Source organism: Bactrocera tryoni, chromosome 5, assembly GCF_016617805.1.
Source record: "Bactrocera tryoni isolate S06 chromosome 5, CSIRO_BtryS06_freeze2, whole genome shotgun sequence".
In the NCBI taxonomy this organism is placed as follows: Eukaryota; Metazoa; Arthropoda; class Insecta; order Diptera; family Tephritidae; genus Bactrocera; species Bactrocera tryoni.
This window is the reverse complement of record NC_052503.1, coordinates 12,518,897-12,790,627: the sequence shown is the minus strand read 5'-3', so window position 1 is coordinate 12,790,627 and position 271,731 is coordinate 12,518,897. Positions and strand designations below refer to the sequence as shown.

The 271,731-nt window shown below is 36.9% G+C and overlaps 17 protein-coding genes across 21 annotated transcripts; 8 read left to right on the top strand and 9 right to left on the bottom strand.

Annotated features, from left to right (window-relative positions):
* Positions 1-352: 352 nt before the first annotated feature.
* On the top strand, positions 353-7,428 carry LOC120778996 (venom serine protease Bi-VSP-like). Its single transcript, XM_040111099.1, has 7 exons — positions 353-774; positions 4,890-5,059; positions 5,130-5,508; positions 6,129-6,525; positions 6,588-6,663; positions 6,733-7,116; positions 7,183-7,428. Exons 1-7 carry the CDS (start codon positions 708-710, stop codon positions 7,324-7,326), a joined length of 1,617 nt encoding a protein of 538 aa, XP_039967033.1. The 5' UTR covers positions 353-707; the 3' UTR covers positions 7,327-7,428.
* A 3,602-nt stretch (positions 7,429-11,030) lies between these two features.
* LOC120778997 (proclotting enzyme-like) lies at positions 11,031-19,958 on the top strand. The gene is made up of 8 exons (XM_040111100.1): positions 11,031-11,107; positions 16,217-16,356; positions 16,426-16,744; positions 16,803-17,208; positions 17,851-17,926; positions 19,274-19,358; positions 19,444-19,742; positions 19,821-19,958. The coding sequence occupies exons 1-8, from the start codon at positions 11,050-11,052 to the stop codon at positions 19,956-19,958; spliced, it is 1,521 nt and encodes a 506-aa protein (XP_039967034.1). The 5' UTR covers positions 11,031-11,049.
* A 6,521-nt stretch (positions 19,959-26,479) lies between these two features.
* Positions 26,480-46,707, bottom strand: LOC120776972 (NGFI-A-binding protein homolog). The gene is made up of 6 exons (XM_040108065.1): positions 46,221-46,707; positions 31,546-31,827; positions 30,595-31,481; positions 27,332-27,423; positions 27,161-27,239; positions 26,480-26,839 (listed from the first exon to the last, which is right to left on the bottom strand). Exons 1-6 carry the CDS (start codon positions 46,705-46,707, stop codon positions 26,480-26,482), a joined length of 2,187 nt encoding a protein of 728 aa, XP_039963999.1.
* A 6,236-nt stretch (positions 46,708-52,943) lies between these two features.
* On the bottom strand, positions 52,944-57,376 carry LOC120777999 (protein masquerade). The gene is made up of 10 exons (XM_040109656.1): positions 57,271-57,376; positions 57,060-57,209; positions 56,597-56,869; positions 56,377-56,535; positions 56,242-56,315; positions 55,299-56,178; positions 54,264-55,230; positions 53,745-53,943; positions 53,561-53,639; positions 52,944-53,482 (listed from the first exon to the last, which is right to left on the bottom strand). Exons 1-10 carry the CDS (start codon positions 57,374-57,376, stop codon positions 53,160-53,162), a joined length of 3,210 nt encoding a protein of 1,069 aa, XP_039965590.1. The 3' UTR covers positions 52,944-53,159.
* Positions 57,377-76,671: 19,295 nt separating this feature from the next.
* Positions 76,672-79,987, top strand: LOC120778069 (ero1-like protein). Of its 2 annotated transcripts, XM_040109760.1 has the most exons (7): positions 76,676-76,783; positions 76,937-77,212; positions 77,281-77,544; positions 77,996-78,672; positions 78,756-78,909; positions 79,052-79,206; positions 79,291-79,987. In XM_040109760.1, exons 2-7 carry the CDS (start codon positions 77,075-77,077, stop codon positions 79,340-79,342), a joined length of 1,440 nt encoding a protein of 479 aa, XP_039965694.1. In that variant the 5' UTR covers positions 76,676-76,783; positions 76,937-77,074; the 3' UTR covers positions 79,343-79,987. The 2 variants fall into 2 exon arrangements, with proteins under 2 accessions (XP_039965693.1, XP_039965694.1); XM_040109759.1 differs by having other exon boundaries at positions 76,672-77,212.
* A 1,807-nt stretch (positions 79,988-81,794) lies between these two features.
* On the top strand, positions 81,795-85,915 carry LOC120776971 (cilia- and flagella-associated protein 298). The gene is made up of 5 exons (XM_040108064.1): positions 81,795-82,169; positions 82,242-82,511; positions 82,581-82,697; positions 85,596-85,692; positions 85,911-85,915. The coding sequence occupies exons 1-5, from the start codon at positions 81,795-81,797 to the stop codon at positions 85,913-85,915; spliced, it is 864 nt and encodes a 287-aa protein (XP_039963998.1).
* Positions 85,916-86,947: 1,032 nt separating this feature from the next.
* LOC120777345 lies at positions 86,948-99,641 on the bottom strand. Its single transcript, XM_040108596.1, has 9 exons — positions 98,269-99,641; positions 95,253-95,463; positions 94,249-94,333; positions 93,966-94,168; positions 92,939-93,102; positions 92,573-92,867; positions 92,205-92,342; positions 91,969-92,112; positions 86,948-91,021 (listed from the first exon to the last, which is right to left on the bottom strand). The coding sequence occupies exons 1-9, from the start codon at positions 98,412-98,414 to the stop codon at positions 90,866-90,868; spliced, it is 1,542 nt and encodes a 513-aa protein (XP_039964530.1). The 5' UTR covers positions 98,415-99,641; the 3' UTR covers positions 86,948-90,865.
* Positions 99,642-108,501: 8,860 nt separating this feature from the next.
* LOC120777349 (protein tipE) lies at positions 108,502-116,480 on the bottom strand. Of its 2 annotated transcripts, none has more exons than XM_040108601.1 (5): positions 115,111-116,480; positions 114,732-114,927; positions 113,571-113,744; positions 113,242-113,478; positions 108,502-109,866 (listed from the first exon to the last, which is right to left on the bottom strand). In XM_040108601.1, exons 1-5 carry the CDS (start codon positions 115,340-115,342, stop codon positions 109,821-109,823), a joined length of 885 nt encoding a protein of 294 aa, XP_039964535.1. In that variant the 5' UTR covers positions 115,343-116,480; the 3' UTR covers positions 108,502-109,820. The 2 variants fall into 2 exon arrangements, with proteins under 2 accessions (XP_039964535.1, XP_039964534.1); XM_040108600.1 differs by lacking the exon at positions 108,502-109,866 and adding an exon at positions 111,704-112,220.
* Positions 116,481-116,505: 25 nt separating this feature from the next.
* On the bottom strand, positions 116,506-123,094 carry LOC120777348. Of its 2 annotated transcripts, XR_005705510.1 has the most exons (3): positions 120,471-123,094; positions 120,211-120,317; positions 116,506-116,917 (listed from the first exon to the last, which is right to left on the bottom strand). XR_005705510.1 is itself a non-coding variant. In XM_040108598.1 (2 exons), exon 1 carries the CDS (start codon positions 121,828-121,830, stop codon positions 120,481-120,483), a length of 1,350 nt encoding a protein of 449 aa, XP_039964532.1. In that variant the 5' UTR covers positions 121,831-123,094; the 3' UTR covers positions 116,506-116,917; positions 120,471-120,480. The 2 variants fall into 2 exon arrangements, 1 of the variants encoding a protein (XP_039964532.1); XM_040108598.1 differs by lacking the exon at positions 120,211-120,317.
* A 22,284-nt stretch (positions 123,095-145,378) lies between these two features.
* On the top strand, positions 145,379-154,040 carry LOC120777347 (protein tipE). The gene is made up of 2 exons (XM_040108597.1): positions 145,379-147,199; positions 153,646-154,040. The coding sequence occupies exons 1-2, from the start codon at positions 145,803-145,805 to the stop codon at positions 153,707-153,709; spliced, it is 1,461 nt and encodes a 486-aa protein (XP_039964531.1). The 5' UTR covers positions 145,379-145,802; the 3' UTR covers positions 153,710-154,040.
* A 9,488-nt stretch (positions 154,041-163,528) lies between these two features.
* On the top strand, positions 163,529-166,055 carry LOC120777895 (odorant receptor 30a-like). The gene is made up of 7 exons (XM_040109466.1): positions 163,529-163,819; positions 163,891-164,041; positions 164,911-165,178; positions 165,271-165,370; positions 165,446-165,547; positions 165,619-165,726; positions 165,817-166,055. Exons 1-7 carry the CDS (start codon positions 163,529-163,531, stop codon positions 165,928-165,930), a joined length of 1,134 nt encoding a protein of 377 aa, XP_039965400.1. The 3' UTR covers positions 165,931-166,055.
* Positions 166,056-167,038: 983 nt separating this feature from the next.
* LOC120778928 (neurobeachin-like protein 1) lies at positions 167,039-268,397 on the top strand. Of its 2 annotated transcripts, XM_040110973.1 has the most exons (35): positions 167,039-167,176; positions 167,890-168,093; positions 168,167-168,316; positions 168,835-169,021; positions 169,084-169,172; positions 169,735-169,806; positions 170,415-170,564; positions 170,639-170,914; positions 170,979-171,301; positions 171,369-171,836; positions 171,968-172,220; positions 172,291-172,464; positions 172,574-173,117; positions 173,183-173,910; positions 173,966-174,566; positions 174,792-174,928; positions 174,994-175,083; positions 175,146-175,439; positions 175,505-175,841; positions 176,493-176,680; positions 193,701-193,850; positions 195,364-195,521; positions 238,629-238,772; positions 238,837-239,109; positions 239,179-239,293; positions 239,472-239,640; positions 240,452-240,576; positions 240,646-240,953; positions 241,015-241,176; positions 241,246-241,716; positions 241,874-242,046; positions 242,113-242,405; positions 242,480-242,594; positions 263,580-263,757; positions 267,207-268,397. In XM_040110973.1, the coding sequence occupies exons 1-35, from the start codon at positions 167,126-167,128 to the stop codon at positions 267,370-267,372; spliced, it is 8,316 nt and encodes a 2,771-aa protein (XP_039966907.1). In that variant the 5' UTR covers positions 167,039-167,125; the 3' UTR covers positions 267,373-268,397. The 2 variants fall into 2 exon arrangements, with proteins under 2 accessions (XP_039966907.1, XP_039966909.1); XM_040110975.1 differs by lacking the exon at positions 169,735-169,806 and having other exon boundaries at positions 167,040-167,176.
* Positions 176,750-188,015, bottom strand: LOC120778929 (proline-rich extensin-like protein EPR1). The gene is made up of 2 exons (XM_040110976.1): positions 187,745-188,015; positions 176,750-179,969 (listed from the first exon to the last, which is right to left on the bottom strand). The coding sequence occupies exons 1-2, from the start codon at positions 187,766-187,768 to the stop codon at positions 177,207-177,209; spliced, it is 2,787 nt and encodes a 928-aa protein (XP_039966910.1). The 5' UTR covers positions 187,769-188,015; the 3' UTR covers positions 176,750-177,206.
* LOC120778932 (larval cuticle protein A2B) lies at positions 204,431-205,536 on the bottom strand. The gene is made up of 3 exons (XM_040110979.1): positions 205,525-205,536; positions 205,123-205,365; positions 204,431-205,041 (listed from the first exon to the last, which is right to left on the bottom strand). The coding sequence occupies exons 1-3, from the start codon at positions 205,534-205,536 to the stop codon at positions 204,697-204,699; spliced, it is 600 nt and encodes a 199-aa protein (XP_039966913.1). The 3' UTR covers positions 204,431-204,696.
* On the bottom strand, positions 213,762-214,296 carry LOC120778933 (larval cuticle protein A3A). The gene is made up of 2 exons (XM_040110980.1): positions 214,282-214,296; positions 213,762-214,163 (listed from the first exon to the last, which is right to left on the bottom strand). Exons 1-2 carry the CDS (start codon positions 214,294-214,296, stop codon positions 213,762-213,764), a joined length of 417 nt encoding a protein of 138 aa, XP_039966914.1.
* LOC120778931 (cuticle protein 21) lies at positions 221,523-222,340 on the bottom strand. Its single transcript, XM_040110978.1, has 2 exons — positions 222,329-222,340; positions 221,523-222,185 (listed from the first exon to the last, which is right to left on the bottom strand). The coding sequence occupies exons 1-2, from the start codon at positions 222,338-222,340 to the stop codon at positions 221,523-221,525; spliced, it is 675 nt and encodes a 224-aa protein (XP_039966912.1).
* Positions 236,516-237,706, top strand: LOC120778930 (larval cuticle protein A3A). The gene is made up of 2 exons (XM_040110977.1): positions 236,516-236,591; positions 236,808-237,706. Exons 1-2 carry the CDS (start codon positions 236,577-236,579, stop codon positions 237,540-237,542), a joined length of 750 nt encoding a protein of 249 aa, XP_039966911.1. The 5' UTR covers positions 236,516-236,576; the 3' UTR covers positions 237,543-237,706.
* Positions 268,398-271,731: the final 3,334 nt, after the last annotated feature.

The following is a 271,731-nucleotide window of genomic DNA, read 5'->3' as shown; positions in this document are numbered from 1 at the left end:
AAATATCCTTTGTCACTAACTGCTATAGAATTTAATAATAAGTTAGTATCAGTACAAAGTGCGAATTGATGCCTTCTCAAACACGAGCTGGTAGCGCCGTCTGCTGACAATATAGAAATTGGTTTGATATCTGACTAAAACCTGTAGGATTTTAAATCTGCCATACTCCTATTTTTCAAATATGTTTCTTACCCCCTTAATACACATACACGCACACAACTTTTCTCAAACTCTTAATTACTCAATTGCTCATGCATTCAACCGGCTACTGCTAGCTACTACTACTGCTACTAACTTGAGCTTCTTAAGTGTAATACAAATATAAACCGGCTGTCAGTTTGTTTATGCGAATGCTGCCGAACGGTTTGAGTTATAAAAGATTCGCTAAAAACGTAGAAAATTCAATTTCTCGCTTGTGAAGATTCGAATGGGACTTTTGCGGAAACAGTTCTGATTTAAGCGCGTTCGCAACGAGAAGCACGCGCTGCTCGACCTAACGCCCATAAAATATTTGAAAATACACAGTATACTTACTTGTGCCATATTGTGACTAAGTGATGCTGTGAATAAATAGTTTCTTGAACCATACTAATTACAATTGTTATGCTCAAGTGTTTATAATTAATTGTAAAGAGTATATTATTTTTTTCTACTGTCAAATCGAATTCAATAATTTTGATTCAAGTTCAAAATATTTAAAATTTAGAATGAAGGTGTTTATTCCGTTGTTAATATTCGCCTGTGCTGTGCTGCTTCCCGCTGTGTTCGCGCAAGGTAGGTTTTTCACAAGGAAATATATAATTGAAAAAAAAACGAAGAAGTATTCAGTGCAACGAATTCACATCTGACGAGAATTTAATAATAATGTGTGAAATGTTTAGTTTGAGAAAAAGTACACCAACAATTAACAAATCGTGTATATTTATAAATATTTGATGGAGCAAAAGTTACAGCAAAACAAATGTAAAAAAAGTCTCAGTAAAACTCTCATAATTGTATGTGCCAAGGAAACCATTATTTGAGTGAAGTCTTTCAAAATTATGTAATAGTGAATGAGTAACTGTAAATAAGATGTTCTCTCATTAACAAATTAGAAAATAAAACAATATTCAGAAGTGCTAGGTGCGATTACGGCCAATTATTAGGCAATTTGTAACTAAAATTTAAAGATTATGTGAAATATTGGAAGATATCAGTGAAAAATGACTAAAAAAAAGTTTCGAAATTGTGATACAAGAACATTTTGTGAAATATCAACAGGGATGAAATTCGGTTAACAATTTTTTCATTTCAAAAATGCTTTCTGACTTTGAAACATTGCGACCTGAAAATTGTAAAAAACACAAAATATTTAAATTATTCACCAATACTCATTTTCTCGCTTTCAAGATAATCCCAAATTGATATAATACACTTATGTGAACGATTTTGTTTAGTTCTCGAAACACTTTTCATAATCGTTTTTGGGATGGCCTTCAGCTTCTATCTATTCGATCTACTGAGAACGGGTTCCACGGAAAAGCAATTTCAGTTTGGGAACAAGAAAAAATTCCACGGAGCCAAATCTGGTGAATACGGTGGTTGATAGATAGTAAACTAAAGTACTCTTTAAAAAATTCAGTTTTATCGAGACGAGTCGAGCAAAATATCCACTAATATCATATGAACGAATTCTTGAGAGATTTCGATCTTTCTTCCTATATCTCAAATACTTTTCTGGCGATTTTCAAGCACCACATCCTTGACTTGTTTAATATTTTCATCAATCATTTAGCATTGAAATGAGAAAAAAAACGTGGATGGTGCCGATTTTAGTATTTTACTAGTTTATTCACTTAAGACATTTCATCTGCAAGTCAAAAGGGGTTTCAAACCAGTAATGGTTGGTAGTTGTTTTTTCAACTTTCAAAAAATTCTAAAATTATATGTATCATAATTTTAGAATAAAAATCGGGTAAGAATATAAAAGCGACGAGAAGAAATTAGCTTGAACAAAGTGTATGTCTCTTCATTTACCCTCTTGCCCTTTTGGTAAAATAATTATGATAATGGATTGTCAAAAAAGTCTTGCGGTATTTTTATTGAAATTTTTTTTTATTGAAATTGAAATGACCGATGCTACGGCTGCTACTTTGCCGGTCTCTTTCGACCAATTCAGCGATTTTATCGCAATTTTCGACGACAGGCCTTCTGGAGCGTGGTGCATCTTCGACCACTTCTACACCAGAACGAAAACGTTGAAACCATCGTTGTGCGGTGGAAATGGAAACTGTATCGGGTCCATAAACTGCACAAATTTTATTGGCGGCTTGAGAAGCATTTTTGCCTTTATCGTAGTAGTACCGTAAAATATGCCGTATTTTCTCTTTATTTCGCTCCATGTTTGCGACGCTATAACTCACGAACGACTTAAAAGAAACGACAATCAATCACAAACACGTGTTAGCGCGTGAAATGAGCTTTCCAAAAAGGCATAGCATGACCCGATGCGACGAAAAAAACTAGAACTACGCGCTTTCAGCGCCAACTAGCGAAAATACCGCAAGACTTTTTTGACAACCAATAATTGAATTGAATGCTCTAGAACCGTGGCTCACCAAATGGAACATTGGCATCAATATCGAAAAGTTCATACAAGTGGTATATATCTCAAGCACATAAATTTCCCTCAAGTGGCTTTTTATATGGTCAGTTGTTACCAACAAGCATATGAGCAAAATTTTTAAGGATTATAATTGATAAGAGCCACACTTGTGGCTTTTCGTGGATAGCAATCATTAGTGAAGAAGAAATTACATCTTACAAGGCTAATTTAACTAGTTTTAACACGCCACGACATATCATAATTAATTTTCTGGAAAAATACAGAGAATGACTATATATTAAAGTATCCATCTGCCAAAGTGATTACTGTGTTCTATTATAAAAACAACTGCGTATAATCTCTTTAGCCCGAACACACGAAGTGCCTTTCACTGCGGAAATTTTGCCTTGTATGATTACAATTAATCCTTTTAGATCGAGAGCTGCTTAAAAAATTTACCGGCTCATCAATATTATATGCACCTGTTGTATATTCATATGTAGGTGTGTAAATACAGCTTATTTAGCTGCTGTGCGCGTCATTTTAAAAAATTTTATGGAGTATTTCGTATGCAAGTTCAGTAAACCAGTTAGCGGACGGTAGTAGCCGACTTCAAGGCTATGAATTTGGAGCTGGCAAAAAACAAAAATAATAATAAAAAGATGATAATAAAAAAAAAGAACTAAAAAAATTGAATGAAAAAGAAAAAACAAAAAACTCGATAAATTAAGATAATATTATTAACAGTCATGACAGTGAATTTAAAATATGAGAATATAAAACAAAAAAAAGCAACTAAAATAAATACAAAAAACTTGAAAAGTAATAATTAAGTGCTAATGAAGATGACAACAGTTTAAATTAGTTAGGAATCCGCTAAAAAAAATATAGAAAACGTTCTAAAGAAATTGAAATTTGTTGAGTCGGAATGGTTATATACACTTATACGCAATATTTACTTAAGCAATTGACATTTTTAAAAATTAAGCACCCATGTAGGACAACAAATGATATGTGATGAGCAATAACTGAAATATTTATACATGTAGCTCTCATTTACTATTATTAAATTTAGCCCGCTTCTTATTGCCAAGTTTTCATTCCACTTTGCATAGACTTCAGCAAATTTGTTTTATTTATTTTGATGACGCCGTTTTCGCTTCTCAGCACGTGCCAAATGAAATAAGCATATCTAAATGAATAACTGTTCATCAATATAAGGCGCTCGCACGCTAAACACATTGAGTGAGTTGAGACAATAATTGAAGACTAGAAATTCTTCTCATATAAAATTGTGATTAAATATATATTTATGTGAGTTATAAGTGTAATAACTGACTGAATTCGAACTAATTCAAAATATACTAGTCTATAACTAATTTTTTTTCGTCGTAAATAGCCACACCGAAAAGCAGCAGTCTTGTCAAAAAGAGCACATAATTATTAATGAATCATTTAATTTAATTTTCGAGTAATTAGTCGATGTTACTCTGAGACCATAGCACAAATTCGCTTGAAATGTTAGATGTAGCTGCACAGCAACATGATTTAGGAACGATTTTTCATTATAAAAGCTTTTTTAAATAAATTATCTGCTATTTTTTCTAAGAAAAATTTTAATTTTAACAAATTGGGCACTATTATATGTAAATTCGACGTAAATATGAATATATAACGAGATTCTGGAATCACCGTTGCCCGTCAAAGCTCTTTTGGTAAAGATTATTCCGAAAATTAGCCCGCCAGTAGATGCCATTTTTTATCAAAATCTCAATATAATTTTTTTTCTACATTCAAATTTGTTGTTTCACTTGGTGGCGACACACGCCCGCAGAATGTTGCTGACAGATCGAAAAAATTGCAGGAAATGTCTAGTCCACGCTGTAAGGATCTGGGGTCCCCACGGTAACGATTGCGAGCCTACAGAGTCTGTTAACATTTACGTCAAGCGCAGGCATCTTAACGGATGACTACTCCTCATGGACCTAGTATCTGAACTCCATCTGGTATCGCAAAGGACAAAACTGTTCTATGCGTGGCTCATTGGCCTACCAAAATAACCTAACCTAACCTAGCTTGTTTGAAAAAACCTCAAATAGAGAAAATTCTGCTTCCCTAACATCTTAGGGGATACATCGATCACCAACTTTTCGGTGTAGTTGTTGGAGTGCGATTTGCTTTTAGCTTGGGTCTCAGTGGCACTGCACTTCAATTTTAAAGTAATCAAAATAATAAGAATAAGATTCATTGCGTAAATTAACTACACTTTAATAATGTAATTATTTAACTTCGATTGTACTTACAGCCCAGTACAACTGCGTGACTCCAGAGAATTATTATGGTTACTGCGTGCTATTACAATATTGTCCACAAATAGCGAACGTATTCAATATACGCAATCGCAATCAAGCCGAACGCTATGTTATAGCTTCACAACGCTCGTGTGGAACACGAAGTGTTAATGGTGATCCAGTGGTAAGTTAAATAATTGCAATTTAAGCAAAGTAGATATTTTAAAATTATGCTGATCACTGAAATTATTTAGGTTTGTTGCTCACGGCCAGTAAATCCAGCGCCACAACCGCAGCCGCAGCCACAGCCACGACCACAACCACAGCCTCAGATACGACCACAACCATTACCACAGCCACGGCCACAACCGCAACCGCTTCCACAACCTGAACCACAAATACGTCCACAGCCTTCCACTGAAAGTCCAACAAATCCCTTCCTGCCACAAACTACATCTGCACCAAACATAATTCAACCGAGACCACCGCCAAACCAAGGTCAACTTGTTACTTCAACGGCGCGTCCCACAATAGCGCCCACTCTAAGCCCCACGACTGCACCCGTAGAAATCGGCGAACGCTTGACAGGCGACTCTTGTGTGGATCCGAAACTGAGACGCGGTGTTTGTGTTGGTAAGCACTGAAACTATCTATGGTTTTATATAATTGGTTGTCAAAAACGTCTTGCGGTATTTTCGCTTGTTGGCGCTGAAAGCGCGTTGTTCTAGTTTTATTCGTCGCATTGGGTCATGCTATACCTTTTTGGAAAGCTCATTTCAAGCGCTAACACGTGTTTGATTGATTGTCGTTCGTGAGTTATAGCGTCGCAAACATGGAGCAAAATAAAGAGAAAATACGGCATATTTTACAGTACTACTACGATAAAGGCAAAAATGCATCTCAAGCCGCCAATAAAACTTGTGCAGTTTATGGACCCGATACAGTTTCCATTTCCACCGCACAACGATGGTTTCAATGTTTTCGTTCTGGTGTAGAGGTGGTCGAAGATGTGCCAGGCTCCAGAAGGCCTGTCGTCGAAAATTGCGATAAAATCGCGGAATTGGTCGAAAGAGACCGGCATAGTAGCAGCCGTAGCATTGGTCAAGAGCTGGGCATGAGTCATCAAAAATTCATTTCAATTTGAATAAAAAAAAAAATTCAATAAAAATACCGCAAGATTTTTTCGACAACCCATTACCTTACCAAAAGCATTAGAGAGAAATCGTAAAATGCAATGTTTCGCTCTTCCTCAGCGATTGCCAAGTGCAGCCAGCTGGTTACAGAGCTTTACGCCAAGTCGAATGACCCCGAGTTTGCCGACTTCCTGCGTGCTTCGAATCGCAATTGTGGCGGCGTTGCATCCGTGGCATGTTGTCCCACGAGCGATAATGTTATTAAGGCTCCGACAGTGATAGTGGTCAACAGCGATGATATACCCACACGTCCACCCACTTTGGAGGAGGGTTGCGGCTACACGCACAACACCTACAAGAAAATTGTTGGCGGCGAGGTGAGTAAGAAGGGCGCTTGGCCATGGGCTGTGCTCTTGGCGTATCCCGACGGCTCAGCAAGTTCACCATTCAAGTGTGGTGGCACCTTGGTGACGGCGCGACACATCGTCACAGCGGCGCATTGCATACGTAGCGATCTGTAAGCGGTCAAATTGACTTGTATTTAGTACTTACCGTTAGTATGTGTTTCTTTTCTTGCAGCGCCTATGTTCGTTTGGGAGAACACGACCTGAGCACCGACACGGAAACACGCCACGAAGATGTCAACATTGTGCGGGTAAGTGCATTTGTGGACAATATCAATGTAGCTTTACTTAAATGAAACCTTGATTCCTCCCACGAGCAGAAAGAAGCCCATCCACAGTACAACAGACGCAATGGCAAAAACGATGTGGCAGTGCTATGGCTCGAGCGCAACGTAAAATTCAGAGAGACGATTTCACCGATTTGCCTGCCTACCGCAGCGCCGATACGCCAAAAGTCCTATGTATCTTATACGCCCTTCGTCGTGGGCTGGGGCAAGACTATGGAGGGTGGCGTCTCGTCGAATGTCTTGCAGGAATTGCAAATACCAATCTTTAAGAATGATGTCTGTGAACGTAGTTACAAGAACATTAATCGTTTGGTGTCTGAAGACCAATTCGATAGTGGTGTGTTGTGCGCAGGTGTGCTATCAGGCGGCAAGGATACGTGTCAAGGTGACTCGGGCGGTCCACTGATGATACCAGAGGTGAGTTGAACTAAAAAAATGAAAAATAAAATAATAAAAGCTAATTGTTAATTTTTTGGTTTGCAGTCTTACAAGAACAATGTGCGTTATTACCTGATCGGTGTGGTTTCGTATGGCGTGGGTTGTGCGCGTCCTGAAGTGCCAGGTGTTTACGCCAGTGTGCAGCACTATGTCGACTGGATATTGGAGAAGATTGCTGATACACCTTGAGATTCCTTTTTTAATTTATATTTACGGATAAAATACTTACTTTTTATACTTAATACACAACTAAGTGCTGCGGTATTTTATTGTTTAGAAAGTGATATGACTTCTGTTTTAATAAAAAATAATTACGAAAATAATATGAAAAGTAATTTCTGTTTAATATTCAATGCGGCTTTATGGCAACTGCCAAATGTTCCACCTTCAAATGACTTCTTTATTAAAATTTGGGATCTAGAAGCGAACGCACAAGCAAACATCGTCAGCAGTTTCTTATTTTCTTGCTTTGTGTGCCAAGCACGTTCCAAAAATTGTAATAAAATCTGAAAACCCTGACTACTGGGTTGTTGTTTTGTGCATCGTTAGTGCATACTAAGAATGTTGGCTGTGCTTAATTAACGCAATAAAATGATTTGTTGCAGTTTTATTGGTGTATATTTACATGCAGCAACCATGCCTACGCTGATGATGTGATCATTTCACTAATGGAGGTTTCTATAAATTAACGAAAAGTGCATGGGTGAAAGATTTAGAAAAGGAAATGTAAATAAAATCCCTTGATGCAAAAAATTACAGACTTTTAGGGAAAACATTTGCGTTAGTGAATAAAGTTTTAGGCAAGTTCGTGTCTTAAGTCTTTTGTGTGAGAGTTTATCTCTTGAAATTAAGTCATTTATATTTTGCAGCAAGTAGAACATGAACCATTAGTTGCGTTACAACGATTTTTGCAGATAAAATATTAATAAAAAAATTATGTGAAATTTCAATAATTAAATTTAAACAAGTAAGGAAGGGCTAAGTTCGGGAGCAACATTTTAAACTCTTGCAGCTTATAAGAATCAAAGCCAGAGAAAAACCTTAGGGTGTTAAACGAAAATTAGAGAATCAGAATCGAAGCTGTTTTATATATACATATACTATGAATAACTCATACACTAAACGACATATTCGACATAAGGTTTGTTAAAAAATCTAAAATCATTATATGTAGTAGTTATATGGTTGTTGGGCTAGTACCGACCCGATTTTATCTAGTGCTGTCTAGTAATAAATGTCCTTAAAGTTTTATGTAAGGTACATAGAATGACCAATTATATAGAGTAAAGTCATTCGGAAGTTCGAAAGCATTTATATTAGGCCCAGTGAAGTATTGACCCGATTCAATCCATTTTTGATACAAAAAGATGTTATTTCCAGAAAGTATTCTCTCTGAATTTGTATATCCCATACCTTGACCGATATTTTCGGTTAAAAGTCAACTATAGATACTGAGATCCCCATATTCTATAGGGCTGGAACAGTTTTTGTTGAATTTGGACACTTTTTGGTCATACAAATGTATGTAGTATTGTTGGAATCTCTTGGCAGAATTCGTAAACAAAATTTGGTACTTTTTAATACGAATTTTGACAAGAGATAACTCGATGTAATTTCGAGCCAAATTTAACCAATAAGGGGCTAAATTGATGTTGAGACTTCAAAAACTATATTATCTTTGATAATTTATCCTGGAAGTAAGGTAAAAGGAATCAAATTTAACCCTTTCAGTGTTTATCAAACCTGGATTTTAATATAAAAAATCTTAATGCCGACCTTTTGAATTAAGGCTATTAAGATGTTAGTGATGTCAGCAACTTGTTTTGTGCTCTTTATAACCCTTTTTACTAGCGCCCAATATCTTTCGAGGAGTCTTAGCTCTGGTCAGTAAGGTGGATTTGCATATTTTGGCACAAAAACTATATTGTTCTCACATACCATTCAACTGCCGATTTGCTATAATGGCATGAAACCAAGTCAAGCCAAAAAAATGTGGACATCTCATGCCGTCTTATAAATGGAAAAAGCCGTTTTTGGAAGCACTCCTGGATGCATAAATCAGTGTTGATAGAGTTGTAACAAAAGAGCTGCTTCTTTTACCACAGCTATAGATTGCTTGCCAAACCAAAAATTTTTGTGTCTTTAACTCCTCTTGAACATTCTCCCTATGATCTGCAACATAAAAATCCACCTGGAAGCTAAGAAAAGTTCCTAAGCACATTCGTTTCATCAACCATAATGCAACAGTTACAATTTTAAAGGAATATGACATCTCGTGAAGCCGTTTGGCTACATTTTTTGCCATGTTGTTCTGTTTGGAATTCCTGTCTGGAACTTTCTGAACTTTGTAAGACTTAAGTCCTTCCACATTTTTAACTTTTCTGACAAAAGTTTCTGAACACTGCGGTTTTCCCCTACCTTTCTCTCCGATATATTGGGATTTTTCGTAAAAAGCGGTATTAAATCCTTAGCTACGTCAGGGTACTTAAAATTACTTCTACCACTTCCTTGATTCCTGTTGAAAGTCAGATCTTTGCTGAACGTTTTAATAACACTCGACATGGTATTCCTGGAAACAATTGCTTTTTACCAATTGTTTTCATAGTCCAACTAGGATTTTCGTTACCAGTACCATCAAGGCACTATTTGTGAAATTCTTTTTCGAAAACAACGCGTCAAAAATTTTAGATGCAGAAGCAGATTGGTCCGAACGTATCAACCCTACCGCGCATTGGATAAGGAAATAATACTTTTTCACTATTCCTTCAATTAAATACATTTTTAGGATCCTCGATGGTACTTATTTTAAACCAAAGAAGAAATGATAGATTTTTTGAAAATCCTAGACTAGCTAGCTAATCGCTTAGAGTGCCCAAAAATCTTCTTTGCATGCTAAACTGGCATAACTCCATAACTGAACCAATATAATTTTGAAAAATGGATGAAATCAGTCTACTTATATCTTGCCAAGTTTCCAAATGTGGTATATGCTGATGAGATGAGCAGATGTTCGGTATTTGAGATAATTTCAGAGCATTATATTTAGTGAGAAAGCGGAATATTATATAACTATATATTATATTTAAGGGCACTATAGACCTAAGGTCGCGGTACAATCCTCATCTGCTTATCTTATATAGCTTTCTTTCAAAAGCACTGATTACAACGGTTCGTCTATTTTCAATTCTTCAAACGTTGCATACTTTCCAGCGTGCAGAGAGTGAATAACCCACATTAGCAATATTCTATATACCCACACAAATACATGTGCACATAATTGTTAACACATCTGATTAAGTAAATATTTCCAATTAACCGTTTTATCCCCACCGCAGGTGCTAAACAGTCATTTGAGTGTGAGTAAGTCATTCCAAAAACTGAGCTGAGAGACTGCCTTAAACAATAAGCATTGGTTTGTGGGAATCACCTCTTCTGACTTAAGGCAAATGCAAACAATATATATGAAAACCGGCTGAGATTTCGTTTTCGAAGCATAAATATAAAAATATTGCTCAACATCTCAAACTGGTACAGGTAAATAGATGTATGTATGTATATATGAGATGCTAATAGCTTCGCGTCGTTTTGACTATCATTTTTGGAAACAGTTGCGAATTCAAAGCGGTCGCGTTCAAAAGGGCTCAATAAAAGCGCGTAGTAAATCGTGAGTGAAGGCAATGAAATGTTTCGATTGTAAAAATAGAGACGAACTAATAAAAGCTTGAAATTAAAATTTGTGCACTTTGATGACTGTATCGAAAAAGTATTTTATACATTACACATAACAAAGGAAAAAAACAAAACAAAAAAAAACAATATTTAGAAAATTAAAATTTTAATTAAATTAAAATTAGATATTTGTATTAGTTAAAAAAAGTTGTTGTGTTTTTGAAGAAGTGAAAGAGTGAAAAAATGAAAGCCACTTTGCCGCTACTTGTCCTGTGCTCACTAAAAATAATAACTATTAAAGGTACGCATAGCAAAATGTATTTTTTAATATTTTTATAATATTATAAGTTAATTAAGAAAACATTATAAGAGCTTGAAAAAATATCTGCATTATAAATGTTTCGCCGGAATTCAGAAACAAGTTTAATATATATTCGAAAGCTAAATTTAAATTTGTTTAATATAATCGCTAATAAAACTTTTTATAACCTGATTATATGCTTATTGAGGCAAATATATTTTAAAGGTGCAAGATTGTGTAATTTCCCATCAGAGTTGTTGTATAGCTAAGCCACTTTTTTATTGTTTATTTTTTGCATATTTGCATATACAAAAATATTGAAAATTTTTTTATTGTGTTTTGCTTAGTTGTATTTTATTTTAAAACAAGAAAAGCATTAACTTTGACTGCATCAAAGCTATAATACCCTTTACAGGTGTAATTTTTTTTGCAACTATCCATAAATAAATCTGAAAATGTTAACGTGCTGGGGTTGAGTTTAACGGAAGTTGTTTTACAAGTGCTTTCTAGCCACTTTTTTTTGATATAAACAACCTTTGCTTAATAAGGATAATAATCCATGCAAAGTTTCATGCAGATACTTTGTCATATAGTAAAGTTTTCTATGCAAAAGCTTGATTTGCACCGATCAGTTCGTATGACATATACATAAGTAAGATAGTAGTCTCATATGAGCGGTACTCAAAAAATTAGTAAACAAGTTTGTGTATACACTGAAAATATTTAAAATGAAAAATTTTTCTATTTTTATTGAGTAGCAAAAAATATGTCATATCAATGATAATTGAATCAAGAAATTATTAACTGCACTGCTCCACAAAACTGAAGAAAAAATTTGCGTCAGATATGCTAAGAGATCTGTGGTGTCTTCATTGCGATTTTCAGTTCAAAAGTCTTCCATCGGCTATTTTTATAATTTTATTAAATGACGGTGTTTCGACCCCTAACCTCCTTGACTGTAACACAAAAAATTCTAAGTGTTAGGAAGCTTTTACTATCATTTGATTTTTTTACTAACCCAAAATTAACAAAAACAGTATCTCACATCACAGTCACAAGATGACTTTAAAGTAGTTTTATAATAGGTTGTCAAAAAAGTCTTACGGTATTTTCGCTAGTTGGCGCTGAAAGCGCGTGGTACTAGTTTTATTCGTCGCATCGGGTCATGCTATACCTTTTTGGAAAGCTCATTTCAAGCGCTAACACGTGTTTAATTGATTGTCGTTCGTGAGTTATAGCGTCGCAAAAATGGAGCAAAATAAAGAGAAAATACGGCATATTTTACAGTACTAATACGACAAAGGCAAAAATACATCTCAAGCCGCCAACAAAATTTGTGCAGTTTACGGACCCGATATAGTTTCCATTTCCACCGCACAACGATGGTTTCAACGTTTTCGTTCTGGTGTCGAAGTGGTCGAAGATGCGCCACGCTCCGGAAGGCCTGTCGTCGAAAATTGCGATAAAATCGCGGAATTGGTCGAAAGAGACCGGCATAGTAGCAGCCGTAGCATCGGTCAAGAGCTGGGCATAAGTTATCAAAAATTCATATCAATTTCAATAAAAAAAATTCAATAAAATTAAATTAAATAATTCACCCATTACTTCCTTGATATCCACAATGAAAACCTCAGCTACCACTTGTTTTTTGTTTTCAATGAAATAAACAGTGATTGTCCTTCTTTAATTCAATCAGAATTTAGGGAAACTTAAACTTAATACGCAATTTATGAAGATATAAATAAATATATATACCAGTTAACGATCAATATGCCTCTAGGAGACTGTTTTTTTTTCAGTTAAAGATATATACTAAATATACTGTAAACCTTTATATATAAAAATTACGTGACACATTGTCCGCGATGGACTCCTAAACTACTGAACCGATTTTAGCAAAATTTAGCACACTGTATTCAGTTTGACCCAACTTAGAAGATAAGATAAGAAAAACAATTCATAAATATAAAATACAGTCAAAGCTCTATTAAATGGACGATATATTAAGCGGACATCTCTATTAACTGGACAGAAAGGCTGAAAGATAAGGAGACAGTAAATACAGTTTTCACTGTATTGAATAGTTTATTATATGAATAATAGTATAAAATGTATACTACAGCAAAGCGTGGCCGGATCCACTAGTAAATATATCTATATATATAAAAGAAAGTTGTGTTAATTACACCATTTATAACTCATGAACGGCTGAACCGATTTGGCTGAAAAAATAATAATTTAAAAACTCATGTTTGTAGGAATGATTTGAATATATGCGTACAGTTTTAAACAGATTCTTCCTCAAAAATAATACAATTGCTAAGTATTTGGAATACTAGAAAAGAAGTGCAACCAAATATGCAATTTATAACAGATTATATTATAACTGGCTCAGTAATCAGTCGTTGAGTATATATTATACCACGTGCACCCTGACTGATATCATAACCTTTCCAGCCGACTTTTTCGTCTTTCCACGCCTGAGAACAGGTTCAACATGTGCAGATGACTAGAAAGACGATTGGACTTCAGTGGGAAATGTTGGAGCTATGTTTCTATTGGCACACACCGACGCAAAAAATCGGTTTTATTACGACTAAAGTGCACTCAAACACATTTCAGAATCAGTTATTCGTTGTTTTCCTTCGATTATGAACTTGCGAGGCACCCACTTTGCACAGAGCTTTCACCTCTTTAAGCTTAGCAAATATCTTTTCATCTGTGGATTTCCCTGAGCCCAAATTGAACAGTATTTTCCTCCAAAAAGCATGCCTTATTAACACACGAAATGCTTTATGATCCATATTTTTGTAAACTAACACAAGTTGCTTTACAGAAATGCTATATTTCATTAACTAATAGTTATAATCCAACTAATAGAAATCATATAGTTGCTAGTAGTAGTATTATCTATGTATCAGCCACAGTGAAGCGTGGGTGGGTCCTCTAGTATAATATAAATATCAATATGCCTACTTAGAGAGAGATTTTTGATATAAATACGAAGAAAACTCAGAATATATTAGAGAAGTTGAGTAGAAGATAAATTGTGATTATTCTTCTTCGACCATCGTTTCACCATTTGAAGTATAATGTAACCATAAATAAACCAATAGATGTCGCTGGAATGGAAATTTCTCTAAAATATTATTAGTCATATGTGTGCCTTAGAGATGTTGTGGCCATATGCTCCCTAAAAAAGTAACAGGTACAAATATTTATGTATATTTCCAACATTTTCTTGATGCCCATGTGCATGGTTTTAATTAAAATAAGTGAAACCGGAACATAACAACCGTACCTTCATCCTATATTTTACCATTTTGCTGTTTTAATAAGTATAACCAAGGCTTAAACATATATACGATTATGATCTGGTTTTTCTTATTTTAATCAAAATCATACTCCTGCAAATGTTCTGTAAAAAATTTGGTAAGTATGTAAGATAGCAGCAAATGCGAGCGACAAAGTTCGAAAGTTTGTCAAAATCACAATATTGTGTGGCCCACTCCGAAACTTATAATAAAAAACTGAAGAGTTTAGTGTGAATTTTGAATAAAAATAACTGTATAAAAATAGTTCCAAATTGAAAAAAAAGATTTATTTTTAAAAATATATATTTTTGTCCAATATTTGTTTTCAAAGAACTCAAAAAATAATATTGAACGTAAATTTTGGTTGGAATAACTCATATACCCGTTTTTGTGAGCATTTGCGATTTCGACTCCGTCACGCTCAAATCATTTGCCAGGTGTTAGGCTGTTGGAATCACACAATTCTGACAATTTTTCGTTATTTCAACTTACACCACAGTTACATATATAATACGTTTTATATATATTTAAAATTATTTGCTATTAGTTAATTCGCTGTTTAAGCTAAATACTTACACTTAAACGTTCTACTTCATTTGCTCAGCAATTAAGATATTTAAACGCACTTTATAATACTTAACGCCCATTAAACGGTTTTCTTTATATTGAACTGAATTAAAAGGTTTCAAATGAAATGGTTTTCTTCTAATAATTCAGCGTTACAAAATTGATGTTTCAGTTGAAAGTGAGATTTCACCACACGCTAATTATTTCTTTCCATACATCCCACTTCTTCTCCTTTTAATACTTTCGTGGAATTAATATTACATATTGAAACTTTGTAAGAACTTAAATAGTTCAACTGTTATTGTTGCTTTTTACAAAGTCATAATTGAATCATAAACAGACAGTTTCATAATCTGTTTAAATTAATTTACGAGAATTTGATATACTGAAGAGGTCTTAAGAATCAGTTTCTGGAACAAATTAACATTTATATGACATTAAATGACAAATTTTTATTTCACAACAATGTGCGTTATTTTAAGAATGTAGTTAGTCCTATAAAATAGCATAAAATAACAACAACTTGCTTTGAGAACAAATTTTTCCAAAGAGAGTGATCGATGCAACATGTCATCTCCTATATCATGCTCCATTGAACACTAGCCGGTTTGGGCGTTATTGTTATTACCTGTTCTCCAAACTGTTTCGCCGACCTTAATATAAGATGGCCGATTTGATGAAGTGGCTAAATATATTCCTAATGTCAATTTGATTTTTTCCAATTCACCCCTGTTACTTTTCCTCTAAAGGAGAGCTGGTTTCAAATTGTCACTGATTTCCGAAGAGAAGAAATCACCACTGACTATTGTGTATTCAGTCATGATAAGCTAAGCGGTTACTGAAAGCATATATGAAATAGAAAACTATCACTTTAAGGTTAATCCTTTTTTCTTTTCCTCACAATCTAGTTCAAAATGTATATAAATGATTTACCACTTATACTATATGAATGAGTATGATAATCATCAAGAAACTGAAGTTGATGAATTCATGATGAAACAAAAAAAAATCAAGATCTACGTACGTAATCGAAACAAACCGTAATTATTCATGGATCCTCTAGGTTTTCTAGAAAAAATGCATATTATTCCAGAACTTACGAAGCATATGTACTCTCTACTCTTCGGCCGTATATCTTTCGGTACCTTGAGTTAAAAGAAGCACCTACTGCTAGAAATCGTTATTTTTCGGCCAACCTAACATTGAACTATTTTCGTTATTATTTCAGCTCAGTACAATTGTGTGAGTCCAGAGAATTATTATGGCCAGTGCGTTGCCTTCAATTATTGCCCACAGGTGGTGAATGCTCAGAGAGCGCGCAATCAGCAATATGTGGCAGCTGCACAACGAGCGTGTGGTGGCAAATCGGTTAGTACGCGATAAACAAAAACGCTCTTCAGTTATCTAAATAATACTAACGAAAAACATTTTGCATAGTTTTGTTGCGCACAACCACAGCAGCGTCCACGCCCAGTCTCTCAACGACCGACCAGCCCTTTCGCAGTGCAACCCCAACAAAGTCGACGTGTGCCTGCACCAAACACGCTACAAGTGCGGCGATCTGTTGCAGCACAACCTCAACAACAACCACCACAACAACAACCGCAGCAACAGCGAATAATACGTCAACAGCCAGGAATTGATTTTCGCTACATTTTCGGTGGGAATGAATATAGCCAAGCTCCATCAGCTTTTGTGGACTTTAGAGCTGGACAATTCTGTAATACTCCCGAGAATGTAGAAGGAGCTTGTGTGGGTAGGCGTTACCAACGTTAAATAAGGAAATAACTTTACTAATTTTCAATTTATTTCAGAAATCAACGATTGCCAAGTGTTGTTGGGTCAGTTGTATCAACGTTATACAGATCCTAATTTCGTACAATATTTACGCGCTTCGAATAGAAATTGTGGCGGTAGCTCGCATAGCGTCTGTTGCCCTGGTGGCGCAGAGTCTTCACGTCCGGCGCCAGCACCAGCACCAGCACCAGCACCCGCACCAAGTCCCGCACCCAGTCAAGCAAGCTCTGCCGGTACTTGTGGCGTTGTGTTGCGTACGTTTAAGAAGATTGTTGGTGGTAAAGTGAGTGGCAAAAGTGATTGGCCGTGGATGGCTTTACTAGCCTATCCGGACTTGGATCCCAGCTCGCCATTCAAATGCGGCGGAACTTTAGTGTCCTCTCGACATATTGTTACGGCGGCGCATTGTATACGAAGCGATTTGTGAGTTGGAAAGTATTTTATGTATATGAGACATATATTGTATATAGACAAGCTTATAGCATTACTTATTGCAAATAGGTTAGAAGTAGAAAACTTACCTTTTTATTTTTAAAATCTGGTCAGATATTAGCCTGACTTTTTCTATGAAAACTAGTCCTATAAATACTCCTCAGTTCTTAAAACTTACATCACTGTCAATTTAGTTCAAACAAAGAATTACCGTTAAGACAGGTATACCAGAGTAATGTCTTAATTTCCAGCGCCTATATTCACTCATTCATACATATGTACAGTGTTTAGCTACTAAAAAGCTGTGATCTGTGATGAGCTGAGCTAATATCAATACAGCAAAGACAAATTAATCAATTCAACTCATAGACATTTTAATTATAACTTATAATAATGTAGATGTACGATTGATTACATTTGAGAAATAATATTAAATTTTTTGTTGCCATTAAGTTGCTTACTTGAATTTGCATATTAATGGTATTCTCCTAGATGATTGATTAATTTGCGATTTAGGTTTTACCGACTACGGAAATTTAAAGAAAGTAGTAGTTTTATTTCATTTTAAAAGTCATTATTTTATTTTATCCATTACTTGCTTTTCGGTTTTTTGTTTGCATGTGTGTGTTTTAGAAGCTACGTTCGCCTTGGCGAATACGATCTGAGCACAGATACAGAAACTCAGCATCAGGATATAAGTGTACTGAAGGTGAGTAGCATTACTTTTATTGTATGACACTATTTTTTTTACTAAAGAATAACTATTTTCTGATCCTCATATATTCGAAACGCTGAATAATGTAATTAAAATAATTTGAAATATACTCGTATCCAAAAAATTACGTAGTCTTTATACGATTCTGTCACACATAGATCGACTATCATTATCTACGTAAATTGTCTTTTATATTTCGGTATTTGGCAACGCCAGTGTTGCAATCTGGCAACTCACAACTTTATCGTAATATTTGTAATTTTTGATGTCATTCATGCTCAGAACGTTTTAACATACGAGCGCTATTTACATTGTTTACAGTTACTTAAAATATTCATCTCTGCCAAAAATTGAATTTAATCGCGAACATTTTCGCGCGATTATTTTTCACAACTTACGACGTGGATTAAAGTAAATCAATGAACTGAATTCAACTTATGGCTAAGAAGTTCCCTTGAGGACCAGTATTAATAGGTAGTACGGTGAATCCAATCCAGGTCGTAGATCACTCCAAGATGAATTTCTTGAAGATCATTCAAAATCAGTTCTTGTTCCGGAAACTGTTGAAACTGTGCGCAAACTGATATAGCAAGATCGTCATGTGACATATCATAGGATTGAGGCAGCCTATAGTTGTGGCTTTAGTTGGTTGGGGGAAATTTTAAAAAATACGATCTCGGTGCTTCGAAATATGTCTGTGACAATTTGAAAGATGGTGAGTGGTGGATTTATACGAATGAGTTCGAAAGTAAACAACAGTCGAGTGTATGGTGTTTCAAAATGAGCTGAATCTAACAGAAGCTTTTCGAGCAAATGGTTGCCCGTTTTTGGAAAAACTGAACATGTCGCAAAACAGTAAATTCTTAGTGGTAAATGATGTGATATGTTATTCTTGACTTGGAACTGAATGACGTCTTTTATTTCCATTCGTAAAAAATAAACAAAGAAGTCAACGTTTTTCGACACTTAAGAGGCGGGTGATGCGTACAGAGCCCATGTTCTGGAGATACCTCAGTCAGAATAACAAAAGTGCTTTGAGAATTAGTTCAAACGCATGCGAAAGTGTGTGTATAGATCTCAATGGAGAATATTTTGAAAAACAATAAAGCAATTTTCGATGATTAATATTTGGTTTTGTTCTCTATTCCGAAATATGAAAAGCAACCTGCGTAAATTTGATATGTTTTCTGTTAATAATCCTTGTCCGGCGCCATTTAGTAGATTAAAATATAATATAATTAAAATATAATATAATTAAACAAAAACACCAGATTGGAATAATAGAATAGAATAAATAATACGCAAATTCACTGCTTTCTTATTTTTTACATTCATCGACAGCAAGAGAAACATCCGAATTATAACACCGCTAATGGACGTAATGACATCGGCGTAGTCTGGTTGCAACGTGCCGTACAATTCACCAGTAAGTTTTACCTCACCAAACAAGATCTTTTTTTCTTCACTTCTTACATAATACTAAATTATTCTCCATCTATCTCTTTATCTAGACAACATTAAGCCCATTTGCTTGCCCAGCTCACAGCGGTTGCGCAGCAAATCCTATCTAAATTACACACCCTTCGTAGCGGGTTGGGGCAAAACCATGGAAGGCGGTACCTCTGCGAATGTGCTGCAGGAGCTGCAAGTACCAATATTGGCTAACGAAGTTTGTCGTGACAGTTATCAGCGTGCGAATCGTCTAATCACCGCCGATCAATTCGACGCTGGTGTGATATGTGCAGGCGTGCTATCAGGCGGTAAGGATACTTGCCAAGGCGACTCGGGTGGACCACTGATGATACCGGAGGTATGGGAAATACTTTAATTATTTGTATCAAAATTATTTATTGTTGTTTTTTATGTTTTTATTTTACTTTTTGGTTAGACCGTTGGTAGCACCATAAAATTCTATCTGATTGGCGTCGTCTCGTACGGTGTGGGCTGTGCGCGTCCACAAATTCCCGGCGTTTATACGAGTGTACAGTATTTTGTGGATTGGATTTTGGCGAAAATTGCGACTTAGCGTTGTTATTAATAAATAAGTAATGACTTTTGAGTTGCAATAAAATAATATTTATATTTAGGAATTGTAGTTTTATTATTATAGACGATATACCTAGCTAAAAAGGTTGCAGTGAACTGTAAAAAATATAACATTAGTTTTATTTGATAAATTATATTCAACTATTTTTTATAGAAAAAAAAAAAAAAAATTTTTTAATTTTGCTTACGCACCCTTTGTTCCCATGACTGGTTTTTTGTAGCATCTAATCCCGTTTATGCATTCCTCTGCATTTCCCTCGGAAACGCTCTTTATGCATATGCAAATTAGTCTTCACATTCGTCGGTACCCGCTTGCCTGTCAATGGGTTAGCAGTGTCTTCTTCTCTTCATACTTGTACTTCATCCATCACTGTCTTGAGCAAATGATTTTAAGACATATATGCATAGTAGTTATATGATTTTTTTGTTGCGCTAAATTTACTTGAAAAAATCGCAAAAAAAGTTTAATTGGGTTTCTTTTCGATATGATTATATATTTACTAAGCTAAATATATGAGAAATTATATGCTTGACCCTAAGCCCTTTGCCTGTGTGGTCTATAGTATATGTATATGTGAAGTTTTTTCAACTCTTCCAGCTCGGGCTTCTTTTGAAAAAGGCCAAATTCGGGTATAACTAAACATATTAGCAATTTTCAAAGATCACAGCCGAGAAATATTTATAGGCTTTCAAAAACTGTATTTCATCTTCATCGTAAATCGCCGAAATGGTAATAGATTACACTTATATCTAACTTAAACTATATTTGACATCACCACTTAGTCCGATATATAAAGAGTATATTAAGCGTTCGAGTTTGGACAAATTTCATTCATATTCAGCGTGTGATTAAGCAAACACTTAAATTCATTAAAATATCGCAAATATTTACCAAAATAAACTTAGCTTAAACTTCTTAGGAAGGTTCACAAGGCCGCAATGATAGGGGTCCTAACTGGATATTAACTCATTGGCATTCACGCGGCACTAAAGATTTTGGAGGACGCAACTTGTCAAAGGGATGAACATGAGGTGGAAACATCCATACCTACACTGTCCAGCTTTCGCCTGAGTAAGATTAAAGCATCTTGGTTGCCATACTTTCTGTGAACCCGGCGAATTTACTCAATAAATTTGTTTCTGGCTGTAAGCACTTTCTAGATTTAAACGGCTGTATTGATCCGTTGTCCTTCCTTTTGTTATCAGGAAAAGATGCTCTCTGGGAAAGGATTAGCCATAGGCACTGGGTCCATAGATTCGATATCTGTGGTCTTGAAAAGCTATGGTATGTTTCGGCAATTTTTCCACCTGAGATGGTTAATTTATGCTATAAGACTCCAGATATCGAAAGGATGGACCTCAGTGCCTATGGCTGATTCGCGAAATTGAATTTTAATACAGTCATGCGCTAACGTAAAATGAAAAAAATTAGATGGAATTTAAAAATACGAGGTATGACAATTAAGTAATGAGACTGATTCCATAAAAACCGTATATTTGAAAATTATTCTACAACTCTGCCATCACCTTCAATGTAGTCCCCTTGGGCAGCTATACAGCGATTCCAGCGCGTTGTCCATGCTTCGTAACATTTCTGGAACGCTTCGATTGGGATGTCCGTAATTGACTCAAAATGGGTTCCTTTGACCACCGATTTTGTTTTAGGAAACAAAAAAAGTCACAGGGTGACATGTCGGGCGAATAAGGCGGCTGTTGCAACACGGCGATCCCTTTAGAGGCCAAATACTGGGAAACGCTGAGGGCGGTGTGGCACGGCGCGTTGTCGTGATGAAGGATCCAGTTACGAGCGATGTCTGGGCACACCCTGTTGACTCGTTTTCGCAATATTTCGAGTACTTGGCAATAGTAGACTTGATCCACAGTTTTCCCCGGTGGAACGACTTCTTTGTGGACGATTCCACGGCTATCAAAAAAGGCAATAATCATCGTTTTCACCTTCGACTTGCTCATGCGAGCTTTTTTCGGGCGGGGGGCGCGCGGAGACAACCACTGAGCTTTGGGTACGACTAAGAGCACTATCACCATACACTCCTACAATTTTAGCGTACGTTTCCGAAGCTATTTCGCCCAAAATTTTATCGTGACGCGTTGCTCTTGATTTCGTTTTTCCATTTTCGTGACGAGCACTACAAACACACGTCACGAGGTGACAAAAATATTAAAATATCATAGCTTTTTTGGTTTGGATGGGGCGTGGTTTCCTAGTTACACCAAGGACAGGAACCATGTGGACCATTAATCGAATCCAAACCCACAGACTTATTGACATTGGAGGATGTTTTCGAATGAAATGTTTAGTTCAAATAATCGATTTTGAATAAAAATACTAAATACTTGAAATTACTTAAAATAAACTTTGTAATTGGACACAAATGGCACTGCAATAGCTCTAGAGTGCCTCCTGAGCGTGAGTCAGCACCCCAACCTAACTTTCCTATAAAAAAAATAATACAAATTGTTGTTGCATATTTTTCGAAATAAAGTGGAGCATGCTCATTTCCCTCGGAGTATGTAACTTTTTTCGAATTTGATTTTGATTTAAATCTTATGCTCCAGCTGTTGCCTTCCTGTAGCACTTCAATTCCCTTTCGCTTACCACAAAGTACAATAGTAGGTCATGGTTGTCTTATCCTATTTAAATCACATCGCGTCGCTTTGTTGACTTAAGCTGCCACAAGCACATTTCTATAAAGATTTCTTGCATACATACAATGGAAATTACTTTCACCCGCGCTTTTCACGCTACCCCTGACAGAATGCTGATAAGAACGGTGCCACATGCCATTGATGTGGTGCCAGATTTCTTTAGTTTTCATTTATAAGTTTCTTTTCTTCAAATTTATTTTGTTTTTGTTATTTAAATTCGTAACAGCTGTTGCCGCTAATGGTTTTCAAGCCAACACGTCTTTACATATTTAGGCGGGGATTATGGTTTTCCTATAAGAGAACATATGACTCTTGCAAGGATGGAACGAAAGGATTAAAGCGAGTATTTACATAAAGATAATAGACGTCTGCATACATACATACATGTAAGAAAGTATTAATGTGCAGCAAAGCGTGATTTCTCACACAGCTTGCACTCACACATACATCTAAAACGAAGATCTCAGAGTTCATTAAGAGGTTGTAAAACAGCGAAGGCAAAATTCTCAATAGCTCAAGTATGCCGATGGGTGGTCGCAAAATTTTCACCAAGTATTGTCAGGATTTGCATATTTCAACATGTAAATTATCTGCATTCAACACTTAAAATCGCATTTGCATGATTTGCATACATCAAAAAGGAAAATTACATTCCGATGGGCAAAGTGAACATATCAACACCGAGGCGTCTTGTAAAGCATCTACCAAACACAAGTTTTCGCAAAACAAGACACCCCTAAGTGGATAAAGTGGATATGTATACAGCTAAGTTTGCATTATTGCGAACGATTGCAACACGAATGCTCGTGCGAACAAAGCACTCGTGACAATGCATTTTCAATTGCGTGCGATCATCTCCGAGCCCCTCACGTACACACACTCATACAATATTTGCAATGTTTGCCTACCCCTTCTTCTGACTGCGCTTCCACTTTCGTTTGCTAAATATTATTATTATCGAAATTTATTGACATTTGATGAGAGCAAAGAATGGCAAATACGAGTGTATGCTGTTGAAGGGGAGTTTGGCAATACGATCTCTTTTTACATTATTCCATATTGCCTGCATAGGGTTGTTGTCGCAAGTCAAGAAGCACCTCAGCACGCTCGCGCATGCAGGGCTTCGTGTGCCCGCACAAAGGCGCTCGTAAGTCAGCCACAAAGGCAGACAATCGTAAACGGGATAATGCTTGATGCATCAATATTTGCTTTCGATAGAGATATCATCGCTGATCACTACGTTCCATGTTGGCAAAATATCATCAATACTTAATTGTGTTACGATTGTAATCGAGCAGAATTGAATGGCATTCACATGGCAATAGAATGGAAAGCGAGCGTACAATATTATGACGAAATTGAGATATAAACGTGAGCAATTAAAATGATTGGCGCACAATAGAGGGTAGTTGGGTTGATTGGGACAATATTTGGAGAAGAGAAATCATAAGTGTAATCGATCAATCAATTCGTATTCAAACAATTTAATACTCATCTTTAATATGTATGCGTTCTTATTTAAATAAAGCATTTGTGCTTAATTTTCGGAGTTCACCTTTCCATATGTAGAAAAGCATAGAAATTTAGTGGGTACAGGGGATATTGTTGTCAAGGGTTTTTCATGGCAAAAATATATACGAGATTAGACCTGTGCTAAAACAGATCATCTTCATGTAATCATCAACTTAATAATAATATTTTTTTCAATCACAAAGTAAGCAAATGTCATACCTTCAATTGAGTCGTAATGCACATCTTCTTTGATTAACCGCCACCGTTACAGTACCTAGTAGTGGTTCGAACTGATAAGCTAATTTGAGCTCCCTATTAAATTTCCGGGCCACTGCAATATATTTCAGGCTGAGCTCTTTGCTATTGCGAAAGCCGCGGAGCTGGGCTCTAATAAACCTGCAGGCGATTCCAGAGTCAACATCTACGTAAACAGGCAAGCGGCAATCAAGCCAGTAACCTCGTATCGCATATAGGCCGGAAGTGTCTTGGAAAGCAGGGCAGCAGTGGAAAATGTTACCAGAATCAAGCAACTTCACATCTACTGGGAGCCAGGCCACAAAGGCATCGAGGGCAATGAACTAGTGGGCGAGATTGCCAATAATGGTGTACAGCTGACATCCGAAACAGTGATTAACGTTTCGAAACCCATGCATTGTCTATACGACGATCTGGACAGAAGCATGATAAAGAAAATCAAAACTCGTTAGAACAACTGCAAAAGAGGACTTATCCCGTATTGGCAAGACTATGCTGTAAACATCTGGGGTCCCCATGGTATGATGCACTGGAGGAGGTGTCGTTGGAGAGGAAAAAGATTGTGTTAAAATTCGCGTCAAGCGCAGGCATCCTAAAGGATGACTACTCCTCAGGGACCTAGCAACTGAACTCCATCTGATAACGCAAAGAACCAAAACTGGTCTATACGTGGCTTATTGTAAACTTGTAAAACATTAATATTTACAGAGCTGAAGAGTCATACCTAATCAAACGACGTCCCTTATTCTTCAACTGAACTAGATAAATATTGTAATAAATACAACTCTATCGGGGTCTTCAGATGTCGTCATCGTCCTCATATAAAGTACCATAACTAAGTACTAATTTTGGAATAGGATATCGCAGTAGCAAGGGGTACCTGTGAGCAACAAATTTTGGAAAAGTGGACTTGGCCTCGCCTTTTAATAAGTTTAATTTACTTATCTCCCAAATTACTAAAGCTACAACAACCAAATATGCAAATACCATAAGAACTCCTATAGGCAGCGTCAAGGTGGATGAAATCGGATGACAACCCCGTTCCCTATATAATGGTTTTGTTAAAAACTACTAAAAGTGCGATAAATCAGTATCTAAATACTTCAGACACTAAATTTTAGCCCAGAGGTGGTATGAGAGGACTTTATATGAGCTTGTGCCAAAATCGGACGAAGCGCCATCTTATGACTAAAAATTGTTCAAATCGGATCCAAACTTTTCAAGTCCCTAGATACCGAATAACGGGATCCCAGTACTTATAGTAAATATTTTACTGAAAATATCGGTCAATGTGTCCGATTATCAATACTTCCCTTAGCCCCCATATACCTAATATAAAGATTTTCGTGTTTCCGGCTGGCTTTATTCCGAATATATCGGCCAATACGAACAACTAGCAAGGTACCGTAAAAAATCTCAGGAAACCTTTTTTTAGTTATTTTGTTAGATAAAATCGGGTGGATACCGCCCCCAACTCCATATACTACATAAGACATGAATAATAATTTTTGTGTTCCTCAAAAACCTTATGTCGCCCTGTGTATGTGTTATATATATAAATAACTTATATTTATTGCTTGGATTCCGAGCATCTGGTTGACGTTTTCCACCTTAAGGTATTTACCTGGCTAGTTTTTTGGTCGTGGCTAGTTGCAAGAGTATGAAATGCTCGCTTACGACCGAACACAGATCTTCCTTACTTGTTTAAAAATCAATTTTAATTATATCTTCAATAAAGAGTGAAAGAGTATTTAGTTTTTCAAGAGATACTTATTTTATTTTTTAAAAGGCATTTGTTTTTTGTGTTAGTTTAAAAAGTGCAAATTATTATTACATAATTTCTTATTTTTCTATATTTAAACGATAGATTATAAATTACTAAATCTATAAAAATTGCACGATTTCATAAAAATAGTAGTTTGTTTTCCGGTTTGTGTGTACTTTTCAATCATTTCATAACAACTAAATTATATCTAGATAACCATTTGAAGCGAGAAATGCATTTCATTCTTTCCACGCCCTATCTTCTTCTCGCTTGCTAACAGCTCCTGTTCCTTTATATAATATTTACATTTCCGGGGTATTCGCCTCTCTCTTCAAACTCAGTGCCTCATTAAGCGTTGGACTCAACGCCAGCGCGGGATTCGCCACCGCAATAATATGTCCACCCGCTGCTGAAATGACTTGCACACCGCCAAGCGGTGAACTGTTCAGCATGCCAACAGCGCCATCGGTTGTTGGACAGCTCATAATTTTTAATTGGTTGCGCTGCTGGTGACTCGGTGAAGACTTATTTTGATTTGAGGTATCTAACAGCTCTTGGCCACTGTGTACAGCTGTGCTGGAAATCACATTGGGCGCAAAGGACGTTAAACTCTTGAACTTCATCGCCTCGGGCAAGTCGCGCTCATTATCTAGTGAACTGGGCTATATGTTGAAGAAATGAGAAATATAAAAGAGAAACGAAAAATAAATTAGCTAAGTTAGGAATATTGCGAAAGTGGAGGGAGAGAACATATATGTAGTAAATTTTAAGATATCATAAATGTTGTTTTCAGAGGTCTGCTGAAATTGAAGTTTTTGACAAAATCTTCAATAATTGAGTTACCAAATTATCAATTGATTCAATTGATTTACCAAATTATTGAAGATTTTGACAAAAACTTCAATTTCGCAACTATACTAGGCATTTCAACTGGCATGAATTGGTGAGTTTTTCTATGTAGCATTTTATAAATAGTTACTAACGGGCATCGAGGGCGAGCTGGAATTGCTGAAGGAGAGCCGTGAGTCATTATCGTTGTCATCATATTCGCTCTTGCTGAGGCTATGAAGAAAAAAATATTGACATTTTTTATATAATATAATAACGCCATATATAATATTAATAAGTAGATACTGCCGACATTATACACTTACTTGAATTTGCTGATGTCCGTTAGATCGAATGGTGGCTTAGCAAATTTCTGATACATCGCGAAGAGATTGTAACGCGAATCCTCAGTTGATTCCTTCAAGTTGGAAATGCATTAAATTTTTTACGAACAGTGTTTTTTTACAAATGTGAAAAGGGCAAGCACGCACGATTCCAAAGCAAAGCAAATAAGTAAAAAGCGTTTTCGGTTTTGTTTTTAAGCATAAAATTTATTGGCAAATTTATGAAGCAATATTTTTTAGAACTTTACATTTAAGTTAATAAGTAGTTAATTAGCTCAACTAAATAAATTCGCTACATTACAAACTAATAAACCAACAAAAGTCAACAAACAACAATTATTATACAAAAACAACTGGGTTATTGTATAGTTATAATAAGAAGATTGAGGTTATGTGTGGTATTAATACGAAAAAATAAACATAAAATCAACAGGCAACAACTACAGGATTAACGAATAACTAATATTATTACACTAATCTAGTTATATACAGTTGAATATATTATGTGTATATTGCAGTACTAAATAATAACACAAAATTATGAATAGTCTTGCAAGCTTGATCACACGTCAACTGCTAGCGCTAGAAAAAAGAATCATGCTGTAGACTTTAAATATACTTGTATTTCATTACTGATTCTACTACTGCTTCATTAAACAAATAATTTTTTTCGTAATATTTGGTAATAAAAGAAATTTTAAAATTACGTTTAACAAGCTAAATAAAATACCTTTACAACATAATATAAGTTACAAATAAATCTACAATTTTTAATACAAAGAGTTATTCTCTTCGATCTGTCACTTAAATTTATCTTTTAATTTTTCAAATTTTCGAATATCTTTCAAAGTAACATAAACTTTTAATATTTTATTTTTATTTCATTACGTCAGACCTTTTGACGCATCAAATTTCAGCTATACCAAAATGTTTTCATCGAACCACAACACGAGCAGGATGGGATAGATATTGAGAGTTGAAGAGGGAAGTGAGACGCATTTGCAGACAAAACAAGAAAAAACGTTAACTTCGGCTGCACCGAAGCTAATATACCCTTCACAGGTGCATTTCTTTTAGTAACTATGTGTTCAGTTTGTATGGAAACTATATGCTATAGTCATCCGATCCGAACAATTTTTTCGGAGATTACATTGTTGCCCTAGAAAATAATCTATACCAAATTTGGTTAAGATACATTGTTAAATGTGAAAGTTTTCCATACAAGAACTTGATTCCGATCGTTCAGTTAGCTACCATCTATATCTATAGTTAACCGATCTGACCAATTTCTTCGGATATTACATAATTGCCTTAGAAAATAATCTATACCAAATTTGGTGAAGACACATTGTCAAATGTGAAAGTTTTCCATACAAGAACTTGATTCCGATCGTTCAGTTTATATGGCAGCTATATGTTATAGTGGTCCGATATCGGCCATTCCGACAAATGAGCAGCTTCTTGAAGAGAAAATGACGTTTGCAAAATTTCAAAAGGATATCTTAAAAACTGAGGGACTAGTTCGTATATATACAGACAGACAGACGGACGGACAGACAGACGGACATGGTTAAATCGACTCAGCTCAACATACTGATCATTTATATATACATATATACTTTATAGGGTCTCCGACGCTTCTTTCTGGGTGTTACAAACATCGTGACAAACTTAATATACCCTGTTCAGGGTATAAAAAGAGAGAGGTCGTGAGCAAGAAGAGTTTGATAAGCTGGCCGACGGGGCTAATGCTCGAAAGTTGTACGAAAAGATGCGGCGATTATTAGAAAGTTTTTAGACCGGAGTATACTCTTGTAGAACTCCCAAAGGTGATCTAGTGACGGATGCCCAGTGAAAGCATAAAAGCAGTAGATTTTGAACCCGATTCTGATTGGATCTTATCAGTGCGGCTTTAGGCCTTGAAAATCAAAAACTGACAAGATATTCACCATGCGCAAAGTCTTGGAAAACACCCGTGAAAAGAGGATAGATTTTCACAACCTCTTCGTCGATTTTAAAGCTGCTTTTGAGAGTAAGAAAAGCAGCTACCTTTACGCCGCTATGCCTAAATTTGGTTTCCTCGTAAATCTAGTACGGCTGTGTAAACCGACGTTGGTGGAGAAAGACCTTGGCGGAAAATCGAAACGTCTGGCGCGCTGTTGTTAATTTAGCTATAGCTGGGTAAGTGGTGTCTACGCCATTAAAGAGAGTAACATTTACCAAAATCATGCAACTAAATATATATATTTTAACTAATTTACAGCTGTTCTATAACCAAAAGTTCGTTTAGTGACTATGTGAAACTTTATCAGTGATTTTCGTATAATATAAATTACATTCAAACTATTCACCAAAACTACTACCACACACACTTAAATAATGCAATCATTTATCATAAAGTTAGTAATATAATAATACTTTTTAAATGTTTCAATACTTTGGTTAATACTGTGTCAATTCAAATCATCTGCGTTCCACTACTATTTTACTTCTTACATGTGGTTTGATAATGTGTAAACAACTTTCTTAACAACATAATTTCAAGTTATCTTAATTTAGGTTAGGTTTAATATATCCTTCGCAAGTTCTTCATATTCAATTTATGTTTTAGGGAGGAAATGGAGCTGAAAGCGAGACTCTTTTCAATAAAGAAGCTGTAGTTTTGAAATCTTAATCCACGAATTAGTACAGGACTTTGAGGCCGCTGTTAAGATATTAAATTTTTGTTCCACTAAGATTTTTCTGGAGTCCGGTAAACATTTTCACAAACAAAATGCTTAAGCTAAGAACATAGCGGAACGAGAACCGAAGCAGATTAGTGAAAAAGAGAAAAAAGCTAATTCCCTTATTCCTTAAGTATCACCTTTTTTAATTTTGAAGATCTACCTGTAGTATTTCAAGAACGACTTGTGAACAATCTGTTTACATTCTGTTTAAAAAGATTCTGTAACTCAATCGATTTCGAGCACTTGGTCTTTATCATAGTACCTAGTCGAGATTCTAGCTGAAGCCCTGCGACAAATATAATTCTGAGAATCATAGTAAAATTCAAACGAAGCCCATAACCCTAAGTAATTGTACTGCAGGTACTCCCGCTCAAAGCATACTCCACCATGTTTGCAACCACAAGCTGAAGCTAAAGCGTGTTATAAAGCAAAAGAAGCAATATTGATTAAATGTTTTGTAAATATAACACAGCAATAGGCGTAAGCATTTTTGTACGGTTCAGAGCGTTATTTGCTTACCCGACTCAGACCCAAATCGGTTGGCGTTATGGCGTTCGTTGTCTCAGTAGAAGCCAAACGTGTACGCTTACTCGACGCCGAAGCTGTCGAATCACTAGACTCACAATCCAGAATGGCGGCGGAACGTGTCATGGCCTGCTGTGCTTGCATTACTTGCGGTAAAAGAGCCCCATATCTCGCTATGCTCGCTGAGTGACCGAAACCAGCATCTTTGACGATTTGACGCGCCAATGGAAAGAGCTCGTCGCGACGTGTCAATAAAGCTGGCACTAGGCGACACAGTTGAGCCGCCGCCTCATTCACACAGACTTCGTGCAGCGTGAGCGGTTTCTCTGGCCGACGCTTACAATCGAAGCGCCCATAAATTGCTGAGTACTTGCGTATTTCGTCCATGCGACGTGGATCATTCTCATGCATGGCGATAACTTGTTCAAGCTCGCGGCTGGTACGCTTCTTCGAGGTGTGTGCGCGTGGTTCGCGTTGCGGCAATTGACGTGCGATTTTCTCAGCACCTTGTGTTATGCGCGCCACTTGCATTTCGGTGAGTACGGGTGTGAGTTGTGGCGAGCTGGACGAGACTTGATGTATGGTGCCCGCTGTGGTGCTGCCACCAGTGGTGGCGCCTAATGTAGGTGGTACGACTGGTGTAGCGGCAACAGGAAGCGTAGCTGCCGGAAGCGGCAACGGGGTATGTGGTTGTATGGCAGGCATTGGGATAACAGGTTGACAGATTTGTGAAATCAAATGGGAGGAAGTGGCAGCGAGCGGTGTGGGGTTAAAGGTTGATGGTGTAGGATTGTAGGTGGGAAATGCGGTGCGTGTAAACGAAGGTGAGACGTCGTGTTTCATATGTAACGCTGTTGATTTGGTGGGTGTGTCGAAGAGTCCTGCAGATAAAGGAAAAGTTCTACTTAGTAAGTTGACGAAAACATTTTGTTTGCATGTGCTTACCTGGTGTGCTGGAGGTGGATGTTATGGGACCCTGAAACAGCGTTGGATTATTGGCCCACTCATGTAGTGCTTTTTGAAGTCGACGCACATGCAAGGGCTTCGACGCCATACCAACTAAAGCCATGATTTCGAGGAACTCTTCTTCGCCCGCTTCGTAAAGTTGTTGTACATCATCGCCGCCCATTTCCAGCAGTGTGTCATAGTAGACGAGTAGACTCGCGCGTTGCAGCACGCGATAAAGCTGCGTTTCGGCCTCATTATTTGGGCGAGATGTAGCAACCACTGTAACGAAAAAAAAGAATGTAAGTTTCGCTGAACTAAACTGAATTCATAATAAGTTTGATCTAAGTTTGGAAAGTGTTATTAATAAAACTGTTTATATACTTTGAGTTTCAAGCACAAATGTTGCTGGGTGAATAGTTTGGATATTCTTACAACCCGTAATGAATAAGAGACCTTCCGAAGAGTAAAACACCAAAATAAATTCTATTATATACTTCAATATCGTTAAGCCGAAAAAAATATTGAAGCAAGACGATTGAAAACTTTACTTTTAGTGGTTCTAAAGTATTGCTAAATGAAACCTGAGTTAAGTTCTTCATATTTCGTAATGCGCCAAAATGTAGGCAACGTTTTATTTGTATTTTTTCTGGTTTGCGTGAAAGTAGACTGTGAAATAGAAGATTAGAATATACTCATTTAAAACTGAAAATATCATTGTTTTAGATTTGGTTGTTGCGAGTTGACATTCATTATATTTTTACTTTTTTTCATTAAACTGCAAATAATGTAAAAATATGTAAATTTTTTCTGCTAATAGGTAGTAAGTAATACCTTTCAGAATTAAAAAAAAAATCAATTAATTTAAAATCCTTTAGCCCTACATTTCATGCATCCATTCTTTTCATATTAAACGCTGCTACACAGATTAACAAAAAACATGTTTTTTGCCTCAAAAAGCGGCGTAAAAATAACTCTTGTCAGCGCAAATGAGATTCTCCGCACATTAATGAGATTCCCACAACACTTTCGAAACCATAAGAAAAAACTCCAGCAAAGCCAGTATCGTGCTAAACTTGATAGGCAATATTAAAAGTAAAAACAACAAAAAAGCCTTTTTTTGATAAGCAAAAAACAGGACTCAACCAACATGACGGCCGACGTACATACATACATATGTGGACCATAACCCTTTTTCAAACAAACCAAAGACGACCATAGCAAAAAAAGGGACACGTAAAAAAATCCCCCAAAAATGAAATGCCAGACAAGGCAGGCCAGACCAGACCAGACTAAGCTAAACTAAGCTGTGAGCAGCATAAAAAACTGCCCAAGCGTACGACTACACTCCGCCGCTACCTTTACTGCCGCAAAACAATCTGCATAAGGAAATGGGTGTGCAATGTGCATAAAAAACACATACATATTTATACAGGAGCATTCAAGTTGCTTTGTAGTTTGTGTGTATGCAAAGCGTAAGCACAACAACAATATGCGCGCTGCGTTGCGCTTGTGCAGAAGCGCTCAAACCGTTCTATGCAAAGCGGTGGATGATTGTGCCTTGCGACTGCGCGTTTCATTCAAATTTCGTCAGTAACACCACCGCTAAGGTGAGCGCACACAACGAGCCGCACAATAAAAAAATGATGAAAAGGATCATCAGCAGCATTGCTCGTTAGATACGCATGCAGAAGACGAGCGCGGAGTGATAATCTTAGGAGGGCGACGGCAGTAAGAAGGACGATGTTTGTGATTTCGATTTTTTTCTGTGTTTTTTTCAACACTTTCGATATTTTTTTTCATAGTAAAAGCAAGAAAAAATTGCTTGCGTATTCAAATTAAGCGTGTGAAATATTGAAGATGCTGCGCCGTTTGATCAAAGTGATTTGAGCAAATAATAAAAAGTGAAATGATCGAAAAAAACTCTTTAATATGTGGGAATTATTTAGGAATGAGTTGGGAGCATAGCAGGACTGTTTGTTATTTTTTATGTACGATATACGGTGATGGACCTTATGCGAGTAGAGATGATAGCGAAATATTTTGAATATTCTCGAAATTACTCTAGTAGCGATTACGAACTTAAGAGACCTGACAACCATATCGCTTAATTTATGACAGAGTGCGCTTTACAAAATTCTATAATCTTTTCGAATAGTTCTCTATTCGATTTTTTCAGTGTGACAGAAACATAGTACTTAATGCCTTTTACAATATTTTTACGGATAAGATGCTTAAAGTTTGATTTCAGCGGACCTATGTTTCAAAAGAGCTTCGTTAGCTTTTAGAAACAGAGCTGGATCCGGTCCGTTATCCTCCTGCGTTTTAGCACTGGAGTTATGGATTTCGTGTCGGATTAGAAAACGTTGGTCCATAACCAGCTCCTGTGCTACTATGACTTCCTTTTGGCTTAGAGTAGAACGTAGAGGATCTAATAAACTATTTAGAGTGAGGTGAAATATCTTATCAGACACAAGTTTTATAGAGGAAATTGAGGTAGAAATATCCAAGTATTTTCTTCTTCATTGTCCAAATTTTCAAGGCTGAGTTCGAAGCAATCGCTTACCAGGAAAGGCAGCCCAAACTGATACTAGCCGCCTCAATAGATTCGTGGTTTGCGGTAGTCTTAAAGCGCTTTGTAAGGTTTTTATGATAATTTCAGGGTTTGTCCGGAAAGTAATAGTACTGAGTCGATTTAAAAAAAAATTATTGAACCAATCGTTGCAATTCTTTCAAAACTTTCAAAATAGGCTCCTTCTGCGTCGATGCAGCGCTGCCAGCACGATTTATAAGCATTAAAGGCGAGAGAGCGAGATGCATGCTGCTTGGATCCCCTCTGTCGTCTCAAAATGCCTTTCATCTGCCTTTTTAGGCAAGGAAACAAAAAAAAGTCCGCGGGGCCACATCTGAGTTCTAGGGCGGTTGCGGAAACGTTGGGATGCCTACCTTGGTAAGGTAGCTGTTCACAAGAAAGGCGGTGTGAGCTGGGGCGTTGTCGTGGTGCAACTTCCAATCGGCTGCAATGTCTTGTCGGAGCCGATTGATCCTCCGTTTGAGTCTCTTGAGGACTTCCACGTAAAACTTGGCGTTGACGGTTTGTCCAGGAGGAAAAAATTCATCGTGGACGATGCCTTTGATGTCAAAAAAGACAATGAGCATCGTTTTCACTTTGGATTTGCTCACTCATCAGCGACCACTTCCCGTCCCTCCAAAAAGGCTCTGCTACCGAAATACACCACTTCTTGCTAAAGTAACATCGGGGTAAGTCTGCTTGATCATATCTAATGTCTCTGTCGCAGGTTTACCGAGTTTAGCACAGAATTTAATCGCGTACCTCTGCGCAAACGAACGCTGCATTTTCGGCTAGAACTACTCACAGAAACACGTCGCGCGAAAATGTTTGTCCTGACTCTCCAGGTGCTTGGAGACATATAATCAGTTGCTCGTTCGTTAGCTAAGAACGCCCTATACTGAATCCAGTCGGAGCGTGCATGCTCCAAAGTACAGTCGCGCCGAAAGAAAATCAGTCCTATTACTTTCCGGACAAACCCTGTAATGCCTTTTACAATATTTCTACGGATAAGATGCTTAAAGTTTAAATTCAGCGGACCTATGTTTCAAAAGTGGTTCGTTAGTTTTTAGAGAGAGAGCTTAGCGGTAAATTCGATAATGATAATGTGGACATAACTTTTTTGTAAAGAATGAAACAGAATATATTGAAGAGTATCATGGCTTAAAAATCAAAAATTTCAGATTTTGATAAGAAAATTCATTTTTCCAGATTACCTGCATATTCCAAAATATGTATTGGAATATCTGCGCATTTCATGGTCTTCATTGAACAATATTTGTTTAAAATCAAGTGACTGGGTGCGGTGAGTTTTTCGCGGATGGGTCGCAGCTTAGAAGAAAGGTTTGAAAGGAGTTTTCTACAAGGAGTTCTCCGTGAAGTTTAGCAAAGTTGAATAGCTCACACTTGTTCTACTTACATCGGAGTGGGAACGAACTGAATCCAGTCCGTTGTCATCCTGCGTTTTAGCACTGAACATATGGACGTTGGTCGATTACTAGTTCTTGTGCTGCTATAAGATCCTTTTGGCCTAGAGTAGAACTCAGGGGATATAATTAACTATTTACTCTCAGCTATTTACACCCATGAGGTAAGGGGAAATATCTTATCGGACTCAAGTTTTATGGAGGAAGCTGCGGTAGAAAGATTCAAGTACTTTCTTCTTCATTGTCCAAATTTTGCAAGGCTGAGTTTGAAACATCTCGGCAGTTATACTTTTTACGTACCAGGAAAAAAAGGCCAAACTTATATTAGCCGCCTCAACAAATTAGTGGTTTGTTGTAGGCTTAAAGCGCTCTGTCGATGAGGATAATTATATGGAAGTTTTAGTTACCACTACGGACCGACGTTTTGTACTGTCCAATCTGCATTCCTTTTGTCGATTGCTACAGGATCGGTTTTTGAACCAAATCTAGTGGTTATCACTGTATTTGTCTTTCAAAGAAGTGCCACTTTCAAAAAAGGTTCCGATCACAGAGCCTCCTCTGATCCTCTCCAAACTAAATTATCAATCTTTAGCTTCCTTTGCTTAAGTTCTTTAAAGTATTGTCCTTTGAGAAAAGTTTGCTTTTGTTGACCTCCTTGAGAGACTCTAGCCTATAACCCACGAAATGAACAAGTAGCAACATCACCCTCCAATCGAAAATATGTGCATATATATGTATGTATGTATAACATAAAGCCTTATTTATGCATGCGTAAAAAACTGCAACTCAACCCCGTGTAGAAAACACAAATCACCTAGTCGCCATTTAAGTATGTTCATTATCGATTGCGATCGTTATGGGTAGCCATGTGCCACTCAATTGTTGTGGTTGTTGCTGTTGTGCGATTGTTGATGCTAACGATAATGTCAGTTGAACGAACGCTAAGTATTGGCATAAGCGCACTAAAAACGAAAGCAAACCCACACACTTACACACATACATACCTGCATACATACATACATATATAAGTATATGTGTATGCAAAGAGCAAAAAGTGCAAGAAGCGCAAAGAAAAAGCCTAATGAATATAAGCAAAATCAAGTGATTGAAGGGCCATGAGTGAGCCGCTGACGGACGAACAGGCGCGTAATGTTGATGCAGCGAAAAGTGAAAATGTCGCACAACAAAAACAACAATGCAAGCAAGCAAATGAATTGAAATAAAATACAAATATATGGCAATGCTGCATGATAATGTGAAATCGTAAATAATTATGTGAGAACATATATTTTTGTGCGTGCGCACGGCCATAAAATGCGGCAGCGAAGCAGTAAGCAAGAGGCAGACACAGAAGACAAAAGACAAAAGACGGTGGTAGGCAGAAGTGAGGTTAGATCGAGCGCCGTATGGCCCACGCGTACAGCGGTGCCGGCGAGGTGGTAAGTCACTGGCAGTCTTGTGTGTTGCCGTTGCAGTGGCGCAGTTGTTGAGCTGGTGTGGCATGCACAAAGCTTTGTGCGCACAACTCGAATATTGTTGCACGAACTGTCGCCGATGCGGCAATTACTGCCGCCAACAGCTAACACGGACTTGTGCATAAGCTACCGGACTTGGTTGGCGGACTTGGTTGGCGAGTGCATGTGTGCGTGCAACCGCCACGCAAGCGTTCTGACAGCCGATGTAGCTGTTGTCTTTGGTGTTGCTCTTCCTGCTGCCACTGTTGCCACGCTGCTCTGTTGTTGGTGGCACTCGCCGGTTGGTGCTGATCGTCAACATCGGCACGGCCGTCAGCCAGCCAACTTGCTGGACATTAACAATATAACACGGCTAAAGCAGAAAACAACAACAACTGCAATGTCTGCTGATAGGCCCACTTTTTTGCCAGTTGTCATTTGTTTCTGCTCAAATTATTGTTGCAAAAAATTATAATTAGTAAGGCTTGGTGCGGTGGGTGGGGGAGTGCCAGGCTGCTTGCATGTTGACTTGAACGCCACTACTTTTCACCTCGCCGCGTGCGATGAGTATGCAATAGCGCACTAATACATTCATACATATAAACTGTGATGCGTTGAGTTTCGTTGTGTTTGTTGTTATTTGCCGTGTGGCACAACACAGTACAGCAGCAAAGCAAACTGTTGCACACGTTCTGAGGTATTAATGATAGCAGCGCTGATAAAAAGTATGATGTGCTGAGAACGAGAGAAAAGCACAGTTTACATAAACGCTAACAAGCAGTGATAATGTTAACCCTTGTGTTAGGTTAAGGCCTAAAATGCCCTAACATACTTCGTAAGTAGTTGCAGCTAGTCAGAGACGTACGATTTTAAAATCAGTTGGAAATTACATTTGGGTGTGAATGGTCCATATACATATAAAACTGTTAATAAACAGCTGTTAGTTTTTTCAATTAATGATAACTCTTGCTTGGTTAAAACTTTTTCGGAATCGGTCTTCAGTAGTCGAAGTCGATTAAGAATCGATTCTCTACATTCAAAAAATCGATTATTTTACGAGAAAACTCGATTCTCGAGTAGAATCGGAATCGAGTTTACCATCTCTACTGGCAGCCATCGCGTGCACATATAATAACCTCCGCACAATAACCTCCACAAAAAAAAATGATTTTTTTTCCATGTTATTTATATGGAAAATAGAATATTTGAAACAGGCACCTATTAATATTAATATTAAGAGCTCATCTTTTGAGTGACTTTTTTCACATTTTCGAAAGTTTTTAGCCTGTTTTTCAGTTGAAAAAAAGGTTGCCTCAGAATGACACAGGCTAATGTGTACACAGTAAAATGAGCGATAGCTTTTGAAATCGGTTCTAGTGAGCGTTAGATGGGTTTTGCTTCTAGTAATGAAATCACATATAATCCTCAAGTTTGTTTTAAGCCGTCTAGCTATACCATTCAACACATCAAATGAAAATTTATTATTTTTCATTGGTCCAAACTATGTATGGCGCTTACTGATATCGATCTATAAAATAGCCCCCCTAGCCACGCTTAACTTTTCATGATGGAGATTTAGGTTGTAAGGTTGTATTATGGGCAATGGTTTTCAAGTTGTCAGATCCAAAACTTGTCTAAGACTTTAGATTACATTGCTTCAGAAATTGTCATTAGGCGACTTATTTGAGGTTTGAAACATTGAATCGGAAATGTTCATCTTGATCTTTGGAAACTTGTGATAGAACGCTTAAAAATCTTAAAACTTCGTGAAAACCAGCATAATGTCTCTCTTCGTAGAAGTGTGGTCTTTCATGATACTTCGAGTCCATGGATAATTAAACCCTGAACAGGTTACATTAAAATTCCCTTAAGTTTGTAACACTTAGACTCAGTCGTACCATTGCCAACATCAAAGAGTGTGCAGGAAGACCGTGGAGAGTCGAATGGAATGACTTGGCGCATTTTACGTCCAGATCTTAAATTGCAAACGTGCGAAATACAGCTTGTTCAAGAACTGAAGCCGAACGACCTTCCGAAGCAACATCGCTTCGCTCCATCGGCTCTTGAAAAGTTCCAATAAGATCTTTCTGGGTCAATTGATATATAAACAATTAAAATTGCCACATTTGTGACGACGAGCAACCTGAAGAGATTCAACAACTCCCATTTCATCTGGAAAAACAACGGTTTGATTTGGTTTGAGGGCCGGTGGAATCATCGGTCCACATTTTGTTAAAAATGATGCCGGTGCGAACGTAATTGTCAGTGATGACCGACTATTTGTTACCTGAAATTGAAGCTCGTGATCTCGGTTTTTGGTTTCAACAAGACGGCGCCACCATCTCCCACACATCGCATCAATTAATGATTATGTTGAGGAAAGACTTCGGTGAGCAGATAATTTTGCATTTTGGGTCGGTCGATTGGCCACCAAGATCGTGTGTTATTACACCGTTAAACTTTTACCTGTGGGAATATGAAAAGTCTAAAGTCTATGCGGACAATCCCACTTCGATTCAGGCCTTCGAGGTAAACATTACGCGTGTCGTTCGCCAGTTGCCAGTCGAAATGCTCGAACGAGTCATTGAACATTGGACTCAATGGATGGACCATCTGCGATGTAGCCGCAGCCAATATTTGAAAGAGATAATCTTCATACAATAAATGCCAAAGAATGTTTTTTCGAATGATAATAAACATTCTCCATTAAATTTAAAGTTTCTGTGGTTTGTCTTTAAAAAAGTAGGGAACCTCGAAATTGTTCACTGTTTAATTGCTTTATTTTACTGCAATATGAATTATACTATACTATCTGGAAACCAGTTTTTTTCCAAACGGGGTTAGATCACCGAAACCCTTGGCCGGGAAATCCGGCTCAATTCCGGTGTGTAGAACCGGCTGTTGTGGGAATTGTGGAAACCAGATTTGTATATGGAGGTATCATAGGAGGTAGGCCGAACGAGTAATATACGATATATGTACATATGTACGTAATATACGAGTCTTGTCCGAATAAATCTTCGTGAGGTCTCGATATAGTATGACCCAACCGTATGTAATTTTCTCTCTCAGATTATATTTCACATCTGAAAAAGTTGCTACGAAAAGCGCATCAGTTGCTCGTGACGACCGAAAATTTTCATAAAGGTATCATTGCCAAAATATTTAGAAGTATTTATCAATTATTGGTTTGGATCCATTTTATTTTTTTTTATGATAATATGTGATTGATGTGTTTTCCTGGATTGTAAAAAATAGTCAACAGAAAATGTAAAAACATGGGCATGGCTAACACCAGCCATCTGGTCTAGTCTAGGGGTTAAAGTCTCACGGTAATGCATGTGTAATTTTGTACCTGTCATTCGCTGCTGTTTAATGCTGCGAGGCTGTGTGGCAGTAAGCCTGTGTGTGTGTGCGTTGCTTATTTATTCGTCTCTTTGGAATTGCATTGGCAGCAATAAATAAATGAGACGTGATTTTAATACACAAATAATGTACCACATTTCTTTCTCATTTAATTTACGATTTTCTTTTTTTCAGCTACACTTCCTACATACAAACAAACAACAACACACACAAACATACATACATGCAACTGTATGTTGCAACATGATGCTGCGCTTGCGTGGCATCACTTAGAAGACATTGTTACTTTTTTGCCCCCCAACCAACTCCAACACACATACACATGTACATATGAATATGTAAGTAAGCGCAAATGTGCGCGCGTCTTGTTGTTGTCATTTGCTAAATATGCTGTTTTTACTGCAAAAGTCGAGAGCGGCAAGCGCGAAAAAAAACAGTAAGTAGCTGCTGGAGCTTTTTACTTGCTCGCCACTTGAAGGCAATAATGACAACAGTCGACGCTGTCACATACCAACGAACCAGTGTCCGCGGCGAATGGACGGACAGACATTGTCGCACAGCGCAGATTCTTGTCGCTGTTGATAATGTTGCTGTTGTTGTCAGCAATGGTGTTGAACAGCGTAACGCTGCGCCGCGCCACCGTTGAAGTATTGATGAGCTATAGGCGCTGCATTGCTAACCAGCCAACCAGCCAACCGGCAGTGGCGGCCAACAGTTAGCAGTCACTAGTCAGCAATCAGCAGTTAGCCGCCAGCTTGAACGTAGAAAAAAGCCAACTCGACGCATTTATTTGGGGAAGTGCTCGCAACGAATGCAGTACAAGTGAAATAACGCAATAAAAAAGCAAAATCAACAACAAATACTCACACACTCGTATGCGCATGTGGGCATGGGCAAAAAACCTAAACGATATACGGCGAAACTATTTCTCATATGCCCGTACGATAAATTAAGGAGTTTTTAAACGACCAAATTCTTGTCGATCAAAATTCCAACGGTGGCAATAACGCCGATGCGTCGATGAGTTCGTCGATGACTTGCTGATGCGCGTAGCCGTGTATGATGCGCATGCGCAACAGGCCGCAGTAAAAGTTGTGTGCCAGAGACAGCCTACCAGCCAGTCAGCCAGCCAACCAAGCAGTCAGACACTCGCTTACCAATCACAAGCGAAGGGTGAAAGACGCACAACAAAAACAACAAAAAACAAATGAATAAGTAAAAACGCCTTGACTGCAGCCTCAGCAGCTAGCTAGCTAGCTTTGCACTGACAAGGAATGCAAAAGTGGCTGGGCGCAGCCTCAACACTAGTGTAATGGGCGGCAGCAGGGGAAGGAGGCGTGGTGTGGCGGCGCTCGGGCATTACCTTAAGATTGATGACAATCGTGGCCGTTAGTCAACAAAATGTTTTGCTCCTGATGCGGCCAACTACGAATTTCTTCGCCTTAATAGGAGACGTGTAGTTATGTGTATGCATGTGTGTGTACACATGTATATATGAATGTACATGTGTCATGCTGTAGCTGTGGCTAGCAACAAATTGCCAAGAACTGCTTTTAATGCAGCAGTGTACCGCTTGCCAGTGGCAAGATAAACGCGCGCTCAAGGTGAGTTGAACGGGCATGCGCGTTGCACCGTGTGTTGTGTGTGTTGGTATGCGTGAGTGAGTAGATGTGTGTGTATTTGTGCCTTCATGCCTGCTAACGAAAAAAAAACACCCCTCCTCAGCTTAGGGGTGCGTTCTTTGGCTGGGGTTGGTCTAACTGTCGCTGGGTTTACAGTTCGTTTTTCGTGTATATGTGTGTGCCCCCTTTACGCATGTCCTTCGTGCTGTCAGCCTATCAAATATTAGAAACTTGTTTTTCCTTCTTGTTATAGAAGATCGCACACCTTTTGTTTGCTGACTTGCGCTTGTATGTGTCTAACGGTAGTTGAAAGATCACTTCAAGGGTGCTATTGAATGCTGCAAAACGGTATTGTGGTTTCTTCTTTTAAATATGGCGTTCTCAGGTAGACAAAGGTTGTATATTTACCTTGCGTATTTGAGGAGCTAAGGGTGTTTTTCTAGCTTGGCTTTCATTTATTTGAGAAATAACTTTTTTTTTATTGTTGCTGTCTTTCGTGACAATTGCAAGTCTTTTTAGTAGTTTCTTCAGCTTTGAGACCCGTTAAAAATACGTTGAAATGCGTTCTAATTAAGCGTAAAAAAGAAGGTGACGCGAGACTACTTTTATTTGCCTGCCAATAATGTTGCCTTTTGTGCGTCTTGCTGCTAGCTTTTTTAGCGTCGTAAATGTGTCGAAGAATACAAAATCTCACAACTAAACATTGAGTTTCCCGGCGGCCCTTCAGCTGCAAACAATGCCAATTCAAGACATATCTAACGGCATATCCTTGCTATTTCTGACGCTTTTTCTACGCTTTCATATAAAAATGTGCGCTTTTTCCGATTTCATATTCACTATTTATACATGTATGTGTATGTTTATCCATACACAGATTTCTCAATACCGCACACATATACATATATGCGCTTTTAAATGCTTTGAGGGTGGAAAAAACGCCGCGTGTTTTTATCGCCCTAAATAACTTTCCTTTTTGCTAAAGCTTTTTCTTGCTTAGCTGCCTGCCTTTCAATGCTTTCACATGATTTTAGTAATGTCATGACTTTAGATATTGTCAACTTGTGTGTATGTGTGCGTGTTGTTTAATTTTTTCATTGATTGACATAGACTCACAAAAACTTCTACGCTGGCGGTGAGTGAAAAAATTGGCGTCTAACTGGGTGAGTGCATTTTTGTTGTGCAATGATGCAGACAGATTTTTATACCCAGCGTATTAAGCCGAAGCTATTATGCGCATAACTGTTGCTGGTGAAAGGTTAAGGTTTTTTTATTGCGAGATTTAATAAAATGACAACATTTACAATGAGACGTGGAAAAATAATATTTTCGAGTCAGCTTTCGACATGTGTACAGTTCACTCGAGTTATTATACATAAATAACTGATTTCGGCATATTAATAAACTTTAATTTTATATATACAAATCAAATCCGTTCCTCAATTACATCTGCCTAATTGGTTAAACCTGATTATTAACCTGATTTTATACCGCTAAATCCCAATTCAACAACTGATCGGTCTCAATAGCAAGCTTTCGCAATATGATATCAATATGATCTATTCTATATATATACTATTCTACATAGTATTTCAAAAAAATATATTTTGCCAAGTTGGTAAGACTGCTCTTAATTGCTATGCCAAATATGAGCGCGATCTGTTAACCAGTTTGTTTACAGCTGTTGGTTAAGTGCGATTTTTACAATGGAATAAAATATCGAGCAAAGAATTTGTAACCAATTTGGTATTTATATTCAAATTTCATTTGCGGAATCATTGTGAGTATTTGAAAAGGCTTACGGTGATTCAGTTTTATCAAAACCACAAGTCTACGAGTGGTACAAAGCCTTCAAAGACCGTCGAGAGATCGTTGAAGACATGCCTAGTTCTGAACGACCTTCGTCCTGCTCAACTCATCAAAATATTAAAAAAGTGAAGGATTTGTTGCTTGAAAATGGTCAGACAAGTGTTACGAGTAAAGGGATGACAGGAGACCTCGACATTTTTGTGACTCCATTCGAATGAATTTGGTGAATATTTTGGGTAGGAAACGCGTTTTTGTTCGACTCGTTCCGATAAAGCTGAATTTTTTTCAATAAGATAACCGTAAACAGGTCTTTTTGGACATGCGTGCGACTTCCGACCCTACATTCATCGAGAGCATTATAACTGAAGATGAGACATGGTTTTATGAGTATGACATGCCAAGAAGTCAACAATTATCGGAATGGAGGGGAAAAAACAAACTGAAAACAAATACCCACGACAAAACCGCTCAAAAATCAATTTGCTGGTCATTGCTTTTTTCGATATTCGTGGTTTGGTGCATCATTAATTTGTTCCGGAGAGACAGACGGAATGAAAACACTCAAATTATTTAAGGTAGAATATCGATTTGGTGAGATAACGGTGCGTACTTGTACTTTTAAAAAATATAAAGAACATTCATAAGTCTTTTTTCAGACATATATTTAAAAAGAATAAAATATTTTTGGTTCGTAGAATTTCCTCAGGGGGGTCAGGGTGTAGAGTCTTCCCGATTTAAGGTATGTCTGTCATTAGAGGCGACTAAACTCCAGTATGCACTATGCCTGTTATTTTGCTCGCCTCGATATTCCAGAATAGTCTTGCCAGAAATAGTGCTATAATACTTAGCTTGATATTAATATTATAGACTTTGATTGGACTTTCTTCTAATGAAAAGACATTTGAAGTTGAAGCTGTCAACTGTCACCAGTCATTGAGTTCGATGGGTGCTCAACCGGTAGTAGTAAAAACTACAAAGCCTGATCGGAGACCTAAATCTGGTACAACGAAGAGCAGTTAGCCCTTGGAGTTCGCTCTAATCTACTCATTGGGTTTGGCGCTTTGGGAAGATCCGTCGTTTAAACCTAAAGGCAGGTAGTATTCAAAATTCACTTCAGTGTGGAGTTGCACTGCGGCCAGGTGCGAGACCCACAGCACGGCAGAGGTTTCAGGTCGGCCTGAAACCCAACCAAAGTGGAAAAGGTCTCCCGTCCACCTGACCAATTGGAACCAAATAATACTTGCAAAAACCATATATTATTTGGGAGGTTGATCAAGGCATTATTTTGATCTATGCACTTTTAAGCACCATGTGGTAAGGCCGTCGTCGGCAGGTACTTACGTAAGAACACTGTAGTTCATAGAATTATCTACCCTGTTTGCAGGAATACATATAGGCTACATATGATTTGACTTGAGAGCGACGAATCGACAAACATCTTATTAAACGTCATATCCAAGATATATCTAATAAGTAATAGCGGGATAACAAATGCATATTTACATCCTGAACAGGTATATTAAGTTTGTAATACCGAGAAGAAGATGTCGAAGACCCTAAAAAGAGTGTGATTTAGCGATGTCAGCCTTTCCATCTGTATATACGCAAACTAGTCTTTCAGTTTTGGGATATTGATCTGAAATGTCCTTTTTTATTCATGAAGCTACTCATTTGACTTAACCGCCGATATCGGACCACTACAGATTATAACTAAATCAAGTCCTTGTATTGAAAGCGTTTTTATTTGAAGAGATTTGAAGTTGGTAATATTTGAAAAATTTGTTCAGATTGGGTAACTAGAGCTTATAGCTACCATGCAAGCTGATCGATCAAAATCAAGTTCTTGTATGGACAGTTTTTTATTTGTTGACAGTCCTTGGAGGGATAAAAATCTGGGAGTGAAGTAAGATATGGGTATGCATGTTATTGTCGCGATTCGGTATGTCTGTTACAAAGTCAATGCTTGTATAGAAGACAAGTTTTTTTTAGTAAAATAAAATATAAGACAGACTTAGACTGTTGGCTTGTAATCAAGGAACTCAACTAGCTTTTTTAATATAATCCCAGTGTGACATTTACAGGGTGTCCCAAAATTAACACAAGATTCAATCTTGCCGTCATTTCAATCAATCTTCACAATTGACGAAGTTAAAACATTACTCCGACCATATTTTGTATGAAATTTTCGAACTGCGGCCGCCAAGCGTTCATTATTTTTAAAATAATGTTCAATAATAAAGACACGTTGTCCTAACGTGTGACGCTCACTTTTCACTAAGCCTAAAATGTCAGCTATCGATTTCTTTTTTTAGGTTTGTCAACACTTTACTACATAAATGGAGGCAATTTTAAATCTTGCGTTAATTTTTAAACTCACTAATAAACAGTTTAAAATAATTCAATTTAAATCAACTTAGAAACTAAAACTTACTTGTGCCATTCGCATTGCGACCGAATATTTTGCCAGGCGGACTCAGTATCGGACTCGATGAGGCGGACGGCGCGGCGGAGAGTGAACGTTGTCCTTCCGAAATAATGCTGGGTATCGACGAATTATTCGCATCGTCACCACGCACGAGATCGATAATAGGCACTGCCTGCTGCGGCTGTGTGGGCTGACTGCAAGCCGCCGTTAGGCTAAGCGTGCCACCCACAGCGGTCGCCGTTGAGATCGGCGCTGGCGCTAAAACCGTTGCGCTCTGATTGCCGACGGCTAAGCCGGACGTGACAACAGTGGCGGGAGCGCTGACATTGCTGGTGCTGGAGATGGTTGTAGTTGCTGTTGTTAATGCGCACGCGGTTGTGGCCGCGCTCGTGGCTAATGTGCTGGCGGGCACGACAACTGTTGTGGATGTAGAGGCGTTGGGCGGCGTTGTTGTTGTTGCGGTAGTAACACTAACTTGACTGCTTGGATCCATTGCGGGCGGGGGCTTTGTGAACACCGTAGTGTTGCCGAAGTAAAGGATGCGGATGTTCAGGAAGGTGCGGGAAAGGATTTGGGATTTTGTGGTAAAATGATTGAAATAAATTGAACTCACAAACACAAAATACAAAATGCTGCACGAAGCGTGTTTGTGAAACATGCAAACTACGATTACAACAACGACAGGATGCACTAATTGGAGGACACACAACACAAAGAGAGTGAAGGCGCGTTAGTCACCAACTATAACGAAACAAACAAAAAACAACAGCAACAAAGCTACACAAAACGTCGTGCTTTCTGAGAATACACTAAAATTTTGCGTTAAAACGTCTTTTTCGCTTAATCCACTTTAATTAGTAGTTTCTTCGCTTTTATTAGACTAAAAAATATTATACAGTTTTTTGCTTTTGCTTTGAGGACCGTCAACGCGGTAGTGCGCGCCACTCGTCCGTTCTAATTGATGGCAGACAAAGTTCTAGTCACTCGCGTCGTCGTTGGACAACTGTTGTGTTATGTTCTGCTGTGTGGAAGCCGGCCGGTTGGTCGGTCGGTCGCTTGCTGGTTTGCTGCTCGCACGAGTATGCACGCGCTGGATGTCGAACTCTAAGTCGAGGTGGCTGTGCCGACGACTACAAGACTGTTTGTATGTGACCGTCGCTGACGTTGTGTCTGCCTTCTTGGAGGGAAAAGTCTTAGAACTGCTTGCAGTCAAACAGAAAAGGGCAGATACCAACAAAGATATTCAAAATACACACACATACATGCAAGCACTCGCAACCTCGACTCTGATTGCTGCTGTGCGACAGTAAGGATTGCCATAGGGAAGGGTTAAATTGTGCAAGAGCGCGCTATCACAAAACGATGTGAGTGCAAAAGCATAGTGAGCAGGAGAGTGCTGCTTGAAAATTGAGAAATCACGCGCATACCAACACAAATGCCTGTATGTACGCACACACACACACGCGCGTTGTGTTTTTCGTTGCTGTGTGCGCGCAATCGTGTAGTCAAGCACTTCACGGTACAGGGCTGACTTGCCGTTCGGGCGTCGTGCTGGCCGCAGGCTGGCTAGGTAAACCGTAAGGGGTGAGCCAACATGTGAGCACACAGTGCACCGAATGCTTATATTTACTCACCGTGCCCGTATAGCTACCACTCGCTTGTTGGATGCTGCGACTTTCTGATCAGAAAATAAGTTACGCATGCGCCGTATCGACTACAATGAATTACAAAAATCTGACTGATTTAGAGAGCGCGAAAGAGTGGTAAAAAGTGCGTGCGTGCGTGAGAACGGCAATATGCGTTGGCCTCTATGTATTTGTAAGAGGAAATGTAGACTATTTGACAAGGAACTCCGCCTAGTTTTCGCTATTTTACTATTTGTAGATCTGACAACTGTGTGCATGTGTGCGTGTCTGAGTTTGGTGGTAACTTAAGGATGCTTGGGTGCGCTCAAGGATATGCGAGCATGCGCACACATACATACACACCAATTTCATTTTAGGCTTGCCATAATTTGTGCGTGTTGGAATTGAAGATGCTCAACTTTTATATAATGTATCTAAGCGTAGTTACATAACATCGTCCTGCTTTTGTATGTGTGCGTTATATATGCAAGCGCATACACATACATAAATAAGTATTTCAGTACATGGTATATGTGTGCAGATATGCGCTCAGTTTCACTTCCTCATGCCATTTTGATCATTATGTGCTTGCTATTTCATTAACTGTCTTTTTTTCTGTTTGTTATGGGTGCTATGGTTTCATGTTAGAATTTTTTTTAACGCACTTTCCGTTAAAATCCACTATTCACTGAAATACGTTATTTGACTGAAAGGGTTATGTGAGCCTTTGCCATTATGCGTGTAAGTAATAGAGAAATATCGCTTGACACAAAAAATTCACTTTAAAGTTTTGGCGCGCAAATGCACACAAAAACAAATTTTATGAGCGAAAAAAATGTTCAAAGAATACTGTTGATTTCATAATTGTTTCAACATAGAATTAATTGCGTTACTCTTTGCTAAGTGTAAGGGTGTTTTCATTTCATTTTTTTTTTAGTTTATATTCTCGTTAAGTTTCATGAATAATACAAATTTAATTGGATTAACTTATGTTTGAATAATCAACATGTGTTGAAAGTAAGCTTGTGTCAAATTTTCAAAAGGCGCACTAATTGCAAAGTAGTGGTAACGATTTAGATTGAAAACTAAAAAAAAGTGTTTTTGCATAAAAATATTAATTTCATTTGGTCTTTGAAAAAGTTTAGTTTTAGGAGGCAGTGATGGTCCTTGACACAAAACAACATTGTAGTTGATAAATATAACAAATAAATTTTAATTAAATAATGGTAAAAGTTGAAGCTGTCAAAATGCACAAGGTCTTGCCTTAAAGAGTGAACTCTATCATTTTTCTTTAATAAAATAGCAGCAATGAATTTAGAATTGACGGTAAAGAAATATGTTAGTGTTTCTAGTACAATTACTCATTCTTCATTCAAAGCTTCTTTTGTGTTATCACCATATCTATATACATACATATATAAAAGAAAGTTGCGTTATTTACACTGGCTCAGTAATCAGTCGTTGAGTATATATTATATCACGTGCATCCCAAAAGACTGATGTCATAACCTTTCCATCCGACTTTTTCATCTTTCCACGCCTGAGAACCGGTTCATCATGTGCAGTCCACTAGAATGAAACTCGATTGGACTCCAGTGGGAAATGATGGAGCTATGTTTCTATTGTCACACACCGACGCAAAAATTCGGTTTTTTTACGATTAAAGAGCACTCAAACACTTCTCAGAATCAGTTATTTGTTGTTTTTGTTGGATTATGAACTTGCGAGGCATCCACTTTGCACAGAGTTTTCGCCTTTTTAGAACATCATTGTCCTCGGCGCTCATTTCGTCTGTTTCCAGCTTATCAAATATCTTTTCAACGGTGGATTTCCCTGAGCCCAAATTAAACAGTATTTTCCTCCAAAAAGCAATGCTTTATTAACACACGAAATGCTTTATGATCCATTCTTTGTAAACTAACACAAGTTGCTTCACAGAAATGCTATATTTTATTAACTAATAGTTATAATCCAACTAATAGAAATCATATAGATGACAGTAGTAGTATTATCTATGTATCAGCCACAGTGAACCGTGGTCGGGTCCTCTAGTGCCTAATATTATTCAAACTCTCCATATACCCCGCATATGTATGATACTAGTTATAAGCTTCGACAGTAGTGAACTTTAATTCCTTCGAGCTACTTAAAAGAATCACAGCAAGTTGTCCGGAGCGTACATAATAGTTTCGGGAGCTGAAAAATGGTATTGGTAGCCAAGTCTGACGGATAGGTGGGCTAAACGATGACTTCTTTGTATTCCGTTCGTTATAATCTCTCTTTTGCCCTCTACTAGCAGGAAGACCGCCTAGTAGCTAAGCTAGCCAATAAAAAAAAAACAAAAAAGCGGTATTTTGAAGCATATCGGCGTCTCAGCCTTTCAACTGAAAAAAAAATTCAGTTAAAATGTATTGAGTCAATGTCAATCTTTAAATTCTTTGCTTACTCCTTAAATACGACTCACATGCTTTCAATCACATTTTCCTTGATTTGACTTGATGTTCCCTCATTTAAAATAGATATGACCGCCGCATACAAAGTAAGAGTTCCGTCCACATAAATGATTTCATTCAAGTCGTCATATCGAAACTGTGAAGTTTAGCGGAAGTGATATTTACTGTCCGTTAACAAAGCGTTGAAAAATACAAGCGCTATATTTTCCAAATCAGCCAAATTTAAAGTGGTTACATAATACAGAATTATATTAACAGATATAGAGAAAAAAATGAAAATACTCAATTTATCTGTTTTTTTTGCACTTACAAATGATCTCGTATAGAAATGAAAACATCAACTAGGTAACCTCTAATACCAATAGAAATATTCAGAATGTTGGAAAATACCTTCGGTGGTAATTGTTTGTCGCGAGCAAGTTTGACAGATCAATTGTGTCTAAGAAAAGTGGAAACACGATTGGTTCCGAAATCACTAAATTTTTTCGAAAAAACTGCGTGTGTTAACGTCTGTGAAACAATGTCTTCCGATTACCAGACGAAGAGTCGTGAATCACAGATTACGACTCGGAAACAGACGATCATTCGGCCAAATATCGTGGCAAAGGTGATACGTAGCCGAAAAAACCAAGTCAAAGAAGGTTATTTTGACAGTTTTGTGCAATTATCGAGCTGTGGAGCACTCCGAATTGCTTCCGATTCACAAACTGCATTAATTCTTCGTGAGTTTGTCGCCAAATTGTCAACCAAAGTCGGGATGTGACCATCGTATTCCTGATTTAGCTCCGTATGATTTTTGGCTAAATAGCAAACCCAAGCGACCACTCCGGAAGAGCCGTTTTGAGTCAATTGAAGACATTAAACCTGATTCGCTACGCGCATTTAAAAACTGTAATATCTGTTTCGTGTATTGGAAATAACGTTGGCATAAGTGTATTGGGGACAAAGGCGACAATTTTGAGGGGCCGAAATAGACTATGAGGAATAAATTAAGGATTTTAAAATTATTAACAAAGTCTTACTATTTTTTGCTGATAGCAGTATGTCAGTTCGGCTTCTATGTCTCGTGCTAAGCGGAAAGCCAAGTGTGTTTCTAACCTGAAAAAAATTTGTAAAGATCTCAATTTGAAAAGGAATGTCAAAAAATCGAGCACCATTTCGACAGACTTCCTTTTCTCTGTCGTTAAGGGAAGATTGAAACACAATAATAAAACTGAATGATATAAAAGTTATACAAAATCTAAATTGGTCAGAGAAGATCGAAAAAATAGTCAATACATTTTAAAAAGTTAAATATTATTTAACTCTGATGGAAAAGGCCTGCTTTTTTCGAATATATGTACATTCAATATAACAATATTTGATATTTCGTTGTATGTAATTCGATGAATAGTTTAAAGAATATACAAGCTTAAAAGTTGCCAGCTGTTTGAATATATATTTCGAAAAGATCAATAACAAAAATAGCCATTATAGTTTGAAGCAGATTAAAAAAGCTTAAAGCACAAATATTATTTAGAAGAGTTGATGTCTATTAAAAGAATGGATTTAAAAAGTTAATAAAACAATTTAAATAATACAAAAGCGGCTTAAAGAAGTTTTTTATCAAAATATTGTTGGAAAGAGTTACCAACTGTTTCAACCTGACTTAACTTTATAGGCGAATTAATCAAACCAAAAATAATGCCACTTAGACAGCTGAGAACAGCGATCTATTATGATACCTAAATAGTCATATATATTGAACGAAAAGACTCTTAAAAATCAACAATTTAGAGCCAGCTAGAAATTTGTTGAAGCGGCTGATATCAATTCCGGTTATTTCGCCAGGTTTGTCGAAGATACGGGTGCCGAGATGTTTCAATATATGTTTTGCAAAAGCTGGAGAATAGAAGAGGAAGTGTCTGGATATTTTCACCTGAGCTTTAACAGTTAGAGTCCGACAAATTTTTCGGCCTTTTAAGTACGGCCAGTTAGAGCTCCTACGATTGCGGCAAGATGAGTTTTACTGTTAGAGAATATTTCAGTAGATCTCCCTTGTTCTGCAATAGGTCAAAAGGAACTCGGAGTGGCATAGTAGCTAGTTGTTGACTGTTGCGCCTGCTAAGCTCACGCGAAGTCCAAATGCAAAGCGGTAGAGCGCAAAAAATCAAAGAACACACAACTCGTTCCCAACCCGTTGTAATCGAGATGAAATAACCAAAACTAAATTCTTCGAAAATAGAGATGCCTATTTCAAACACTTTTTTAATTTAAATGTGTACTTTATTAAGCAAATTTATACGCAAACATTTGACAAAATAAGCTTAAATTATGTACAAATTGTATTTAACATACATATGTATGTATGCATAAATGTAAATACTTGTAAAACTAATATCGTTGCTTCGCAGTTAAATTTTTTGAAATTTTCTCATAAACAATACGCCGCTGAACATATGAGTAACTGTACGTACATATGTACGCACTCGTATGTATATTGGCGTGTGTGTATATTGTGAGCATTAAATAATATTAATAGTAAACAGTTCATGTAACTTACACTAAAGATTTAATCTAAATATATGTATATAGTATGTAAGTATGTATATGTAGAAATACATAAGAATTATATAGTTTGCTATTTAATATAATATTTTATGGATCAACAGTCGAAAATATGTGTGCAACTTTAAACTTAAATGAACCACACATTCGTAGAACAGTCGAGCAGTACCGCGGAGAGCGTTCTACAAGTGTGTGGGTTCGCGCTAAACATACATTCATTATAAAATAAATACTCAATTATTTGCTATTTAATAACTAAATTTCATATTTCAAATTTCAAGTGATGCGCCATGCTTTTGTTCCATTTCCAACTTATATGACTATAAATTATTAACGCTGATTATTTGATTGATCCAGCCGATGAAGGAGGAGACCTTCACATAAACACCTGGCACATCGACGCGTCCACAACCGAAGCCCCACGACACGAGGCCAGCCAGTTCAAAGAAACCATCATCTTGGCATACCAGCGGACCGCCGCCGTCGCCTTGGCAGGCGTCGTTGCCCTCCTCACCGCCGGCGCAGAAGCTTGAGGCGGGCAAAATGAATATCTTCTCGGTGACCGCATTGACCTTGCGTATGCACTCTGCATCGCTCACAATTGGTATCTCAGCTTCACGCACGCGCAGCGGTATGGGACCGGCTGGATGGTGAGAGATGGAGAAAAAATTTTTGTTATCCATGTCACTAACAGTCGGCAATTAAAAGAAATTATACATACCTTCACCCATATAACCGTAACCGGTGACTGTGCAACGTTTACCAGCAGCATGATTGACGCCACGCGCTGGCAAGCAGACCTAACGCAAAGAAAATGTTAAAATTTTAGCGTTAAATGTCTGCTTAAATTATGAGAATACCAAATGAGCTAGTTACGAATTAACGGTATATAGTATTATACTTACCAAGCAGACGCCATCTCTTAGCTCTGCCTGTCCGTGCAATTTCAAAAGCGCTATATCGTTATCCAGTGTTTGACTATTGTGATTGTGATGTATGTACGTGGTGGCCACACGTAAGGTCTGCGCGCCGGGACTACCGTATTTGCGTGTCAGATCATAGTCGCCAACTCGGACGTAAATGGCGTCACCAGAACGGACGATACTTGAACGGGAAAGAAAGCCAAATTAATTGGAAATATGAAGGAGCTAAACTTAGAGTAAGAAATTCATGTTTTAAGTCGACGAACTCAGATAGAGTTTACGAATACAATATAGAAAATCCTTCAGCTGTTATCTGAGCTATAATTTGAGTTTCCAAGCACACCTGATATAGAGACCTAGAGAATCACAATTGTATCAAAGGTACTTTGATACCAAAATCCGTTTTTAGCTTTCTAAAATCTTTTGGCTCTGAGAATTTGGAAACCCCTGTTCTTGCTTTACAGGTATTCCCCCAGATTTATGCTCGTAAGAAAAACTTACTTTGTGACACAATGTGCCGCCGTCAGCACCCATTGCGTACCGATCAGAGCGGCTCCACACAAATACTGATTCAACGAGTTAATCAGCGCCACTTGCCAACACCACTCGCCATTGTCGCCATCCTCACCGCCAACAACACGCGCACGCCGCCTCGAGACATTGTAATTCATTGCATAAACTGGCTCACCGACCACCGAATGGCGGTAACGGCTTTGCACAGCTGCCGCCGAAATCGGCTGTTGCTCGTGATATGAACGCAGCTGGTTCGCATCCGGCCACTCATCGTTTGGTATCAGATCATTGTGTATTTGTATGGGCACAATCGCTGATCCCAATATGAGGCGTTCATTTGATTTGTTCAATTGTGTATTCAATGGTGTATACACCTGGTCTAGCTGTCGCGAGGAACGTTGTACGCCATACATGGCGCGTGCGTAGGAGACCAAGGAGAGCGCCGGCGAAGAACGCGAACGGCCACTGCGTAGCGTGCCCTTGACGCCACAAACATATTTCGAGTAGACATGTGGACGTGGTGTTGTGGTGGTGGTCGTGGTAGTGGTCGTTGTGGTGGGTGGTAGTGCCGGTGCTGGCGGCGGTGGTGGTGGTAGATGCGACTGCTGTTGAGGCATTAAGGCTGCGCCATAATGAGAGTAATCGTATGTGGGTTGTTGTGGTTGTGGTTGATGTTGTTGCTGCAATATTTGTGGTGGCGGCGGTGGTGGGTAGTGAAGATGTGCCTGTGGCGGTTGTGTGCCCATGTAGTGTGGTGGTGGTGGAGGTTGAGGGTATGATGGTTGTGGTGGATATGGTTGTGGTACGCCAGCCATTGGTGGTGGCGGTGGATAGTTGGCATAAAGTGTATCATTGCGTGTCTGGAATTGTTGTTTCTCCAGTATGCGACTCTTGGGTGCGCAGCAAATCTGGCCGGAACGTTTGCACTTGAATAGATCTGTCATCTCGGCGTTTTCTAACGGGATAGAGAGAAAGTGAGTATTGTAGGAGATTGTGCAAGTGCAAGGTATGTCTGAAACTTACTAAAGCAAGTGAAGCTGAGCAACGGTACAATGCAGGATCCCGGACACTCTTCACGCGGATCGGGTAATGGTGTACTGGGTACAACATAAGGCTGTGTAGCCACTGAGCTAGGTGGTGGCGTAGCTGGGCGTCTATTTTGCGGTGGAGGCTTGGGCGGTGAAGCGCTATTGTCACAGCACACTGAGCCCTTGGCGCAAGTAGTGGGTGTATTGATGAGTACCGATGGACGTTCGCAGAAAGCGGCCATTATATTAAGTAAGCAAAAGCCGGGACAACGTTGTACTGGTGGCGGTGTCTGTGGTGTTGGCTGACTGCCTGTGCCACCGAGTGTATTTTCGGCGAACGAAAGTATTTGTGAGAAGAAATCATTGCCACCGCCGACAGCTTGCAGTAACGGTGGGGCAGCTTGCGGCGGTGATGCTGGCTTGGCCGCCGGTCGTTGTTGTGGTTTCGCAATTTTCGTTGCAGGTTTGGTTGGTGTCACCTTGGTCGCCAGCAATGCTGGCGTGGCCTCTGAAGCTACGCCGGTAACACAACAGCTGCCTTCACCGGGACAGAAAGCCTCCGAGTCCATGTCATCACAGAAAATGGCGAATATGCCATTCATGCATTCACCTTCGCACTCCTTCAGCGTTTGACCATTTGGGTTATCCGCTTTATCATTGGCATCGTTGTCGGTGTCATCTTGCGTTTCCGCATCATCGTCCTCCACTTCCTGCTCTTCCTCGGCGGGATCTTCGGTCGTGGTTGTGGTTGTGGTGGATGGCGCCTTTTTGTGCTTCACCGGTTTGTTGGCATTCGCATTGTTACTGATTTTGGTGCGCGCCGGTTCGGCAGTGGTGGTAGTCGTGCTTGTCGTTGTGGCAGCGGAAGCTGTTGTCTGGTGAACGATATTAGAATTTTGAGTTTTTTACTGTGAATTAAATTACAGATTTTCGCTAACCTTTGTTGTTGTTTGCTTAATAGCAGCACTTGTTTTGTTTTTGTGTTGCATGTTGCTCAGATTCGTCATATGTTCTGGAAATATAAAAGGAATTCGTTTAATTGATTGCCTATATTCGCGATAGAGTACACTCACTAGCTGGCACATAGATATCCTTCGGCAATTTGGCGTTCGCGTAATCGTTCAGTGAGACGCAACACTTCGTGCCCGATGCACACAGACCGTTGGTCGTTAAGTAGGCCTCGCAGTACTCAGCAATGCGGTCGGCCACACAGACACCCGTACAGTTTTGCACTGGAGAGAAAAATTGAAATTTATAACGGTTAAATTACTCGGGATTCGGTTGCCAGTTTACCTTTTGCACCGTCAACATTGCCCGCATCTTTCTCTGTACCCTTCTTGGGCGCCAATGTGCTGGTTGTTGTCGGTTTCTTGCTGGTTGTGGTTTTTTTAGTGGTTGTTGTTGTAGTTGTGGTTGTGGTTGGTCGTTTGGAAGTAGTCTTCGGTTTCGGCGACGTTGTGGTTGTCACTTTAGTTGTTGTAGTGGTTGGACGCTTCGTTGTACTAGTGGTTGTGGTTGTCGTTGTTGTAGTAGTGGTACTTGTGATGGCCGAAGTGATGTTTTTACCTATAAAAGATAAAATCATAAGATTTTTGGATTTGGTTCCAAAAGTCAGTTTAAGACATTTTAGATCGAGTGCTTCTTTTTAATATCCCCAAACAATTTTGAGCACCTTTAGAAGTCTACATATGTATAGTATAAAAATCAGGCTTTTATCTATTTCCTCTGTCGAGTTCAACTATCACACTCTACTTACCCTGTGCGCTTTCAATACAACACTTCATACTAGGCGATGGACACGGGATGTCATCGAGCACTTCGTAGCAGATTAGTGTGGCTAGTGTGTGTACGCAAACACCGGGGCAATCCTTCGAATCGGCTGTACTTGTTATGGTGTCCAAGAGACCTGCAACATATAATTAAAAAATTGAAGCTTTAACTAAAAAAAAAAAAATATTTTAACTAACCCGATAGAAAACTTCCCGCCAAAGAATCATCTTGGCTATGTATGCCAAACGGTAAATTAAGCAGCGTCAAACAGACCACTAAGGTGGTCTTTAAATTTAAAACCATTTTCAAATATAGTGGACTTGTGGCGAACGTAATAGAAATCTGTAATTTAATCCCTCTGGATGTGCTTCATAAACGCCTGTCAGGCGCACATCAGTTATGTTTCTGAAAAAAAGTAGAAGAATAATGAATTAGAACTCCGAACATATTAAATTAGTGTTTGGAATCTCTTAGATGAAACTCGAAATATTTGAGTACAAAAAAAATATTTTTTCGCTTTAAAGGTATTAGAACAAACTTTGAATTTATGTCTAAATCAAATAATAATAGAAGATTGACCCATCTTTTTCTGCTGCTTTTCCCGGCGGAATTGCCCCCAATACAGCAACAGTGACGCAAGTTCGCGGACTGTTTGTTTGATGGCAGGAGATATTTCGTCTTGCCTTCGTTCATTACCAGACACATTTTCTTCGCTTCTTTATCCAGTCCGGAGAAAGCAGAACCAACGGCGCGGTTGTTGAAGCCAATGATATCAATATCATCGGCGTACGCCAACAGCTGTACACTCTTAGAGAATATTGTACCTTCTCTATTCAGCTCTGCAGTTCGAACAATTGAGCAGATTGAGTTCGTTTGGTATCGAACGGCTGGGAGAAGTCCTTATCCATCCTTTTGATATTGCCCAAAGTCAGTTTTATGATACTTTGATGAAACTCGACAAGAGTCCTTCAATTTTTTATTGAATCTCAACCTTCTGATGGATTGTGGGAACTCATTACACATTGCTCTAAACCTACTAGTAATCCAGAGCGCGAATATGCAGTCTACGAAAGATCTGTTTAATGCTCTAGAAGATCGGTGGGCCTCGTTACTGTAGGGAGTTTTCTCATGAAATAGTTTTTCATTGATCTTCCAATACTCAGTCACATTCGTTAATGCCTAGTACTCGACTTTATGGGAACAGACCTGATATTCAATATTGTCAGAAATGCAAAAATGTTTTTACCATCAACTTCCTGCTATTTAAAGACACTGTTCAAAAATATGTAGAACAAACCATATTTGTTAGTTGCTTGAATGAAAGTTCGCTATGCAAAAATATTTTTAAATATATATTCACATATGTATATGTAGGTATGTATATGTACCTGTAAGTTATACAGCAAAGGCAAACAAAAATTAATTCACACCTGTCTATGCGAACTTTCATTTCGCTTTATAAAATTTGTTGTATTTAGGTTTTCCTTAATAGCCACCGGTACCACCACTTTTGGGCATAGCACACAGTATCAAAACGCGATTTTTATGGCTAACACTAGCATTCTTAAATACCCAATTATACATACACATAAACATATAGTATGTATGTATATGTAGTTGGCTTTCTTCTTGTTGTTTTGAGTTGCTAGTTTTGCTACAGTTTTACGAGTAAAATATTGACAAATTAACACTTTGCATATAACTGTAAATTTTTATTGCTGGAGTACTATGTAGGTGTACAAATTTAGAAATAACTGTAAAAGACTTAGATGGTTCAGAGGTTAAAGTATAAAAGGCGCATTTGATGATGGCATTCTTTGGTTTGATGATCTTTAAAGATTGCTAAAAAGGTGATTATGCAATTTATCTCTCGAAAACTTCAAATATAATGAATTTTTCGATCATCAAACCCATTTTTTCGAAATCATAACAACATAAAACACTTCTCAAAAAGTTCAACTTCAGGGTAGAGCCAAAACCAAAAACTTCAGCATCATCTTTTTAGGTTAATGGCATATGAATTCTGGTTTACGCGGTTGCTTGAAGTTGAATTCTTGGAACAGTGGTTCGATTTGTACAGAGGGCTTGACTAAGGTACCTTATTGTGCTCCGATTTATTTCAATAAACTTATGGTGCTGACTTAAGGTTATAATACGAATTTAATCTGTGGCCCGTTTGAGCTCAATGTCGAATGAAACCATATGGTATTCAGAATGTCCAAGGAGGAATTTTGAGGCTTTGAAATACTGGATAATGGTAGTTGAATAGCTCAGAGTTTACAGCCGAATATTGATAGTTTCGACTATGAATACATACATACTCCATATGGTCACTGTAATCAGAGATCAAGATCAAACCTCGACTGACATAAAGTGTGCATACAACTTTTGAAAATATCTGCAATTCCATGAAAATTAGTAAACGATGTGAGTCCGATATTTAATTTGTATAAGACTCCTACTCTTACAACTAGAAATATCTGTATAATTAGGGGTTTTACCTCGGTTCTAAAGACGATACTGCTAGATGAGCACAATAATATACTAAAAACTCCAGATTAAAAGAGCTCCTAGGATCAGGCTAGCTTGGTGCTGGTTGTAACAAAAATTATAGTTTTTAGGAGTCAAACACACATATTTATAATTTAATCAATGAATAATTTTCGAATGAAATTAAAGCATAACGCACATATAAAGACCTATCAACATGCTAGTGACGCAGAAAATGAAAGTATACCGAACTTTTCGAACATTTCCAACAAAGTGTTTAAACATTTTTCCATTTTTTCATTTACTATTATTGAGGTCGACAAAGTGACGAACAAACAACGGAAGCTTGTCGTTTAACTACGATTATTTATTTGCTCACGCTTCACTTTCGCTATAAATGAAATGAAAATGAAAATTTCATTAAAAGCGATTCTATTGGACTGTACGTATGTATGTATTGTAAATAGGCAGCGGAAGATGGGTAAAAACGTAATGACAACATGCGACAAGTGCATACTCTTTAAATATAAATAAAAATGTGAGTAGATATATATGAAAATATATGTGCTGTATGTGTGTGCATATATGTACATACATACCACAACAACAATTAATTTCAGTTTTACGGCACTTTGATTTGTAGGTTTTGGCTTATGAGTCGCTTCCTGCAAATATTGCCAAGTTTTTTCTCTTAGGATATTGAATGTTGTTGGCAACGCGCGCTTTTCATTGTGATCAAACATTTCTTTACAAAAAATATTCAATAAATAGTTATTTCTTTAAGGAAGCTTATATAGTTTGGATGCACATAATTACATATCATAAATCTCTAAGATATATTGTTGTAATTTTGAAACTGTCCGACTTTATTGAAATGTACCTTAACTGTTTTCTCTCTATTCTCAAAAACTTTATCTCAAGTAATTTTTGACAAATAAATACATTGTGAGCTGATCACACCAACCAAAGTTTAGAGTTTTTGTGGAAATATTTCTCTCGTCGAAAAAGCTGCAGTGAGATTGAGATTTTACAGCAGTTATTCAGTTATTGTATTGTTAAAGACAAAGCGTTTAGTATGGAAGCAAAAGACAAGATATTCCATATACATATGCCATCTATATGAATAAAAGTTTTCGAAAAAGATAATGCTTCGTTGTAAAAAATACATTAACCATTTATGTAAAAGAAAATTGGGTAAAAAGAGCGCTTCTTAGAAGTAACCAATATGAAACCTTTAAAAAATGACTTTAATCCGTCTGAAAGTATAGTAAAATGTACAGTATGCATACATGCATGAGTAATTTTGCTATATGATCAAATTTAGTCTTAAGAATATATACGTAAATAATCTATAAATCTATAAAAAGTGTCGTTTTTAAATAAACTTTATTTTTTTATTTGAAATTTCGGTATTAAAGTTGTTATATATAGAGAGGCCAAATAAATTGCATTTATTGCTTAAGGGGGTATGCCAGCCTATGATTTTCAAAATTTTTCTACTTATTGCATAATAATAGGTATTTAGCATAAAGTGCTCTTAATGGATTACATACAGTTCGAATTTTCAAAAAATCGATTTTTATTATTTTATTCTCTAATGTATATATATTTAAGAATACACCCAGAAAATCATAAAACATAATTTATATCGTTCCCGTGTCAAAGATACATGAAAATTTTCAAAAATCGATTTTTTTTGTTGGAGAAAGCGCCATTTTGTCAAAAATTGTATTTTGCTTGTTCCTACGATTAATCACTAGATTTAATATTAGTTTAACGAAATATGTTTGGTTTTTTTAGTTTCAGATGATCCAGTTCAGAGATATAGGAGTCACCGCAAAACGTCTTTTTTGAGAGAAGCTGCCAGAGATCAGCTGTAGTTCCTTTCCAAATAAATATTTTTACTAATACTAAGTCTTAAGCTGCAGTTAAAATATGCCATAATATGAGTAAAAATTTTTCGACCAATAAATTTAAAAGTTGTCTCAGAAAAAATCTGTAAAATACGTTTTTTCGACTTTTTAAATGTACATAACCCCTTAAGGCTCCTATATAACGTTGCATAAGAGGGTATTATGGTCTAGAAATTAAAAAATAAATCAAGCTTTTTTTTATATTTTCAAAGTTATACTATTCAGGAATATGTGTTCCAAGAGGATTTTTCAAAATTCAAATTATTTTCGGAGATATAGGCATTTTTCTGACCCGGCATCCAAACTGGTTCGGCCGGAACTAATCGAACAAACGACTTTGCGCGAAACTTTAAACGGGTTTTTCTCAAAACTTACTTTTTCGGAACGATACCCACGATTTCTCAGGTTCTACTGAACCGATTTACTTGAAATTTTTATTGAGTCTTCTTTATAGCCTTGTGCGACATTATTCTAGATTAATAATCTTTGTTTTTGGTTTCAGATATCTAGGAGGGTTGAAATCATGGGTATGGTCACGTGGAAATTTTTAGAGACCCCCACTTCGCCAGCTCATATTTAATTTGTGAAATTTTTTACTTTTTTTAGTTCTTAATTTTTTTCTGTACTCTTCTAAAATTAACAAATAACTATGGATAGTAAAAATATTAATTGTGTTTTTTTTACGACACTTTAAAAATTACCTGAAATTCATGCTTCTAGACCAGAATACCCCCATAATGTGTAAAATACAAAAAAAAGTTGTTTCTTTGTCTTGTTCGCCCTTTAGCAACTTCAGCTTGTAAAAGTTTAAACGCGTTTCTCTCAAAAATGCATTTTTCAAATTGGCTAACGGTGGTTCTCAGAGAAATAGCATATATTCATTTGAAATCGTTAAAAATTTACCACCATTTTGCAAGAAATGTATGCAATGTTTTATTACCAAGATCTAGTAGTTAAAATTCATGGAATCACCGTCACTAATTACAAAGTTTGGGAAAGCTAAAAATTATAACAGAAACGCCGCTGTGTTTGGATAAGGATTCAATGATTTTAATACGAAGTGCCTTATTCGAATTGTACATTTTTCGTATTCTGTATAAGTACACTTGCTTCCCAAAAAATAATACGTTAACATTCACTGATTTTGCTAGCAGTATTTTTCTGCTTCTGGGACACTCAAAGCTTTGTTAACTCTGCAAATTATATCGACGAATACCAAAGGCACGTGCTTTCGTAGAGTTAATTATTATGATTTTCAGTACTAGTTCTGTTACTCCGTTTAACATTTCTAGCTGCAGAAAACATAGCGATTTCAGTGAGAAAATTTCTACACAACTTCATTTAAGTTTAAATAATTAAGTTGCCTTCAGAAAAAGTAGAAATACCGCAAAGTTACTAAGAATACCCATCATAAAATTATTCTATAATTTCTACTACTACTACTTCAAGCTTTTTAAATCTATACACAGCATAAATGTAATATTTAAATTTTCACCTAAGCCGCTTTAGATAGAAAGCACTCTTCGTCTTCGTTTTCTTAGTTCATTGAGATTGCAGCAAACCAGTTCGTTCGCCTACTCAAAGTCGTGCAGCTTTATAGGAATTTTCAAATTTCTTACATTTCTAACATATCAACCTAAATACATACAAATTATGTGCTATCAATTCACCAGCAACAACAACAAATCAGTTGCCAACAAAGGCGTTGTTGTCGTTGGCTTTGTAGTGCTTGGGCCTCGTATGTGAGTTGTGTGGTTTTATGTTTCTAATTTATGGTTTTGCGCCAACATTCTGGCATGAAATCAAGACGCGTAACTTAAAAAATGGAACAGACCGAAAGAATACAGACAGCAATAGCGTGGAGTACGCCAAAATAACAAAAGCAAAATGCGCTAAAGACCAGCACCCATGAGTTAATAAATGTCTGTTCCGAAGTATGTTTGCTTTCTGATGCTTTCTGATGCTTTCCTCATGGATCAGCGCTGCCGCTTTGTTGGTCGCCACACGTTACCTGCTGCATTGCTACTGGCATTGTCGCGCATGTGGTGGCTCCAGTCGAAGCCAAGCTCAATTAGCATGCAAGCTGTGATGCTGTACAGGTGTGTATGTGTCTGTGAGTGTGCTTGTGTGTGTTTACGACGCCGCAAGTGGCTTGTGGTAACAATAACAGAGCAACAAGTGCAGAGCAGTATAAAGCAAGATATACATTTCCACACACACACACACACATACCGCCGATGGTATACGAAACACAATGGCTGGCTTGGAAATGCGGCTTAAGACGCCGTTTCGAGTATTATGGGTCAAAGCTTTGTTAGCCAATTGATGAAGATGAGCAGCAGTGGCGAGGATCACCGCGAGATCAACAATATCAATAAATCAACAATTACGTCCGAACACGTTTTGTTGGCGCTTTTTTCACCATTCGCTTATCGCTCCATTATTCAAAACAATATTTGCTTTTTTCAAGAATTTCATTGGTGTCGTCGTCAGCATTATGTCATTAGTCAGTCAGTCAGTCAATCGTAGTGATCATCATCATTACCTTTAGAAAAGCGCTCGCGAATTTTTTTCTCGCCTCTTACGCTTCGTGTGTATTATTTACGTTAAACGGTAGCACACATACATAAATATTTTCATCAGTCATTATGTACAAGATTGTGTTGTGTATTTGGTATGGTAATCTCCCGAGTAGCACCGTTACCTATGACGACACTGACACACATTTCTTGCGGCTACAATTCACAAAGCGTTTATGAGTATACTGAACTTAAACGCCCGCTAAACAGGGTGATTCATCGCGTACATACTTTCACTTCGGAAATGTTGAACGACCTGCAATAATTGGGGATTTCGCAATTCGGCTACTATTCTGCTAATTGCCTAATTGAAAACGCAGACGACTGTGTCATATAATATTTTAGGGTGTTGTTGTAATATCTCCGCAAAAGTGATTTATAGATATTCGCTTGACCTCGACTTATATTTCGTGATATCCATAACTGTTCTCAGCGGAAGTATCAAGTGTTTGTTGAATGGTTCTTCATCGTCAGGTAATGATGATAATACCAGTTGGCTTTTTTAAACACAAATAAGAGGCTTATAATGACTTATGATGCGTTAGGCAGGAGCCTCACTTAAAACTTTACGGTTTTCAGCAAATGACTCAAGTTAGAAGGACTTTTTCATAGTATAGACTAATATTAGGTTGGAAAGTATCTCTCTTCCGCATTTTTGCTCTTTATTCAATGCTTTATATAAAATGATTGGATTCCCCCCCCTCTAGCGAATTTGCCTTTAACTAAGGAAAGAAACTTTCAAAGATATGTAGTATTGCCGGAAAAAGCTCTGTAGCCTTTATACATAGCCGCGAAATTCAGAAGAGAAAAAGCCGCAAGGGAGATATTTTCCAACCTAATATTTAAATCTTTATTCAAATCGAAAACGAACTCAATTGAATAGAATGATTAATTCCAAAAACGTAAACTGAAAAAAATTAAGTTAGTTCAAATCAACCTGTATTTTTGCCTTTACAAAATAAATAAAATGACTGAGCGAAATTATATTTCATGAAATAAAAGTAACCAGATGATTCAGGAATGAGCTGCAGAAACACAGAAAGAGCAGAGTCCGTACCTTTATACTTTTCACTTTTACTCAGCTTGACATATGTGGTCTATGATTGGGTTAAACTGGAGGTAATTCGAAGAAAGAGTGAACTCTTTTTTCTTTTTCAATATTTTTATTTTTCTGTGTTTTTTTAAACTGAGTTCATAATAAAGCAATATTATAATTATCAACTTTGCGAAGCTCTCGACGAAATTGTATTTAAATTCCCGGGGTAGATGATATTTAAAAAAAAATTTGCTTACTTGGTAGAACTATCCCTAATACTAAGCCAAACATGAGCGCGTTCTGTCAACCAGTTAGTTTGCTGCTTAAGTCGGTACATCTCAGTAGTGCGTTGTGATTTTTACAATGGATAAAAATATCGAACAAAGCATTTGTCTTAAATTTTGTATTTTTAACTAAATTTCGTGTGCGGAATCATTGCGTTTGTTGAAAAAGGCTTACGGTGATTCAATTCTATCAAAAACACTACGATTGGTATTGGGTTTTCAAAGACGGTCGAGAGATTTTTGAAGACTTGTCTCGTTCTGCACGACCTTCGACCTCCTTAACTGATGAAAATATTGAAAAATTGAAGGATATGTTGCTTGAAAATTGTCAGACAAATGTTAGAGAGATGACAAGAGATCTCGACAGCTCTCGCGACTCCGTTCGAATTATTTTGATGGATAATTTTTGTATGAAACGCGTTCTTACTCGACTCGTCCGATAAAGTTGACTTTTTTTCAAAACCGTACCGTTAACAGGTCCCTTTGGATATGCTTGTTCATGCTAAATCCGATCCCACATTCATGAAAAGCATTAGAACAACCGATTAGACATGGATGTGTGAGTTTGACATTCAAAAACGCCAACAATTATCGAAATGGAACCCGTTTTCAGTCGATTGAAGAGATAAAACAAAAATCGCTGGAGAAGCTGAAAATCATCCCCAAAGTGCTTATAAAAAGTGTTTAGAGGACTGAAAAAATCGCTGGCAGACATCTGTTGGGGATTATTTTGAGGGCGACAAATTAAATATTTTAATAATTAAATATTTTGTGTTTTATTTACAATTTTCGGATACTTTTTTGTCACAATTTATATTTGAGAATATTCTCCGATAATTTAAAGTTGATCCGGTAAATATTTTCGGATATAAAAAATATATTTTATTTATATATAAAATATATATTTGTTAAAATTTTTAACTTTATGTGCTTGCACTACTTTAAACGTGTTTTGCCCGAAACATTGCGTGCAGAGTGGATGAAAATTTCACCAACTATACAGTTCGATTTGAAAACTTCAAGATATAGTTTTTGTTAGGAAAAGAACAAAGGAATGAAAATTTTGTTAATAGTTTCGGGGTTTTAAACTATGTACTCTGAGGTGTAAATTTGTTCAAGAAAATTGTGAAACTTTGTCAAAAATAAAAATTTTGATTGGCCGTTCGATTATTGCCTGTATTCATAAATCGTAATATTTTCTTTTGGATTGAAGATAATTTTTAGCAGAAAAATCTACCTTTTTCAGAGATTCTCTTGTAGATAAGCTATGGGATCCAGGGCATACAATATTTGACAAAAATAATCATCACTAATTACAGTTATCATTACATATTACTAATACTACAATAAATGTATATAGTTTTTATTTTTTCATCAAATAAACTGCCTCTTCAAAAAAAAATAGAAAACTGCTTTATTCTAACTTGCAATTGGATATAATCACTTAACTAAGCAAATTTGCAGGAAATATTGCAATTGAAATTCGCTAAGCGCTCGCAATCACCCAAAGTGCTCATTAAGGCTATACTCACAGCAGAGTACACCGTGCCACAATTGCGACAACAACATAATCCCTTCCATACAAACTATGCCACTAGACTTATGTTGGTCTAATTCGGTTAGTGAAATTTCTAGCAAGAACCGAATATAGCATAAACGTTTTCAATTACTTTACGTGATCAGAATTTCGACAAAACATAGTTACTTACACACACACAGAAGTCTATTAGTATATGTATATACAATAATTGCACGCATACATACAGACATATGGTACATACCAGTAAGCAGTAAGTATGTACGCTTCTTCAATCAATTACTTTAACTTTATTATAGATTATGGCCAACAGGTTGCCGACACAGTAGGTAGTACTCGGACTAATTGAAATGAAACTGTCACCGGCGTATTTGCGCATGCGCGTTGGCAACATACCACAGCGCCGCTCATGCCCCACCTTTTCACCGCGCAAGCAATCGCGCATACTTTTATAAATACATTTGTACACAAGTATGGAAGTACATATGTACGTATATGTGTGTGTGTGTGTATGTGTGTGTCAGGCACATTTGCACAATTGCCGTGAGTTGCCGTCGCACAGCAGAGTTCAGTACGCGCGCGAAAGTGTGTCAGAGCCACCAGCTAACTGGCGAGCCAGAAGTAATAAACAACAACAAAATAACAAAAATGAAAATAAAGTAAATAAAAATCAAAGAAGTATGTGTGCCTACATTTATATACATACAAATGTGTATGTATGTATATTGATAAAGAGGAAAAAAGTCAGCTTATAAATGGGAAAAGAAAATATTGTATGCACAAGTTTAATGACGGCTTTTGTTGTAGTTGTTGTTTTAGTTATTGATTTTAAGTTCTTTTTATTTTTTTATTTTTATTGTGTTTTTTGATTTTTTATTTTGTTTTGCATTTCTGATTTTGGCGGCGTTCGGTATTTGGGTGACAAGCAGCGAATTCCTTCAGCGTAATTTAGCTTCAAGGGTTCGCAGAAAAGTTAAATGAATATGTATGAGTGTAAAAGCAAGGTAATATACATATGTATGTACATAAATTTATATATTTATAAACTTATTTTTAGATTTCAATATATTTGTTTTTTTGCTTAAATAATGCTAATTAAAGTGAGGTTTTGAATTGTAATGGGTTTATAATTTTTTTTAAATTGCGTTTAAGGATTATTAAATATGTTTGAGTTTTATTTTTATAGTTTAATATATTTGTTTATATTTGAAAAATATAAGTTAACCTACCAGTTAAAAAAATATATTTTATTGTTCAATTTAATGTCAGATTACAAAAAATTACCTTCTGAGAAAGCATTATCATGACTTATACAACTTTTTTTAATTGAAAATGTTGAAGCCTTGAGTGATTTTTTCCATATTATTACTTTTTTTTAGATTCTTAAAGTTTACTTTTTCTATATTCTTCCTTTTTTATATTCTTATAACGGTTTTTAAGGTTAACATTCGCTTATAATACTAAAACCTTTCTTATATATATTCCATTTTGTATAAAGGGGAGAAGATTTCGAAAAATGTGTTGGAAAAGTTTTGTTATTGTAGTTTAGTTTTGAACCCACCTTATATCTTTTTTAAATTATTTTTGTTTTTGTTTTTATTTGTATTTTAAATTTAGGTACATTTTATCTCGTAGTTATATCAAAAAATATATATGTATTTGTAAGTACATATATATTGACTTTAAAGTGCTTTTTAAGTTTTTCAATAAAAATTTTTGATAAATTTAAAATTTTTCGAAAATAAATTTTTATTCAATATTTCAATATTCTAAGAAGTATATGTACATATGTATATGTACAACAAATTTAAATACTAATTCAAAAATAAGCTTAAAAATATTTTCTGGGTTTCTGAATTTTTTTTTTCAAAGTAGTAACTAGTCAAAGCTGAAAATGCAATATAATTTTCAAATTAATTTTTTTCTCTTATAAATTTAAAATTTTTCGAAAATAAATTTTTCATTTATTTTTCAAAATTCTAGTAAATACATATGCACAGATCTAAATGCTAAATCAAAAATAAAAGTTTTGAAAATACTTTCTGAGCTTCGAAATATTTTTTTTTCAAAGTATGCCCAAAATCGAAAAAAAAATTAATCAATTATTTTCTAATTAGCATTTAGACGTAATTACCAATTGAAGATTAATCAGGAAATGGATTTTAATACAAGAAAAATTAAATTAGCTTGACCTTGAAACTAAGACTTAATTTTTGTAAACTATTACGAAATATGTTTTATTATTAAAATAATTTACTCGAAAAAGTTTTAAAAAATTATAATTTAAAATATATAAATTTTGATTGATTTTTTTTTTTCAATTCTAGTATAATAAATTACTAAAAAATTGTTTAAAAAAGTTTAATTTAAAAATTTTTAATTAAAATTTTTTTCTAAGTTCTAATATAATAAATAAAGCTTGCTGTGACTAAAAATTAGTATACTCGTGTGTAATGGAGGTTTCGTAAATAATTTAGGTAAATAAATTTTTGTTTTTGGGCATATAATTCTCTTAACGTATTAAGTTTTCAAAGAAAAACTGCTAAAGGTCTCGTTTATTAAATAAATATACAAAAAAACATGTATGTATACATACATATATATTAAATAGTTTATATATACAATCTTGGCTGATCGACCACTATTTTAAACACAATAATTCTTTTCGAAATTTTAGATTTATTATTAGTTTAAAAAATCATTCAAAAGAACCCTTTGAAAAAAGCTTTTTTAAATCTCTTTTAATTGGTTATTCCCATTTCGCAGCCTTTTCATTTAATTATATTTTTTTGCTCATAGCTTTCATATGAAATTTCACAATTTTTCGCAATTTTCTTTAAAATGTTATTCACTTTATAAAAATCTTTCGAAGACACACAGGAGTTGTTACACAAATTTATATTTTGCTGTCAATCAGTTACACACTTTTGCCACTTTCCACTTGTTCTGCTAACGGTATTACGCATATTTCTACAATCAAGTCATTAACAAGTTGAAACTGACACTGGCCAACAACGGCCAGCAGCCAACAACCAGGAAACCGGAAATTGTAATTCGACACACACACACACGCTTTTATATGGCTGCATATGTGTTGTGACATTTAAAATTAATATTTTTTTCATATTCATATACCTTCACTCTAAACCACAATGGTTGTATTCCTTTTAGTTTTAATCAAATTTAGCTCCTTACTGAATACAACAACAATTTCACTGCACTTCTTCTTTGAGCCAATTGTGTTTTTGTTTTTTCGCTTTCTAATTATTTAAATGGGGCTGGCGAAATGCCGCTTTGCAAATTGAAACTTGTCTGCTCCGCCCGATTGCCAAACGCAAACTGAATTGTCCAGCAGCAACAAGTGGACGACAAAGGCCAGAAATCCACACGCACGAACGGTTAAGCGCCGCCAACATCTTCAATCGGCCACGGCCAGAGTGACAGCGGTAACAGCAACAGTGACAGGGCCAGCGATTGCTCGACAGCACTGTAAAAGAATTCCTACATTATCTAGACAATTTTCTTCTTTCACACTTGCCGGCTTGAGCCGCAGACGCAGCAGCAGCAGCAACAGCCAAGGCCAAGTCCAAGTCCAAGAGCAGAGAGAGAGCAACATTGGAAAGAAAGCGGCTCAAACCAATTTCGACTCTCACCTGTGACGTGAGGAAGAGAATTATGTTACTTACGTGTGTGTGTGAGTGTGTGTATTTGCCTGCAGAGTGCATAGTGGACATGCTCAGGTAGATTTCGTTTGTTCTTGCACAAACTCGGACACGCGTGAGTGGCACATGATTGTCCAGTTGCGCACCTGTTGCTGTTGACTTGCGCTGAGATTAAGTGATTTCATAAAAGAGAATAATAATGCAAGACATAAACACTGTCAAATGTAGCAGTAAAGTAATGTCAAACAGACCCTGCAGGAAAAATAATTAATTTTTTAGGAAAAGAAGAAGAAATCTTCTTTTAGAAAAAGGTTTGCTCTAATACAAAAAAGCAAAGAAACTTAATACGAAGAACTTTGTGATGAAATACTTCAAGAAAATCATTAGCTTCGGTTGCACCCATGCTATAATACCCTTCATAGTTGCATTTTTTGTAGCATAAAAGTGTATAAATCATCTTTATCTTGATTTTGGTCGACCAGTTTATATGGCAGATATATGCCATAGTGGTCCGATCTAGGCAATATGTTCGGAGATTATACCGATTGCTTATATAATAATCTATGTCAAATTTCATGAAGATAGCTTGTCAAATTTTCCACACAGGCACTTGAGTTCGTTCAAACTGACCAATAGACTGTTATATCGGTGGTTCCGATAAATGAACAGGAGAGAAAAATACGTGTTCGATAACTCAAAAACCGAGGCACTAGTTCGCGTATATATTGACGGACACATGGACAAAGCTAAATCGACTCAGCTCGTCGCGCGTATTATTTATATAAGTTATTCATTTTGAGGTTCCCTACTTCTTTAAAGAGAAAACACAGAAACTTCAAATTAAGTGGAGAATGTTTATTATTATTCGAAAGAACATTTTTTGGCATTTATTTTTTGGAGATTACCTCTTTGAAATGTTAGCCACGGTCAGGTCTCAGATAGTTTATCCGTTGAGTTCCATTTTCGATGACTCGTTCGAGCATTTCGAATAGTAACTGACGAATGAAAAGCGTGATGTTTTGCTCCAAGGTCTGAATCAAAGTGAGATTGTCCGCATAAACTTTAGACTTTACATATCCCCACAGAATAAAGTCTAACGGATCTTGGTGGCCAATCGACCGGCCCAACACGTGCAATTATCGGTTCACCGAAGTGTTCTGTCAATAAATCCATTGATTAATGCGATATGTGCGAAGTGGCGCTTGTTGAAATCAAATGTCGTCGAGATCACGAACTTTATATCATTGCGCGATGTGGTCGCCATTGACGGTTAATATCTAACCGGCATCATTTTTTGTACGAATATGGACCGACGATTTCAAAGGCCCACAAACCACAGCAAACCGGTCTTTTCTGGATGAAATGTGAGCTCTTGAACCTCTTCGGGTAGCTCTTCGTTCCAAAAGGTGCAATTTTGCTTGTTTACATATTTATTGAGTCAGAAATGGGGTTCATCGCGAAACAAAATTTGGCTCGAAAACGTCGGATATTCTCGGAACTTTTCAAGAGGCCATAGAGCGAGGCGATATCGCTTGGGAAGGTCGAGAGGTTGCAGATATAATTGGGTCACCCGTTATATAGGGTTTTCGAAACTCACTTTTGGGTTTTACAAATAATTTTCCAACAAGACCATTCCAATAAGTTTGAAAATCAGCATATCTAACAAAATTATTTACCCCTGGCAAAAAATCCGCAATTCCTCTTCAAAGTAATTCGTTCTATCAAATTTCCAGACACCCACGAAAACAGCAAGGCAACCTTTGCAAACGCAACCACACACAAAATCATCGATGAATGATCTTTTGCACTACTCACTTTGTATAAACTTACAGCCCTTAGTCTCATTATTATCCTGTACGACAACTTCATTGATCTCTGCAAGCACGATCATTAACAATTGACGATTTATTGCTATTGTGCCAACATTGAGGCGGATAAGGATGCGAAAAGTAGTGCAACAATGGCAAACGGGAGACATTGCAAAGGCGTGTGGCCTGAGGAATGCCAATCCCTAAATGGCTCTATTACTGTGGCTGTTGACTTGTGTGTGCACAATGAACTTCTGACAAGCATACAATGCTCGCTTTGTGCCATGATCCCAAAGATCCTTCGACAAATGCACTAACATACACATAGGCGCATAAGCATATATGCGCGTGTGTGTATGTGTGGCGTTCCTTCATCAGCGCAGTGCCAATAAATTTTGCTAATCATCGCGAATGGGCGCTTCGGCGCATTCGGTGTTTTTGGCAAACGAAGGTGCTGAAATCGATCGCAATCTGCTGATCTGTTGTCTTGTCACGTGGTCGCACGCATGTATGTACATATGTGTGCAAGTATGCGTGTAGGCTTGTTGGCATTAAAAGATCAGTGCTAAGCCAACAAGGAGTGCAAAAAGGATGCATTTTCTGCAAGGGGTGTGCTGTTATGCTGTGAGTTATTGTTTGATGTATTGGCAATTTTCTTCAGCGTTCAGCGTTGTATGTATGTGTGTGTGTGCAGATTATGCAAATTGAATTTAAATGCGATTTTAAGTGTTGTTCGCACACAATTTGCATTCGCACCATATTTTTTGCAAATATTATAATGTTTTTGGCTTTTGCCCGCATGAAAGTATGCAAATTATTTGGTTGGTTGGTTTTTTTATACAATCATTTCTCTTTCCTTTTCAGCGTCTTTTGTTGTGTACGTGCTTATTACAAGATTAACGGGAATCCTAATGAACTCTTGACATGTTGTAAGACTCTTGCGTGAGAACTACAAATATTTGCATGATCACCGAAAAGTGATGGACAAGCGAGCTGTTGCTTCCTGGATGCATGTACATATGTAAGTGCGGATGTATGTATGCACGTGTGATTGTATGTATGTGTGTATGTGTGTATGTATGTGTGTATGTGCATGTAAATATGTCTGTGCGCATATGTTTTTGCACTCATCAATCCATATGCTTCACTTATCAAGCTGCGTCTAAGAACTTCATTAGTGTGTTTTTGGCGAGCGGAAACTTTTCGAGTAGCTTAAAGGATTATGTGCGAAATTATATGCAAATTTCCAAACAACATAATATATGTTTACAAATACAAAAGGTTTAAGACGCAAGCGAGCTGCGCTTATAACAGTTTTCTACACAACCTCTTTTATATAAATATGTAGTGCTATATATTGTGACTCCAGAAATTACTCAAAAACTCAGCTCACTCTCTGCCTAACCGCTGTTTTCCCGCCTTTCTAACGTTATTACATAACGCGAAATATTTTAAAATCAAAATTTATTCGAAAAGCAGCTACTCCTTTCACTAACAAATATTAATGAACAGATGCAGCGGATCCTTCCAAAATTCAAAAGTTCTCAGCCTTTAACAAAGTACCCATAAAAAAGTAGGAAAATTTAAAACTAAAAAAAATGATTTAAAAAAATCGAAACTCATCTTCACACACTTTTCTTACAAGCGATTTGAATAATCGCCGTCGCAACGCCAGCGTAAATAAAATCCAAGACCAAGACCAAAAGCAGCATTATAAAAGCAAAAAAAAAAACAAAGAAATTAAATCAAAAAACACAACCGAAAGTGGTAAATAAGTGAAAAATCAAATAAAAAATTACGAAAAAAATGCTCATATTTATCATGTTAAGCGTTTACCTAGGCAAATAGATAAATGCCAGCGCCGGCAAGGATGCTCAGCGGCTGTCTAGGCGCTGGTGGTGGTGGCAGTCCTTTGCATATGCGCGCATGTGTACGCCTGTGTGAGTGTGCTTGTGTGCGTTTCGTCCTCAGGCGATTCGGTATGCAGATGAGTTTTTTGCCGGTGCTTCTCCGCTCGACGCGTCCTTGTGTGTGTCCTTTCGTCGGTCTGCTGGCGCGCATTGTCTGATTTGATTAAACAAAAGGGTTTGATGTTGATGATCCGGTTGCTGCTTGCGTTGATGCTGTTTTGGCGGAGCGTCACGTAAGCATTCTTATTTTCCAATTTTTTCTACATTAGTTAAGGTATTTAGAAAAAAATGCTGAAACCCTTTCATTTTTAATATTTTTTTTTTAGATATTTAATTTTTTTTTAAAGCACGACATTTGATGCTATTTTTAATTTCACTTTCGCGTGAGAACTTTTCAATTCCTTGTGAAACTACGTTTTGTATTTCAAGATTAGCTAATAATATGGAAATAAAATGAAGAAAACAGTTTTTATTAATTTTTGTTTGCTAAGAAATTGTTTTAGGTGAATTAATTTTCGTACTTGTGTTAATAAAAATTTAAGCTGTTGAGGTAAGGAGTTGCAGTGTTCTTAAGCTTTTTGGCGAACAAACTGAAGAAATTTTCTCTGAAACTGAGAGGTTATCACAAGTCTTGCGATGCTGAACATCCTCATTAATTTTTTAAGTTACACAATGCACAACCTATTATTTATCAAGAATGATGGCGACCTCTGAAAATAAGCGAAATGACAAATATTTATAGTAGTTTTAAATAAATTATTATCCTTTATCCGTTATTGAGTCCACAAACTTCTAAATTCTTCTATCAAACGCACTTAAAAAATAGTAATGGGACTAAACTGTCGTAATATATATTTCTATCGTTTTTGATTCGCTGTTAGTTTGTATTTTCTTAACAAAGGCTCGTTCTTTTGCTAAAAAATACTCAAGAAGTAGATATTAAGACCGGAGATAAAATTAAGATCCAAATCTGACGTATAATTTTAGTGAGAAGTTGAAATATTTTTCCTTTTGCAGAACTGGCTGGAAGGTCAGCTGCTTAATGACAAGTGCTTGACGCTTTGACAAGTTTTGTAGAAAAGTGTGGTAAGTAAATTTAATGGGTATGTGTATTATGGAACACAAAATATAAATATTACTATGAAAGACTCGACAGTGTACGCATAAAATTCTAATATTTCTATTACTTTGTCGCTTTAATGCCCAAAAAATATTGATAATTTATACCCTTATACTAATTTCAATTCTAAACACGAATACGCTTATTGAATACCTATTTGGACCCTTGCGGACTGAGACACACAATTTCTTAGTCCATTTGAGGTACTGCCAGATTTTTTTTTACCGAAATCATTCCCTTAATTTATTTCTTAAATCTGCTTACCCCTTATTTGCATACGGCCGTGCATGCTGGCATATAAAACTCTTAAAATTTTACTTAGCGGTCTGTAAGAGTGAGGGTTGAAAGTTCACGTGTTTATCATTTTTTATGTCCTAGAGGTTGCCATAACCTTAGAACGCATTTTTTCGTGTTGTCATACTTTGAGTGACGATACTGGGTTAATTCAAAGGGTTTCTCCTTTCAAGCAGATTTGCATAATGTCGTGTCTGTGTGCAAGGACATTAGTTGGCCCAAACGAGCGCTGTAAGACTAACGATAAGCGCGGTTATGGGAACAAAGGTGCCGTTCAACTATGCACAAAGGTGGTAGAATCAATATTTTTAGTAATTAATTATCAAATGTGATTGATGAAGAAAGCAAATAATGGAAGTGAAAGCATGTAAATTATGTATGGGTGCATGTATGTTATAAATACATATAAACGGATTTAGTATATATCTATTTCAGATAATAGGAATTATTTGCTGGCCTTTCGTTGTTTTTTTTTTTTTGTTTTGAATATTCGCCAAATACTGCAGCTTAGCAAATCGAATTAAACACATAAATAACAAACTTCTAATGTCTCAAGAGAGCACAGTTCAAATACAGGGAATAGAAAACTATTCAATCGAAAACCGACTGATTGATTTTGTAGCTTACATTTTTTTGGAAAAGAAAAAATTCTCAAATGCAAAATTGTAATGAAATTATTATTATTTAATTTGTTTTCACACAGCTATTATATATTCAAATTTAATATATAAATCTCTTCTCTTTTATTCATCTAACCGCTATCACAAATTTGAATTCAAATTCCTTCACTTCCGCCTTTTTTATCAAACATAATCGACCATTGTTCACCACGGTACGAAAATTCCACCACTTTATGATTTTGGCAGCACTTTACAGTTGACCGGCTAATGGCACTACTAACATCTGACATTGTGATAACGTAATTGAGTGGAGCAAAAATATAGCAAACAAAAACAACAAAAGAGACACGTAAGTGAATAGAGCGTCTACGTTATTTCCATCACGAAAGCAGCAAAATATTGGCTAGCAAAAAATTATTTACCAACAGATCTTGAATTGCATCAGTTTGCTCCCCGTGTAAATATCACTAAATTCGTACAGATATACAAAAAGACAATCAAATGAAAAGTTCCAATTCTTTCATTTACAAACGTGAAGTGCAACTACCATTAAAACAAGATAATAGTGACTGTTGAACTTTCACTGAAAATTGTTTACGATTTTATATAGGAACAACAAGGGGCGGAGGCGTCTAATGTTTGCTGAATGCTATTAGACATTTGCAAATAAATATATCGTACATTTACAAAAATAATTTAATAAGCGAGTAAAAGGTCACCTGTAAAGGTGAGCGACTATAGCAGACCGATGGCTACAAAGCGATTGATACGCAATGGAGCGTGGTACTTAACGCTGACGCTGTGCTTTATTTTGTGGGTGCGTCATAGTAGTGGATACTTTACCGCCTACGATGAGTTGGATACAAGCAAAAACTGCTTCTGTGAGGTTCGTCTAACAATAATAGTTTGATTTTACCTTTATGCTTTTCTAATGCGATTTTACTCTATTTACAGTTGAAGGGCTCAATAAATGATTGCAGTTGCAACGTAGACACTGTGGATCATTTTAATAACATCAAGATTTATCCACGTCTCAAATCGCTGCTGGTGAAGAACTTTTTCCGTTTTTATAAAGTGAATTTGAAGAATACGTGTCCTTTCTGGCCGGATGATAGCAAGTGTGCCATACGCTTTTGTCAAGTGCAAAATTGTGATGAAGAACATATACCCAAAGGTTTAATTGAGAAAAGCGAAAATACAAAATCTGCAGCTTTTAAGGTGGGCGTACTGTGGTGTGTGTTACATATATTCATAAAAAGTTAAATCTATGCAATGCCGTTGTTAATTATAAGCCAACTCAGCGTTATAGGCTTATCTAATTACTGAGGATTTGTTGTAAAATGCTAATGAATAGTGCTTGCCACGTAAACGCATATAATCGCTTTCGTAAACGCGTTATCAGTATTTGCAGTAACTCGATTTTTTTTACTATGATTGTTATTAATATATTAAAACAATAAAAAAGTGATATATAATTTCGTTCTAAAGCTAGCAAGATATAATACATACTTACTGGTATTTGTACTAAATACTACGTGGTTATATTTCCAATGAAAGCAGTGATTTTATCAATCAAAAGTTTTATATAGTATTTGTTATCATATTAACATGCCGTCTACGTAGATTAACCCATTTTCTAATGATAACCTTTTTTGTTTTTATTGAACAGTACACTAAAGAGGCACAATCGTCGGAATGCTCTGAAGCCGAGGACTACAATAGCGTTTTGAGTTATTTGGACACAAGTCTAAGCGATCAGGCGCATCGTGAGTTCGAACGTTGGGCCAAGCACGATGAAGCTGAAGAAGATTTTTGTATTTTGGAGGATGAAAACAATGGCTCTCAGTATGTAGATTTACTAATAAATCCCGAACGTTATACCGGCTACAGAGGTGAATCCGCACATCGCATATGGCGTAGCATTTATATGGAGAATTGTTTTGGGCGTAAAAATGAATCAAAATCACTCTCGGATTTCATACCACAACTCGATTTAAATGACGTGTGCCTGGAGCAACGCGCCTTTTATCGTATTATTTCGGGTCTACATAGTAGCATCAATATACATTTATCTGCGAAATATTTGCTATCCGAATCAAAAGATTTTCTGGATCCACAAGGTATTTGGGGACCAAATGTAGAGGAGTTTAAACGACGATTTAGTCCGGAGACAACAAATAGTGAAGGACCACATTGGTTGCGAAATCTCTATTTCATATATTTGGTGGAATTGCGCGCATTAGCTAAAGCAGCGCCATATTTACGGCGTGAGGAGTACTATACCGGCATTGCAGAGGAGGACGAAGAGGTCAAATTGGCTATAAATGATCTACTGTCTGTTATAGAGTGAGTAGGCGGTACAATTGCTTGTTGCTTTATGTGTGTATATGTTGTATGATGACTTTGATTATTTTTTGTTTTTGTCGCAGATCATTTTCTTCGCATTTTAATGAAAACGTGCTGTTTTCGAATGGCGTGACATCGCTTAAGTTCAAAAATGAGTACAAAGAAAAATTCCGAAATATTTCCCGAATAATGGATTGTGTGGGTTGTGATAAATGCCGGCTATGGGGCAAACTGCAGGTATGCAATAAAGTGTAAAAAAAAAAACAAAAAAAAAAAATTCTATCTAAAAAAAAAGTTCACCATGCAAGAGAAAAAATACCTCTTCTATATTCATAAATATCTATATTCTTTGCTAATATATTGTACTATAAATTCACAGACTCAAGGCCTTGGTACAGCGTTGAAGATTCTCTACTCCGAAAAGTTGAATGTGGCGACAGAGAGTGGCTTGTGGGAACGACCGCATATAGAGGAGAATCCGTTATTTAAACTTTCACGTACAGAAATTGTATCGCTATTCAATGCATTCGGACGGTGAGTACTGTCTTGGTGTCTCACAGTGTAAAGTGAAAGTGTTACAAACAATAAGTAATCTGTTTTTCTTCTTCTTTTTGTTAGGCTTTCAAACAGCATCTTCGAGATGGAGAATTTCCGCAAAGTGCTACGGTAATAAATACACATGTGAAACACTTGCCGCTGCGCTTGTATTTGTTAGCTAATACAACCGATAGCAAAACCAATTATCAATGTTGTACGACTAGTATTTATTTAGCACATAGTTGATACCATAGAGGCGCTAACAAGCATTTTTCAATACTAACGCCGACCAATGGTTTCTCCCTTTTTACCTCATCAAAGCATTGAAATTATATTAGAGTTGTGTAGATAATTCTTGAAGTAGCTAAAACTAAGTTTTTAATTTTAAGCAAATTTATTTATTAAAATTGTTATTATTTAAAAAAATTTGTTACTTAAATACTTCCCATCAAACCGTGCAATCAGATGCTGGCAATTGAAGTGATCTATAAGAATTACTTTACAAAAAATAAAGAAAAAATCAAAAGAAAAATCATTTAATGTGGAAAATAGCTTTATGTATTATCTAAAGATTTTAAAATATTTATCATGTGTGTATTTATAGTGTAATGCTCAAAAATAATTTATGTGATTTGTACATATGACAGGGATGGGTATTAAAGCGCATTAAAACAAAAAAAAAACAAAAAACATTTTTCAACATTATATTTGCTTGCAAGTGGAAAATAAATGCATGAGCTACGCATTGACGTAGATAAATTGCAGCTGTGTTAGACAAGATAATTGTTTGTATTTATGTATATGTATATTGTATTTGCTACATACATATGTATGTGCTGCGCCGCAGAGAAAATTTTATTTTTGTTATTTTGTCATATTTTCTTATTATATTGCTTTTATGCCCTGAAGTTTACCAAAAGGCAGCGGTGGAGACCATATAAAATAGGTTCACCACGATGTGTTGAAAGTCGGAAGAGTGGTCCGACTACTGAAATCTGAGAAACCCGCCAACCAAAGGGAGTTCTATCGTCCGATAACTCTCCTCTCCCCACACTACTGAGCTCAGCAAAACACCAGCGTGGCTTCCGAAAAGTGCACAGTATAACAGCACTTAGCGTCATAAATGCCCAGATAGTTTGTGGCCTTAATCAGAAACCACCCCATGAAAGAACCTTCTTTGTAGTGTTGGATTTGTCAAAAGTCTTTGACACAGTCAGTCACACAAAGCCACTGCAGGACATAGAAAAAACTACGCTCCGTCTATGACTGAAGAAGTGGACTGTGAACTACTTGAGCGGTCGTCAATTTGAGGTAAGAACTCAAAACAGAGAACAGTTAAACAAGGGTTTCCGCAGGATGGTGTCCACTTCTCGCTATTGTTTAACTTCTATATCTGGAAACTCCCACAGCCACCAGAGGGAGTTTCTTTCACCTCGTACGCACATGATTGTACGATATTGGTAATGGAATCGATGGCATGTGTTCAAAGGGAAACGACTATCTCTTCAATGTACTTATGTATGTGTTGAGAGGGAAACAAATTTATGGGACAATACTTCGACCAGACTTCGGACGCAACTAACTTCCGAAAAGCGCTGACCGCCATTCACAGTGGAGCCATCAACACTTTCACCGACTCCCTTTCAGTGAATGACGTACTTGGAGTCAAACCACCATTCAATGCAGACCCTTGTGTAGCTCAGTTTTGTATACTGTAGCAGGTTAAACTCCTACTTATCCAAAATACACCCCGACATATCCAAGAGCCACCTCTTTGCATGCCCCACCAACCCACTCATCTCACACCCCTCACCCTTTGGTCCGACCCTATCGAAACAGCACGTTTCTTGGGCCTTCCGTTGGATGACCTCGACGACAGCTGAGCTAATCCTAACCATCCTAACGGGGACTACATACTCGCTATGACAACAACAACAACAGGTTATATGGCTCTAACTTCAGCCTTTATGTACCTGAATGTACTTCCCTGACTGTATGTAATCTTTACAAGTTGCAAGAGTATACAATTTTCGGTTATATCCGAACTTAACTCTTTCTTACTTGTTTGGTTTTCATTTAATTTTTTAAATGTTAAGTTTTTACAACTAAGACCGGCAATTACAATATCTCTCCAAAATATTCGAAATATCTACAACTTAGCGCGCTAAAGTCAGTTGCTTCCAATTTTGTACGAAGTAGAAGTTGCTAACGAATACCGTAAATTGTTGCAACAACAACAAAAGCAAAGTGTGGTTGATTTTTCCAAGATAGAAAGTTACTACAGCAACTTGAGTCGTCTTGCAATCGATTTAACAAAAGCAGGACGCTAAGGACACATGAGTTACTTTGTAACAAACGTCAGAGTCTGAAAGCAACATTTAAATTGGAAATTTGTTGTAGTAACGTTGTTTACCGGTCTCCAAAATTTTGGTTCGAAATTTAATTTGAAATAATTGTCAACGAAAAAATTGTGCAAAACAATTGTTTGTACAACGATTTATTGCGTAAACTTAATCAAACCTCGACTGTGCGAAAAATCAAGCTCAATTTTGTACATAAAAAGGATTTAATTTGAAATAAACGCAATGGTGCTGCTGCAAGTTAAGCGCGGCGACGAGAATCTGTTCATTTACGAGACCAGCGTGGATGAGGACACCACCCACGTGATACGCGATATTACTGCTATTTATAACGGACGTTTGAAAGTCTATCGCGTTTGCTCGGAAATTGAGGAACTCATTGAACATGGCACCATGTTGCCGCCCGAAATGGTGGGACTGACCGACGAGCAAATTCTTGAGTTGAAATTGAAGGATATTTGGGCTGAGAAATGCATACCGGCTGGTGGTTTCGTCACGAATAAAGACCCACTGGGTCGTCGCAATGGACAGCAGCCGCAAGAAAAAATGCGTGAGATACTCAAGAAGGCAATGGAGGATGCCAAGAGCTTCATCGATAAGGTAAAGGCGCAAACAGCCACTCGCGGTTTAAGTTAAGTTAATTTAATGTTACGTTATGTTATGTTGCTTTAGAAATTAGTGGCAGCGCGTCAGCCGTTACAGTTGAAAAATATTTCCGAGGCTTTGAATTTATTACGCGGCGCTATCACCATTGTTTACCCCATGCAATTGCCGCCGCACGATATCATACGCATGGAATTCAACAATACGGAGGATTTGAGCGGCACGCAAGCCTCACGCGAAGTCATCGAACCAGCCAAGGCACAGTTGTGGTTCGCTGGCAAGCAAATTCTGTCCGAACAAAAATTACACAAATATGTTGGCAAGAACGATAAGACTAAAGTGAGTGATGTGATGTATGAATGGTGGTTTATAATTATTACAATTTTTTTGGTTATCGTGGGAATTTAGGTTGTTGTTAAAATAAATAAACAAGGCGAAGGGCCACCCGGTCGGGAGGCTGTGCTCACGGAAGATATGCGTAAACGTATGATGGCCGAAGCTTATCGCAGACAGGAACAGTTGAAGGTAAGTGGTGTCTAGGTTAGATTAGCTTAATAGGACCATCTTACAAGGACACATTAGAAAGTCGCTCCGTTAAGATTCATAAAACTTCTATACTGCATATATTGATCATAAAAATCTTCAGTAATCGGCAAAATGCATTGAACACATCACAAATTTCTTCAGGCGGCTAATATCAGTTTCGGTTATCTGTTGTTATTTTAGCGGGTACCTAGTCCCCGTTAGGTTGGCAAGGATTAGCTAACTTGTCGGCGACGTCATCTAATGGTTTCGGTTATCTCTGGTTCGCTGAAAGTATGATTGCAGAGATATTTCAACGACAGATGTAGAAGTTAAAACAAAAAAAAAAGAAACACTAAGTATCTGAATAGATCTCGGCTGTGAGGAATATGATATTTGACAACAGTGATTTACAAATCTCCAATGATTTTTTCAATAATCAGATATGTACGGTAGGTTATTTTGAAAATGACCTAGACACAGAAAAAAATGTAGGGATTTTCGGACACTTAAACCATATTTACACAGAAACTTCATTCATTTCGAAAGCCATTTTGATACTCTTTAATCTAATTTTTTTCGCTTTGTAGGCCAATATTTAAATATTTTTATTAAAAGGAATTTTCCCAACTAATTTAAATATCTAAACTTGGACAATCTTTGTTTTTTGGTTTTTCTTGAGAATAATTCTTTTAGAATGGGTTTTGAGGTTAGGTTAAGTCGTATGACTGATCCTCACACTTATGGTGACAGGACTTCACTTGGACATCTGTGAACACTGTTGCTTTTAGATTCAAATTCCCAAAACTCTTAGATATGCTCTTACCAGACTCTTATAAAGTCTGGCTATGGCTGGATAGTTGAAAAAAACTGCCTAGATGATTCCACCTTCTTCCAAACAGCTTAGGCAATTCGCGTCCGACAAGATACATAAATTCACCGCATTTAAACTTATTGGGTAGTATACAGTCGCAACGCCTACCTTGGTAGTGAGATGAACCTTGCTAAGAGCAAGTAGTTCAGAAGTTGTCAGCCGCACAAGGTTTGGTTCGTGACCAGCGCTTGCCAAGCTTACGGAAGCGCTAAAAATCCAACACTAGGACAGCAGAGTACCGACATGTTGTCAATCTAATGGAATTGTTTTGTTTTCCTCTTTAGCAAGTTTATCGGCTTTGCAGTTTCCGGCGATTCCACTGTGAAACGGCACCCAAATGGTATGTTGGAGAACAAAATAACATAGCTTGATGTTGTTGATAAAAACAAATACAAATACTCTTGGCGAAGGTTTGAGCGCATTGTCAGCGAAGTCAAGGCCAGCTTAGCAGCTTCGCTTTCGGAGTAAATGCGCACCTGCCTGAGGGTCCATCTATTTCTACCTTGAGGGCAACCACCTCCGTTGGAAAGACACTGCAGTGGTCTGGTCGTCTGATGATAATGTTGATGGAGAACAACCGACTGCAGGCTCGTCGCTCCAATAAGTTTCGATCAATCCATAATAAATCTCACTACATCACTTATCCAACGGTTTCGCCTCGTCAATACCAAAAAATTTAGGGAAACTCGTGATTTTTATGTCTTTGGAAAATATTTTCCGCGTAATATTGAAAACAAGGCTCAGAGAATACTGTATGTACATATACATACATACTATAGTTACTTATTAAGAAATATTTAAACGCGGAATTTATTTCTCATTTCTTACGCTCTTTTTCATAGAATACCATTTACGCATTTTTTACATGAAATGAAAGTCTTTAAATTCCTTTCGTTTGCCTTTTTGATTTATTTCGTATTAGAACTATTTTAATCTATATAATTTAAATTAGCTAATTATTATGTAAAGATCTAAAAAAGTGAGGACATAGCAAAAACAGTTTACTACATTGCTTCAAGTAGAGGATCTTTGTTTCTAAGTACCTTAGTATATATATATGTGTTTATGAATAACAGCGTTTGAGAGATCAACAGAAAACAATTCTATATACAACTACATATACAACAGTATAAATTTGAGTTTATTTAAGTTTGTTGTTGTTGCTTCTTTCGTAGGATACTTTAAGGAAGTTTTTCTTTTCAATATAGTTAGTTGAGTTTCAAACCAGTTTCTATGAGTTAAAGCGAGTCAGAAAAATCGATCTTTAAATGAAAACACTTTCAATTAAATCAGCGATTATTATTTACTTACAAATGAAAAAAATTAATATCCAACAAGTGCAATGAACTTCAGCAGAAAGCTGAAGTACTGTACCGATAACCAATTCATTACTTTAATTTAAATATGAAAATGTTTCATATCGATATTTTAGTTGTAATATGTATTACTGTGGGCAAAAAATAGTAAGACCTTTCAATTTCAAATTCGCGCGAAGGCCCATTCGTCGAAACATTTTTTTTTATGTTTTTAGGTGGGTATGATGACATCTGTGCCAAATTTCTTGTCTTTCTGAAATACACAAAGTGTATTTGGCGATTTCTACGATGAGTGAAATTATTCAACAAAGAAGCTTACTGGGACTTTGTATTCGGAATCAAATTTCTGATGCCGAAACGTTCAGAATGTTGAAAATGGCCTTCGGTGATAATTGTTTGTCGTGAGCAAGTGGTTTTGATTGGTACAAATTAAGCAAAGATGGTCGAGAACGCGTTGACAACGAACCACGTCCAGGACGGCCATCAACATCTATTGATCATCAACACGTCAATAAAAAAAAGGAATTGGAGCTTGAGAATCGACGATTAACAGTCAGAGATCTAGCTGGTATCGTTGGAATAATGAAAGTATCAGTGAAGACCATTTTGAAAGATCTAAGAAAAATGAAAGCACGATTGGTTCCAACATCACTGAATTTGTTCGAAAAACCGCGACGCGTTAACGTCTGTGAAACAATGCTTTCCCACTAGCAGCATGTCATGGAATGTATTATTACCGGGGATGACTCTTGGATTTATGCTTACGACCCCGAAACCGACGATCAATCGCCCGAATATCGTGGCAAAGGTGAGCCGAAGCCGAAAAAATCACGTCAAAGCAGGTTAAAAATTAAGGTTATGTTGACAGTTTTGTTCGATTATGGAGATGTTTTGCACTCCGAATTCCTTCCGATTAGCCAAACTGTCAACAAGGAATGCTATTTGAGTGTTATACGTCGTTTGCGCGAAGCTATTCGTAAAAAGAGACTGAAATTATGGGCTGATAACTCTTGGTTTTTGCACCAGGATAATGTACCTTCACAAACTGCATTGATTCTTCGTAAGTTATTCGCCAAATTTTCAAACAATATCGTGCTGCAACCACCGTATTCGCCTGATTTAGTTTGGTGTGCCTTCTGGCTATTCAGCAAACTCAAACGACCGCTCCGAGGATACCGTGTTAAGTCAACTGAAGACATTAATCTGGAATCGCTACTCGCAATGAAAGCTATTCCGGAAATTTACTTTAACAAGTATTTCGAGGATCGAAAAAGAAACGTTGGCACAAGTGTATTAGGGCCAAGGGGGATTACCTTGAGGGGGACGACATAGATTTTGAAGAATAAATTAGATAATTTCAAATTATGAATAAAGTCTTACTATTTTTTGCTCATAATAATGGATTAAAATAATATAAGTCGACTTAATGTAAAGTGAGGGCGTATCATTCACCTTTTTAGCGCTTTTAAGCCTCAAGTCGCAACCTATTTTTCAAGATCTCGATTATGTTGCTCGAAATAACTGAAATCGTCTCTATGAACTTAAGTTGACTTCACATATTTTGATGTATTGCTAACAGGGTTGCATTTTTTAATTAAAAATTTTTGGATTTAAGAATTTTGGAATTAAGATTTTAACATAAAGTTGGGAATTAAAAATTAAATTTTAACTAAGACTTTTGAATCTGATGTTTAAGAAATTAAGTTTTCAATTCTAAATTCGGATTGTGGATGCAATATGTTTGAAAATTGATTAAAAATTTAAAATTGAATGTTAAAAATTTTTAATACCATATATATTTGATTAAAATTTAAAAAATGATTTTTAATTTAAAAATTGAAGTAACAAAAAATTTTTTTTTGAAATGAGAAGCAAAAAATTTTAAATTCTAAAACATTTTTTAATTATTAATTATAAAGTGGTAATTAGTATTTTTTTCTGTCCGATATTACCGTTTGGAAATATAATTTTCATTTTTTTCAATACATTCTTAATTTTAAATACAGTTTTTGGAATCAAGTTATTTTAAATTTATTTTTAATTTTTTTAATTCGGTTTTGGGGTTTAGAAACTTGAAAATTATTTTGATTTATGATTTTTGGGTTTATGAAATAAAGAATTTAATTATATATTGATTCAATTTGTATTTGCAACCCTGACTGTATAAAATAAGTAAAGAAGACTTTATGAGTATGAGGAAGGTCGGTGCCACTCATGATCTTACAACTAACAAATAAGGCATATATAACATTACAGTTATTATATTTTGATTTTCAAATCAAATGCATACAAATAACCTTATTCAAAATCTAACGAGTGTATAATTTAGTTTTTTTTAGCTCATATTTTTTTTGGTGCATAAATGCCGCATAAAGTGCGTTTTTAGAAAGTATAAATCACCCATAATATATACATGTATGTACATAAATATATGTATACATATATATGTATATACAGATATATATTTCTTAAATACCACAATAAATTTCATCGATAGCTACATAGTTACATAAAGTGTAGTTAAATATGCTTATGTAAATAAATGAGATATTTACAGTAAATAAGTTTCTAATTATTAGTAAATCCATTCATTCTCTTTGTATAATGTCGTAAATGTTTTTTACTAAAACTTTTATTTTTTTTCATATATTTTTCCTCAAAGTTTTCTTTTACCTTATATATAAATTCATAGTTGTTTTTGTTTTTTGTTATTGTGTATAATAATAAGTAGTTTGAATTCCATAAAACAGACAGAGTGATTGTTGATTTTTGCATTAGCTTCGCGTTAACATTTGAATAAATGCACATAAATGCCTACACATACACTTACAACGGTAGTACGAGTATATAGTAATTCGATCGTACACTTGTAATACCCGTTCATTTGCTCATTTGCGACTTTATACTACTTAGAGTTAGAGACTTTCTAAATTTTAAATTTTTAGCAGTTAAACTTGTAATTCTTTGCCAAATTGTTGGTATCGTGCTTATTACGTTGCCCAGGGCTGTGCTCACACAATGCCATTGTACATATTTATATGCTCACATACACAATACATGCATATTTACATATGTTATTTTAGACTGGGTTTACACACGAAGACTTTTGTTGTTCATTATCGAGAAATTTAATTTTCGTGTCGCGGGTGAATGAAAACCTGGCAACAAAAAAAAAAAAGTCTGTGAATCTGGGAACACGAGTCGGTTAATTTTGTGCATTCATTTTCATATCACATTCTCAAATTTTTTTTACGTTTCACTTACGCGATATACAAAGATATTTTTATACCCTTTACACGGCATATTAAGTTTACCACGAAGCTTTTAACACCCAGAAGGAAACGTCGGGGACCATATAAAATAAAATTTATAGTATTCAGGCAGCGTTATATTCTCCGAGCATATTGTTCAAATCGGACCACTATAGCATATAGCTGTCATATAAACTGTTCGTTAAAAAAATGTCCTTGTATGGAAAACATTTTTATTAGAGAATATGTCTTCACGAAATTTGGCATGAATTATATTCCAAGGCAACGATTCAATCACCGAAAGATTTTTCAGTTCCGACCACTATACCATACCAGTGATCAAAAATCAAGTTCTGGTATGGAAAATTTTCTTATTTAACAAGATAACTTCAAAATCTACTTTAAAAGGTCCGAACTTAATGTAGGTACTAATTTGAAACCGACCGCAATTGCAACCATGATAAGAAATTCAAAATGAAAAGGAGTGGCAAATTGCGTAGCAAACTTTTACGAACAAGAACGAAAAATTTTACTTCATCGTGTCCTCTCCAGCAAAAAAAAAACTAGTTTTGATCGACAAAAGTCTTCCTGTGTGAACTCAGTCTATCAATGCTTTTGATTAAGCTTAACGCTCTTTGTTGCTTAGGCTGAGTACATAGTGGAGCGTAGAGTCGAACAGCGTTGAACTTCCGAGTATGTAAATGTGATGTTACCGAACTTTTACACTTGTTATTGGCAGCTATGAGTAACTGCCAACAACTAACTAATATTTAAACTTTACGCTCCACTAAATACTTAGCTTTAGGTATTTTAGCAAAAAGCTAATAAAGCCGATCTCAAAATAACGTTTAAGACTAGAGTTTCTCAATATCGACTTAATTGTCTTTTATAATAAAGTGTTGCTTCTCTTATTACAATTCAAACATTATGTATATTTAACTTTATTTTTATTTAATATTTCTTCTATCATCTAGTGATCATTTCCCTTAATAAATTTCGCTTCGGTGGTTTATAAGAAATGCATTTTCGATAGTATATATTCAACTGATTTTTTATGCTACCAGCAATTTATTTCTAATATATAGTGAAGCTTTTCAGATACAAATTGTTGTTTTTATGTTAGAAATGAGTGATTATTTTTGATTGATTGAAGTTGTAAATTTTGATCAACGTTCTTAGACAACAACGTTTCAATAAACCCTGTTTAGTTACGCTAATAATGGATTTATTGAGCCATAGGAGGAGAGAGTGGTGTGAAGACATATTGTTTGACAGTTAATAATAATAGTTACAAATAAATATATATACATATATAAGTATCTGTCAAAAGTTTACGGCCTTACGTTTAAAAGGTGACATTTAGTTGTCAAAACTTAAGTAAAGAGCTACCGAAGATCTCAGGCAGACCTTAAGAGCACACCTACAATAGACAGACTACAAAGTCTAAAAAGAGCCGATTTTTGGGAAATACAAATTGTTTTAAAATTTTAAGTGTTTATTTATACATATTTTAAGATTACATAGTAAATTTTTGTAGAAAAACATTAAATAATTCTCGAGTTGCATTCCATCTCCGACTGCGTTAAAAGGGTCAGAGATTGCAGTGATTCCGACCTAAGCCGTGAATGAAACTTAAGCAAAAATTCAATATATTGTACATAAAATGACCTACGATCACAAAATAGAGGCGTTGAAAAACAAGTCGAAATTTTCGAAAATTTTGGTCGTTTTTAACGTGCCGAAATTTGACTTTTGAACAGATCAATAATCTGATTCATTTTTGTAAAGAGAATTATATAGAGAACGAAGGGATGATAATTATCGAATCGTTTGTCTCCTAGTAGTAACCGCAGGAATTAAAAATGCTCTTTAAGGATAAACTGGCGGTGCTGATTGAACTGAGCGGCCTACACTTTGGAAGCCTGTAACCAGTCTGTTAAAAAATATTTGAAATATTATTTAAAAATTTTATTATAGTATTTTTAAAGGTATAGCCTATAGAAATATGTATGCAAAATATTAGATTTTTTTCAAAATTTTTATTGAAATTTTTACCACTTTCACAGAACGCTATCCGGCTCCTAAATGGTCCACAACTTGTTTGATCTTTTTTCGAATTTTTGACTAATCGAAAACTCAAACATTGAAAAAGAAACACTTTCAGTCACCATCGTATTCTCAAAGCTGGAAACGTTTTGTTTTTGAAAACATTGTTGTAATAAACACCAAGCTTATGTTATTCAAGACAATTCTTAGAAAATTTGCTTGAAAAATCTGTTCTAAGAAGAGTAAACTACTTATGTGCTTATTTCATTTTTTGTTAGCAAGATTAAGTTTTAAATACTTTCTTCATTTGGTTTTGGCCTAACGGTAAACTAAATACATGTATACCTGTGTATTTACATACATATACGATACACGACATATTAGTGTATACATAAGTTTTACAATATTTTTATTTTATTTTTTAAATTTTTACTTCTCTAAATAGTTTCTTCCCTTTTTGTTGTTGTATTTGTATTTCTTTTTCGTATAAGGCAGTCATTGTATTTTATGGTGTCTTCGTATAATCAAATGATCGTTAATTATGAAGCGATATAAATACAAATGATGTCATTCTCGTCGCCCGTTGAAATTTTCGCGTTCCAAGATTTTTATAAATGGCGGCATGAATATTTTGTGTATGTAGTTGTGCATATTAGAATCTCCGCTTCAACGTCGCATTATCGTTTAAAGCTCGACGAGTGGCTTCTCGGGCGCGTCGCATCTGGAAGCTTTCTCATCGTCGTAGGTACGATCACTGGTGCCCGATTCGGTGGCAGGACTTAACGGTATCAGCGATTTCGTGCTACCGATCATTTCATGTGTGTCGATGGGTGGTTCCTCCTAAAAATTATTATTACATTATTATAGTTTTGTTGGATTAAATGCATCATTGAAGTAATTTGGTTTTATGTATGTATATGTTTATTGAGGTTGACTGTGGGTCTTTATGCAGTAACTTTGCTTGAACTTTTTTTCTAAAATAATGGTATTATTCCTCTATACGCCATCACGCAGGGAACATTGGTCTTTGATGTGGGTTTTCGGCTACCTATCTCCTTACATTTGATACTTTTAATGTTAATAACATCGAACGTTTGGTTTAATGTATGCACGAAAGTCATTGTTATAGAAATAGAAAACTGTCAGAGGCTCTCAACATTTCTCGAGCAGCGATCGCAAAAGGTTTTGTTTAAATGAGGGTAATAATGGCCATAATTTATACCCTTAACAGAGTATAATAAGATTGTAACGAAATTTTTTACACACAGAATAAAACGTTGGAGACCCTATCAAATATATACATAAGTGATCAACGTGACGACCGAGATAGGATCGGAAGTTTTTCACACGTCATTTTTTCCCGAGAAGATGCCCATATGATTCAAATTGAGCCACCAAGATATTTCTACTAAAATTAGCATGAATTATGGTCCAAGTTATCAGTATAATCTCCAAACGAATTGCCCGGATCGGTCTACTACAGCATATAGCTGTCACACAAACTGAGCGATCAAAATCAAGTCCTTAAATTATTTTTACTTGACGAATTTGATCTTTTTACCTATTGTTCAGGTCGTCTAATTATAGGATTATCTGCCATATAACCTGACCGTTGAAAATCAAGTTCTTGTATGGAAAACTTTTTTATTTGTGAAAGGCATTTAGTGCAATCGGAGTTAAGACTTTTCTTGTTTTATCGAAACTCAGGTTTATTAAGTGAACCCGAAAAGCGGTTCGTGCTGTAAGATTGAGCTTATGTGCTCAAAAAGGCCTCCAAACAGACTCACCTCGATATTTCTGCGCCTGATATCCATATCGTCGTCCGTTTCGTATATTTGTGTGCCCTGCTTGCGTTGTTTGCCACGATAGTTATCCTCCAAGTCGGAGTCATCACCCGAGCAGACGCAGCGCATTTTGGCATCGTCGCCAACCTTTGAATTTTAATAAATTATTCATGCGATCCAGCTTGTTGTTTATCGCAAAAGAAATAAATATTTATTTGATTTCAGTACTTAGTAATTACCTTGACCAATTTCGTTATTATGCAAAGTGAAATCGATGAAACCACAAACAAAACAATCGGCACAATTAGCGACACCAACAGCTCACGATAGACCTTGTCCAAGTCGTAGCGTGCCACCACAAATTCCACAGCTGGATCCTGTAAATCGAAATATATAAATATATGTATATAAAATATGTAACATTGGCAAATGAATTCAATCATCATAAATACATATAATAAGCAGTGGTCTTAAATGGTATGAGCGTGCCGGAGAGCCAAACTATTGAAGTTCAATCGGCTTCCCTCTTTACTCACACCCTTAGACCACACTTTACTTGCTATGCGAGTAATTCAGCGCATTTAGTAACTAAGAACTTGGCGCTCACCTTGTTGTAGTAACACTGATAGCGTGACTGTGCCGTGTTGTTATCGCCATCGTTGCCATAGCGTGCTACAAAATCCTTGCACTCGCCGCGCAATGTATTCACGCAGCCCTCCAAATTAATATATAACTTTTTCCACGTGTAAATTGTCAGATTGGCCTGATTGGGTAGGAAACGCTGTTCCGGATCGACGGAATGTGTGCTATTCGCATATATGCTCCAGAATTGTGTGAAATTCATGAATGGTTGTGGCAGTGTGCCTGGTTCCAATAGGGTGCCATTCAGGCAGTCCGTTGCGCTATTTATTAAACAAAAACAAGTTATAAATATATTTCTTTCTTCTTAAATAATTGTAATAGTTTCACTTACATTATTTTGTCGCCCTCTCGCTTCACCGTGGCGCAATTGGTCAGCAGTTGACCATCTTCATCCTTCCAGATTTCGGTGGGTTCAATTTTAACACCATGTTCGCTGCCGCGTGCCTCATTGAAGGCAACAGCGCTGTCGCAATCGGCGGTGATAACGGTGTCTTCCTAATGGGGAGATATTATAATTATATATTTGGAACATTCGACTAACTATGTCTTCAAAGTTGTTTGATCTGTTTAATGTGGAATTGTTAAAGTAGCTTAAAGAGTTGTTTGCTAGTAAGGTTAAGTGCATAACAAAAGATATAAGAACATTCAGAAATCCATAAGTTAAATGCAGATCAAATGATTGAAAAAAGTTTTTCTAGAAATAAGTTCTGGGGTTAAACCCACAGATCTCTGGCTCACCTACTGAGCGACAGCATTATCAAAAGGGTAAACTTCACAAAGCAGTTTAAAATTACCCTCGGCAGTAAGGTGAAATTAAGTAGATCCATGCTTGAGCCAATGCAGACGAAGCACTCAGTGATCGTAATTTATCAGTTTGTAATTGAACGCATCTCATCTGGTTGCCAGATCCCAAAGTGGTAGCCGGGAATAAAATGGCTGACGAGCTTTCTCGCTCTGTGGTTGTTTCCAAGATGGTAGTAAGAATCCTGCATTGCGGATGTGCGCCATGCCATAAAGAAGCGGATTCGCAGGGAAGAGAGTATGGGTAGGGAAAGATATTGGCAACAACTTACATGTATGCGACAAGCAAAATTGCTAATTGATGGTTAGAACCTCAGTTGGTTCAAAAATACAATTAACCTCTCCAGAGACAAGTTTAACTACTTATAGGCTACTTATAGCATTTAATACGGGGCACTGCACTAATAAATATATACTAATAACTCATGTGACATTATAAACTCGACTTAATTATATATTTTGGTGTTTCGAATAACCTTAAAATAGAGTTTGGGTAATCATTACTTTTGCTGTGAAACTAAAGTACATTGCCGTCGGTCATTTACATATATACTTACATGCATTAACAGCACATTGATCGATGTCGTTGTAATCTTCGTGCAGTAACGATCGCATGTGAATGGCTTCTTGATCTTCGTGCAGTGTACGCCGTGACACTCGAAAAATCCATTCAATTTCGTATTGTCCTTAGCGGAGTTAATAGTAGGACCATCAGGCTTATGATGGCACAAAAAGAATTCGGACATGTTTTTGCAGTGACCTTTTGTGAAGAATAAAACAAAAAATATGTCAAAGTATGAATTTGATTTGTAAGTTGGTTTCTGTATATGACTTTCTTACCATTGGAGCAGTTGAAGACGCCACGAATATTATTACAAACTGTACCGTTATTGCAGTTGAATTTGTTCAAACGATTCATGTCGATCTATTTAATAGTTACAAACATACTTTAATTAATTAATTTGGAAAAAAAATAATTTAATTAATTAGTTTGGCAAAATAATTAAATGATTGATTAAAATTAGTCTCAATGTGAAAAATAATGAATATAGAGGTTCGAAATCTAATTTACAAAGGCTGCAACTACGAAGTCAAAGACTACAGTTAGTATATTTTTTCCTTGAGAAGTTGAAAAATGCATCTCTGAAAGTAAGTTTGTACCTAGGTAAAACGCTAACCCATTTTAAGTAAAAAAATGTATGGCAATTCAATCGAAAGTTCTCGAAAATTCTCTTCTGACTCTTTACACAAACGTCGGGGATACCAAATACGGTTTTGGTCTTACTTAAACTTTTGTTAAATTTACTCTCATAAAATATTTAAAATAAATTTGGTCAACACTGAGTCAATTAATTGCCATCGTGAACATACATACTACAGTATTATACCCCCTACTATTTTAACTATTTTGACGCCAGTCATCAGTCCTCCCGTGTTATTTTTTCAAGAAAATTGCAATTAAATGAACCATCGGCAGCACACGAGTCTCCAAATTGAACGAAATGACGTCAAATGGCACACAAATTCATCGAATCCGTTCTACGTAAATACCCAACTGCTATCCATTTCCGGCGCTCTAAGAATACATATGTACATATATACAAACAAGTATAAATATAGGCGAGTGTACGGAAATAGCCATCAATGACATCGATGAATACTCGAAAATCACTCTTTAGCACTTGGGTAAATGTCAAAATTGTGTACTTGTCAACAGCATACGCACACATATCCTCACACACACATACACAATCCCCACTTACTCCCAATCTCACACTTGAGTGTCTATTTTGTCCGCTTTCTTCGAAAAAAAAAAGTTGCCAAATTGAATTTTCAGCACTTACCATGGCACAGGATGTATTGGCGATTCGCGTGCAGTTATTGAGTTGAATATCGGTACCGTTACGCCGCACCACCGAGTGTATTTGTGGACAAAACCCACTTGTACGCGTCAGACACCATTCGCCACATGAGGCCCACGGGCAGTTATTTGGCATTTGGCGATCGACCGTTTGGCACATAACGGGGTCGAGTTCGAAACCAGACTTGAATGCTCTGCAAGTGAAATATGGTGTTAAAAATATTGATTAGCAAAGTAATTATTGTGTTTGAATTACACTGTGCCATTAGGAGTATATATGTATGTATAATTACGTAGAACCAGGAAACTTTTGATAAAAAATTAGGAGTTAAACACAAGTAGCAATATGTCTAAGATTTGGTAGAGGCAGATAATATACATACAAATGTATCTCGAAATTATGCTTGGGCCGTAAGGCGTAAAGGCCATTTAATTAATACGTGTGATAATATTTTATATTTAACCAATATATAACCATTTTGTAACTAAAATTCAAATTTTATTTCAAGATGAGTATACGATAACTAATATATAACCGTTTTATAGCCTAAACTCAATCTTTGTTTCAATGTGAGTGGTTCGTATTATGTCGTTTTTCTTCGCCTGTAAGGTTTTTGAGGTAGAAAAAAGACATTTTTTATTTCTTAAATATGGATTGAGTAACTTTATTCGGACCTTTTGTTCATTTTATACCATAATTTTGACAATCTAGAGTAATTTTTTCATGCAGAAATATTGAAGCATAAGCCGGTAACAGAGCTTTTCCCAGAACTTGAAAAAAAAAACACTTTGCTGGTGAACATCGGCTGGAAATTATCAAAAAATAAAAAAGAAAAATTAGTCAAGATATTATAAAATCTTCCCCCCGTCGTTTTCTGATAATTTTTTTTTTAATTTAAAAATTTTTAGCGGCCATTTAAAGTGAAAAGTACTATTTTTTTTGGGATCGTTGGGTGGCAGGAACTGCGGAGAGTTTCTCCTCCAAAAGTTAAAAGTTATACAATATTTCCATCATAAGTGACGCTTAGCGAGGAAAAAGACCGTGAGTTGCAAGTACAAAATTATATAGTTAAACCCCCTCCCCCCAAAATTCTACTCTGGATTCGTCCCTGAATGTACAAAAATTGCGAATAAAATTACTCAATCCATATTAAAGAAAAAAATTCTTATAAAAATTAATTTCTTTTAACCATGAAAACCTTACCCCCCTAAAACGATTACAGATATTTCCAAGAAGAGTAAGTTAGGTTTTGCGGTAATATACTGGGTTTATTTATGGTTGCCAAATCCTGTCGTTTCAAAATTGCTCTTGACAGCATGAAAAGGAGCTGTCTCTATGTCTCTACATCTGAATTTGGTATCGTCAGAAAACTATTATGGCTGTTATAAACTGACGTTGAACAATATTGAAAGCTCCGTCAGGATCGGGAAGGATTTCTCTGAGCCGTTCGATACCAAACAAGGTTTCAGACAAGGCAATTCCCTATTGTTCGACTTATTCAATCTACTGCTGGAGAAAATTATCCGAGTTGCAGAGCTGAATCGAGAATGAAAAATCTTTTTGCGCCAATTTGCGCCAAGGGGCAAAAAGGAAGAACGATTGGCGTGCTGTTGTAAACTCGGTTATATTGTCTACGCCAATAAAAAAAGAAGAAGAAGAACCCGGTAGTAACTTTAAATGGTCTAAATATATGAATAGAGTTTATGGTCCTGATTCTATTATAATCAATCAACCAATTTTGGTTTCATTATTGCCATTTCAATAATTTTGGTGTTTAAAATGTACCACGATCCGGAAGATCAGTTGTTGAAATTATCGATAAAATGATGGAAATCGCCGCCCATCATGTAAGCACTGTTTTCACTGCTCAGGGGCTAAAGAATACACAAGACATTGTTTGGAATCATTTAAATTAGGCAGCATATAAGCAGAAGCTCACGCAAAAATTTCTTGGACCGAATTCTAATCAAACAAAATCCGAATCGCAACAAAATCGATCCACTTCTGAAGCGAATGGTTACTGGTGATGAAAAGTTGTGGGACACTTATGGCAATGTCTAGCGGAAACGGCCGTGGTCGAATCGCAGTGAACTTGTGCAAACGGTGACAAAGCCAAGTTCAAGGTCACACAGATTTTGATATGTGTTTGGTGGGATTGATAAGTAATCATCTGCTGGGAGCTCCTCTCCTATGGCGAAACTCGTAATTTGGATGAAACGATCGCCCAGAAGCGGTCAGCTTTGGCCAATAGGAGATGAAATACATTTCATTAATACAACGCCAGGCCAGACACATTGGTCGGAAGATACTCATGCAGCCACCTCATAGTTCGAATCTGGCACCAAGTGCTTACTACCTGTTATTGTCTGCAGCGAAAGATTTTGCTAGCGAAAAAATCGTCTCAAGACAAGCTTGCAAAAATTGATTGTCCCAGTTCCCAGTTTTTTGGCAATAGGAACGAGGGTTTCTAGAAAAGTGGCATTATGAAATTACGTTCAAAATGGCAACAAGTGCATATTTGACCTAATTTCAACCATGCTAAAGAAACCTTAATTATTTGAAATTATATGAAAAAAATAAAGGCTACCTTTTATTAGTCTTTATATATTTTTAAAATAAAATATTAAAATTATTTTTATTTGTTTACTTTTGCAATCGACCGATAACGAATATTCAAATCAATGCTTTACCAAATATGAAATAAATGTTTAATATGGAAAACGGCCTTAAATGGCCACTGTGACTTCGAATGCAAATAAGCATTAATTTAGAATCCAAGCAGCGATATACAAAAATTTCTAAGACGCGTTGAAAAAGCTTCAACTTGACAGCAAATCGGTTCACAGATCGGATTATGATTATTTGCTTATCTGACTCGCGCAATGATATACATACATACATACATATGTACGTACTTATATGAATCGACTCAAGAGGAGTTGCGTACGTGCGACGCCACACGCTGTCGCACTGCAAGCAATTACCAATGATTACTCACTTAAGTGATGGCGAATAGATGGCAACGCTCAGGTAAACGATGGACACACAGGACAAGACCATGGTCAATTGGCAGAGGCAAATGGCGCGACAGATGCGCTTATCCTGTTCCGGTATGAGACGCGGCTTATCTTTGCGGCGACCCATGTGTAGGCTGTGGCGTAAGCGTCGCTATTACACGGCGTCTACGTAGGTGGGCTGTAGGAGCAGCAAAGCGTAGTCACTAAAGTGGGTGCTTAATTGCTTTAAGAGTTGGTCGCCGATTGCTCACGCTGGTTAAGTAGTATATACATATATTTGCTTATATTTGCGTTTGTATGTAGGTGGCTGCGTTGTCGTCTTATGACGATTCCTTCGTGTAAATATTTATGAATCGTTGTTGTTGTTGCTATTGTTATTATTGTGACTCACAGGTGGTCTTTCACATTGACTTTGTATGTGGCCAATATCTTATATTCTTTAGTATATTCATACATTTTTATTTGTATGTGTGCTGTCTGCCTTTGGCTGACTATTAACCGTTAAATGATTGTTGTGACACGCTTTTGGTATATATCACTACTTTTTTATGTATATTTTTTTATTAAATGCACGTTATTCCCTGCTTTACAGCATCTTTTTGCTTTTCGCTTTTAAAATTTTCTGTTTTATTACTTGTTGATGTCATTTACCAACACTCACACACTTTGACAATTAGTCAGCAGCAATTTTTAAATTATCACCAAACACAGATACAATAAAGCACATACACATACAAAGGCATAATTAAAATTAATTTCTTTTGCATAAATGCCAAATTTAGTCCTTCGACGAGCTGCAGCTGTGCGGTGAGGCCACCAAACCTCAACCATATACGCACACACGCACACACGCACGCACGAAAGGCACACCGACACAGGGAGGCACAACCCAATTGGCGGACTGACTGCCTAACTGTTTGGCTCCTGTGCTATTTATTTATGTATGCCAACGAATATCACTTCCTACTCCACGCTGCTGGTGGGAGGCGTGTTTGAGTGTGGGTAGAGTTGGTGGGTAGGTGGAGCGAGCTAAATATTTGGAGTACGTAAATTTCTTTCAACTAGCGTCTGCGATTATTACACCATTTAATTTATGCATACACACATGCACATATAAATATTAAACCGTTATTTCTTACTGCTCGCTATTTAACGAAAATTTGCCACTTATATTTGTAGAATAATTTCATTTATTTCTAAATTCCTTGCACTTCCCTCGCAATCGCACGAATCCACAAGTATTTGCACCATTAATGAATATACAGTTAGTTGTGTGTGGGGAGATTTAATTCAACACTAATTTTTTGTTGGTTCTTCGCTTCATTCGGCTATATGTTTGTTGTGTTCGCGTTCGGAGTCGGTTAAGGAAAATCGCAGCAAGCCGCGTTGTCGCACACAACCGCTTTCGACGAGTATCCAAGTGAGACTAAACACTCGTGACTTTGACTTCAGCGAGCCAGTTTGGTTATCAGCTGCAGAAGGACCTACACACTTTCTAAAATATGCGCTCACTTTTCAGTGTTCCAGTGTGTGTGTGCTGGAGCACGCGCTTTCGTTGACTAGCAAAGGCAAAAGCTTCGTCCAGAAAGCTCACAATGTCATTCACATTGTCAGCGTTGCTTGTAAATATAGCAAAAAGGAAATTAGTGAGAGTGTGGGTGAGGAAGAGTGAGTAAATGTGAGGCGGTAGAAACAGCAGAAGGAGTAAAAGCATGATTGCCGTTACATTTGAGCATTTAAAGTATGCTGAGAGTAACTGAGAATATGAATAAAGCTATACTACTTTTTGTTGTACTGAAGCATACGTTAAGTTAAACATTTATGAAATTTATTTATTAATTTGAAAGAAATTGGATTCTTATTAAATATATTACGAACTATTTTCAAGTGTTTGGGCATGCTCTGAGGATAAAAGTGGGATTTTTTTCAATAGTTGAAGGCAAATAAAAGCGTTTACTAATTTTAACAACAAAAATCATATTTAATTTAGATATATTCTACTATATATCTTTTAAAATCAAAAATTTGATTATGGAATTTGAATAGTTTCCCCAAAGCTCAACCTTCCGAATCGGAAATAATTACTAATAATATTCAGTTCACCAATAGTATCTAGTAATTCAATATACATATATGAAAGGAACTCCAGTGTATTATATCTTCTTCCTCTTCTTTAATGGCGTAGACACCGTTTACGCGATTATAGCCGAGTTAACAATATCGCGCTGATCGTTTCTTCTTTTCGCAATTTGGCGCCAATTCGAGACAGCAAGTGCAGCCAGGTCTTTCTCCACCTGGTCTTTCCAACGAAGTTCAGGTATTCCTCTTCCTTTGCTACTTCCGACTTGACCTGACGAGCGTTTATTGAACTATGTCAAGCTGAACGTTCCATCGACTGCCATAAATTTTCCACATAATCTTTCTTTCGAAAACTAACGTCGACTCATCAGTTCTTGTCATCGTCCATGCCTCTGCACCATATAGCATGACGGGACTAATGAGTGACTCATACAGTTGGAAAAAGTTATTTTGCGTTGGATTTCGAGGTTGACATTGTTGTTGGTGTTGATACTGCTTCCACGGTAGATGAAATCATCTACGATTTCGAAGTTATGACGTGGTAGCCAAGTCGACTGTTTTTTTGATGACGGGAGATATTTCGTCTTGCCCTCGTTCACTATCAGACTCATTTGCTTCGCTTTCTTATCCATTCTGGAGAAAGCAGAACTAGCGGCGCGGTTGTTGAGGCCAATGATATCAATATGATCGGCGTGCGCCAGTAGCTGTGTACTCTTAAGGAAGATGGAAGCTTCTCTATGTAGTTCAGCAGCTCGAATTATTTCCTCCAAGAGTAGATTAAAGAAGTTGGACGTAAAGCAGTCGCCTTGCTGAAGCCTCGTTTGGTATCGAACGACTCCTTCTCAATTTTGACGGAGCTTTTGGTATTGTTCAACGTACTTATGTATGAACATAGTGATGATGTTTTTTCAATCAATAAGAGTTTGCCGATTTGGCAGATTCGTGTCAAAACTTCTGAAAAAACGAGTTTGGAGCCGACTGAGTGATGTGCATAATCAGCGCAGGGTCGGGTTTGTGGCTTGACTACTCATAAACCAACATGCTTTTGATCAAACCACAAAGGTAGATGACCACTTAAACATGTATTAGATCATATAAAAATTGTATATTGAAATTTTGTGACAAAATGGCAGCTACTGAGCCAATTTTCAGGAATGCCCCTAGGATGGTTCTAGGAAAATGGCATCTTAATCTATAAATACTGGCTCAATTTTTGATCAAAAATTAATAATTTATTTTTTATAAAATAAATTGCAATAATAACAAACTTTATGAGTCGGTTTTGAACCGATTTACTCTATGTGACCACTCCGTTTGACTTAAAAAGAGCAAATAGTCGAAAGACCCAAATTTTAAGTGTGAGGTGAATGAGAATCACAACTTCCGTTGGTTATATTCGAAAAATATTTGTTGGTGCCTCCATCGCTTTGTCTGCTTTAACTTTAGTATATCGTCAGAGATCTTGGGCGACCATGTCCTTATAGGCACTCAATCGAAGTAGCGGAAATAGACAACCAGACCGTCCCGTAATCGATTGGTTGGGTGTAAATTGAAGTCTTGAAAAATTGCTTAAATTTTACTATTTCAGAACTTATCAAACACAAGTTTCGATCCATCCAAATTAGACTCAATACGCCTCCAAATTAGAATAAAAAAATCACTCTTACATCCACGAGTATCTAGTAGTATGTTGGCTTAAAAATCGCAACCCTAAAGATATGCATATGCACAGCATTAGATTGTATGATGAGTCTTAAGTCCACAGAGCGTTCTGTTTGCAACTCTTGATATTTGAGAGGCGACGGCAGTGTCAGCAACGTCAATACTGAATACCAACAGTGAAAGCTGGACTGGTCAACACTATTTGCTTGGTTATGATTATGTTTCTTTTTGTCTGTTCTTGTTGTTGTTAGTTGACTTTTTGCACTCATAAAATAAACATTTCTATTACTTGTACACTGAGGACACTTGTAAATTTCCTTTTTTTTAGCGCTACTAAACACTTGCAAATAGAACAACAAGTCGCTTATAGCGCTGGCAGAAATTGTTTGCTTGCTTGTTGTTATTATTGCTGTTGTTCACAACCAAATGGAATGTTGAGTATACGACACGTGCGCGGAATGCAAAGTATTTGTCAAGCGCTGTAGTTATTTTTATTTTTTACTTTTATCATTTAACTATTGATTTTGTTGTTGTTGTTGCTTTCTGTAGAATTCTGCAGCTTTACTTCTGTCGCATCTCCTTCCGTTGAAAGCGCAAATCTCAAAGGCAAGCAGCCATATAAACAATAAAATGCAAACTAAACTCACACACACATACATACAACACAGCCACTCGAACTCGAACTACACTAACAATAACAAGCACTTACGAGACGTAATTGTTACTGCAGTCTCTGGTCTGGCCGTAGTGAAGTCATCGGCATCATAATGCTTTTAAGTAGATTGCACTGGTGCCATGGTGCTTTGTGTGCTGAGTGTTTGTTGGCGCTTGCCATTTGCTAATGTTTTTGTTGTTTTACGCTGCTTCTTCCGCTTCATTGTTTTCACTTCGGATGCGAGTTGCTGTAAATATGCATGTGCATGCTTGTAGATTGGCTCTGTGCAAGCAATATTTATACATTTGTAGGTCACAGTAATTTTACAACAATAACAGCAACAACAAGGTGTAGTGTAAATGATGCGCAAGTGAAGAAATGAGCAAACAGTTGGGAGACACAGACAAATAGTAAAACAGTTTTGCCTTGCAGATTGTTGGCAATGCACACACAAACACACACATACACCCAAATGCTTTTAGTGTCTCTTTGCATGTACATATGTGTGTGTGTGTAGATGGCAAGCAATCAAGAAAATAAATTAACAATGTTGTAATGGCAAGTTGGCGCCGTCCTCGTCGCTTTGCGCCAACCTTTTCTCACTTTTCACCAGTGACGGATTAAGGACAAATTGCACATTCAATTAAATAATTAGAAAGTAAATAAGAAGAGAAGCAAAAACAAAAACAAAAAACAAAACATGATACTTGAGTGCTATTTTTAGCTGTTTGCGGGATTTGGTTACAAAGTGAGATAAATGACAAAATGTTTAAGGACTGTTTTGTGCTATACCATGTGATCAAATTTGACCCGGAACAGGATATTGGTAAATATTTTTCTAGATTAGTACTTTTTCTTTTAACTTTGTGGGAATTTGATATTTATATGTCAAATGTTTTGTGTTTTATAACTGCTTGTTAAAGACGCCAAAAGTTTGTGTGGTGATTTTTACTGTAAAAAGGAGTATTGGAAAATTAGTTTTCCTGAAGGTTTTGTGGTTCCAATGGCATCACGAAATCATGGTTTTGGGAAGAGTACTTTACAACGAGCATAGGTGTTTGAGTGTCACAAAGCAACACTTAGGGTCATGAACACATTAAAAACTTGCCTTATGCCAGGTTGCTAGCTTCCTCTGTTAATGACGACAACATCGAAATTACGTCGAAAATGGTCGTATTAACGTCATAGAAAGAGCAGATGATTTCAACATCTCTTAGGGATCGAATAAACGCAGTTTGATTCTTGTTTAGAATATGAATGCTGTTAATGCTAGGCTCTTATCAAAAGGCCTAATTTTTTTGCTAAAAACGAAGTTATTAGAGATTGCTAAAGTGTTGCTTGACAAGGTAGCTGAGGTAACAAGACATAAGTTTATGAATGTGACGTCGAAACTGTTGAACAATCTATTATTCATGCGCAGAAGGCACTAAAGGCCATTCCAGTCGAGACTTTCATATTTCAAGTGTGTGAAAAACTGTTGCTCAGCAGCTTTTTTTGTATTAAAAATGTAGAATTTACTTATCAGACGATAAATTAATGTTTCAAATTCATAAAAGAAAGCATGAAATATGTCTCAACATCTTTAAACAGACAGAAATCAATATTCTAAATTTTAATATATAGTGTATCCTTTTTATAACCTTCAAAAGATTTTTGAGTCTAAACAAGTTATCCCAACTTTCCACCTAATTTTTGTATTATAAAATATCAAGTATTTTAGATCCTTTAACAATTGTCTTATGTGCTCTCAAGCGATTTGTAATTTTTCTACAAGGTGGTTCGCTCACTCACATGAAACTAATCTGGAACTTCACGCGAACGTTTAACGACTGCTCACTTAGTTTGTATGAGCCATTGTGGTCGAATTTAATAAGAACACAAATTCTTGGTTGGTTGTTGAAAAGGGAGGCGAGAGATCGCAGCCAATTATTTACTTACAAAATTTCGATTTTGATGATGTTCGCAAACAGTCACAATCATTTGTGCTGTACTGAGCTTTTAGCAGTTGACGCTGGACTCAATATATGTAGCTTAAAATATAATAAAAACTGCTCGTGCAAATTTATAGCAGCATGCCAAGAATTAATAGCATTATCATTGTTGAAACACGCAACATTCATTATTATTACGCTGGTGGTACGCAGCGTATACGTAACCTTTGCGATACGAGCTCAAACTTATTAAAACACACGAAACATTAAAACTGTTATACTTACACATTTTCTCATTATTGTCCGCATTTTTATTCTCTTTAGGGTTGAATTAGTAAAATAAACGCATTTTGTATTTTCATTTGAATTTTATTTAGCGATTGCCATTATCTTTATTTGAAGATTTACAATTTTGCGCTGAAGAAAAATATTTTTTTATTTTTATTTTTTATTTTGTAAATAGAATCCTGTATCGATTTGTTACAATTTGTATTTGTGTTAGTATGCAGGTAGGTATTGCAAAACGTTTTGAAGTGAATTATATTTTTATTTAGCTTTTGCTTCCCATAGCAAGGAACTAATAGCGCCGACGCTACTAAAGCCTTTGAGAAAAGGTGTGTTCACAAATTATAAAAAATTCAATATTATGACAATAATACAGAAATTATGACAAATAAAAAATTATTATGGAATTTTATGCACCATTTGTGGTTTTAATTTATGAAAGGTGTTTTAGGGGGAGTTTTGATTTTTTTGCTATTATTTTATTGCAATCTTTGAATATTTATACAGCTCCCGCTAGAGGTTATATATAGTGCAGAGTTAAATGGGCTTGATGACCATGCGTAATACGTATAGTTTCACTCATAATTTGGTTTTCGAGCTAATTCGAAGAATTATTGAAATCGTTTGTCCTTTATTGGCTTGAATTATAAAATTATTTTAAATATTTATTAAACTTTTGAGTGTGAATACTTTTACTACGCTCAATCTGAAAATTCATAAAAAACTTATTTATAAAGGAGGTATACATAGTCCATTTGGACTAAATTTAAAATATAATTAAAAAATCTATTACAAATATTGAAATAGCTGAAGTTGTTGTAAGATAGGGTTTTTTGTGAAATTTCTTTTCTGTGAAATTTTTTAATTTTCTAAATTGATTTAAAATTCATTTTGATAGTTCATATCTAAGATAGAGTTTACGATGAAATCGATCGATATGTTCTTAGGAATAACTGGAACTACATATTTTTGACTAAAAATCTGTGAGTTCTCAAAATATATTTAAAAATGAGTTTTACTTTGCAAATATGATAAAGTGTTTAAGATAAAGCGATCGAGGCTCGAATATGTTCGGTAGAATAATTGGAAATATTTCTGATTTTTTGAGCATTTTCATTCTAAGATAGTTTTGAAAAGAAAATCGTTCGAGTCTCGAATATATGCATCAGAATAATTGGAGATATTTCTGAGTTTTGAGCATTTAGTTTTTAAAATAATTTTGTACATGAAATCGTTCGAGTCTCGAATATGATTTTCGGAATAACCTTTTGATTTTTTAATATTTTCATTGTAAGATAATTTAAAAAACCGTTCGAGTCTCGAATATATTTATCAGAATAATTTGTAATATTTCTGAGCTTTTGCGCATTTTGAGACCCAGATAATTCGAGTCTCGAAAAAGGTTTTCTGGATGACTTTTCGCGTTTTTTAAGTGAAACCCTATTAATTCCATAAAAAACGTTATTTATACTTGTCAAACTCCTAAAATATGTTTTCGGCATAACGCGATTTTTTGAGTTTAAAAAATATCGTTCCTCTCTCGATTTTTTCGGAATAAATCCAATTGCTTTTAAGTTTTTCAATAAAAACTGGTTAAATCTCCGATTTTAAAGTAATTTTATTTTTTATTCTAAATTGTTAATAAAGTCGGGTGAGTCTTTAATGTTTCTCGGAATAATTCGAATTTTTTTAATAAAAATCAGAAATTCTCATTAAGTCAAGTATTATTAAGCTTTTTTAACCTATTGCCATAGATATTTTCCAAATCTAGATAAGAGCCTAATGCAGACTTTCTTTGCTTGCCATAAATCTGTCACTTTAGTGGATTCACTTATTTATAGAGGGAAGCGCAGCTGATCATTAGACTAAACCATAGCGTAACGGGAGACAAAAAACAGAAAGTCTATAGAAAGAGTTTATTATTTCTATTTCTTCTCAGTCTATATCAGATAATGAAGTAAACGAATAGAGCGCGATTAGGTCAAAGAAAATAACATTATTTTCCTGCTTTGTACACTACTCCCTCATCATAATTAAATTAATTAAAAAATCCTACAGTGATAAACTAATTACGTGCATAATATATAACCTCTAATTCCGATGCATATTTCTTGAAGATTCTACAATTTTTGTACACAAAAATTTAAGTTTTAACCTTTTAAAGCTAAAAAAAAACCAAATTAGGAGCACTTTATTGCAATAATTGTTTTTTTTTTTTGCTTAATGAGCTGCTAGTAAGTTTATGTTATGGAAATTTAATTTTCGCACAGTTTTAGCAAAGCTTTTTAAGCATATATTTATATATACAATTTTTCATGTTTTTTTTGCGCTTCAATTCTAGTGAATTTCTTAGCGCATTAAAGCTTTTGCACAAATCTAATAAAATAAATTTTTGTTCAAATTATACAACTCTTCAAAATCGTTTTTGGAAGGTACTTTTTAGTGTTAACAAAATATTCAAAATAAATATATTCAAAATGTTTTTCGAAAGTTACATTTTTGGGAAGAAAACTCGTACAATATGTTTATTATTTGCTTACACATTTGCCGAAACTGAAAATTGTGTGTGTGTCGTTAATGTTGCATTATTGTTTAACACAGTATGATACATAGTTATATTTACCATTTTACCTTAACTGTAGTGCTACATATTTGACTAGTCTAAACTTAAGTAACTCTTTAAGCCAAATTCGATTTACATTACAATTCAAATCTTATCAAGTATATATTTTGCAATTCATTTACTATTTTGCTGATATTCAACGCCCATTCAGCAAATCGGCGTGCGTTATTTCATTCCTACATTACTTACAACATTTTCAACATTTTAAACAAATTCTGATTTTCTAGGGTACAACACGCTGAGAACACAAAACATATAATAATTATGACTATTATCACAATCCTTGTCTTTCAATGTATCTATAAATAACTTTTTCAAGTCAAATTCAATATACGAGTATAGTTCAATAATTTAAATTTTTAGAATTTTCAGCAAAACATTTGTCTACTAACAAAATACACAATACAACAAAATATACAATTTTTCGCAATTATAAACTTAAGCGGCAGCTGTTGTGATGTATTGCAGTGCAAAATTGCTTAGAATGAAATGTGTAGCTTTCACTTTTACAAAAAAGCTTTTTTCGAGCTTTCATTAGTTTTCAAAGCTTTTTTCGAGATTGCGCTCGCTTTCTGTATTTTCGTTTATTGAGCGAGAAAGCTGTTTTTGAGCTTTCGGTACTTTGCTTTCTGAGGAAAAAAGCTTTTTTCGAGCTTTCACTTGTCTTCGTTACCTCTGTTTGCCGAATAAAAAAACTTTTTTCGAGCTTGCACTTGCTTACGGTACTTTCGTTTGCTGCGCGAAAAAAAGCTTTTTCGAAAGAGCTTTCATAAATTCAAAATTTGTTATTAGAAAAGTGTTTGGTCTGCTATTTTAATACATATATACGAATATATTTTGAATTGCTGTTTTGTTTTCTTTTTTTTGTTGAAATAAAGCTGTCGCCGTACTTACATATGTACTTTCTTATGCTACAAACATACATATCTGTGTTGTACTTAGCTTATATTTATTTGTATGACACTTTTTATATTAATTATATAAATGCAAAACAAGCCCTACAATATTTTATATTATAACTTTTTATATAAATTTTTTTTTTTTTCTATTTTACATATCGTGCTTTAGCATTTGCATATCAAGTTTTACTTCAAGTGCAATTGCAAATTCGAAAATAATAATAAAAGCTTTAACAAATAAATCGCACGAATACTGCTCTGGAGCTTGCAATAAGCATAATACATACATACTTATGTAAATACTATTGAATTTGCGGCAGACTATTGCTTTGCTCTTGTGTTTAGCGCTATGGGGGCGGAGGAGAACAGTACGAATTGTCAATTTTTTTATTATTTACTTTGCAAATTGCGAATACTGTTATGTATACAAATGCGTAGACGAACATGCATACATACATACATATGCATTAGGGTGTCTGTTATTTTTCAAGTTGATAGTTTTGTAAATATTCCTTCAAAAGTTCTATGCAATTAAAGGTCTGCATCAAATCATCCAATGTACACCATGTCGTATGAAAAACACAGAGTGCATAAATCAGAACTATGAGCGCTTGTTGTTGTTGTTGTGGCGGCAGAAAGCATTCTTGAAGTAATTTCGAGGAATGGTTCCAAGTTGACAGTCCTTGGCTGGATAAAAATTCGGTTACTTAGAACCGACTGTCGGGGGAACGCACTATGAGCGCTCTATACATTTGATGCATAACTTTGACGGCGTATAACTTTTAAATGAGTGTTTTTATGGAAAAAGTCATTGAGACCTTTTAGTGGCTCAGAAAATTTTGTATGAGAATATCACTTTTTAAGGCTTGCAGATTTACTTGTTTAGGGGAAAATATTAAAAAATCATTTACCATGTTATATACGTAAGAAAATAAATATGAAATGAAACTAAAAAGAGCTTGTTTACATTTTAATGCTATTTCTAGCGCAAACACTGAAACCTCAAGTGTCAAAAAAACAACCTGAACACCCTAATATACATATTGCTTTATGTATGTATGCACATGGCTGTAATACACATACGAATGCGTTTAGCTATAATGAGTCCTAAATATGCATGTATAGGTACATACACATCGTCATATTTAACTAGCTACATATATGTATGTATGCATGTGTGTATATATAAGTACTATGTGTATGAGCGCTGTAGGTAAATATTATTATTTATTTGTAACTGTTGTGTACGAATACAAAATGTGGCTATCGATTTTCTACATTGTACTCCTTCTACGAATACGAATACGAGTACGTGTACGATTTCTTGCTGTTGTTGTTGTGTAAGCAGCTTTTCTAATGCTACGAGTATATCTAGCCTTTCACTAGACTCGCTAGTTCACTAGTATTCCATATCATCTTCGTCGTCACTTTGACACAGAAGTTTTCTACAACGGAAATTGAATGAATGAATGAAAAACTGTGTGTGCTTTTTTTAAGTTTTTTTCGTTATTTTTTTTGTGTGTTGTTTATGGTGTGGGCTTCTTTGTTGTTTACGAAAATCAGGCAAAATTGTTGCACGTGCGTTTTTGAAACGGGAGACAGACCAATCGTACAAGTCTACAGGTTTGCATGCATTTTGTAACATTTAAGTAATGGATTTTGGTATTTCTTTAAAAAAGTTACAAACATTTTCTACTATCTAAAATCTCTAATAATCTAAAATATGCAATTAGTTTTAAAAACGTGCTGTGAATCAAAAATACATTTATGGATGTTAGAATAAGAGACACGATACGAAAAATTGATACTACCCACAGGCAGACATTTACGAAAGTATTTTGTAGTTAAAACAAAATCACACATTTACATATATGAATATATTTGGGTTTATTTTTTTTGAACTCTTAGTAAACAAAAACAAATTTTGGCTCTTTAATGCTTGCAATCTAAACAGCGAAAACAAAACTTAAATTAATAAAAAAATATAATTAATAAAAAAGAAGAAAAAACGTTTTTTTCGATTGCACCGAAGCCATAATATCGTTCACCAAAAAAAGGTTCCATAGAAGTATTTGATTTTGATTAGTCAGTTTGTATGAGAGCCATATGCTATAGTGAATCGATCTGAACAACTTCTTCGCATATCACATAATCAGACAATAATTCACGCCAAAATTCGTGAAGATAGCTTCTCAAATGAAAAACCTTTCCATGCAAACACTTCATTCCGATCGTAAAGTTTGTATGACAGCTTTATGCTATAGTGACTCGATCTGAACAATTTCTTTGGAGCTTTTACCATAGTCTTGGAAAATATTTTTTGCTAAATTTCGTGAAGATATCTTGACAAATAAAAGAGTTTTTCTTACAAGGACTTTGTTCCGATCGCTCAGTTTGTATGGGTGCTATATGCTATAGTGGTCCCCTAACGGTTATTGCAACAAATAACATAACATAAAATAATTTTTGAGGAGAAAAGGACGTAAACAAAGTTTCTGATTGATAGCACAAAAAGTGAGGGACTAGTACGCATTTATACAAATGGAGTTGCCAGCTCACTTTGAACATAAATCTCAACGAAATAATTAAAAAGTTGAAAAATTATTGTTTAACTAAAGAGTTAATTGAGAGTTGTTAGTTTTTATATTTTTAAACGTATCATTTAAAAATTCTTATAAATTTTTTTTTTGTGGTTTAAGAAATTTTTAAAGAATATGATATAAAATAACCATAAAACTTTAAAAATTTAATTAAAAAAAAGATTGTTTACAAAATATTTTAATTAATAAATTTCAACAAAATTAAAAAAAAATTCAAAATAAGATCAAATTTGAATTTTAATAAAAAATAGTGTTAGAGTTTTGCCGTATTTTTCGAATATATTACTCGATTTTTATTAAATTTTTCGTTCAAGAAAAAGCCAAAGCTTTAAATTTAATTTAAGTTAATCTAATTTTAATTTAAGTTAATAAGTTAATATTTTCTACTAAAATTTAATTTAAAATGTACGCACAAGCAACTTAGAAAGAATTTGGTTAGCAAAGCTCTATGTTCTGAAATTGTCAGGCTAACGTGACGTCATTGGACCAGCTGATTTTAAATCAATCAAGAGCTTAATTTCGATCTGTCAGTTTGCATGACAGCGATATGCGATAGTGATTAGACCTGAGCAATTTCTTTGGTTAGCAAAGTCTAATATCTGAAATTGTAAGGCTAACGTGACGTCATTGGACCAGCTGATTTCCAGACAACCAATTTATGAAAAAGCTGATAGCGTGCTTCTTTCACACCACAATTTCGCTTTTAGATAATGATTTGGCGCAGAGTTTGACTCTACGTAAAAAAAGTTGAAATTTAAACCAAAAAATCTTTCGAAAATGCTAACTACTACTAAATGTGAATTTATCGCTCACAAATCTAATTTTTAAGAACAAGTTCACTACTTTATATTTTAATAAATTTGTGTGCGCTACTCTTCTGAAATTAGTGCCATTTAACTAGTCTACGCGTACTACATGCTAAATTAGTAGTTTATATCTAAAATTTCAATATCTCAGTATTTAGCTAACAAGGGTTGGAAAATGTGCGCGAGTGTAATCGAAAAAGTTTATAGAAATAATTTTTTATTCGATAAATTTGCAATTTACTGTATTGATATAATATTTTTAAAGCTTTTTTTGCATTTAACGGTTATTTAAATTCATATCAAACGGTTTCAATAGGCACTTGCATAGATTTCGTTTAAAAATTACTGAGGGATAACGTTTTCTCCGGTTTGCAATTCATGCAGTTAACAATCCTGTAAATATTCGTTAATGGTAAACGGTCATTACAAACATTAATGTTTAACTTTGTTTTTGTTTTTTTCTTTAGTTTTGGTTTGTCTTTTAGTCATTTAAAGGCGGTACTAAATGAATTCACTAAAGTCAATGACAATAACGAGCACACTACGAGCGAGTAATAAATGAGTTATTCGAGCGAGCGTAAACACGAAAAAGAGAAAGTCGAAAGGAGTAGAAGGAAAAATGTAATTTCTGTTAATTTTGACAACATAAATGCAACAACAATAGCGCCAATTCGCATGCCAATATGTAATTAAATTGAGAACATGCAAATAAATACGTTTCAACTACAAAAAAAAAATTTTATAAATAATTTTTTTTCATCAGTAATGTTTGACCGATTCAAATATGTATGTATGTACATGCTTACTTCCACTTCTTCACAAATCAAAATTCTCAACCATATATGTATGTATTGGGAGGATATGCCATTCTTCACAACAAAATTATGGATTACATTACGATAATTCTAATAAAACTCAAGTAATTAATCGATAAAAATATGAATGCTTAACGGTACAACCGCATTTACTACAATTATGCATATAAATATTTATAAAGTAGGTATGTAACAATATGTCTATGTTGACTACACATGAAATTATGTAAATAAATATATATGTATGCAACGAGTATCTAGTCATTTACGAATGCCATAACAAATTTCGAAGAAACATTCCAAATTACACAGGTTTTTATGCAGGTACAGTAGGATATAGCTATGATTAATATTCAATTTTCTTTTCATTTCCTATTCACTTCTTCGTCACTTTCTTTTTTGTATATTTCGTAATTAAAGTTCATAACAACAACTTAAAATACAATATGTAGTTAGTACTAATGCATACTGAGGGATTACGAGATTACGAGCATATGTATGTGTGTTTGATGATGTAGTAGTTAGTTGGGTAGGTAGTTATGTTAAGTAGTTGATTGTGGTGATTAATTATTGTTTAACAATTTGTTTTTGAAACTCACTCTTCCTTCGAGGGAAACTTCTCCGCATAGACCCGTGATGATTTGTTGCATGCTTTGTCGCAACAGGGGCAGTACCAATAGCTGAGCACACCAATCGAAATGGCGAATAGAACATTCGGTATGATAAGCGACAGCACGAGATGATACAAGTTGTTCTCCCACGAGTAGCGACCGATCACCACTTCTGGGTAGGCACGACTGTAATAACAGGGAAACGGTTCGCCAATGTGCGAGTAGCTATTGTAGAAGAGAGCGTGAGCGCACAAGTGAGAAATATAAATGAAATTTAAATATTATTGAAATTCAATATATGTATTTTTAAGACTCACCCATATTGGCGCGCAAAGACACTGCAATTCGTTGTGGGTGGATAACCGCAACCTTCCGAATTGATGAGAAATTTCGTATAACTGACGTCCCATTGCACCTTATCCAGTTCATGTGGATTCTTTTCCCATTCGATAAATGGAATGCGTGTGTAGTTGACGTACAACTGATGGCACCTGCGAGAGTAATTAGAGAGGAATTTATTTTATTGGTATTGGCGAGATGGGAAAGGATTTGTCAATAAAACCTACTTTTATGGCGAAATCTAGATGTTCTACGGTACCAAAGCAGTATCCTATCCATTATACTTTAACTACTTTGCTTTCCGTTTTTAAATTTCGAAGAATTTCCGAATTTTTTGCAATTTAGTATTGAGGATTTTGCGAGTTTTTAGTCTAAATTTAATATAAAGGTTTTGAGAAAGATAGATTGTCGGCGGAGCCTATTTCTATATATTTATTGATGGTGCATATTTTCTATACATTCGGCCTTATTTAAATGTAGGCGACAAAGTAAAAAGAACGCACCAAATAGTAGGAAGGGTAGCCTAGCACCGCTATTGGTAGAGTGGGAATGAGTTGGACCTTCCATATCGTGTGTTATACTACTGAAACTTGGTATTTAGCGCTGGTCATCGGTTCATGCGCTGTCTCAAGATCTTATCGGCATCCATGCTGTATGGTTGAGAATCTTACCGTATATGAGCTGCAGAAGCTGTATGGAATAAGACGAGGTAAAAATCTCTCAGCACTTCACTTGCGAGCTCAAACTTTCACACTGGTGGGAATATAAATTAAACGTCTGACTAAATTTTTACTGACCACAAGGCGCTTTTATTTATATTTATAGGTTCTGAAACATGAGTTCTACTTTTATGGTTTCATAATCGACTGCATAGTAGTCGAAGTGTGATCTTTGGAACAGCCATAAAACCAAACGTAACCCACTGCCGCCCAGAAAAGTGCCCAAAAGCTGATATAATACCGTATTTGTGCTTTTAACACTGGGAAGAAATGAGCGAACTATCAGAATATTGTAACAAAGACCGCTAATGCGGTTCCAGAGCAGCTTTTGTTAAGTTCTTTTTGGCATTTTAACTAATGTCTTTCGTAAAGGTTGTAAGAATTGGACACGATTCGTTCACATATACGAGTAATACTTACTTGGTGAGTGATGACGTGCAGCCCTCGCGGCATGAACTCCACGAACAATTTCTTATGCCTTCCGCGTAGACATGATCAATGACAATACATGTAACTGGTACGGGGTCATAATCGGCAATTATCGTCGAGATTGCTGGGTCCACGACGAATGGTATTAAAAAGAGGAAGGCAAAAACCGACAGAATTGCAGTGGTTCCTGTGAAAATGAAAGTGAAATTTATAATATTAAAAATATATGTATGTATTCATGCATATAATTCCAACAAATATCAATATATACATCAGGAGTTCGAGAGCTGATAATAACTTTGGTGCAAGCTCGTTGTAGCTCACTAATATGGCTATTTTGAGCAATGCTGTGCTCATTTATTCAACTCACCAAGGCACAACGATGTGTAAAATTTCGCCTTCTCTAATATCGACTCCAATTCGAGATCGCTTTTCTTCTTCTGTGGCGATTGCATGCTCGAGCGACTCGAGCGACTCGAACGCCCCGAAGTCGCTGTCTTTGTGCTGCTTAAACTTAGCTTACTGCCGGTAATGGTGTGCGCCGAAATTGTCGGACTGGTCGGTAGCGACATTGTTGTCGTAGCGGTTGAACTTTTCTTCATCTTGCTGCGCTATACTCGTTTCTCTTCACACAACGACTGCTTTTAGTGTGTGTCTGTGGTACGTTACACGGTTTGTGTCTTGACTACAGCTATTAGTCGTTTGTAGTGTGTGTGTGTGTGTTTGTGGGTTCGATTGTTCGTGCGCTACTAACGATCGCTATTTATAGGTTCAGTTATTTATTTGTGTGTACTATTAACAGAGTTGCTTTGCAGTTTGTCCAGGTTTAAGGTTTTTTCGTAACACGTCGGTGTTTTTACTTTAATTCTATGTTACTTGATACTTGTTTCTGTTCTATTTTTAAGTTAATTTATTTAATATTCGATATTCACTAAATACTCTTCATACTAATTTGAACGGTAATTTATCTAATTTCTTATTTCATGCCTATTTGTCTTGTTTTACTATTTCCGGTCCAAGTCTGTTAGTTGTGTTCTTTATTATTTTGTTTCTGTTTTATCTATACCTTTGCTACTTTTCGTTTCACGTTCGTTTGTTTGTTTGTTTATTTTGTCGTCTCTTTGTATGTTATTGTTAATTTTTGTTAATTTTTCATATATTTTGTTTTTGTTTGTACCAAAATTTGCTGGAATATTTGCTTGATCACGCATCCCTCCAAACCGTTTGACTTTCCATAACAAGTGAGTTGCTGGTGTAGAAATGTGTGTATGGGTGTATAAGTGTGTGTGTCAGTGAGTAACTGTTGTAAAATATTTGTGTGTTGAGTGCCCGTTTGTACGAAATTAGTGCAAAAAGCGCTTCAATATAGATCTTTAACTAAGATACAGTTAATTCAAATGGAATAACATATAAATATTTGCTTTGCATTGTAGTTGTAGTTGTGGTGAACAATTGTAAATACTTTTCATATATACTAAACTTAAGTGGAATAATGTTCTTGCTTTGTTTTTGTTTTTTTTTTGCGTTTTGCTTGCGTTTACAACATTGAATTGAGTTCTTACAAATCTTTGAATTTATTTTTGTAAGTTTTTGCTTTCTTTTTGTCTTTGTTCTTTTGTAAATCTAATATTGTCTGAATGAATAAGTTTTACAAGACCTTTATGTCCCGTTAGTTGTTGTTGTTGTTCTTAATTCTTTCGTGTGCATAAATATTAATTTAAAATACAGCATATTTGCTTTCGAGAATATATTCAAAAACTTGTTTGCAGCAATTTCATTTTTAAATTTTTGGTTTTGTGTTTTTTTAACTTTCAAATTGATTGTGATTTGCATAAATTATTTGCTCTCTGTGGTTGTTTTGTGGTACATAATGTTTATTTGACTAATTTATAATATTTTTGGTTCGTTGCTGGCAAGCGCATTTTGCGGGGAGTGAAATTGAATTGAATTTTGTTTTTTGTTCTTTATAATTTTTGGGCTGATTAAAATATTTTTTTTTTAATTTTTGATGTAAAATTTTCTTGGTTTCTTTTTGATTTGAGTTAGTGAAGTGAGTGTGCTTTTGTACAACTTGTGTTGTTATTGTTGTTTGTTACTGCTGCACGGTCTGCTGCTTTATTGCATGGCAAACACGCCGGCCTGATGTACGGGACTGTCTTCTTGGAGCAGAGGAATGCCTAGAAAATTGAGAAAACACAAATGTTAGCGTAATTCAAGTGTTGAAAAAATTATTTCAAAACAAAAGTAGGTTAAAAGTGACAACTAATTAAGTAAGTAATTGCTGTGGGAGTTAGTAATTTACCGACTTTAAACTACTTAGATCTGTAGAATAGTTGCTAAAAAAATTTTATATTTTTGAAAATTAGTTCAAAATCAATACAATATTATTAAGGTACAACATATTTATCATTTTCAATATATGTACATATAAAATTGGATTGGGGAACTGTTTAATGAAACCATATGATGAGAGGTTGATGTTCTCAAAAATACTACTTTTCTACCATACTTCCTAGAAGGAATTAAATATCAATACTCTATATAAGCAAAATAGTCTCCAAAAACCTGTAGAGCCAACTGAGTTCAATACCAATTAATTAATGAATTTCATCCTCTTGGTGGTTGAATAAATGAGAGCATAGTTGCTTTAGCCTTAGTATCCTATAAGCGGTGGTGCCAAGACTGAAATGTTGATATAATTTGTGTCTTTCTACAGCAGAGATCATTCACCAGAAATACGTGATATTTGCTTATTGCTCGCTGAACTTATATTACGGTTATAACAATAGAAGTCGGACCCAAATTTTGTTATACCAAAACAGGAGTATCACTGACTATTCCACGGTGACCTTATAAGACCATTAAAAGCTTAAAGAGCATAACTATGTAGTGTGAATATGTATAAATTTCAAGAATATATAATACAAATTTTGAAGAAAGAAGTAATTGTGTGGAAAACTACAGAATATGCTGAAGATAATGGTGATTTTAACCTAATGTGGCTCATTGAACTGAGCGCCTGCAGTTTAGAATGCTGTAATTCAAAAACTCGGCCTCGACACCCGCGCCGTTAGTTCTGCTTTCTCCAGGCTGGACAAGGAAGCACAGAAAATGGGTCTGGCAGTGAACGAGGGCAAAACGAAATATCTCTTGTCGTCAAACAAACAGTCGTCGCACTCGCGACTTGACTCTCGCGTCACTGTTGACAGTCATAAATTTGAAGTTGTAGATAATTTCGTCTATTTAGGAACCAGCATTAACACCACCAACAATGTCAGCCTGGAAATCCAACGCAGGATTGCTCTTGCCAACAGGTGCTACTTCGGACTGAGTAGGCAATTGAAAAGTAAAGTCCTCTCTCGACGAACAAAAGCTAAACTCTATAAGTCGCTCATTATTCCCGTCCTGCTGTATGGTGCAGAGGCTTGGGCGATGACAACAACCGATGAGTCGACGTTACGAGTTTTCGAGAGAAAAATTCTGCGAAAGATTTATGGTCCTTTGCGCATTGGCCACGGCAAATATCGCATTCGATGGAACGATGAGCTGTACGAGATATACGACGACATTGACATAGGTCAGCGAATTAAAAGACAGCGGCTACGCTGGCTAGGTCATGTTGTCCGAATGGACGGAAACACTCCAGCTCTGAAAGTATTCGACGCAGTACCGCCGGGGGAAGCAGAGGAAGAGGAAGACCTCCACTCCTCTGGAAGGACCAAGTGGAGAAGGACCTGACTTCGCTTGGAATATCCAATTGGCGCCACGTAGCGAAAAGAAGAAACGACTGGCGCGCTGGTGTTAACTCGGCTATAATCGCTTAAGCGGTGTCTACGCCAATTAAGAAGAAGAAGAATTCAAAAACTATTTGAGATATCAATTTAGGTTAGGTTATGTTGGGTTAGGTTAATCTGGTATGCCAATAATATACGATTAGATCAGTTTGGTCCTTTGCGATACCAGATGGATTTCAGCTGCTAAGTATAAGAGGAGTAGTTATCCTTTAGTATGCCTGCATTTCACGCGAATACTAACAGACTCTTCGGCCTCATTATCGATATCTCTTCCAGTGTTTCATACCATATTGATCGATTTAAATTTTAAAAATATGAAAGACGAAATCAATTATTTGTATATAATTTTAACATTTAATTTTGACAGTTCTGTTTTAAAATGAAAATTAAGCGTTCGTAAGCGTTAAGCTTTCGCACAGAAAAAAATGGAGCTTTATAATAAATACAACAGTATTGCCTCAATACTTAAATTACTAAAATGATGAATAATTTTTAAACTAAATCGCCGTCTCAGTCAAAGAGAAAACCTTTAATTAGTGAAAGCTCTATTTTTAAGCTTGCAAAGAAAAACCCTTTAATTAGTAAAAGCTCTATTTTTTAAGCTTTCATGAAAAGGTGATTTCAAAAAGTTAATATACAAAATTATAATACACTCAATTAAACTATAATTGGAATGAAAACATTATGTTTATGTGATTTTTGTAAAAACCGAAACTTTCATTAAATAGAACAATATTTATTTATTTAGAATAAGTAGCTGAAAAATTTACCAGGGACTACAGGAACTGATTCTTAACTGATTCTACGCCTACTACTAAGCTTTCGCTCATAGTTTTTATTTGTATATTAACAAGAAGAATTTATAGTGGATGAAAGCTCTAAGCTTTTGTACAACATTAGCATTATTATTGAAAGTGTAAACGGTTTTTTGTTTTAATATACTGATACTACATGGAATACATATTATTTAGAATATAAGTTCTCTATACACTCAAATTAAAGCTCTTGGTATTCGACTAACCGAATTAACCGGACTCTCTTGTTCGATCATTATTCGAATAATAATATTCAGTTTGCAGTATCCGGATAGTTGTAGGTCGTCGACTATTCGTTTAACTATTCGACTAACCGGTTAACCGTTCATTGTCGACTGTTCGAATAGTAACCGTTGAACTTTTACAATTTTGTTCTAGTATATACGGGACCATTGGCATTTTCACAAAAATAAAGCGAGCAAAAATCAAAGTCTGTTCGGATTTCAAACAATTTTAAATTTTTTCACATGTTCGCAGTCGAGCAACTATTCGAATATTCCCAATAGAACGACTATAGAGCATTGTCAACACAACGAATAATTACGACTATTCGAATAGTGTTAAACGGTTAATATTCATACGAACGGTTACAAACCGAATATTCGAATAATTGGTTTTCAGGTTATTCGAATCATTTTAAGAGCCCTAACTCAAATCTATTTTACAAAGCTAAATTCGAGTATACCAAAAAGATTTAATATCATTTGAACATTTTAATTTACTATTCTAAAATATATGTTTATTACTGAATGAAAGCTCTAAGCTTTCGCGCGAAAAGCTAACAATATACACAAAATGGAATTCAACTAAATACGCGTGTATGCGTATGCCGTTATTCACAAAAGCTCCTTGCGAACCTACATCATAAACGACGCTTACAGACAATAACAACAGCACAAATGTTCAAAAATGTGGATAAATATTCGAACTTTCAGGTCTCAATCCACGTTGATGTAGCTGAAAGTATGCTGCAAGTGTAAAATAAGCATTACAATTTACATATCGATTTAAGCTGAACAAATATTTGAGAGTAATAACACAAGTTGTGAGATGGCAACTGGTTGTTGTGGCTCATAGCGAGCAATTAAATAAATAAAAGCAACAATCATTTGCATGCTTACGTGACGGATCTCATAGTGCCATTACGTCGTCGCCACCACCTCCACCAGTATCGCCCAAATTGGTCTGCGAGCCAATATTATTTTTCGCCAATATCGTATCGGTGTCCACACAACCCTTGAAGCGCATTTTCGCATCATCACCCACATAGACGGTCTTCTGACACAGCAGCAAGACCAGACACGACACCACAAACAAGACGGACGGCACAACCGAGGCGATAACAAACTGTCGATAGGTGACCTCCAAGTCAAAGCGAGCCACGACAATTTCCTTCTTTGACGGCGAGTAGAAGCAAGGGAAGCGCGCACGTGCATTGTGATCGCTGCCATCACGGCCGAAATCCTTCAAGAACTCCTTGCACTCATCCATCAGCGTATTCACACAACCCTCCAGATTGATCATGAGCTTTGACTCATTCGAAATGGTCAAATCGAAATCGGGGGGCGCTATCTCTGGCGTTGGCACCGACACCGATATGTGCAGATGACTTAAATACGTGAAATTGGTGAGATCCGTGAGCATATTGTGCTCTAGCGTCGAGCCGTTAATACAATCTAATGCCTCCACACGATCCGATGTGTTCTTTATGAAATAACACGATGCCATGACAACATTATCCGCGGATTCATTCCACACTTCTTCTTTGGTCTCTGCATTGATGGCGTTTTGACATTGCGACAAATACACTTTGTCGCCGCTCAACACCACCACATTCTTATTGCGTGTCGGTATGTCGACGCAACGACGGTCACAATTGTAGGGTGTGCGTATTTTGCGACACGTGCCGCGATTACACGAAAACAAACCGTTTATGTCCATACAATTGATTTTCCCCCGCCGACCCGAACACTTGACCGGCGAATCGCTATTCTTGAAAACACACTCGAACGCATCGGTTATATTCAAGCACTGACCTTCGGTACAATTAAATGTACCCGTCAAATTTTTGCACTCATCATTTATGCAGCGCGCCTTATCGGCGCGGTCCTGATCGATGCCGTAGCACGTCTTATTCGCTGAATTCGTGCAATTCTGAAAGGTGAGATTGGTGCCGTTGGTACGTAGATTCACGTAGATTTGTATGCAGGCGCCAGACGTCTTACTCAGGCACCACTCGCCGCACGAGCCCCACTCGCAGTTGTCCTTGTTGACGGCGCGCGTGGTGGTGCACATGACGGGCGTTGGATCGATGCCGCTCTTGAAGGCGCGCGTCGACGGCATATAGATGGCGACCGTTAGATAGACCAGCGCCACCGAGCTGAGCACGAGCGTCATTTGGCACACACAAATCGTGCCGCATATGCGCTGATCCTGTGGCGGTACAATGAGGTCCTCACTCGGCACCTTTTTCTTACCCATTGTGGCGACGGCTGCGGCGGCGGTTTACGGCTGTTAAGCGCTTGGCAGTTAAATTGGTTGTAGAGTTTGCTTGTTGGTTTTTTTTTGTTGTTTGTTGTTTGATGTTTCTATTTCTATTTTTTGGTTTGTGACTGTTATTAGTTTACTTTGCAGTTGCCAGCACTGGAAGTTTCTGCAAACTACTCGTCGTTGGCGATTCGCGTAGGCGTCCTCGTCGTCGTCGTCGTCGTTGGTGTGCTGAAACTTCCGCCTGTGTATGTATGCATATACTTAGGTTGGTGTTGTTTTGTTGTTGTTGTTGTTTGTTTGTTTGTTGTTGTAGTGAAACGAGCGCCTCAATGAATTTGTGCTATTGCTGCTGCCATCTAAATCGATTGTAACATATGATTGACCCAGACACACATACACAAACACACACGCATGCGTTTATTGTAGAAATTGGTGGAACTGTCAAAACCGCGCCTACACCACAATTTTTCTTCGAAATTATATAATTGCTTGTACTTCCTACACTTTTCTACACTCTAACACACACTTTCACTTTATTTTACTCGCGTTCACTTTTCAACGCGCTCATATTGACGTTTTGCTGTTCGTGAAAAATGCTGCACCTATTGATTTTTCCTCCTTCGGGCAGTTAGTTGGCGTAGCTGATGACTATTTTAATGTTCGTGCGCGTTAAATCTGCCGTATTTTCCGCTTGTCTGTCATAAATTTTAATTGAGCACAAAATTTTCGTGGCTAATAAAGTTGGTATTTGCTACAAAAACACACACGCACACACATGTATAGGCGCAGTGCGTGAAAGACCATTGAAGGATTGCGGCGACTTTGACACACTGAAATTACGCTCCACACACATGCACACACAGCTGCGTATTGCACCCAGCAATTCAATATTGTGAAATGGAGGTCAAAGGCTGAACGTCAAATTGTGCTGTTCCACCGATTTGCCAGTTTTGCTAGCGCCTCGAACTCTTGGTACAGCTGCACCGAAGCAAGTCCTGCTGCTGGCACATTAGTCCACACACCTCCTCGTATGGCAGCGTCAATAGCACGCCATATTCTGCCGAATCGCACTTTTTTCACAAATCGATTAAGCGCACACAGAGACACACACACAAGCGCGTTGATGAATTACACTTTTCTATGGCATTAATGCAGGAAAATATTAGTTTGCTGTTGATTAGTTTAGTTTTTGGTTGAACTATTACAAATTTTTTTATTTTGCACCGTTTTTCGTATACTCTCGTCCGTTGCACCGTTCCGACCACGGGCAATATGAGTATGTTGTGTGTATTGCGAAATGTCTCAACGGTAACCCGACACAATGCCTATCCGTTAGTTGAAAGTGGAAAAGTAATCATCGTAAAATGCTTAGAGAGCTGAGATTTCGGAGAATCTGTGAGCACACGCAGACACATACAGGCGCACATGTGTGAATAATAAGCGCTATGTGTGATGAAAGTGCTGTGAAAGCTTTGGCGATAACAATGACAAGTACGCGTGCGCATGCGCTGCACATGCAGTGGCAAAATAAGCAAAAAATCGATGAGAAATATTGTTTTTTTTTAGCTCTTGTCTTATTATTATTTTCTCTAGTCATTTTGCTCATTATGCGACAGCACTTTTGCTCCTGACATTCTTCACGCTGGTGGCATTTTGCCCATTTCGCTGCCACGCGACTTCACTCACGGTGCTTACTTTCCCATTCAGCTTGCGGCCAACTTGGCGCTGCTTGCCTCATGTTCGCAGCGCTACTTTTGCTTTTTTGCCACTTTCGCAACTTTCGCCTCGGCATTGCATGACATTTGGCAATATAGGCGATCCGTCAGCTTCTGCCTCGCCTGTAGTGTGGCCGCTCTCCGCCGCCGCTTGTGCACTCTACATTCTTCATATGCTGTGTTGTTAGCCTCTGCTACCATTTGCCCATGCGACTTCATATGTGTTTCTGGGGTGTGTTTTTATTGGGTCGACGCACAGACACCACAAATACGAGTACAACTCGTGCTTTGTTCTTTTTCGACAATTGTGCTTTGTGCTTTGTGAGTTGTACACGTATAAGTTGCATTAATATTGAACTCAATTATGTTGTTGTTGCTATTGACACAAATATTATAAACTATGAGCCACCAAGCTCTGTGGATTGCAAGACCAGTTTCTTCTTGTAAATCATGCTAATGAGCTTGCTTAGCCAAGAGTAATTATCGATCTAGCGGCAAGCCTAGAAAACGCGTCACATTAAAAGGGTCGCGTGATGAGTAATTAGCATATAAATTATGTCCGTGAGACGCCCCCTGTGACATGAACGATAAGGAATTAATAAGTCGGTCGCTTTAAATGGTGATGAAAGGTTTCCATCCAAGCATCATATTTTAATCAGTTTATGTTGTTCCTAAATCTATTGACTATCTGAAGATAAATATTTGCTCTCTTTATATAACTGATGTTGATAATATTGTTGTCAGAGCCAACTTCAGTATCTAGTTTACTATTTCCATACACTGGCTTTGGTTTTTTTCGGTTTCTGGTCATTTTTGGAGCTTCAGCTTCAGCGTCATATGAACCCAAATCTCATCAGCAGTAACGATGCGTTTGATAAATTTAGGGATCTTGGCTACGTTGCAACCACTATTTGAAGCCAATTTTGCAAAGAATTCAAGTCTTTTGGTACGAGCCTAGCATTGACAGGCTTCATACCCTTTCGATCGAAAGGAAATGTTGAGATCCTTTGCTAACTCTTGAATTCCAACTCGACGATTTTCGAATAGTTTTTCTTTAACTTTCTCGTTGTAATCGCCATTAACAGCGGTGGATGTATGCGACTCGCATGAGTCACGATGACTTCACGACCTTCAGCGTATGCTTTGAGCCTGCATGATACAATAAAATTCTCAAAAAACTTCTGCAACATTTGCAACGAACTGTTTCCGCTATTCCATGGGACCCACAAAATTTTAAAGAGACTCATTGTCAATTGTTCGTAGTACTAATCGCCAAACAAACCTCTCGCGTCGTAAAACACCTTCCCACGAACATGAAAAGCGTTTGTATCAAACTCAGATCAGTCCGTGCCAAATTTGATCAAATGGTACAACTCTGTCCTTACACATTTTCTACATAGCTTTTTAGTCTAACTTTTGAACCTATTTTTGTTCAAGTTTTTCAATTTCAGTGACTGATTGGAGGCTTACGGATTCCTGCCAAAGGACCGTCTTGCCTTGAACAAACTATGTTAAACTTTTTTGCAATAAAAGGTCCTGATAATTAATGTGAGCAAAGCATAAACTGCTTGGGCAACCGCTTTTACTCTGCTCCCATTGAGTTGAAAAAAAGAGCGAATAAAACTCGATCTTCTTTCTCTCACCTCATCAACCATTCCAAATCGGAGTCACTGAATTGAAGGTCGCGGCTAAAATGTCGTCAGTCAGTGTCTAGTATTCGTTAGCAAAATGTATCAGTCATTATGCCAATGAAGGACAAAGAAGAATGACTTTAAGTCAATCATTTTTGAAGGCTCTTCTCCTATTAGAAAAAATGGTCGTTGTGTACTGTTTCTATGTAAATCGTTTAGTTTTTTGTTTAGTTGGCAGAACATAGGTACGTAATATAATGAGCCAAATGATGAGCGCCTTTTGAAAATTTGAAAAATCATTATATTTTGACAGCAGTACATATAAATATAACACACGTTTTTAACCGATGAAGAACTACGACACTTTGATCCTGGTGTCCATAAAAGTTACACTTGGTCAAAGAGAAAGGGCATTCTTCTTCTTTATTGGCTTAGGCAACGCTTACGCGGTTAAAGAAAGGACATTGCTTTCATGAAATATAAATGAAGTTGACGCATATGTTCAGAACTGATCCAATTCTGAAATAATTATTGAAGCTTATTATAAAAACACGGATCGACATTTTGCGAACAATTTGCGTAACTATTCAGATAAATGCTTAAGCGGTTGATAAGGTGATTTCAATAAGGCACAAATTTTAAAAAAGTTTTTGGAGGACCAAATATAGGTTGTAGTCTGTGGCGTGATCTGCATGTTTTATAAAAATATGCTAACAAATTAGAAATTTAATTTTTTTTATTAAAAAAAATAAGAAAAGTAATAATTCGAATAAGGATTGAAGACCTGTAGCATATTAAGCGCACACCTAGTGTGAAATTTAGAATAATTCGTTTCATTTTTCATATATAGACAGCTTATACCTTTAAAAATAACGTATTAAAATTTTAATAGATGTCTCCAATGTTTTTTGAGGTACAGCCATTTAAAGCGTAGCCGATCAGTTTAATCAGCTTTATCAATTTATCCTTAAACGAGTTTCAAAACAGTTTCTCATTTTCTTATTTTTGCAGTGATAACTCAAAGATTCTCAGGCAAATGATTCAATTATCATGAATTTTTTTTCTGCCCGTTCTGTATACAATTCTGAATACAGTGACCCATCGTGTTTTTGATGTGATCAAATGTTAAATTTTTTTCATGCCAAAAACGACAAAAATTTGGTAATATTAAAATTTCTAATATAAGGTTTTATTTTTTATGCCCAAAACTCTTTCACTCTTCAGACGGTTTACCTACCCCCTCCCGTCTAGTTGTGTCCCTTTAACCCGATAATTTGACTATAAGTAGTAGTGCTATTTTAGTATTCCCGATGAATATGTTCTTTATCAAAGTTAAAAGTTCAGCAGCTTTACAATTATTAAAGTGAGTTAAGCAACAATCAACCGAGCAAGCATTTTAAAGCATTTTTAATACAACTAAATATATTACAAATATATGTGACCTGGTCTACGAAAAGGGAGCTAACGTGCGAGAACTAGTTTTCTGGGAAAAGCTGTTAAAAATAATCGTCAGTTTATCGTTATCTCATTAATTGTTCTCCTTTTTGTGACACCTAAGCCCCCTTTCCGTAGGCCAGGTCACATATGACGTTACCTATCACAAGTCACTTAAGAGTGCGTAGCCAAGAGATAACCACACTACATCTCCTTTTATATATGTACTTGTTAATATTAATGAGTTAGGGACACCACGGCGTATGTGGAACAGCAAAAGCAACTGATAGTGTAAGTAAATGCATGACTAACTTTTGTATCGGGTTCAAGCGAGTTAATTCAATATGATAAGTTATTCATATCCTCTTGTATTATTTTACTATGTTAATAATATTCTTTATGAATGTTCGTCTTAATTTCATCAAAGTTCAAGAAATTCATTCAAGGAGCTTTAACAGCATCAGAAGAGCTGACAGTTGTAAAAAATAGTTTCTTGTCTAGTGGAGAACTTTAATAAGTCTATTAATTTAGAGTGTAATTCAAATATGTGATTCATAACGAGTTAGAAATGCACATCACCATCCCGTTAGATGGTATACTATTTCCTGTTCAGCTCTTATTTACTATTAAAGCCATTGCTGCTGCAATTGGGTACTAAGCATATTATTATGACGGTTACCATGGAGAAAATATATAAATAAATAGGCGGAAAATCTATATAATCTATATATATAAAAGAAAGTTGTGATTTGGCTGAAAATTGGTGGAGAGGTGGCTTAGAACCAGGGTAAGGACACAGCATACCTTTTACCTCTTTATGTCAAAATTTAATACAACTCATAAATACAAAAAATATGTTTCAAATAATAAGCATTTGTTCAAAATTCATATTTGTAGGAATCATTTGAATATATGCGTACGATTTTGAACAGATTCTTCATAAAAAATAATACAATTGCTAAGTATTTGGAATAGAAGAAAAGAACTGCAACCAAATACACAGTGCATTGGATTATAACTGGCTCAGTAATCAGTCGTTGAGTATATATTATACCACGTGCATCCCAAAGGACTGATGTCATAACCTTTCCATCCGACTTTTTCGTCTTTCCACGCCTGAGAACCGGTTCATCATGTGCAGTCCACTAGAATGTAACTCGATTGGACTCTAGTGGGAAATGATGGAGCTATGTTTCTATTGTCACACACCGGCGGAAAAATTCGGTTTTATTACGATTAAAGAGCACTCAAACACTTCTCAGAATCAGTTATTCGTTGTTTTTATTGGATTGTGAACTTGCGAGGCACCCATTTTGCACATAGCTTTCGCATCTTTAGAGCATCATTGTCCTCGGTGCTTAGCAAATATCTTTTCAACGATGGATTTCCCTGAGCTCAAATTCAACAGTATTTTCCCCCAAATGCTTTATTAACACACAATATTCTTTATGATCCATTTTTTTGTAAACTAATACAAGTTGCTTCACAAAGACGCTATATTTCATTAACTAATAGCTATAATCCAACTAACAGAAATCATTAAGATGGTAGCAGAAGTATTATCTATGTATCAGCCACAGTGAAGCGTGGACGGGTCCTCTAGTTAAAAAATAAAAATGAAGAACTTGTCATTTTGTGGCTCTAGAGCCACCAATATTCGTATCATATTAAAAATATTATATACACTCAATAGTTGATTGCTATATTTATTTTCTTTTTAAATACAATACATTAGTTGGAACCTGTGCTTCGCCCTTTCTTGTGCATCGCTATTTATAGAACGAAATCGCATCTTCATCGTTCTACGTCATTGCATTGGCTCAAGTGCACTAACCTGCTTCAGTGTGGCCTCCGAATTTCCCTCCAACCGCACTTTGTTGTGTAGAATTCTTACACTGTTTACAAATCGTTTTTCAACTGCAGTCCATCAGATATATATAATATTTTTTATACACTTATACACTCGAACTACTAGTACTTATGTGCAGGTACATGTGCTTTTCGACTGCTACACTTTTCCTTTTACACTTGATGGCCTCCTTTCGACGCTCAAGTTGTTATTATGAAATCACTTCGGCCACATATTTTACGGCCATTTCGGTTATTGTAAACTTCACCACACAGCACATTAAGTATTAATTAATTCCATATTCGCTGCAATGCAGTGTAATAAATAATTTTTCAAGTTGTAATACACATTGCTCAAGCAAAGAAATATCAATAATATTGAAATATTTAATGTCACACAGCGAACGAGAAGATTCTTTTACACACGTTCAAAGAGCGTACAACCTGACTTGTGCGCAACGAGCAGACTGACACTTGTTTTCCACCATTTTTGAGAGGTCCTTTTTCCCAAAGTTGTCGACCAAAACGGAATGCCATCCACATTGCGCTGTCACTTGGTTTCACCTATTAGTTGTTGAGGCTTGCCAGCCAGCGAAAGTCGTGTGTAATGGAATGTGAAGTTGGGTGGACATTTGAGAAGGAAATAAAAGCGAGTAAGAGCGAAAAAATAGAGAATGTGAGAGAGAAAAATAGATAGTGTGAGAAAGAGAAAAACAGAGAATGCGAGCGCGAGAGTAACACGAAAAAGAGATCTTAGTTGTTTACTCGAGCACTTCATTAGCGAACGCTGTTCAGTTGAAGTCAAGGTGGGATGCTCATTTTCGAGCGAGCGAGTTTTCTCAATGGGAATAAGAGCGAGTAGAGAACGTGTTAGAAATATAGTATGAATTGCTGACTTAAAAGCTGCTACGGCATGTCCTTTTGCACAATTTTACGTCATCGCCCAATAACTGTTTTTGCTTATTTTCGTCTTTTAGTTCTTTTATATCTTGTAAAAGCAATCAATGAGTCATTTGGAGTTGTTGGATGTTTTCCGACTTATAACTCATACTTAGTATATGCTTATAGGTTTAAATGGGTTGATTTCTTAGTGGCGAACGGATAGTTCAGAAGTCGCTCGTAGGCGCTTAAGAAATATTTGCTTTGTGTTTGAAATGGTGATGGGTTCTATATCTATTATATATATCTATATACATATAGCAAACAATAAAAATGCTGTAAGAATATAAGAAATAGTAAGCCTATATACACTTGTATAGTATCGAAAAAAAGTTTCTCGAGAAATCTTGAACCTGGAAGCAAAATCGGTAATTCCTTATAATCTCGATGAGATAAGAACGGCCTAAGTCTATGCCATTGTTATGTTAAGGTAAAGTCTTAAGGAAAATCGTTTTCGTGTAATTAACTTTTATTCTCATTAATGTTTTGTAAGGGTCTTTAGATATTAATCGTAAGGAGACTATATTTTCTAAACTAAAATTTTATTTTTTTTTAATATTTTTAGAAATATTAGAAATCAGTACTGACCACTTTCATTTCTCATAAAAAAATTGTTGTCGGAAGTTGAAACTAAAGTAAATATTTATCAAAACCATTTTCTCACGATTTCATGTTGACCAGGCTTAGGCTGGGTCACACGTGATGACGTACAAACATTGTTTAAGAAAGCACATGTTAACTGTGCTAAATCAGAGAGTCGCCAAGAACCAGTCACTCGAAAAATAAGCAGGTTTTTGAGGAGCGAAAAAGTTTTACCGAATACTGCGCTCTAATCTTCATATGTATTGCATTTATGCATGAGAGTACTCAGGAGAGCAAAGGCAATGAATGAATTACACAAATAACGGTCAACAATGAAGCAAAGTGTCAACATTGCCACATGATATAGAGAGCGCACATGAGAGCTATGAAAGGTAAACAAACATTATTGAATGGATATTTTATTTCCACACAATTATATTTTGACAGTTGGAGAACGTTGGTGAGGCTGCTGCTGGAGTGTGAGTATCAATATTTGTAGCTGCTCTTAACTGATGAGTTAGCAATGTAAAAAAAATGTCACTACTGGAATCTATTTTTGACACATGAAACTGTCAAAGATTTGTACCAAATACAAGAGTTGTTTTGTACAATAGGTAACTATTTTCAAATCTATCTTTTGTTTACGCTTATGGAACTAAAAGAAATGATTGGAAGCAACTTTAAATATATGATAAGATTAAAAATTCGCAAGCATTCCTGGTATCGATAATATTGCTAAAAACCTGACGTGACATTGAAATTTTGACACAGACAATATATTTTAGGACTAACTTTTTTTTTTAAGGTTTTTATTTATAATGTCACTTTGACATTCGTTTAGAGAGCCAGAAGCCGCTGTCACTTTGACATTTGTTTAGAGTGAATGAAAGTATATGAACCGCTCAAAATGATAATTTGGCAGTTGGTGACAGTAGCTCTCACCAAAGCAGATAACTTGCACAGGGGAGCATTTATTTACAGCTCTCAGCACTTACTCCCCAATTGTCGTTAAATTAGTTGAACTCACTTGCAGTTTACGCCGACGCTCACTCGCTCAATCAAAGCTCTACTCACTTGCTCAGTTGTGCTCCACCAGCCACAAGCCTCGCAAACGTTAACGCCACTCTCTTCAAATACCTCAGCCTGGGCTAGTGCAACGGCGATTACGCAGTGTTTCGTTGGTGCCTCGTTCTAGTCGCGCGTTAGTCCTTACTGTGAAGAGTCTCATAAGCCAGCCATTTGAAAATTCCGGTTTTTTTTCGTGCGTCCGTGATTGTATTGTGAGTGGTGGTCCGTTGAAATGGCCACCGACCGTCGCAGTGTGTGTGGCAAAAGGTTTTGCACTTAAGCGCTACCACGACCTGAAGACATTGTACACTGTACGCGTATAGTATAGTCAGGTCGCAACGAGGGAATTGGCAAAAATGGAACAAATTAAATTGTATTAAACGGGGAAAAAGAAGTATAAAAGCAAATGGAAATGTAAAAACTAAATAATCAAAATAAAATGTAATTCAGTAAAGCAAAGTAAAGGCAGCTAACTAATTGAATATTCGATATATGTATATATCATATATATTGTAGAATATATATTGAGGAATCAGTTGTGAGCAGGAAGACAACGAAGTAGCATGGCTCTATAGATTATATTTAGTAATAAAGTGGTGAAAGCAGTGTTGCCTGGCGTTGGCTGAATTATTTTTGCGTTGCTCGAACATCGAACAGTGTGACGATAATATCTGCAAAGAGTGTAGGAAGCGAAAGAGTTGTATTATTATTTGAAGGACTAAAGAACGCACATACAAATAGACACATATCTGAGCATACTTACGTCTGCCTAACTGAGCGTGCATGTCTATGTGCATGCATGGAGTACATACTCAGGCTTATGTGTTATTATATTGCTTGCACATGTCACGCTATATATAGCAGCGCGATATAATATACAGTATATAAGTACATATGTATATGAATATATAGAGGCGTAAGCATGTGTCTTTAAGCACACACGCAGCAATTTGCAGCAAAGCGCTAGTATATAAAATATTTACAAAGTCAAAGCAATAAAAATGTGCAAATAAAAGTGACATTGAGGGGAATCAAATGTAATGCAAAAAAAGACGTGTAGAGGAAGTATTAAAAGTGTGCAATCAAGCTAAAGATAAAACCAGCGTGGAACACATGTGAACCACACAACAAACTTTTCGGCTTGAAAAACATAAAAATGATATGAAAATACATGTAAGCTTGCCAAGTGTAACTTTGACAGGAGTGTAGTGACGCAGAAGGCCACTAAGGTTAATAGAATATACGTGAAAATCGTTAACTGTTGAAAACGTGAAAGGAAAGTGTAAAATTCGAGCACGTAAAATTGCTTTTCGTCATAAAAGAACGAAGAGCTCAGCTCCACTTGTGTACGCAAATTATTAATCAAATGAACACTCATACACACACATACATACATGTGAAGTAATAGCTGTGGCTTACCTTCGTAAAAGCTTGCATGTAATACAGGGCGTATGAGTGCTCAAAAATTCCATATGAATATGAATGTCATGAATGTTGCGTATACGCCATGGTACACGTATTGTATGCCGCACAGCGAACGTGTGTAATGGAGTATCGTGTGAAATATGAAATTGAAAACGAAAAAATATAGAAAATATTTTTACAATTTATTTTTAATGAACACAACTCGATGTGTGCGTGCATGCGTGTATGTATGTGCTCGCAACAATAACAGAAATAATTGCCCGGTCAATATGTGCCTATGTGTGCAGGTGTATAACGACCCTGCGAGAAAAAATGGCTGGTTATATGCTACTAATATCAACGTGGCTCAAGCTGAATTCGTTGGGCTTACCATCATCTGAGTAGTGCTGGTGAACTCAGCAATGAGTCACATTGTCTTATTAACAATTTTAATCCCTGAACGGTATAGCTCAAATCACTATATCATACAGCTGTCATACAAGCTGACAAATCAAAATTAAGTTCTTGTTTAGAAAGTTCTTTGACTTGACAAAACATCTTCATGAAATTTAGCATAGATTATTGCTTAAAAGAGATTGCTTTCATACTTAGCCTTATATGGGTTGGTTAATCCCAACTTTCACTGGGCAAAGCCATTCTCACTTAAACTCACTCCGATAATTCGAGCAAGAAAAAATTTCACTTTGTTTTGTTAAATTTTGACAATTAATCATTTAATTTCATTAAAGAAAATATCTAAAAATTTTTGATAAATTTTTTCCAATAATCATTTAATTTCATTAAAGAAAATATTTAAAAAATTTTTGATAAATTTTTCCAATAATCATTTAATTTCATTAAAGAAAATATTTAAAAATCTTTTGATAAATTTTTTCCAATATATGGTTAAAATTACTAAAAATACAACACTGCGCATACCTAAAATGCGCCTAGCTTATCAAAATCTGCTCCACTTTCCAATTAGCTCGAAGCCGGTTTCGCAGTAATTTTGCCCCGCAGTTGTAAAAACTTTTCTCGCTGGGTGTCGTCATAACCTCACATTCAGTAGGTGCACTTCCATACGCGCAAACATTTGAGTTCACACAATTACTAGCAACAACAATTGGTAATTTGTATGACGTTAACATTGAACTGAGTGCCCAATGACAACAACAAATATACGAAAACACATAAATATATTGAAAACAGGATAATTAAAAGGAGAAACAGTTGGGAAAAAACGCAAACAAGCGTGTAGCGCAGGGACTACAAATACACAAGCAACCTCAAAACAAACAATAAAGCACGACATAAAATTAAATCACACGCGAAATCATGTCGGACGACGGCAGCAGTCAATGCCCACTGTTGCAGTTGGATTCTGAGCCACTGCTCACACCTGCCTTACTCTTTGTGGTGCTGCTGATATTTGTGGCCGCCGCTGCTGTCGCAGCTGCCTAAGCATCACACCAGGCCAAGCCGAGCCAAGCTAAATCCAGTCAACGTCGCGGCGTGCGCGTGTCGAGCCACCAAACGATGCTGGCGCCGAGTGAAATCGCTGAAACGAATCGGCGCTTGTGGTTTCCGTTTCGTAACACTCAGCGACACTAACAGTCAGTAGCGACAGTGGTCGTAAAGGCGGTCGCACTCACAGTGCCGCATACAATTCGATTTAATTCGATTGCGCTTTACATGTACACACACACAGGCAAACATACGCGTTGAGTAGCTGTATTTATTACGCCAATGCGAGTCCGTTGTTTATGTGCAGCCATTTGTGCGCCGCATGAAAAAGTGACATTTGTAAACAGCTGAATTAAAGAGGCAAAATATATACATGTAAAAATAATAAAAACAAACAAGCGGTGAGAAATAGTGACGACGGTGCCAGGCGAACGGAGTACGCATATAAAACGTCAGTGGTGTGCCATATTTGGCAAGCGGTGAGTCAGTGAGTCAGCGAGTCGTCAGTGTGCGAACGAACGTCAATGGAGGACCAAGTGAATGAGTGGATTACATAAAAGGCGAAAATGTCAGCGCACAAATAAAGCATAAATCGAGTTGAGTCGCAAAACGAAGCGAATTTCGCTAACAATAAATAACGGTATAATATTCAATAACATCGCTTGCGAGTAGTGGAGCAAAAAAGTGCAATAAAAACATAAAGTTGCAGCGAATCAATTGTAAATTTCAATTTCAACAAAAGTCAATACATTTGTGAATATTTGTGTGTGTGTGCCACGCCAAAAGCATACAAAAACAAAAAAATGTGAACGCATGTATGACCCGGAACGCCTACCATACTTATATCGACTGATGAATGTTGGCACAAAGTGCATGTGTACAAAAAAAGCCAAAACAAACACAACAACAAAAGCAAAGTGCAGAAAAACAAAAACCAACAACAACGTCAACGTATATTTAACAAAAATTGTCCTGTGCCGATTCATGCTTGGCACAAAACTCATTCTTGCGGAGTTGCAGCGGCAAGCCAGGCACAAACACAGCGAACGCTGCAGCGAAAGGGCAATTGGCTGCGGCAGAGCGTATACATAACAGTGTGGAAAAAATGTGCAAAAGTATATAAGCAGTGTATTTTGTGTGCGTATGTGTGCGTGTGAAAAGGTGTGGAAAGGTATTGCTACACACATGCCGACATATTTGTTGAGGTAGTGCATGTGGCGTGTGTCATGTGAGCCAAGAAAATTGTAAATCATACGAGCATGTGGCAAAATGCTGAATTTATTGCTACATTTATTGCTTATATACTAAAATGTACACATGTACATACATATGTGCACAAAAACGCGAAAGGGTGGCGTCGTTCTTGAAAGTAGTAGTGGTGTGAAAAATAAATAAATTACAAATCAAGAAAAAATGTAGTTCTCCCCTCCATTGATATTTCCGTGTCAAGCAAACATTTCCCCTTTGCATCATTATTTTTTAAATGATTTTCGAAAGCCTGAAAAAATCAATTGTTAATGCAGTCAAGTGAGCGCGCATGAATAATCATATTCTTATGAAAAGTAGCAGATTCATTTTCAGCTCCCAAAAAAATAAATAAACAAAAGGATCGAAATGAGTGTATGCCGTGGACTAACTCACTGCAAAAAAGTTTTATTAATTAATTTAATGGAAAATAAATTATGATTTTTGCAGAATATTTTCGTTTATTTCTCATTCATATGTTAGGTCAATTCTTAACATTAACTATTTAGTCACAATCATAAAAAAACTAAGGAATAACTTCAGAACAGCAAGCATGAAGCAGATAAAGTTTTAATTAAAAATAATCGTATTGTGAATATTGATATATCTTATATAGTATAATATAGTGCAAACATAGATTTAACTTTATCAAAGTCAACGTGAAGTTCCTACAAATCGGAGTAAAGCTATAAGAAATTTCATTTGATCACTAAGTAAATAATCAACAGAATATTATAAAGTTATATTCAAAGTTCAGACTTACATATTAAAGTATGGCTTATATGTGGTGTGTTCATTTAAGGCGCAATGCATAATATAATATAAAATTTTGCTTAGATCGTTTCTGAGTTAAAAATAACATATAGTACAATCATATCTACCCATGATAAAAATTATATAAAATATAAAAGTAACAGTAGTTCTGCTTCCTTCAGAGAAGTGGTCATTCACTCAGATAGCAGAGCGGCATTACTAGCCTTGAAATCATTTACAGTACATACAGGGTTGGTCGAGAAGGGCCTAACCTCGCTATCAATAGCATCGAGTGCCTTTGTGATAAGAATTGCAAGGCTGATGAGCTAGCAAGGAAAAGCATCCTACAACCACTATCTGTATAATGGAAGCGAGTCGGTGCCCTCGTATCCTCTTGTGTTCTACTACTAGATAGCTGAGCTTCACAGATCTAGGGCATCGCTGAGTTACTATCGGTAAAAACGTTGTCACAATATCCTTTTGGCTCCAGATCGATCACAAGAGATGTAGTGATTCCTTTGCCTTCAGTACGTCTGGCCTCTCCCTAGTTGTGTGCCTTTTAGCAGGCCATTGCCCTATTGATGTCCATGCTGTAAGGTTGGAAATCTTACCAACCGACATCTGCAGAAGATGAGGTGGAAACAACTCAAAACTTCCTTCTTGACTGTCCCGCGTTTGGGTGGTTAAGTCTTGGAAGTGCATACCTTCAGACTTCCCACTGAACTGGCGGGAGTGGGAATTAAACGCCTGTGTAAATTTGTATTGACTACTAAGCCTTTTGATAATTTATATGTCCGAACACAGGAGCTCTAACTTAACCTAACTTAGCTTCATATATGATTTCTTTAGTAAGACAATTTTCCGTAAAGTTTGCTGAAGTAATACCAAACAATTGAAAATCCATTTTTTATATTATTTTGTCATTTAAGCGGTTATAAGATATTGTGGCTTCAGTTATAAGTTCAAGGAAAATTTTTTAGTTAACAAATTATTAAGCCCTTGAAATATAGTGACTTATTGCAACTTTGTTAGGATTTTTGAATTTATCATATAGTGTATAAAATATAAAATATGTCATAAATCTCGCCCTTTTAATGACTTTGTGATTAGTCTAGTAAGAAATAATACTTTTGTGTTCTGCTAATCAACATCAAATATGATATCGAATACAGACATTTTAGTTCTCACTTCATGCCTTTACTGAGTTCAAAAAAAGAGACAGTAAATTTGAACGCGTTATAACCCGAAAAGCCGCAAATCCTGCCGAGTGAAAGTTCTATCGCAGAAAATTCGAATCTTCAAAGGAATATTAACAGTCTTCGCAAAACTTTCTACTAAATTTGCATTAAGGAACCTTTGAAGTGGGTATGAATATACATACCTAGCATATTTGGGAGTTCTAGCCACAAGCTGTTTCTTCGATGAAGTGATTTTCCAGTACATACATACATTTCAGAACATGCTTGGATATTTTTCTTGCTTTTATTAAATTATATATCAAGAAATAAATCGCAATCACTACTATACTTTTATAGAGCTCTTGAGCCACGATTTTGCAAATTTGGTCCAAGCGCTAAGGTTATAAATTCTCGACGCCCTTCGAGCTATAATCTTAAAATTGTATGAAAATATCTTGGCAAATCAAAAAATTGTCCACACATGTACTCGATTTTAATAGGTCAGTTTGTGTGCCAGCCATATCCTAGAGCGATATTGGCGTTGCCAAAAAATTACCGGCTTCTTGGGAAAAAACACCGTGTGCGAAATTTCAGATCGATATCTTATAAGCTGGAAGAATAGTTCACGTATATATAGACAGATATTGAAAAATATGAATAAATTGACTCAGCTCGTCGCATTGATCATTTATGTGGTATATTTTGTAGGGTATCGAACTTAAAGATGTTACAATGCTTCTTTGCAACTTAATATACTCTGTTAAGGGTATAAAATCTGTCATGAAAACGTTAGCTGCGGCATATTCTAAACCTTTGGCTTGCCTAAGGCCTAGGAACCAGCAAAAATAATGAAACAAATGGTAATAGCTTATAAAATTGGTGCTTTACGTATGTATAAATGTACTTCGGTAAGCCCACAGCACACCTTAAAGTTACTTGAATCGAAAGAACACAACTAATATGTCCTTCTCTCGTCCACGTAAAGGCGGTAAACAAGTATAATTATAGTACTGGGTTAATTGGTTAAGTTTATTGTTAAGCGAGAGCAACCACCCGAAACGACCAAAATAATTGCACAAAATCGAAAGCAACAAAAACGAGCAAATCTGTGGGGAAACTAAGATAAGCAATGTCTTACAACTACGCTTACAACAACAGTGAAGCACCGAAATAACTCATAAATATGTTCGCAATATAAAAGGGTTCTTACCCTTACTCCTTAAAGTATGCCAACAATAGCAAATACACTGAAACAAAAACAATAACAAATGCCATTAAACAATAGAGGTCATGAATAGAATGCATCAAATATCAACTACTTGATATATGTGACTGTATGTGTGTGTTGTCGAGCAACAAATGTATTACTACAGCAACAACAACAAGAACTAAATGCTTGAAAATACTACACTGCACCGACTACAATAGACGCTACAACAACAAACAATGTGGGTTAAATTGCACAATTCAAATTTCGAGTGGGTTGAGATTTATGAAAATACAAATACAAACGCCAACAACAAGGACCAGCATTATTTTTTATTGCAAGCGACGATTGAGAGTGTTCAAGTGACTGAAAGCAGCGAGAAAAGCAGTGACAAAACAAGGGGAAATATCGAAATGATTAATTTTAAGTGTTTCACCGAAGCGAAACGCACAACTATAATGAAAAGAAAATGAATAAAAAGATGTTTACTACTTCTAGAAAAAATAAATTAGGAAACTTACTATTTCTTGTAGCAAAGAAACCGGTAGCAAAGTAGAGGTAGGCTGCTACGTAATTAGTTTGTATAATTCAAATTCGTGCGTCACTCATTAGAACTTCAAAATGTTCAGACACAGAAAATAGTCCGCCCAAAGTTGCAATCTATATAAAAACTAACTATTGGAAAAGCATTTTGAACATTTGTAACTAAAATTATGTGGTTTCAGAAAATCTTTTCACCACAAATGATTTTTTCTCGAAGATTTTAATGATAAATCGAACTGCGTCCGCTTGTCACCGAAGGTCTTTTCCAATATTCTGAAGGTTTTGGCACCAGAAATTTGATTTCGCACACAAAATTTAATGGAGTTTCTTTGTGGAACAATTTCGCCCATTGTAGAAATCGCCGAAAGCACTTTATGTACTTCAGAAAGACGAATCGGTTTTCGCGCAAATTTTGAATTAGAAAGTCTTATTTTTTTTTGAAATTTATAATTTTGCTGGAGTTAGGTGAGTCGTCATGACTTAGAGAGCACAATAGTCCATTATTTTTTGCACACAGTAGTGTGGTGTTCATCTTTGATACGTACTGAAATAATTCTGAGTCAAGCAATCACAAGACTGTTTTTTTACATAATTGGGTTCCAAAAAAAAAATTTGAACTTTCTTTCCGTTCCCACATATGGAACATAATGATTTCTGCCTTCTCATATCAAATATATCCGAAAGTAAAAATGTCAGAAGTAAATTATATGTATGTAATAGGATGTTTTTTTTTTAAATTTTGCTTAATCCTTTTATATCTTTTTATTATCTCTAAAATACATATAAGTAGTACTATATATAGCAACTTGAAAGAGGTGATCTTGGAACTTTATATAATATGAATAAAAGATATGGAGACGCTTAGTTTCATTTAAAGTTTTAGTTTTTGAGATATCGATCTATCATTTGTCCGAGCCGCTAATACCGAACAACTGTACAATAGAAGGTGCGTTCCAAAGTAAACAGGATTTTAAAAAAGAAAACAGAACAATTGGTTTTTGCGGCAAAATCAATTTATTTTATTCAAAATAGTCTCTTTTTGCTTCAATACAGCTTTGCGCACGGTCCAAAAACATGTCGAACGAGTGTTTTAGCTCGTTGGCCCGTATGGCCGCCAGTATGCCGGTGCAAGCCTTTTGAATGGCCTCTACGTCTGCATAACGCTCTCCTTTCATTTTCCGAAAAGGAAGAAGTCGCACGGTGCCATATCAGGTGAATACGGGGAGTGGTTAATGGTTAAAATGTGATTTTTGGTCAAATAATCGTCCTTCGAATGTTGGATCTGAGCAATTTCATAAGCCCAAATGTTTCGTCAAAATGCGATAAGTCAATGTTTTGGAGATATTTAATTATTTCCATGGATTTCAATGATGATTTTGGCTGATTTTGGATGAATTCACGCACAGTTTCGATAGAATTTCCGGTGACCACGGATTTTGATTGGCCCACATGTTGATCGTCATTTATGTCCTCACGATTACTTTGAAAACGTTGAAACCACTAATGTGCTCTGCTACTGGATAGGCAATCATCGCCATATACTTGTTACACCAATTGAAACTTTTCGGTAAAAGTTTTACCAATTTTAAAACAAAATTCAATGTTGGCTCTTTGTTCGAAGCTCATTTTCGCGCCGATAACACAAACATACTGACACTTAAAACGCAAAAACTTCACTACCAATCGATGAAACGTCATGAAATTCCGGACAATCGATAAAGATAGCAGATTCTAACGCACCAGTCGACATATAGATGGCGCCACCAAAAAGTCTTCTTTACTTTGAAACACTCCTTATAGCTCCTATACAAACTTACTGATCAAAATAAGGTCAAATAACTATAATCTTTTGTACGTTTCCATGCTCATAGAAATGCAACAGTATTCTGGATTCGGTAGAGCCGCAGTTAACATTTTTTCTTTTTAAAAGATATTTTTTCGTAAACTATTTCACATTTTACACAGTCTTTTCTACTTCTTTAACACCCTTTTATTGGCGTTTTATTAAGTTTGAAGACATAAACTTATTTCGATCCTTTCGAATCGGCTACAAATTGCATTAAAATATAATTTTTTTTTTTTTTTGTTTAAGAACTATTAGCACGCTATAAGTGACTGATTCTCAAATATGTAATAATATCTTACGGATCATAACTGTTTAACAATATATAGTAAGGACCCAATAAATTACGTTATATGGAAAGCGGACTGGAAAAAAAATCAAAAAATATTGACTTGTATTAAATTGAATATAATTTTGTTTACAGTTCTAAAGTGTTTTTAAAACATTACAAAACTAAGTTATGAGAAAAACTATGCCACCGCAAAGCAAAAACTAAATAACAAGGCAAAGCGTGACAAGGAAGTGTGTTAAAAGTGCGAAGCTCAAAACAAAACACAACAAAACACAACGAACTTTTGCAAACTCGTTAAGTGACAGCAAACATTAATAATAAAATTTAGCTGCGCAGTAAAAACGAAGCGAAACGCTCACATATATCAACGCCAGCTGTGAAGGCGGTCCTGAGTTGGCAACTGCCAGCTTAAGCAGTTTTGTTGTGGCGATAAATAAGACTACTTATTTCTAGAATAAAAAAAAATATAGAACAACAGCCACAAGATGGCGCTATGCAAACACAAAAACAAAACGACATCAAATTATTGAGCTGCAATAAATATAAGCGTAATATTTATTGCAACAATCAATAAAAACAACTAAGTACACTTCCACGTACAGCACTCTTACAAACAGCCAGTGAGCAGCTATAGCACCGCCTCCCCTCAGCAACAACTCCAGCGCAGCGAAACTTTTGGCAAAACACACAAATATCGAGCTACGCCGAGCGCCAGCGCGCGGCAAGCAGCGAGCTGAGAGTCAGTCAGATCAGATCAGTTCGAATTGTTGTGAAACAAATTGCTTGTTACAAAACTACAACAACAATAGATAACGCCTGTATACGAAGAAAGAATATAATACACCATAAAACCAACAAAACCAACGCTTACTCTACAACAACGCCGCAAATAAGTCCGTCCAGTGATATATAAACATAATTTTTTTCGCTTTTTTCCAATTATTTTTATTTTTGTTGTTGCCACATTACGTCAAATGCAACAGAAATGTATTGAATAATATCCAAAATCGTTGTGAAAAAGTGAAAAAGAAAAACCCAAAACTAAAGCAAAACAAAAACAAAAAAATAAATATTTCGATATAAAATATAAGCAATGCTCCTACGCCTTCAATTCTAAACTTAGACACGGCAATAAAGCGCAAGTACATACAAACATTTGTCTTGTTTTTACAACTAAATATAGCAATACAATTCACTAAGTTAGTAAACTATAAGTTTTTATGACGTGCATACAAATAAAGCGCATAAATTTATAATAAACAGCTTGGAAAAGGTTAAATAACTTTGTGTGAAGCGGAGACCAAGCACTACTAACAATCCGAACACACATTTATATACACAAATACTTACAAACATAATTGTGTGGTGGTCAGTGGACGTATTGACTCGGCTATAGATAGCTTCATTATTGAATAACCAATAACAACTAGCGTCAACAACAACAACACCAAGTGGAATATGCTGACTCAGTCAATACACAGGCGACCACTTTGAAGCACACGCATTCCGAGTTTTGCCTAATAGTTGACACTGTATACTACAACAACTAAGCAGTAGTAATTGTTATTGTAACTTTTGTGCTTTTCCATACGCCTCAAATGTCAACTTTGTCATCAACATATGAATTTTTGATGCACACGCACAACGGCGAGGCACAGACGACTTAGGCAAACAGCGCCTCAAGGCAAGGCGAGCGAGCAGGGTATCCTCGCAGTACCAGTGCGTGTTTGCCCGACAAACACATAGACATATTTGTGTGTACATAAAATAATTAAAGTATAAAATTTTTAAATACCCAAAGCTATAAAATAATTACGCATCTACACATGCGACACTGCGCCACACACTAATTGCCGCCCACCAGCGCGCACAAAACACTGCAGCGTGTGCATATGTTGCGTGGGATGCTAATTGAATGTTCAGTTATAACTCAAACACTGATATAAAGTGTGTAAAGAGCGGAGAGACAGAAGCGCAGCAGCCTTTGAAGATAAATATATGAGCGCACATTGCGTTGGCTTTGGGCCACCACTGCGTATGAGTAACGCCGCAGAAAGGTAATTAATTGTTGGTTGCCAGTGAGTACCACGCATAAATAACAACACCAACAAGTAACAGTAAAACATTAAAAAGGTGTTAAGCAGCAAGATTTAAAGGCACACGCACGCTCACGTCCGTGTCTGTGTGTGAGTGATTGTGACTGTGTGAGTTATTTAAAGCGCGCGCGGCGAATAAAGGCTCTAACTGCCAAAGGTGGTTGTGAGTAGCGGTTTTTTGTATCTTTCCTTGCGTGGTCGGCGTTGGAGCAAGCAACTGCCTTAAAGTTTACCAAACTGAAGAGCGCGCTTAACGAGCAAAAAGCTTAAAACTTAATTAAGCGCATATGAGTGATTGGTGCAAAGGCAGCGAGCTGAATAAACCTGTTTGTAACGGCTAATGCGTAAAATAATTGAATAAAATACAAAAAGACGCGCCAGTGAGACGTGCCAAGCACCGAGTGAGTAGCGGAGTTGAGTCTCAGGAGTTATATAAGCGTAAACAGTTTTTGGAAAGCCGAAAATTTAACTTGAACAGAAACAGTGAGCGCCGCAAAGAGCCAAAAAGTCGAAAATAAGTCACAAATAAGTCCGGCGAATAACAAATTCACGAAAGCGCTCAATAATTTACGTGAAACTTTGCAGCGCAACTGCACTGCGGAAGCCAATAAAGACAGACAATTCCAAAATTTAAGAATTGGCGCAAAGCAAAAAAAGCACTTTGCAATTCAAATCAAATGAAGTTACTAGACACAAGCGCAATAGCATAGCAACGAATTACATAGAAGAAAAGCAACAACAACTAAATGTTATAAGTAGCACGAGTTGGAAGTAAAAAGCAGAAAAAGTCAAACTTCTATATTTTCAACGCACAGACATAAGAATATTTCATTTCACTTCATTTCATCTCTTGCCACTTGCGCGCCAAACGAGCAGTCAAATGAATTGTGCTGCACACGAAAGCGAAAAAAACAGTAAACACTTGAAATGAAATGAAAGCGGAATCCGTAGCGAAGAAACTTTCAGCGTTAAACAGCGCTTTGACACGACAATAGGACACAGCGCCGAACAAGCCACAGACAGACAGGCGCATTATAGCAACAACAACAAAAGCACAGTCGTAGCAGCAGTGGCAATCAATATAATACGCTAGGCGACACAGTGACAGTTGATTTCACACAACAACAACAACAGCAAAGCGGATAAGAAGCAGCTTTAAATACTACAAAAACAACAACAAAATAACTGCAGCTATAACAAACCAAATAGAGGACACAAATACAAATGCGCCGCATAAATCGTTGTAGTCCAACTGACAGTTTGTCTACTACAGCGTTCATTTCAGCGCTTGCGAAAGGCGGAGCAAGCCGCAAATAAACGAAAAAGAACAAGAGCAAGCATTAATAAAAATAAAATAAAAGCTAATGCAAAAAGTAGTGGCACAAAAGCAAATATTGTGGCTTGTCATTTGTCAGCTATACATGTGTATATGACACTAATACCAACAACAACTTAAAATCGGCGAAGCAAAAACAAGCCGACACACACACATAAAGGAGGCATAGGAAAGGAGGATAAGTGTGAGCATATAGAGCACACAAGCGGCACAGAAATTGAAATATATAAATATAGCTAGTCGCGTAGACTTACAAGCAGCGAGTTAGGCGTGACAAGCGGCGAATAGAAGTAAGGAAGAGCGAATGCAACTACCCTGTGATATATATAAATTGCACTGTAACTTAATTTAAAATTAAAAAAAAACTAATTAAATAATTTTAATAATTAAAAAAATAATAATTAACAATTAAAAAAATTAAAAGAAAATTAAAAATTAAAAAAATTATAGAATAAATTAAAAAAAGTTAAATTAATATTGATTAAAAAAATAAAAAAAAAAAAACAAATTAAAAATTATATTAAAAAATTTAAAAAAATAAAAAACTTGATTAAGTAAATTATTAAAAAAATAATAAATTAATAGAAATTAATTTGAAAAAAAAACAATATTTTGAATTAAAAATTTGGTATTAAAGTAAATAAATTTTCTCGAAAAGCTACAAAAAATAAGACGCAAAATAATTAAAATACGAACAAACGCAGACACTCGAATGCATGTGATTAGCAGAACGCATGAATATAAAAAGTATTGAAAGCATATATGAAAAACATAAAAATAAATTATAAACAAATTTAAAAAAATTAATAAATAAATTACAATAAAATTTAAAAATAAAATACAGAACTCGTAACAAAAATATTGCAGATAATTAAACAAATTAATTAATTAATTAATAAATCAATAAATAAAATATTAATAATTTTTAATAAAAAAATCACATTTAAAATAATAACAAAAATAAAAATCAAACAAATTAGAAAAATAAACAAAAAAACTTAAAGAAAAAAAGTATTTTTAATGATTTTCGGCGAAACTTAAAGCAAAATTAGAAATTGTGGCGCTAACTAGAAGCAAATAGCGAAATAAAAAATTAAAAATTAAAAACTAAAACTAAATTAAAAAACAAAAAACATTTCATTTCCCAAAATCTTTAAAAGCTATATTTAAAACACACAGCGCGGCGCTATCAACGATTATTGATTCGACGTTTACAACAACAACAGCGACTCGTGGTGCTGTGTCTTCATACACTTGCTCAATAAACATATGTAAACGCAACAGACAACAAAAACAACAAGCGCTCGAATAGCAACAACAACAACAACAACCACAATAATTAATATCACCAACACAACAACAGCGGCAAACAGAATACGCGAAAAATGGGTGACGAACAAGAAGAACGCACCTTCAAGGAGAAGATGCTCTTCTACACCACTGCCTTCTTCATACTACTCGGCACATTCAGTATGTTTGCATTCCTCTTTCTCGTGCCGTTTGTCATAGAGCCCGCCTTCACGACGATCTTCATGCAATTCGAAGAGGTGCCCGCCTTGTGTGAAACCTACGATGTGGAGACATATTTCGGCGCCAAGAATTGCTCGTGGGCGTCATGTCGCGAGGGCTGCACAAAGGATATTTACACTTGTACGCAGATACGCGTCAATTATCGACTGAATTTGTACAATTACACAGATGAATTCAATTTCACCGAATATCACATTAATTTGGCCGAAGCGGAACGTGAATTGCCGCCGGTCAAGCGTACCGATCGCTATGAGCGCGCCATACGCGATTATGATTATGATGCGGCCACGAGTGATGCCGCCAAGGCGAATCAAGTGGTAGATGTACCGGCGGCGGCGGCATTAATGTCCAGCCCCGCAGTGGCGCTGGCCGCTGCAGCGGCGGCATCGGCGTCGACGACAAGCGAGCAAGTACGACTGAATACGATCAGTTTCGGCGGTGAGAGTGCCGGCATTGGTGACGGTACGAGTGGCTATCTCGTCGATGAGGAGCCGCTAGACGATGATATGAGCGGTGCACCCGGTAGTATACTCTTCAATGAGGAACGACATCCCTTCGATGAGATCTCCGAATTGAATGAGGGTCTGATGGGTAATAATTCGATGTATTTCTATGTGGGCGCACGTCTCTTTCCCAACGTTAAGGGTTGTGGTTATCCGCCTATGCTGAATTGTACAATTTGGTTGAAACGCTATACGAAGATTGGTATTAAGTTTCCGTGCTATTATTCGAAAGTCGATCCAAGTTTGGTGATAAGCGATTTGGATTATTGGCAGAACACATTGAATCTGATCTATTCGATGGCCATACCAATACCATCGTTTATTATATCGGTGATATACCTGACATATGCATACTTCAAAATCTATAATGAGGATGAAGAAACGGCGCCGCTCGATAAGAATGCCGAAGATATGGATATTGATGAGGGTGAGGTGGACGAGAGTGATGGCGCTGCGTTGGCTAACAATGCTGCCGGCAGTCAGATCATCAATATGGACTCGACGACGGGTGAGAGTTGCGTGGATGTGGTACTGCCGAATGGTGGTCCCGGCATGACGACCTCTATATCGCAGGGCGGTTCGGTCACAACGCCCGGTCAATATTTGGCACAATCGCCGGGCGATTCACAAATGACGCCCAATTCCGATATGAATTCGTTCGGTCATCAGCTTAAAGTGCAAATGGCGGACGAAATGTCGCGCGACTCATTGGAAAATGGTGTGCTGTCAACATCGAACTCGGTGCAGGGGTAAGTATGAAGTATACAGCGGCTGACATATTTTGCGTGTAACGAGCAATGAAGTCTATTAGGTTTCCTTACTTGTTGTTTATTGCATCGATTTAACAAATTACTCAAATTACTTTTATGACTCATAACAAGTTAATTAATCATGCCTAACAGTATTTACTTTATCCATTTTTCCTCACATTACCAACATTGTTTGTTTTATTTGCCTTTGTCGTCTATGAAGTCAATCCAGATTTAATCATGGAAATGGCTCATCTTGATACAACAGCAATGAGCACTCCTAGAGCACCGTGCATGCCCATTATACATGATCTAAGCGGCCTTGAGTTGTCTTTACATCAATATGGTCTCAATATATTTAGTTGTATAACTAAAAAATATATACATATATACACTTATAGATATGTATAACATATATCATACATCTTAATGTTTATATATTATGAATTCACTCATTTTGCCGGCAGCTTTTACTTATATATGATGACGTCAGCATATTTGTCTCTTTGGAATTTGCTTTGGAAAAGGGTGATGGCAGGTTTTTCGTTACAAAGTGAGAGTAAACAAATCCGGAAATCAAATTCATACTCATTATTTATTTTGGTTGCCAGTTCGGATAAATCTTTTCAATATGTTGACGTGACCTCGTTTGTCTGGCGCTCGTTATAAACAAGCACATCACAAAGGATAAAAAAATTACAAGAAAGAATGAAAATATTTTATATTTTCTTCTCAATTTTTTATTTTAAAGAACGCAATCGGGTTTTATTTTAAAGGTTATGTAAGCGTAATCAATTTACCGAGAATGGTAGAAGTTGTTAGGAAAAATTGAAGTCTTCTTCTTCTTCTGCCTGCCCGCCAATCGAAGATTCCAAGTGTAGCTAAATGCTTCTCCAACTGGTCTTCACAACGGGGTGGAGGACTTTCTCTTCCTCTGCTTTCCGCGGCGGGTACTGCGTCGAATACTTTCAGAGCTGGAAGGTTATCGTCCATTCGTCCATCTTTCACAGAACTTTTCTCTCGAAATCTGGTAATGTCGGTAATGTTAGTGTTAATACTGGTTCCAAGATAGACGAATTTATCTACGACTTCAAAGTTATGACTGTCAACAGTGATGTGAGAGCCAAGTCGCAAGTTCGACAACTGTTTGTTTGTTGACAGGAGATATTTCGTCTTGCCTCTTATAGAAGATTGAACCTGCTCGATTAAGCTCTGCAACTCGAATAATTTTCTCCAACAGTAAATTGAAAAAATCGCACGACAGGGAGTCGCTTTGTCTAAAATTTCGAAAGGCTCGGAGAAGTTCTTAACGATCCTCAACGACAACTTACACAGCCGTATTAGTTTTGCGGGGATACCAAACTTAGTCATCGCGGCATAAAGGCAGTTCCTTCACTGCCATTCAGCAGGCTGGAGAAGTGTTCCCTCCATCATTTTTGTTGACTGGGCGTCATTAAATCACATCTGGGGCTTTTACAAGAGTAAGCTCCGGTCTTAAAACCTTCTGTAAATCGCCGCATCTTTTTGTAGAGTTTTTGAACATTCCCCCTGTCGGCCAGCTCTTCATACTCACGAATTTCGGTCTCTCTCTTTTTTTGTCTGCTATTGCGCCTCGCTTCCCTTCTCTTCAATTCTCGGTATCTATCCCATCTCGCACGTATTGTGTCGTTCTTTTGCCTTTTCCGAAAACCGATGGGTTCATTTGCAGCTGTACGTAAGAAGCTTGAAATGCCGTCCCACAGTTCCCTTATACCGAGTTGCTGATGAGTGCTCTGAGAGAGCAGGAGTACAAGTCGAGTAGAAAACCATCAGAACATCAACCAGCTGTTCAGCGACACCTTCCCAATTAAGAGACCGGACATTCCAGGTACATGCCCTCAAGTCGTAATCCTTAAGGCGTTTGTCCTGGTCGTCTTCAAAAGGCTCCCCTCATCTCAACCGAGGCTGTTTGTTAGTTTTCATTAGGGGCGTATTTTACGAGGTGGCCCGTAAACCCTACGCACAACCCTTAGTAGGGATGGTTCGCCTTTTCAATTCGGCTTGCCTTCAAACGGATGTTCTTAAGCTACCCAGAGGGTACTTGGTCTAATACTGGAAGTCGTGAGCTGCTTGAGTCATATGTAAAATAATCATTTCTGGCTACTCCCAAGTGAATGGCGATCAGAGAACTTTTTTCACTTGCGTGAACTTCTACACATGATTCCATTCTCTGATTTGTATTATTTATGCCATATTGAATTAAATAAATACATATTACTCCTTGTTCTATACCTCGATATATATGTATATATATAATTAACTTTGCCTACATTTAGGCGAATAATTCAAAATTTCTACGACTAATATGGGTTAATGATATCAATGTAAAGAAAATATAAGAAAAAAATCTCAAATTAAATTGAAAAAAGAAACTAAACCCAACTAAATCAATAAATCTATGATACATACTTTGAACAGGCATTTTGAACTAAAATTTACTTTCAAAATTTCTAAATATCGATCAGGTTGAAGAAAATCCTAGCTTAACACACGCACCGAAGCTAAACACATGCACCTACCAATACACATGTAACTGCAACTGGCAAAATTGCTACTCGAATGCCAGCCAAGGCCATCTTTCATTGCATCTCATTTATAAGGCGAGCAAAGAGCGGAATTTTTCTTGGTAATTTGCTCTGCTCATTACACTAATATGCACACACACACACACATGAATACGCGCCCACATGCACACACACCTGCGCAAAGGGCAAGCAATGTAAGACCACTTAACATTGCGGCCAACAATAAGTATGGAAAATATATCAACAAATATAACAGCATTGGTCACAGAAGTGGCGACTATGGCCACGACGGAAATGTGACAAGCATTATTTGCGCACGAGTAAATACACAAGTGCAAAGTGTCAACGCCAATTTTCAAAGGGGCCGAAAATGTATTGCAATTTAGGTCAGTAGAGCCCAGCTACGGAATATTTAGTTATTGTAAGAAAATACAGGTATAATAAAATGTGAATATGTATTCATATGTATATTAGTATGTATATCAGAATCTATATCAGAGTGAACCCTGTGGGTTAAAAATAAATTTACCGAAAATTAAAGAAATGTTGAAATTGCCAATAATTCTAATGTGACTTGGCTGTTCATACATACCATAGACCCTAAGTGTAGACAACGTTTCATTTTTAATAAATATTTTTTATTACAACAGTTCTGATCATATTTGTGTCTTCCATATACATATTTTTACGAGCTATATTGAGCTGCTTAGTTAGAAGCTAACCTTCATTTACTATTAGCCATAAATAGTTAGTAACTTCTTATCACAATAATGTTGCTCAGTTGTCCTAGCAGGTAGCGTATAGTGCACACCGTTCTCGCTTTCCTTCTTCCTTTCTTTATTTGCCATTCACTGCACCTCCTTAATGAGCAATGATTAGTGGAATTGAAAATAAATGACAAATGAGTCGATATCCTCGACATGGACTAAACGCTTTCTATGCAAGTTCATGTACATACTTATATATATGTATATATAGCATGTGTAATACAATATTAGTTGTAGCTGTGGCATGTAAACACATTTTGTTCTAATTGGATTGTTGAATTGTATTCAAATAGAGCAATTTAGTAAGCTTATTACAGTAAACGTAATCCGGACTGAGGTGTATGGATATCTCAAGTTGAAATGCTTAATTGCTTGTGGTTCGAACTATTTTCTGCAAAAATGTTCGAACAATTTTCGCACTTCAAAAGCAGATATTGGAATTGTAAAATTTTAAAATTATTTTTGTATTAAGCGTTGTACGGTTTTAAAAGTGCCTAACCTTAAAACAAAAGACGGGGTTGTAATTAATGTGTTGAAAGACCAATTGATTTTAAAATTTAAATGTTTTTAAGAGTTAAATAATTTTCAAAAGCTTTAATCCCAAATGCCAGGGGGCCTAATCTGTAACTCGATTAGAAAAAAAGTTTACTCGAATTCGGACTTTTTATATTCTGTAACTCGATTTTCGGATTTTCGAGCCAATTTTCGAATAAAATATTCGTTGAGTTGTAGAAAGCAAAAACGAAAATTGTACGTATTTATTCTGGCACAGGGTGGTCCAACTTTCGCATAATTATAAAGTAGATCCGAATTTCGAATAGAATACATTTACGAATCGAGATACAAAATTAAAAATAAGTGTTAAATTCTAAAAGTCGAATTAAATAATTTAAAATAAAAATTTAACCCTAAACACTTAAACACACTTTAGAATTTGAATTTATTTCGCGTTTTTACTTCCTGTTTCAACATTTTGGCTATTATTTCTTATTTTTAATAAAATTCAAATTGTTTAAACAGCCTTTTACAGCTAATTACATTTAAATATAGTGTTTCTTGTAGAAATATGTAAATTTTTAATCATTATATACATTTTCATTTCAGACTTTCTTTAATTCCAAGTTTTTAATTTTAAAAAAATTTTATAAAATTTAATTTTTTTTCGAATTTTGTGATGAAAATATAATTTGATCCTATTATTTTTAGTTAGAAATTCGGTACTCTGGCAACTAAAACTAACAAACCTAAATTGTCTTCTTAAAGAAGTATACTAAAAGAATATAATAAATGAGGAAGCGTTAATTTTGGACAGAAAAAATTTGATATTTTTCACATAACATCATCTAAAATTAGGCGAGATAGATATAGATGACGAGAAAAGTTGAAATGCGGGTGACTGTCTGTCCGTCCGTCCGTGCAAGCTGTAAGTAGAGTAAAATTAAAGATATCTGAATGAATGGTTTCTTAACAAAACAGTAAGGCAGAGCTCGTAGATGTGCGTAATCGTACCACTGCCACGCTACAACAACCAAATGCGCCCAACGGAAATGTTATAAGAACTCCTACTGACAGCGTGAAAATGACTGAAATCGGATGATATTCCCGCTCACTCCCCATTTACTGTTAAAAACTACTAAAAGCGCGATCTTCTGACGTGTAATTGCTATTCGAACTCTTCATGGTTGGGGAATCGGTTCTCCATCTCCAGGTGTAATGCTTTCACTGTCATTCAGAAGGCTGGAGAAATATTCCCTTCATAATTTTAGTATGCTCTGGGTATCAGCCGCTAGATCACCTCTGGGTGTTCTACAAGAGTATGCTCCGATCTTGAAACCTTCTCTTAGTCACCGCATCTTTTCGAAGAATTTTTGAGCATTACCCCTGTCGGCCAGGGGCCCTATTCTGTATCTCGATTCGTAAATGTATTCCATTCGAAATTCGGATCTACTTTATAATTATGCGAAAGTTGGACCACCCTGTGCCAGAATAAATACGTACAATTTTGGTTTTTGCTTTCTACAACTCAAAAGCTAACGAATATCTAACTCGAAAATTGGCTTGAAAATCCGAAAATCGGCTTGAAAATCCTTAAATCAAGTTACAGAATATAAAAAATCCGAATTCGAGTAAACTTTTTTTTCGAATCGAGTTACAGAATGGGCCCCCAGCTTGTCAAGGTCATCGTACTCACACATTTCGACCATTCTCTTCTATTATCTGCAAATCGAGTCAGATCGTTCGGCTTTCGACCTCGAAAATTGCTTGTGTTTGTTTATATGAGTATCTTGGCTGCAACAAGATAGTGATCCGAGTCGATGTTAGGACCTCGGAGCGCACGCACATCTAAAACACTGGAGACGTGTCTTCCGTCTATCAAAACATGATTGATCTGGTTGATGGCTTTTCGATCCGGAGACAGCCAGGTAGCTTGATGAATTTTCTAATGTTGGAATATAGTTCTACAGAAAACCATATTTCGGGCCCCGGCGAAGTTCATCAGCCCCAACCCATTTGGAGATATTTCATCGCGGAGGCTGAATTTATCACACGATTTTGGCACCGGGGCAGGGGTACCATAGGTGCGCCCCAAGCGCTCATAGAATTCATCTTTGGTCACATAGTCCTTGTCTTCCGTCGAGGCGTGTTGAAGAACTTCGCATTGATGCGAGTTGTGCCAAGCCGTTCATCCACCGTGGTGAATGCCAGTAGTCGGCGACGGAGTCTCTCTCTTAGACCAAGTACCCCTTGAATAGCCAAAGAACATCCCCTCCTGAGGGTTGTGCGCTGGGTTTGGGACCCGCCATCAAACTTCTAACCTATTACAACTAATCGAAAATTGGACTCAATGGATGGGCCATTTGAGACATAGGTGCGGCCAACATTTGCAAGAGGCAATCTTTAAAAAATAAATGACAAAAAATGTTCTTTCGAATGATAATAAACATTCCTAATTAAAGTTGCTGTCCTTTCTCTTTAAATAAGTGGGGAGTCTCGAAAAGGATCTCCCTTTATAAACCTAAAGTGAGATGTGAATTATACCCCACACTCTGTATAAAGGAAACATACATGATTTGTTCATTAATTATATTATTTTTTTTTTATTTTTACATTGCAGAAACTTGAGCAAGACGATGACGACGAGTATCTCAACTCCGCCTGGGCCGACAGCAGCAGTTTAAAACGCAAAGTCCACGGCATGGATAATGTACGTTTTCGCATTGGACAATGAAATGTGTGCGCACCAAATATTTAGCTTTTAAAAGTCTCAGCTCTCGTACGAAATTACCATTAAATGATACTAATTATAACAAAAGCAATTAGCTAATATCACATATGTACGTACATATGTACGTACTTACATACATATGTATGTATGCATAAGAGTTAGGCATTCTAGTATGCAGCACAAGCAAACTCACACAAAAGACAATGCAATAAATTTCATAATTAATAAGTGAACAACACACACACACACTAAAACAAAGGGAACTAGCAAAATACAAACATACCTACATACATAGGCGTGTATGTACATATATATACTTGTAGTTATGCGCTGCTTACTATTTAATAATAATAATTAAATTTAGTATATAACTTTGTAATTGTATTGTGAAACAACAAATAAGCGACTTAACACACACTAGAGCGTTTATAATCTAGATATGCGAATGGCAGATAACAATTTATATATTAAACAGAATTATTGCAAATAAATTAATTTTGTTAATGAATTGAAAACAGTTACGAAGCGAGCGTCTATCTACAAACTAATGCAATACAAAATATGCTAATACTCGAACGCTGCAGATATACATGCATATACATATATTGGCTTAGGCATATGCATACAGATACACACACATATAGACACATGTATACATATATTTTTAAAGACATACACATAATCATACTAGTGTTTTACTTTCAAATCAAAGTCCTGATTGTGGGCATACTTAGACAGCTTTGCGACAGTCACATTAATGCCTACTTTTAGGGGTTATATTCACTTGCAAATGAGAAAAAATCGTTTTATGGACTTTTTTTGAAAAGTTATTTTTTTTAATTAATAAATAAAAATAATTAGGGGTTTCACAAGTCTCATAAAGTTATAAGTTATAACGATTCGAAAACATAGCATTGAGCATTGTAAATTTGTAAACTCATTTTTGTATGTAATCCAACAACAATTTTTTTAAACAATTGTAAAAATTTATAATTTTATGATTTTACGATGCTTTATGACAGATTGTGAGTACCCCAAATGTTTATTTACAGAATTTAATGTACTTTAATAATCAATTCATATTAAAGAACTTTGCATTCCCTTGCTTACAAAACCGATATCCAGCAGCACCCCCAAAGATCTTTCTGCTTAAAATTATCTAAAATCCAAAAGCAAGAAAAAATATTAGAAGAAATGACTACAGGTAGTGAGACACTAGTGAAAAGTTTGGTTTTTGACGAAAATCGACGTTTTATGTGAAAAAATGTACAATTAAGAGCGGTTTGAAAAATCGATATTATTATCAAAAAACTTATTATATATCCTTATCTGAGAAATATATAAAAGATCCTGTGAAAATTTCACCGTTTCTGTTTTCCGTTTCGGTGAAATTTTGCGCACCGACTTGGAAAACGGAAAAACTCATTTAAAATTTTGCGTACCGATTACACTAAGTCAAAGAAGTTCTTACAAATGTGCTCATATCTGCCGGATCAACTTAAAAATCTCGGAGAATATTTTCATATATGTATATCTATCTTAAATATATAAGTAAAAAAATTGTTTATTTTGTTAACAAGTGGATATAACTCCTTAATCGAACACAGCATGCATATACACTCGTGGCCATGCAAACCTTACCACTATACATTTTTAAAATTTTTTTTCGGACTTCTTCGTTCGTTCGAGATTTTCTTCAATTTTCTTTAATTTTGTTATTTTTTATGTTTTTAGTAAGCATAAGTAAACTAAGTTATACTATCTAATTATAATTGTAGTTTTTAATTTATTACGTTTCATGAGTAAAACACAAAATAGCTTTTCATGAGTTTCATGAGTAAAACACAAATTAGCTTTCCTGTGCTTATACAAAAGCGGCCGATTTTATTGTTTTCAAAGCCTGCTAAATTTCGTGTTTCAATTTAAAAAAATAAAATAAAATATGAATTTCAAATATAGCGTAAATGAAACTAAATAAAAAAAGTAAAAAATATAATTTTTTCATCGCATGTCAGTCTCTTACATTTCGAGCTCATTTTGTAAAGCTTACTATCTTCCAATTGCTTCGTCTATAGCTGAATGTGTTCTGTTTTTAATTTTCAATATTTTTGATTAATAACATGTCATTAACTTATTTCTAAATAAAAAAAAATTCTATACCGTAAAAAGTACCGCTATAAAATGTAGTCAAATATGCATAATACTTGAAAATTTTGTGTGGTAAGGTTTGCGTGGCCACGAGTGTAAGTACACATATACATTCGTATCCTCACACACATATATACATTCAAACATGCATACATACACGTTTGTTTAAAACCTACAAAGCGTATGTATCCCGAACGGAAAAAATTTAATTGCATAGTAAATAATATTAGGCTGTAAGCAGAAAGAATTAAGAAACATTAGTCTAACTCTTAAAATAAATAATAAATGTTATTTAGCTAGCCACTTTTACACAAATAACGAAATTGAACTGTAAAGTAAACTCACCAGGCGTCACACGGGCATTTGATGCGCAATAAATCGGCAGAGTTAGCTAAAAAGCCAAACCAAGTGTGTATGCTAGGGTGTGTCTTAGACTTGTGATACTTTACTGGTAAAGTGCAAGATTTTTCTTTTTTTTTGTTTTACTAAGATGTATAGATTTTATTATATTCATGACCACTGTTTTTAGGCGAAGTTCCAGAAAACTATGGCCAATATTTAATGTAGAATAAAGGTTATGTATCAGTTAGTACTTATACAATGCTAAACCAGACGTTGTCGCCATCGACGGTTCGTCCGATTTCTTTGTTAATTGCAGTAAGATCTGTATCGAGACCCTTTCAGTTTCTACACCTGATTTTGATGCGTGTTCTTGAAAGACGTAACGAGTTTCCACTCAAATTTTGAATACAGGCTCTAACGAGCTACATTATATGGTCTGTTTGCGATGGTAATGGGATACAGAGCCTTTGGCCTAGGCCCGAATGTATTGTCCTTCTTGCCTACCGCTACCAGCCTAGCTACGGATTGCACCTTTCCAATATTCGCTGTAGTAACTATGTAGTAATATATACAGTTGGACCGATGTCTTATCGTCGCACGAATAAATTTTTATGTAACCCTGATGTTACCCGCATCTGTGCATGACGGTGATGGACTCGGATTGCAGAATCACTTCCAGCGTCACGTTTGTCAACGCAGCTTCTCCCATTTCCATTGGACTCTGAGAATTTTTCCTTTCCGATCACAGCACGTTAACGTTAATGTGGTTCTTCGGCGGTTTTGCTAACGGCTTAGCCTTCTCAGCTGGCCTCTGTTTTTAGCTGCCACTACTGGCGTTCAGATTTGAAATTGAGTAAGATCGATTTCGCGCAATGAATGGACTCCTTGAGCTCCTTGTGAGCTCCTCATTGGTTGGCGACTGCAGCTGTACCCTTGGGAGTGGATATACATCATTACGATTCTCCACTTACTTTGCTTTAGCGTGATCATCCAGCTTAAAAATAAGTCATTCTCAGGCAGATGCAGCACCAGCAGCCTTACTTTTAGTATCTAATTTCCCTCCCTGCTGTGTAGCCAGACTTTGGCTACACGGTTTAGTTCCGTCAACCGCTGGTGTTTCTGCCTTCCTGGAGGTAGGTTTAGCCACACTCTTGCCCCCCAGCTCCTATCTTTTTGCTGGCTGCTCTCAAGCTCTTTGAAATCGTAGTCCTCTTCTCAGAATAAATTTAAATAGTTTATTTATGTTCTTCAGGTTCATAATATGGATCCAGGTGAATTTAGGTCCACTTGCGTATAGCCCGCGCTACAAGAGCAAGATTGTCTTATTACAGAGGGCGCCAGGTGTCGGTGAGCTCCATTCTAGACTGCGCATTTAGCCACGCTGATCCTGAGGAAGGGTCATATGACACGTTCGCTAGATATATGAGACCTGGTCTACGAAAAGGGAGCTAACGTGCGAAAACTAGTTTTCTGGGAAAAGCTGTTAAAAATAATCGTCAGTTTCTCGTTATCTCATTAATTGTTCTCCTTTTTTTTGGCACCTAAGCCTCCTTTCCGTAGACCAGGTCACATATAGTACTTCACCCTGCCAACGTCGTGATATTGTGATATCTATTAACAGTTGGAACCTCGTGGAGGATCAAGGGGTTTTGTCAACCTCGAAATTTGTTAGAAATATTAAAAAACAAAATTGTTTCAGTGCATCTTCGTCTTCACTTTTAACTAATTTACAATAAATAATAATAAATGATACGTTTTTTTTATCACTACTTTTTTGCTTACAACTAAGGCGCGCCCTAATGCATACATGCACACCAGCATTCAAATTAATAGTAACAACAACAAAAACAGACATTTACGAGCAAATATTGAGGTTGTGGGCCAAGGCTGGCCAAGCGAAGCGAACATTTCAGCAAACGAGTTGTATATTTAGGTCTCGACTTGGCTTTACCACGTCGGATCGGAATTGTTTTCATTTGGGACTGAGTTAAGTGAGTGATGGCGAAAATTTCGGTTGCAATTTTAATGCATTAATTAGTAATTAATATTGCCTCTAAGTAAAAAAAAACAACAAAAACTTGACATACATATAGGCGACATAAGCATAACGGTAAAAAATAAAGTAAAATAAATAAAGAAGATACTTTTTCTAATAATTTCGAATGCCATGAAGTACGTTTAAAAGTTAATATTGAAGAACTCTTTCGCTCGCGCTCTTACGCTCTTCGCTTACAAGCATTGATTTATTAAGCAAACAAAAAACAAAAAAAAAAAAACAAAGCAACCACAAAAACTCAAGAAAAAATATATTTTATTTAGCTAAAATTGTAAGCACTAAAGAGAAGGCCTCGATCTTATCTTAAATTAAATTAATTTATATGTAAACATAAATTATATACATACATACATATACATATTAACATAAGTAAATGCGTACGCAAACTCACAGCTTTAAACAAATTGTAAAACAAAATTAAAAGACAAAAAATAACAAAAAACTAAGCAAAACATAAAAAATATTTTCTTCTACCAAAAAACTCACATCATATTCATATTTATAAATATAGCAAGTACTTAATGTATATTAAAAGTAAAAATCAGGAAAGTATAAACTTAAAAATATTTCAAAAAAATTAAAGCAAAAAATAGCTTAAAACAATTATAATAAAAAATACGCATTAAAAAACTTGAAAAGCAAATAACAAACAAAAAACCAAAAACTTTCTTTAGCATTAAATTAAAATAACATTTAAAGCCTACTCGTATATACATATTAACTGCTGCATAAGCTGAGCAAAAGCATTAAGCCTCACAAAAATTCTCTTAGACAAATAGGTACTCATACTTACTAAATACCGAACACAAAAACAAAAAAAAAATACTCAAAAAAATTAAGCGAAAACCAACAGAACAGTGAAAAATACGCGGTGATTTCCTTTTTTTACAATTATTCTATATACATACATATATGTTATGCGCATTTGCATTTGCACATCTAAATTATGAGGAAAAATTAATGAATTGAAGGAGAGTATTTAACAAAAATTCTAATAAGCGACAAGCGCCTAAAATAAATACAGTAAATTACTTGCGGCATAAAAGTGCAACATTTTTAAATGAAAATTATTAATTAACTATTGAAGTATAATATTGTAATGCTACTAGAATTGAAACAATAAAAGGTGAGAAATCAAACAATAATAAATAAAAAAAAAAATAAAAATCAACGCATTTAGAAGCCTAGCTGTGGTTTTTCTATTCATAAACGGCAGTTTGGTGAATTAAAGGTTTTTAAACTCTTTCCTACAACTTTTTCTCATAAAACTTTCGACGAGAAGGGTAAACAGGAATTTAAGCTGCCTTTTCAAGAGTTGATTCTCCATTGGAAACTTGCTTTCTAGCATTGGATCAATGAACGTCGCGTGCGTGGAGTTGGAGGTACAGATAAACGATTCTGCTTTTTCCTGCTGTACATTGAATGACGAAGTCTTCACCAGAGTTATGGGTACCTGTAATAGATTGTCCGATATTACCATCCCTAGTGATGGTCTGATAAGTAGCATAACCTGGCGACCTATACCAACACTCGCATCAGACCATATGCCGATAATTATCTCGATCGAGAAACCTGCCGACTTTATTTCTGTGGACAAGCGTACCTTCGTTAGCTTTAATACAGCTAACTTTACAAAATTTACTGTGAGCACCTTCCCTGCACTACCCATTCCTACGGACGTAGGCGTTGGCGAACGTTAATTCCGGGAGGTGATTGCTGTTGTGACCGCTTGCTTCATCCTAGCTGGAAGAATTACGAAACTCTGCCTCGATTTCCCAGCCGAAGCAGCGCGACACCTTACGCCATGCCGGTCCTCGAATAAGGAATCTCAATCTGGAGATTCGGCAAATAGTAAATCAAAACAAGCAGACAAAATGGATACAGATTACTGTCAAAACTTAGTTTAACCCGAAGAGACATGATGACCGAGTTGAAATTCAATTCAATGCCCATGCTTCTTCGGACCCCAAAAAAGGCAATTTACAATGCATCCTTCGGTAGACAAAGCCAAACGTTGTGCTACCCGACAGCACGGCACTGCGCAAAATGCCAAAAGACTGCGCATCACTTACATTCACTTTGGAGTGCCATCAATAAATCAAAATCTTCCAAATCCATTGGTCCTGATGGAATAAACATGCTCATGCTATAACCGATGTATGGAAAATCGACATAGTGGTTCTACTACTGAAACCAGAGAAACCCGCCAACAAAGGGGAGGCCTAACGTCCGATAACTCTCCTCTTCCCAGTAGTGAAGACATTGAGGTCTTGCTACTCTCGACCTTCACTCACTACCTGAGTTGCGCAAACCACCAGCCTGGCTTCGGAAAAATGCACAGCACCACTACAGCACTTAGCGTCATAAATGCCCGGATTGTTCATGGCCGCAACCAAAAACCACCCTGCGAGAGAACGATCCTCGTAGCGTTGGACTTGTCAAAAGCCTTTGACACAGTCAAAGACACAACGCCATTCGAGGATATCGAAAAATCTACGCTCCCTCCAGGGTTGAAGAGGTGCACTATGAACTACCTGAGCCGTCGAGAATTATCCGTACTCTTTCGAGGTAAAAACTCTAAATTGAGAAGAATTAAACAGGGGGTTTCGCAGGATAGTGTCTTCTCCCCGTTGCTGTTTAACTTCTACATCTCAAAACTCCCCCAACCATCAGAGGGAATTTCTATCACCTCGTACGCTAATGATTTTACGATATTGATGTCGGGCAATGGAATCGATGATATGTGCTCCAAAGTAAACGGCTATCTCTCCGTCCTTATTCACAAACTGGACGAAGGAGTAAAGACTAAACCTTAATATTGCAGTCGATGGCGTTAAAACTCCGACTGTCAATAACCTTACGATTTTAGGTGTGACACAGTACAAAGCCGCAACAAAATCCTCAAATCGCTAGCCGGCAACACCTTGTAAAAGAGAAAAAAACGTTGTTGGCAACATACAAAGCAATCGGCAGGCCAGTTATTAACTACGCCACACCAATATGGTCGTATGCAGGCGCACGTAGACACGGAAGCTTCAGACACGCCAGACCACTGCAATCCGGACCGATGCCTCTTGAAATCTCTTATCGAACATCTGCAAAATGAGGCCTGTTGTTACAGTTAAGAAGCATAATGAACTCTTCTTCAAGCATTTGTTGCTGGAGTGTTTTCCCAGGAATCATCACTGGAGTCACCTGCTTTAAGCGGAACCGCCTCGTAGGAGTATCAAAAGATCCTTCTCAACTACGTTGACGACATAACACAATAGGCCGACCAAACTTCGGATGCAACTAACTTCGGACATTCTCTCACCGCCATTCATAGTGAAGACATTAACACTCCCTCTCAATGAATTGCGTACTTATAGTCAAACCAATGCAGACGACGAGCTCTGGTTGCCGCGAGAATCGAGAGTAACCCTTGAGCACCTTCGTTCTGGATACGGTAACAGGTTAAACTCCTACTTATCCAGAAACAACCCCAACATATCAAATATATTTCAAGCATGTAACGAGTTCCCGCATAACTCTGACCACCTCTTTGCCCTATATATCTGACACCCCTAACCCTATGATCCGACCTCATTCGAAATTCGAAACAGCACGTTTTATGGGACTACCGTGAAAACTTACCTGACTTATTAACTTATCTGAACCTTATCATCAACAACAACAGCGCTGGTCGACGAACCGCTCCTGTGCGATTGCACCGCAATCATAGGGCTTCTTACTAGACACTGTCCAATGGGCACTCATTCGGCAAGGCTAAAAGTCTTGACGAAAGCAAATTGCCAAAATTGTATATAAGAGGGACCCTTTGGAAAACTGAGGTTGAAACATCTCGGCATTCTTACTTTCGGCTAACCAGAAGACAAAACCGAAACTGGCATTACCCATCGCAGCAAATTCATAGTCGGGGCAAAGGGCTTTACCGATTTGTAAAGGTCTTAAGACCTATTATATAGGAGTATTAGGTAACACAACGAACCGGCGTTCCATGCTGTCCAAGAAAGATTCCTGTGAGCATCGGCCTCATGACCTAACCTAAGCTGCCTTTTAAAACTCTAAGCAAATCTAGGTTTGGCAAATACTATATCAATAATAACCATATATGTATATTTTCTTGTAATTAAGCGGTAATATCTTACTCGCTTTCGTAAGTAAAAAAAAGTCTGAAAAGCCACAAAACAGACTCGGTAATTTTTTCGATTTCAGCGAGGTCGGCTAAAATATGTATGTTATAAACGATTTCCGATGCAGTATGGCAATGTGAAAAAATTAATACAACGAAATATTCAAACAAATGTAAAAACTAAAAATCAAGTGACGAATATCCAGAGCATACAAAAATGATGGACGGAACACTTCTCCAGCCTGCTGAATAGTAGTGAAAGCATAACACATGGAGATGTTGAACCCGCATTAGCCTCCTCAACATCGCATATAAGGTTCTATCGAACATACTATGGGAAAGATTAAAGCCCACCATGCGCCAAATCTTTGAAAACACTCGTGAAAAGAGGATCCACTCACACCACCTTTTCGTCAATTTTAAAACTGCTTTTGACAGCATGAAACTAATACGGCTGGATAAACTGACGTTGATCAATACTAAAAGCTCCGTCAGGATCGGGAAGCAGAGAAAAAGAACTCTACTCCAATCCGTTGGAGAGATCAGCTGGAGAAGGACCTGATTACACTTGGTATCTCGAATTGGCGCCAAATTGCGAAACTGTCTTCGACTGTTGCGTTGTTGTTAACCCGGCTATAACCGCGTAAGCGGTGTCTACGCCAATAAAGAAGAAGAAGAACTATTAAAACTAAAAAAAGATTCCAACAAAATTATGTGTTCCTAAACATTTGTCTTTAGCAGAAATTCCCACACACATTTAAGACAATATTGTCCCCAACAATTGTGGACATAATAATTATTTTCTATTTTTTCACATCAAGAAAACCAACCGGATGTGATTGTAGGTTACAAAATAGCAATTAATTTCATTGCGAAGGTTCCACAATTCACACATTCACACAAATCTAACGGTACTTTTCATTTGTAATATATTAAAAATGCGAAAACCACACCCAAGCGATTTGGCAAAGGTTCGAGCATATATAAGGGAAGCGTCAGTCGAAGAATAGCCTCAAACGGTTTTCGCGAATTTTTCGAACTCAAAAGATTTATAAAATTTAAATTTTTTTTATATACATTTATTTTTATGTAAAATGCAATTCTGTAGTGAACTATTTAACTGGAGTTTGACATTTATGAGGCGCATTGGCTACTTTGATCAGCATCGTCTCGCGTTGCTTTACCTCATATCGCCGATATTTTTATGTCTCACGGCGTATTATCGCACTTACGTCATTCGGAATGATTTCGATGAAGTTATTGTTAATTTATTTAAAATATCTGGAGCCACTACAACAACAGTTCGCGCCTTTATTGTGATGTATAAGGCAAAGAAGTTCTTGAGCTTTTTCGAAAGTATTGATAATTGGTACCAGGATCTGCAGGTGCGTTTTGCAGGCGGATCAAGACTTTGTGTGTCTTAATCTATTACTTACTTACCTTTCTACACTTTCAGCGCGAGGATGATGACATAACATTGAAGAAAGCACACGAATTTACTAAAAAGATCAAAAAGACTTCGAGAACAGTATTAATCCTCGCGGGTATTACACTATTTTACGTTATCTTCATACAGTTGTTAGCAACGGCTGGTGTTGGATATAAAAGTAAATATAAATATAATGTATAACTTACATGTTAGGGTGATCATTAAACTTGAATGAAGGATATTTGTTGATCTAGGTAATACCACTGATAAAGATATCATTTATAATTGCTGTTCCATATTTTTAAATAACCAATGATCAAATTTGATCCGGACTTACAAGAAAAAACTACACCTTCAGTGCATTAAGTGAATTTTGTCTCTTCGATTTCGGCTCATTTTTAGTGCGTTATTTGCTAGATTATTGGACAACTTCGACGATATATTCATAAACACATTTCTTCCTCAGCAGTATTTAGACGCTTGATGCATATAGGGTCCTCAGCTACGTTGTCAATCATTTCTTTTGCGACCTCTATTCGACGTCATTTTTGAACAGATTCAGGTCGTTTGTTGCGACACGTTTCATAACCAAAACATTTACCTAAATATGGGTAGTCGAACCTTAAGAGATGTTGAGATGCTCTGCTATCCCTCTGATGCCCAAACGTCGATTTTCAGACACTTTTTTTCTGGTCGTTAACAAAAGTGGATGAAAGACTTGCATGAGCCAATTTTCGGTACTTCGCGACCTTCACTGCAGACTTTGTGCCACTCAAATACTTGGTGCTTTAAGGCACTTCTGCAATCAATTCAATTTAAACATAAGTACATACGTACGCTATACAGAGTACAGAGAGAGGCCAATCCCTATTACTCTATTTTAAGGCAATAAAATATAATTGATTCTTGGATACTTAAAAGCTTCTCAGCTCCTACTAAAAAAAAAATTGGATATCTGGCTACTTAATAAAAATAAAGAAGAATTACCCTCTAGAACCATCCTAATGTATACATAAAAAATTATTTTTTTTATTTTTTTCCATTTAGAACTACTCGTTGATGTCGCGTTCCCGGGTGTCGATTTGTATGAAAGTCCTTTATGGGAGATGGTGTCCATTCTGCAAAGCTTATGGATTGCGCCTATTGTACTCTTTTCATACGTTTCATATTTATGTTTGACTTTAATAGCCATTGCGTTTGGCATATTCTTGATGAGAAATCTGCAGAGCAAACTGGAAGGTATGAACGAAATGACCGACGAGGAAGCATTGAAATGTATTAAGAAATGCGTTAAGGATCATGTTATGATTATAAAGTAAGGGTTTCGATTTTTGTTTTAATAAGTAATAAGTATTTAAAGCTTTCTAACAATTCATTTGTAATGCTACATATTTATTTACATTTTAGGTATCACAGAGATTTGGAAGTATTATTTTCGGTTGGAAGCTTTGCCGATGTTTGTACTTTCGCTATAATACCTTGTGTCATAATTGTTATTTCAACAATGGTAAGTATCCGCGGTGGCAATATTTTCGACTGCTATATTTTCAAATTTAAATTTATATTTCTCCTCAAATTGCAGGACCATGATATGTCACTGTTGATTGCAGACATTCAGCTGTCTCTTATGGTCATGATTTCGACCTTCATTATCTTCTGGGTGGCCAATAATTTCTGCTACGAGGTGTTATGGATTTATTACCCACAATAATAATATAATAAATATATGTAAATTTATTTATTTCTAATTACCAGAGTAAAATTATAGCTAACGCGGCCTATAACTGCAATTGGGAAAACCGTAACAAGGAATTTCGTAAATACATTCCACTAATTATCATGGCTAGTCAGAGGCCACTGCAGGTTTTTACTGCTATATTGCAACTATTCATTTATTTCAATTTATTTTTTAGTACTATAATGCATAAATTATTTAATATAAATTTCTTTCAGCTCACTGCTGGTGGTTTAAAGCCGATTAATATGGAGTTTTTCCTAACAATGGTGCGCTGCACTTATTCGCTCTTCACCGTTCTATTTACAATGAAGACCGAAGCCGATTCTTAAAATTGTACGCCCAAAAGTTATAATTTCAAAAATATAAGAAATCTAATAAATGGAGTCGAGTTCATGCTAGTACTTAGATTAACAATATTCTTTAGATGTTCATGTAGTTGTGTTAATAAAATATCATAAAAAAAAAAACAAGTTATTTGCTTACACGAGCTCAATAAAACATATTTTACAGGTACCAGTCTTAAGAGGCACTTTACCAACATAGAAATACATAATTGTTATGCTCAAATAAGCTGTAAAAAGTAAAAGGTTAAAAAATCCTGGCATGCCTACGTAAGAATGAGTGGTAAAAAATCTTATAAAGATATAGAAAATTTCAATGACGAAGATTGCGTCCTTAACCGAATATAAATCTGCTTCCGATCAGGTGTGTACTGTAGGAAGTGCGTTACAACATACATATGTATGTACATAAGTATATGGCAATTTTAGGCTCATAAAAGCTTTGTGGAAAATGATTTCATTATTACATTATTCGCTCTGGAAAATCTACAAATCTCACAAAGCTTTGAATACAATACCGAAAAGAATTTCACTCCGCATCGCATAAAAATATCAAAACTTGGCATCAAAATCTTGTTGCATTTGTTATGACAAATTCTTGTGCTTAAAATTATTTAGTGGAAATTAGAAATATGCACTACCTACCGATATCAAATTATTGCATTCCTTCAAACAAACAAAAAAATTCTTATAAGACCCTAGAAAAACAAGCAATCAGCTGCTCGTTTGGCATATGAATTCGCCTTCAACTAATGTGAAGCGAATTCATTTATAACAAAAACACACAAAAAAAAATTGACCTACTCACAACCAGTGCGCCAAAATTCATCATTTGACCAACAATGATTGTAAGCTTATGCTAATATACTTGTTAATGTAGATGAATCATTAATATCTCAAAATATAATAATTGTAAACACAAATTGATTTCTTCCAAATGTGCCAACACTAGCAAAAGACATTTGACATTTGCTTATTGCCACCACGTGGTGAGTTTAAGGTTGCAATGCAATTTTGGTTTTTCTCTTCATTCCATTTGTGTTTGTCTATTCTACAGTTGTGTTTTTTATTCCGGTGAAAAATTTATAAATTTTAGTGTTGTGTTGTAAACAAATAATAGCAAATGTTTAAACAAGTTTTGTTTAAATGAGTGCAACAACAATTTTGTGAAAAGTGTCGCATAATGGATAATAAAAAGGATATTTACAATCTATGGGTGCAGTATACGACTAAGGCGAGTACAAAAAAAATGTTAAAATGCATAAAAGAATTGTGAGCAGTAATTTTATTCTAATTGGAAAGTGAAAAATACATACAATGTCACCTGTAGTTGTTTGCCACACCGCCAAAGTCGTATCACCATAATCTCCAAATTATTAATGGGCGTGTTTGAAGCATTAATCATCAATTTTCAACGTTTGTTGTCCTATTTCTAAAAGGGGGTTTTCCTCACAAATTCGTCTTTATTGGATTGCTTGCCCAGTAAACAATGGAAAAATAAAATGAAATTCTACACTTCAATAAGTTAGAATGTTTGCTTTGTAAAAAGAATATCAACAAAAATGTATAAACACTTAAGTTCTTTGTAGCTTAATTTTTCGTTTTATTTTGCATTATCAATTTTATTTATGTCCCTATGTGTACACATTGCTTCTTTTTTCTGGAGTATTATGTAACACTGCGGATATTACCTAGATAAACATATAATAATTTACATACTGATAACAGAACCACCTAACCGCCCCACTTTGCGAAATATTGCGGCTCAGGTTGCATTACAATGGTGCCGACACAGCCCACCCACAAAATAAATAAACGCTTGCTGCTCTCAGTGATTTTGCACGCATTTGCTCATTTAATGCCAAAATTGCTCTCATTTGAATAATGCCTCTCTGTTTCTCTTTTATTTTCCCATTTTCCGGTTGTTATTGTTGGACATGAAAACAGAATGATGAATCTTATTTTCGTCAATTTATTGAACGTTTTGTAAGCATTTGGAAGAGTCAATTACCGGTGGATTTTGACCGTGACGATCTACCGCTGTGGCATGAGGTGCGCCCGGATAGTGGTCCACATCTGGGACGTCTGCCGGATGAGTTGCTGCCGGCAATAGGAAAATTCATCATAATTGCTCGCGATACCAGTGAAAATGTATGTGCAAAACATCGTAATTTAGTGATAAGTTTTTGAAAGATAATGTCCTTTATTGTTTACTATGTTTCAGGGCACACTTGACGATGAGCAGATACGTCAGATTGCTGTTCTGGTAGATTGCTTAGTGATAATTTGTCGACACTTTGATAATATTTTGGCAATTATTAAATATGAATATAAATCGAATTTAATTGCTATTTTGGCCAATACATTCAAAGAGGTAAATAAATCAGGTGATAATCATACTATTTCATATGTATAAACTTATCTATTTACAAAAAAAAAAAAATAATTGAATTAACTGATTCTTAGAAGTCGATAACTTGCTGGTATTTACTAACATTTTCTTTAATCATAAAGCTATAAAATATTCCATGTATTCATTGATAAGCATTGGTAATAACAAGTTCACATAGAATTCAATAACGGTGAAAGATAAGCAAGAACTTGTAATGTCTGTGCTATATTGAAAAGAAGGTTATTACTAATCTAAAAACAAAGAAATATTAAAAACAATGTCAATAAATAGCTAACTACAGAGATAGAATTATAAACTCGAATTTCTAATGCTTATAAGCATTACAAAATTTTATGGTACATCACACAATTTTAATATTTTAAGTTTGGTATAGTTATCCTTTAGCTAATGATCATTACATTTTATGCCATAAAATGGTTAATTTTATTAGGAACATAATTACATATACATATGTACATATGTTTAATTTATTTTTCTAGTGCATGACTCGGCAGCAAGTATCTATGGAAGTAGTGCACCTATTTCGCAGTTTCTCGCAATTTCTTGAAGTTATGTATGACCCTTATTTGACTTGGCGTAGCTTTTTACGCGGCGCCTATGCAGATTTTCACAAAATACCTTATAAACCACATACTGTGCATGTGGAAATTGTGCCGTTTATCTATGGTAAGTAAATCTTTCTATACTATTTTGAGAATAACAATTAAAATATATATATTCTGATTCAGATTGCTTCCAGAGGGAAGAGCTTACCAAATTTCCTGCGATTGGGGAATGTCTGGTGAATGCTTTAGGTGCTGTTATATGTGGATCTCAGGTAGTTCGATATGTTGCAGCGTAGGTTTTGATCAATATGTGCGCCTAACAATTTTGACTGTGTGCTTTATTTATAATTCTGATATATTTATGTACATACATGTATATATGTGTGCGCGTATACTTTTAAACCTAAACACTTAGAAATATATTTATTTTTTTTTATTGTCTAAAACTGTATTTTGCAATATGCATAAAGATCGAATTTCCATGTTTTGAAAAACTCTGCAATGCTTAGTAACATATAAGATAAAGAGTAGATTCTTTACAACAACTTTTTTTGAAATTATATAGTATAATATGTACTCTCTATTTATATATGTGTCTTTATGCATATTTCTTTAAACTGCTTTGGTTCTTTACTGCCACCTAATATTAAACCTTATTTTAATTTCATAATTTTCAACATAACCTCATTCATTGTAAATGTTACATTTTCCCTTATTTCATATTTAATTTTGTATTGTGATGTGCTTTTGTTGCAACCTAACTACTTGAATTACCAAAAAACTTTGTACTCGTTATAAAACGAAAGCAAATACTGTACAAACACACACTTGCAGAAATCGCTAACATCTCTGACAACTAAAAGTACAGCAAATTGTGGTGAAGGGCAAGAAATCTGTGATAATTTGGTGAGTGGTCAAACCGGCGTAATTAAATGTCATTTAATATGTAAATGCATTTGTTTTGGAATTTTTTGTTTTCTATTTGCTAGACACTTATCCCTTGTACTGTTAGATTGCATTTTATTTGGTGTTTTGTGCTAAAAACTGTGTTAAACAGTAATTATTGTTGTTTCTAAATTTTAAAAATTATTTTTTATGTTTCGAAAGAGGAAAGCTGGTTTAAAAGTCTTGAATTTAATATTTGTAATATTTGATGAAAAAAAGTTTTTCTTTACTAGAAGTTTATAACAAAAAAAAAATTTTTTTGACGAAAAATATTTGGTTTTCCTTCAACTAGTGAGTTTTATAAACAAAAACAAAAAAAAAACCAAAACCAAAACATAAATAATGTTTTGTAAATTTTTAGATGGAAAGCTTTGAAAAATTCAACTACAACCGCTTTGCTCTCAAAATTAAAAACTTTTGATTCTCAACTGTTCCTTACACTTTTTATTTCTGCTTGTTGCTATAATTGTAAACAAATGATTTTTAAAAATAATTTCCTCAAAACTAAGGTATACTAATTTTTTCTAACCTCCAATTCATTCATACCAACTTCCCATCGGCGGTTACAGCGTAATGGCATGCGCGCCATTTGTCCCGCAACCGTTTCAGTCATTATGAAGATTATTGCACAGTGGGAAAGCGCCAGTGAGCTGCGCGCCGTTGCGCTGAAGTGCTGTGCTCTTATGATTGTTGTATTACAAAAGTCTAGTCCGGAAGAAGTGAGTAACGGTATAAAAAAATAATTGAAATATACGAAAATAATAATATGTTTTTGTTTTTTTGCCTTTTCCAGCGCCAAATAGATTTAGTTACGCTAATTCAGCTTTACTGTGATGCCCTGCAAACCCTTTTGACCACTGATCACTTTCTCAGCGGCAATAGCGTAGCGTTTGAAATCGCTAGTGATGACGAGGCCAGCGATGTGATTGTGGACGTGAATGCGTTGGCGGCGACCGTCGAGAATGTTTGCCTCTTCCTTGTGGATGTGGTGAAGGCGCATGTTATCTGTGAAGCTATTAGCGAGACGGCGCTGGTAGATACGCTTATAAGCATTCCAAAGCAAATAAATGTGAGCTACTCAATTATCCAATTATAAAATTCGAAAATAATTTGTATCTGCTGTGTATACATAGGGCTGGAATATGAACTATGCGCCAGTGCTGTGCGCCACCACCAAAGCGTTAGCGGTAATTACACGCAATTCGCCCAGCATTGCCGAACATTTGCGTGTGTACGATAAAATAGAGAAATTTTTCAAGAGCTTAAAAGCCTTAGCCGTACCTAACGATACACTCTTGGACGCATGCTTCAATATGGCCTATAATGAGCAGAACCATTTGCTCGTACTGCCAGAAGTTGTCATCAAACTGATTGAGTGGCTGCCGGAGATAAACGAGCGCGAACAAATTTACTTAAGCAATATAATACTGCGCGGCTGCACCACCAATTATGCAACGTAAATATCAACTATGTCACTAAAATTACTTCTTTTATTAAATTTACGCATTTTTTTCACTTTCTAGTAAATCCGTTGCCTGCGACAATCGCACCATTAAGGCGATTTGTGAGTGTTTGCATCAGTATGAGAAACTCGCTGAAAGTTGCATACAAAATTTCATCAAACTCATTGAAGAGCTAAGTAAAATAAGCATCATACCGATTGAGCTGAAACGTATATTCAGTTTATTGCGTGAGGAGAGCGGTTTTCCACAATCCAAACAACTGCTACAAACATTAATTGTCTGCTCATTGCAAAGTCTCAATAATAGCAATGTTTGCACGCAGTTTTTTACAATCAGCGCGTCGCATGAAGGCATTGCGGTGCCTGATATCAAAAATTGGTCCATGTCGGGGTCATATGGTTTCATTTTTCACATGCTCGTAAGGCTGCAAGAAAATGTGGATGTGAGCCGGAGGAAGGCTGGCAAAGGTGGTGATGGTGAAGGCTCAAAGGATACGGATCGGCCGAATTGCCGACGCATGTTGCTCAAGTAAATATGCTTTTATGCTATACGAAATGCACTTGTGAAGGGCATTATAGTTTCGGTGTAGCAGAAATTAACATTTTTTCATGTTTTATTGCTATCAACTTTCTTATGCATTAAACTTCTTGCATTTACAGTTTGCGCACAGCGAGTCACACCGGCTTTGAAGTTTTCATACAGAATAGCGGCAATTTGGTTGTGGCAGCATTGACGCGTCGCGAATATCTCACATCGGTGGTGCATACGAAAACGTTGTTGGACGGACAATGGCATTATGTTACCGTCGCTATTACGCCGCCCAAGCGTCCATTTTCTTATAGTCAAATCAATGTTTACATTGACTTCATGCAGAAATTGAGTGCGACGCTCAAAGTGCAAGCGATTAATGAGGTAAATTTGTTTAAATTTTGTTTATATTGCTTTTCGCTAAATGTTATCATTCTATGCTATCGAATTTCAGCCCTTCAATTTCTGCTCAATCGGTTCGGCAGCGTTGCCTTTACGTGGCCATCAAGTTGAACAACACGCAGTCAGTGCCACTGGCTCGCCCTTACCGCGTTCCTCATCCCAGGAGTCGGGCAGCTCTTATAAGGGTGTGCTGCCTAGCCTGCTCGAGCGCACACTGTCAACCAACGTGAGTAGCAGCGTTGTCAGTGTAGTCATCGTCTATCAAGCGCTTACTTTAACAAAATAATTTTTGTTCTTTCAATATTTATTTATTTGTTTACTTACTTCCTGCACAGGTCTCAAATTACTTTACGCTTCCGCTGCGCACACAAAGCTCATTCGATCCGAATGTGAAAAATTTTCCCATCGGCATGCAAGACACTGTGTTCGGCGAGCAAACTTGTCTGCGTGGTCAAGTGGGCGCTGTACTCTTGGCAGAGCCCACCACAAATATCAAAACCATATTCGATGCGGGCATACATTTCCCTTCGATATTCTCGCAAGACAATGATTTGCTCGAGCTAACATCGCGTTTTGTATTCTGTTATGCACCCGGTGGTTATTGGAGCGAAAGCTGTCAAGATCTCATACCGGGCGGTCGTTTCCCATCACAAGTCCATGCCCATCATTGCGCCATAGTAAAAATACAAGATACAATAAATAGTATCGGCGGCGTACAGGCGATATTGCCGATACTACATCGCCTCACCAAGCAGCAAGATGACTTTTCGCTATCCAGCGCTGAGGGCAATGATTCGCTGGGCAGCGGCGAACAGTTACGCACACCAACCGCAGAAGAATTCTCCGATTGGGAAATGCTCTCCTCCAATTCCTACACAGGTATGTGCCCCTTAATATATATTACTTGATACTCAACTAAACAAGTGTACGCCCGACTTTTACAGAGTGGAAGATGATACAATTCCCCGTCGCCAGTTTCATTTGCTTTCTGCGCTACCTCACACACGGCCATGAAAACAACCAGGAGAATATGCTGAATAGCGAGTGCTTGCAAATGATTGGCGCTATGCTGCAAAAGTGCTCGCCCAGCATATTCGATGTGAACGCGTTGATGGCAACGCATCTTTTCATCGAATCTCTGCAAGGTCAGAAGTCGGAGAGTGGCAATGCGCAGGGCAACTCGGCGCTGCTGGACGTATTATACACCGATATCGCATTCAATTTTCACATTTGGGCGCGCATGAACTTCCAAATCACGCTCGGTCATGTGCAGTACCTCAGCGCTATGATTAAGAACGATCGCAAGTACTATCGCAAGAAGTTCGGCATACAATTCTTTTTGGATGTTGTGCGTGATCACTATAGCGCGCCGGACAGCATTACGCCGGAGGATGCGAAGACGTTACGCGCCACGCTTTACGCTATTGTGCGGTTTTACCTGCAGAAGGATGTGAATATCAAAGAGATTTCCACTATGATTGCGTTCTTGGCGTCGGTGCGGCAGGAAAATGTGCTCATCGAATTTCTGGAGATGTTGACATTCCATATCAAGGGCAAGAACTGCAAAGATCAAATGATTCTGCTATTGCACGAACCCCAAACGGCTAATTTGCTGTACAATTACTTTGTGGATAAGAGTTATAGCACCGAAGTGCAAGAGGCCGCTATAAGGGTGCGTAGTTAAAAATTTTACACATACTTTGAAGTTCATTATTTTCCTTACACAGTTCATTAATTGCCTGCTGAGCACTTCGCGCGTAAATCAGAAGTATAAACAAATACTACGATTGCACGACAACGCCAGCGATAGCTCTCTCTTTCCCGGCTTCTTCTCCTACACCATACCAATGACCCTCAGCTCCACCATACTCTTTCACTTAGTCGACGAAATGTTGGGCTCAGAAGCCGACTACGCAGGCATTATTTTCCTTGTACATCACATCAGCACCTGTGAGCTTCCCATTAAGCTGGAGATCGCCAAGCGTCTGTTGCAAACCACATTTGTCAAGAACAATTCACCGCAGGCCATAGCCAAGCAATCGGGTTGGCAGGAATCCATTGCGCGTCTGCTAATACATAAACCGATTACGAATGTCAAACCCGATGAGGAGAAGCGTAAGAGCTTTGGCATTAGTTTGGATGTGCTTTTGGAAGATAATAATGACTTCGCGAATCAATCGGACTTGATTAGTTTCTGCGAACAGCAAGTGGAATTAGATCAATTGGCCAAGGAGCATGATGATGAGCATAGTGATGGCGGTCTCATATTGAATGAGATACAAGCGAGTGTTACGGAGGCTGCCAACGTCATCGAGAGTGAAATTAAAGGTAAATAGAACCGAGAAGGCAACAATAGGCTTTGTAGTGTTTGTAGTTTTGGCGCGAACTAAGATTTTTCTCAATGATTTTGTGGAACGCTGTGAGTGCCAAAGTCCTTTAAAAAAATAATATTCTTATATTACTTCGTATTTACTGTAGCATTATTACATTTTCTACATTTTGTTTGTTATCTATGGTTATCTTAAAAAGTAATCGACCTTTATTGTCTTACAGAACTGGCCGAATCTGTTTCTGGTGCTGTCGTCGAAAATGTTTCATCTGTTTTCTCAGTTATACGCCAAACTACACACGATATTCAAGACACCTTCGAGCCATTGACGCTGGGTGGTTCCACTGAGGCCGAGTCGACGGTAAGAAAGTCACAGTAAATATCTGCACTCTTTTCTAACCCCTTCTGTCATTTTCGTTTATTAAGAGCCTTTCGCGTCAACGCACGGAATCCATAAGCTCAGATAGCTCAACGACGCAATCACCAAAGCGAGTTGTCAAAAAAGCCGATTCGGAGGTAAGTGCTGCCCGAGCTGCTTTATTCAACAATATTCAATTTTTTTTTTTTTTGATTATTAGAGCAAAACCACGGGCTTTGAATTTTCACCAGATGCCGATGTGGACAGCGAAGAGCAGCTTGTGTACCTAGTTTCGAATATATTATTCACCGTTTTTTGGCGTGGCGTCAGCAATGATCATCCACAATGTTGGAAGGAGCGTGGACAAGTGCTCGGCTGCATAAATTTGCTGGCGCTCAATAACGATTTGGTGACATCGCATCTCTCTTTGCGCCTGCGCATACTAGAAATGGCTGTGCAGGCGTCGCTTTTCGATCTGTCCGAAAATGGCAATCAGACGCTAATAAACCAAGAGGTGTGTAAATAATTATAATAATTCTGTGTTAGCATATTTTGTTTATAATGATTTTTCATTTCTAGAATGCCTCACAAATTCTACGCATGGTGTATGACCTTGTCGTGCTCGGTTCGAACGAGGATGAATCGAAGAAATGTTCAACAAAGCTTTTGGACGGTGTTTTAGCACTCCTGGACGCTTTGATGATATTCCAACAGGGCTCTAACGACGATTGGTCGGATATGATACGTTTGTGCTTGGGTTTGCTGTTAAAATGCTCATATCACCCCAATCCGGGTGTGGTGGCTATGGCCACAGCGAAGTTGCACGCCATACTGCAGAGTCGCAACACAGAAGATCCCAGTGAATTGGCGTACTTATTGTTCAGCATTAATCGCGCTTTGGATAATGCTATTGAAGGTTGGTTGTCGCTAGTTGTCAGTGCGTCTGTCTGCCTGTATATACGCGAACTAGTCGCTCAGTTTTTGAGTTATCGATCCGAAAAATTTCATATGTCCTTTTCTCCCCAAGGAGCCGCACATATGTGGGAACCGTCGATATCGGACTACTATAGCATATAGCTGCTATACAAATAGGGCGATCAAAATCCAGTTCTTATATGGGAAGCTCTTTTATTTGACAAGATATCTTCACGAAATCGGGCCTGGACCACTGTCCAAGGCAACGGTACAATACCCAAATAAATTCGTTTTAAAAAGACCACTATAGCATATAGCTGCCATACAAACTGACCGATTAATATTATCCGTTCCCGCAACAGTCGGGTCTACGTAACCGGAACGGACCGTGATTTTTGATCCGGTCAGGGACTGTCAACTCGTCAGAATTCTGTCGTTACAACAGCAACGATCACTGTCAAGTTTCCGAATGGAAAACTATTTTATATCTGAAGATTATTATAACTTTCTTGCACCCGAAGTATTTTTTTTTTTGCTTTTATTAACCTCTCATTAACTATAAAATCTAGCATAAATTAAATTTGAGTGCCATGTTTCGTTCTACTAACTTTTTACTAATTTACTAAATCGTGTCTCTTTGTTTTTTTTGCAGTTGGCAATCCCGAAGAATATTCGTTTTTGATGCCAGTTATGAAAGCTTTACTTGAAAAATGCCGGAAGGTTTTCAATTTGGATACAAACCTACCTGATTTACCGCCTACCTCATCGGGCCCAGTGTTCTTCAATGATTTCCAAATGTATAGCACAAGCAAAAAGTGGCGCAATTTTATCGAACGCATCGTAAGTACACTTACATAATACAAAAACAATTGCAATTCTTATCAAAACCTTTATTATTGGAGACATATCCATATTACATAATAAGTTACAGTAATTATACGTTATAAATATGATAGGTAAAGCATATAAAAAGTCCCTTATATATTAATGGTCATCTTTATGTAATCCAAGCGCGATCCCCATTTGAGGATCAAGCATTGAACCTAAAATAATTAGCCAAATTCGGAAGTAAAATACGAGACATAACCTAACTCGTGAGCGAATTAGAGTATGCATCGATTCGAGAGAGAAATAATTACAGCTCGTGAGCGAAGTTACTACTCTCTTGCGAAAATATTTTAATGGTTAACGGCTTTGTTGCTATCTTTTACATATAATTACTAGTCAGTACCGTTAAGAGCAGTCAAATTCAATATTTGTATTACTACATAAATATTTAAAAGTCGGAAAATCTTACCAATCTAGACATAACAGCATTTTTCCCATTCCTACATTTCTACCCAACCCCTTTCTGCATATTCCATACTCAATATAGTTTATGGTTTTTCGGCAAACTCTGCGCGTATGCGCCCAGATGCCGTTCCAAGTGCTCATTTCGCGGACTTTTGAAATAAGTCGTTTCGAAAACGCTTTTCGTTGTGCGATGCGGCACGGGCTCATCTCTATCTCTATTCCTATTAGATGTAGGCACATCTTGGCGTGTCACAGGTGGAGCTCTTGTCGGTTGCCTATAAGTATTAGCTCGTGTACGATATGTACTGGGATCGTTTGCTTTCGGTATCGTCGAAGTGCCGCCATAGTAACTATACGAACGCGATTTATCTACCGTTACCTGAGCAGTATTCTCAGTTGCGCTGTGTAGCGGTGTTGTTGTTTGTCGTGTTCTCGTGGTAACGCCGTTAGTCGACGTATATGACGGCGCTACAGATTGTTGTTGTTGTTGTCGTTGGCGACCAGAATTTTGTCGACGTTCTTTCGGTCGCGCGGCCGTGGGAGCCGTTACCGGTACTGAGGGTGTCTGAGCCTTTGTTGCCGTTGCGGCAGGCAGTGCTGTGGGCGTACTTGCGGCACGTATACGTATGGGATTCCATGCGGTACTAACGTAACTGTTATCGTTCCCCACATCCGGCGTGATAGTGGGCAAAAAATAGTTGGGTTCGTCATGGCGTTGTGCCTCCACGTAATTGGATTCATTAACGACAGTGTCGGGGCTTAGCGCCAATTGGTTCTTATGACGTTGACCGGCCTCGAATGCTTCTTCCAATTCGGGCGCGTCCAATATATGTTTGGTGGTGACAGCCGGTGTGCTATTACGCAGACGCTTACGCTTGGTTTTCACTTTGAATCCCTTCGTGATTCTTGTAGGCGACGGTGTATTGAAGTTATTCGCAGGGTGACGCGTTGCTGGTGCATCGGCGGTTGGTATAGGTGAGGATGCCGATTGTGCGTGATTGTCGATGTGCTGATTCTCGAATGTGTGCGGCGGATATGCTTCGTGTTCGTCGTTGTTCGATGCCTCGAAGGGTATCGGGTCATAGATGGGCACTTCATAACTCGATCTTGGGTAGTCATATGCTGGCGGCATATATTTAGAGTTTATGGGCAAATTACTCGACGGTGATATGTAGTCCGGTTGTGGATACTGCGAAGGCGCGGATGGACTTGAAAAGTTCGGGTCGGGTGGACCATACGTAGATGGCGGCTGAGGTGGCTGTGGCTCGGGTGCGCTGTATGCTGGCGGCGGATGTGGCGCGGGCACTTCAAAACTACTTGACGGCGGATGTATTGGTGGCTCAGGAGGCTGATACGAAGGTGGGGCGTGGGGCAATTCGGGCACCTCATAAGATGTGGGCGCATGTATATCGGGTGGTTGATAAGATGGCGGCTCATGCAAATCGGTTTCTTCATAAGAGGCAATTTCATGTGATTCCGGTATATCATATGATGGCGGTGCATGTGACTCAGGTGGCTCATGCGCCTCAGGCGGGTGATAAGATGGTGGAGGAGGAGGTGGTGGAGTTGGACTATATGCAGGTGGTGCTGGGGTTTCAGGTATTCGATACGTAGTTGTAGGTCGGTACACCGGTCCCTTGGGTGGATGATAAGAAGGTGTCGGCTCTGCTGGCGGCTCAGCGAAATGACCAGGTACTGGTCGATAATCTTCTACCGCTGCAGGCTTATGGTTCGATGGTGGTAAGGTAATCTCATAAGAGGGTGAATAGGTGATTTCGACTTTGGTTTTCGGCGGTGGTTCGGCAAAGCTAGTATGACCTGATGTTTTCACCGAGTTATAGCCCGCATTTGGTATTTTCTTATCATAAATGCTATAACTATCTGCGGCTGTTGGCTTCGGGGCGTGATAATCCGGTTGCTTGGCTGGTGGTGTGAAAAGAACCGGTATATTCGTATCTGGTACGCCATACTTTGCAGCCGGTATATGCGTATTCGAATGTGAACTCGTGTCTACTGGTGTGTAGTCGTAATAATTGCCGTCATGCTGTGGCGAAGGCGTATCGTAGCTGCTCATCGGATGCATGTCGTAGACATTGTCGGGTGGTATGAACGAGTGCGTATCCTCGTAACCCGAATCACCGCTGCTGCTGCTTGACATTTCATAACCGCCACCATGATTCTTCGAGCCTTTGTAGCTTTGCAGTTTCAAATATGGCTTTCTAAATTCCGTTTTAGTCGACGTATACGAATAGGTGGGCACCTCTTTCTTCGCATCATAAGTGCTATATTCTATATGTGTGACTTTAGGCTCTTCCGGAAACGAGTGGTCCGTATTGCTGTAGAAATCCAAATCCATGGTTTGGTCTTCATAGTGATTGCCCTTTGGTGCATGCGCATCATAATCGGCGGAATTGAAGTGATTTGTCAAATCCAATTCGTCGATTGACGAATATTTCGGTGGCTCTGTTATCTCGGGTAAATATTGTTTCGTTGGCTTGTAGTAAGTGATCGGGTGACCGATGCTGTAATTTGGTGGTCCATATTTGTATTTTGGCCACTTCTGACGTCGCCGTGACTTCGTGCCGCGCTTCGAGGACCGGACCACATGCCTTATAACGGTGTACGGGTGTTGCCGACGTTGTCGCACCAATTTCGCTGCCAATGTGGGCAATGGCTCTGACAAATTAGTTGGTGTTGTTAACGTTGTTGTTTCGAACGTGTTTGAATTCGTTGTTGTTGTCGTAACCGGTATTATTGTCGTTGTTTCAGCTTCTGTGTAAGGTTTTGTTGTTGTGCCGTTACATACCTCGCACAAAGAGAGTAATGTGGCATAAATCTGTTGAGAAGAGAGTGGGAAAAGTCTTTAAAGTGAACTTATTATAATTTATTTGCTTTTGCGAGACAATAATAAAACACTCTTCAGTTTAAGTTCTTTTAAAAAACGTGTTTTTTCGTAAAATTTAATAATCAGTTATTTATTTTGAGAAAGTTTGGATTTCCTTGATCCCATAGCCGATATCTCCGAAAATAGGTGTTTGGCGGTGAACGAAATATTTCTGCCTAAAATTGTTTCAGACCCAAAAACTCAAAAACTTTAGCCCACCGGACTCACCCGCTCTCTAATATTGCCTGTAGGTATATTGACCTGACCAGACGATTTCACTTTGATAACTTTGGCATAATATTGGTTATAGGTACTTATACTGCAGCTCTGCCCAATCGGTCTCCAGTTAAAAATCAGTAAGTTAGTATATTGGAAGGGCTGTGGAGGCCTACTGAAGACTATATTCTCCATTTATCGTTTGTTGTAATTTCGAACGGTATAACTAGTCAACTATTCAAAGATTTTCTCAGATCAAAAATAAAATTTCTTAATCAAGTCTTGTCAACTCAACTTGATCTACTACCAAAAAATGGTTGAAAGCTCTCTATAACTTCTGGCGAAATACCAGCAATAATCTACATAACCACGCTCTTCCTTCCAAAAAATAAGTTAAATATTTCAAAGATTTTTGAGCTCAACAACCTTGAATAAATGTAACCTCCCAGTGCTTGCAACTCTGTGAATATCAAGGTTGAAATATTTCACTTTGTTCTTCAGTGAATATTGTCTTCTGACACACAGAAGTTGAATGTCAAACATTGTTAATTATTATCAATTTCATACGCACGCGTTTTGTGATTATTCCTAATTAAATTTAACAACGAATTTTACATGCAAACGAAACTGAAAGGTGGTGGCTGACGGTTGTCATAACAATGCAGAAAATAGTAATAAAGTTTAAACATATAAATACAGGGTTAATAAACAGGTATTTATTGGAAATTTTGTAAAATGTTATATTTTCTATGTAACGGGTATACCGTTAAACGAACTCGTGTTTGGACTTCAGTTTTTTGTAAGACTTTATCATACTTTGTGACAAAAAGCATCCGGAAATTGTAATTAAATTTCCCGGGTAAACAATATTTCAAAAATATGTATTTTGCTAAGTTGGTAGCACTGTCCTTAATTACAATGCAAAATATGCGCCCGATCTGTCAACCAGTTTGTTTACAATAGCTGTTTAAGTCGGTACACCTCAGTAACGCACTACGATTTTTACAATGGATAAAAATATCGAACAAAGAATTTGTCTAAAATTTTGTATTTCGAGCCGAATTTGGTATGCGGAATCATTGTGAATGTTGGAAAAGCCTTACGGTGACTCAATTTTATCAAATATATAGGCTTCAAAGATCGAGAGATAGATGAATACATGCCTCGTTTTATTAAACAAGTGAAGTGAAGGATATGGTGCTTGAAATCGTCAGTCAAGTGTTAGAGAGATGGCAAGAAAGCTCGACATCTCTCGCGAGTCCGTTCGAATGAATTTGGTAGATATTTTGTGTATGAAACGCGTTCTTGCTCAACTCGTTCCGATAAAACTGATTTTTTTTTTCGAAAAGAGTACCGTAAACAGGTATCTTTGCTCCTGCTCGATCGTGCGAACTCCGATCCCACATTCATGGAGAGCATTATAACTGCCGATGGAGGTAAAAAAAAAAAACAGCCGAAAGCAAAAACACCACGCCAAACCGCTCAAAAATCAAGGTTTTGCGTGTTGCTTTTTTCAATATTTGCGGTTTGGTGCATCATGAATTTGTTTCGGAGGGTCAGACGGTCAATAAGGAGTTCTATTTAACCATATTGAGACATTTGAGTGAGAATTGTGCAATAACAATTCATGGACACGATGATAATGCACCCTCGCATCGAGCCACAATTATGACCCAATTTAAAGCCAAAAACCCAATGAATACCATCGACCAACCACCGTATTCAGATTTAGATGGGTGTAATATTTCTTTTTTCCCAAACTGAAATAGCCGCTGCGAAGAACCCGTAGAAGTGGCGTAGAACTGGTGTAAAAGGGCGATAAGACGGTTAGTTGTCAATAAAAACATCAGCCCTAACCAAATATGAAGTGAATTTTCTCTTAAGGATAATTCAGCAAATTTTGAGTGAAGATTCAAATTTAAAATATCAAAAGCGACTGGCCAAGCCAAAATTTATGACGACTCGACTCAATGATGAACGGCAATCCATAATATTTAGCAATGTAAAAAGTTCAATTGGATGAAACCATCGAGTTGTCAGAAGTGTTCGAGAGATATTCGTGAACCGCGACTAATGCGCCACACTCTTTTGACCTTGGCTGCTTTTAGCTACCGTGGCAAGATGAATGCAGAAAATTACGTAGAAGCATTGGATGATGTTTTATTAAATTTTGCAGAAGAATTGAGTACAATGCTCAAATTGACAGCGTTGAGCGTATCGCATCGAAAAAAATACTCTTGTGTTGAACTGGTCGGCGGTTAGTCCAGACCTTAATCCAATGGACAACCTCTGGAGCATTCTTAGCAAGCAAATTTACAAAAGTGGACGCCAATTGGACACCCATTGCAGCTCAAAAAAGCAATTAAAGAAGAATGGGCAAAATCGATCTCTGTGTCCTTAAGTCATTCGTAAATTCGATGCATACAAGCATGAATTTAATTTTATTTTTGTCACATATATCTATTTTCTTCTACGTCCTTGAAAATGTTAAAATTTCTACTACAAAAAGCTGCATTAAATTCTGTTGAATTCGAACGTTTGCTTTCTTCACTGATTTGAAGATTAAAAATATTTTGCATTACTATTTCGCTCGGTGTATGTTCGTGTGAAGTTTGATCTTCGGCTGAGTGTAAAAGACGTTTAGCCACGTTTACTTATCATTACAAAACGTTATCCTGTTTGAATGAAAACATTTTTTAGAGTATACTGAAGTTTGCACGAACCAATCGACTCACCCTCTACTTTGGTGTGAAGTGTTTGTGTACACATGTAGTTTATATCTTGCGATTATCGATATTTCCATTGTAATCTGTACAGCTGTGTGTCGACGACTTCGTCCAAGTGTGGAAAACACGTCCAACAGCTGCGCATGCGTGGTCATTGTGGCTGCCAGCTTATGCTCTTATACTCTACGCGCAAGCTAAATGCATATCCCCACCTATATACTCATGTGTGTATTTATATAAATGGCAATAGGTGTATTAATCAAATAAATAAAACTATAAATGGCAAAAATATCAATAAATAAACACAAAAATCCCGACTGGATAGCCAATTTGCGCCGGTTTCTTTCTTATTCATTCATTTATTTTTCAATTAATCAGTTTTATGTAAACGCGAATGTTCAATGCACAGATCACACACCAGTTATTGCGTGCGTAATGCATTTTTTGTCGCCATTATGCCCGATCGCTATCGTTCAATGACTTTTTAGCTTTTCAATTGGCTTTTGTTTACGCTTGTCGTGTTTTTACCTCCGCTAGATAACGAGATTGTTATGTTTCGCCGTTCTGTGGGGCCTAGATGTTGGCCCAACGCTGCATGCTTATGTGTAGTTCCCACGCTTTATCGCCGCGCATGTGCACACTTTTGGCAGAGTTTTTCTCTATTTTTTCGGCACTTTCACTTTTCAACGACGCAACCGCATTTGCTCGAGCACGTGGCAGTTGCTACTTACGAGGATTTGCTTACAAATATTTACATAAAAGTATTGAATATCGAGTTTCGGTCTGCGCCGCAATTGAGTCATAAACTTGTATGGCTCGTTTAGCACAACTGCTTTTAGTTTCCCGTTGATGTGTTAGAAGCACGCTGCGAATAGCTTTTTCATTATATCTACTTACTTTCAGTCACATAATAAATGTGAATTGTGCTTTCTTGCAGCTGGTATGCCGTAAGAGACCTCTAACCCTGGTCTTGATATATTACCGACTTTTTCCTCTCACTTTTCAAATACGTGTTGAGTATTAAACATAAGTTGAATATAGGATAAGCCACTTTTCTTTATAATTTTTTTTTTTTAATTTTTACTGAACGTAAAAGTTGGTAAACCCACAACCATTTGCTTAGAAGTGCGTCATGCGCGAACAACAGCCTTCACGAAATTCGTCATGGAGTGATCTACATACAATCTCGATTGCATCCACCATGCCACCGATAAACAAAGGTCCTTGATGAAGCTTCTTCGCCAAAAATTGAAATACGTTTAGCGATGCTGATTTAAACTGTGTCGAAAGTTGTCAAAAAAATTATTGATTTAATTACATGTCTTCGACGAGATGAATATTTTAAGGTACTATAAAAAACAGAAATAACGCTCGTATGCAAAAACGTTGCTAGTTTGCAACACCAGGGTTGCCAAAATTTCGAAATATACCTGTAAAAGGTAACCTACGTATACAATGGCGATATCCGGAAATACCTCAATATATTTTAGGGGCTCCATTCGAGGTACATACCCTCTTAAAAGATTTATGTATGCATTATACATTTAATGCATTAATTTCTAACCAATTAAAATAATCGAGAATGATGAGACACGTTCTATTTGGGACGTCTGTCGGTAAATTTAATTAATTTTGACATCCAAGATACTTTTTCTGTCTAACCTAAAGAGGTTTGTATTACAAATCGGATTGAAGTGTTAAGGGTGTTATATGGGGTTTGCCGTGGTTTAGAGGTCTAATGTACATATGTAATTTCTAAACATTTTAAGCCAACTCAGACTCAGTTAACTACCTCACCACCAGAAACCAGAAGAAAGCCTTTCAATTTCTAAATGTGTGATATCCGTGAACTAAGTGGTAGCTAAGCTTCCCTAAGCGTTAGGGCTTCATATGATTAATTTCAAAAACTGCACTGTGTCGTTGTACTACCCAATTTTGGATGAAATTTCCGAATTCTCCGATTTCAATGATGTTCTTATGACGTTCCATGCGTTTGCTTAGTAAAAGACTGAGCAAAATCCCATCACAACCATGACACCTACCGTCTAAATAACACTATTTTGAATACTAACAGCTTTACATAAAATCGAGTTATTTTATTACGATTTTTTATAAAGGATATAGAAAAAAAATTGGGAAGAGTATATAATACAGGGAGACTAAAAATGAAAAAATCGCGTTTGCAGACCTTATGAACAACTTTGTCTAAGGGACTATGGGTCTAAAACCGAAAGGAGAGATCGGATCACTATTGCAAAAAAAAGGGCAAAGAAACGATCGGATTCAAGTGCTTGCATGGAAAACTCTTTCATTTGATGAGATATCTTCACGAAAATTGGCAAGGCTTATTAGCTAAAGCAATAAAAAATCAGCGAAGAAAGAGTTCTGATCGGACAACTATAGCATATAGCTGTCATACTGAATAACAATCGGAATAAAGATTTTGTAAGGAATGTTATGTGTCTGGGAAATATATTAACGCTTCGGTACAATAGAAGTTTACGTTTTTTCTTGTTTTCAATATGAAAGCTTCCCGCCATAATGACATTTTTGCTGATTGGGAATCTAGCCTGAGATTTGTTTTCATATGTTCACAATAGTGAACATTTTGGTAAGCTAGATACGTCTATTTCCCGCCAGGGTATATTAAGTTTGCCCTGAAGTTTGTTATAACCAGAAAGAAGTTTCGGAGACCAGAAGCTACTCATTTGTCAGAACCGCCCATATCGGACCACTATAGCACACCACATGTAGCTGTCATACCATCTTAACATTCTTACATTCTTAACATTCTTAACATTTTATAAATAAAACTTTTTCATTTGACACGTTACACCGATACAAACTCCAAAAAAAAGTTTCAGGTCAAACCACTAAGCGTATACATAGCTGCCAACATATTGACTGATCATTATCAAGCTCTTTATCAACTGTTACATAATGGTCAGTAAAAAGATCAATAATTTTTTTTCCTATTTGCTGAGCTTTAAAAAATTCCATAATTCAGATTCAAGATTAGAAAATGTCCTAAAAAAAAGGACCATACGACTAATTGCTACTACTGAGCACTGATGATTTGGTTGCTTGGTGTGATAGAAATGATTTGCCTTTGAATCTCAATGTTAGACCCTGCTTTTCTCGTAGATCTTGGTTTCCCTCTCCTTATACGTTTATAATAAAATACTATTTACTAAAGCATTTTTTTAACTTTGTTGATTTTGGAGTTACTTTGGACCCTAAGTTTCATTTTAATCTTCATATTGATAACATAGTTCTGAAAACAAAAGGTATTCTCAGTTTTGTTAAAAGTTGGTCTAAAGAATTTATAGTACCGTACATATGTTACTAAAACACTTTTTAGAACTTTGATTAGACCTATAGTATATTTGAATATGACTCTGTTGTGTGGAACCCTGGTTATCAACTCCATTCTGACAAGTTTGATTCAGTTCAAAAACAATTTTTACTTTTTTCGTCTTAGGGTATTTTCGATGAGATTCTAGGTCGAACCTTCCTTCCTACACTAGCCGTTTAAGAGAGGCGTTAGGGTTTCAAGGTAAAAAAATAATTTTTTGCTAATTTATTTCTTATATATGGATTGAATAATTTTATTCGGACCTTTTGTACATTATTGGGCACACTACAATATAGGGTATTTTTTCCATGCAGAAATATTAAAGCATAAGCCGGTAACAGAGCTTCCCACAGAAGGTCTTGGAAAAACAAATGGCGGTGTTCACCATAACTCGGCTCGAAATTATCCGCAAATAAAAAACCGAGAAAAATTTGTCAAATTATAATCAAATCTTCCCCCCAACGTTCTCTGGTTTTTTTTTTCATTTCAAAAAAATAAAAAAAATTATTATATAAATATTTCTGTTGCTATAGCTGAGCAATTTGAGAGCTCGAGGGTTAAAAAACGCTGTTGGCTTTCATGACGCGGCTGATTCCGCATGTATGGGAGGGGCACAACCTCGCGTTAGTTGTCAGTTGGGCGGTAGTAGGGTAAACGTTGGGTTATAATGTATTAAAATTATCTTTTTATTTACAATTAACTATATTTTTCTTCTTCTTTATCTAATTATATTAAAATTATTAATTTATGGTTAATTTTTATAAATTTTATGGCTTTATTGTTGAAAACCACCTTTTATTCATTGATAAATTTTTAACATGTTTTGCAATTAAAATTTTCTTGTTTCCTTATCAATTGCCATAAATTTCAATTATTATTTACATTATTATTACAGCCGCTGATCGCATTTTTATTTTCCGCATAGCCAACACATTTTCGAATTCGATTTTCGCGGAAGCGCAGAACGCTTTCACTTCACTGCCTTCGATTGAGTGTATGTAACATTTTTGAATATTTCATTTGCATTCCGCAAATTTTATATGAAATTCGATAAGTAAACATGCGCTTATCCCTTTTATTGTTTTAACACAATTTATCATGCTAATTATATTTTTTACAATTTATGGTGTTAATTAAAAATTACATAGTTTCCAAGCGCACACGCGAGTCTTAAAACAAACGCATTGTTTTTTTGTTTTTTTATTTATGCCGACAGCAAACACATTTCACTCTTAACTGACTTGCAACTAAATACTTGGAAACAAGCGCCGCAATATATTACCATTTTTAATTACAATACTTATCTGCTTTTTTATTTTTTTTCTTTTTTTCATGCTTCCAATTGTGTAATTATGTAATGCAGCGACAAGCTGCTGCTTTTGAACCACTTTTATTAACTAATAGCTATTATTTTCGCTACATGAACTTACAACGAATTGCCACAGTCGCCGCATGATCACCGTTATATTGCGCTGTGAACTCCACGGGTTGTGTTTCGCGTTAAACGGCAGCAGAACTCACTATTTTTCATTTAATTTCAATAATTTCGGGTATTTAATCGGGTATTCAATCGGTTATATATGTATTCAAAGCGATTTTATGCTTTTAAATATTTGTCTACAAAATCACCGTTATTTATCGTGTTTGTGGAAAATTTTTGTTCACCAAGTTTTCGTTGCCAGCGCATTCAGCAGCTCACTCGCGCTCATCACGTCTTTCACGTTGACTTTCTTTCAGCTACTAAACCCATCGCAAGAAAGTGGTCTTGTTTTTAATGAAAATGCAGACAACTAACCAAATCGTGTTGCCGCCGCTGCCACTGCCACTGCTAAAACTATGAGTCCACATATGTATGTGTGTATGTATGTACATATATGTGAGAATGAATGAAAATAGATATTCGTGTGCACATTGGAGTTGCGGCTGGCTTTTTTCGACTTCTTTTGCCACTGCCAGGGTCGCTACAGTAGCTGTTGTTGTTGTAATTGTTCGCCTCTTAAGTGGCAGCAATTGTTGCCGCCTGCTCACGAGCAACTCAATGTGCGCTTTGTGTGCTTTGTTTAGCTTTGTGTGGCGCCACGGCTTGACGTTTATTTCTATTTGCTGGCGTTGAGCTGGGCGCGCTCATCGTTTGGTGCATCCACGAATTCTACTGGTCGCGTGCTTTTCCTTACACAGCATATTTATATTTTCCGGTTTTTCACACGGCAAGTCATAGTTTCATTATTTTCCATAGCTTGCGAGGGGGTGGAAAAACCAAACTTCAAATTTTGTATTCTAATTGGGGCCTTTATACATATTGGGTAATAAGTGATCACTTATTTACCTCTCTCTCTCTTCCAAAAATTCGTGGTATTATTGAACAGTTTAAAGCAAGGGGACAAAAGAGTTTTTATTTGGACTTATTTTGTAAATGATTTCTGCTGTTTTGGAACAAATGGCGGTGCCTGGGGCGAGACCAAAAAATGACTCCATACGAATTTTCGTTTTCGAGCCAAAAATTTCAATTTCTCTAAATTTTTTTTATTGGAACTTATAAATAAGCTAGATATATTCTCTAACTGTTAAGGAAGATGTCAGTATTTCCCCGACTCTTAAGGTTATTTTGACGTATTTTTGGCTTGTCATGCAGTGTTCTATGTTTATTTATTTTATTTTCCTTATTTTGTAATCGAGGAAGCATAAAAAGTTGGCATAAAGAACTTTAATCCGCTTATACGTAACTTTCTTCCAACTCGGGAATCACCCAAGGAGCCACCGGATTAAGTGCATGCTTTATGCAAGTATTATTTGGTTCCCATTTGTAGGATGGGAGGGCTACCTTTTCCACCTTGGTAGGGTTCGAGGCCGATCTAAAACCTCTGCTGTGATGTGGGCTTGGCACTCGGTCGCAGTGCGACTCCACACTGAATTGAATTTTCAATACTACTGTTAACTTCGAAATCGTAGATATTTTCGCCTATCTTGGAACCAGCATTGACACTAACAACAACGTCAGCCTCGAAATACAACGCCGAATAACTCTGGCCAACAGGTGCTACGTCAGACTGAGTAGGTAATTGAGAAGTGCTTTCTCGTCCTACTAAATGGTGCGGAGGCATTGACGATGACCTGATAAGTCAACGGTACGCGTTTTCGTGGAGATTCTTTTCATTCTAAGCACGAATAAGAAGAAAATTAAAAAAAATTCAGCTAATTACTCTAGACTTTAGCTTTCTCGCTTAGCTAAATACCTTATCAAAGTCCCTTAACATTAAAATTTAAACAAAAAGTACCAAACATTAACCCCCACTTGACGAAAATGCCATGGACGCCCATGCCCGATGTCAAAGCTCCCCACAGTTTTCCACTTAAGTTCACAAGCTTCCAAAACGAATTTTCGTTGCGCTACTGAGCATCATCAGCATGTGTTTTGTACTTTTCAGCAGCCGAGTGGCTTAAGCGCATTTTCAATCAATGCCCGAGTCGCGCTCAAAGCCACTGTGTGACTTCATGGAGCCATTAGCTGCATGCGCTTCGTGCCGCAGGTGACTAACGGGTTACGTCCGCCTTTAGTTCCGCTGCTGTAAACCCACTGATGGCGTCTACTTTATCACGACTTAAGCTTTATTGCCAGCATTAAAGTCAATTTTTCGATTTTTGTGTCTTCTTTCTGCCGCTTTACTCGCACTTTACAGCCAGTATTTATGGTTTAATATGCATATTAAATATGTATGACGTCGCAGCTGTTGCCGTCGCATTGCCCCAATGACATGGCGCCTGACTGTGTGGCTGGTTTTGCTTTGCATTTTGCATTTTTGCAACTTTTCATTGCTTAGTTGTTTCTATTGTGTTATTCGTTTGTCTTCAGCTAGCCTATTTTTGCTCTACTTTTATTTAATTTTCTTTTGAAATTTATTCACATTTTCGTTTTCTTTCTAAATTGCGCTATTTCCTCTAATGCTTTTCAGTTTTCTCTAACTTTTGTTTTCGACATTTTTTCCCCAGCAATATTACAATAGGCGGAACTCTTTATGATTGCCACAAAGCATTTGGTTGCACAATTTGTTGCCTGGCATTGATTAATTTGTTAACAAACTTCGTCGCAATTTTCCACGCCTGCGCCTCTGAGTTGGCTTCTTTGCCGCTTATTATTTTTGCAGTTGTTGTGTTGTTGCAAGGAAAAGTGTCACAAATTGTTTATGAACTACTGAATAATCCCGTGGCTTGCCAAAACTCAATTAAGCCATGTCTAAATGTCTTGCCTTGCTTACGTTTTTCCCTATACCCAACAAAGTCGGATCGTTGAAAGCCCCTGTTGAGAGCCACTCGGCATTGCGCGGCGTGTAACAGGGGAAAGTGATTTTTTGCCACTTGCTGTCGGCAGTGCTGTTACCTCATCGTTGAACTTGAACTTTTGCGTTTTTCTGTTTTCTCATTTGTATTTAAATTTTTTTGCTTGTTTTTCTCCCATCTTTGTTTGGCGAAGTGATCGTCAAAGATTGCAATGTCTTGCCCATTTGCTTATGTTACGCCTGAGGGGAATCCGGTTTGTCTCATTATACTTTTGGAGGCTTTGTACGCCTTCTCCAAACACCTTTTATACCCAAGGATGGGAAGTCATACTATGGTATGGCAGCTTTTTAGCTTGGTATCAGGTTTTATGTATATACATATGTGTGGCAAAAAGCTTCCTTAAATGCAATTTATCCCGGCTTAGTCAAAAGGCTTTGCATATTCCCCCGATTTGAAATCGTTTTCTTCTTTGAAACCACAAACTACAAGGGAATGAACCTCTGAATTCAACGAAATCTCTTCACTCTACGTAGTATTATATGCATATTAAAGAAACCGAAAGTGAGAAAACAAGCGTCCTAAAATATAATTATGAACATCTCTAACTAACCATGAACCTCATTGTTAACTGAATAAGTAGTTAGATGGACGAGAGTCTACTAAAATTAATATTGTTATCCCTACAAATTGTATAGGAGGCTGTGCTTAGTCCTGTATTTTTAGAAGCTGGCACTTCCGTTTTAATGTTCCCGAAGTCCGAATTCAAGATTAACGGTAGAAGTTCATGATGCATATGCTCTAGTAACCTTGATATTAAGCTTCGATATATTCCTAAATAACTTACGTGATTTTAGAAGTGTTTAGTCTCATGCGACTCGTCTATCCACCTCTGTTAATGACGATTACATTGAAATGTTAGTAGAAAATCATAATGTTGGCATTAGAAAGATAGCAGAGTATCTAAACATATCTTATGGATCGACTCCACTCTTTTGGTTAAGGTTTTGAGTATGAGACACATTCTAGTATGATTGTGACTGACTTTTTGGCAAAACACGAAATGACTATGACCTTTTTCTATTTTCAAAAAATCGACCTCGGTTGGCAAACGCTTACTAATTGACATTTGGAGAGCAACATTAATTCGAACATAAAACAATGTTGTCCAACTAAATTCTAGTTACGGAAGCTTTCCGTCCAACCAAACATTTTGTATCGATTCGGTATGCGCGCGCAGTTAAGGCGTTAGGTGGGTTTCAGAGGTACAAAAAAGGGTATTGTTTACGATTTTTTTAATTACAAAAATTGTAATGAAAACAAAAAAAATCCTTCGTTCAATAGCTACATAATGTTATTTTAAAGATGTATACACAATTCGAACTAAATCGGTCTATAACTTTTCGAGTAATCGTGTCCACCGAGGGTCTATCTCTAAGAATTTTACTCGGATAGATTTAAAATTTTGGGAGAATATTTTAAACATATTGCACTATTTAATAAGACAAAAAACAAAAAAATGATGAATGAAATGAAAGAATGATTTTTTGAAATTTTCAAACCCACATAACCCCTTAAATAGACCAGTCCGAGTCAAATTTGATCTTGAGTGTATACCATAAAAAAAAAGTTACATTACACACAAATTTGAACGTCCTTAGTTATTTCCGTGCCTGCATCACTTGTTGCATACAGATTTATGTGTGATGGAGTCACGTGATTTGCACAAAAACAATTGACTCGTTTCCAACTGGATGCAGACAACTCCGACGTTTTAGTATTTTTGAAATTGAATTAAATGATTGTCTGTGCTTTTGTGCAGAGCATCGCTGCCGTGCCATCTATAGCAAATACTTCCACATATCCACACTCACACACACGTACATGTACACATGTTAAGTTATCTTCTGCTTTTGTGCATAACATTTTTCCGTCAGTCTCTTGACGCATGTAACCATCAAACATACATTTGTATAACATATTTACAATGTGTACACATTTATTGTTGTGCGTGTGTGTTTCCTAATTTCATGCATTGCAATCACTTGTCTGCGCATGCGTGCAAACCATGTGGGCTTTCCTCTTTCTTAATCACTTGCTTGCCGCTGTTACAATTGCTATTATGTTAGCTTGAGCGGTGTTGTTGTTATTTTTTGTTGTGTTATTGTTGTTGCAATTGCACGCTTGGCATGACATAACATTTGGTAATAGCAGCAAAATGCACTTAACTGCTTGTTGCGCATCAGATTGTTTGCAGATGATTCACTTGTCTCGTTTGTCAGCCGACAGTGTTGGGTTGTGGCCCCTGTCTGCGCCAACAAATGAGCGTAGATCATTGTCGCAATTAGCATAATTCGACAGTAAAAGATGCACGGCTGGTGGGTAGATTATTTGCATGTACATGTGTGCATGTCAGAAAATTTGCAAGTGAATGTGCTTGTTAATTGAACGCGTGGATTTGTGTATTCGACTTTTGGCGCGCCCTGCAGTAATATTCGAAAAATGCCGAACTGATGCCATGTTGTCTTTTAAGGAATATTGTGGAATTAATAATAGAATTCAGTGCTGTCATGTGTTGCAATAATAAACTTTGGAAATATATTGAGGAATGTTGTTTGGCTGGCGTGATATAAATGGCCATCCTCGTTACTTACGCAAGTTTGACTCTTCTGGGAACCGTTCTCAATTTGACCAATCCAAAGTCATTATAACTAGCTTCGAGCAAGAAGAAGTGATGGAACACAAGTACATCTGACCTCTTTCCTAAGATGAAAATTTCGTTTTGAGCAAAATCTAGTAAAAAAATAATTTTGGTTTATCGGAGTTATATCCAACTATCGATATTATTAAGTACATGTTGAACAGTCATAACTTCGGCGAACCATGAGAGAGACCTGAAACTGAGCACCTTAACAAATTTTGTGAAATGCTCAAAGCATATTTCTGATTTATAAGAGTCTATATGATCGATAATAGAATATATTAATTCATTTGGAAATGCATACTAATCTCATATCCTATTTAAATATTTTTCTCAATTTTTTTTTGATTTTTTATTCATTTCTATTATCAAGTATTTTAATTCACTCAGCGTCTTACATTCATTTCTTGCAGGTCAAACCTTTGCATGATGTGTATCAACGTGAAATCGAATTGAACCTTTGGGAGCCAATCAATCGTTATTGGGCTGAATGTTACGAGGCCTGTAAAGCAGCCTCGAAGAAACGCGGCACTTATCAAGCAGAAAACCGACGAATTTTCAATGTGAGTATTTAATTGTAAAACATAAAAAAACATTCAGTTTGTATGCTATAGTAGCCCATTTCCGACAAATGAGCGGCTTCTTGGGAGAAAAAGACGTGTGCAAAATTTCAGATCGTTATCTCAAAGGCTTAGGGCTTGGCGCTTCACAGAAGACAGACAGACGAACATGTCTAAATCTACTCAGCTCATCACGTTGATTATTTGTATATACATATAGTTGTATTTTAAAAGACCTCCGACGTCTCCTTGAACGAGTGAATCTTATAACGAAGTAACATAGGTTAGGTTAATCTAGTAGGCCAATAAGACACGCTTAGACCAGTTTTGGTCTTCTGCGATACCAGATAGAGTTCAGTTGCTAGGTCCAAGTGGAGTAGTCATCCTTTAGAATTGCTAGCTTTTCTCATACTTTCTTTCACGTTGCGCTTCCACAGCAGTTTACTGTCCAAGACTACCCCTAGGTACTTAGTGCGGTCCTTGAGAGAGAGTTGTGTCCCATTTTTCGAAGGAAACTTCCATAGAGAAATTTTGTGTTTTCTTGTGAACAAGCACATCCGTTCTTCAGGTTCAACCCCAGACCCGCTTGCGATGCCCACTTCTGGACTGTATTGAGACTGGTGATCATAATACTGCTAATGGTCTGCAGACACCTATGATTAAAATGGCAATGTCGTCCGCATATGCCACTATCTTAGTTTCATAGCAGCTTTTCAATCACTAATGTCCATAGAAACGGAGATAGCATTCCAAATTGTACTTGGACGTCTATAGACTTCCTTGGCCATTTTAGCGTCGTTCCATCCTGGTCTTATCCGTTCAGAGGTCAAAAGGCTTCTGCTCCAGCATTGTATAGCAGAATCAAGATCTATTGACTGAATACTGTTCAGAATAGATTCCGTAGAGACGTTGTTAAACGCTCCAGAAATATCCAGGAATGCTCCAAGAACGTATTCTTTATATTCAAGAGTTCTTTTGATATTAAATACCAGTGGATAGAGTGCAGTCTTTACTGATTTGCTCTTCGTATATGCGTGTTGTGCCTTGGACAAGCTTCTAAGAGATTTTCTATAGAAGCATCCCCAAAAATCGCGGAGTGGAGTGCCAATTCAATTTTATTCTCCGTAAAGTTGTATTCGAGAACGTTTGTCGCACTACATCCTTTGTAGCTAGGTCTAATCGTGTCCTTATAGCCTGAAAAACGCACACTGACTAGGTCTTCCAATGAGTCCTGGCAGTTGTCCGTCTACTCTCCGCTACTTTTTTCAATTAGACCGGGCGAGGCGGGACTTTTGGGTAAGATTTTCCTAAGTCCCGCCATCTCGTGGGTCTTTTCAAATTTAATAAAAAAGAAATAAAATAATTATCGGATTAAACTGAACGAAGTGGGCTGAAATGGCCTAAAATAAATTGAATTGTGTCTTTTCGAGAATCATCAAATTGAATTAGATAACATTAAAAACTAAATTTTATAATCTCAATTAACATTTTATTATCATCCATCGTCTTCTTACAGCAAAAAATCGTAATGCCTTGGAAGGTGCGACAAGTCGAGGAGATGACACGTCTGAATGCCGCTACGCTCGCGCAAAAGACCACAAATAGTCACATCAAGAAGCGCTGGAAGATGGCCAAACGTTTTTTGTACGGACCGCGTGGCCCATGGTTTACGGGGTAAGTGAAATGAGAAGCGCACGGGCGGGTCTAGTGCCAGCTAGTACAACATGTAGTGGGCAGCCGCAATTTGTCTGCCGTGCCTTGTGCACTCGAACGCGTCATGACATAATCACGACTAGCAGCGATCGTACGCCTTTCCCTTTTCACTTGCGATTTAATTGTGGAATGCACAGCGTATAACTGTGCTGCAAATTGTATTAAGTACTGTGCAGTTATAATTTCACTTTATGATTACTTACTTACCTTACTTTTGGCTGTCGCATTGTTGTGGCGTGCTGAATGTGCCAACGAACTACGGCGATTGTAAGACGAGTAATTAAGTTTTTATTTTTAGCTAAGCCACTGGATAAGACACAAACGAACTACGATTTTGCTAATGCGCTGACGGATTTTATGTGTCTCGTTTTCTTTGTTTTCATATATTTTCCTCTCATTTATTTGATTTTGTTTTTACTTTTAAATGGTATCTTTGCCTCGTCGCTCATTTCATTTCGAGTAATCAAGGTAATCAAAGTTTGATTCGTAGCAATTGCACCGGATTGAACGTGACGTCTTTAAATGATGTGCAGGCACACTGCGTTTAAATCGCTTTTATGAGAAATTAGGCAGCTCCGCGTTAAACTGAGCTTAAATTAAAACGTGTAATTGTGCTTTTAATATGATTTTCTCTTTATCTCCAGCGTCGTGGCGAGCACAGCCGCCATCACGGTATCGATTTACTTTCTAACTGAAATATAACTGTTATTATTTTTGCAATTTTTAATTAGGAATTCATGTGACACTCTCGCTGACGTTTTCGCCGCTGAGATTTATGTGATATCAGTTCGTTTTTGTTTTGCTCTTATGGTCTCAGTTTTAATTGGGTGGTGGTGGTGTCTGTCAATTCGGCTAGTTAGAAGGCCAATGCATTATGTGATCGTGATTACGGTACTTTAACGTTTAATTTTCTTAAGCTTAATTAATTTCACAGTACGATTAGTGACATTCGCGTTATACACGGTTTTTTTCACCAAGGGCTGTGCAATACGCAAGTGTATCGATTTTCTGGTTGATATGAAAGTCTTTCACGAAAATTCCTACAAAGTAAATGATACTTTTAAAGTTTCAAGGCCTTATACTCTTAATTTAACTTTTTAAGATTTGTTAAAATCTGAACAGGGTATATTAAGTTGGCAACGAAATTTGTATAACCCAGATAAAAACGTCGGAGACCCTATACAATATGTATACAAATTGATATTGTCAAGTTCTTGCATGGAAAACTTTTTTATTTCACAGTACGTATGTAGTTTGTCCGGAAAGTAATTGGACTGATTTTCTTCCACCGCGACTGTACTTCGAAGCGTGCGCGCACGGACTGGATAGACTTGTAGAGGGCGTTCCTAGCTAACGAACGAGCGGCTGGTCAGTTGTCTTCGAGCACCTTGAGAATCAGGACAAACATTTTCGCGCGACATGTTTCTGTGAGTGATGCAACCCGAGAATGCAACGTTCGTTAACGCAGAGGTACGCGATTAAATTTTGTGTGAAACTTGGTAAATCTGCGACAGAGACGTTTGATATGATCAAGCAGGCTTCCCAAATATTGCTTTAGCAAGAAGTGGTGTGTTTCGGTGGCACCAGACCGTTTTGGGGAAGAGATTGCTGATGAATGCTCATTGCCTTTTTGGACATCAAAGGCATCGTCCACAATGTATTTGTTCCTCCTGAACACACCGTCAACGCCAAGTTTTACGTGGAAGTCCTCAATAGACTCAAACAAAGGATCAATCAGAACGACAACGCCCTGACTCGCGCCACCTTTCTTGTGAACAGCTACCTAACAAAGGCCGGTATTCCAACGCTTCCCCAGCCGCCCTACAGCCCAGATATGGCCCCCGGACTTTTTTAGTTTCCTTGCCTGAAAAGACCGATGAAAGTCAAGCATTTTGAGATGACCGAGGGGATCCAAGCAGCATGCACCTCGGCTCTCAAGGCTATTCCAGAGAATGCCTTCCATGACGCCTTCAATGTTTGAAAATCGCGCTGGCAGCGCTGCATCGACGCAGAAGGAGCCTATTTTAGAAGTTTGTAAAGAATTGTAACGATTGGTTCAATAAATTTTTTAAATCGACTCAGTCCTATTACTTTCCGGACAAACCCTGTATATCTTCATGAAAATTTGTGTTTGTTATAGTGTTAGGCAACGCTACAACCTCTGCACAAATTTTTCAGAACGGGTTACTATAGCATATACATATATAGCTGCCATGCAAACTGAACGATCAGAATAAAGGTCTTGTATGGAAAACATTTGTATTTGTGAAGATATTACAGGGGGCAACTGAAGTTAACGTTTTTCTGGTTTTATTTACCTACATTCCTATATATTATTTATATTTCTCATTTACTTCGATTAACCATGTAAGTCAGTGTCTTTCGATAAACTTGTATGAAGATTTCACATTCATTCGACCACAATTCGCCTCCTATTTGTCTTATTACTCTCTTACAACACATTGAAGATCCCTCGCTTTGTGATTCGAATACTCTTTAGGCATAAAATTCAAATTTTCATTTGATTTTGGTCAATAGGTATAAAACTTATCTCTATTAACATTGAATAATTAATAAATTTTCGCATTAAAATTATATATTTGAGAAACCACTTATGCAAAACACCTTCGCATTTTCATTGACATTGTGCACGCTGCGCATGCGTGCAAGCCGGACTCTTAGAACGGTCACTATCAAGACATTTTCGCTGCGACAAGTGTCCTCGACTATCGAAATCGAGTTCTTAGCCGAGTAAAATATCAATAGCCGCTTGACATATTTGACAAACTCACACAAATTAAAATATCGCATGCTTTTTTCATCAACACATAAGTAATTGCGTGCGCGTGTGTGTGTGTGAGTGCGCAACGCATGCGTGCCGAAATCCGTTTTGCTGCGACCGGTGGGGCGCGTCCACTAATTGCTTGCCGTATTTATAAAAAAAAATAAAATAATTCGATTGCCACATTTGCATAAGCAAAAATAAATTTAAAAAACAACAACAACTATTGCACTTGATCTAATTTAACCGGACAGACAAGCAAATGAAACGCAATGCGACACTCAAGCCAGTTGTCGTTTGAGACAAATTTTTTGATTTTCTTATTTATTACGACTCATTAGGTGCTCAATATTTATTTATTGTCTCTTTGCCTTAAATGTACATATGTATGTGTGTGTGCATTTGAGTTTCTTATTCTTCATTGCGTATTGCAAATGCACACAGCTGTTAATTGACTTGTAATCGATGTTTTGATTTGCCGACACCTTGAAAACGATTTCATTAACAAATGTGAGTTATTTTGAATGCCAATTGGACTGCTTTGAGGCTGCTTTACAATTGCTACGGTAAGGAATTAATGAATTGTAATTATACCGGTATTTTAGTAGAATTCAGTTAGTAGTCAGCGATTATGGTTATTACTTAATAATTAGTAGCAATAATTAACTTTATTTCTTGTCTAATGTATTTTCCATTGAAGGGTGATCCATTTCGAGGTTCCCTACATTTTTAAAGAAAAACACAGAAATTTCAAATTGAATGGGGTATGTTTATTATCATTCGAAAGAACATTCTTTGGCATTTATTTTTTGAAGATTATCTCTCTCAAATGTTGGCCGCGACTATTTCTCAGATGATCCATCCGTTGACTCCATTTTTCGAAGACTCGTTCGAGCGTTTCGACTGGCAACTAACGACTGACCACGGTCGATGTTTTACTCCAAGGCCTGAATCATAGCATAGTCCGCATTGTCCGCATAGACTTTAGATTTTGCATATCCCCACAGGAAAAAGTTTATTATCTTGGTGGCCAATAGACCGGCCGCAAAGGAGAAATTATTCGATCATTGAAGTGTTTTCTTAATAAATCCATTGATTGATGCGATGTGTGGAAAGTGGCGCCGTCTTGTTGAAATGTCACCTAGATCACGAACTTTAATCATAGGCATCAAACAATCGCTTATCATAACGCGATAACCGTTGCTATTAACGGATGCGTTCTCACCGGCATCATCTTTGAAAAAAATGAACCGATAATTCCACTTTCCCACAAACCACACCAAACCGTTATTTGTTCTAGATAAAATGGCTTATTTATCGCTGAACAAAATTTGGTTAGAAAAAGCCGGATCTTCTTGGAATTTTTCAATGACCCCTAGAGCGAAGCGATGTTACTTGGGAAGGTCGAGCGGCTTCAGTTCTTCCACAAGCTGTATTTTGTGTACGTTTTCAATTTACGATCTCGACGTAAAATGCGCCAAGTCGTTCCATATGTCAGTCCGAGTTGCTGCGAATGGCGCCGAATCGACTCTCTACGAGCTTCGTTACACTCTCAGCTACGGCTGCTATAATTTGCTAGACATGATCTATTCGATCGAATATTATCCAATAATGAATACTGAGTCTCAAAATGGGTGATGGTGTTGCGAATAGTACGCTCAGTAGTCCGATTATAACTTGAACGAAGCGCGCGAAACACATTCTTACAGAGCGTGAATTTTCTTAATAAAGTTGAACAATTTGAAAACGTTGTTCAGGCGTGGGTCCTTCCATGTCGAAATAGCAAACAATATTGAACAAAAATGACACTTCGACTCGACTCACGCGTGATCCATCAAAAAAAGGCTTTTGAAATAAGTACCTCTACTTGGATTACACCTTATAATTATTTTCGAAAAATTAGTCATTTGAAAATACTCATTTTTTTGTCTTCGAAAATCGGTCTTACAGCTCTGTTGCACAACTCAGTACCAGAAAAGCTACTATATCTTTAAATTTTTTCGAAAAAATAGTACATGTCGCTAACATCCCACTAGATCAACGCAGAACAGTAAACTCTGATTGGTACATAACATTTTGTTGCACAGTTTTCTCATCAGGGAAATCATCACGACAATGCGAGTTCTCACACATCGACCAAAAACATCGATTTCATAGTGCCTAGTCACCAAACGACTTCTTTTTATTCCCGTTCGTAAAAATGAAAGAAGAGAAGCGGTTAATGCGTTCAGAAGGCATGTCTTGGATACACCTCAATCAGAGTGGCAGAAGTGCTTTGACAATTGGTTCAAACGCATGCAAAAGTTTCCAGACCTAATGAAGAATATTTTGAAAAATAATAATGACTAATATTTGTTTTTGTTCTCTAAACCCGAATTATAAAAGGCAACCCACGTATATATACTTAAAAGGTGTCCGACGTTTTTTTATATCCCTGTTGTAGGTATAATATGTATATAATAATATATATATGTTATATTAAAAATAGTTGGATGCTTACCGATTTTTGTTTTTCCTAAATTTTGCTTACATACTATATACCAGCGTTCACTGTTTACGCACATATATACCTATACTTATGTATATATATTTAAATTTGCAATAAAATTGTTATTACTTCACTTCATCTGAAACTTCAGTTGTCCACACCCAATCAACTTGTAGATCACCACCGAAAATTGCACCAAATACATACAAACACGCATGTTTATATACATATGTAAGTAGGCTTACACTGAAAGTGCATTAGCTGATGTAATATCCGCCGAAATTTTCCAATTTTTATTTGAAGCATATTTTGTGCTGCGTTGACTGGTCACATGGGTGCCACAACGGGCTGTACTAGTAAATGTCAACATACTCATAAATCTAATAAAATATTATGAAATGTTTGCAATTCTTTACTTAATGTATTATATATTTATATCGTATAGCACACATATGCAAATATGTGCGTAAGCTGAATGTGTAAGTAAAATAGCGCTGGCGTTGGTGCAACTGTGTAAGAATTTATTGCAATAAATTCAACTCTATTTAAATAAAATTTTTGGCGATGTGGTAATTCTGTGGTAATATAATTATATTAATTAATGCTTCTACGGAAAGTTTCGGAGGAGTTTTCTTGAATATCTTATACTGCCACATATTTTGTGATATTTTTCGATAGACTGTTATATTTATTTGTTTCAAAAATTAACAGAACGTCCCGGACATCGGTTATTGAAAGTATTGCCAGTTAAATTTGTGTCAGCATATTTCATTTATTATTCTATTTTAAATACAAAATATTAGGAAAACAAAATTGATGTTTTTGTTTTTATTAGTTCTTCACGATTTTCTCAAAATTTCGATAATTTCTTTTATAATAATTTCTCTGTTAAAATGTACCTATCAAATAAGTCGAACTATACTACAAAGAATAATGGGGCCGCAACTATTTTTTATAAATATATCTTTACCACAAGATCTATGTAAAAAAATTGCCTAAAATTAAAATACAGCTACAATATTTTTAGAAGCTTTTTTATGAAAATCTATGTCTTCCTATAATCTTCCATGGTGGAATCTCAAGTATCGACAGATTATCCCCTCGCTTCTTAGGCGTTTTATTTCAATGCCCGTTAGTGCCAATGGAAGGCAGAAAATATGACATCCCAGAACTTTCAGCCTTAATCTCCCGAAGTCGGTTCCAAGATAACTTTTGACTTTGAGTTTAGTTGGTGTTTTCATGTTTGTAAATTCTTTTGAATATTTCGGTTGACAGTAGTGACGTTTAATTCGTATATTTGTTTTACTGAGTAGAGTTATAATGATTCGTTTGATAACTTGTGTCCATTTTCAAGGTAATTTCATGATGTCACTCTTATTCTCTCGTCTCTATTAGCCAAAAATCCCTAACAATCGAATTTTACATGCTTCTTTTGAGGCCAACATAATCATTCATCGTAGACAGAAACATGTGTAATCCCTTGGTGCCAACTCTAAACAATTGAGTGGACGGACAAACACTCCAACCAAGTTTTCGGTGCTTCTGGCGAGTTACTACCGATGTGTGTGAGCTGGCGTTGAGCAACATACTTCATACGTACCAATTGTTGACACTATAGTTTGAACTAAGAATTTGACTATAGAGGCACACAATTACAGAGCAGAACCCTCCTGAAAATTAATCCTTGCGTGGCCACAAATAGCTCAGATTCGATGACGACCTTTGCTGCGCGTATTACTTCGAGATCTTAAATTGAAAATGTACAAAATACAACTTGTCCAAAACAGAAGCCGCTCAACCTACTCAAGTCTATGGGCTTTTTGAAAAGTTCCAAGAAAATCCGCCGTTTTCGTGCCAAATTTTGTTCAGCGATGAGGCTCATTCCTGGCCTAATGGGTATGTACACAAGCAAATTTGTCGCATTTGGCACGAAGAGCAACCTAAAAAGATTCAAGAGCTGCCATTTCATCCAGAAAAAATAACGGTTTGGTGTGTTTGTGCTATCATGGTGGAATCATCGGTCCATATTTCTTCCAAAATTATGCTGTTGGGAACATAACTGTCTATGGCGACTGTTATCGCGCTACGAAAACCGACTATTCAAAGTATTTATTGAGGGAACACTTCGGTGAGCAGTTAATTTCGCGTGTTTGGACGGTCGATTGGCCACCACAATTGTGTGATAACACACCTTTAGACTTTTTCCTGTGCGGATATGTAAATTCTAAAGTCTATGCGAACAATCAAGCATCGATTCAGACCTTGGAGCAAAACATGACGCGTGTCATTCGCCAGTTATTAGTCGAAATGATCGAACGAGTCATCGAAAACTTGGACTCAACGGATGGATCGTCTGAGAAGTAGCCGCGGCCAACATTTCTAAAGAGATAATCTTCAAAAACTAAATGCCAAATAATGTTCTTTCGAATGATCATAAACATCACCCATTAAATTTGAAGTTTCTGCAATTTACTTTAAAAAAGTAAAAAACCTCAAAATTGATCACCTTTTAGTACCAAGACCAGTGTTCATGAACACTATTCGCGTTTCAGCCAGCTGGTTTGTCCTGTTTGTCTTATCGATGAAAAACTAAAATACCAAGTATTTTCTCTTTTCTGATGCTCATCTATGAAGTGAAAACAATACTGAGTCAAGCAATCGCCAAATTTTCTGATTTGTTTTTTAGCACGTTTTAAACACATTATCTATCTAGCGCCATATAGCGATTGCACTTATGCAACGCGAGCAATAGATCACTAAAGCCATCTATTGAAGATATCTATTTTTTAACTAAATCTTATATAAAATATAAAACGACAAATCGTCAAATTAGTTCTTCCTAATAACTGTTTAAGGGCTCTTTCATCAGTAATGCTCCTGAGATGATTGCTCACGTGATCATGAGTGGTTGAGTGAAATCTGTAAACATTTTACATAACCTGTAATGTTCTATTTAACATGCATGTTCTGACTATTGGTTTATGTTCTCCAAGTTAAGTAGATTTCTTTTTTTGATTAACTTGTTTTGTAAATTAAAAGAAAGTTGTTTTTTTGTTTTGAAATTGCATACTTTGATACACTTTATTCGGTTTACATATGAGTATTAACATACAATAATTGTAATGTAGGTATTTATCGCGGTCAAACAGCCTTAAAATAACTAATAAAAAACGAGAATTGTAACGAATAACGAAGATAATATTTTAGTATGAAGAAGATGGTAAAGCGCGTGAATGTACATATGTATGAAATATTGAGATATTTGAACATATATAAATATTTATAGAGATATAATAACAAGCCAACGAGATTAACATATAATAATAAAAAGCATTTAGCAAAGTGCCACGTAGTCAACGTCCTTCGGCTGGGAGACTCCAACAGTGTGCAGCAGAGAGTGGAGACCAACTGAAGTGCGAATTCGAAGTGCGTATGTATGTATGTGATTGAGAGTGTGTGTGTTAGCTACGACTACCACCACTACTACTACTATTACGGTTGTTCTTACGGTATTTGTTAAAACGTTTACAGTAGAATTCCGTCTGCTGCCGTGCGAGAACACTTCAAACCCGGATGCACTTTGCGGCATACTACCGTTAGGCGGAGCAAATGCCAATGCTTTTGTTTTGTTGGACGGTTTGTCTGTTTGTTTGGTGGTTTTGTTGGCTTGCAGAGGGCTACGAGTAATGTTGTAATGTGTAATGTTGTTGTTGTTGTCATTCATTCAATCATGGGGTGATGGCAGCGGCAAGAGGTCGGCAACGGCAATACTTCACATTTTCTCATATGTGAATTGACTAAGTGTAGTATATTTGTTGTGCTTGTTGTTGTTGAAGAGCTGTTTTCCTTAAACATGCAGCACACGTCTAACCGTGGTAGATGGGTGCAGCAAGTGGTCCGTGAGCAAGCGCTGGCAATCCTGGCAAGGCGGCCAAAGCTGGCAAGGCTGGCAGAGCTGGGATGGCTGGAATGGCCTTCGCAACGACTGGTGCGTGCAAAAGCGGAGCTGGAGCTAGAATCTTGGCAACTGGGGCGACGGCCTTAACGGCGAGAGGTTCGCGGCGAACGATTGCGTTAAAGCCGTGCACTGGATCGGCGGCGTATTCGACAATGCGACGTGTGCCATCAGGCTCAATGAGCGAGTAGGCGCCCTGCACCACATCACCGCTGCGTTGTTCCTGTTGGCTCTTCACATCACCGGTAGAACCATCCTGGTGGGGAGGTGACAAAAAGCGGAAGTTCAACGGTTAATAAGCCAACTGCGTCGGTTTTTACGCGGCACTCATACTCACATGTACGTCATAGCTGAAGCTGTATTGTGGATTGGGGTCGTATGGCTCGGGAGCGGCCACCTTGGCGACGGCAAGTGGCGCGGCGTACTTGGTGATGGCGGGCAGCACAGGCGTAGCGATCTTCGTCAAAGCTGGCAGTGCAGGCAAGGCGGGCAAAGCAGGCAACGCCAGACCGGGGTAACCGGCACCTGGCAGGACAGCGACGGCGCTGGCGGCGGCCACCAAAGCGCTGATAATGATCAACTGCAAATAGAAGAAAAGTGTCAACAAGTGTTAACTTTCTGTTCTAAGCAGCAGCAGCGGCAGCAGCCAGTTGCTTGGACAGGAGTTGTGCAATTTTGCTAATCCTTCGGCGAAGGTGCGTGCGTGAGCACACACACACCCACAAGCAGACACACTTGCCTTTTGTACCATGATTGCTTGACTGTTGCGTTTGACAAATGAAATTACTCTGTGGTTCTATGCAAGATCAGCAATTGCTTTATATAGGCGCAGCAGCTAGCCGATTTTGCTGCCACTTCGCAGAAAATGTGTGCATTGAAATTTACGCCCGCTTGTACTTGCCATGTGGCTGATGCAAGCGACGAACAACAGTGCAGAAAACAACAACAATTCCAACAACAACACAAAATTTATACAAATCTTTATGCAAAAGTGAGAAAAAAGTGCCAGACAACAGCAGCAACAACAAGAGAACACAAAGGCGTATTAGACGCATAGAAAAAATGTATCTTTGAACGAAATTAAAATAATTCATTTTTCGTCGTTGTGGTGACGGCAACAGCGACGGCGGTGACGGCGGAGCGCTTGCTGAATGCTGTGCGCGCTGAGTGGTGCTGAGCGCGGAGGCGGCGGTGGCCACGTTCGCGATTTAGGCATAGGTTAGGCGCTTATGCGCTTAGGCCTATAACAACGCCACTGCAACGAATGCGGCACAGCAATAACAACATCGCTGACAACAGCAGTAATGAAAAATAAGAACAGCAAATGGCAAGAGCACGCATGCCGCCAAGAAACAAGCCCCACACACACCCATCTCGTAACTGGTGCACTGTCTCAGTCTCAGCTTCAGCGGCTTGGCGGCTTGCTGGCTTAGCGGCGCAGTGTGTTGCATGCCCCACAGGCGTCGCCCAAGTACACATACAATGGGCACTGTATACGCACGCGTTTGCGCATGCCATTTTTCAGCCGCGGCGAGGTGGCAGGGCATTTTTTGCCAGCGCCGCCACTCCATAGGCCAGTTGCCGTACAGTACGTAATGCACAATTTAGGCCTATTAAGCCACCACTGCGGCAGATCGAACGCGTGTCGGACAAGTCGAGTAGTGGACAAAATACTAACGATTAAAAAATGCAAATACTAGCGCACGCTTACACACACTTACACACACAAACACACATACTCATACACAAACATATGTACATTCATACACATGCAGGTAGGCCGTTAGTTGCATGCATTTCGTTGGCGGCTCCTTTCGTTGTCACTGATTGCGGCCGCTTTGGCTGCACCCCTCAATGCTGGCGGCTGGCGGCTTCCGCCTTAAATGCTCGCCTTTAATTGACAAATTTAACTTAGCATTTCGTTTCGGTGTTAATTTAAAAGCAAAAGTCCCTAAAATCACGCAATGCTTTAAGTATTCTACATAAACTGCTTTAGTAAAAATCGTGCCGGTAATTAGTTTTATGCTTCGTGTCACTTAAGTGCCGCGAATGTGGTTAGAAATGACACGAGGTGTGCCGCTGTGCATAACGAAATCAATAAATAACTATGCATCTGTTCCACAGCGGTTAAAATAATTTAATTAACATCTTAATCTAAAAGCTTTGATAAAAGTTCTTCCTTCGGTCGTAAGAGGAAAAGCATTTTGCAAGATAATTTAAAATAGTTCTTTGACCCTGTTTAACTATGACTTCACTTTTGATATTATCAAACTAATTTCAGACTTAGGAGAAAATTACTCTCACCACCAGAAGAAAACGTTGGAGAGCGTGATAAGCTTGTCTGTCCATAATAATGTATTTAAAGATCGAAAAATGAATTAATGTTGCCAATGATGATTTCCAGGTACTTGATGCCATATTTTATTCCAGATTTCCCTAAGCTTAGTATACCCTGAACATTATATATTAAGTTTGTCTCGAAGTTTGTAACACCCAGTAGGAAGCGTCGGAGACCCTATAAAGTATATATATAAACGATCAGTATGTCGAGCTGAGTCGATTTAGCCATGTCCGTCTGTCTGTCCGTTTGTCTGTCTGTATATATACGAACTAGTCCCTCAGTTTTTAAGATATCGTTTTGAAATTTTGCAAACGTTATTTTCTCTACAAGAAGCTGCTCATTTGTTGGAACGGCCGATATCGGACCACTATAACATATAGCTGCCATACAAACTGAACAATCGGAATCAAATGCTTGTATGGAAATTTTTCACATTTTACAAGATATATTCACGAAATTTGTGTATATGTTATTTTCTAAGGCAACAATGTAATCTCCGAAGGAGTTGCTTATATTTGTTAACTATAGTACATATGCGCAGCTGCCATACAAACTGAACACATAGTTACTAACAGAAATGCACCTGTGAAGGGTATTTAGCTTCGGTGCAACCGAAGTTAACGTTTTTTCTTGTTTTTTTATATTATTATTTTTCTGAAACCAAAATGATTTATTTTCTATACAAACAAAGATTGGCAATACTTTACCAAGAAGTTCAAGGCTACCCTTAACAGTAAGGCTGAGTGGATTGATTCCACTCTCGAGCTACTGCTTCAGTATAGTGTAATCAAGTGGTACACTGACGGCTCGAAAAGTTGGAGGGAATTGGTGCAGGAGTCGCAGGACCACCCACCAAACTCTCCATATCAATGGGAAGTTTTCCGAGCATATATCAAGCAGAGGTCTTTGCCATAAGTCAATGCGTAGAGATAAACCTCCAACGCAACTATCGTAATGAACGTATAACCATGCTTAACGACAGTCAAGCGGCACTTGAAGCGATCTCTGCCTACGAAATTAAAGCTGCTGGCGCAGGAGTGTAGAGAACGGCTGAACGGTTTATCGAAATGTAACCAAGTTACAAAGGTATTGCCGAACGAACTGGTTGATGAGCTTCCCGGCTCCGCAGCATCCACTAACATGGTTGTACCTGAAACATTCATCGCGGTGGGTCCTCATATCATAAAAGAGTTGCTTTGCAAGAAAGAAGGAGTATTGGGCAGAGGTAATGACAACAACTCCAATGCATGCGTCATGCCAAGCTGCTAGTGGGTAGTCACAACTTCAGCAGGTTTAAATATGTAATCAACCTTCCAAGGAACAAACTCAGGCCACTTGTCGCATTCTGCACTGACCACTGTAAGCTTAAATCATCTATAACATTGGCACAGCGTCTTGTGCAAATTGCTGGTTCTGCTATCGGGAACCTGAAACTCCAGAACACGTACTAATTGACGGTGTATCAGTCTGCAGACGCAAGATAAAAGCCCTTGGATTAATGTTTCCAAATAGGAATTACATCGCCGCATTAGCACCTAACAGTATATTGGAACTTTTCAATATGTAAGTACTAAGTGGGTCGTTGTGACGTAAGAAAGAGCACAATAGACCTTAGGTTGCGGTACAATCCTCTATCTATTTATCTTATCTTATCTTAAGGCAGGTAATGAACCAAGAAATGTTCAAGATTTTGTTTTTGGAAACAGTGACTGGAAATCGCCGTGTTGGCATCAGAGAAATAGCAGAGGATCTTAACTTCTCTTATATGTATATCGGCTTAACACATTTTGGGTAATTTTTTGTGTATGAAACGCGTCATTTCTAGACTCCTGCCTGAATCTTTTGCAAAATTCATTAACTCTTCACTAATAGTGACGAGACGCGTGTTTATGACTATAACGTCGAAACTTCAAAAATTAATCAAAACCGAAAAAACCTCGTCAAAATCGGTCAAAACTCAAGGAGCTTATCGTTTTCTTTAATTACCGTAGTATGTTTTACCATGAATTGGTTCCACAAGGCCTAACGGTTAATAAAGAATACTACATAACTGTTTTAAGGCATCTACGTGAAGCAATTCGTCGTAAACCACCAGATTTATGGACGGAAAATTTATTGAGATTTCATCACAATAATATTGCAGCATTGTTGTGGCTGAATTTTTGACAAATACAAAACGAAAGTCATCTCTCAGCTGCCTTACACGCCAGATTTGCCTCCCTGTGAAAAACTAAAAAACGTTTCGGGGAACGCGCCAAAGCTAAACCATTAAAAGTCATTCGCTGAAGTCACTGATGGCCAGCCCGACCAAGGCTAATAGCAAAATCATGGAAAATTGGATGAAACTTTTGCACAAAAGAACATGTCTTCAGTCCGGCTATAATTTGATCAAATGGTATTACTCGCGCACTTCGCCTTCTGTTACTTGTTTGAATTACTTTTTTAAGTTTATCCGAATTAAAGCGCATTTTTAGCTAAAATGCTGCTCTTTTAAATATGTGTTGCATGCATTTTTTTCGAAAATATGCTTTTATTCTCCAAATATCGTTAATTTGTTTGCACATGTGCGTGTGCGCAAACGTCAATTTTGCTTTCAATTAGCTGCCTGAATATTTCGCACAATTTTTTTCCAAGCAATTGCTTGTCTGCTCACTGCTTTGTAATGTTTAACATAAATAAATATATTTTTTTCTTTTGGCAAAAAGTATTGAAATTCGCTTGTTGCCAGCGATTACGTTGTTGTCAACATTTTGCCGTCTTATTTTTTGTTGCAACATGCACTTGCATAGGTAAATAAGCGAATACATACATACTATATGTATATAACCAAGTGTCTGGATACATTGTTGTAATAGCAAGAGTATCATATGAACGGTGGTATAAATATGTATGCTTGAGGCAATTTTCTTGGCATGCCACTTGTGCGAATGCAATTAGATTCCAACTGACAGTTTAACAACGAAATCCACCATAAATTGCCACTGAGTAGTGCTTGAATTTATATTGCAGAATTTGGTGATATCAATTATTTGTGACGAATTCCAATAAGATTACTTCCCCGATCAATTTCAAAATGCTCATGTAATTTATGCTAAAAATAGAAAGGATCACCGATTTCAATTCGGGTTTCTTAATTGAAGCTCACACAGTTGTCACATGTCATAAGTGCTGTAGTTGCTTTATTTATGCTATAAAAAGATAATCTTCACCACTCTAATATGGGCGTCTAAGAGTTATATAAAGGGTGATCCATTTTGAGGTATCCTACTTTTTTAAAGAAAAAACACAGAAACTTCAAATTTAATGGAGAATGTTGATTATCCTCGGAATAACATTCTTTGGCATTTATTTTATGAAGATTATCTCTTTCAAATGTTGGCTGAGGCTACGTCCAAATTTTCGATGACTCGTTAGAGCATTTAGACTTTAGACTTTACATATTTCCACAGGAAAAAGTCTAACAGTGCGATTTCACACAATCTTGGTGTCCAATCGACTGACCCAAAACGTGAAATTATCCTCTTAACGAAGTGTTCTCTCCATAAATCAATTGACTGATGCAGTTACGTCCTCACCGGCATCATGTTTGAAGAAATATGGACCGATGATACCAACACACCAAACCGTTTTGTTTTGGTTGAAATGGAGGCTCTTTAATATCTTCAGGTTGCTCTTCGTCCCTAATGCGGCAATTTTGCTTGTTTACATACCCATTGAGACAGAAATGAGCCTCATCAATGAACAAAATTTGGCCCGAAAACGTTGGTTCTTCTTGGAACTTTTCAAGAGCCAATAGAGCGAAGCGATGCAGCATTTTATACGCTTTCAATTTAAGTCTCGTCAGTCCTAGTTTCTGCGAACGCCGCCGAATCGGCTTTCCAGGGTCTTCGTGTACACTCTAAGCTCCGGCTGCTATATGTATTTTTTTCAATGCGTGCTGGACGAGGTACATTCGGTCGAATGTTATCCAATACTGAATAAATTCAATAATAAATAATGAATCCGAAATGCTACATAATGTGAAAGAAAAATTTACCTACCAAAATAGGAGTCTCCACATATTTGTTTATACCGAAAGCACTGCTAGTGGTTTGAACAGCTGATATAGTTTGTTCATTTTGCCACTTTCGAATCGAAGGACGGTCTTAAAAAACTCCATAAATGTTCTCATTGGTTCAATTCAATTCAAAATTCAAGGTAAAAATTATTATAAAAATAATTCAAAACATTGTGATCTAGAAAGCAATATCAACTGTATAAGTTGATACTAGGGTGGCCCAATAATAACTAAATCTACAAAAGAAAAACTAAAATTCTGGAAAAATGCCGAATTATTACTTAATATAAATTTCATCCATGGATTCTCCAACTTCTTTAACCTGTCTGAAAAATCTTTTTTCTGGAGGTAGACCTCCATGTCACTTATGTCTTTCTCATTCGGCTCAAATTTTTCCTCGGCGAGTGACTTTTTCAAGTTTCGAAACAAGAAAGAAGTCGCACGAAGTCAAATCTGAATGAAACGTTGTTATAGTGGATGAGCACTTTGGTTGTTTTTCTGTATAATCGAGTAATGTGACAGATTTGGCCTTAGGTAGTCGATGTAGTAATGATTTCCAAAAATCGGGGCCATTCTTTATCTGACCGATAAACAAGTCTTCGCATTCTTGAGAACAGATTCGGCGAAGTGGATCCATGACACAAAATTTCGCTTAAAACAACATTAAATACCGCTATGAAGTGGTTCGCTTGTTGCTCAAAGTGAGCAATTTCGGCAAAGATTGCACCGACATCTTTACCATACCCAATATATATGTGCAACATATGCACCAGGTGCTATTTTGAGATCCATCCAAAAACAATCACCGACAGATTTTACTCTTTTTCCATTCCATTTTGAAACCTGCGAACACAACCGCTTCCACAAACGGTGGAGATAAAGCTACGAGTCCGATTCTGAAATCCGATCTGAATATACAAAAATACTACCCGATAGTAAACTTCACTTATGATAGTTGGTCTATATGGCGATAGAGCAAAGCCATCATTTAACTGCCCTCGTTAAAACCAAAAATGCATGTTTCGATTTACAGTACAATAAAATCACTTTAAATAAAAAATATATAAATATTTGGTTTAATACTTATCACTTTGGCCATTTTTATATTAAGTTTGTGACGAAGTTTGTAGAATGTATATATAAATGAACAGCGTGACGAGCTAATTTGATTGAGGTTTGTACGTCTGCCTCTCCTTCAGTCCGTCCGTCTGTTCGTCCGTCAATCCACATGTGTCTGTATATATGCGATCTAGTTACTCAGTTTAAAGATATCATCGCCAATATTGGTCTACTGCAGCATATATCTGCCATACAAACTGGTATACTCACAAAATTTGGCATGGAGATTTGTCGAAGGCAACTGTGTACGCTCCCAAGAAATTGTTTACATCGAACTATCATAGCATATAACTGCCATACAAATTGATCGACCAAATTAGGTATGAAAAAGGTTTTAATTTAATAAGATATCTTCACGATATCCATACAAACAAACCAATCAAAATCAAGTTCATATAAGAATACTTTAACCTGTGAAGCGTATTTTATTGTTTTTTTTTTTTTTGTTTTTGGGAATTAAAACTCGTGTAGTGTGATGCATTTAGCGTATACATATGTATACATACAAGTATGTACTTTCACAGAGATCATAAAGTATGTTATTTTTTTTTCTTAAAGGCCATCAGTTATGATTTTGTAAGCATTTTGTCATTCGACATAATTTTATCTTGCTAATAATACGCATAATCTTGCTAAAATTACGCACATTTTATATGTAAGCAGCTTAGAAGGGCTTGGCGAGCATATAATAACACTCATAACTCCAAAATATTCGCACACATAAACCATGGCATTACGTTTTTCTGCATATTTTATGAGACTTTTCAATTGTAAATGATTTACGCATGTCATATGACAGTCTAGAAAATAAAAAAAAATATCAAAACACTATCAAAATAACAACAAAAACCGTGGTCAATGCGTGCGACATTCGTTTTGGCTGAAATTTAAGGCCGGACCACTGGGCGTATACGCAATTGACACATGCAAAAAATAAGAAAAATCATAAATATGGAGAAAAAGTTCATGCGTTGGGCTGCCGCTTGCTTGCAGAGAGGAAAATAAGCTAAAAGACAGAAAAACATTTGTTTGATTTCGATCTCAAAAGTGTTGCCGAGTGATTTATTACTACAAAAATTACATTAAAAATTACACAAACACAAACTTAATGTGAATGTGTGTACAGTTGGGTGCAACTTACGTCACAGATTTAAGTTAATGTGTTTGTATGTGCATTAAATGCAGCTAAAAATTACATAACAACTCGAAAATATTAGCTACAAAACAACAAAGCAATAATTTACTAAATTGACTTTAGACAATTGTAAACATACAACAACAAGAACACCAAGTCCTGCGCATCATGCTTTTCGCGCTACAATGTCCACTTCTTAACATTCGCTTGACTAGCTTACTAAATAGTTGTGCTTGGGATTAGATATAATTTAAATAATGCAGCAGGGATGCATTTAAAGCTACAGTCAGCCGGCGCGGCCATCAGGAACTCTTCATCACCACCTTAACCTTGGATGAAGCGAGCGGGCAGAGGCGCTGGTGCAAGTGGCACAACCGGTTTGGCAGCCAACACTGGCGCAACGGGACCGCGTTGGACGACGGCATTGAAACCGTTGATGGGATCGGCGGTGTAGAAGACGGTGCGCAGTGAACCATCAGCATCCAAGACGGAGTATGAGCCTTTCACCACATCACCATCGCGCACCTCCTGTTGGCTCTTGCTGTCGCCGGTGAGCGCGTCCTGTACATTGTAGGCGAAGGCGTATTGTGGGTGTGGGTCGATCTCAGTGTTGATGGGCACAACTGGCGCAGGTACGGGTGCAGCGAATGCGACGGGCGCTGGAGCGGCGCGTAACAGTGCACATTGTGCGACGCCGACGAGCGCTAAGCAGACGACAATTGTGTACTGGAAGAGAGTAGAGAAAAAAGTCAGCAAGTGATAAGAGTGGAGGCTATAATCCAGAATATCAACAGCTGCCAGTAGAGAGGCTTAAATCCATTAAATCCTGTCACTTATGACCTACCTTGAGGAAAGCCATTTTACTGCTTGATTTGCTGTTGATTTGTGCACAAAAAAGTGTGTTGCTTGTACTTAGTGTTTGATTACTTTCGTTGGAATGATGTTATCAGGCCCATCTGTCCGGCTTATAAACAAAATGCGCCACCCGCACGAATTGGCGCCGACATTCAGTTTTTGAAATTTTGAAATCAATTTGTTGGTTATGGATGTGAATTGTGAAATTGTTGCCAGAAAAGTAAGCGCTGGAGTGACATAATAACCTAACAGCTGTTTGGACTACGCTGCCCTCCAGTGTGCCTTAAAAATAAGTCGTACTACAAATGAAATTATAAACATTGCCATTATGGTTAGTGAATGTGGCAATATTTGCTTCGGCGCGTGCGCGTCCATCGCCATTTACTTCGGCGGACGTGCCGCGTCGTGCCAACTGTTTGGCCACCACGCTTACCCAATGCAGCGGCGGCTCAGCGACATTAAAATGATCGATTTCCAAACATAAAGGCATTTTAAAAATCGCTTTGCTTAAGGTTGTGCATATGTGTGTTGCGGGTTTATTAAGTGGATGAGTAATATGGGTTCGCGCCCACCGCCCATGGCCGAACACTCGCTGAAAAATATGTACATATGTAAATGCCTACAAAGCGCTGGTTCTGCAGAGACTTCGAGCGCGCCAACAACTTAAAGCGCCTCAACGCCTGTGGCTCTCACGTTCCACAACGCGTACATTAATCATCAAAATGAAAATATTTACGTTACGGTATGCCATGTGCGCGTTTTGTTGTGGAATGTATGGTTATGATTGGTTGTCAGCGTGTCCAAACTGCACTGCGAGACATACGACAGATAGCTCAATTAATTTAATGAAGTATGTGCCATGTGAATATATTTCGAAGGGCTTATGAGAGAGTCGCTGGCATTTCATATGGCAATGACGCATAAAAATGTAAAATATCGGTTAGTTTATGTCATTAGAGATTTTGTAGCTTAAGAAAAAGTCGTAATTTTATTGCAATTTATAGCAATCAGTGGAAATTTAATATAAATAGCTATTCGAAGACAGTTTATTTTTAATTCGAAGGCTTGCCGGTTTTGCAGACATTTTTTTTCTAATCTGATGTGTAAATCCCTTCATCTAACCTTAAATATTCATAACTGCATATTATCTGATTAAATTTGATCCAGACTGCAAATTTATATTATCACCTTCAGAATAGACCCCTGAGTCAATACTAACGTGCCATTATTTTACTAAATTTTCTTTGCACTTTTTAAAAGCCTCACGAAATGGCCTTTAGTTCCTTCATCGAATTTTTGAGGGTTTTCAGTTTCGATTCAGTTTTGGAACGTCATTGCCAGATAGTTGGACAGTTTGGTCATCATATTCTTAAGCCCAAGTCTCGTCAGAATAATTGTAGGAACATCAGCTGCGTCGAGAAGCATCTCTTCTTCGATCGCTACTCAGCGTAGCTTTTGCACAAAACCTTCACTGGATGCTTTTTGCCACTCAAATACTTAGGTTCATAATAAAGTAGACTCTTCAAAACACTTCTCCAACATTTTCAACGTTTCCGTAGTAAAATTCGCAAGACAAACCCTCCGCGTCGTAAACAAACAACTCATCTCCGAAGGTCGATGGCATTACTCAAGTTTTAATCATTCCTAGCGTCCTTTTTTCGTTGAATCGTGATTCACTAAACTATTCTAACGGGTGTTCCATTCGGATGTTCCCTACTTTTTTAAAGAAAAACCACAGAAACTTCAAATTAACTGGAAATTAAATGGAGTGTTTATTGTTATTCGAAAGCACATTCATTGGCATTTATTTTTTGAGGATTATCTCTTTCAAATGCTGGCTGCGGCTACGTCTCGGATGGTCCATCCGTTTAGGCCAATTTTTGATGACTCGTTCGAGCATTTCGACTGGTAACTAGCGAGTGACACGGAGGATGTTTTGCTTCAGGCTTGAATCCAAGCAGAATGTCCGCATGAACTTTAGGCTTTACATATTCCCAGAGGAAAAAGTCTAAAGGTGTGTTATCAAACGATCTTGGTGGTCAAGCCGACCTGAAACGTGAAATTATCTGTTCACTGAAGTTTTTTCTCAATAAATATTGATTGATGCGATGTGTGGGAAGTAGCGCCGTCTTGTTGAAACCAAATGTCTCCGAAATCACGTTGATTCCACCGGCCCACAAACCACACCAAACCGTTGTTTTTCGGGATGAAATGACAGTTCTTGAATCTCTTCAGGCTGCTTTTCGTCCCAAATACGGCTATTTTGCTTGTTTACAGACCCATTAAGCCAGAAAGCGGCCGCAACGCTGCACAAAATTTGGCTCGAAAACATTGAATCTTCTTGGAACTTTTGAAGAGCCCATACAGCAAAGCGATGTCGCTGGGGAAGGTCTAGCAGCTTCAGTTCTTGCAAAAGCTGTATTTTGTACGTTTTCAATTTAAGATCTCAGTGTAAAATGCGCCAAGTCATTCCATACATCAGTCCGAGTTGCTGTGAACGACGCTAAATCGACTCTGCACTCTCATACACGTCTGCTATATTTTCTTCACTGCGTGCTGGACTTGGTCTATTCGGTCAAATGTTATCCAATAATGAGTTCTGGTTCTCAAGACGGGTGATGTTGTTGCGAAGAGTACACTCAGTAGGCTGATTATGTTGACCATAAGCTAAGCGAAGCGCGCGAAATACATTCTTTACAGAACGTGAAATTTCGTAATAAAGTTGAAAGATTTGTAAACTTCATCAGGCGTAAGTCTTTCCATGGTGAAATGCCAAAAAATACTAAACCAAGATGGCATGACAGCTTGACACGACTCACACGTGATCTGTCGAAGAAACGGCTATTCAAAATAGTTAGTACCTCTACTTGAATCATAGGGTCGCATAAACAACAGGCTAACTGAGTCTTCTGACTACATTTTTGGATTTGTAAAGAGAAATTAGAATGCGTTAAATAATAAAAACAGATGAGAGAAAAATATGACTTCTAATAGAACAACATTTGATTATCATTCCCAAAAATATGAACCAACCTAAAACTCTTGCACATAATAAATATAAAAACATTTCTTACATCAATATATTTCTATTAATTAAATAATAATTCAAATGTAGGTTCCACAAAGTCTTGACCTCTAAATAAAATGGTAGCTTAGCCCTATTTATCACACAACAATTCGGCTCTAAGCCAAACTTACTTATACACATATACATATATGCTTACATATACATATGCATATAAAACTCAAACATAGTAAAATTTTTCTTTAGAAAACGTACAGACATAAATATAATCGAATAAAAGTAATCTCAAGCGCTCGCTTGTAAAATCAACACAATTAAATCGATAGTGATTTAAGCGCTTGTCAGTCGATCAATTTTTAACGGTGCAACACTGCCACACAAGAGCAGAGCATGTAGCCCCGCTTCGTGAGCGTTAACAGGTGGTCAAGCCAAGCAGGCGAAAAATATATGGTGGCAACGTGTGAGCTACACGGCGGCACTGCTCAACATATGCAGCTGCAAACATACATATTTACACATGTGTATATATCTATATATACATGTATATAAATATATCTATAAAGTACATAGTAGATACAGCGTCGAGCGGCATATCCGCCCAATCGCTACGCTGACACGCTCTTGTTGGCAGTTAATTTGACGCTGCGCCAAAATGACTTTTTATTTGCAGTTCACAATTCACCGCTGTTAGGGTCATAATTCTGCGTACGCTAACTAATAACAACAACAACAATGCAATTTTATTTGTTGCATTTATTTATTTCATGTGCCTGCATTGTGAATGCTGTGCCTATCGTTTATGGCCGAAAGGTGTGTGAATTCAGCGAATTTGGCGATGGAATATATTTATTGATAAATTGCAAGGTTTTTCGCGAGCACAGTGGATCAAACAGTAAATGTTTTATGCAGTATTATGTAGGAAAATAGTGTCTTAAATGAAAAATATAGATTATGACGTTTATTGATTTTTGAGTATAGTCTCCCTTTATAATATGATATTGAAAGACAAAGAAAGTTGGGTTGCTCAATAAGTTAGACCTAAACCTTCCGATTCAACAGGATTAGACCGCCGAAATAACAGGCTAACAGGTCAATTGTGGGCGCGGTTCTTGATTACGTCGGTGGCATTGATCATTAACCCTACCAAACTAAGGACTCAACAAATTTTAGACACGCACTGATCGCCATTCACAGTGGAGCCAATAACACCTTTACTGACTTCTACTCAATGAATGAAGTACTTACTTGGCGTTAAACGACCACCAATAGTAGAGGAAGAGCTCTAATTCCCCCGAGGATTTAGAATGACCCTTGCGCAACTTCGTTCAGGAGTAGCAGGTTAAACTCCCACTAACTTAGAATTGACCCTGACATATATCTTAACACCTCTTTGCTTACCCAATGAATATCACGCATTTATTTCCCCTCTCCCTATGGCCCGACTGACAACAATCTTGAACTTACCGCTCAAGATATTAGAGAACCACTACACCAACAACAACAGATAGGCATCTTAATACCAATTGTTATCAACAGCTGCGACCGCATGGAATAATTTCAAAGCTATACCCTTTGTACTAGCCTTGAAGGTATTCGGCGTTTCCTAAGAAGAAAGGTCCGTAAATCCCCTAACTTTTACTTCGAATACTCTATTTGTGATCGTATGGGCCGCTTTCGCCTGAACTTCTGCAGCAAATATTTAAAAATATACCCAAACAAAGTGGAATACTAAAGTATTGTACGATGAAAACTAGTCCAACATTGCACTTAATTAATAAATAATAAATTCTTGTAACCAGAAATGCTTTGTTGTTATTCTTAATATACGCTTTGGAGATCAATGATTTATTTTATGTATTCGAATCAAGTTTCGGTACACCATTTTCAATTCGGATGAGTCTTCTTTAGCGACTTTGAAGCTATTGACTCAATCTTTCGGATTATTATACATCGAGTACTCGTATGCAAGCTCAGTTCGTACGGAGAACTTATACTCTTAAGCACCAGAATTCTGGCGCAACAACCATACTACCTCGTATCATTCAGGTGCCGTCTTGAAGAATACTAAACCAGTAAAATATTGCAATATGTTGTTGTTTTCATTTCCTGATCCAAAAGTTTATTAGAGTTGTTTGGCTTACCGCTACGCTTACCTACGTGGTTAGGCACTGAAAAAGTTCGCACACAAATTTTGATGATTTTTTTAAATTTTTTAAATGTTTAGATACCAAAAATGTAAAATGCCTAGAATAACTAAAATTAGTACGTTAAGCTTCAAAAATATGCAACTTGTTTATAACAAGTCGATATTTAATAAATTTTTAATTGTGTTATCATATCACAACACTTAAATTTAGTTTTTGAATTTTCGGGTGCTTTCGGGCAATCATTTTTTGGTTTAAAATGGAAAGTTTTTTTCTTATTTTGGGTAGTCGAAAAAGTCTTTTCGTATTTCTAATCTACTAATTTTTTTATACAATATTTACAAACACTACCAAATACAAAAATTTAATATTTTTATTTTTTTTTCTTGGTTATTTGCCTGCAACGCCTAATTGTAGGCAACAGTTTTCCAAAGTGCATATTTTCAATGCTAATGTTATTTTTATACAAATATGTCTAGCCTACATTTAGCTGGTTGCCAGAAGACACCGAGAGCATGGATCCAAAATTTTTTATTTTCTTAAATTTCCTTGATTTCCCTAAAGCTCTTATTGAGGAAAATAATAATAATTTTTACTATGCACTCAACATTTTGTGGTATCAGTGATGATATCTTGCTGCGTTTTTCTAATTCACTCTGGACTCACATGAGGCCCGGTACCACATAAATGCATATTTTTTAAACAAATTTGTGCAAAACGATAAACAAAGTTCTAAATCAAAAGTTCACACTATCTGCTGTTCTATATATAAGTTTATGCATCTATGTATGCATGTATGCATTTTCGTCTACTGGCAGTCCGCACGGCACGCCTTTTCCACAACGTTTGTCCCATTGCAATTGCATTACTAATATGGCCAATTGCTGGCTTGTACAATTAATGATCACCACGTTGACCTAGTGAGCCCAGACTGTAGTAGCTGCAAACTGTAACAAATGCGCTGGCCAAAAAGTGCATACACGCAGATGCGAATTGCGCTAGAGTATGGTTGTACAAATGTATACTTATGAGTGTGTGTGTGACAAATTAACAACACCGTCGGCTACAACAGTAGCCATCAACAGCCGAAAGACATCAATCGCGCTGAAACCGCTAAGAAACAAAGAAAAAGGCGAAAAAGTGTGCAAGACCAGTTACCGTTTACGGTTATAACTGCGAAATAGACGAATAAATAGCTGAATAAAATGTCTGGAATTTAGTGTTTTTGTACTGAATTCTTTATTTCAGTAAGTGCACAAGCTAATACACGAGACTCTTTGCCGCGATTTCCAATGCGCGCACACAAAAACCACATTGTGTATGTGTATATATGCGTACGCACACTCACTTTCTACATATGTGTGTGCGCTGATACTGGAAATCGCTGGCACATTGCTCTACAGGTATATTTACATATATATAATGAACAAAAAAGAAATCAAAAATTAAAATAAAATTAATTATAATATTCAATATTGCTAATAAAGAATTGATTAGAGATGCACAATAGTTGAGATGAATGAGAGTGATGGATGCTTGGGTGAAGCATGCAACGACATACGTGTACATAACAACTACGCCGCCAATACTGGTGCGCACACGCACAGCTTTGTGTCGACAAAAGCAGCCGCAGCCGGGATGTTGTTGCTGGCGGACTGTGGCGCGAAACCCGTTATGAGTCACGCGTGGTGGCGCGCAGCGCGACGTCGCTTAATGGGCGAGGATGATCGCGGGTGATGCGCGCGATCGCGAGAGTGTGTGTGTTTGTTTGTTTTTATAATTGTAGCTAAGAAGTTCTAGTTGACTTTGTTGTTTCCGCATGCAGACGAGCGCTCTGCTAAGACTATAAGTGTATTTCATAAGTTAACAAATAAATTGTTTAGTTATTAATATATGCATATATATATATATGTAGATATATATTTCTGTTATATATAAGTTCCTTTGTTCGGTTCAGAAGTCATATGTCCATAGATCAGCAGCGCGGTCAACAACACGAAACATTTACGATAAATTATGCTCAGCAACCTCGACACGAATGTGAGGTTAACAGAGGCACACTTAGTGGTGACCATAGGCAAGGGCTGGTGCAGCGTACGCCACCTTGGCGATGGCGGGCGCAGCGTAAGCGACCTTAGTGATGGCGGGTACAGCGGCGACGGCGACAGCGGGTTTGGCCACTACGGCTACGGGTGCGGGGCCACCTTGCTTCTCAACCACAGCATTGAAACCGTTAATTTTGTCCGCGGTGTAGGTGACCTTGCGTATGGAACCATCTGGTTCGGTCAACGAGTAACTGCCGTGCACGACGCCATTGACGAGTGATTCCTCAGCCGCTTTCGAGTCGCCGGTTTGATGATCGGTTACACCATATGCGAAGCTGTATTGTGGATTGGGGTCGTATGGCTCCGGTTCGATTACCTTGGCGACGGCAACAGCTGGGGCAGCTTTGATGATGGTGGGCGCCGGTGCAACGGCGATAGCAGGCGCGGCTTGTGCAACGTAAGTGGGCGCAGCTTGAGCGATGAGAGCTGGTGCTGGTGCATGTATCACCTGCTGACTGATGGCTGGTGCGGCGGCAAGGATTTTGGGTGCTGCGTACGTGATGGCTGGCGCGGCGGCGGCGATTGAAATTGGCGCGTGTAAACTGAGACCGCCATGGCTGTAAATGTCACCGGGTGCGGCAACGGACAGCGAGATGCTGAAGCAGAGAACCAACGCCACCTGCAAAGGAGTAGCGAAGAAAGAAAGCTAATTAGTGTACACTTTTAATTCTAAGTAGAATTGTGCGTTGGTGCGTCAGGAATCCACGTCCTGACGCAGCACCGCGCGTTTGCTGATGATCTTCGGCGTGTATTATGCGCTACCTTTGTGATCATGTTGCTACTATGTGTGCTTGTTGCGACGATGTTAGCGTACAAAATTGCGATTGTGGTTTGAGATAAATCCCCCAAGAAGCCTGCACTTTTATAATCGAATGTGAAGAATTTCTAAAGCCGCACGACTATTCGCGCGAAGATCGTGCGAAGCTGCAACGTCAGCAGCTGCGCGCCATTACTGTCAACCACACCGTCACTGCTGCGACACATACCAACAACATGTACAGCAACAACATGCCACTTAACATCACAAAAACGCTGCATTTAGTGCACAAACAAGAGCACAGCGTCCAACTTTTTGGCGACGTTCGACGTTTCGATTCAATGTGATTGGCATCGCAACAGTCGCGGCTAATTGGTTACCATTGCATTGCGCATACGTGCGATCCACTTGTGCCGCTGCCCATTGCAATCATCTAGTTTAAAGGCAGCAGGCCAGCACCGATTTATGGTCAGCAGTGTGATTTCATCACCGCGCTTTGTGCGAGCGTACTGCGAGCGTTTTCTCAATGAACGCACTAAAATTCGTTGCCATAAGGCGCGCTGTTGTCGTGCTTCTAAATGTCCAGCCTGACCATATGGAAGCGTGTGCGGCGTCAGCGTTTGCCAAGCGCGTGAACATCTATTTCATCGCCCAATCGCACATGTGTCATGTTCATAAAACTCAAATCACGCAAAATCGCCTTACGCTGAGAATTTAACTGCCGTCTCTGGCTGATACAAACCAATTTTTTTATTTGATACAATAAAAACGGTTCATTTTTTAAAATGCTCGTATTTTGTCAACGTTTTTCAATACGCACTTGAAGTGCGCATGGCGTCACTGACCAAAATACCGATCAAATTAACCGCTGAAGCAGTTAGTTACTAAGTTATAGACTGGTGAATGCGCGCGAACCCTATAGGAATAGCATTTTTAATATATGGGTAGCGTTATTAAAGTGTTACTTGGGTTTCACGGCTTCAAAAAAAAATATTGTCCTATTGAATTATATAATATCTCTAGAATATTGTACTAAATTCTCATTTTTGATCCAAGCTTGGCTTGGTTTGAGCTTTAGAGATACAGCCCTGAAAATTTCCGCAATCAAGGCACTTAAAATTTTGAACCTTTTTTCTCTAAACTGTGTTTTCATACCCGGTTGTCAAGATTTCTCGTTACTCAAACGATCTTAATGATATTTTAAACAGGCCTTCTAGATATAATTTACAAAGACTTCAACGAATTTGTTTTTAATTCAACTACAACTAAACAAAAACAAAAACGTCGAGAAATTTTCACCAAAAATTTATTTAACTTTAATCCGCTAAATCTAACCTACTCTCAACTCCAGACTCTAGCACAGAACCATCTGATTAAGTATTACATCGTGGGATAAATGTTTGGAATAATAAAAAAAATGCACAACATTTTTTTTATAAGAAAAAAAATTTGAAAATATGACGTTTTGCTCGAAACAGACCCATTCATCCCATGTAACCCTTTAACTTCTATATTTTTTTGTTTACTTATTTGATTTAAGCTCATGAGGGATCGGCCGTCTTCAAACGCTTTTATGCCTTGACTTCATGACTTCTTTAATAGAAACAAACCTCTTGACTTTGCTAATTTTTACCGGATTCATCGAATTTGGTTAAAAATATACAGCTTAAGCAGATTCGGAAGTCCTTGAAAAATATTGTAAAACTTTCATGCTAATGAAAACCTTGCACTTGAAGGCATCTTCCATTCGGTTTTACATATATTCATGGGAGTACTTGCAACTTGTAAACGATTTAGTTCTCAAATTCAAATAAAATGTTTAGGGATATGAAGTTTGGACCGCGATCTATACCAATTTCATGCATAGTCACCATAAACGGTTTAAAGTCAGACGGAAAGTCGAAAACCTTTATAACTGGCTTAAAACTAGCTAGAATATCGGAAATCTATATATAGAGTATATTGTGGCTCGAAAAAGGTCTAGACTGATTTTATTACCTTTTGAGATTACTCAAGAACATATTTCGACGCAGGTTTATGGTTAAAACTCACATGACACAGACTTATTCGGCATAAAGGCTGCGAACATAACAAACATTTTCATATATAGTTTATGAGAACTGGGGTAATTCGTGAAGCGATTCCCAACATTTTCAGCATTAAACTATAAAAAAGTCGATATTAATAAGCTAACCAAAAGTTAGAAACTCTATTAAGTATATTATGACCAGGGGTAGTATGGACTTGATTTCAGCCATTTTTTGCACCATGACACACAATTACCAGATAAAGATAATCCCCGTGTTTCATTAAGGTTACTTAGATATTGAGCGATATAGACTGTGTTAGGTCAAGCGGAAGTTCGAAAATTTTTATATATAATAAGGGCTAAAAGATTAATTGATCCTTCTTTAACAACAGGACGATGTAGATGTAGCGCAAGGTGTATGGCCGCGAAGGCTGCCCTCATATTCAGAGAATCTGGGTACTTAGATGACCCTGAGTTTGCGCACTCTGGAGTCATCGCATGACTTCGTTCCAAAATACTTACTACTACATTGTCCAATCATTATTCATGCAGTAAGATATAACATCTTACCTAATGGCAGCTGCATCAGATGTTTGGAAGAAGATGAGATAAAATCATGTCAACACTTGCTCCTTGAACGTCCCGCTTTTGTAAGAACAAGGCAAAAACACCACGGATCTCATACTCTCAGATATAGGCATATAGCAAAAATGTAAACAAAACACCTAAGCCGATTTGTAATAGGTTTAGGGCGATTTGTTTATAATAATATCCAACCACTGGAGTTTTTGGCCTGCCTTCACGAAGGATTGAACACAAAAGTCTAAGTGTGATTCCTCCGCCATCTAATCTTACCTAACCTAACTGCCATTTGTCGTAAAAATCAGCTATAGGCACTAAGGACCACATATTCCAACTCTAGGGACCTGAAAAGTAATTTTTGGTGTAAAATTTAATGTCTCAGACAAATTCATTTATTTAGTTAACGTACTTTTAGTAGTTTTCAATATAACCGTTATGTAGAGATTGGGCATGGTTATCAGCTGATTTCACCACAATGTATAAAGAGGAGCTACAGAAACTTGTCCTCAACAAATTTGGTAGAAATAGCACATTAGTTCTTTAAAGGGCGGGACCACGTCCACTTTTACAAAAATTTTTAAATCACAGTTTTGTGTGTTTATGGTATATTATTATATTAGAGTGCAAGAAAAATCCTTCCTCGATGCCTAAAAGTATACTGTATAAAATCGAGACTTCCCAGATCGAAATCAGAAAATCCCCGCAAATTTAGTTATGCTTTTCCTACAGGTCATTCACTCGTACTAACTAGTTCACGAGGCTAACAGCGTTTAGTGCAGTGTGCTGGACTTGTTTTCCGCTGTTCGTATTGAACTTAAAAATACTTTGTAACCGTTAAGCAACTGCACATGCGCAAATGTATCAATCGGCATGCTGTATGTGCGCATGTCAATATGTACTTGCACCATGTCTAAAGTGTACATATTTCACTATGTCCGTGGACATGTGCACCCCAGCAACGCATAAATGTGCTTTTGTCCACAATTGCCCCAAAAATTATGCTGACGTAATATTGTTTAGTTGCAAGCGTCGCTGCCAGCGCCGACAGTGCATATTAGACATTGTCCAAGTATTGAAAAACATTTTTAATTCACTGACCGATAGACAGGCTAGCTGGCCGACTCACTGGTCTCTTTGCGCATTTTTTCAGCGCAGCCTTTGACGCCTTGGCAGACACATTTTAAGCATCGGCCGCACCGCTTGAGGGGCCACCACATGCACACTTTGATGTGTAAATAAATACGAAAACGTTTTGCTGGTGCATGACAACGCTTATGGCAGTGCGTGTGGAGCATTTTATGTCGGCTTAATTAAAATGTCCGTTTGAAGCGTACTTTTACACACTCGCACCTTGATTTGGAGCACTTCGAAACGCTTGGTAATGCTATGAAATGGCTTCGAAACTTAATATCTGCAGTTTAAATAGAATATGGTTCGAACTATTAATTTTTTAGTGCTGCCGCTTGCATGCCCGCCCGCTTGCAATAGCAACTGCACACATACCGTTATTTGCGCGCCAGAGTCACGCACAGCATACTTCATCGTATTTATCGCTTATCATCACAGAAGTGAGGGGCGCATTTGTCATTGTTAATAGGAAAAACGATATGCAAGCGCATGCCAAAGTTATTGTGACATGGCGGAGAAACTTGAAGTTGCCACACCGTTTTAAGTTGGGAGTTTGCGATTACTTGGGGAAGGATGTCCAGTAAATATGAGTTTGCAGGGGAGTTAGCTGTGTTCATATCATTGTAAGTGGGGATTCAATTCACTTGATTTCCATACCTTTTTAGGGTACAGAGGTCTATATGAACCCCTTCATGGTCACAATTTCCCATAGCTCATATAATATATAGCTTGTATATATGTCAGACAAAGCTGCTCTTCAATTTGTAGAGAGTAACATCGTATAGATTGCTATATCCAAAAGGTTAAAATATTTTTAATATTTTTCCAAGTGAATATATATATGTATGTTATAAAAACACACTTACTTCTTTTCGATAAAACCAAGTAAACACTAAGAAGGTTCTAACTTAACAGGACTCAAAGAAACTTGAACTCCATTCTCCACCATCCCATAACTCGGGAACTGCTGGATCGATTTTAACCAAATGTGTGCATGAACCAAACATTCCTTTCAGACGCTGTGAAATAATCGAAATCAGCTGACCACTCCTACTCCCCAATTACAAACTTTTAAATTCCATCTGGCTCTTTCACTTTACAGAATACAAATCACACATGAATGAAGTTATCAAAATAAAATTTCATATGACCCATTTCGAGTTTCCCTACTTTCTTAAAGAAAAAACACAGAAACTTCAAATTTAATGGCGAATGCATTTATTTTTTTAAGATTATCTCTTTCAAATAATGGCCGCTGCTATGTCTCAGATAGTCCATCCGTTGAGTCGAATTTTCGATGACTCGTTCGAGCATTTCGACTGGTCATTAGCGAATGACACTCGTGATGTTTTGCTTCAAGACCTGAATCAAAGCGAGATTATCTGATTACATATTCCCACAGAAAAAGGTATAACAGAGTGATATCACACGATCTTGGTTGCTAATCGACCTTCCCAAAAGGTGAAATTATCTGTTCACCGAAGTGTTTTCTCAATAAATCCATTGATTGGTGCAATGTGTGTGGAGCGGCACCGTCTTGTTAAAACCAAATGTCGCCGATATCACGAGCTTCAATTTCAGACAACAAATAGTCGCCATAACTGTCGTCATTGGCAGTTACGTTCTCATCCGGCCCACAAATCACATCAAACCGTTGTTTTTTCTGGATGAAATGGCAGCTATTGAATCTCTTCAGGTTGCTCTTCGTTCTAAATGCTGCAATTTTGCTTATTTACATAATCATTGAGCCGGAAATGGGCCCCATCGCTGAGTAAAATTTGGCTCGAAAACGTCGGATCTTTTTGGAATTATTCAAGAGCCCATTAAGCAAAGCGATGTCGCTTGGGAAGGTCCAGCGGGTTCAATTCTTACGATTCCAATAGTCAGTCAGTCCGAGTTGTTGCGAACGGCGCCGAATCGACTCTCTCTCTTCATGTATGTACACTCTCAGCTACGGCTGCCATATTTTCTTCACTGCGTGCTGGAGGTGGACGTGGACACTGCGTAGGCCGATTATGCTGACCATAAGTTGTGTGAGGCGCGCGAAACACATTCTTTACTGACCTTGCTTTTTCGTAAAATAGTTGAAAGATTTGTAAACGTTCTTCAGGCGTAAGTCTTTCCATGATTAAATGTCAAAAAATACTGAACAAAAATAACACGAAAGCTTGACACGACTCACGTGTGATCTGTCAAAAAAAGTACCTCTACTCCGATCAGCTGTTATTTAAAAAAAACTTTTGTAGCGCTCTTATTGACAAACCCGCTCAGAAATTATACTTAATTGAAAGAAGTTTGGAAAGCTTGAAAATATCTATTTCGAAGCAATTAAAATAACTTTAATCCTTAAGAACATAACTAACTGACAACAGCTGCAGCTCTGATAATGTCCAAAATATTTATGTTGCAAGTTCAGGCCAAAATAACTGTTACTGTAATTGTAAAAGTTAATTATTTAAGCGGAAAAACAGTCCCAACTAATATGGCTGTAAAGCGTGGAGACGAAATTTCCAGTAAATAACCAATTAAAATTTTGCTTTGCGTTATCTCAATAGTCAATCACGCTTTCGGCGTTTAAATGGAAATAAATATGTACGCATGCGCAGCAAAATGAAAACAACACCAAAAAGGCTAGCATTCCCGACACAATTGCTGCTGCTATTTGTGTTGTTGTTTATTTTATTTTCTGCATATTATGTTACGTTTAGGCCATGTTATTGTGCGTGACGTGACGGTTTTAATAAAAACCGACGACCTTGTGTTGTATTGGCCAAATACCAAAAAGTAAGCATACTTGCTTAGTGACAACAAGCAAAAAATACAATGGTACATAACATATATATATACATATGTAGATATATTTAGTTATATAAGTAACACATATTTACACATTTATATATTCATTTATCATGTATAATATACATTTACTCGAACTTACTGAGCAAACCCCGGTTCATTTGATAGCGAAGGTGTTGGCGTCATGCGGGAGCGAGCTTTCCAATACCATGTTTTGGCCTCGGAAATTGGCAAAGGTTTAAATAGTTCGCAAGTTAGCTAAACCAAAGCCGAATAGCGCAAAAAATGTGTGGTCAGCTCAGCACATTTACTATTTACCAGCCGAGTTGGTAGAAATGTTAAATGCTATTTTAATTGTATACAATCTATTTATTTACCTAGCAGTGAGTCCCTAACCTGATTATAAGAAAAAGGCAATGCAAAGAATGGTAATAGTTATATCCTTTTATAGTCACATTATGTGCTAATTATACTTGTAGTAGGTAGGTAGGTTGTAGTTAAATTAAGACGCCCGCACTTTATGTTATCTCCAGAAGAGATTTTTCGCAGTTCTCATGTTATGGATATCACTTGACCCATCATAGGATTACCTATACGACTTCTAGCTTACTATTAATTTAAAAGCAATTTCGGTTAGTCACAAGTACCTATTTCTTCGGTATTCACTGCTTACTGCTGTAGTCCCCCTTAACTCTCTCTCTCTCTCTTAATAATAAAAGCCACCGCCATTCGTTCTTCCTTTTCGCTGTTTGACGCCAATTGGAGATTCCAAGTATAGCCAGGTCCTTCTCCACCTGGTCTTTCCAACGAGTGGAGGTCTTCATCTTCCTGTGCTTCCCCCGGCGGGTACTGCGTCAAATACTCTCAGAGCTGGAGTGTTTTCATACATTCGGACGATATGACATAGCAAGCTGTCTCTTAAGTCGCTGAACTATGTCAATATTGTCGTATATTCGTTCCCTCGGCTGCGGTATTCGCCTTGGCCAATGCCCAAAGGGCCATAAATTTATAGCAGTACGGGAATGATGAACGACTTGTAGAGTTTAGTCTTGGTTCCTCAAGAGAGGGCTTTACTTCTCAATGGCCTACTCAGTCCGAAGTAGCACCTAGTGGCAAGAGTTATTTTGCGTTGGATTTCGAGGCTGACATTGTTGTTGATGTTAATACTGGTTCCAAGATAGACTGTCAACAGTGACGTGAGAGTCCCGAGTGCGACGACTGTTTGTTTAATGACACTCGTCTTGCCCTCGCTCACTACCAGACCCATTTGCTTCGCTTCTTTATCATGTCTGGAGAAGGCAGAACTAACGGCGCGGATGTTGAGGTCAACGATATAAATATCATCGGCGTACGCCAGTAGCTGTACACTCTTAAAAATGATTGCGCCTTCTCGATTGAGCTCTGCAGCTCGAATTTATTTTTCCAGGAGTAGATTAAAGAAGTCGCACGATCGGAACTCGCCTTGTCTGAAACCTCGTTTGGTATCGAACGGCTCGGAGAGGTCCTTCCCGATCCTGATGGAGCTTTTGGTATTGCTCAACGTCAGTTTACTTTTGAAGTGATGGTGTGTGTCGATCGTCTTTTCACGGGTCTTTTCCAAGATTTGGCGCATGGTGAATACCTGGTCAGTTGTTGATTTTCCAGGTCTAAAGCCACATTGATAAGGTCCAATCAGTTTGTTAACGGTAGACTTTAATCTTTTACACAATACGCTCGATAGAACCTTATATGCGAGATTGAGGAAGGATTGTGGGATCTCCCTCTTTGTGGATTGGGCAGAGCACACTTAAATTCCAATCGTTGGGCATGCTTTCGTCCAAACATATTCTTCGACGCTGTGTTTTAAAAGCTCGGCCGGCAATCCATCGGCTTGCGTCACTTTGTTGTTCTTCAGATGAGTAATTGCTATTCGAACTTCTTCATAGTCGGGCAATGGTACGTTCGCTTCATCGTCATAGGTTCGGGAATCGAATTCACCATATCCTGGTGTCAACTAGGACAAATAAATTGACTGAGGTGTCTCGTGTGTTTATGTTTCGTCACCAACGGGCATATCTTCTGCAGAGTCAATTTGACGTTGTGTTTCAAAGTTTTCGGAGTCAGCCTGAAACCACCAAAAAATTAAGAGAAAAGTGCAAACGGGTGTTCAGATGAGAAAGTTTAGTGGAACCCGTTTTGCAGATATGACATTTGCACAGTTGGAGTATATACATTGTATGTTGATGTGAAATAGTATAGTTTTTCCTAACTAAAATAATGCAATTCTCTATTGCCAACAAACAAAGTAACTGTGTTAATAACAACTACGTGATGGGCATACAAACTCATTTCAATTAGAACTTTTGCCCAAATTCAAAAGCACTGCTTGAAAACGCGCACCCACACAAACACACGCATCTCATACGCATGTCAATTTTGGCGTGCGACATTTTTTTGTTTTTGTTTTTGTACATTTGATGTTGTGACACGCCGCTCGCATTATGCTGGCGGAAATGTCGTTACGATCTAGAGATTTAGAGATTTGCTTAAGCGATTTTGGCGCGCAACAACACACACACACTTGTGCTCATAGCCGCGTAGATGCACTACTTGCGCCGCATACAAATGCTTGACTTGTGCTTTCGGTTAATGCATGCGCGCACCCGCCTTACCCTTTTAATGTTTAATGGCTGCTTACTCCTGCAAATGAATTAATAACTAAATTTACTAGATGCGAACAAAATCAAAGCACACATACCGAACTCGAAGAATAAAAGGAATAATTGCACAAGATTTGCCAGAGCCAAAACGTTTCGGCAACGCCCGACTGCGACTGCGGCTGTGTCTGGCAGTACGGCGGCTGCTGGTGCTCTCATTTGGGCCGCGTCGGCCGGCATATCACAATGTAGAATCAAGCGCCGTGGCCATTTGCCATTCACTTTTGTCGCACTTTTAGTTGTTTGGTCGTGGTTTTGTTCTGCGTCCGCCGCAGTCGCTGCTGCTGCGGCATTTGCCGTTGCCAGCTGCCTGTTGTCTGCCGCTCGGTGCTCTAGTGCTCTGGTGTGACCAAATTGGCACATTATTAAAAATGCATCAATTAGGCATCGATTGTATAACCTGTTCGCGAAATAGTTTACCCAGTCGCCAAGGCATGGACCTGATCACTTATCGGGTGATTTTTTAAGAGCTTGATAACTTTTTTTAAAAAAAAAACGCATAAAATTTGCAAAATCTCATCGGTTCTTTATTTGAAACGTTAGATTGGTTCATGACATTTACTTTTTGAAGATAATTTCATTTAAATGTTGACCGCGGCTGCGTCTTAGGTGGTCCATTCGGAAAGTCCAATCAAGAAATTTTCAGTGAATGGGCCCTAGAAAAGTTGGCAGAAAATCCGCTTTTTTATCGACAAATTTTGTTCAGCGATGAGGCTCATTTCTGGTTGAATGGCTACGTAAATAAGCAAAATTGCCGCATTTGGGGTGAAGAGCAACCAGAAGCCGTTCAAGAACTGCCCATGCATCCCGAAAAATGCACTGTTTGGTGTGGTTTGTACGCTGGTGGAATCATTGGACCGTATTTTTTCAAAGATGCTGTTGGACGCAACGTTACGGTGAATGGCGATCGCTATCGTTCGATGCTAACAAACTTTTTGTTGCCAAAAATGGAAGAACTGAACTTGGTTGACATGTGGTTTCAACAAGATGGCGCTACATGCCACACAGCTCGCGATTCTATGGCCATTTTGAGGGAAAACTTCGGAGAACAATTCATCTCAAGAAATGGACCCGTAAGTTGGCCACCAAGATCATGCGATTTAACGCCTTTAGACTATTTTTTGTGGGGCTACGTCAAGTCTAAAGTCTACAGAAATAAGCCAGCAACTATTCCAGCTTTGGAAGACAACATTTCCGAAGAAATTCGGGCTATTCCGGCCGAAATGCTCGAAAAAGTTGCCTAAAATTGGACTTTCCGAATGGACCACCTAAGACACAGCCGCGGTCAACATTTAAATGAAATTATCTTCAAAAAGTAAATGTCATGAACCAATCTAACGTTTCAAATAAAGAACCGATGAGATTTTGCAAATTTTATGCGTTTTTTTTTTTTAAAAAGTTATCAAGCTCTTAAAAAATCACCCGATATAAGCTTGGGTGCACGCATTGTCATAAGTCACTTCATTTGCTATTTTCAATGGGTTTCTTTTAGTAAACCTGCATCCCCATTTTAATGATTTATGACTGGCAATGAAGGCGATTTCGAAAAGAGGGAATTATGTCATTCAAATATTGATCACCGCAAAGCACTGTCCATCCTTTGTAATGAATTTTGGATTTGAAAGTGAATTCAAACTTTGAATATCTGAGCCTTTTTAAGCTTTCACGTCGATTTAAGGGATCACCGACTAACCCAAAATTTTCTATGGCCGAGACAATTGGAGACTCCAAGTGTAGGCAGATCCTTCTCCACCTGGTCTTTCCAACAAAGTCTTCCTGTTCCTTTGCTTCACCTCGTTGCGGATTTGACTCCTCGTTGCATCTTATTGTGGTCGACTACTCAAATTTTCCGATAAAGCGATTGGTGAATCTATCTTAGAAGAACTTTTTAAATCTGTTCATCTTCATGTTTCTATGTACATATATACGCGAACTAGTTCTTATGTTTTAACACATCGATCTGAAATTTTGCACGTGGCTCTTGCTCACTTTTTAAATAATTTTTATAACATTTTTCCATCTTATCTGGCAATTTGCGGCCTCGATCCCAAAAAAAAAAACTGTCAGAAATAGGTCAACCCAATTTTAGTAGCCAATTTCGATGTGAACCGTATTTCAATGGGGGCGTGTCTCGTCGACCTAAATAAATGGCAGATAGAAGGGGAAAGGTCTGGTCTATAATGCGGGCGAGGCAAAATTTCTAAGCTGCTGGTTTTCAAACAGTTTTTAATCGGTCTTATTGCAAATTTTGGGGGATTTTTCAGCAATTGCTGGTTTCGGCCACTAATGGTTTCACCCGGTTTAGAAAGTTAATTTTTTTCAAGCACAAAGTTTGAAATATTTGTGTAAAAAAAACGTGGTTGTGCAAGACGCTTTCCAACACACGTTCGGAACATAGAAACGATGGAATAGTAATCAAGTCACACCATTGACAAAACTTGGCAAATATAGTTATAGAAAAAAGTCTATCCTTCACAGTAGTTAGGTTTGGTGTAACAAAAGTTAGGTCAGCAACATCCTGAGATTTTGAGGGGACGGAGAATTTAAATTGAAACCTTAGTCGCGACCCAACAAATTGTTTTTAACCAATTTTACAACGAAAATGATACATTGTGACAAAAAAGCACCTGTATACATCAAAAAAGTATTTAACTAAGTTGGTATTACCGTCCTTAATTACTATGCCAAATATGAGCGAGAACTGTCAACCAGTTTGTTTAGTGCGTTGCGATTTTTACAATGGATAAAAATATCGAACAAAGAATGTGTCTCAAATTTTGTATTTCTAATTGAATTTCGTGTGCGGAATCGTTGAAAATGGAAAAGGCTTACGGTGATTCAGTTTAATCAAAAACACAAGATTACGAATGGTACAAAACCTTCAAAGACTTGTTCTGGACTACCTCTTCAACTGATATAAATATGAAAAAAGTGAAGGATATGGTGTTAGAAAATCATCAGGCAAGTATTAGAGAGATGGCAATAGAGCTCGAAATCTCTCGCGAATCAGTTAGAATGATTATGGTGAATATTTTGGGTATCGAGCCACGATTGTGACCGAATTTAAAGCCAATAACGCAATGAATACCATCGATGAACCACCGTGTTCAACAGATTTGGCTCTGCGTAATTTTTTCTTGTTCGCCAAACCAAAAATTGCCGCTCCGTGTAACCCGTTTTCTGTCGATCGAAGAGATATGTAAAGGAAAATCTGCTGAAGAAACTGAAGGCCATCCAAAAAGTGCTTATGATATGCCAACCAGTTTGTTTTACAGCAGCTGCTTAAGGCAGTACACCTCAGTAGTGTGTAAATATATCGAACAAAGAATTTGTCTCAAATTTGGTATCGTAAAGAATATTGGAAAAATCTAACGGTAATTCATAAAACAAAATTCGCTGAAGGAGCTGAAGGCTAAGTGCTTATGGAAAGTGTTTCGAGGTCTTGAAAATTCGTTGGCATAAGTGTATTACATCTGGTGGAGATTACTTTAAAGACGACAAAATAAATATTGATCAATAATCAAATATTCTGCATTTTATTTACAATTTCCGGGTACTTTTTTGTCACATTTCATGGTAAGAAAAATGCTGCTAAAATAATTGTTTAAAAATGTGCACAAAAATGCTTGCAAACTAAACTTTATTTAAAATTCGCCTGCGAATTCTTCCTCATTGTTCTCTAACACAATTTCTACGACACCAAATGCCGGTTGAATACCTCAAATTCATTACTTTTTTAAACAGTTTTAAGCGCGTATTTCAATCTTCGTTATTCTAAATTTTTTTTAATTTTATTTTTATTTTGTTGCTTGACATTTTCTATGCTCAACATGCCTCGCTCTGAGCCTCTTTTTTAATATGCAACTCATTGCGAAGCTTTCCATTTTTCACTACGCCAATCAAATCAAAATGGCTTGCGATAAAAAAGCCAAAAATAGTCATTTAAATGGCTAAATTGAACCCACAAAATTTCAGTGATTTAATGAAATTAGTTCGTTATCGTGGCGATCGCAATTTTTATTTCACATTTTGGGCAATTTCTAGCGTTGAATGGAATGCATGCTGCATACATATTTATATATGTATGATTTTTTATGTATGTATGTACATAGGTATGTATGTATGTAGGTTCGTGCATTAATGCAGATTTACGCATTTATTATATACCAAACGCTTCCAGTGCTGAGACAATGAAAAAATTAAATAAAAATAAAAACAATTTTTTATTTTTTGTTATATTTTTTTATTTTTTTTTATTTTTTTTTTATTATTTTTTATTTTTACTTGCATTGAATTGCAATTATTGATATGCGTTGGCGCTTGCGCTGCTGATTCCAACAATTAGATGTCGTTCCCCATGTCACTGCATTACGGCGGCCACCACCGCGCAGGCCTTTGGAGTGGGTAGCTCACAAGCCACGTGCGTGAGTGTCGCACAGTTTGCTAGCTAACCAACCGATGCTATGAAAGCGCACTGGCATGCAAATGTATGTATGTGCATGTGTATGTGTTATAAATATTGAAATGTATGTGTTCACGCGTTTGCCTTGCTGACTTACCCGATTTACGTGCCCAGAATTCACCAGCAGAATTTCAAAACGCTTTTAGTTGGTCATTGGTAGTTGGGCTTCGTGTTTGGCTTCTTGAATTAACGCCACCCGCCCTTCGTGTACGAGATATGGCTTGCATTGAAGAGGTCATATGCTCGCTAAAATTAAAAAAAAAAAAATAGTTAAAAACAAAAGCCGAAATCCAAAACAAAACATTGTAGAGCAATTTTTAGTACAATCCGCAACACCTCTAGCTTCGAAACTGAGTGTGGAAGAGCGCGCTGCCGCTACAATGCAAATATTCAAATTTTTGGAAATCGTCTTCTTCTCTTTTTTCGAGAGCTGCGGTCTCATCGCGCGTGCGCCTCATTTGGAATTTTTTGAAGTATAAAAAGCGTCGCGATTTTGGAAAAAGTATGTCAGTTTTGTTTTAATCAAGCGACAGTGAGAATCTAATCAGCTTAAGCACACAATGAGTCCATTCGTTGTAAGTATTTTGAGCTCCTGCGACAATCACCACATCCTTCGTAACGTACTCTGTACGAAGGCAACGGATGCTTGGATTACGCGTTTGTAAGAAAAGTAAACGATGCAGTTCCGAGCCTCCACAAGGTTCTAAGTACCGTCGTAGTGTCCAAGCGTCCGGTGGATTAAGACCACACACTCACACATTTTAAATATATATACTTACTTTGCCTTACAGTTTGCCGCTGTTCTATCTACCTTGGCGCTGTCTGCTAACGCTGGTATCATTGCCGCACCTGCGCCTTTGGCGTACGCCGCTGCTCCAGCACCTCTGGCCTACGCCGCTGCACCAGCTGCATACGCATCGGGTCCCATCTATGCTCGTTACGCCGCCCCTGCTCCATTGGTTGCCGCCGCTCCAGCTCCATTGGCTGCTGCCGCACCAATTGTGAAACCAGTCGTTGCCAGAACCTACGCCGCCGCTCCAGCACCACTCCTTGCCCCAAGAGCTTTGGCTGCACCAATTGCCGCTCCATTGGCCGCCCCAGCACCACTTGTTGCCGCACCAGCTCCCGTTGTTGCCGCCCCAGCGCCCGTAGTTGCCGCTAGAGCTTTGGCCGCACCAGTCGCCGCTCCAGTTGCTGTCGCCTCCGACATTGTTGACCCACACCCACAATACACCTACGCTTACAATGTACAAGATGCTTTGACCGGTGACTCCAAGACCCAAGAGGAAACCCGCGATGGTGACATCGTTCGTGGCTCATACTCGCTCATCGAACCCGACGGTTCTCGTCGTATTGTCAACTACTACGCTGATCCCATCAACGGTTTCAACGCTGTGGTCCAAAAGGATGTGCCAGTCGCCGCTGTTGCTCCCGTCGTCGCCGCCAAGGCTGTTGCTGCCCCACTTGCGGCCGTTCCAGCACCAGTCGTTGCCGCCAAGACCCTTGCCGCTCCAATTGTTGTCTAAACAAAAGGAAACCGCTTGGAAGATTGACCATTGACCCCGTAGATAACCAACGTACCGACACACTCTTGTCCGAAATGTCAGCTATTTGTTGAGTTGCTTGCCTTGCCGGTTGACTTGGGAGCGCTGTGCGCGCCAACTATTGGTAGAACAATGTAATTCAACGGAGGACATCCATTTGTAAATAAACTAGAAAAACTCATTGTCTTTGTTGAAAACTTTCATCGTTAATAAAAAAAAACTGTTAAAACAAAAAATAATAATTTTTCCTTTTTTTGATATTTGAAGAGGTTGAAGACACTAATGGAAATTTTATATTATAAATTTTTTACTTAAGTCAAGCTTTGCATGAGGTCTATCTGCTTTACAACTTCGAATACTGTCCTATGTAAGTTCCGCAATAAAAGCTTATCTCTCGTTCATAGAAAGATCTCACGGTTTTCGAAGTATTGGTTCTTAAGATCTTAGTTTTCATAATCTTTAAAATGTCCTCCAAAAAGAGACTTCAAATTTTTGACTCTTGGTTGGTTCTTAAGTTCTTAGTTTTCATAATCCTTAAAATGTCCTCCAAAAAGAGACTTTAAATTTCGTGCAAAGTCTGTTTTCAAATAACTCTTGCGAAATTTGTGGCTCTTTAGTAATTGACCGGTTCCTCTAGAGAAGAGGAACGTTATTCTTCGAAATTTCGACAATTGGACTAAATGTTGTTGTTGTTATAACGGGTACCTATTGCCCATTGGAATGGTAAGGGTTAGCCAGGTTGTCGTCGACGTCATCTAACGGAAGGCTCAAGAAACGTGCTGTTTCGACGGGGTCGGTCCAAAGGGAAAGGTGTTAGATGAGTGTCCGCATGACACTGGACTAAATGTTTACCACCCCGGTAAAAGAGATTTATAAAAAGAATTCCTGGAATCCAAACTCAAATAAAACTTCTTTGACTTTTTAAATTATATGTTCAACCCTTATTCTGCTTTTCAAATTTTGTTCGTCTGAACTGGCAATCATAAAGTGAAATCGAATATATCAGTCTATTAAAAATATAAATATATGTAAACTAACCTACAACCTAATCTAAACATTCTCTTTCAGTAATTCTCCAGAAGAGTTTTGGATGCTCTCCAATCATGAGAATGTCGCGCGCATGCGTCTCAAACTCGAGCCGCAATTGTATCCGAACAAGCACGAGAATGCGGCGAATTTACGTGATAATGCCACAAATGCCTATGATCCAAGGTAGGGCTTAGGAAATATTATAAATATTTCATAAGTTATTATTAAAAAAATATTGAATATTCAGAGAAATCTCGGAATTCGACTCGACAATTAAGAGTGCCGTTGTACGTGACTTCTTAGCAGACGATGAGAATCTACAGCTCGAAGAGGAGCTGCGTCAATCGATTGAAGCGCAATCGCAGCAAGATGTACCACTGGAAAAATCAGTCATTTCACAAGACTGCGAACTGATTACGCTGATGACGAAGGTGAAAGGTAAAATCGAGGTGAATCAAACGCTATTCACCTTCATCGATTTGAGTCCGCCGTCGGAAGATGGCTCCAAACACGATTTTCGGTGAGTAATGCGAAAATAGCTTGGATTTGAAAAATAATTTTAAAACTAATTAAATTTTCTTCGATAAAGCTTTCCAATCAGCAAAATACGTGAGGTACATTTGCGCAAATTCAATTTACGGCGCAGCGCTTTGGAAATATTTTTAATCGATCAAACTAGTTATTTTCTCAATTTTACAACAAAGGTGAGTTCGACTGCTCATATTAAGCTGCAGCGAGGTTCGGTGATATTTTTAAGTGTGTTTTGTATTTCAATTGTCGGAAACAAAATTAATCGATTTCGTTTACGTATCGAAATATAAAACAGGCTTCCAGTGGTAGAATTGAAAGATTTTGCAATTTATTTCTCTAATTTGTTTGTAGACACGCAATAAGGTTTTTACGAAAATTTTGAGCCTCCAACCGCCAAACATTTTATACGGCTCCGGTCGCTCTCCCGGAGAATTATTGCGCGCTTCGGGACTTACGCAGAAGTGGGTAAATCGTGAGATTTCCAATTTCGAATATCTTATGTACTTGAATACAATCGCTGGTAAGTCAATGCTTTGATTGAACTAGTTTACCGTTACATATACATATATATTTGAGTAAATTCCCTAAATTCGAAGTTTATTCGACAAATAGTTTTGGGTATATGTAAGACTTAGTTAAACAGCGTTCGATTAAAACCCCTTTTAAATTTTTGAGAGTAGATTACCAAGACGATAGGTCCAGCCGACTATAAAAGCAGCCGATCAATCGAATTTCCGTTCCCACAACAGACGGGTCTACGTAACCTAAACGGACCCGGATTTTTTATACGGTCAAGGACTGCCAATTCGGCAGAATTCTGCCGCTACAACAACAATAACAAATCTTCCAACGTGGTTTTTCTCGCGAAACCCTGTTTTCAAAGTCGGCGAGGAAGCTTTCTCCGAATCGTCTGTACCAATCGGCTTAAAGTTTTCACACGACCTTCTGAAATATATTTGACGCTTTTTGTCCTTTGAAATTTCGAGTGCAGATTACCAAGCCGATCGGTTCAGCCGACTCTGAAAGCAGCCAACCAATCAAATTTCCGTTCCCACGACAGGCGGATCTGAGTAACTCAATTCGGCAGAATTCTGCCGCTATAACAACAACAAATCAAATCTTTAAATGAGGTTTTTGGTGAAACCCTGTTTTCAGGGTCGGTAAAGAAATTTTCTCCGAATCGTCTGGACCAATCGGGTTAAGGTTTTCACACGACCTTCTTAAATATATTTGACGCCATTTTGTTAAAAATCAATTATTATTGTTGCAAACACTTTTTACAATACTCAATACAGTTATATAATTTATAATTTGTTTCCATTCCTTTCTAGGCCGCTCTTACAATGACCTCAGTCAGTACCCAGTATTTCCTTGGATATTGTCCGACTATACCAGCGATGTTTTAGACTTAACCGATCCGAAATCTTTTCGCGATCTTTCCAAGCCTGTTGGCGTGGTAAGCTACTTTGAAAACGCATTATACATATATCACATCTTTTATTCCCTTGTAACTCACATACTTTAGATCAATCCTAAAAATGAGGCTGGTGTGCGCATCAAATACGAGTCCTTCGAAGACCCCTCGGGTGCGATACCGAAATTCCATTACGGCACACATTACTCTAATTCTGGCGGCGTTTTGCATTATTTGCTGCGCGTGGAACCATTTACGTCGCTGCATATTGAGTTGCAAAGTGGACGCTTCGATGTGGCCGATCGGCAATTCCACTCAATACCGCAAACGTGGAAATTGTTAATGGACAATCCGAACGATGTGAAGGAGCTGATACCAGAATTCTTTTATTTTCCCGAATTTCTGAAAAATAAGAATAAGTGTGTTTATATTAAAATATGCTTCTTTTATTACATTATAACAACAATTTACCACCTTTAGATTTGATTTGGGTCACTTGCAAATAACAAAAGAAAAAGTGGATGACGTCATACTGCCAACATGGGCCAACACACCGGAGGAGTTTATAGCTATACACCGACGTGCTTTAGAATCGGAATATGTCAGTCAAAATCTGCATCATTGGATCGATTTGATTTTCGGGTGAGTATTTCCATGACAAAACATTTGGCGGCAGCAAATTAAGTCTCAAAAAACCTTATTTTAACACAGCTACAAACAGAAAGGCCCCAAAGCTGTCGAGGCGCTCAACGTTTTTTACTATTGTTCATATGAAGGTGCCGTCGATTTGGATAAAATCACCAATCCTGTTGAACGTGAAGCTGTTGAAGGTATGATCAACAACTTCGGTCAAGTGCCATCACAATTATTGCGTGAACCACATCCGCGTCGTTTGACACAAGAGGAGACGGCACTCAAACTGGTGCGCGCCGAATTGAAACGACCGGATCTTACGCAATTCCTCGATAAGGTTGTGCAATATTATTGCGAGCTGTCAACGCCAAAAGATCCAATTGTCTTCCTGAGCGCACCGCGCAGTCCGCCACGCTCATTTCTACAACTCAGTCCGGATGTGCTTGTCAGCATATCGAAATCATGTATACTTGGTGCTAACTCATGGATGTCCTATGATAAGGATCGAGGATTTCTGCTGGAAATCGATGCAACAACTACCAATTTGAAGTAAGTGAAGATGAATTATAATAATATCATAAAAACTTTCTAAAAAACTCTAATTTGTGGATTTACTAATTCTACTATAAGCAAATTATTTTCTATAATCTAAAAAGTATTTAAAGCTCTATTTGTTTGATTTTTTATATTTTTTTTATTCTTTTAGAAACCGCAAACGCATCTTTGGCCCCTTCCATCCCTCACAACATCCACACTCACAACTGTTCGCGGTGAGCACAGATGGCAAGCTATTGTATGCCGGCGGCATCTGGGATAACTCGCTGCGTGTCTATAATTTACATAAGGGAAAAGCAGTAGCCTCTGTAACGCGGCACTTAGGTATGTTAACGAAACTTTTACCCCTTGTCCTTTTAAGCAGTCGAAATCTTTTTGCATTTCTACTAGACATCATCACCTGCCTGGCGTTGGACAACTGCGGCTCTTACTTAGTCACCGGTTCGCGTGATTGTACCTGCATTGTTTGGAGCATACAGTCTCAGCAGTATGGCAATGTGCCGGCCAGCACAAACATTCCAATGCACGCGCTTACTGGACAGGCCCATTTGCAGGCGATAACACAGCTGAATACGCAGAATGCATTCTCGCCCAAACCATTGACCACACTCTACGGTCACGATGATGCCATTTCGAGTGTCGCGATTTATACTGAATTGGATATGGTCGTTTCGGGTTCACTGGTAATTTACCTAAATTTGCCGCAATTTGACTTATGTTGTATTCTGATTTTATTTGTTTGCTTTTTATGTTTTAGGACGGCACTGTAAACGTGTATACCATACAGGATGGCCAATTTGTGCGCACACTGAAGCCTATTGGCTGTACTGAGACCTGCGTACAAATATCATTCGTTACTGTTTCATATCATGGTAAGTGGTGCTTAAATTTGTTTAATTTTTTGAAAATAACTAAATTAATTTTGAGCTCATTTTTTAGTGTTTCCATATATGTTTCCTTATATCTATAGCTAAAAAATTTATGTGGTAATTTTTTCCACGTAGCGATTGTATGCTTAACATCTGCAGCCTGAAAGTAGGCTACAATAATGCATGGCAATCTGAGCAGTCATAGCAGAGAATGTAATGAGCATAATGTTAACAAAGTATTCAAAAATGTTATTATTTTCCGTTTAGACTACATTGAAATGTTAACTCGATCAAGATAGAATGTTACGGAAATTTTTTGTGCATTTTACATTTTTCAAATGTATAATTGTAGAAAAAAATATTTAAGCCAGCTATTTTAGAAATTTTCATGTTTCATGAATAAGTTATTTTTAGCGCCGAATTACTTACATATTTCGTTGCTTATGGGTATCATCTACTTTTGCGGTCAAATTATGAACATTTTTTTTGACGATGGTTTGTTGATTTCTCTTGTGGCCACGAATAATTCCACTTGGACAGCTAGCGGCTCCTATCTGTTGTGATGCCCACAACTACTAGAGTTATATCGAAAAGGCCGTCGCATATCGACTTTTACAGCCTGCCATAAATATACTGAGGCTGTTAATATCAATTCCAGCCAATCAAACTTAATATGGCCAAAGTGAAGGAAGGTGTTTAAATGTTTCAACTTCATCTTCCGACAAATTTCGTTCTCCAAAATCCTTAGACTAACTCTCTAAGTGCCAAAGGGACAGTGTCTACTTACGACACCTATCATTGCGGCGATCTGAGCCTTGCAACGAGCTAGCAGTTCAATAGGCTTATTTCGTTCCACTCTGGGCCAAAAGGCTTTGGCAACTCCACAAATGCTGGTTGCTGTCCAACGCTTGCTGAGCTCATGTAAGGCCCATAAGCCCAGCACCCGAATGCACGAAGACAGAGGAACTTCTGCTTGTACTCATCCAGATGGAATTTGGGTATGGGTAGGCACTCGGCTTTACAATTTCCGACGATTTCATCGTTGTTAGTCATCCTGACAAGTTGACTCTTAATGAGGTATCGCAGTCCTTGCCTAGTTTTGTGCTCTCTGTTCACGAGCTCAAGGCCTGTATGGCAGCTCTGTCATGGGAGTGGATGTATACCTCTTTGAAAGAAGCCCCACTTCGTGGAAGTGCATGTGCTGCTACCATGATGGCTGCAACTTCTGCTTAAAAGCCACTTAAGTGGTATTAGCAGATGGGAGATTGAGAGTTCCCGATTGTCCTCCAGCCTTCCCATCGACCTTCGATCCACCCGTGCGAAAGCACACTGCGCCTCTTCTTCAGCGACTCCGCTTCACCAACATATCTGTCGGGGGTATTTGCGCGGAAAAGATGCTGCTAGGAATAGGCTTCACGAGGCACTGGTACAAAGTGATCAGAGATGCAATCGAAGCAAGTAAGGATTTCACAATGTGCCTCTTTGGGACCCTTAATGTGATCAGTTTCCCGGAGTTTCACGTCGTACGGCGAGATGAGAGAGTTGGTGGCTAGATATCTTGTAAACCATCCTTTTTTTGATCAAATGATTACATAGTTATGTCTACAATAGATATAAGTATGCAAGAAAAATCTAATATAGCAATCCCCGCAGATAGACGACATTCTTAACGGCTTTCCGATAAATTTAGACATTTTTTTTGTTGTTGAAACAGATTTCAAAACCTTTCTCTATTGGGTGGAATGAATATTTTCCTCGATACATCACGTGTATTCTATAATGCAGCGGAGACATATGATTTTTTTCAATTATTATATAATTTATATTACGAAACAAATGCTAAAATACTTATCAAGAACAAACATTTCATCGCGAATTATCTAAACTCTTACAACTGCAATAATCAGTTGCATATTCTATTGCTTTGTTTAAAGTGATTAAATTATTTTATTTGAAATTAGATTAAATTTATAATACGCAAATTGCCGTTAACATACATTAACGCCATAATTCACACTCGATGTGTATATATGTATGTATGTGTGCATGTGCAACATTTACACACGTTACTTATAAATTTTTTGCACTATCAGCATTCAATTTAGTCAAGAACGTATGCACATATGCTCTAAAGTCCATGAACGGCTGCAGCTAACATATCTCTGCTAGTATTTAGTCAATGACCTACGACAACATTTTCATAGTTTGCCTCAATTTCCATTGGCTGCGAACATACCTACAGACATGAAAGGAAAACGGTGCAGAGCATTTGAAATAAGTAATTGCATACGCTCTTATCATGCTAAGCTAACAACTACTGCTCGTTTATGATTCGAAATTGTCTAGTTATAACGATGTAGGTGCATGTATGGCGTACATACATACTCACAAACATATAACATATATACATACAAGTGTATGCATTGTGCACACATGAGCCGTTCTGAGACCAAAAAGGCGTTATACTAAATCGTGAACATAGTATATCACGTGATGGTGTTATCTCGTGTCTAGAGCCCATAAGTGTACACGTAATGAGAACCATAATGCTTAAAGACATACATATGTACGTGCTTCCACACGTTTATGCATACGTTTACTTTGAACGGTGTTATCAGCGAGGAAATTGGATTAGTAAACTTCAGCACAAACCTACCACATTTAAGTCCATTGTAAATATACGAGTATGTTCATAGCTATGTACTAGGCACATATTTTTTAGCTAAAGGAATAATATGTAGCACTGTTATCTGACCAAATATTTATATAAGGCAGTGGCACATTAATCATTCGTGGGCGAAGAAATGTCAACATTTTTTTTTGTTTTGTATTGACCTCACTTCCGGTAGTATTTTAGAAGCTATTCATACATTGTGTTGAAATTTGGTAATGTTTGAGGTTTCTTTGTAATGTATAGAATTATTGGCAATAAACATATTTTGAGAATTTGTCAAAGCAAGTTTCCTTATGATGTATAAAATACTTGTAATAGACCTGATTCTATAATTTTTGAAAGAAAAAAGTCATAGTAGTATAAAAAGCATTAGGAAGAGGTAGATAAAATAAAAATAATAATAAAAATAAAATTTAAGGGCGATCACTGAAATCTGATTTCTGATATTGCAATAAAATATCTTACGTTTTCTCAAGAAATGAAAATGCAGAGTCCACTAAACGATTAAAAGCTGTTGTTTTTTGTTATTTATCTACCACTTATTTCGTAGTAGCAGCTCCATAGGACTCTCTTAATCGAGCTAAACCGATTTTAATCCATAAAAATTCAACCAAACTCTCCTTCCTCTTCTCCTCAGTTCCACCGCTAATTCTTCTTTCTTTCATTTTTATTATTTTATCTGGGTTTCATCTTATTTAATGATTTTTTACACTTTTTACCATTTTCAAATACTTTAACACTAACCTGTAACCCAAGGTCTATTTTGTATTTTAAAAATTCATAGAAATTATAATATAGAACATAAGACTAAACTATACTGAAATTAGTAAAAAGAAAGTTTTGTTTTAAGATTTTAAGAAATGTTAAGAAAAATAATTTATAAAATGGATATATTAAGACTAAATTAGTAAGAAGAAAGTTTTTTTAATTTAAAAAAATTGAAGAAAGTTTTTTTAAGATTTTAAAAAATGTGAAAAAAGTTTTGAGATAATAAAAAAAGAAATTTCTTGAAAGTCCAGCATTTTAATGTTACGTATACGCATGCTAAACCCTGTGTACACTGCAAGCACAACACGTAACATTTTACTTATTGATGCTGTTCTCTTAAATATTATAGACATACAAATACTTAATACATTGTGTTAATAACGCTAATCATGAACACCATAGCACATATTTGTATTACAGCTTTCTTGTAATGATGACTACGCATTTTTTGAGCTAAAGTTCGCGTGACCGTCTTAAAAGTGACTAGTTCTTCGGAAAATTCCCAATTTGGGCACTTTAGTGTGTTGGAAATCACGTAGCCTTCAATAATCGATGGAAAAATATACTCTAAAATGATAATAATTAATATAAATCAATTTGAAAGAAAAATTTCACAAGGCACTTATAAAGTAAGCGGCCGTCTACGTCTTATCACTCTACGAATAATTATTCATTATTTATTACGGAAACCATTGGAATTCAACCAAAAAATTCCAGGAAATGAGAATGACTTAAAACTAAGTGCAGTGAGACAATGAATAGTTTGAAATTCTTTTACATGTTTTATTTCCAATAAGTAATATTGTATGTTGTACGCTAAACTGAAATTTTAAATATTTTAAGAATAATTTTATCATAAGTCTTTGTAAAATTAAAACAAAAAAAAATTTGTGTTGTAAATAGACAATGAGTTCTTGAAGTCCCTCCCCTTGGCAGACTCTTGTTAAATGCAGACATAAAACTTGTAGGGCTTCTCAATTATTGAGCAATGTATTAACCCCCAGCATCTGTAAATGACAGTTTTTATGACTCAACTGTTTACCTTTTAGTTATTTACAATGACTAAAACTCGTATGATCTTTCTGATGATTTCTATGATATGAATATATTACGAGGTTATATCCAACCATGAATTTCAAAAAAATATATTTTTTTATTACTTTGATTTTTTGATATATATAGAGTGTCCCAAAATTTAATTTGCACCATTTCAATTAATCTTCCCCGTTGACGAAGTTAAAACACTATTCCGATCATATTTTCTATGAAATTTTCGAACTGCCAAGCTTCCTATTTTTTAAAATATTGTTCAATATTGAGGACACGTTGTTCTGTCATGCAATACTGCATTTTTTCTAGGTGGCAATTGTCAGCCGTCGATTTGTTTTTTCTTTCAGTTTTGTCAACACCTTCCTATCTTTAGAAATACCTTATTCAAGCGGACTTCGAAGAAGAACTCGTGTTATGTGAAACAAAACCAAACTGAGATCTTAAAAACTTGCTAGTAAAATTACCTATTAAAAAGTCCACGGCCTACCATAGTAGAACACAAATTTGGTTTTTCTATTGAACATTGTTCCCTTCAAGGGTGATACAGTTTCGACGATCAACTCTTCATTCCACGAAAATGTCTCCCTAGTGAACGTTCTTTTGAAATGTGAGAACAGGAAATAGTTGCTGGAGGCCAGATCTGTAGAATACGTTGAATTCGATGCCCAATGCATGGGTTTTTGCCATCGTTTACACTGACTTGTAACACTGTTCATTCTTTTGGTGAAACAACGTTTCTTTTGCTTGCTTCAAATGCAGCCGTTTTCAGCGTTTTCGTCCTTCAAATGTTCCAATAACACTTTGTAATAGTCGCTGTTGATGATCCCACCTTTTTCAACCTTAAGCTGGCAAGGCCGACTGTAGCGTTTTCCCACTGCTCCGAATCATCAACTCGTCACTGGTCAACTCGTATCTTATGGTCAAAAGTGAGATGCCAAATATTCATGAATGATTTGATGTACAGTTCAGTAATATCTTTAAGGTGCCTGCTATCTCTAACAACTTCACTTTGCGGTTATCCAAATTTATTTGGTGGACTTTTTTGATGTCTTCGTCGGTAACAACCTCTTTTGGTTGTCAAATGCGTTCACCGTCTTCGATGTTCATTTTACCAACACCAATCCTTGATGGTTGATTTTCCTGGGGCAGTGTCTGGAAACTCGTTATCAAGTTTTTGCTTCAACTGTATTTTATCTCTTCAAAAAGCAATATTTTATTAATATGCGAAATTCCTTTTTATCCAACACAACAATAAAAGTTGCTTCACTCAAAATGATATAATTCACAAACTAATGATCCGATAGCTGTCAAATTTATAATCATATGGATTTAATTCTAGTAGCGCCATCCATGGGGACTTTTTAATTGATCTGTTAAAAAAGGCCAAATGGCTAAAAGGACCTGACTGAACAAAATCCGTAAATACTTTTACGAGTTGGACAGAACTTTTTTCACTCTTCTGTAGATTGAATAACGTTTTTAGGGTTCTATTGTGTACTTTAATTCAAAAAAATCGATTTTTTAAAAATCCTAGACTAGCCATGAGCGGAAATTAGGGTGAAACTATCTAAGTAAGAGCGCAGATAAATGATTGCTGGAAGCATCTAGTCGTATATTAGCACATTTTATTGATTTTGATTACGGTTGTGAAAGCATTGAATATAATGTCAAGTAAGCTGACGTCACCGAAAAATTAAAAAAAATATCATTCACAATATCACCAGGTGTGAGAGCTAAATAAAACGTGCGATAAGCTTTAAACTACTTACATTTTTTATTTTCTACTTATGTACAAGCTATAGTGTTAAACAAGAACAAGTAAGGAATGGCTAAGTTCGGGTGCACCCGAACATTTTATACTCTTGAAACTTGCAGAAATCAAAGCCATAGAAATATCTTAAGGTGTAAAATGTCAACCACAGGATCGGAAACTAAGCAATTTTATATATAGATATATGTATAGTAGTATATATGTATAGCTCATACGTTGACCGACATATTCACCAATCATATGAAGCAAAGTCAAGCGGATGTTCGCAAATACTGATATTAGTTATATGGTGGTAGGTCAAGTTTTTGCCCAATTTTATTTTTTTTTTGGCACAAAGAGACACTGTTATGAGTTAAATACGTTCTGTGGCCGATATATGAAGCATAAAGTCACCCAGAAGTTCGAAAATCTTTATATTAGATATATGGGGGCTCAGAGAAGTATTGACCCAATTCAACTCATTTTTGATTCACAGAGATACTATTGCAAGGAAAGGATTCTCCTCAAATTTCAAATGTATATCCCATACATTGACTGATATTTTCGGTCAAAAGTCAACTATCAATACTGGGGTCGACATTTTTGGTACCCAGGAGCTTGAACAGTTTTGGTTGGATTTAAACAATTTTTGTTCATAAGGTGGTATACACTGAAGGCATTATTCGTGCAAATTTTTATACCGTTATATTTATTACTTCTTGATGTGAAAGAATCAAATGGAATTTAAAATTGTGTTATATGGGAAGTAGGCGTGTTTGTAGTCCGATTTCGCCCATTTTTGCGCGGTAACATGGGCATATGTGAAGAATGTCACTTACCAAAAATTCCATAAAGCCTTCTCATTCCATATCGGAGGTAAATTTTAACGTCTCTGGCGTATTTAGTTTTTGATTTCTCTCGGTTTTACCAGTTTTTAACCGTACCGTTATATGGAGAGTGAGCGGGGTTATCATCCGATTTCATCTATTTTTACACTGTGGGTAGAAGTTCTTACAGGATTTGTGCTCAGCAAATTGGGTTGTTGTAGCTTAAGTGGTTTGGGAGATATGTACATTAAAGTTATTAGAGGTCGGGGTCAATCCTCTTTTTTCAAAAAATTTTGCCTACAGGTGCAACTTGCTACTGCGATCGCCTGTGCGCTGTACACTTCTATATCTTATTTTAGTGCTTAGTTGTGGCAATTTATAGGTTTTCGGTTAATAGTGTTTTGTGGGCGTGTCAGTGGTCCGATTACGCCCATCTACGAACTCGTAATTTTGTTTTATTAAAAAAGCAGCATACCAAGCTTCATCAAGAGATCTTAATTTTTACTCAAGTTACAGCTTGCACGGACGGTCGGACGAACAGTCAACCGGATTTCAACTTTTCTCGTCACCCTGATCATTTGTATATAATATATGTATGTATATATATCTAGCTCGCTTAGTTTTAGGTCTTACGTACAACCGTTAGGTGAACAATACTATTATACTCTATGGAAACAGGTTGCAAGGGTATAAAAACAGGACGGCAAAATGACTTAACTAAATTATATTATTTTTAAAACAAAAACAAAAGTAAAAGTAATAAATAACATATTTGGATCATGTGAGAATGTGACATTAAAATTTCGTGGAAAGAGCGATGCCAATTAAAATATTCAAAATAATTTGCATATACATTTTAATTTATGCACACAACAAGTGTTTTATTAAAAATTATCTAGTATATACACATATTTTATGCCTGTCATCACCTATTATGCCGTTATAAATATGAATGTATGTATGTATGTAGTATAATGAGCGAGCGCTGTCCACTGACGCGCCCCTGTGGTCAATTAAATGGCAATAAATGAATTGATATACTCGCTGATATACAAATATGTATGTATGTTTGCATGTATATATGTAGATGTACGAAATTCGTTTTTTTGCCGCAGATATTTTCTAATATACCCCCAGTAATCTGGCATCATAAATAAATTTATCAAAATTGAAATTAATTTATATGCCTCAATACAAACACACACACAAACAAAACGAAATCATTGCTCACAATACACACACACATACATATGCACACGGCCTGGCAGCAGAAGTGGGCCTGTCTTATCAATATGCAAAATTTTTTGATTAGTGTGACTTTGAGTGCAAGCCATCAGTCACATATACACACACACATACGTACGTGTGTATGTAAGTGTATATACTATATTTGACTTGCCATCAAAAATTTGATTTGATTTTTATTTTGTTTTTGGCAATTTAACTTGTGCGTCGCATTTTTAAAGCTCAACTGAGAGCTAAAGCAAACTCGATTGTTCACATGTGTAGGGCAACGCGGCGCGCTGAAGGGCATGGCGCAGTGTACCCACATCGGCGCAATAGTATTAGTAGAGGAAGCAGCAGCCTACGCGCCAGCCGCACTCAAGTTAGCATTTCTCACGGCAAATTCAATAAATTAATCAAACAAATTACTATCCAAAAATACATATATGAGTCGTCGGACAAGTGGATTAAGCGTATTTTCTCTACTGCGACTTAAATTCTTACGCTACGGTATAAATTATACGCACACATACATGCATACATATGTATGGAATATATAGTGTAAATATATATATTTGGCGCCAAAGGGGCGCGAGTAATGCCGTCAACGGTGAACAGTTCCGGCGATATGAATAAGAATGAAATGTGACGAGCACAAACGCATCGACATATTCACCTAGTATGCCCGATTCATTTTCACAAATGGGTTTTTGTATGTACTCCTTTGGACTTTGTTGTCTTAATTTAGTCCAGACCGTTATATAACACTATTTTTTTTATAATTTTGTTTTGGTGACTATAACAATAAAATGTCGAAAAAATTTGTTTCATTTTCGTCTAGTGGCACCTGCGGAAAATAATCTTTAAATTTCTAATCGCAAATACCGAATTGCCAGAAAAATTTAAATTGAAAAAAAAAAAATTCGTCTAGTGGCACCGCCACCAGACGGATTATTTCTAATATACGCGGAACGCACTCATACATATTTATGGCAAGGTTGCAAAATTTTTTTTTTTTTGTAATCCAGAAATTCTTAATTAAAAATAATTTTCAAATTTTTAATACAAAAACCGAATGAACAGAAAAAATATAATCTCAAGTACCGTATTGAAAAATTAAAAAAAATGTTAAGTTAATAAAAAAATTTTAATAAAAATAATTTTCAAATTTCTAATCCGAAATTCCGGAAAAAATTCAAAAAACATGTTAAAGTAATAAAAACAATTACATAAAAAACTTTAAATTAAAAAAAGTAAAATTTAAATTTTTAATTCCGAATTTGCAATTTAAAACTACTTCGTCAAAATTTAATGCCAACAATGTGGACTAAACATAAAATTTGCATACTTTGGGATTAAACCCTGTTATTTGGCAAATTAATTTCTTTTCGAAATAACATTGAGTGATTTCATCTCTAAACTTCTCTCTTTGCGAATTCCTAACTTTCACTAATTGGTTGAATGACTGCTGCATTTTTCCTACATGGTCTGGACACCGAAAAACTAAATAACCGTGTGACTATCAGGCTGCACCTCCGACCGCTCGCTCCTAGTTTTGCGTTTGTGAGTGGTGTGATGGATATATTTTCTTAGATAAACACATGCATGTGATAGGCTATGTTTTGTATAAGAGTGGTCACTTGAATTAATAGTCAGAATACACTTGATATCACGTGTTCACTTGGCTTCCACCATATCAGCTGCCTGAACGTAGTACGTAGTGATTTCATTGAGGCCATTCAGTGGCAGCATTCTTTTGCTGTATAATCATGCATAAGTAATTGCCTTGAGTATCTTATAACAGTTTTTCACTTTCAAGAACGTTGGCTGCTATAAGATTCAGATTTCTTGTATTTATGTTAGTATTTGTGTTGTTATAATTTTTGGCTTTTTATGTTTTTTGTTTTAAAAATAATTAATTTGTAAAGTGCTTCGCCTGATTACGAATTCGACAACTTCGTTGGAAATACTCACAAGACACCGGTTTTTTTTGTAATATTACTCATAACCCAGACAGTTATTAACCGATATCAATCGAAGAGACAGCTTGTGCAATATGCTGACGCGAAAATAATTCACTCACCTATCGTTAAAGTGTACATTCATACAAACATACATATGTTGTTGCATGATACATATATACATATATCGTAGATGAACTTCCGATTTTCGATCCCAAAGTGATTATTGCATTAATTCTTAAATAATTTTAAGAACTGTACACATTCATAAATACTTGCATATAGTATGTTGTCCAAACTATGAAACTAAGAGATAATTATATGCTATTATTTCTCAAACTATATTAAAGTATATGCCGGGGCTACACATTATTGACAATTCGTCGAATTCGTTATTTAATTACTCATATGATTACTAAAAATATACTTTGTAAGTGTGATTCTACCTTTTATCAACAAAACACTATCTACTTGAATATGTATTACTCAACTACGTCGTATTTTAGTGTAGTTGAATATATATATTCTGACAAAAAAGTACCCAAAATTTTTAAATAAAACGCAAAATAATTAATTATTCATAAATATTTATTTGTCGGCTTCAAAGAAATCCCCATCAAATGTAATACACTTATGCCAATGATTTTTCCAGTCGTTGAAACACTTTTCATAAGCACTTTTGAAATGGCCTTCAGCGAATTATATTTTATTTCTTCGATCGACTGAAACGGGTTCCATTCCGAGGATTGTCGACTTGTTTGCATGTCAAACTCATAAACTGCATGTCGTGGTTGTGGAAAAATTCAGCTTTATAAGAAGGAGTCGAACAAGAACGCGTTTCATACCCGAAATATCCACAAAACGCCCATCTCTCAGGCGCCATATCCTTTAGTTTTTTAATAGTTTCATCAGTTGAAGTAGTCCATTCGGACGACATGACTTGGCTAGCGTAGCCGCTGTCGCTGAACTATGTCAATGCCGTCGTATGTATATCTCATTCAGCTCATCGTTCCATCGAATGCGATATTCGTCGTGGCCAACGCGCAAAAGACAATAAACCTTCCGCAGAACCTTCTCTCGAAAACTCGTAACGTCGACTCATCAGATGTTGTCATCGTCGATGCCTCTGCACCATATAGCACAACGGGAATAATGAATGACTTATAGAGTTTTGTTTCTGTTCGTCGAGAGAGGACTTAACTTCTCAATTGTCTACTTAGTCCGAAGTAGCACCTGTAGGCAAGAGATATTCTGCGTTGGATTTCCAGGCAGACGTTGTTGTTGATGTTGATGCTGGTTCCAAGATAGACGAAATTATCTACAACTTCGAAGTTATGACTATCAATAGTGAAGTGGGTGCCTAGTCGCGAGTGCGACGACTGTTTGTTTGATGACAAGAGAGATTTCGTCTTGCCCTCTGTAATGGAACGTCCCTCTGGGGTTCTACAAGAGTATGCTCCGGTTTTCTCTTTCTTTTTTTGACTACAAATGCGCCTCGCCTCATTCTTCAACTATCGGTATCTATCCCATCCCGCACGTGTTGTGGTCGATTGAATGTTGTGAGGTAGGCAGTCTGTTTTCTCTTCACTGCAACACGGCAATCCTCATCGTATCAGCTGTTCTTTTGCATTTTCCCGAAACCAATGGTTTCATTTGCAGCTGTACGTAAGGAGCTTGGAATACTGTTGCTGATGAGTGCCCTCAAAGAGCAGGAGTGCAAGGCGAGTAGAAAATCGCTCGGATGTCTGTTGAGACTGCAGCTTCTCAACGTCGAACATTTCTTATGTTGCTGCACAGAGGCGGGCGCTTATCGCTACAACAAGATAGTGAATGGTCCGAGTCGATGTTAGGACCTTAGAGCGTACGCTCGTCTAAAAAACTGGAGACGTGACTTTCATCTATCACAACATGATCGATCTAATTGATGGCTTTTCGATCCGGTAGCAGCCCGGTAGCTTCATAAATTTTTCTATGCTGGACCGTATTTGCCTGATTTAGCTCCGTATGACTTCTGACAGGGCAAATCTGCGTTGCCAACTAGCAAAAATTTATTAAGCTCTTCAAATTGTTACTTTTTTAATTCACCTTTACGTACCTTTTTATAAATATATGCTAAATAACTGCTAATACATATATGTGGTTCTGCTATGCTATATAGTTGTAAATATATATTTATCTACCTGGTTACCATTCTGCTTACTTATGTATATTAATTAGTAAGCGCTTTACAACCACTTTTCGTAAGTGTCTATTTTAGTTCGACAATCATCATGTTGTCAGGTTGTATTTACAACTGTTCTATATTTAAATTACAAATGTTAAACGTGATCGATTATACGATTACGTGGTTTTACACTTAGCAACCTGGTAACAGGTTCCGAAAACTAGAATGACGTCGTGCCTAAAGTATGTGTTACCAATAATCAAAAATAAATAATATGCATAAAACATTAACAGAAAATAAATGGAGTAGATTTCAACCGAATGATTTATTCATGCACACTTCACACATTAAATAAGCCAATAAATAAAATCGAGACAACTCTGCCCTGACATCGAACTGGTGACTTTCCTTACTATGTGCTTAGTCAGCAAATATTTGAATTATAACTGAACACACTTCACACTCTCACATTGACAGTTAACACATTTGGTATGTATGTACTTGATAGTATTTTATAAGATAATTTCAAATGTGATAAATGGTGGCTACCGCTCGTGCTTTTTTGATAGACAAAGGCTCCTCTTGCCAAATATACATATAAATATTTTTTTAAGAAACTGAATAAAACGACATCAATTTATAACATTTATAACAAAATTATAAATATTTACACAACAAAATATCCATTGTTCGGTGTTTACGAACTCATCTGCCCAACTTTCTCTCAAAGGCTCTAATTTCTTTGGAAAATGAGTAAAGTTAAAAACGCTTAAATCAATATTTATACTTGTATCAATAAAATTGATTCAATTGTCAGTAATTGAAAGTGAATCGCCCGTCGTAATGCAAGAAATTACGCATTACACGTCGCGTGTTTTCCTCGTCCGTGCCACGTCTCGCACCGACACAGATAAGTCACTCGTAATGCATGCTGGACTTGCGTATGCGCGTAAGTCGTGCGACAATTGACTTTATCATCGATCGCGTCGGCACATTGGCTTCAGCTGTCGATAATTTTTGCGTTTTTGTTGTTATTGGCTTTTTCTACATTTTCAAGTCAATCGAACGCGTATTGTATGTTGAAATATATGAATTTACGTATTACGAGCATATCAGTGGCTTAATAAAAACGAATGCCTGCCTGTAAAGCACACTGACACAAATACATACACATATATTTAAATTATAATTATCGTTTTGTATGAAGAAAAAAGTTATGAGTACATGTGTATGTATGTGTGTGCTTGCATACCGAACGCACTTGTTCGTTATCTCGCCAGTGGCAAGTGCCATCGTTTCGTAGTGAACTGCGCAAATTTATTGAATTCACACTCGATTTCAATCGATTCTTCAGCATTACTCCGTTGAAAATGTTAATGGGGATGAAGTAATATATAGTGGGTGCGTCGATGCGGCAGTTATATTTCTTTCAATCTTTGGCTTGAAGGCTTTACTCCAAAGCTTTTTCTCAACTCCTTGGGATACTACCGGTAGATGGCGCCTAAAATACGCTCAATTTTGGTCGAGATTTCTGCAATTTCTCATTTATTTTCGCTTTCAAGCTCTTTTATAGGAAAATAATTCATAAAGGATTCTTAAATATATGTACATATCTAGGCTTCTGAATCCAAGCCAACATTTCTTAGATTGTCTCATATTTCTAAAAAAAATAATTAGAATGTGAACAGAGTTGCTTTTTGCAGTCCTCAAGCCTATCCCCGTAATATCCCCTTTACTACCAAAATTTAATTTTTCATGGCCTCCCTCTACATACAAGTTGCTTCCCTATTAAACTTGCTCTATCAATTCCAAACTGTTAATAATATTCCTTATTCGGTAATACTTTCTCAATATGCAAGTTAAATGTCCACATCTCATACCCAAATCTATTTGCATTGCATATAAATATTGTTAACAAATATTAAAAATTTTTACTTCTCAAATTATTTCCATTAAAAATTTCCCCTCCCGTTTGTCCGGGATTATAAAAGATTTATAATTTAATTCTTATCTGATAATATTTCTAGTATTTAGTCTGTATAAATGCCAACGGTCACTTCCTCCGCAGTGTTGCGCCCTTGCATCACAGCCGTCAATCTCTTTATGGTTGGACGCGCCGCCGGCCTCATTGTCGTCATCCCATTAATAAATAATTACGAAATTTAAATGTATATTGGAAATACCCATACATACAAATGTACACTCATACATATGCGCTGGCTCATATAAAAAATTAAATTATTAATATTTCTATGCACCCAGTAAGCTTTCGGTTTGAATTCAGCTTAGACGCATAGCTCACCAAACAAAGTCTTTATTAAACTTAATGGTTTCGTAGCTTTTTATATGTATATTTTCTTTAAACGCTGTACAGGTTATATTAAGTTTAGCACGAAGTTTGTAACATCCAGAAGGAAACGTTGGAGACCCTATAGGTTAGGTTATGTTAATCTGGTAGGGCAATAAGCTACGCATATACTAGCTTTGGTCCCTTGCGATACCAAATGGAATTCAGTTGCTAGTTCCAAGAGGAGTAGTTATCCTTTAGGATGCCTGCGCTTGACGCGAATTTTAACAGACTCTACGGCCTCACTTTCGATACCTCCTCCAGTGTATCATACCGTAGGGACCCCAGATGCTTACAGCGTAGACTTGTCAATGCGGGACAAGTGCACAAGAGATGTTCCATTGTTTCCCTGGTATCTTGCTGTAGACATTTCCTGCAATCTTCTCGATCGGTCAGTCACATCATGCGAGCGTATGTCGCCAGCAGACAGTGACCAGTTATTATTCCCATCATGTTCCTACAGTCTCTTCTATAGACTGCCAATAGGAATTTTGTGTACTTCCGGCCTACCGTTTTGCACATGACTTTTGCAGTTTTGCACTCAGGCAGCTTGTCCCATCAGGTTTTGATTTTCTTTACCATGCAAACATGGGTTTCCCATCACGTTTTCGAATGTTAATCGTACACCATTCTTAGCAACCTCGGCCATTATTTCATTGCCCTGGATGCCTTTGTGGTCTGGCACCCAGTAGAAGTGCAGTTGCTTACTTCTGGCAACACTTTCCATTACTGCCCTGCTTTCCAAAATACTTCTGGCCGATATGCGATATGTGCGATATGAGGTTCGGTTGGAAACCCTATAAAATATAAATCCAAATGATTAGCCTGACAAGTTCAGTCGATTTAGCCATGTTTTTCTGTCTGTATCTACGCTAACTAGTCCTTCTGTTCTTGAGATATTTGCACACGTTTTTTTCTCCCAAGAAGCTGCTTATTTGTCGGCACCGCCGATATCGGACCACTATAAGGTATATATCACTGTATGGCTGATATATCCTAACTGAAAGATCGAAATCGAGTGCTTGTATAGCAACTTTTTTATTTGACAAAGTAAAATATTTATATTTGGACGTTTGTTGGGTAACCTGACAACAATTTGTTGAAGTGATGTAATTCTAATGGTGATCCACTTTAGAGAATTTTAATGCGTAGAAGATCTTTTTAAAAATCATGCTTACTATGTATGTATCTGTCAAACAAATATTCGTTATCACTTTTAAGTAGAATAATTTTTTTCGCATAAAATATCACAGACCCTTTAAAAATATATATACAAACTTACATGGTAATGTATATACCTCCGTGAACTCGGCAAAAGCCCCGGAAATAATCAATCAAGTGTATCGCGTGTATATAGTAATTCAAAAAAATCGTAAAAATCTATTTGAAATTTTTAAAGAATCTATTTGCCGTCATTTATACTTATATACAAATTAAATTTTAAATTCTAATTGAAAAGTCTCGTGACAAAAAATCTCGTGGTATCATTTAAAACACGAACAACAGCGTTAGCTTTGCAATCGGAGACAGAATCTAAAGTGACATAGCTATTGGGTTATCAGGAAATAAAAAAATCTATGCCCATAAAAAAAATAAAATACGACAAGGCTCAACTGGGCCTCGTCACATGGGGCTAATGGAGCTTTTAAGTTAATCGGTTAATCGAAAGAATATACTAAATGATAAGTCAACGCGGTCAAGGAGGTTCAAACCTTTTAACCCTGAACATATCCGTTTGGCAGTCGCTGCAAAAGGCAAAGGCCGCACTTTGTAACTAATCAGGCAGAAAAGAGAAGATGATGACTCTCCAGAGATCATAGTTCTCAATTGTGTACCAAATTAAAAGAGTCAGTGTAGGTTTCTTTTAGATACGACATATTTTTAATATTTCACGTTTGATAATCGATTAGAACTAATTTTTTTAATAAGGAAAATGTTGCTGCAATAATGGAACCATTAAATCACGGTTAGTCTTCACTTTAGCACTCAAAAGTTTTTCTGTGAAAAAATGTGTATTTTGGCATTACATTTGAGTTTGCTCATTAATCACTAAGCCGTCTGCTGCACAACTAAAGCCCGTGTTCGATTTGCCAATCCTCTACACGCTATGTTCTAACTCTGCTATTAAAAATTTTACTTCTCTCGGCGAAGTTATTCCGTTTCAATTTAATATGACATTGGTTCGGAATTTTTTTTAAATAAAAAAAAATCTTTCGATAGCTGTTTGTAGTGCGATACTATAATATAATGTATAAGAAAGCTTTGTGCAAAATTTCATGTGAATCGGTTGAGTAGAACTTGAGATATCATGCACACCGTTTCTAAAAAAGTAGTTATGAGAAAAACGAGTTTAAAGTTTGAGAACTAGTCGCGCGCAGTCGGAGTCGGAGCCACAAAATGAGCTGTAACTCGGAAAATAATTTGAATTTCGAAAAATCCTCTTAGGGACATATTCTTGAAGGGTTATACTATAAAAATATGCAAAAAAAAAACGATTTTTTCGAATTTCTAAACCAGAATATCCCCTTAAAACAGTTTATTTAAATTATGCGATTGTTCGATTCACTAAAACTCAGTTTTTGAATAATCAATAAGGTGATTTTTATTATTTATATATTAGTAGGCGAAAAAGTCTTTTCGTATTTTGTATACCAATCACATTGTGTCATACCATATAGTGTTGGAAAGGTGATTTACCATTTACCCAAAAAAAACTTTAATTCGGGAAAGTTGAAAAAAAGTTACAGCTGTTCAAAAATGAGTGAAAATAATGAAGAAATTCGCTATATCTTGAAATTTTTGTATAAAAAGGGAGAATGCCACGCAAGCCGCCAATGAAATTTGTTAAGTTTACGGATACGATGCTGTATCAGTTCGTGTAGCACAGCAATTTTTCTCCCGCTTTCGTTCTGGAAATTTCGAAATTTCGATTTACACTGATGAAAGTTTTTCATTGACAGAATAATGTCCTTAGCGGAAAAATGGGAAAAAGTGGTCAACCAAAATGGTACATATTTTTTTATTTATTTATTAGTATAAATATAATAAATAACTTGAAGTTTGATTAGAAATACGAAAATGACTTTTTCAACCACCCAATATAATATCACTCCCAAATCAATGAGATACAAATAAACGATTTTATACTTTTAACAGGGTATATCAAATTTTCCGCGAAGTCTGTGACACCGCGCAGGAAGACCCTGTAAAGTAAATACAAACTGATCAAGTTTGACCCGGACTGACCCATATAAACTGCGAGAGCAAATCGAGTCGATAAACAAATCTTAAATTGGAACAACCTTTATCATATTCGTGTGAAGTTTGATCTCCATACGTCCATTAGTGTTATGTGGATCAAGTTTGATATACAAATGATCAATGCGTCGGTCTAAGTCGATTTAGCTATATCCTGTTCATCAGTTTTGGAGGTATCGTTCTGAAATTTTCTTTTGTGCCCAAGAAGCTGCTCATTTGTCGAAACCGCCGATATCGGACCACTATAGCGCATAGCTGTCATATAAACTGATTAATCAAAATCAAGATAAAGATTCCCTTATACCTTTTTAAAGCTACATGAAATGCACCTGTGAGTAGTATTTTAGTCTCGGTGCTGCCAAAGCTAACGTTTTTGATTGTTTAAAAAAGTAGTCTCAACCTCATTTTGAGATCAATAACTTGAGATATTAGATTTGACTATACTAAATGCTAGTTAAAGTTAGTAGTCTAAGACAAGGGTAGAGTGCTTTTGTTTTTGACGATATCTCCTTCAGACGATTTAGTATTGAAAACTCTGTAGATAAATAAAAAGGTGTGCCAACATTGGCGTTCAAAGTCCAAGCACTGTACTGCAGCTACATCCGTAAGTAAATATTTAAAGTGTTTAATCAAATAAACGTTATCTCAAGCAAAAAAAATTAGCAGCTCTATGTATTTTGCAACAGGAAATAATCGCTTATAAAACAATCACTTATACATATATTTTATATATACATGTGTGTACATATGTGGTATGTAGTATGCATGTACATATGTATTGTATATGCATGTTTTAATGACATTTGACAGTTGAGCTGATTAAAAGCACTCACCTCCATTAAGTAAGTGCAATTAATTAAGTAAGCACAAAAAATGAACGCGACATATGTATGTACATATGTTATCAGTTGTGGCATTATTATAAAACCAGTTAACACCGCTAAAATAATTTTTTTTTCTTAATTTTTTTTTTATGACCGCTATTCCAGCCGGCTTTACAACGCATTAACCAAAAGTGCTACTCATCCTCATTTGCAAGAAAATTTGAAAAAATTTCACAAAATCACAGGCCTATTTGTATAGCTCTTGTGAAAGTGCATATATATGTGTGCGCATCTTGTAGGCTCAATTGAGTATGATTTAACGAAAAATTTAATGATTTTCTACAAAAAAAAATCCTTACTTCTTTACAAATTGGCATGCGGTCAATTGTATTTGATTATATTAACAATTATTTAAGTCACTCACACATATTTCATATTTATGTGTGTGTGTGTGTGCGTGTGCATATGTGCTGTGTGAGGTGTGTGCTAAATGTTTGACATGCAATCGCTGGCATAACTGTGAAGGTGGCATTGTTGCTGGTGGCCAAACCAACCGCATCCAGTCGTAACTGAAAGTCTGCCGTGGCCAGCTGAATGCGAACACAAACACACAGCCATACACTCACATACATGCATTCGTGCTTATAGTGTGTTACGGCACAGTGTTTGCGGCCAACTGACCAAACGACCAACCGACCGACCGACCGATCGTACGCTCGGCAGGCGACTCAAGTCTCATCAAGTTGTAAATCTTAAAAATCTCGCGTGTCAGCTGGTTTATCTAAGTGGCATTTAACTGCATACATCTATATGTACAAACATATGTATGTATGTCTATATGCGCTGATAAGTGTCATGCATGACTTGCTTGTATGTGACTGCGTGCCGTTGTGTGTGTGCAATCATTCAATCACACCGAGTTTCTCACGTCTTTTTTTCGATCTTCCTTTCTTTTGTTGGCGTTCCGTTGTGCTCTTTTGACTGTCAGGTCCAACCGGCCTACCGGCAATTGCTGCTGCTGCTGCTCTTTTCGGTTCGTCTTAATCAAGTTGTCAATTAGAAATGTAGATGCCTACTGCTATTGTGTAACCGGTGCATACTAGTGAGGGCAAGCTCGTCAGCCTAGACATTCACAAGTGATCGTAAACTTTTGTTTAAGTTTATATCGCAAACGTTTCTTATGTACTTTCATATATACATACATATATGCATGTATATATGCTGTCCATCTGAGAAATGATGTCGAAAACTGGAGATATACGACTGCAACGATATCTATTGTCAAAATACGAAAAGACTTTTTCGACTACCCAATATCAAAAGAAGCTGTCTGTTGAAAGAGACATGACTTCACACCGAGAGTTTTGAGTTTTTTCCTCATTTACACTTATAAGTTTCGATAATGGCTTTCGAAGTCCACTTCTCTTACTCTCGTGTGTATGTCAAGATCCGATTAAAACCTTACTTTTATGACATCCTACTTTCTGGGACAACAAACTCTACAACTTCAAAAATTCACGAAAAGTCTATCACATTCTGGACCACACGGAAGCTCAACTTTTTAGGAACGTCATCAGTAACTGTCTATATCAGTCCTTGGTAAGATTATTCTAAGCGTGATATGTGTTATTGCTTAATAAGGAAGAGGAAGGAATGACATGTTCCAATGAAAATATCATCAAGATCTCGGTACTCACTCTTAAAGCTACAACTCCGGCCCATAAAGTGTCACAGTCAATTTGAAGACACAACATACTTGAAATCTGAAACTTTTTCCATAAGTATCGCTACGAAGCACACATATTTGACGAAATCTTTTCGCTCATATCCTCGACACACTCAACAGATTCTGTAGTCAGCACCACACCGGCTGCGGCAGCGACTTCTCTCTGCAGGGTTCCCATCACTTGCATGTATGCAAGTCTTTGTTTGTTTAATGGTTCTGTAAATTGCCAAGCAAAATGCAAAATGTTTGAATTGGTTTGTGCATTTTCATTGGCTTTTTTTGCAGCGTTTCATTTATTTAATTTATCTTCCATTCCACTTAAACATTTTTATCTCTCGTTTCATTTTTCATTTATTTATTTTTTTTTTTAGTTAATAAATTAAAAATTTAATTCGCTCATTCTGGTTTGTTCCAGGTCACATTGCATTCAGCGCGCTGGACGATACCTCGCATTCGGTGCATGTCTACAGTATAAACGGCACTAGTCTCGGTTCCAAGTATGTATCCGGACGTGTAACTGGATTGGATACGGCTACCGATTACTTGGTGGTGGCGGACGATGCCGGTGATATCACCATGAGTCGTTTGCATGGGTAAGTAGCTGGTGTGTGTGTGTGTGAGCAAGTGTTCGAGTGCCTATTAAACAAGCTCTGTTGCCAGCTGGCATTTGTTTGTTCTGTGGGGGAGGGCGGGTGAGCGCCTGTGCGGTGCCGGTAGTTTTTGTAGATTTGCGTTAATAAATGTTTGCCGGCCGGCCGGCAAACTGCTTGATTACTCTCAGTTGATAGGCCGTGCTTATAAAAAAATTACACACACATGTATGTATACATACATACAAAGCCGCAAGCATGTGTGCGTGTGTGCATGTTTAATAATGCAAGTTGCTGGGAAAGTCCAATTGTAAATATCAATCTGCTGACAGGCAATAAAAAACTTTTTTTTAATTTGCTAACAGAATATTCAAAAGTTTGTCCTTGAGCGTGTCTTGTCAGGTGATTGAAAGATACAATTATCTAAGTCGCATATATATTTTTGATAAGACTATATAGTTAAAAATGTTTATTGTAGGTGTTTAGCAGTATCTAAACAAAAAGCAATTTTATAAAAAATATATTTGCATTTTTATATTAGCTTCTAAACCTGAAATTTTATTGATATTGATAAATATATGTAAGTTTATTTTTACCCAAAATATAACAATTAATTTATATTGCTCGGTCCAAGCTCTGAGGAATAGACTTTTTATACCGTCTGATCAAATTTGACCCGGACTGGGAACTCTAATACCTAAAATTTTATTGAAATATATCAAGTGGTTTTAAATTGTTCGGTCCAAGCTCTGAGGAAAATACTTTTTATACCATCTGATCAAATTTAACCCGGACTGGTCCATTTAAATTGTTACGGAATCGTTGAAAAAAGTGTAAAAGTGTTTTAGGGTGTCAACTTTATCACTAACACAAGTATTTGTGCGGCACAAAGCATTCAAGTGAAGGTCCCAAACATGTCTCACGCGTGTCGTCCATCCACCTCGGTCAATGATGAAAAAGAAATAGTGTTTGATAATCGTCGTTCTTGGCATCAGAGAAATAGCATATGATCTCAACATACCTTATGTATTACCCATTTTATCACTAAACTCATTTTGGTTCATGTTTTGGATATAAAGCACTACAAGACTAGTCTCGTACCAAAAGTTGGATCCGAATTAAAATACGTGAAAATGTAAATTTTTTTTATCAGATTGGATACGATTTGAGATGGTATAGTATTTTTAAGATGACAGCAAACTAAGGTAAAAGCTTTGTGAGAACCCCAATTATTCACACTAAGTCACAGTGTTGTAGATGGCTCGCTTTCGGCCACTAATACCTATTCCGCTACCCTGACAATGTCAATAGTATGATTTTTTTTTATACGCATGTCAGTCCTAGAGGCAAATTACGTCTTTTGAAGGCACAAATACAAGAAACTTGGCGGGGCTCGTCCCTATAATAGTTAAGCCAATGTAACCTGATTTATATTCGATCATTTCTTAAATCAAAGCTTTTGTTAAAATTTCACTGCATAACATCTTCAGAAGACGTGAGATTATTCAAGTGACAACAAAGAGCACTATTATGAGGCAATGAAAGGATGTAAATATATTACATATCAAGATTAGACGTATAGTCATCATTCGGAAATGTGCAGGGAAGATAGAGCCACTAACTATTAGTCTTCTATCTTCTTAATAATTAGCGAGGATTTATTCGTTCTTCAGATCCTTGAAACCAAAGATTCCATAAATCTCATATAGCTCCAGCAACACCATGAACAGCTACAGCTGTGGAACATAATCTCAAATGAAGAGAAAGCAAACTCACCAATATATACTCTAAAACACTTCAATTGTCATCCCTTGTTTGATCTTTCTAACTGAAAAGCATATTAATATGCGCCCACATACTTGTATACCCCACATAAAACTAGGCTGTAAAAATTGGACAGATTAAAAATCAATCGCAGCTGCGATCACTTCATAATCTCCGTCATAAAATCATATAATTTTATATGAATTATTTCTACTGGTTTGTTAGCTCAGGTGTGGTATAATTTATTACACCTACGTGCATTGATAAGCTTACCTAACCGATACAGGTGAACTTAATAAGCCTAAATGGGTGGTGAGTGAATAAGCGCACAAAGCTTATAAGGGCTTAGTGACTAGCGCCATTTAGCAATGAAAAAGTAGACTAGATAGGCTGTGAATTATCTTTTCGTTTAGTAATACAAATGGAAGGTCACGTACTTATGTCTTATCTACAATTTATTATAAATACGTGTAGAATATATGTATCTTCATTATCTATGATGAATGTCTTACACTCTTTAATTAAATGCATGTGCATAATTTTGAAAGTTTTAGATCCTAGACAAGCGTGCATAGTTCTTAACAGGTTTAGCAAAATATATCTTGTTTTATTCTTTATTTTTTTTTTTTTTTTTTTTTTTGCAAAGTTTTACATTATTATACCCTGAACAGGGTATATTAAGTTTGTCACGAAGTTTGTAACATCCAGAAGGAAGCGTCGGAGACCCTATAAAGTATATATATAAATGATCAGTATGTCGAGCTGAGTCAATTTAGCCATGTCCCTCTGTCTGTCTGTCCGTCTGTCTGTCCGCCTGTCTGTATATATACGAACTAGTCCCTCAGTTTTTGAGATATCGTTTTGAAATTTTGCAAACGTCATTTCTCTTCAAGAAGCTGCTCATTTGTCGAAACTGCCGATATCGGACAACTATAACATATGGCTGCCATACAAACTGACCGATCGAAATTAAGTTCTTGTATGGAAAACTTTCACATTTCACAAGATACATTCACGAAATTTGGTACAGATTATTTTCTAAGGCAACATTGTAATCTCCGAAGAAATTGTTCAGATCGGATTACTATAGCATATAGGTTCCACACAAACTGAACGCATAGTTACTAACAGAAATGCACCTGTTTAGGGTATTTAGCTTCGGTGCAACCGAAGTTAACGTTTTTTCTTGTTTTATTCAAATATTGAAATTTTAAATTTTTATTGTATTATTAAAAAAAAAAGAATTAAATGAAATTTAAAATTTTTCACAATATAAATTTAAAAACAAATATTTTCTATACAGAAAATTAGTTTTGTTTTATTTTATATCTTATTTTACATTTTTTATTATATTTTATTGTATTTGTTATTACTTTTATTTTTGTTTTATAATAAATTTATATCTTTTATATATTTAAATCTAAATTTTTATAATATGTTATTAATATATATAACTTTTATAATATCTTAACGCAATTTTCAAAATATATTCATTTTTTTATTTAATTATTGAATGTTTTTTTAATTTTTTTATGTAATAATGAAAAATGTCGCAGTAATTTTTTAAATAAATTATTTTTTTTCTGTCTACATTTTTCTGTAGTTCACTCACTACTTTGAGATGTAAATTTTACTTTAAATATTTGCTTTTCACATTTTTTTGAATGTTTTTCTCTTTTTGATTTCAGCTTGAAACCTGTGTTTGACATTCCACTTCATATTCCAATACAAACAGTTGTGGTGACACCTGGGAACACTCACATACTTGCACCGCTGCGCGATGGCCGGTTAGCGGTGATTGCCGTGCAGGTGCCGGCCGGCAACAACAAAAAGCATTCCGTACTCAACGTTTAATAAAAGTCAAACTGCTTAAGAACCGAAACGAAAATTAACTGTATGTGGCAAATAAATGAAGTGAGCAAACGAATTTGTAATGGGTATGTAGTAGTAGTGTGTGCTTGTAATTAGAATAGCTACAGTTTAGGCGTTGGAGCAGCAGCGAAACCGGTAGAAATTTTAAAAGTAGCAAAACAACAACAAAAATAAAGCGAAGACGTTCTCACGCATATATATTAACATTCATTAGTATATACATATATACGTATTGTATGTAGGTGAGTACGGTAAGCGTCCGCGCAATTCGTTGATTTAAGCTAAGCAGTGATTTTGAGTGGTCTTCTCTTGAAAGTCAAATTTATACATACACACAGAGAAAGAAATAACAAACACTTGTAACAATTATATGCACTTCAGCTGCTAATTAGAAGGATAAAATACGAAAGCTCCACTTCATTGATAATAAATTGCTGATTACTGTGCTGTCTACAACAGCAGGAAATCGACAAAAATAGAATTCAATGCAAAACAAAAATAAACAAATAGTGCAAATAAGTGTATTAAAACTCACAGTGGCAAAATGAGTGATTTAAAACAGACAAAATATAAAATTAACACACACACACAGTTTGGGCGCCTTGACGTAGGCTAGAATTATTGCGAGCATATATCAGGCGAGACATGTGCATTAATTGGTAGCAGTACTCGCCAGAAGCGATAGCAGCAAACTGTTCACGCAACAATTTTGTGTCGCTGCTTATTTACTTGTATGTTTGTATGTATTGTTATGTAATTGTATTTATTACTTAGTGCTTTCGAGTGAATTAAATGTCGCTAACGCTTTATGTATTTTAATCTTATTACTACTAATTCATTATTTTTATCTGTATGTAATCTGGTTGTAATTAGAGTTCGTGCATTAGCATTAAATGCTGGCCAATTAAGCAGCTGTCTTATTTCTCGCTCGCTTTTTAAACTGAAAAATCTGAATTCAATTTTATTGAAAAATTCATAAGTTGAATAAAAAATAATAAAAAAATTAATCACCATATTGCTTTATAATATTTCTGTCTATGCAGAACTTTTCTTTCTATTTCCTATTTTTTTTTTACTTTTAAGCAATAAAAAAGCAGATATTAAAAGTAAAACGGTGCTAGAGAGGAAACTAATTATTTAACACAATATTAGCATTATTTGTTACAGAAATTCAAAAGTGACGGTATTATTTGTGCAAAGAGCGCTACCAGCTTTTGGTATTCTTCGTATGTCAACCAAAATAAGAAAATTTATCATACATTTTTTTCGAATTTTTTTTAGGCCAAACCAATAATTTTGGGACACGTTTTTTTCTCGTTTTTGTCTAATTTCTACAAATTTTTATATCTCATAAAATTCATTCCTTATAAAAAAAAACTCGAAAACAAATTTTTGTAAATTTTAAAATTCGAAAAAAAGTAAAATCGACTTTTTTCTGGACACTAGATCAAACCAACCTTTTCGAGAGATTGGACATAGATAAAACTGTAATTTCGTACATATCTTTCAAAATCGAAATATTTTATAAAAAATTTAAAAATCGAAAATCAAGTAAAATCGAAATTATTCTGGACATCAGATCAAACATAAATATTTTCGAGATATTCGACGTATGTTAGTAAAACGTAATTTCTCCTTTTTCGAAGATATCTTTCGAAATCGAAATATTTACCTTCGAATTTCGAACTAAGCTTATTGAAAAAATTAATATGTAGAGTATATTCTGCTCCTATTTCAATGTCCTAAACTCTTTTCCGATATAGTTTATATCAACTTCGGGTCAAATCCAGATATTCGAAAAAATTTAAGAAAAAATTAAAAAACTAACCTCATTTCAAAATTGCATGTCGTTGTATAAGCAATAAGTTCTCAGCTCTCAAAAAGCCAAGAACGAGTTCAATAGTAATATGAGCACACGCGTAGTATCTTCTTTGTTAGATTGCAAACTAAAAACCCTGTAAAAGACTCATATTTTTGCTACGTGATTCCAGAAAAACTGATTTCTTAGGCAAAAATGTGACATATAAATTGCTAAATTATAGTTTTATATTATTATTGCACTATATTTTTATGTAAAACAAAACAAAAATGATTTTTATAAAAACTACGACTTTTTTCAGTATTCTTCTAAGTATTAAAATTATGCTTTTGCTAATCGATAGAGATAAAAAGAGTTTTATGCAACAAAATTTTAATTAGTTCCGCCCATGATCGCTAAGTTGATAAATTTCTTTAAAATTTACCCAAAAAATATTTCTGTCACACTCAATTCTCTAATGAACTCAAAATGCCAAACTTTTCTCCCGTTTCAAAAGTAATAATGGAGTATGCATCAAGAAAGCTTGTTCAATTTTTTCTACAATTTTCCTTTTCTATAATTAGTCTTCAATTTTGGTACTCACTGTACTATTTACTACATAAAAACTACATGAATGCACCACACAACTACACGCTTCTCACATTTTGCTCGAAACACCAGCGCTCACTACTGAAACCATCTGCAGTCGTGTTGAGTGCCTCCAATCATCGATGAATGAAGCGTGAAATGTGTGAAAAAAGCTGCGCATAGCAACAGCAAAGCATAACATAACTACATATGTATGTATACTTTGCTGGCATGATGATCAATGGCGACAACATGTGGACACTACTGTGTCTATGGCTATGTCGGCATATGCGCAGGTGGCGTGGTCTCCTCACAGACATTGCAGGCCGTTTGACGCACTCAATATCATTCAGATAAAACTTTAATTTCACAATATTGAATTTGTCAATGAATATACGTATACTAATAAAGAGAAGAAATAAATTAACATAAAAGTGTGCCAACAACTCAACCACGTATGAGTAGCATTGGAGTGACAATGAGTTCAGCATACAAGCGTGTTAATGGTTATAACTACATACATACATACATATATGTACACAGGATTATTCTATCGTTCGTGTTGTTGCACCTGGCAGATGTAGTGTGCATAAAACTTGATATTTTCATTGATCATAAATGGTGTTTACCGGGTCTGTTAAATGCACGAGATTATATCAAAGAAAAGGTTGTGATGTATGGAGTTTTTTCCCTTGCTTACTTCATAATCGTATATAATAACATTATGCATAAGTACTCCATTTGATTGGATTAAGTTGCAAGCGAAATCCTTTTCTTATAAATGCTGATCAAACTATTATTTTTTCTTTAATTTTTTTTTCAATTCCAAACACCAAACTATGTGCTTCGCTTTGCTTCAGAATTTTGCTTTGTCGGATAAGTTAGCTTCAGTATAAGTTCCTTCACATCGAAGCGGTGCAAAGCAAATCAAAGCAAAATATTGGACAACTGTTGCCTTTTTCTGTTTTGAAAAACAGTAGTCGCCATTTTTATGTAGAGAAGCACGGTAAGCAAAGCCTTCATCTGGCGTACCATATTTTCTGCGTTTTATTGTTAAAGTATGAACTATCAAGCAAAGCGAGAATACTTTTATGCTACTCATATACAGAATCAGCCGTAAAACTCAAGCATGATTATATACATTTTATTTACCGTAAGGTATATTACCAATATTTATACCTTTCCTCAACTGTTAAAATAATTTGGCCGTAGAAAACATCAAATTAATTGAGTAATAATTAATTTCTCTAGAAACCTGCCATGGCTTCAAAAATCGTACTTTTCACGGTGACTATACTCTTCATTTTAACTCGAAAACCATAAATTCATTCCTCTTTTATCCATTCAATTTAAAGTATTACAACTTTCACTATTAAGATATTTTCAAATTCATTATAAATTAGTTTGACATTATCATTAAAAAATTACTCACTAGTAAATGGGCTGAGTTCTAAGACATTGAGCAAGTTGAGTGGCACATTGTAAAGAAATGTGTTTAGGATATAGTACTTTAGATTCGCTTTTTGACGCAATGTTATATTCTTACCCTGGTTTTTAACAATAATCATATTTGACCAGTTTTAACTTTTCGAAAACTTCGATCAGAGATTCTTCTAATTACGAATAAAAAAATACTTAAAGTTTGTTAAACACGCGTTTAATGCCTTAGCTAATTGAGCTGTTTGAACATGGTAATAATAAAATCAAAATATCGAAAATATTCCTTTATGGTAGAAAATTTTGACAACTCTTTAAGGGGTTACATGGGTTTTCTCGGGTAAAAAACAGCCATTTTTTTGTTACAAACATACACTATTAACAAAGAAATTCGGATATTTATGGAAAAAATATGTTTAAACTCTCATTGCGACGCCATTTACGGGAACCCCTCGGAAAAAAGATGCGCCTGCGTTGGCAGAATAACTCCTTACACGATCATCTAAAGTGAAAAAAAT

Coding starts and splice junctions, on each gene's coding strand:
- LOC120778069 (XM_040109759.1), top strand. CDS start 77,075: ATGGCTACAAAGCGATTGATACGCAATGGAGCGTGGTACTTAACGCTG. Junction 77,545..77,995: donor CAAAATCTGCAGCTTTTAAG/GTGGGCGTACTG, acceptor TTTATTGAACAG/TACACTAAAGAGGCACAATC. Junction 78,910..79,051: donor GGCTATGGGGCAAACTGCAG/GTATGCAATAAA, acceptor ATAAATTCACAG/ACTCAAGGCCTTGGTACAGC.
- LOC120776972 (XM_040108065.1), bottom strand. CDS start 46,707: ATGGATCCAAGCAGTCAAGTTAGTGTTACTACCGCAACAACAACAACG. Junction 27,424..30,594: donor CCGATTTGGGTCTGAGTCGG/GTAAGCAAATAA, acceptor TCCAACTTGAAG/GAATCAACTGAGGATTCGCG. Junction 27,240..27,331: donor ACGGACATCAGCAAATTCAA/GTAAGTGTATAA, acceptor TTTTCTTCATAG/CCTCAGCAAGAGCGAATATG.
- LOC120777999 (XM_040109656.1), bottom strand. CDS start 57,376: ATGGTTTTAAATTTAAAGACCACCTTAGTGGTCTGTTTGACGCTGCTT. Junction 53,944..54,263: donor GCGGCACATTGTGTCACAAA/GTAAGTTTTTCT, acceptor TTCCCGTTCAAG/TATCGTCCGTTCTGGTGACG. Junction 53,640..53,744: donor TAAGAGATGGCGTCTGCTTG/GTAAGTATAATA, acceptor TCTTTGCGTTAG/GTCTGCTTGCCAGCGCGTGG.
- LOC120778932 (XM_040110979.1), bottom strand. Junction 205,042..205,122: donor GCTTCAGCTATGACGTACAT/GTGAGTATGAGT, acceptor CCTCCCCACCAG/GATGGTTCTACCGGTGATGT.
- LOC120778996 (XM_040111099.1), top strand. CDS start 708: ATGAAGGTGTTTATTCCGTTGTTAATATTCGCCTGTGCTGTGCTGCTT. Junction 775..4,889: donor TCCCGCTGTGTTCGCGCAAG/GTAGGTTTTTCA, acceptor TTGTACTTACAG/CCCAGTACAACTGCGTGACT. Junction 6,664..6,732: donor AAGATGTCAACATTGTGCGG/GTAAGTGCATTT, acceptor TCCCACGAGCAG/AAAGAAGCCCATCCACAGTA.
- LOC120777895 (XM_040109466.1), top strand. CDS start 163,529: ATGCAATTCTGTAGTGAACTATTTAACTGGAGTTTGACATTTATGAGG. Junction 165,179..165,270: donor GATCATGTTATGATTATAAA/GTAAGGGTTTCG, acceptor TTTACATTTTAG/GTATCACAGAGATTTGGAAG. Junction 165,727..165,816: donor CTAGTCAGAGGCCACTGCAG/GTTTTTACTGCT, acceptor AATTTCTTTCAG/CTCACTGCTGGTGGTTTAAA.
- LOC120777349 (XM_040108600.1), bottom strand. CDS start 115,342: ATGAAGAAAAGTTCAACCGCTACGACAACAATGTCGCTACCGACCAGT. Junction 114,928..115,110: donor TTACACATCGTTGTGCCTTG/GTGAGTTGAATA, acceptor TCATTTTCACAG/GAACCACTGCAATTCTGTCG. Junction 112,221..113,241: donor AAGTTTCCCTCGAAGGAAGA/GTGAGTTTCAAA, acceptor GAATATTTACAG/GATTGTTAACTGCATGAATT.
- LOC120778997 (XM_040111100.1), top strand. CDS start 11,050: ATGAAAGCCACTTTGCCGCTACTTGTCCTGTGCTCACTAAAAATAATA. Junction 11,108..16,216: donor AAAAATAATAACTATTAAAG/GTACGCATAGCA, acceptor TTATTATTTCAG/CTCAGTACAATTGTGTGAGT. Junction 16,745..16,802: donor TGTAGAAGGAGCTTGTGTGG/GTAGGCGTTACC, acceptor AATTTATTTCAG/AAATCAACGATTGCCAAGTG.
- LOC120778928 (XM_040110973.1), top strand. CDS start 167,126: ATGGATAATAAAAAGGATATTTACAATCTATGGGTGCAGTATACGACT. Junction 241,177..241,245: donor TGGATCGATTTGATTTTCGG/GTGAGTATTTCC, acceptor ATTTTAACACAG/CTACAAACAGAAAGGCCCCA. Junction 242,047..242,112: donor CTCTGTAACGCGGCACTTAG/GTATGTTAACGA, acceptor CATTTCTACTAG/ACATCATCACCTGCCTGGCG.
- LOC120776971 (XM_040108064.1), top strand. CDS start 81,795: ATGGTGCTGCTGCAAGTTAAGCGCGGCGACGAGAATCTGTTCATTTAC. Junction 82,170..82,241: donor CCAAGAGCTTCATCGATAAG/GTAAAGGCGCAA, acceptor ATGTTGCTTTAG/AAATTAGTGGCAGCGCGTCA. Junction 82,698..85,595: donor GCAGACAGGAACAGTTGAAG/GTAAGTGGTGTC, acceptor CTTTCCCACTAG/CAGCATGTCATGGAATGTAT.
- LOC120777348 (XM_040108598.1), bottom strand. CDS start 121,830: ATGGGTAAGAAAAAGGTGCCGAGTGAGGACCTCATTGTACCGCCACAG.
- LOC120777345 (XM_040108596.1), bottom strand. CDS start 98,414: ATGGGTCGCCGCAAAGATAAGCCGCGTCTCATACCGGAACAGGATAAG. Junction 94,334..95,252: donor CCAATACATCCTGTGCCATG/GTAAGTGCTGAA, acceptor ACTATTAAATAG/ATCGACATGAATCGTTTGAA. Junction 94,169..94,248: donor CGTCTTCAACTGCTCCAATG/GTAAGAAAGTCA, acceptor TCTTCACAAAAG/GTCACTGCAAAAACATGTCC.
- LOC120777347 (XM_040108597.1), top strand. CDS start 145,803: ATGGGTGACGAACAAGAAGAACGCACCTTCAAGGAGAAGATGCTCTTC. Junction 147,200..153,645: donor ACATCGAACTCGGTGCAGGG/GTAAGTATGAAG, acceptor TTTACATTGCAG/AAACTTGAGCAAGACGATGA.
- LOC120778929 (XM_040110976.1), bottom strand. CDS start 187,768: ATGCGGCGACTGTGGCAATTCGTT. Junction 179,970..187,744: donor GGCGACTGTGGCAATTCGTT/GTAAGTTCATGT, acceptor TCTTCTCAACAG/ATTTATGCCACATTACTCTC.